Below are 288358 nucleotides of genomic sequence, written 5' to 3'. Positions count from 1 at the left end.
CCAGTTGGTCTCCGGACCTTGTGGCGAACACACGTGCATGGTATAAATAATAATAAATCATAATAAATAATAGTAAATGATCATAAATGATAATAAATAACTGGAGCAACTGTCTGAATGCAGAGACCTGTTGGAGTGTATGGATCTATAAGAGTTAACTTTGATGTCCTCTAGACGACCGAATAGCGAAGTAATAGTATGTGTTGGGTGGCTATGGTGATCAAGTCAGAATTTGAGAAGATGATTGATTTGGGTTGGAGTGTTATTAGATGGGATGTTGATTGTTCGGTTGACTACTTGTGCACATTTGCTTCCTTTATTTAGCTCTGTGAAGATCGATTGTGGTGTGTCGGATACATGCTTGTCTGTTCTCTAGACCTGGGACAGACCTTAGTTGACGTGTAAATTATAGCCAAGATCTGGAAAATGTTACATGACTGAGACCGGTATCCGAGAGTGGAAATATCATTATGCGTATGTTTGTTTCTAGTTTGTCAGTGGTTTACGGCATGCTGCACATAGATAAAGTTCGGCGTTTGTAGAGAATTAATTTGAAGTCTATATCTTGGGAATTATGATGAACTAGTGATCGGTAGGGTGTAGCCTAGTGCATGATATTGAGAAGTACAGCTAAAATGGTGTAATATTATGGAGAAAGTACATGTGTTCTTGCAGTCTATGAGTCTGAGGATGTTTGTAGAAAAGCGAACAGATAAGGAAGGAGAGACAGTAAGGCGTTTGTGCTGAGGAGGGACGATACCGAATTTGTAAAAAGAGTTCTGAGGGTGACTTAGGTCCGCTGATGTAAGAGGGAAGATTAGCTCTGAGTGTCAGGTCTGTAGAGAGAAGGAGCAGGTTGCTTTCCTAGGATTGGAGAGCATTGCTGCATATAGATGCTGTAGGAATAGGATTTTTTTTTCGCATGCTGTAGAGACATACTTGATAAGTGCACCGTTTTGTGTCAAATGTGTATATACTGTATTGTAAAGTTAATGTGGTTTACATTGTGTAGCGTTTGTATATATTGCATTGTAAAGTTAATATTGTTTATGTTATGTGATGAGTAGAGAGGAAGTCGTAAGGACGGTAGAATATTTCCAGAGTAACAGCGGTCAAGAGAGTGTATTTCCGATACTTAGCTCATTGTGGAATGCCAATCAATTCGAGACCGCGATCGGTAGATTTTACTGTAAGTATAATGACATCAACGACTTCGGTATTCGAGAGCGCGAATATAATGTTTTGGTCATTTTTTTTCTAGTTATTCAGTGGTTTACAGGATGCTGTACTTAGAAAAAAATTGGTGTGTTCTTGTAGGGCAAGGAAGAAGAAGAGAGAGTAACGCATTTGTGTTGAGGGGAAGCGATCGCCGAATTTGTGGAACAGTTCTGAGAGGGACTTCCGTCCGTTGATGTAAAACGGCTAATTACCGCTGAGTGTGGCGTGTGTAGAAAGGGAGAGCAGGTTCACAGTGCTTCCTTAGGAATGGAGAGAAAAGGGGCATATAGTGGGTATTGTAAAGTTAATGTGGCTTACATTGTGTAGGGTTTGTATATAATGGATTTTAAAGTTACTATTGCTTATGGGATGAGTAGAGAGGATGACCGTGTGTGTGTGTGTGTGTGTGTGTGTGTAGATTGAGGGGGCTGTGGAAGTAATTTAGCGATCTCTGTAAAAGTAAGCACAGAAAGCCTCAGAAAGAAAAGCAGGATGGTTTTTCGATAATGGGTCCTTAGGAAATTAGGCCAGTACATTCGATAAGAAGGAATAAGAATGATTAATCGATTGTGCTGGGATATAGGAGGGTTGAGAACATTTGCGTATGTTGAGAGCTGGAAAGGTAGGAAGTTAGGAGCGCATTCTGTATAATTTTGGTGAACAAGTTCTGTTAGGGTAAGAATTTGAATTTACAAACAAGCTGAGAAAACACGAAAGGGAGTGTTAACTATTTTTGGGGGCACTATACAATTTCGGAGAGGTTGACTGGGCTCTTATTTTCTTTTACATTGTCAGATGATCGTTTTAGATTGTGAGGGGAGGGAAGCGCTGGGATGTGCGCGGACGGTGTTCGTGTGAACTCGTTCTCGGCTATTCTGACAACAGACGTGAAGGTGGAGATGTGTCGCATATAGGCCGGCAAGCAATGGAATGCGGCCTTAACATGTGCGTTGGACCGCATTGAGTTAGGATGGTGACAGACGACTCGCATGGCCTGGCTTGGATAGTCATGTTCAGTGTGTAGGTGATATGAATTTCTCAGGCGTTAGGTGTGAATGCAGCTGTTATCAAGTCATGTTTAAGGGGTCGAACAGAGGCCTTTGAGCGAATTGAGAGCTGTTGGACGTGTGACTTAGTGTGGGATAGGTTGATTGCGCACGTCTGTTGAGTTATTTTGCTATGTGTTATTTGGACAGATTAAGAGTAGTGATGGTGTTTACAGTTATGTGTACTGCATTATTTAGGAGCAGTTTGATATTGTGCACTGAAATTAGGAGCTGTTTGCGTGTCTGTCGACTGTGCAGCATGACACCAGGTATATCAGGGCGAGTGTTTTTTGTATGAGAGTGATAGGTATAATCGATGCATAAATGAAATGTACGTTTAGTATTTGTGGGATGATATAGAATATGAGAGAGTTCGAGATGGTTCTTATTTTTTCTACTTGGAGGTTTTGTTAGATCGAATTGCTGAGGCGAGTAGCTACGAGAGCGCGAGGGATGTGATTGCAGCATATCTCCATCTCTCAGCGGTTAACTAAAGATGGGGCGAGAAATGTTCTCGGCTTAGGTACTGGGGGTGTGCTCTGGCCATGTGCTAGACTGTGTGGATTGAACAACAGTATTAGGGTCATAGTTTAGCTAGAATATTTACAGAGGAGTATGTCCGACGCGAGTATAAAGGTCCAGGCTGTGATGTGGGCGGTCTCGCGCACGTGGTGTGTGAGAGAGGCAAAGCAGGCGATTTTGAGTCATCACAGGTGACTTAGGTTAGTGGTTTCGTTTGCCACAATTTTCTTGTGTTGGTAGCGAGACACGAACTGACCATCAGAATTGAAGCTTGGCTTATTTGTATAGACAAAATGTGATTTAAGTTAATGTAGGTTAGTACACGTTAGTAAACGGAAGCAAGCATTAGTACATGTTAGCCAACGAACATGGGTCGGTAAAAGGACGTGGTGGTCGGTAGGGACTTTAACTATTTCATTTCAAGTCCAGGTGGGCGTGGAAGTGGCGAAAATTGATTCCAGGTCTAGGTGGACGTGGCAGTTTTCCACATCAGAGAGGTTAATGAATTGATTAGATTAATTAAATAGTCATGCGAACTTTGTTACATTCACTTGCGGAGGTACTAAGCTAGGTGCGCGCGATGGCTCATGTGTACGGACGTGTGTTTTCGCGAAGATCTTGGATTAGGTAATCGAAGCATGTGGGGTGAATAATGAGAATTAGGTGAGCAGTTAACTTAGTGAGAGCGTTCTTTGTCCGACAGAGCCACGTGGTCGATCGCGCATTGTGACGTCAAGGAAGTTTCCAACTCGGTAGAAAAAACATTCCAGTTCGAACGTGTCAGTTCCTGTCTATCGGTCTGGAATTCCAAAGTTTATGGGGATGAGAGCGTCCTTTGTGCTCCATCACACGTGCTGGTGGCGTGGTATGTGGCGTGAGGATGGTTTGGACAAAGCAAGCGTGTCGGTTCCTGTCCGTCAGTGCTGGGAATTTGCGAACTTTAGGACCGATATAGCTTTTAGCGTGTCACGTGATAAAACTTTCCAAACATCTTGGGCGGTTGTGTGAGGTAGGTATTGGCAGGTTCGAACCTGTTCAGAAAAATAAATTTGGGGTGGAACGTGTCCTTTGTCCAGCACGTGGTCGACAGGTTCCATCCTGTTCAGCGTTAAGTACTCGCAGGTGCGAAAAGATGTTTACATAGCCGGACTCTGAGGCAAGCGCGGCTGACTGTGGCTGGACTTTTGAGGCGCCGCTCGCCGCGTACCTGGCGCGCTGGCCTGGGGCTGTGCAGGCGCCGCTGGTCGCTTGACGTCAGCCGGCCAGGGAGCAGCCGATGGAGCGGGCTTAGCCGGCCGCGCGTACACCAGCTGCGCTCTGGAGTCCGCTGTGTGAGCCCCGAAAAGTCAGTTGGGACACACCTGCATGACCGTAATGCCTGAAATAAAGAGTCATTTTCCCACCTTGTGACTTGGTGTAGTACAAGTGACGATATTTTAATAATGTAGCAGCAGAAGCATAAGTGACCGCGAAAATTCAAACTTGGTGGACGTGGCCCAGTTGGCTTTCTTCCCGCCATCTTAAATGACGTCACAGTGACGTCCTCGGGTGGCTGAGATACGAACTAACACACAGTTTGACTCCGGACCTCATAGCGAGCACGATGGATGCTGCTGGGATATCGAAGATGTGTACTAAGTCTGTTGGAGAAGAAGTGATGACCGTACTGTTTGAAATAAAGACTTCAGTCCTTTTCCCATGAATTGACAGGGGGTGACTTAGATTAGTGGAAGTGCAGTTTATTATTATCATTTAACGCGATTTTCATAGCTTACGAGTGAAGCAATAAGTGACCGCGAAAAAAATTAAAACTTTGTAGGATGAGGTGAACTATTTGGTACGTGTGACTGATTATCGTGTTGGGATTTGAACTTGTGATATATTTTTTGTTATGATTGTAAGAGAAATGGTTTTCATCCCACCAAAATCAGCCGTTTTGAATAAATAATAATAAATGATTGAACTGGGCGCGATTTTCTATTTTAGTGGAGGTAGGCCAATAATAATAATAAATGATAATAAATGAACATAAATAATGATAAATGATAATAAATGAACTTAAATAATAATAAATGATAATAAATGAACATAAATGATAATAAATAATAATAATAAAGAGGAGCACACCAATTTCCTGCTGGAATTCAAACTTTCCGCCATTTTTCCTTCTGGAGGGTTAGGTTAGCGGACGTAGCCCAGTTGGTCTATTTTCCCGCCAAAATTCAAAATTCCTGCCATTTTTTCTGGAGGTTAGGTTAGTGGACATGGCATAATAGACCTATTTTCCCGCCAAAATCCGACATCTTGGATGACGTCATGCACTGTTGCCAAGTCTACATGCCGCCATCTTGGATGACGTCATCGCCGCCATCTTGAATAAATTTGGCAACAATGCAGAGTGAGGTGACACATACTTAATCCCACTACTACCTACAACCGCACATTTTCTTCCACTCACATTTGGATTATATGTTACAAAGATCAATGTAACTTTATAGGTGAGCTACACCATGGTAACTGTCTGACGAATGGTGATAGCAGTAAATCAAACTACTGGAAGAAGAGTTCCAGTATGTTTGCTGCTGCTGCTGTGATAGATCGTCAATGTGCTGCTGATGTGGACCAGATGCTGGAAAATCAATCTCAGGGAAAGACTGACCTAATAAATCCGGTAGGCCAGTGACGCACTACTGTAGTGGTGGTGATAGTGGAAACCTACAGTGCAGGAACAACTGTTGTGTATCCCGATCCCTTAAATCAGATAGGCTGACATTGTGCTGAGGCTTCGATGGTGTAGACAGTTCCTGCTACACTGCATCATCTGGGGTCCATTTCACTGTGCAAGAAATAATAATAAATGAAAACACACATAGTTAACTACAATGATAATGAACAATGAGAGAGATGGGTGGATGGCTTATACTTACATTCAAATGTTACAGTCTTCTATTTATTCTACCTGGGAGTGGTGGCTGATCTTTGCTGCTGCTGCTGCTGACGCATCATAGTGATCAACTGATGTACAGAGTGATCCGTGGCTGGCCCATGTTATGAGATGGGTTAAACCTGGTTGCTATTCTGTGTTTAGTCGCCCTCGGTTATCACGACGTCCTCTCTCCCCGCGAGTGGCAGCAGCGGTGTGTATCGATATTCGCACCTTTTACTATCTTTGTCCTGACGCTGATAGTTTCGGCTGTGCGGTGTGCGATGAGTTGGTCGGTTGGTGTGGAGCAGCGAGGAAATCTCAGCGGCTCGTTGTTGGGCCGAGGCCGCTGGCGGCGTCCACTCGCGGTCGGAGTGTGTGCTGCTGTTCCCATTGCTACGAGGTCCGTGGCTCACCGATCCTGGACACGAAAGTTGAGTTTTGACTTAATGTACTAGCAAGTTACGACTGTTCACGTTGTGTCATTTCGATTTCTTTGCCGGCTATTGGGACATTCTCACTCGCAACAACGTTTGTTTTCCAGTTAGCAAATTTTAGCCAACCTCCAGTGGCGTTTAACTGTACGTGGTTATTTTGAATTGAAGTGCACCAGCGGAATCTTCTGCCTTGTGGCCGTTAACGTTCCGGTTACCTGCCCTGGCCGTTAACGTAAATTCAGGCAGTGTATTTTCCTCATCATGTTGTCGCTGTCTGGCATGGTGTGTAGTTTGACAGCTCAATGTGTAATTGGTTGTGGGCGCCAATACCTTCTACGTTGTTCCATCGAACTTCCTGTTGTGTGCTGGTTGGGTGGAGCGGAAGTTATCTTGTAGGTGGGTCCGTTGACTGTCTGTCGGTTGAGTTGTCGTCGGATCGAGAATGGTTGGGCCCGGTGCCTGTCTCACCTAAGTGAACGTTAGTGTTTGAATTCCAGGCCGACCCTCGGAAACTTCTCAGCGCCATTGGGTGTACTGCCTTTTCTTATTTGTTCTTGTTGTTTGTATTTGTATGGCTTCTAGCCGATTTTTAAATTAAGGTTTTTTGCCCTTACGGCGTAAGATTGTCTGGGCCTTCAGCCAAATTTAAAGAACTGCTTTAAGGAAAGGCCCTTGGCGTTTTTAAAAATTTAATTTTGTTTGAGTTCTAAGTGATGGGTCTTCAGCCGATTTTTAAATTAAAGTTGTTTTGCTGTAAAGGTGTGAGATTGTTTTGGCCTTCAGCCTAACTGAAAGAACTGATTTAAGATAAGACTTTCTGCCTTTTAAATTTCTGATTTTGGTTTGAGTCTTATGTTATTGGCCTTCAGCCGATTTTAAATTAAAGTGGTATTGCCCTTAAGGCATGAGATTGTATGGCGCCTTCAGCTGGTAATTAAGTTAGGAAAATTAATGCTGTGGTTTTTTTTTAATTTTCTTGGTTCTTGTAATGTTTGGTCAAATAAATAAAGTTGTATGTTCGAGTGCAACTGACAGACGCTTATTTTGGCCCCTTTCCACAGTTTAAACTACCTGTCCTGTCCTGCGGGTTTAGCAGGCCGTTACACTGGTAGCAGAGCGTGGTTGCTCTTGTTCTTGCCGTTCTAGTTGCTCTCAGTTTCACTCTTGTTTCGTTTGTGTTCTGTGGCACCGTATTGTTTTGGTTGTTACTTGTTTCAGGTGCTTATTGTAGTGGCAGTCAGACAGTGCCCGGGGATCGACCTGCTCAGGAAGGACTAGCTTGTTTACGAGTTTGCAATAAGGCGCCAATCGGTTGAGGGCAGTGTTGCGGAATTGACAGCCCGTTAGCGCGCTGCCGTTCTTCAGCCGGTTGACGTCACGTCGGCGGTGGTGGGCGAGACAGGGCCGACAACTGAATTTTTGTTTGAGGCTATTAAAGACCTTGAGGACACTATTGGTCTTTTGGAAGGAATTCAACCTAGTGACAGTCAGCTGGATAGGGTGCGGGCACAGTTAACGCAATTAACTAATCGGATAGCGGATTTAAGAACGTTAGATTTGGAAGATCATCACAAAAAATTAACCGTTGAGTTGGGAACTTTGGTGAGCACATTACAGTTTAAGCTTACGTGTTTGGAGTTGGATGGGAGGAAGGTTGAAGATAGGGACTTGCGCTGTCCGGGAGAGGGTGAGAGCCAGCCTGGGTGTGGTACTGTTACATCCTCTGTAAAGTTAGATGCTTTGTTTGTCAAGTTGCTAAATCCTCTGGCCTATTTCTTCGGAGATATTACTGAGTTGGTTGTGGAGCGTCTTGATCAAGTGGAAAAATTATTGTGGTTATTGGCTCGCCTAGAACAACACGCGGCCGCCTTTCGCGTTCCGCACCAAGTAATTTTGTCGTTGTTGTACCCGTTAGCTAGAGGCGAGTTGCAGAACCTCCTCTCGCGAGCCATGGCGGAGGGATTTTCTTTGCAGCAATTAAGGGAGCTCGTAATTAGGCAAAGGTTGACCATAAGGGTTCGTAAACAGCTTGAGTGTCGTTACATTTGGTAAGGGCAGCGGGGTGAGGAGAAGTTACATCAGTATGTCGATAGAGTTCAGACAGTACATATCGGTATAAACAAAGACATAGATGAATAAATATATGTATAAGCATGCTGCTACCGTTTCTTCGTGTAACTGAGGACTACTTATGGCCTGACGCGATCCACTTTGTCCGCAGCTCGTGGTCGTGCGGTAGCGTTCTCGCTTCCCACGCCCGGGTTCCCAGCTTCGATTCCTGGGGGGGGGGGGGTCAGGGATTTTCTCTGCCTCGTGACTGGGTGTTGTGTGTTGTCCTTAAGTTAGTTAGGTTTAAGTAGTTCTAAGTTCTAGGGGACTGATGATCATAGATGTTAAGTCCCATAGTGCTCAGAGCCATTTGAACCAGCGATCCACTTTGACCTCCAATAACTCACATAATATTCAAGTTACATGCCTGTAATTCATATCAATTAATTTTTACACTAATAACTTTCTAAAAACACGTCGATTGACGAAATCGGATGAAGTGTTTAAATTTTGGAAATTCGTTGCTGGGTGTTACTTTCATAATTTACCATCAGATACTGAGCTTTAAACTAATAAAGATATTGAAAATCTGATTACACCATCAGAATCGTCGTGCAAATAGTAGTAATGTACATGTTTCTTTTTGAGGTATCATGACTCATCTGGCTACTATTAATTTGTATACGAACTGTGAAATGTCAGCCACTAAGGTTTCACAAAGTCTGCCATCTTTGGCCCTCCCGGCGCACAGCGTCACCAAGGAATTCCCAGCCACGTGCTTGATGGACCACGTGCTCCGGCCGTTGTGAGGCACCACGCGGATGCTAACGAGCTCGGCCCTACCTCACGGCCAGAGCAGTGGCCGTCAAATCTGCACTTAGAATATTTTCAGGGCGCCACGACTTGCCCGTTGCCTCACAATCCGCTGAAGTTATCAAAAGGGAACGCCGACGTTGTTTCAGGTGCGGCAGTGCGGCTCATTTGGTGCGCTCTTGTGTTCGGCATCATGCACCCAGAGCCAATAGATGACGCCGGGTTGGGCCGCGAACTCGGATTCGAGCTTTCAGACCTTGGCGTACTCGGGTGGTCGCTCCCTCATCACCCTCCTTGCCTTACGTTTGTTCTCGGGTAGGTGGCGAGCCGGTTTGCGCTCTTTTTTATTCTGGTAGTTCCATTTCATTATTGAGCTTTGAGTGGTTTTTGGAATTTGAGCATCTTACGAAAATTCGGTCTGCCCCTTCGCCGGTGGAGAGATGTTGGGTGGCCAATGGCCAGGTGTTGCCTCTGCATGGTTGAGTCCAGGGGAGTATATCGGTCGGCGATTTTTCCTGGCCTATGTTCAGATCAAAAGGCTATGAGCACTATGGGGCTTAACATCTTAGGTCATCAGTCCCCTAGAACTTAGAACTACTTAAACCTAACTAACCTTAGGACATCACACACATCCATGCCCGAGGCAGGATTCGAACCTGCGACCGTAGCAGTCCCGCGGTTATGGACTGCAGCGCCTAGAACCGCACGGCCACCGCGACCGGCTCCAGGCCCATGTCTTTGGCCTTGGTTAAGGAACTGCCGTTAATCTAATTTTGGGGTGTGATTTCATCAATAAAACCGGGTCGATCTTGGATTATTCTGGACACACCTTTTCCTGTTCGCTCCTGAAGAGAAGTTTGGCCTTTGCGAATGTGCTAAACCCATTGTGCACCGAACTGTCGGCGCGTTGGCCGTTGAGGCCATAGCTAATGAGTTTGATCTGGCCCATCTATTGCCCCATCAGGCTTCTCAGTTACGCGATTTGTTGCACAGTTTTCCCCAGCTCCTTAGTGATAATCTGGGTGTTACTAACGTTCTTGATTATCATATCCGTCTGTCAGACAATATTCCGGTTTGGCAGTCTCCATACCGTCTCCCACCCCCTAAGGTGAAGATAATCAAGGCTGAAATATCTCAGATGCTCCAACAAGGAGTGATTAGGCCTTCTACATCTGCTTATGCTTCCCCAATATTTCTTCAAACTAAAGATTAGGGGTGCGATATCAGACTTGTGGTTGACTACCGCCGTTTAAACGCTAATTTTGTCCTTCAATCGGTACCCCTCCTTGATTTGCATAATTCTTTTACTTGGTTTTCCGGCGCTAATTGGTTTTCGGTCCTTGATTTGAATCAGGCCTAGTATCAGTTTCCATTGGCTGAAGAATGTAAACATGCTACCACAAAAAAATGGTTCAAATGGCTCTGAGCACTATGAGACTTAACATCTCAGGTCATCAGTCCCCTAGAACTTAGAACTACGTAAACCTAACTAACCTAAGGACATCACACACATCCATGCCCGAGGCAGGATTCGAACCTGTGACCGTAGCAGTCGCGCGGTTCCGGACTACAGCGAATAGAACCGCATGGCCACCGCGGCCGGCCATGTTACCACATTTTGTACTCAATGGAACTTGTTTGTGTTTAACAGAGTTCCTTTTGGGCTAGCAACTGGAGCGGCTGTGCTTACTCGTTTGTTGGATAGTGTCGTTGTCGACTAGAAATTAGTCTGTGTGTATAATTATTTGGACGACTTGGTTATCTATAGTCGTTCGTTTGAGGATCATTTGGAGCATATCCACCAAATTCTTTTGAGATGACAGGGAGCCGGGCTGACCATTAAGCATAGTAAGATGACGCTAGCCAAGCAGCAATTATCTTTCTCAGGTCATATAGTGTCGGGTCAGAATATTCGCATTGACCAAGAGCGAACTAAAGCCTTACGGGCTTTGCCTCCGCCTACTGATAAGAGGGGAATTGCTAAATTCATAGGCATGGCGAACTACTTTAGGCGTTTCGTTCCCAATTTTGCTCAGTTGGCGACGTCCTTAAACCAATTACACAGGAAGGCTCAATTGGTTCAATTGGCTCAGAGTACTATGGGACTTAACATCTGAGGTCATCAGTCCCCTAGAACTTAGAACCACTTAAACCTAACTAACCTAAGGACATCACACACATCCATGCCCGAGGCAGGATTTGAACCTGCGACCGTAGCGTTCGCGCGGTTGCAGACTGAAGCGCCTAGAACCGCTCGGCCACATCGGCCGGCTACGCCGGAAGTGCGCGCATTTTGACCCGCCCAGGAGGCTGCCTTTGAGCACATTAAGGCAGTAATAGCCAATCCTCCGGTTCTTTGTGTACCCGATCTTAATAAAAGGTTTGTTGTTCAAACTGACGCTTCTAACGCTGGTATTTCAGCAGTTCTCCTCCAGGAGTTTGAGGGACAAAGACAGCCATTAGCCTACGCGTCTCGTCGGTTAACTCATGCCAAACTCAAGTACTCTGTCTACGACTGCGAGGCTTTGGCCGTTTTATTTGCATTAGAGAAGTACCGCTTCTACCTTGAACATCAGATTTTCCAATTAGAAACCGACAATCAGGCTTTGAGCTGGTTGTTGGCTAGGCCGCGTAAAACTGGCCGTATTGCCAGATGGGCAGTACGCATTTCGGCATTTCAGGACCCTCGGAAACTTCTGAGCGCCATTGGGTGTACTACCATTTCTTATTTGTTCTTGTTGTTCGTAATTGTATGGCTTCTAGCCGATTTTTAAATTAAGGTTTTTTTTTGCCCTTACGGCGTAAGATTGTCTGGGCCTTCAGCCAAATTTAAAGAACGCCCTTGGCGTTTTTAAAAATTTAATTTTGTTTGAATCTTAAGTGATGGGCCTTCAGCCTTTTTTTAAAGTTGTTTTACTCTTAAGGTGTGAGATTGTTTCGGCCTTCAGCCTAACTGAAAGAAATGATTTAAGATAAGGCCTTCTGATTTTTAAATTTCTGATTTTGGTTTGAGTCTTTAACCTATTGGCCTTCAGCCGATTTTAAATTAAAGTGGTACTGCCCTTAAGGCATGAGATTGTATGGCGCCTTCAGCCGGTAATTAAGTTCCAAAAATTAATGCTGTGTGTTTTTTTAATTTTTTTGGCTCTTGTAATGTTTGGTCAAATAAATAAAGTTGTATGTTCGAGTGTAACTAGCAGCAGCTTATTTTGAGACCTTTCCACAATTTAAACTACCTGTCGTGTTCTGCAGGTTTATCAGGGCGTTTCACAGAGCACAAATGATGAGTCCATCTCATGATGACAACTAGCGTACCCCAGAGGGTGGTGGGGGAATGCCATAACTTGGTGATGGGGGTCAAATCTTACCTATGGAGTAACTTCTCAACATTTATAAACCACCATAATTGAGTAGTGGAGTGGGAATCTTTTAAGTGGTCATTTTGGGTCATAAATTATGGTAATTAAGATTAAACTAAAAGTACCTTCATAAATAAGACTTGTGTAAACATTAATAACATCATACATGCCGTCTGCAGCTCGTGGTCTAGTGGCTAGCGTTACTGCCTCAGGATCATGGGGCCCAGGTTTCGACTCCCAGGGATTCTCTCTTCCCGAGGGCTGGATGTTTGTGTTGCCCTCATCATTTCATCATCATTATCATCATCATTCGTGACAGTGGCTCGATTGGACAGTGCAAAAAAATTGACGTTTAAAAATAGGGGCTTTGTACGAGCGCTGATGACAGTGCAGTTGAGTGTATCACAAACCGAACATTATCATCATCATCATACGTACCCAGCGTGTTTAGAATAAAATCATAATTTGCATTTGCATAAACATAAATTATGAATACAAGTTACATTAGAGACGCAAATTAGTTTAAATAAAAAATAGTATCGCTTACTGGAGTTTACAGAACGAGGCTAGGGAGAACAAGGGACCCGTTTTGTTCTAACGTACTGTTCTCCTCTACTGATGACCTAACATCTGCTCACTTTGGATTCGTGACGATTTTAAACAGGCTCAGACACAGGTAGAATGACCAGGAGTCTGTCTATCCGTTAGATGTTATGTGAGCCACTGTAAGTAATGCTAATGACGGAGGCACGTACCACAGTTATCTCTGGGACATCTGGCAGCAATCCCGCCTGCAGCAGTGCCGTTCCACCGAACTGGAGTTGTCCTCTTGGGGAGATTTCAGAATCTGACGAACGTAAATCGATGGATAATGTTCTGCATTGATTACATCACCAGCTACGCTGCCACCAACGCCGTACTGACTGTCGAAGCTACGCAAATTGCACATTTCCTTGTAGAAGAAACCTTTTTAAAGCACAGAGCACTCTGTGTGATACATTGTGAAAATGTTTTACAGCCAACACTAGCATCAGCGGTAATTTCACAACTACCTACCATCCACCGATGAATGGCATCACAGAATACTTTAGTAAGAAATTGGCAGATGTACTGTCGATGTACGTTAATGTCGAAAAAAGAGAGTGAGGTACAATACAACCCATCGCGACTATCACACACAACACACCGAAGCAAGACCTTATAGAATTCACACCGTTCATTCCTCTCCACATTTGTGAGAACGAAGCGATCATGGATGCATCGCTCCCGTTTCAACCAGACGATAGACAGGATGACTATCTAAAAGATCTAATCAACGTGACGGAAGACTCAAGGTATATGGCTCGCACACGTTCCCGGGACGCCGAAAACATCGACAGCGCTATAACGCCAAGCACAGGCCACTGAGATACATTCTGGGAGACTTGGTATAGATTTTTAAGTATGTGCGGAAAGGGGGGGCTATCGGAAAAGTTACTGAAGCGCCACCTTGTATCGCCTCGTATCCTTCGTCGCGTGTCGGACAACACGTATGACCTTTCATCAAGAAGACCAAGATGCAGAGAAGTCGCCCATCTCCTCCGTATGAAGCTCTATCACAGTAGAGAGGTGCAGATTGACGATGGGAGGTTCAAGGAAACTGAACACTATGCTCCTCATAGTTAAGTGGGTGTAAAAACACGACTGGGGCATGAGGATCGCCCAGCGCCACCATAACGAGGGCCACTGACAAGATCCACATGCAGGACGCCGTAGTCGGCTTCAATGAGAACTTCTGAAACAGCGGGGACAGGAGCAACGCCACGTACAGTGTGTCGTAGTGGTGTGCGTCGCTTCCTAGCGTGCTGCGGATCGCCTATTCGAATCTCTGGAAGTTTCTTCAAATATCTTATGTTAGTAATCGTTGTATAGTGTGGAATATATGTTCTGTGATGAGGCGTGAACGTCCAACACATCATGGCTTCATCGTCCTTCAACCACTTTCCATGTGAGATCACGACACCGGAGCGTGAACGTCGGACCTCATCCGTCGTTTTCGTGACGATAATTCCCAGACGCCGGACCACAGTATTCTGCCCTTTATCGTAGCTTCTTATGTCAGTGGATTTGCCTATTTAAGAGCCGTTTGTCGCTACAGGGATTCCCCATTGGTTCTTACTGTGCTTAAGAACTTTCCCCGCTGTTTCACGTTCCCACAACACCACCAGGAACCATTCAGTCTGGCGGTGAGCAGTGGGCTTAATGTTTTGGCTCATCAATGTATATGTAGTGTGTATGCAGAAGCAAGAGGCGATGCTGAGTTGACTCTGTGGAGTCTGCAAATAACGGTAATGTTGCTACTACGTTGAGATGACGATGATGCAGATGATGACGAAAGGGAAGAATAAGAAGTACAGGCAAATATTTTTATGAATAATATATCTCACATATCACTGCACTGCGATTTTCATACTGACAAAAGTGGGAGAGAACAATGTCAATAGGGTGGTAAGAACTGGGCGGATGCCGGCCGGAGTGGCCGTGCGGTTCTGGGCGCTGCAGTCTGGAGCCGAGCGACCGCTACCGTCGCAGGTTCGAATCCTGTCTCGGGCATGGATGTGTGTGATGTCCTTAGGTTAGTTAGGTTTAATTAGTTCTAAGTTCTAGGCGACTGATGACCTCAGAAGTTAAGTCGCATAGTGCTCAGAACCATTTGAACCATTTTTGAACTGGGCGGAGGATGAAAAATCTTGTGCAACCAGAAATCTGGTGCTTTTGGCTATCGAAAATTATGATGTAACTTTCCAAAAAATGTTTGATAATCACGCTGAGATTTAGCCTACAGCTATTACCAGAGAAAGTGTAGAGTCCTGTAGCTATTTAAAGTACTTATTCAGTGTTGAAAGAGTCTAGGAAAGAAGTAGAGGAGATTTTCTAGTAGTGTGTGACCTGGTGAAAAAAGCACAAGTAGTCCAGCCTCTCATACAGACAGGGTGACTCTGTGATGATGTTACAGACATTCAGGGATGAAGGAGAAAAGTAAATGTATCGATCTGAGGTAAGGAAGCCTGCTCCGGAAACGACCGAGTCGAAAGTATAAGCGAAAATCGTTGTGATACCTCTGACAGTGGAAGTACCGTTACCACTGTTGTTATGATAGTAGTGCAGCCAGCTTTCAGAGGTGGCAGTATAGACCAAAACAAGGATAAATGACTAGTAAACCTGGCCTTTAAGATGCATAGCTTAGGAGCTACGAGGACTTGACCATCTGCGATACTGAAAATCTCTTGGTTTCCATAGTTTTGGAGGAAGTATTATGGAACAAAACAAGAACTACATGTCCAGTAAATATGGGCCCTAAAATGTATACCTTAAGAGCCTTAGGGCATTTGTTCTGAAGAAGAGATGTTTTTCACAGTATGGAGGATGAACAAGGACTCATAGCTCTTAAGGTATACATTTTTAAGTCCATTGTTTACTTGACATTGTTTTCTTGTTTTGGTCAATACTACCACCTCTGAAAGTCATCTATGCAACACTCTTAGCATCAATGGTACTAGTACATGTATTCCACTGTCAGAGGCATCAAAAAGATTTTCCCTTGTAACTTTCGACTAGATTGTTTTCGGTCCAGAGTCCCTTACCTCAAAATTTACTCTTCTCCATCCTAACATCATCACGAAATCACCTTGTATATGGCGCACTTTTCCAATCAGTTTCTACACATAATTACAATAACATGATACAAATAACATACCTCCTCCTATGACACACCTAAACAAAATTCCTCGAGAGAATTGTTGCTTTAGATTATTAAATTACATTTTTCAATTAAGAAGGAACTATCATTATTATAGACATTTGTGGCCTTCGTTGGTTTATGGATAGAACATTTACTATGTTACTTAGAAGTGTATAAGTCGGCATACGGGGTCGGATAACGATCTTATCTCCAGGTGATAAGAGTTAAGTGAATTCATCGTCACCATACCACTCCTCCCCTGGGAACCCACACATCTTCGGCAGTGAAGGCAGCATTAGTCGGGGTCACATGCCTTTGGAACAACAGTGCGACTAAAATTTGGAGGGAAAATGAAACCGGCACATGTAGAGTTCAGTCGTGTCTGCTCACGTCTCTGTGACAATAGGATGGCGGGAACCCCCCCCCCCCCCCTCTAGCCCAATAGGAATCAATTCCCTCCCCCTTCTTTTATTACACTATGGCCATTAAAATTGTTATACCACGAAGATGACGTGCTACAGACGCGAAATTTAACCGACAGAAGAAGATGCTATGATATGCAAATGATTAGCTTTTCAGAGCATTTACACAAGGTTGGCACCGGTGGCGACACCTACAACGTGCTGACGTGAGGAAAGTTTCCATCCGATTTCTCGTACACAAACAGCAGCTGGCCGGCGTTGCCTGGTGAAACGTTGTTGTGATGCCTCGTGTACGGCAGAGAAATGCGTACCATCACGTTTCCGACTTCGAAAAAGGTCGGATTGTAGCCTATCGCGATTGCGGTTTATCGTATCGCAACATTACTGCTCTCGTTGGTCGAGATCCAATGACTGTTAGCGGAATATGGAATCGGTGGGTTCAGGAGGGTAATACGGAACGCCGTGCTGGATCCCAACGGCCTCGTATCACTAGCAGTCGAGATGACAGGCATCTTACCCGCATGGCTGTAACGGATCGTGCAGCCACGTCTCGATCCCTGAGACAACAGACGGGGACGTTTGCAAGACAACAACCATCTGCACGAACAGTTCGACGACGTTTGCAGCAGCATGGACTATCAGCTAGGAGACCATAGCTGCGGTTACCCTTGACGCTGCATCACAGACAGGAGCGCCTGCGATGGTGTACTCAACGACGAACCTGGGTGCACGAATGGTAAAACGTCATTTTTTCGGATGAATCCAGCTCTGTTTACAGCATCATGATGGTCGCATCCGTGCGGTGAACGCACATTGGAAGTGTGTATTCGTCATCTCCATACTGGCGTATCACCTGGCGTTATGGTATGGGGTGCTATTGGTTACACGTCTCGGTCACCTCTTGTTCGCATTGACGGCACGTTGAACAGTGGACGTTACATTTTAGATGTGTTACGACCCGTAGCTCTACCCTTCATTCGATCCCTGCGAAGCCCTACATTTCAGCAGGACCATGCACGACCGCATGTTACAGGTCCTGTACGGGCCTTTCTGGATACAGAAAATGTTCGACTGCTGCCCTGGCCAGCACATTTTCCAGATCGCTCACCAATTGGAAACATCTGGTCAATGGTGGCCGAGCAACTAGCTTGTCACAATACGTCAGTCACTACTCTTGATGAAGTGTGGTATCGTGGTGAAGCTGCATGGGCAGCTGTACCTGTACACGCCATCCAAGCTCGTCACAATACGCCAGTCACTACTCTTAATGAAGTGTGGTATCATGTTGAAGCTGCATGGGCAGCTGTACCTGTGCACGCCATTCAAGCTCAGTTTGACTCAATGCCCAGGCATACCAAGGCCGTTATTACGGCCAGAGGTGGTTGTTCTGGGTACTGATTTCTCAGGATCTGTGCACCCAAATTGCGTGAAAATGTAATCACATGTCAGTTTTAGTATATTTGTCCAATGAATACCCGACTATCATCGGCATTTCTTCTTGGTGTAGCAATTTAATGGCCAGTAGTGTATAAATTCAAGTGCATGATCGTCATCATTCTTCTTCTGTATGCTGTGGGGAAACCACGAAACCCCATCAACAACAGGGATCAGCCACTGCCTCTAGCCAGAATAAAAATATGAAGATCGTCACATCTGATAATAAGCATTTGTCATCCATTATTACTATTATTATTATTATTATTCATTAATATTCTGTGTGATAATACTTACTTTTTGTTATTCCCTTCCAACAACACAACATACCCGTGATGCAGCGCTAGCAAAAATGTTGGGCCAGCACACGCAGGCGTTCTATTGTATGCGTCACCATAGCACCAGCAACCCGCAGCTGTTCTTCATATTTATTGAACCTGCCGTTAGAGTATTCTGTACTGCCACAGTTACAGCTCTCAGAGTTTCCTCAACCCGCTGAGACTCGGTTAAGTACTAGGAGAATACTACTGTTCGACGGTGCCTATAATTTGACTGCTGGTGCTTCTAAACGTGTGAATATAGGCCTCGAAACTGGTAGCGACTTGGACGTAATAATTAACTGAAGTAAGGAACGTTAAACGTGTTGATACTACAGTACAATATATGTCATGCGAGTGGTACTACTTATACTGAGGTAAGTCACCGGGTCACAATTGTTTGCGGAGGTTCGAGTCATCCCTCGGGTATGGGTGTGTATGTGTTTGTCCTTAGGATAATTTAGGTTAAGTAGAGTGTACGCTTAGGGACTGATGACCTTAGCAGTTAAGTGCCATAAGATTTCACACACATCTGAACATTTTTGAACACAATTGTTTGCGATTGATTTGAAGAACATTTGGACAAATCGAGCGATTGATTTGGCCGCCCAGATCGCCCGTCTAGAACCCCATTGAACATTTATGGGACTTAATCTAGGGGTCAGGTCGTGCACAAAATCCTGCAGCTGCAACACTTTCACAGTTATGGACGGCTATTGCGGCAGTCTGGCTCAATATTTCTGCAGGAGGCTACCAACTTCTTGTTGAGTCCATGCCACATCGAGTTGCTGCACTACGCTGGACGAAAGGAGGTCCGACACGATATTACTTGGAATCCCATGACTTTTATGATAAGAACTTAAATAAACTGAACCTCTAGCAGTAATTATTAAAGAACAAATTCAAAAACTAAGCAAAATCAAACTAAAAGAAAAATAATCAATACCAAAATAATATCTAATTATATTCAAATCTGCGTATGAATAAACACAAATCATAAAAACAAAACTAGACAGAAATATTAAAGAATGAACCAACCATCAACAATTATTAACCAAACAAAGAGGGATCAAAAAATAGTTATAAATAAATACTTTAACATAAAGATAAACCAAAAGAATTAAAAAAATAATTCCCATGAGAACGAATTATTGAAACTAAAATAGAAAGACCTAAAGCACCTTCACAAACAGAAAAAAACAAAAAAAAAATAACAGGAAAAAAATAATCATAATCAAACTCAATAAGAAAAACAATAACTAATATAAATAAAGAAAGAACAATATATTCTAATCTCAAAAGAACCATTAATAAATGCTTACGTTTAGAAGAAAGATGATGAGTGGCTGTGAGCCACCACGTACCCATATTAACGTCCATATGTTAGGAAGGATGGTGTCCACAGTCTATATGCATGGAGAAGCAATGGTGGAATTAGCTCATGGAAACAAGTGCATTTGAATTAAACGTTCAAATGTCTTGAATTTACGTGACCAGTACTGTGGATTAGCGACCGCGGTAGACGGAATAAGCAGTTGGGATAGTATGTCAGAGCTGCACTATGACTTTATAGGCTTTGCATATGAACATAGTGTAAATACGAGTCAACTGGAACGATGTACAAATTCCTATACTCGTCCAGTGCCAAAGCATGCATGTTAATCCCGTAACTATAAAATCTATAAAGGCAAAATTTACAGAAGGAAAACTCGAGGATGTTGTTGCTCCTAGAGAGATGATTACGATTCAGTTCGAATTTAAGGGCTATAGTACATCATTACTTGCAAATTATTAGAGAACAGAAGGAATATAACTTGTGACAATGTGTATACCTGTGTACATAAGTAAATAATAATATTTCCTAGAACCCTCCTCCCCGTCCCCCCCCCCCCCCCCCAAAAATCCACGTTCCGTCATTCAAGTGATTTATAAACATATGTAGCTACAGGTCGTTGGAGAGAGAGAGAGAGAGAGAGAGAGAGAGGGAGAGAGAGAGAGAGAGAGAGAGAGAGAGAGAGACGATGGCACACACCCATAGTAATGCTATGGACTTTGTCCAGATACCCACTCTAAAGGTACATGTCAATAACTGACTAATTAGCTAGGGTGTCCTTATTTACATACATAAACAGCAGGATCTACCAGTTATGCAACATATTACTATCGAATCGACTCTGTCTATTTTAATTTGCTTTTTGTAGCTGATTAAGAGAATATGCAACAAACATAATAGCCATTCTGTCAACACCTTAACACACTAAATATGGTGCAATAAATTATGATGGTGTAATATAATTAGCGTCAGTAATGTAATCTAAAAATAGGGAAATAAATAATCAAGTATACTTTTCACGTGGATGAATTGCATTCAACTTCTTTGGATTTCTCATGAGTGAATCACTGAGTTCATAGACAGTTTTTATCAATATTACATTTTGTAATTATCAATAGTCCGTAGCTCGTGGTCTCGCAGTAGCGTTTTTGCTTCCCAAGCACGGGGTCCCCGGGTTCGATTCCCGACGAAGTCAGGGATTTTCACCTGCCCCGAAATGAGTGGGGGGTGTTGTGTCGTCTTCATCATCATCATCATCATCATCATTCATCCGCCTTACTGCTGGAGGAATGCAACGGCAGACCACCTCCATTAGGATCTTGCCTGGTACGGTGGTGTGGGTCTCCCGCATTGTTCCCTTACGCTCTGTCAAGAAGCATGGGACTTCATTTCCAATTATCAATGTTTGAGTTTCTTGGTTAAATCTGAATTTTCATGAGCGCAGATGTTGTTCAGTATGGAAAACACTCATTTCGTTGGAGAATTTGTTGCAGGGATATGGAGGATAAAGTCTGCAATATTATCGACATTCCCATAATAAACATTTAACATAATTTTTTTTTAAATTTTTGGAACCAATCTCAAATGAATTGGTTTGCTATTTGCTTTCCATCCCCTTCCTGTAGTAACGCACTCTCTATAATTCGAAATTCCGTCTAAAAGGTATGTGTGATGAATTTCCTTTCCAGTGCATATAACTACAAAATCCAAATATCGCTTAACATCACACCACTCGAACACAGAATTCAGATAAGCCCAAAACAGTACTTCTAGATAAAAAAATGAGAAATCTGCTGGCACAAATAGTCTACAAAAGTGGAATAAAATGCTTATACGTGGCCTTTAATATCAAAAACAGAAACACTCTACTATGAAGGGTATAAATACATAGTCAAATCTATTTGAAAGCTTTTTCCTCAGATCCAAAAGTACTTTACAGTTATCTGCTATACTAGAATGCTGCCCCAACAATGACTGTATAGTAGTCTGAAAGAGGGTTGCTTGAGTATTTGCAAAATGTAACCACACTTCTGACACTGGACTATCTAAAAACGGCTTCTTTACAGTTGGGAATTTGTTTTGAGATAGAAAATACGATTTCAGTGCTGGAAATATTTGCAGTAATCGTTCAGCTAAAGGTACATAGAAAGCCACCTTGTCCTACTCTTAATATGTGTTCTAGTATAATCAATTTCTAGAAAATTGCCAAATTCTTGCAAAGAGGCCTCACATGCTGTGTATATGTGAAAATAAGAATAAATTTCATGAATTATACTTTCAGACACATTGGATGACAGTCTACAGCAGTTTGTATTGTACTGGTAATATGGGCATTGCAGCCTATTCCAACAATTGATCTATCGAAAGCTTTCTGAAAGATGGAATATAGATTATTAGTGCCTTTCCGCGAAGTAACGCCAAAGTTTGTACTTGAGTTGTCTGCACAAAGTCCAGCAATATTCCTTTCAAGAGTATGGTTACTCTTTCCTTTGAGAATATACAGGGTAACAGTTATTGAACTATATGAAATAAAATCGTCATAACTTCTAAATGGTTTGCATTAGGACGTTCAAACTGCTCGGTCGGCCGCGGAGCGTGATGTAAATTAGTATGTGCATTGTTTGGTTTAGCCCACTTTCATTTGGATGGGTTCGTCAATAAGCAAAGTTGGCGCATTCGGGGGACTGAGAATCGGCATTTTGCGATCGAGAAGTCTCTTCACTATCAACGGATGCCTCTGTGGTGTGCAATGTCCACTCACGGAATAATCGGTCCGATATTCCTTGATGGCATGGTGACTACCGAACAGTAGTTTTGGAAGATGATTTGATCCCCAGTATCCAAAGTGGCCCTGATTTCGACAAGAATGGGGGAAAGAAATACAGTAGAAGAAGAATGGGTAGCTTTGAGAGATGAAATAGTGAAGGCAGCAGAGGATCAAGTAGGTAAAAAGACGAGGGCTAATAGAAATCCTTGGGTGACAGAAGAGATACTGAATTTAATTGATGAAAGGAGGAAATATAAAAATGAAGTAAATGAAGCAGGCAAAAAAGAATACAAACGTCTCAAAAATTAGATCGACAGGAAGTGCAAAATGGCTAAGCAGGGATGGCTAGTGGACAAATGTAAGGATGTAGAGGCGTATATCTCTAGGGGTAAGATAGATACTGCCTACAGGAAAATTAAAGAGACCTTTGGAGAAAAAAGAACCGCTTGCATGAATATCAAGAGCTCAGATGGAAAGCCAGTTCTAAGCAAAGAAAGGAAAGCAAAACGGTGGAAGGAGTATATAGAGGGTCTATACAAGGGTGATGTTCTTGATGACAATATTATGGAAATGGAAGAGGATGAAGATGAAATGGGAGATATGATACTGCTTCAAGAGTTTGACAGAGCACTGAAAGATCTAAGTCGAAACAAGGCCCCGGGAGTAGACAACATTCCATTAGAACTACTGACAGCCTTGGGAGAGCCAGCCCTGACAAAACTCTACCATCTGGTAAGCAAGATGTATGAGGCAGGCGAAATACCCTCAGACTTCAAGAACAATATAATAATTCCAATCCCAAAGAAAGCAGGTGTTGACAGATGTGAAAATTACCGAACTATCAGTTTAATAAGCCATAGCTGCAAAATACTAAAACGAACTTTTTTCAGCTGAATGGAAAAACTGGTAGAAGCCGACCTCGGGGAAGATCAGTTTGGATTCCGTAGAAACACTGGAACACGTGAGGCAATACTGACCTTACGACTTATCTTAGAAGAAAGATTAAGGAAAGGCAAACCTACGTTTCTAGCATTTGTAGACTTAGAGAAAGCTTTTGACAATGTTGCCTGGAATACTCTCTTTCAAATTCTGAAGGTGGCAGAGGTAAAATACAGGAAGCGTAAGGCTGTTTACAATTTGTGCAGAAACCAGATGGCAGTTGTAAGAGTCGAGGGGCATGAAAGGGAAGCAGTGGTTGGGAAGGGAGTGAGACAGGGTCGTAGCCTATCCCCGATGTTATTCAATCTGTATATTGAGCAAGCAGTAAAGGAAACAAAAGGAAAATTCGGAGTAGGAATTAAAATCCATGGAGAAGAAATTAAAACTTTGAAGTTCGCCGATTCCATTGTAATTCAGTCAGAGACAGCAAAGGACCTGGAACAGCAGCTGAATGGAATTGACAGTGTCTTGAAAGGAGGATATAAGATGAACATCAACAAAAGCAAAACGAGGATAATGGAATGTAGTCGAATCAAATCGGGTGATGCTGAGGGTATTACATTAGGAAATGAGACGCTTAAAGTAGTAAATAAGTTTTGCTATTTGGGGAGCAAAATAACTAACTGATGATGGTCGAAGTAGAGAGGATATAAAATGTAGACTGTCAATGGCAAGGAAAGCGTTTCTGAAGAAGAGAAATTTGTTAACATTAAGTATAGATTTAAGTGTCAGGAAGTCATTTCTGAAAGTATTTGTATGGAGTGTACCCATGTATGGAAGTGAAACGTGGACGATAAACAGTTTAGACAAAAAGAGAATAGAAGCTTTCGAAATGTGGTGCTACAGAAGGATGCTGAAGATTAGATGGGTAGATCACATAACTAATGAGGAGGTATTGAATAGAACTGGGGAGAAGAGAAATTTGTTGCACAACTTGACTAGAAGAAGGGATCGGTTGGCAGGACATGTTCTGAGGCATCAAGGTATCACCAATTTAGTACTGGAGGGCAGCGTGGAGGGTAGAAATCGTAGAGGGAGACCAAGAGATGAATACACTAAACAGATTCAGAAGGATGTAGGTTGCAGTAGGTACTGGGAAATGAAGAAGCTTGCACAGGATAGAGTAGCATGGAGAGCAGAATCAAACCAGTCTGTGGACTGGAGACCACAACAACGGGATTCATGAAAAACGGAGCTCGGCCCCATCGAAGCACAAGAGCATTTGATGTTCTGGAGGGGCACTTTGCGGACCGCATTATGGCTCTGGGGTACCTAGAGACCCCTGGCATGGTTCTCAATTGACCGCCACACTCTCCGGATCTGTCCGCCGGTTAACTGGGTGGTTACGTGATTGCCTTCCATAAAGCAGGTCCGGGTCCGATTCCCGGCCGGGTTGGAGATCTTCTCCGTTCGTGGACTGGGTGTTGTGTTGTCCTCGTCGTTATTTCATCCTCACCACCGGCGCGCTAGTTGTCCAACGTGGTGTCAACTGAAATAGGACTTGCACTCGATGGCCGAACTTTCCCGAATGGGGCCTCCCGGCCGACAATGCCATACGCTCATTCCCATTTCTCCGGATCTGATCTGAACACATGCGACTGCTTTTTGTGGGGCTATATTAAAGACGAGGTGTACAGCAATAACCCCAAAACTATTGCTCAGCCGAAAACCGCCATTCAGGTGGTTATCGACAGCATCGACGTTCCCACACTTCAGCTTGTCATGCAGAATTTCGCTGTTCGTCTGCACCACATAATCGCCAATGATGCAGACATATCGAATATGTCATAACCTAAATCTGAATATCTGTAGTGACGTTTACATGTTGAATAAAGTATTTTCACGCCGTAATTTGCAACTAATTTAGGTTTTTTTCCTATAGGTCAATAATTGTCACCCTGTACAAAGAAACAATATCAGAATTTTCTCCAGATTTCTCTTGAAAGTCTAGAATTTTCACCTCTAATTCCGTCTTGAAATAAAAATATCGAATCCAAAGAGGAAAAAATTTCATCGAATTGTGATAAGTAGTGTCCGTGTACAGAGTAACATAATTCACCTTCCCAAAATCCTTTTCCAGTTAAGACTCTGCAGATCGGTTAATCACATTTGACACAATAGCCTCGCATTTAGTCTTCGCACATGAGTATTTAGGATCGACACAGTTTTGAACCATCTTTGATGTACAGTCCATTGATCTAAATGTCTGATTATGTTAAACGTCGTGCTAGGCAAAACAACCTTCTGCAACAGCCAATTTTTCTTTGATTAACCCCATATTTGTCCCTCAGAAGAAAGTTTTAAGAGACACGGTGGATACAGCAGAATTATCAGACAACCCATGCTGATTTGTTTTCACGGCTCTAGATATTTCTCTTCGTCCTCCGTTCCCTATTGAGAACATAGCAGACAATTTGTGCAAGGGAACATCACTATCGTATTTATCTTTAACGCCAACAATAAATGGATACAAAGATACAATTCGGCGTTCAGAGTCCTACCTATACAAGTTTCGTTGTACATTTGCTGTATTATTACTGATTTCCCTTGAATAAGATGGTAAGTGGTCGTTCATTTAATCAATGGGGAAAGTTGAAAATTTGTACTGGACGAGAATTCGACCCTGGGTCTCCTCCTTAATAGGCAGGTGCTCTGACCACTAAGCCATCAGGACGCAGTGGACATTTGAACTGCATGGAATGCCCTAGCACATCTCCCATCATACCTAAATTTCTAAATTATCCACACACATTGCACCGATTCCAGTACGAGTTCGAGCCTGGTGTGCACCTGCACTGAAGAGATCATTGGCCATCCTAGCCTCAGTTATATAAATGTGGTGTCAGTTATTTCGGACATTTCTGAAAGAACAGACACCACATATATGCAAGTAAGACAAGGACAGTGGCGGATACATATGGGGGGCACACGGGGCGCCACCTTCCCCCCTCCCCCCTTGCGGGGCCACCCGCATTGCCACTCGCGCCACCCCCGCCAGTCATCCCGCACGCTATGCTTTAGTTTCTTTCGTCAGTCGACTCGACTGAATCGAATTATCGAGTAGTTGTGCATTCCTACGTACACGTGGCTCCGCGTCATCGTATTTTATACGGTTTTGTCTGGCATATCTTAAGCGCCTTCTCCTTGAGGTTGTTCTGTATCCGCCACTGGGCAAGGATGGCAAATGATCTCTTCAGTGTGGATGCACACCAGACTCGAACTCTTAGGGGAGTGGGAGAGATGCCATGAGTAATGATAATGGGCATGGGGCACTACATCAGTAGTGTGTGGATAAGCTGAGAATTCTGGTTTAACTGGAGACGTGTTGGGGTAATCCATAGAATTGTGATAAACACTTTATCCAGGTGGTTTAATTGTAAAAGCACCTGCCTAGTAAGCAGGAGATCCAGGTTCGAATCCTAGTCCAGCATAAATTTTCAGCTAACCCCATTGATTTAAATCAATGCCCATTCACAGCCAGTGTCTGTAGTTCCTTTGTGTCTTACTTAATTAATTGATGTTGTGACCATGGGTGGTGCATATGGCGACAGACTCTTAGACAGAAATACTTTCCCATTACCAAATACCAACAAGCTTGCTAAGCTATGGTGACTGCAAATACGGAAACTGAAAATATCAACGAAACTCTAAAACATCAGACTATGTAAATGGAAATGATGGGAGATACTACGGAAAAGGAAGCTGTAAAGGTAAAAGAGCAGGAGGAGAGTATTAAAACTCTTCTGAAGTTAATCTGCATAACAGATATACAGGTTTATGAGACTGAAAGAGTGTTAGATACACAGAGAGAAAACGTGCTAGTGTAGTCCGTGCAGTTGCTATGATGACTGTGTCTTCATGGTTTAGTGGTCAAAGCATCTGCCTCATATGGAGGAGACCCTGCTTCAAATCCTGGTCCCGCACAAATTTTCAACTTACCCCATTCGTTTCAATCTAAGTCGGTTTAGTATACAGCAGCATCTTATCAAGATACAGTCACCCAAGCATATAATGTTATTTGTTGGAAATGATGACTGCCAAATTTGGGACAATTGGAGTGACGCTGGTCTCTCTCATAAACGTTTATACCAGTAATAGAGAGTATTAACTAGCTTTTACGCTCACTCAGCAGATGGAGGTAGAAGAGGAGGGGGAGGAGAAGAAGAATATAGTATTAGTGATTACGTTAACCATCATAATGCGAGTGAAATAGGTGTAACTTATGAGGTGAGTTGGGATGCATCATATACACTGAGAAAGCACCCTATTTGTTTAACCATGCATGTAATACATGTCAACAAACATCCAGGTTAGTGGAACTAACATTTACCAAAAGAGAAACAAACATATACTGAAATATTATATATGAATAACGCAAATAGACAAAGAAACACTCCAAACAGGTGAAAATAAGCCCAAACAATGGGAAGTACATCACTATTATTAGACATTCGTTAGGTAGTACAAATACGGGAAATGTAAGTATTGCTATACGGCATAAAAACCAAAGAATCTACCTGTGAAATACATAGACTATAATGACCAAAGTGAAGTATAAGAATGACTACAAATGCTCAAAGTATCAGCTACCACAGCGGATACGGTTCACACAAATGAAATAATATCAGTAATTTAATAGCCTTGAGAATGGCACATTACTAAGTGATTGTTATATAGACAGGAGTTTGAGAACTCCACAACCGGCCCACGGAACATTCCTTCATAGACATGTCATAATATGACGATTGGATGATTACTGACAAGAAAATCTGGTACATTTTAGGGAATATTCACAGCCAAATAAAGATTTCAAATATATTTTAATTGCTATAGAAACATATTACAAATTTGCCAGGGGCCTACATGTGACAGTAATGACTAGGAAGAAAAGTTGCACAAGTATTTGAACAACTGCCGCGAGTAGGTATGAATTATTGCTCTGACATCTTCAAACCGCCAATAAGAACAAATTTTACAGTAGATATTTCAAAATGGTAATGAAACAGAATGGAATAAACCAGTATTTGACATTATTCAAGATTATGTTAGTATTGCAGAAGGTTTGAACAGAATGATAAAAAACTGTATGTGGATGCAATTTAATCTTCGAGGATGATTCAGATAGATAGATATTCGTTCAAAATGATCAGGCAGTACAACTGAAATAACATCTTATATTAATGGATTAAACCACTAGACGAGTTCTGCAAGGAACGTGATGTAGCATACACTGCAAATGAGCGCTCGCAGAATGTCACGTCTCTAATAAAATTTTATCTTACAAAGCCAAGCAAATACGTCAAAAAGGACGTAGCCAAATATAACATACTGTAACACTGACAGTTGATAAAGCAACGTGCAACACAAAACTTAAATTAGGTTCTAGGATAAATTTCCAACCAGTTATGAATGTAGCTAGTTGTACACAAAAGAAACAGAAAAAAGCTGTGGAATGTTTAAAAGACTGTATTCAATCAGCAGTTGAACGTGCCTTGTAGCAGAAAGGAGTAAGAAGAAGAAGAAGATATGTTAGAACAACTAGGTTTGGAATTATCCTGTTTATAACTCCAGAGCTTGTGGGGCCATCAGCTATTGGCTGTTTAGCAGGAGGAGCAGCTGGCATAGCCCCAAACAGTTAAGAGTGCACATAATGCTGAGGAACAAGTACAGTAGGGTAAAAGGCATAATAGAACGATGGAGCCCCCACTGTTGGGAAAGGACTATATTTAAAAGCATACAAGTAAAGACTTGGTTTGTTCATAAAAAAAGAGGCTCAGGTATATATTACCCAACTGACTGCTCACAACTACAGATCTGTGTAAATTGGTCAGAGAATCCAAATTCCCAAGATTTTATGTAGTGCTTATGCGGAATATGTTGTCAAAGACGATGTGGAAATCCAAAGAGTGTGGGATTGTAAATGTAGAAGTTACAAGATGTTCTGGAACCAACTGGGTTGCAAACGTTAAAAAAAGGGAATAATGCCTACTATTGTGATTTGAATGGCGATCTACAGCCACCTGGAGAATTGTACCGTTACTTCAACTACAACAGTGTTTTCTACAATGTTTGTCGCTACCAAGACTTCGATTCACATCTCTGTGAACATTTCTGCCTAATATGCGTCCTGAGGATTGCATAAAAACAAACGGCATGCACATCACTGAGTCAGTCGAGGTTTAGGTGTGATGTCATACACTCTAACATTAAACGAATAATTATCAGTATTAAGAGCGAACTACTTCTTCCCAATAGATCCAAGCAAGGGGGAATGGAGTACTGCATCAATTGGTTTGGAAACTCACAACGGCGTCCTGAAAAGTAACGCCTCCCAACTTTTTATGTGAAAACTCTTAAAGCTTTTTAAATGAAAGAAACATTATTAGCCTCCTACATCTTTATTCTTCATGTCTACATATTTATGTCTCAACTAAGTCACCATGTCGGTGAACACATTTCTCCCAAGAGACCTCTTTGTTGATACTGTCGCTGTAGAATATTTGGCGCTGTTGACGGAGCCACAACCTCACCGTTGCTTAAACCGCGTCACTATCAACGTGACGAAGGCACATGAAATTTCGATGGGGCCAAGTTGGGACTGTATGGAGTGGATGACTGTGAACCCAAGCCACTGGATGATTAAAGATTTGCAGTGTTTGTGTGTGGTCTGGCATTGTCATGCTGAAGGAGAGGGTGCTCCATGTGTGGACAAACTCTTCCCTCTGGTGGCAGAGGGCTGCAAAGATGAAGAATAAAGATGTGGAATGTTAATAACGTTTGTTTTATTTAAAAATCTTTAAGAGCTTTCACATAAAAAATTGGGAGACATTACTTTACAGAATTTCTGATATCACTCAGGCGAACAGTAAACCACGTGTAGGAAGTGGCAAAGCCGTTGAAATGCCCCTTGGCTCATTCAGTAATCACGTTTAATTATGGAAACAAAACGGTCTGTGAAAGAGTTTGAGTTACATACAAACGTTAATATATTTAAAACAGAGATAAAACGGACAAAACAGACAACTGATTTTAGCTACGAAGGTTCAATAGGACTACTACTGGGTTTCTCAAGAAATCAAATTTTGGAGAATAACACTGACAAAATTTGTGAGTCATATCAACCAGCAGATATATTACCAGTTGATACGGTCTGTGTCGAGCGTAATCTCACAACGAAGTTGTATCTCAGCGACAGATTAATTCACACTATGCACGGACTCTGCCCTTCAGTGGGACCAGGTTATAAACTTGTTGAGGTGCCAAACAAGATACTATGCGTGCCAGGGACTGTACAGCTCTTAGACTACCTCGAGTTGAATACTGTGGACGGGGATGGGAATATAATTGATTTAGGAGGTGCATCTTCACTTGAAACAGCAGAATTGATATAAGGTAGAAAACCAATGCACACAACAGTCAGTACAGCACTTCGCAGCAGAAGCGAAACGTCGTAACATGGGAGACCTGCAAGTTCTTTAAATCAGTGGGTTCACGTCACGCAATGACGTCACTAGATATAACAGCCCCAGTTCAATATCACGAGTGAATCATTCATCACGACTATTTCTCTTACAAAACTTTCGATATGCCACTGTTTAAGAGCAATGATGAGATAGTGATTCTCGTTCAACATCAAGATTATTTAATAGTTCCCAGCAACAGTTTTCTATGCTTGGAAGAAGGCGCGGCTAACACATAATGTGTTTGCCTTTCCGTTTCAAGAAATAAGACACGAACAAAATACTGTAGAGGTCAATGGCACAACAAACATTGGAGTAAAATTTACCTTCAAAGCATATGTTTCTCCACTAGAGTCGGGCTTGAATGGTCTACAGAATGCAGGATGGTTCATAGACGGATAGATAAAGAAGGCCTTTAGTATGTGTATCCCATTCAAAATGTTTATGGAGTTCTTTTAGGATAACAGCTGCTTCATCATGAACGCTAAACAAAAGCTGGTTCTGGTTCGAAATGCAGCAGATAATAACTTGTACATTCAAAGTGAACAAGAAAAAAATAAAATCGTGTTTGATAATATGGTGTCGAAAATGCCCATATTTCTTTAGTAGAAGAGGAGTGTTCAAATTTTTATGTATATTAAATTCAGGTATTAAACTGCCATTAAGTTTCCGGTCATGGGGGCTGTCTAGCTTTCCATTTCTACTGACGACATCCAGGCAGATACTGGCAAAAAAAAGAAGAAAAAAACCAAACAGCAATTCATTATTTTGGCGCTGCAATAGACAGGAGGGGAAATCGGCAAAATGGTTCCAGTGTATTCCACAGTTGTATGCTAATCAATCCTAAGGTGTATTTCTACTCTGAATTCCATACGATAACCTGCAGCTTGACTGGGAAGTAACAATCTCGGTCAAGTGTATAAGATCTATGTGAGATTTTTCTCTTCTTCGTATAAGGGTTATGAATTTGGATGCATGCTTAACGTACAGTAATAAAGAAGCGAAATAAAACTTTAAAATCAGTGCCAATAGGCATCCGAATCGAATATGAATCATCTGACGATTTCCTCTCAAACCCCCTTGCATACACATTTTTGTTACATGATCATGTGACGCATTACTTACCTCTTACTGGGACTGTACAGCGGCTTGCATGAATGTAGAACTGCTGCTTTGCTTGCCAGACAATTCACTATGACACCCCAGAATGCAATCATCCTAGTGGTGTGTTTAAGGGTATTGTATTTGTCGTATTCACAAATGCTGGACACGTAACAATGAGTATCTTCACACATTCACCTCTCCACTTGCTGTTTGGTGCCCTCCCCCCCCCCCCCCCCCAATCAACCAACCGACCTCTCAACCTCAACTCCAACCAATTAGAATAATGAAGTGTGCCAACTCTCGAAAAACTGTGGCATGGTTAATTAGTTTCCATGCTGGAGCATGCTGGTACGACGTTGGAACTGAATAGAAAGAAATGGTGAAATTGTTCCAAATGTTTGACCACAAAGACAGTGTCGTTTATGTCAAAGGTTGTGAGAAGGCGTCTTGGATATATAAGATATACAAGAATGCGTCTACTTGCAGGTTTGAAGTGTACAACTAACTATCCAACCACTTGGTGACTCAAGCGAATCTATGGTGAAGACAAAATTTGTTTTACGTGTACTGCTTCCTTTCTACCACTTACAGGTTTCAAGTAAGTATTTATCATGCGTTGCCCATGGAGTTCATTGATGATAGGAGATATAATTTTAGATATTTCTTCAGTTCGACAGTGGAAATGGCGACAGTCTATCACAGCCCGAAATGGATGAATCTGATACGCTGACTGGCACGCATTGCTCTCTGCAGAGCGTACCGGCCATTGCAGGTGCACTGTGGAGAAGGTCTACACGCGGCAGAGTGTGATAAGTTCAGAACCTGTTACCCAATGTCTCTCAGTGTGCTGGTACAGATTTCTACATGTTGTTAAATGTAATACACACACATGAAAAAAAAAATTTTGCATCATCCCAGTTCCCAGAAATCCTGAAGATAGACGTTGACTGTGGATATTGTCTCACAGACACAGTTCCTTTGACTGTTCAGAGAAGTCACTAAACCCGCCCAAAGGTGTAAAAAACCATGTATGAGCAGCGCCTATTAGACGCAGGAGGTCTGACAGCCGATCAGTTCCAGTCATTCCACCAGGAAGGAGGTACACGGCTCGTGTTGTCTGTAGTTCAAGTATGCCTAGACGGTCAACACCGCTGTTCGATCGCGTCCGCATTGTTACTTCGTGCCAGGAAGGGCTCTCGACAAGGGAAGTGTCCAGGCGTCTCGGAGTGTACCAAAGCGATGTTGTTCGGACATGGAGGAGATACAGAGAGACGGCTGTACGGCTGTACGATACGTGAATGCCATCCTCCGACCGATAGTGCTACGATATCGGCAACGTATTGACGAGGCATTCGTCTTCATGGACAATTTGCGCCCCCATCGTGCACATCTTGTGAATGACTTCCTTCAGGATTACGACATCGCTCGAGTAGAGTGGCAAGTATGTTCTCCAGACACGAACCCTATCGAACATGCCTGGGATGGACTGGAAAGGGCTGTTTATGGACGATGTGACCCACCAACAACTCTGAACGATCTGTGCCGAATCGCCCTAGAGGAGTGGCGTAATCTGGACCAACAGTGCCTTGATGAACTTGTCGATAGTATGCCACGATGAATAAAGGCATGCTTCAATGCAAGAGGACGTGCTACTGGGTATTAAGGGTACCGGTGTGTACAGCAGTCTGGACCACCACCTCTGAAGGTCTCACTGTGTGGTGGTACAACATGCAGTGTGTGGTTTTCATGAGCAATAAAAATGGCGGAAATGATGTTTATGTTGATCTCTATTCCAATTTTCAGTCCAGGTTCCGGAAGTCTCGGAACCGAGATAATGCAAAACTTTTTTTGATGATGTGTGTTACGCAAAACCTGTGAAAGAGTATCTCGAAAGCGGCGAAGCTGGTCGAATATTCACGTGCTACTGTAGTGAGCATCTGCGGAAATAGGTAGAAGGACAGTGAAACAATTACCAGGCACTAAATGGTTGGTCGCCGACTCTTCACAGAACGTAGGGTTAGGAGGCTTGTCTACTCTGTAAAGTAGAATAGATGGTGATCTGTGACATCTCTGTCGAACTGTACTGGTGCACGCACAAGTGTTTCACAGCACACCATTCTATCGTACATTGTTGAACATGGAGCTCCGCAGTAAACCACCCCTACAAGTTCAAATGATGAACCAACGACATCGTCATTTACGATTGCATTGGGCACGGGACCATCCGGAACCGACCCTTGATCTATGGAAATGTCTCATAAAGTGATCACATTTTTGCCAAAATAGCTCGATGGTCGTCTCTACAAACACTCTCATCGAGGTGAATGGTGGGCAGCTCGAAACGTGCAGCGCGTCATGGACGCAGGCTGTTGGGAGCAGTGTTATGCTATGGGAGACATTTGCCTGCGCTTGCGTGGGACCAGTGGCAGTAATCGAAGACAGCTGCATCCTTTCATGCTTGACGTTTTCCCCGATGGCGATATCATCTTTCAGCAGTATAATTGTCCGTATCTAGGGGCCACAACAATGCAACCGTGGTTTGATAATCATTCTAGTGAACTCAAGTTGATTTCTCGGCGACGAAGTTCACCCGATGTAAATCCTATGAAACCCGTCGTGGTCGCTATCGGGTGCCACCACAGCGTACGCAAATCAGCAGTCCGTTACTTACGCGAATTACATGACCTATGCGTAAACATCTAATGCCACCTACCTCCACAAACCTACCAACAAACAATAAACTACCAACAAACTGTCGGAGCCATGATAAGCAGAATCAGTGATGTAGTTCGTTCCGAAGACGGACAAACAAACTATTAACCAGGTGGTCATAATGCTTTCGCTCATCAGCGCATGTCAAAGCCTATTCCTAAACCACTGGACCGATTCCAACCAAACTTAGTGCACGCACCGCTTACTGTCTGGAACGAAGCGCCATTGGCGTAAGAACCACCTATCTATCAAAGGGGTGGAGGCGGGGATGAAAAAGAAGTGTGTCACGGCATGCGAATACCCAAATTTTATTCATCCAGAATCTGATAATGAGACCGCTTACTAAGTTTCAATCAGCTTTACACATAATTTCAAACCTTTACGCGACATTTTCGCGCTGATAACGCCTAAAATTAATGAAAAGGGACAAAGTTTCTCGCTTACTACATTTTCGCTGTTGATCTAGTAAAAATGCTGCTTCGGGCATGACGTTTTAATTTAGTACTTTTTTACTAACAACTGTATTCGCGACTCATTTCTCAAAAAGTATTCTCATTGTACGCCACATAGTTTAGAAAAATTGATGTCATAAACACTGAGATGCATGAAAAACTGCCACATCACTCGTGACATTTAAATTTATCGATTCTCTGCTACTAACTCTATTCGCAACGCAAAATAATATCGTTCTATGCATATACGAGGGTTGTCCATAAAATAATGCACCGCATTTTTTTTTCCTCAGTCGAAAACTTGAAGTCTCCTGCATGAAATGGCAAATGGCTCTGAGCACTATGCGACTTAACTTCTGAGGTCATCAGTCGCCTAGAACCTAGAACTAATTAAACCTAACTAACCTAAGGACATCACACACACCCATGCTCGAGGCAGGATTTGAACCTGCAACCGTAGCGGTCACGCGGTTCCGGACTGAAGCGCCTAGAACCGCACGGCCACACTGGCCGGCTCTCCTGCGTGAGCGTGGCCAGTTTCCGTGACTTCCGACAGATAGTGTAGCTGTAGGACTGTTTGAAAATTGCGTCTGTGGGTGATGCACGTTACAAGCAACGTGCCGTTGTTGAATTTCTCACTGCAGAGAAAAAAAACTGAGAGGAATGTTCACAAACGCTTGTGCAAAGTCTATGGAGCATCTGCTATCGACGGAAGTACAGTTAGTCGCAGGGCACGGAGGGTGAGGTCATCAGAGGGCGGTTCGGCTGAGCTCCACAATTTGCAGCGGTCGGAGAGACCATCCAGGGCGGTGACACCTGACATGTTGTAGCGAGTGTCCACTTGTTTGGGCCATTCAGGGATGCCATTCGTGGAAGAATTTTTGAGGACGATGAGCAGGTGATTCACATAGTGAAGCACTGGCTGCACCACCATGACAAGGATTGCTAGTGCAGGGCACAAGCGCCCTTGTTTCGTGCTGGAGGAAGCCCACAGAACGGATGGAGATTACGTAGAAAAATAGAGTGTGTACATTAAACACCATTCTTCCGTGTGTTTAATTCTCATTATGTTCAATAAAGAATTGTTGAAGAGAAAAAGTGCGGTGCATTATTTTCTGGGCAACCCTTGGAGCGCAGGAAATTTGACGTCATAAACATAGAGCTGCGTGAAAACGAAACTGCAGTCCGAAATTCGCTAGAGAAACAGGTGAATTATGTGTACAAATATGTCAGAAATATGTTGACTATATGTGAAATACATGTTACGTGTGCTTATGCGGATAAAGCCATGGGTTCAAAGCTCCCCCTAAATCCCTGGATCGATTTCAACCAAAATTGGCACACATACTACTTACTACCTGGAATAAATACTTCGAGGATAGTAACCAGCAACAGCCCGCTGGGGTAGATATGTCGTGGAGAGAGAGAGAGGGAGAGAGGAGGAGATAGAGAGATAGGAAGGGTGAAGGAAGAGAGGGACAGAGAAAGTAAAGAAAAGGAGATGGGCAGAAAGAAGGGGAGTAGAAGATGGACAGAAAGACAAGGAAGGAGCAATGGGGAAGAGAAAGGGAGAGGGGGAATGGACAGAGAGATGGAATGGGAGGAAATGCACAGAGAGAGGTGGAGGAGGAGATGGACAGAGAAAGGCAAGAGAGAGAAAGGGGAAGGACTTAGAGGGTGTGCGGAGGAGATAGAGGGGGAGGAGGAAGTAGAGTTAGGGATGGGTAGAGGAGATGAACAGTGAAGGGAGAGGTATATGGACGTAGGTGGAAAGATCAGATGGACAGAGAGAGAGGGGAGGAAGGGATGTTTAGAGAGGGGGATAAGTAGATGTCCAGAGAGAGGGGTAAAGAAGAGATTGATTAATGGTGGACTGGATTAAATACATATCTTCGCAACGCCAGGTGCTCAGCTAGTTTTTGTAAAGGAAAGCGTAAGTTGACAAAATTCAATATTTACATCGGTCACAACCCCTTACCACACGGGTACTGCAATACATGGTAGCTGTCACGTGCAGGCGGACTGTCAGCTGTGACGTCACCGTGAACCCCCTCGCCTCGCCGCACTGCTCAAATGGCTCTGAGCACTATGGGACTTAACATCTAAGGTCATCAGTCCCCTAGAACTTAGAACTACTTAAACCTAACTAACCTAAGGACATCACACAACACCCAGCCATCACGAGGCAGAGAAAATCCCTGACCCAACCGGGAATCGAACCCGGGAACCCGGGCGCGGGAAGCGAGAACGCTACCGCACGACCACGAGCTGCGGGCTTGCCGCACTGCATTGAAGCTTATAGGAACGAGATGGGCAATTGTTTAACTCATACACAGATAGTAATTTAATCGAGATTTTCCATGTTGTGATGTATTATTATTATTATTGCTATTATTATTATTGCTATTATTATTAAGCTTTATATTAGGTAGGCTGTTTTTTCTATGGCCGTGAAATGCTAGTGTGAGGAAGTCTCCAAAGGACGTCAATCTCTTTCATCAACTCAGAGAGCACTGCATTTCTCTCTGGAGAAAGAGGCTCACACTGGCTTAGACCACACAGACCTGTAGTGTGGAGAAACCCCCGAATAACGTCATTTTAAACTCTTTAACTTTAATAACGGGTTTTCCTTTTCTATTCTGGAAAGTTTTTTCTTCATTTTTTCAATTTTTGTGTTTGTTGACTTTCAGTTCGCTCACAACCTTTGCAATTTTCTTGTTTATATTTTTCATTCTGATAAAAAGTGCGTGTTCTTACAAAACGCATTACAGCGAAGTCCTCCATTCCTGGATACTTCTCATTTATAAAGTCCGTCAACTTTGCAAGGATTTCTGGGTTACTATCAGTGAAACGCTCATGGAATTTCGAGATTCTCCTTCCATTTTCAAAGCGAATTCCATATACTTTCAGTTGGTTTCATTAAACATCCTCTTGAAGTTGTTTGAAACCAGCTTTTTTCTGAAACTTTTACGTGATCAGTTAGTTTATCATACAAATGTACTAATTCGGCACAGGCGTTTACCTCTATAAGCAACATATCCTGCGATTATCTCTAACATCTGACCATTTCCCTTCGATCTGGAACATTTCTCCTTTGTATTCGGCACAGTTCTCAAATATTTCTCCCACCTCTTAAGCAATATCTTCAAATTCCTTGTTGTCGCATTCACTTTCTAGTAGACAATAAGTGTCCTGCTTCACAAAAGGTGACGGTTCAACAATTGTATTTGGAGTTCCCGCCGATAAATTAGCACTTAAAGTCTCAAATTCTTTCTCTTTCTTGCATGTACTATCTGACAGGATTTTGCGCGCATTCTGGTTGACTGTCAGAAAAAATGCACTGAATTACTTTTTGAACATATTCTAATTTCAGTAACTCAGCGCTACATCGAGAGAGATGATGCTGTAAACCTTCATTCTTTTGCCTAAGATTTCCTCTTTCTGTTTTCATAATTTCTAATTGTTGGCGTAAGCACGCATTGTCGCATACACAGCAGTGTTTGTTTTCACGGTTAACGTTTTGTTTACCAGCGATTTATTAATCAGTTGATAATATACACTATGTGATCAAAAGTATCCGGACACCCCCTAAAAGACACGTTTTTGATAATAGGTGCATTGTGCTGCCACCCACAGCCCGGTACTCCATATCAGCGACCTCAGTAGTCATTAAACATCGTGAGACAGCAGATTGAGGCGCTCCACGGAACACACGGACTACGAACTAGGTCAGGCGATTGGGTGTCACGTGTGTCATACGTCTGTACAGTACAGTACAAAATCCTACAGGCCGATCTCGTCTGTTGACTGACAGAGACCGCCGACAGTTGAAGAGGGTCTTAATGTGGAACAGGCAGACATCTATCCAGTCCATCACACAGGAATTTCAAACTGCATCATATTCCACCATAAGTGCTATGACAGTTAGGCGGCAGGTGAAAAAAATTCGATTTCATGATCGAGCGGCTGTTCAAAAGTCACACATCAAGCTGGTAACTGCCAAACGACGCTTCCTTTGGTGTAAGGAGCGTAAACATTGGACGATTGAACAGTGGAAAAACGTTGTGTTGAGTGGCAAATCACGGTACACAATCTGGCGATTCGATGGCAGGGTTTGTGCGTGGCGGATGCCCTGTGAACGTCATCTGCCAGCGTGTGTATTGCCAACAGTAAAATTCTGAGGCGGTGGTGTTATGGTGTGGTCGTGTTTTTCAATAGGGAGGGGGGGGGGGTTGCACCCCGTGTTGTTTTGCGTGGCAGTCTCACAGCACAGGCCTACAGTGATGTTTTAAGCACCTTCTTGCTTCCCGATGTTGAAGAACAATTCGGAGATGGCGATTGCATCTGTCAACACGATCGAGCACCCGTTCATAATGCACGGCCTGTGGCGGAGTGGTTACATGACAATAGCATCCCTGTAATGGACTGGCCTGCTCAGAGTCCTGACCTGAATCCTACAGAATACCTTTGGGAAGTTTTGGACTTCGTGCCAGGCCTCACCGAGCGACACCGATACCACTCCTCAGTGCAGTATTCCGTGAAGAATGCGCTGCCATCTCCCAAGAAACCTTCCAGCACCTGATTGAACGTATGCCTGCGAGAGTGGAAACTGTCATCAGGGCTAAGGGTGGGCCAACACCATATTGAATTCGAGCATTACCAATGGAGGGCACCACGAACTTGTAAGTCACTTTTATCTAGATGTCTGGATACTTTTGGTCACATAGTGTGTACTATAAATATCCATCCACTCTGTCACTCCAGTGAATAGTGTGAGAATGGGAGGCTTCCCATCCAGTCATCACAGATGGAGCATTTACCGTCGGGTCACAACAGACTAACTAACAGTTGCAATACAGTACGTACTACAAGGTCCCACGATTGGTAGACTACTTGGCGCACCATACACAGCGGATGAGATGGAGCACAACCAATACTATTGAGCAGACATTCCCTGTAATCTTCATTTGTTGGGACCACTGAAGCCGCACAACGAACACATCCTCAGCATCACATGCGGATGTTGTTTTACGCGAGGCTTCATCTGACTCTTCCCCAGAGTTGATGGAGTACGATGTATGTGTGGGGCAATCATCTCGTCCCACGCCTGCCCCTCCACCTGCTGCGGTCTCCCCACCCCGTCGGAGAGACAGGATGAAGGTGCTACCCCCAACATAGATGGCTCCCATACTCCAGTGGAACTTGCAAGGGTTCAGGACACATGTGGAGGAACTTCGTCTACTTTCTCAGGGTAGACCACTGCGTCTCTGTCTCCAGGAGACGTATTTCCATCCATCATACTCCCCTGAGATACGAGGCTATACACTCCACAAAAAGGACGACCTGCGTGGAGAGAGAGCTAGAGGAGGCGTAGGTATTTTCGTCAGGACGGACTACCATTCCCCGCCTCTCTCACTTACGACGACTCTACAGGCCGTCGCTGTGTCCGTGCACGTGCGTCATCCATTGACTGTATGTTCACTTTACTTGCCCCCACATGATGCTCTTGATGAAGCGGCCCTCACCGACCTTCTTACACAGCTCCCCCAGCCATTCATTATTTGTGGTGATTTTAATGCCCACAATGTGCTTTGGGGCTCTGCAATTACCTGTCCCAGGGGTAGAGCAATTGAGAGGCTTCTCCTGTCATCCTGTGCCTACTTGCTCAATGGAGGACAGAGTACTCATTACTGCACGGCGACTGGGTCGTTCTCTGCCATTGATCTCTCGCTTTGCTCTCCAGCTCTTGCCGCTAGTGCTCACTGGGAAGTGGTCGCTGACTTGCACGGCAGTGATCATTTCCCAATCTGGATTCACCTGCCAGATGGCGTGGGCCCCGAAAGGAGACCACCACGATGGGTACACAGTGGAGCTGACTGGACACTTTATAGCCAGTTGGCCCAATTCGAACACTGTGCGAATGTTGAGGTGTGGGTGGATCTTATTACCAAAACGGTCCACCATGCCGCTGTGGCATCCATTCCACAGTCCACAGGCCACCGGAAAAGGCCACCTGTGCCTTGGTGGAGTGACGAATGCCGCTCTGCAATCAGGACCAGGCGTGCGGCTCTGCGGCGGTTCAAGTGTCGGCCGACTGCTGAGAATCTTGCAGCCTTTCGGGTGGCGAGGGCGAGATGTCGCCGCATTATTCGTGAGAGCAAGAAGAGGTCGTGGCAAAAGTTCCTGAACACCATTAATCGTTCCACCAAAAGTTCCATTGTGTGGGAGACCATTAGGAGAATTTCTGGCAGAGGAGGGAGGTGCCCCATAGCTGCTGTAATGAATAACGGCACTCTCCACACAGATCCGCGAGACATTTCCCAGACTATGGCAGCATATTTTGCGACAGTTACTGCCACAACCAGTCAGGATCCAGGTTTCCAGCGCCATAGAGCGGTTGCTGAGAGGTGTAGTCTGAACTTCCAGCCCACCTCTCATGAAGTTTACAACTGCCCTTTTTCTATGTGGGAGCTGGATTCTGCATTGTCTGGAGCTCGTGACACTTCCCCTGGTCACGACAGGATCCATTACAGTATGCTATGGCACCTCACAATGCGCAACAAAGAAATCCTCCTCGCACTTTTTAATGCCATTTGGGCGTCGGGTCACTTTCCTGACGCTTGGCGTGAGGCAGTTTTAATCCCTTTTTTAAAACCTGGGAAAGACCGCTCGAGCCCAAGTAGCTACCGTAGTATTGCCCTCACTAGTTGCATAGGGAAGACCTTGGAGCGGATGGTCAACCGCCGCCTTGTCTGGATGTTAGAATCCCGGCAACTACTTAGTCGCTATCAGTGTGGTTTCAGGAGGTTTCGTTCCACCTTCGATAACCTTGCCCTCCTGGAGGCGGCTATCCAACAAGCTTTCCTACGCCGTCATCACCTTATAGGTGTATTTTTCGACATCGAGAAGGCCTACGATACCACTTGGCGGCGTCTCATCCTGGAGCAGCTTCACGAATGGGGTTTTCGTGGTTGTCTTCCTCTTTTTATTCAGTCTTTCCTCTCGCCACGATATTTTAGATACCGAATTGGTGACGTCCTGTCTGATCGCTTTGAGCAGGAGAACGGTGTCCCTCAGGGTAGCGTTTTAAGTGTGACTCTGTTCGCCATCGCTATTAATCGCATTACGTCCATGGTGAAAAGTCCTGTCCAGTGTTCTTTGTTTGTGGATGATTTCTCTTTGTTCTGCTCTTCTTCAAGCCTTGCAACGACAACTCGTCAGTTGCAACTTACGATTAGGCGTTTGGATGACTGGGCGCTGAAGAGTGGATTTAAGTTTTCCACCGAGAAGTCTGTATGTGTTCTTTTTAACCGTTCTCGTTCGATTTTCACCTTTCCTGAGTTGCGCTTGAGGGACACTATTCTTTCTTTTAAAGACACGGTGAGATTTCTGGGGCTCATTTTTGACTCGAGGCTCACGTGGTTACCTCATCTTAAAGACCTGAAACGGCGGTCGCTTCAGGCTTTAAGCATTTTAAAATTTCTTAGCCACAGTACATGGGGAGCTGACAGGACTTGTCTGCTCCATTTTTACAGGGCGTTTGTGCGATCTCGGCTCGATTATGGGTGCACGGTGTATGGGTCTGCGAGGCCTTCGTACTTAAAGATTTTGGACGTTGTCCACCATGAAGGGCTGCGGTTGGCCACTGGGGCATTCCGAACTAGCCCCATACCAAGCCTCTGTGTAGAGGCTGGTGAACCGCCACTTCATATGCGGCAACGGCTACTTACGGTACGCCAGGCGTATAAAACTTTGTCCACACCGTACACACCTGCATACCATACCGTTGCTCAGCCTCCTCTGGCACGGTTATTTCATAACCGGCAACGTGCGACGCAGCCCTATGGGATTCGCGCACAGGATTGCCTCGCTGCAATGTCTATGGCTGGTCTTCGTGTTTTACGTCGCGGTTGGAGCAGATCTCCACCTTGGCTCCTCCGGAGACCCAAACTTATTTTAGATTTGACTCGTTTTAAGAAGGACGGCACGCCAGATTTTACATTCCAGTCACTTTTTTTTTAACATTTTAGATGTGCATCACGGTTTCACTGTCGTTTACACTGATGGCTCCAAACAGGAGAATTTCCTTGGCTGTTCTGTGGTGTTCCCTGACCATGTTACCCGGATTCGCCTCCCGGCTGAATATACCGTTTTCGCAGCGGAGCTCCACGCGATCCTGACGGCACTGGAGCAGATGCATCGTGTTCGGGGCGATCGATTTCTTCTCTGCTCCGATTCTCTTAGTGCCTTACAATCGCTGCAGAACCTGTACCCGACTGAAGAGATGGTCCAGCTGATACATAGCCAACTGTACTTGCTCCAACAGCGGGGTAAAGAGGTATCCTTCTGCTGGGTGCCTGGTCATGTCGTCATCTGGGGCAATGAACAGGCTGATCGGGCTGCCAAGGAGGCCTGCAGAGAGCAGGATGTGGTCCAGTGTCCTATCCCCTTGCAGTCAGTCATCGCTGCACTCCACAGGAAGTGCATGGAGTTGTGGGAGGACGAATGGCTGGCGGTGACGGCCAATAAACTGCGGTCGGTAAAGTCAACCACTCGGCCGTGGCGTTCCTCCTGTCGGTTGCTCAGGCGGGAAGAGGTGGCCCTCACACGTCTTCGGATCGGGCACTGTCCTCTGACGCATAGCTATTTATTACGGCGGGAGGATCCTCCGTTTTGTGATGCTTGTGGCGTGCACATCTCTGTCCGCCACATTTTAACAGACTGTATTTTATACCGTGATGCAAGGGCAGAAGCACAAGTTGATGGTGATCTGCCCTATGTTTTAGCTAATGATGAGACGTGTGTGTCTAGGGTTTTTAAGTTTTGTGACGTGTCTGGACTCTGGCCTAAACTTTTAGGCTGGAGGTTTTAGTGTATTGCAGAGTGGCTGACTCCTCCCTTTTTTTCCTTGCGGTCAGCCAGCCACTTCCATCTGCTACATTGTTTTAGCCCCCTCTCTCGTTTTCTTCCTGTGTTGTCCATGTTTTACTGCTGACGCCCTGCTTCATCCCACGCTTCGGTGTGGGTGAGCACATCTTTTCCGATGATTGTTTCCCGTGTTTTATGTTCCGTTTTATGTAAATATTCTGAGCTTTTTTTTTTTCCTTGACACCCGTCTCACTATGATACTGAACGGGCGCTGAAGACCTTGCTGTCGTGCGCCCACAAAACCCCTCTACAACAACTACCTCAGCCCATTTTTGGGTGCCACCTGCATATGTATGGTAAGAACACATTTTATATTATGTCCCACAAACTCCGCAGTCTGCAACCAGTTCGCGGTCTCTACATAGACTCTCTGCTTTACTATCCAATTGCACAATGGCAGCCTCCTAAAATGACAGTTAATTGCTTCGTTGTATAAGGCATCACTCCCCTGCGATGCGATTATAGGAACGTTGTTGCGGTAAATCCGATGCAACATGCCATGCAAGCTTTTCGAGTTCACTGAGCAACCATCCGCAAATGTATCCGTTACGTATGATTCGCACTGTATAAGACTGGAATCGTCTTAGCATAGAATGTGGTACGCCGCCAAATATGGTACATGCCGCTCTGTGAAGGTAATATGGGAGGCAGGGGTCACCTTCACAAAGCCCCACGGGAGCTAGGAGGCACTCAAAACCCACATACACTATGTCATCGAAAGTATCCGGACACCTGGCTGAAAATAACTTACAAGTTCGTGGCGCCCTCCATCGGGAAAGCTGAAATTCAATATGGCGTTGGCCAACTCTTATCCTTGATGACAGCTTCCACTCTTGCAGGCATACGTTCAATCAGGTGCTGGAAGGTTTCTTGGGAGATGGCAGCGCATTCTTCACGGAATACTGCACTGAGGAGTGGTATCGGTGTCGCTCGGTGAGGCCTGGCACGAAGTCCGAAACTTCCCAAAGGTATTCTGTAGGATTCAGGTCAGGACTCTGAGCAGGCCAGTCCATTACAGGGATGCTATTGTCATGTAACCACTCCGCCACGGGCCGTGCATTATGAACGGGTGCTCGATCGTGTTGACAGATGCAATCGCCATCTCCGAATTGTTCTTCAACATCGGGAAGCTAGAAGGTGCTTAAAACATCACTGTAGGCCTGTGCTGTGAGACTGCCACGCAAAACAACAAGGGGTGCAAGCTCCTCCTCCCCCTTTTTTTTTGAAAATTTTACCGTGATTTGCCACTCAACACAACGTTTTGCCACTGTTCAATCGTCCAATGTTTACGCTCCCTACACCAAGCGAGGTGTCGTTTGGCATTTACCGGCGTGATGTGTGGCTTGTGAACAGCCGCTCGATTATGAAATCTCATTTTTTTCACCTGCCGCCTGTCATAGCAGTTGCGGTGGAGTCTGATGCAGTTTGAAATTCCTGTGTGATGGTCTGGATAGATGTCTGCCTGTTCCACATTACGACCCTCTTCAACTGTCGGCTGTCTCTGTCAGTCAACAGACGAGATTGGCCTGTAGGATTTTGTGCTGTACGTGTCCCTTCACGTTTCCACTTTACTATCACATCGGAAACAGTGGACCAACGGATGTTTAGGAGTGTAGAAATCTCGCGTACAGACGTATGACACACGTGACACCCAATCACCTCACCTTGTTCGAAGTCCGTGTGTTCCGTGGGGCGCCTCATTCTGCTCTCTCACGATGTTTAATGACTACTGAGGTCGCTGACATGGAGTACCTGGAAGTGGGTGGCAGCACAATGCACCTAATATCAAAAACGTGTCTTTTAGGGGGTGTCCGGATACTTTTGATCACATAGTGTATATGGCAAACGGGGAGCCCTTTGGTGGTGGTAGACAAACTTGTTTGCCTTGATAGGCATTCCTACAAATATGATTGCTCTGCTAGAGTAGTCAGTTCCATGCTTTTCTAAATACTCACTCACAGTAAACAAGATGTGTAATCTAGAACATTCATGACGTTTAGCACTGCGTTTTCTCAGTTTGACAGAGAGTAGGCAGGACATGTTTTTGATCCAGATATTGTCACGCATCTCACTCTTTGAGTATTATAACAAATCTGTATGTTAGGACCATTGACCGGCCAGTTTCGAAAAGTAAAGTGATTAGAGTACTTTATACTTTAGATGTTTCTGTTCTGCAGATTGTACTCCTCTTCTGACTTGCCTTCATCTGCTGCCAGATCGTAAACATGAACTGATTAATTCCGACTCTGCCACTCAGATTTAACTAGGCCCTGGAGTTTAATGGGACTGTGATGTCACTGAAATTATGATGCTCACAGACATTAGGTGTTTGGTATGTACTCATATACTCTGGATTTTTTGCCAATTACTACTGCAATCTAGAAGCGACTATGCAAAGTAAATGAATTCACTTTGTACATTAATATAAGCGTGTTTTTGAGCGATATCCTCTGGAAGCAGGGTAAAACTATACCCGACACTCACTGTATCAAAGACATGCGAGTAAACATCAAGTTGAAGTACATACGGACGGGTGCCTTACTGGCCCAGTGTGACACTCATGGTAAAAGTTGTGAACCAACCTGCAATTGAGTTGTCTTACAATATTACACCATTTTCTCCCTAAATGTAGACAAAAGTCTACACTGTTGCTACCTTTTCTTTCTGGAGTTGTATCAGATCACACCATAGAACTGAAATGCACTTAATAGTGGGATTACACAGGTCGTTGACGACTTTGGGAAGCACCCTTTCCTAAAAAAGTTGACACGTATTAAGAAAAGTGGTAGGGTCTTGGTTATCAATGTTAGATACTTTTTTGTGGTCTTTGAGATCAAGTATCCGAAAGCACTTGCAACCACAGAGTTGTACAATGTAGGCAGGCATCTATCCTGGTGTTCATTAAAGGTATGGGCCAGGAGACCGCAGCTACCTGGTGGCCGGCCGGCCGAAGTGGCCGTGCGGTTAAAGGCGCTGCAGTCTGGAACCGCAAGACCGGTACGGTCGCAGGTTCGAATCCTGCCTCGGGCATGGATGTTTGTGATGTCCTTAGGTTAGTTAGGTTTAACTAGTTCTAAGTTCTAGGGGACTAATGACCTCAGCAGTTGAGTCCCATAGTGCTCAGAGCCATTTGAACCAACCTCGTGGCCGATGTAGAGGTGGTAGCCGAGCGGTTCTAGGCGCTACAGTCTGGAGCCACGAGACCGCTACGGACGCAGGTTCGAATCCTGCCTCGGGCATGGATGTGTGTGATGTCCTTAGGTTAGTTAGGTTTAAGTAGTTCTAGGTTCTAGGGGACTGATGACCTCAGATGTTAAGTCCCATAGTGCTCAGAGTCATTTGAACCATTTTAGAGGTGGTACAGGATGACTCCCAGATGGTCCAAGGTGTAGTGAGCGCATCTTTGACAGTCAAGGCTGAAGCGAGTGCGGCATTCACGGGTGCAGCGAACGCGTCACCAATGGCTTGGGCTTAGGCCAATGCATCATCGACACATCCAGCCGAGGCGTATATGGCATAAGCCTCTGGATGATCCCAATACTCCTGAAGAGGTAGAAAACGAAACGTGATTTACTTATGACTATCATGTGTAACTATTCCGAAAAGATATATACATATGTCTATAATAATTTTTAGTACTTAGGCAGAAAACCATCGCTGTCCAAACAGATGAAATAGAAGGACCTAATCTCCTCATCTACTGGCGCTTTGCCTCTTAGCAGCGTTTTCGCATCATAATCATTATTTTCGATATTATCATTTAGTTTACCTAAATTTAAAAATCTCGTAAGCAATGCATGCAGCTATGTATAAGATATTATTATTGCAGAAGAAAAAAGTGAAGCACTACTACTTATATATCTCCCCCTTGCCAATGGCGTCATTACCCATGAGTTCACGTTAGAGAAAAGTGTCAGGTCGTTCAGTTGGATATCAGAAGCTGTTGTGTCCACCCATTCCCTATAGCCACATTGAACTTGATGCCAATTCTGAGCGGTCCATTCGGCATGTTGTTCGGCCCATCTGTACCGCTCTGCATGGTGTTGTGGTTGCAAAGATGGACCTCGGCATCGTACACTCTTAGTCGTTGCACGACGTCCTGTGGCTGCACGCAAAGCATTACTCTAAATGGTGGCATTGCTGTCAGGGTTCCTCCGATCCATAATCCGTAGGTAGTGGTCATCCACTGCCGTAGCAGCCCTTGGGCGGCTGAGCGAGGTATGTCATCGACAGTTCCTGTCTCTCTGTATCTCCTCCATGTCCGAACAACATCGCTTTGGTTCACTCCGAGACGCCTGGACACTTACCTTGTTTAGAGCCTTTCCTTGCACAAACTAACAATGCGGACGCGATCGAACCGCGGTGTTGACCGTCTAGGCATACTTGAACTACAGACAACACGAGCCGTGCACCTCCTTCCTGCTGGAATTGATCGGCTGTCGGACCTCCACCGTCTAATAGGCGCTGCTCATGCACGGTTGTTTACATCTTTGGTTGGGTTTGCTGACATCTGTGAACAGTCAAAGGGATTGTGTCTGTGATACGATATCCACAGTCAACGTCTATCTTCAGGATTTCTGGGAACTGGGATGATGCAAAAGTTTTTTTGATGTGTGTAATACTACTACCGCAATGTAATTCCCCATTTGCTGCCCATATATTCTCTAGGGTGATCCCCATCTGTCTCCGCTGCGGTTACATACTTGTCATAGCGCGTCATGTGCCCGCAACGTCACCAGGCGGCATCCAACGTCGCGGTGGTCAGTGGTCATAATGTTTTGGCTTATCAGGGTACATACTGGGTGGTTATAAGTGAAGTTCAGCTACTCACTGAGGTTCAGTGCGGGCTGCAGTTATCATATGGCAGCGGCACTTGGGAGATACGCTTATGCGTTTATGCGGAACCGGTTTGCACTGAAAGAAAAAAGCAGTAAGAATTTTGGGCACCAGGTGCAAATCTGGCACTGAACACTATTTGCATGATGGTATGACATCCACGCTGTCATTTGGCAAGTCATAACGTGAGTGAACAGTATGGGAATCGAAAAGAAGGACTGTGTACTGTTACTGAAACTGCATGGGGGCAATTACAGCGATGCACTGAGTTAGTATCGTCGACTCAAAGGTCTGAGGAGTGGTTCAGTGTCATTAAATACTTTAAAGAAGGTGATAATGAAATCTGAAAAGACGTTTAATCTTGATGTGGCACGTGGAAGAGCAAGGCGTCCTTTCGCGGTGGAAGTTAGCGACGAAGTTTCTGTTGCTGTAATTGACCATGCAGCATGTGCTGGGGTAGTACTGCTGCTTGGGCAATGTCACGAGAGTAATCCATCCCACAGTCAACGGCGGGGAAAGTTTTGTGGCTTATTTTATACTGACCCACGTACAATGTCCAGACGGTGCAACAACTGAGACCTCATGACCCACAGCAACGCTCTGAATTTGCTCTTAAGTTTCTGGCACAGATCGGAGTTGATGACGTTTGACTAGGCAATATTCTATGGAGTGACGAGGTGCAGTTTACTTTACAGGGTATATTGAATACACAGAGCTGCCGAATTTTGCGTTCTGTTGAACTGTGTGTTGTGCACGAAGAGGCATTGCAATCGCCGTATGTGAGTGTGTTGTGTGGATTCACAAGCACCTTATTCTCGGTCTGTTCTTGTTTGAAGGGAATACACGCAGAGAACTTTTAAGATGTACCGTGACCTCTGCACGTTATCGAGACCTACTTGGGCAGCATGTGATTGTTGCTGGAATCCACTGTTTCCATGGAAGGTGGTGCAATACATCACGTCACTCGACCGATGAAAGAACTGCTTAATGCAACGTTCCACGAACGTATTATCTCCAGAGGTTTTCCAGATAAATGGTCTGTGAGGTCACCTGATCTGAATCCATGTGACTTTTGGCTCAGGGGATGTCGAAAAGAACGAGCTTACCTGGGACGCGTTCGATCTCTACCTTCTCTGTCCGCCCCGATAGCTGAGTGGTCAGCGTGATGGATTGCCGTCCTAAGGGCCCGGGTTCGATTCCCGGCTGGATCGGGGATTTTCTCCGCTCAGGGACTGGGTGTTGTGTTGTCTTCATCATCATTTCACCCCCTTCCGGGCACAGGTCGTCCAATGTGGCGTCGAATGTAATAAAACCTGTACGGACGTGCCCCGTAAGGGGCCTCTCGGATTGTAAAGGGGTACTTCTGTGTGATGTTCTCCCGCGTGGTGCATCAATCAAATTTGAAGTATATTGTGCTACCATCAGGAAATCGAAGAAACGACTTCAGCGTATTCGTCGCCACAGAAATGCAAACGAACTTCTTCTTCTCCGTTACAACGCAAGGCCTCACACAAGTCTGCGCACCCGAGACGTCGAGAGGAGCTCACAAAACTGTTCTTCCTCATCCACCCTACAGCCCGGATCTTACAGCTTCCGGTTTACATCTGCTTGACCCAATGAAGGATGCACTCCGCAGAAAACAGTATGTGGATTATAAAGAGGTTACTGAAGTAGCAAGACGTTGGCTCTCCGATGTCGACCAGTAGAAGAGTACCGTGGGAGCACACAGGCCCTCCCAGTAAGTTGGCGTGAGTCCGTCGCATTGAACGGAGATTATGTTGAAAAATAGGGTTTAGTAGCCAAAAAAGTGGGGAATAATATGGTGTATTGGAATCCTGAATAAAATTACTGCTTTCAGAAAAAAAATATGTTTCATTACTTGTCGAATGCCGCTCGTATATTAGTACGAATCTGCCACATTTAGCTCATACAGCACCAGTTTCCTAAAGGGTATAAACGATAACTGTTTACAACAAATCACAGTGGTGTACGGAAAGTCAAGAAGAACAGTTTATACACGACACTTGCTATCTATCAAGACGGGAAACAGCTTCAAATTGGCTACGGCGCATGAGGGCCGCGCGAGATTTTTAGTATTTTCTCACCCTCTAACGCAACCGACTTAGTCAGCAATTTTGTTAACATTACTAATTTATTCTTAGCCATGAGAGTAACGAAATAAAAAAGACTCTTGTAAGCGTTATGCAAAGACTAATTAGGTCTACTATACGATCTAAGCCTAACCATTACAAGTACAGTATTTTCGTAGTAAGAAGAACACAGAAACAAAATGACGTAATTGTTAATTTTATGCAGTTAAAGTTAGAATGTTTTTAGGTAGAATTTACACAAACGTGGATTTTACTTTTTATAAGTGCAAAGGGAAGAGGTTTTTAATATTCAAGAATGGTTTTAGCGAAAATCTCGCTTGGTGCGCATGCGCTATAGCTTAGGTGGCAATCTGAGGCTGTTCCTCGGCTTGATAGATCACAAGTATCCCATATCAATTTGTTCGTCTCTACATCACCTACACTACTGTGGCACGTTGTAAACAGCAATTTTTTACATCCTGTGTTGACTACCGTCCTTGTAATTCATATGCGTATCCGGGGAAACGAGGTGTAAACAACGGTCTAATTGGAATATCTGTCAGCCATGAATCGTGCTGTGTCTTGGCTTTCGGTAGTAGTCGAAGAGTACAGAGGCGCTAGGAATTTTGCTAGAATAGGATATTTGGCGAGTCTCATTGCCAGCTGTTGAGGTGTTGCAACACCGGATAGCGCAATATTTAGTAGAAATTATTATTGCTATAGGTCATACATGTTGTGTATTGTAACGATGGACGATTGAAAAGATCCTAGATTGACACGTATAGGCACAGCCTCTGTATATATAGTGTCCCAAACCGTGGGATAAGGACCGTCAGTCAGTTGCGAGCCTACCTTTCAGTTCAGCTTCCACCCTCCCCCCTACCATCCACCTTCACCCCCCATCCCCACCCTACTAGCGAGATTAGTTTATACAAAATGTCAATCTATATTGTTGCACCATACACAGCAGAGATGAAACAGCGACTTAAAATTCATTTATTTATTAATAACCAGCTAGAGATGCACGATGTTAGCGGTATAATTGCAGATATTTTTTTGGTGACTGAGGGCTGTGTACTGAACAACATTACATCAGTATTTACTTCATTTGATGAAACTATTAGGAGTAGCATGTTTTCACGTTGGTTAGTGGCAAAGAGTGCTTATTTTCCTCTGAGCAGATGATCAGGAGCTGAAGCGTGGACATGTGATGCAAAACGGTTAATCTATTTGCCAGGCGTAGTCCACTTGATGGTGCGGTCATGACAGTGCAGAACACACCAGGCAGTAAATTATTTGACGTGTTTGCGGGAAACCTGTTACACAAAGAGAAAAAAACAACTAACACACTGAAGTGCGTACATATGAAGGTACCAATGATCACAATCTGATTTTGTCCACTACAAATGTTTTTTTGAAAGCCTGCGACTGTGAAGACAATGGTTTTGTTTATAAATAACTTTTCAGCTATCTGTTACGATTTTGTATGATACACATTTTACACGACGCGGTTCGGGAAATGATACCCGTTTTGAAGTGTCTTCTCCTTGTACTATGCCATTTTTACGTAATGTTTTCGATGTGTGAGGTCCTGCTTTGTTCTGTTGACTTTACTTCAATATATACAACAAGTGCCCAATTTTTAGTTAGTTATCAATTTTTATGTGTTGTTAGTGGTGGAATTTGGAAGAACTTTTGCTTACAGTTTTCTTACCATCCATTTGTGAAGAGTCTCACACATGTCAAAAATCACACACAACATCAGTGCCCAGCATACATCGATATTAACTTACATAAACACACAGCTATTCTCGAAGTGTACTGTGCACTGAAAGTTGTGTGTTACGTTTTACATGTGTGAGACTCTGCACAAATGTATCATAAGAAACTATAAGTCCAAGTTCTTCCTAATAACGATAACAACCTAAAATTGAAGAATCACTTCTGAAACGCGACGTGTAAAATATGAATAAAAGAAAATCGTGACTGGTACCAGAAATATATTTATAAACAAACCAATGATACACTATCTGCACTTTCTGCCGTTATACGCCGAACGCCATTTATATTTCACACACAGTTTTTAATATGAGAGAAACGTCGGCAGAAGAGCAAGGCAGAAGTCATGTGTGTTGGGTTGACTGAGCACTGAGCAAAGTTGGTGAGTGACAGCTCATCCAAGAACACGACTAGGGGCCATCTCCCTCGACCTAACGCCGTCAATTAATGAGGTTCGCGACATAAGAACGATTATTATCTGGCGTCTCAAGAACTGCAATCAGTACCTTGAATTTCAACTGTTCCTTTGCATCCGATATGTTAACATGGTAAGGGCGCCGTCAGTCCCGTGAGACTGACAGTGGACTCTTTCCTTGTGGCGGCGTCAGTCCCCTGGTTCAAAATTTTCAAACGTGTGTGAAATCTTATGGGACTTAACTGCTAAGGTCATCAGTCCCTCAGCTTACACACTACATAACCTGAATTATCGTAAGGACAAACACACACACCCATGCCCGAGGGAGGACTCGAACCTCCGCCGGGACCAGCCGCACAGTCCATGACTGCAGAGCCCCAGACCGCTCGGCTAATCCCGCGCGGCGTCCCCTGGTCTTGACTGAATTATTCGCTTGGTCGAAGTCAATCCGTGCGGACTAACAGTGCACTTTTCGTCTGGACGACATCAGTGCATGGGGACGGTGGTATCAAGGCTAAAAAAACAAATTTTGTAATTTTAACGAAATTTGTTAAAACATTCAGCACAAAAATGGGGTTTAGATTTGCACTATCACAAAAGTAACCGACTGTTTAGTTAACTTTCTAGCTGTACTGCGACCGAATGTTTTTGTGTTTGTCTTGTAACATTTAGAACAATATCTACGCACTCTGTGTACTTCTCCTTCATTTGTTTACAACTGGTGTTAGCTTCTTCTTGAGTTTCCATTCCGTCACATCTTTGAATACATTTACTGTGTATAGGTATTTGTGTTCAAATAAGGAGATACGTAAACAGGCATAATACTGCGCTGCGTTCGGCAACGCCTGTATAAGACAACAAGTGTTGACGCTGTTGTTAGATCGGCTACTGCAACTACAATGGCAAGTTATCAAGATTTAAGTAAGTTTGAACGTGGTGTTATAGTCGGCGCACGAGCGATGGGGCACTGCATCTCCGAAATAGCGATGAAGTGGTGACTTTCCCGTACGACCATTTTACGAGTGTACAGAGAATATCAGGAATTCGGTAAAACATCAGATCTGCGACATCGCTGCGGCCTGAGAAAAATCCAAATGGCTCTGAGCACTATGGGACTTAACATCTGTGGTCATCAGTCCCCTAGAACTTAGAACTACTTAAACCTAACTAATCTAAGGACATCACACACATCCATGCCCGAGGCAGGATTCGAACCTGCGACCGTAGCGGCCACGCGGTTCCAGACTGAAGCGCCTAGAACCGCTCGGCAACACCAGCCGGCGAGAAAGATCCATAAGAACGGTACCAACGATGACTGAAGAGAATCGTTGAACGTAACAGGAGCGCAACCCTACCGGAAATTGCTGCAGATTACAGTGCTGTGCCATCAACAAGTGTCACCGTGCGAACCGTTCAACGAAACATCATCCATATGGTCTTTAGGAGCCGAAGTCCCACTCGTGTACCCTTGGTGACTGCACAACACAAAGCTTTACGCCTCGCCTGGGCCCGTCAACACCGACATTGGAGTGTTGATGACTGGAAACATGTTGTCCTGTCGAACGAGTCTCGTTTCACATTGTATCGAGCGGATGGACTTGTACGGGTATGGAGACAACCTCATGCAGCCATGGACCCTGCATGTCAGCAGGGGACTGTTCAAGCTGGTGGAGACCCTGTAGTCGTGTGAGGCGCGTTCAGCTGGAGTTATATGGGACCCTTGGTACGTCTAGATACGTCTGTGACAGGTAACACGTACGTAAGCATCCTGTCTTATCACCTGAATCCATTCATGTCCGTTGTACATTCCTATGGACTTGGACAATTCCAGCAGGTCAATGCGACATTCCACACGTCCAGAATTGCTTTGCTATAGGGTGGTTCCAGGAACACTCTTCTGAGTTTAAACAATTCCGCTGGCAACCAAACTCCACAGACATGAACATCATTCAGCATATGTGGGATGCCTTGCAACGTGCTGTTCAGAAGAGGTCTTTACCTCCTCGTACAGCCCTATAGGATTCATGCTGTCATTTCTCTCCAGCACTACTTCAGATATTAGCAGAGTTCATGCCACTTCGAGTTGCGGCACTTCTGTGTGCTCGTGGGGACCCTACACGATATTAGGCACATGTACCAGTTTATTTGGATCTTCAGTGTATAACGCATTCACAACTGCGGTGTTCAAAAAAAGGTCGAATAGTAAGTTTCGACACCATTTTAACATCTTTCTTCAATGGACTGCTATATGCCCTCATCTGATCAGAAGGGGCAATATCGGTTTTTCCCTTATTATATTCAGCAACAATATTTAGTTTTCGATAAACCCCTCTTTTAGTAGTAATGTTTTCCATTTCACTAGAATGTTTGGTGGAAAACGTTTCTTTTCTTTTTCCATTTCAGGACCGTAATTTGGTGACTATTCTCTTCTGTGATCAATTCCCCTACCAACCAAATGCATAGTATTTATTATGTGTTTGCTTGCCAAATCTGCACTTGTATACCAATTATCGGCCATCATTCAATACGTCTTCATACATATTCATCACAAAATTCGATGGTGTAGTCTTTTGTTTATCAAGTACTTTGCCAGTGTAAGTTCTAAATCAGTAGCAGTATCCATTATCGCAATACAATTTAAACATTTTGATGTCATACTTGTGCCTATTTTGTTTCAAACATTGCCTGAATATAATTCGTCCTGAGAATGGTATTAGATGCTTGCGAAATATAGTATTTCGACTGGATAATAACGTTTTTTTTTTTAATTTTTGTTCTGTTCGTCGACGATGAAGTGAACTTCTGAGAGACGATCTCAAGCATCACCTTTTGTACTGTCTGAGAAATGCAGTATTCTCAACGCTATTTCGAAACCATCTCTGCTCATTACCTTTCGCGGGAATGTTTGAATAAACGGTGGATCTTGAGTCCAATATAAATGTATGGACGGAAGTTTTACCAATCCCATCCGCAAAAACAATCCAAACAACCACTTTATTTCATCCTCGTTTGTTGGCACACATTGATTGAAACGGTTTCAAACCAATGTCGTTTTTGTAGCACACATTTTCGTTTGTTCGCTGATGTGTACAAATATTTAATCTGTAACAAAAAGTCCATAAAAATCTTCAACTTCGTTACACTTTTGCGAATGTTCATCACTCACTTTGGCACCATGGGTACTTGTCAAATCCACAGGTTTCGGCCGGTTACTTCGGGGATCAAGCCTCGTACTTTGATCACTTATTGAACCACCAGACGAGTTATGACTGCCGAATGACGGCAGGCACATTTCACGGGCACGTATACGTGATACAAATAACGTACTCGATGAATCGCTGTCTTCTCCTCGCAACATTTTCACTACAGTGGGCAACAAAGCCTTTTGAAGATAATCGCTGTGGAGCTAGTCCCTCCTTGTACAACTGCGGCTTTCGCTAACTGGCCATCTCTTGGAGGTTGTCTTCTTACCATATCACACCCGTTTCTACACCAATTCATCAAACTTACATTTTGCTTACTTTCTCAGCTCGGGGCAACGTTTTTTTTTTCTAGGGAACCGCCTGTGTATCAGCTGGCAAGCACTGCTCGGCCGTCGGATGGGTTGGCGCCCCGGCAGTCTCACCTTTCCGCTGCCGTTCATACGCTAACTCAACACCCGCCAAGTGGTCCCCGGCACGCGGGACTGCCACCTCAACGGAAAGCTGGCCATAGGGGCTCATTTCGAAGCGGGACTCATCGCTGAAGACAAATCTACTCCATTACGTCCCGGACAGCTATTGGATACCAACCTGATTGTTGCCCACCATACTGCTCGACAACCGGGAATGATGGTCTAGGATGCCATACCATTTCATAGCTGAACCCATTTCTTTTTCATCATCTGCGCTACCCTTACAGCACAGCGATATGTCGACGATATTCTATAGCCAGTTTTGCTGCCATTCATGGCAATACACCATGGGCTTACATTTCAGCAAGATAATGTCCGTCCGCAAATGGCGAGAGTTTCTTCTGCTTGTCTTCGTGTTTGCCATTTCGTGCCTTGGCCAGGAAGGTTGCCGGATCTCTCACGAATTGAGAACGTTTGGAGTATTATGGGCCGTCCCTTCTACCAGCTCAGAATGTTGAAGATCTAACGTGCCAATTGGACAGAATTTTGCGCGATATCCCTCAGGAGGAATCCAACAACAGCGTAATTTAAAGTTAAGCCCAGTAATAGCTTGCATAGGGACAGAGGCGTAACATTGACTTACTCAAATAGTGAAGTTCTTTCACTTGAATAAGTTGTACAGTTTCTCTGAAACTGTAATCATTTGTTTGTCTGTACCTATACGTTACAACTGCCGATTACCGCCGCATTCAGATGGTTCTTTTGTGGTGTGTTATTTTTTGTCCTAAAATGTATTTATCCCTCTTCCTCCGCCTCTCTCCCTGCACACACACACACACACACACACACACACACACACACACATACATACACTACCCTCCAATACTAAATACCTTGGTGTCTCAGAACGTGTTCTTCAACCGATCGCTTCTTTTAGTCAAGTTACACCACAAATTTCTCTCTAATTCTATCCATTGCCTCCTTATTAGTTAATCTACCCAACTAATCTCCTGCATTCTTCTGTAGCACCACGTTTCGAAATCTTCTATTCTCTTCTTGTCAAGCTCTTGTCACTCACTTTTCACTTCCGTGAGTGGCTACACTCCAGACAAATGCCTACAGAAAAGTTATCCTAACAGTTAAGTTAATCTTCGAGGTTAATAAATTTCTCTTCTTCACAAACATTTTTATTGACATTTCCAGCCTACATTTTGTATCTTCTCTACTTCGGCAAATCTCATCTAATGCTTTTAATGTTTCATTTCCTAGTCTAATTCCCTCGGCATCACCTGATTTAATTCGATTACATTCCATTATCTTTTATCTGTTAATGTTTATCTTACATCGCCCACCCGGACAGACGAGCGGGTTAAAACGCCCCTTCTGAAATTAGAGTCCGCCCGTCGGATGAACTACTAGTGCCGGCCAGTCAACTTTGATGTGGTTTTTACTTGGTTTCCCACATCCAACTAGGTGAATACCGGACTGGTCCCCAAGCCCAGCCTCAGTTATAGGATTCGTTAACGTTTAGAAAAAGTTTGCAGATTTTCACACGGCTAACACTACATGCAGATAGTTGTGATACCCATGTTCCCTCCGGGGGTAACGGCGTGGCGACAGGAGTGATATCCGGTCACCCATTAAATTAACCATGCCAATTCTGATGATGACAATGTCGACCCTGCGTAGGTGCAGGTCAACGCCAAAAGGCGAAGAAGAAGAAGAAGAAGACGAAGAAGAAGATGCATGTTCATCTTATAACCTCCTTTCAAGAGAGTGTCCATTCCGTTCAACTGCATTTCCAAACCGAGGAAGTTGAATTTGTTACATCTAGCTGGAGGTGTTTTTAATGACTTGCTTGACTGAATAAAATAAATAAACGGAGAGCAGGTGTCTGCGGGTATCGACCCCGGCTCCTCGGAGCGCGCAGACGCGGGGCGCGGGGCTCGGGGGACGGCCACGCGGTGGCAGCGGCGGCGGCGGCGGCGGCGGCCGTGTCGCGTGGCCGTGGGGCCGCCAGTCGGCGCTGCGCCGCACAGCCCCACGCACAGACGCCGGCCGCTGCTAGCTCCTCGCGCCCCGCTTCCCGCGCCTCGCTGCTGACGCGCCGCCGCACGTACGTACCTTATTCTCTACTACCTACAATGGCCCTCTTAAATCCCTACCGCCAATTTCGAGTATGTAAATTTATCGTGGTGGCTACCTGCACCACCCCAGTAATATTTCACTCAAGTTTTCATGTTTCCGAGGGCTTTTTAGCAAAAGTCTTCCTTCTCGAATTTACTGTCTTGTCTATGTAATGTCATCTGTAATCACAGTTGTAGCTACTTACCTCTATCCCGAAACCATTACAAATCTGTCAGATTACTGTGTTACTGATCTGCTACCATTAAGTTGCTCGAAACTTTTATTTTTTATATTAAACGCGCTAATTCCGCTACTAAATCGGCAGAAGAGTCCACATCACTCTCTCAGATTATACCCTCAACAAATTAATTCTGACCAACCAGCTTCCCCATAAGCCTGTGTTAATGTATCATCGAAATGTGGGATAGCTACTTCCTGTTTGTCGTGAACTGCATATATCTAACTGATTTTGTATAATTTCGTGAGTACTTTTTTTATTTTTGTCGCGTCTACACAGAACGAGTCCGGCCAACATTATTTCGCTTCAAGCGAATGCCTGTGTCGTTTTGTTAACAAGCTCACGGACCCATCTTATTACCACTGTCGTACGTCGGAGCTAAGATTTCATCGGTAATGACTTAAATGTCACATCACTGCCTTGCAATAATAATGCATAAAGAGACAGCCATAGGACCGTTTCATCCTTACAGCAGCCGTTCAGAGATGTTGTTTACCTTATGTTGTTAATAATGACGGATTTCACTTGTTGCTCGGCGTCTCTAAATGTCCTAGGGTCTGTACTATTCTGTGTATCTTACTACATGCACTTTCGCGCTAATTATTAGTGTTATAATTTTATTTAAATGCTTCTTCTTGTTTTGGTTGTACATGTTACCACAGTAACACTGAGACATAGCTAAGATACATGCTTGTCGCAGAGCCCATAACGCAACCTCTCTTACTTTATGTTCATTGGCAGTAAAGTAAGAGAAGTGTTGTGAAAGGTAATGGCTACTTTAAAGGTTTTATACCTCTTTGACGATTTTATGGTCGTGCCCACTGGAGCATTCACGCACATCACTATTGCGAATGTTTAACGCAAAAGCAATAAATCCTGACTTGATGAAAGATATCTCGTGTGTGTATGAACTACACCTTTGCACATGTTGTTACGTGGTGTTTTGCGGGTATAATAGAGATTCATAACTGGTAATGCTTAAACTCTGAAATTAATGAGGAATCGCCAAATCCTCAATATAATTTATTAATATTTTTTGTAAGCAAACACAGACAAAAGACTGAGCTTCAACCACAAAATGTAATCTTTATTATGTCTATCGTTTCTTCGTAGCTTCCCCATCCATTACTTAATTCATTAAACACAAGTACTTTAATTATGGTAAGGCTGTCACCTCTTAAGCAACAATTTATTTAGCACATTAGGGCCATATGACTAGCACACTGAAACTACTTTCCGAGTAAACAAGAACAAAATAGGAATAATTAAGTTTTATTCTAGTTGCTATTATCTATTTGGAAATTTTACAGGGATTGCTGACCAGAAATAGAAGACAAATTTTAACTCACTATTTATTTAGAGGGACTGCACTGAAATTTATACAAGAACTACGAGCTTCTACGTCTAAAAAAACAGTTCCTATAAAGGATTTTCGTTGTAACTGCTTTGCATATCTTGATTACGCGTCCTGCAAAATCTATCATTCTTCGTAAATAAAAAAAGCCATAATATGTGTCCTATGCATCAGCTCTATTTTCTACTTAAGAGATAGGGAAAGAGCTAGATGTGGAATTTTTATGCTTTATGTTAAAGACGAATTTGTGAATACATGACACAGAATAAAGTTGTTCGTGAAGGTGGCTACGAAGAGGGGTCCTAGCTCACATGTTTCGCTCCCTTTGACTACCTTCCTTCGGCATTAAGTACATAAGATTAGCTTTTAAAATATTTAAGCCCGTGAAATATGTTTTAATTTATTTGCGACATATTATGTGATCAACTAATTTAAGTTACGAACTTTATCTCAGGTCGGCAAATGCGCATCAACACAAATAGAATGGTACTTTGACCCAAACGAATGTTACGACCAATATACCCACTTAAGCGGGTGCAGGCGAATGACAGACATTGTGCTAATGTGAACAGAAACTAATAACATAGGCTGCCGAGATAAACTGTGTGAAGTAGAGATAAGGTGTCGATGATTTAATAGTGAGATAGTTACCGAATATTGAGAATAAGTTTTAGGCAGGAAACTCAAGTCATTTGGAATGTTGAACAAAAGACTGAATAAATCAGAAGGAAGCGCCACTTGTAAATCTCTATTCGAAATGAAGCAGACAAAGAAGGAAGAAGCATCATTTGTAAGTGAGCGCCATTTGTTGTGAACCTATATCGTAAATGAAGAAGTGTAGCAGGTGGTACCTTGAAACTGCGTATGTTAAGGCAAGTAGTATCCACAAGTAAGAAACATCCTCCTACGCCTCAGATTGTTTTTTCAGTTACTTAAGCCTCGGAACGTGCTTCACCTACAGAGATCTCGAGTCCAATATCCGGTGTGGGCTCCATTACTTGGTGTGTAAACAACGTAGTGTGAATAGAAAAGAGTTACTATATTTATTAGTCAGGTATCTGCATCGTGAAAGACGAAATGAATAATGATGTAAATAGAGACGTAAGTTGCTCTCAATACATCTTCTACACTTGAACAGGCTAAACGAACGACAGGAATTCACGAACCCCTACATTAAGAATATTATCTCTACCTGTGTCTTGGTTCATCCTGTCAGAAGACTTTTGCGGTTTTACTAGTCTTTCTTGTTCGCCTGTGCGCAGTCTTCATAAATGTTGGTACAAATATTCTTCGTGGCATTCTGGAGGCAAAAGTCCTATTCACGAATTAATTATGGAGAATTTGATTTATAGTCAGTTGATAGCTTCCTCTTTCTATTTCATACATGTTTATGTATTCTGAGCTATGTTACCTAATGCACCGATTAACTCTTCTTTTATTTCATAACGGAAAATTCGTACCGAAGTGAGCTTAGAAAGAGTTTTCATTACTACAGAATAATCTTATTAAGTATAAAAGTTTTGCAAAATTACATGTAAGACGTGTATCTCACGAAATATTACAACACTCACATATGCAATACAGTTTGGATATCTCTAAGGGCCACACGTTGCACTTCAGCAGCAATCAAAAGTCTGTATTCACTACCACAACTTGATGTCCTTTCTTCTTTCTGTATGCTTGTCATTCACTTGGAGTTTTATGTAAAATGACAAAGGAACAAGAGGACTACCTGAGCTGAATATCTAACGGGTATGATTTCATATTATGACTAATGTTAACTGAGCACTCATGATCTCATTAAAACTTGCAGGTTTTTGACTGTTTTGTTTTGGTTTCTCACGAGATTTAACTAACATTTCACCTTTATTTCGTTATGTCAATTATTGTTTGTTCTATTTCAAATTACGTTTAATTACGCTTTACAATATGCAGTCGCAAGATTTATTTTAACTAGTACGACTGTGCATACATTTTATATGACGTGTTCTAACTGCTTCTGAATAATTAGTTCTATTTAACGTTTGACTGATAGAAGACATCCTGGTTTTTTGTACTGAGATGAATATATTAATTTTGGTGCAAAAATTATATCCTAAAATGATTTAAACAGCTGTTTCATTGTTGTTTCAAATCCGTGTTTTAATAGGAACGTTAGTGTATAATTACTCTTCTATGAAATTGTTGACGTTCTCGGAAGATCATTGGCAGATTAGGAGTAACATTTTCAGTTTATGTTAGGTATCATACGGTGCCGTAAATGAATAAAGTGTACGTCACTTGTGAGTACATTAACACGAAATTTTGATGATGAGCAGTAATTTGTGGAACTGTAGTGGGATGCTGCAGGTAATTATTGCGCGTTTTAAAAACAATTGTTAAAAATAAACACAGTACGTTAGTCTAACTTTTGCGGCACTATGACCTTTTCACACGTTTGTTTTTTTAAACTGCTACATCTTCTTTTATCCTTTAGAAAAATTAGTTAAAAAGGAAAGATAAATAACAAATATTTTTAGAATTATATTTTCCATGACGATGTTGAACAAATGATCCAAAGATTCGGAAAGAAAGCATCAAGTGGTGTTGCTGTCCCGCTAGCTGTTTTTCTCTTTCACAATCCTACCATATTTATGATTTATTTATTTCTCCTGGTACCATTAGCTCCTTCAGGCCCTCTGTTACATTTAAAGATTCATCCTTAGTGTGTCATCTATACAAAATTTATACTAGATGAGCAATATATAATAATAATAATAATAATAATAATAATAATAATAATAATAATAATAATGATAATTTGTCTAATAATGAATTAAGGTAATTTAAGGTATGTCGGTCTTAATAACATTGTGTTGAGCACTTACTGAGTACTTTGTCGAATGTGAGTAATAACACCTAACAGAAATGGATGGTTGCAATACAGAAGGAATCATTGTGGAAGAGATGTTGACTGTTCAGAGGAAGGGCGAAAAATAATAGGAAACGATTAGCAGATGAGATGGAAGAAACGCAATGTAGGAAATTTAAGATGTCTCACACTTGGTTACATTGTGCATATAAGGTGGAAGGAAGCTCACAAACATAGAAAGAAATGAGAAAACATAGTTTGCAGAGTGTCAGAAGTACCGATTCTCTGTTGGACAGAACGAAAACTGCTGAGATATACTGGGAGGGAAGCTACACCGATGATAACAGATAAAGCTTTAACCTCCTGTCGAATGCAGAATGGTTTCAGATAAGACTCAGGTTACAGGGTAATTTGATCCAGTGCAATGGCTGCAATGGAGAGGGAAATGGAAAGATTTGTTGTAATGCAAACATACGCTCAAAATGCTCGACGTATTAGGTGCGGTACTGCAGTCCTCGGATGATGATAGGTAGCTAAAATGTGATGAGAGGTATTGGGGACACCAATGGCTAAGAAACCGATGAAGAATGCAGAGCATGTGAAAGGCACGTCATTTATCCAGTCAAATCCACGTAAACTGAGCATGCAAAAGACTGACAACCTAAAGTTCCACATTATCCTACGAAAGCATTCATATTGTACTCTGGTCATCTGGAGTTTTAGTTGTTTTAGTTATTTGTGCCGTGTTAAAATACATCGAAGTAGTAAATTTTTGTAAGACTGGAATCACTTTTGTTTAATTTGGGGTGGGAGGGGGGGGGGGGTGCCGGGCGGAGTGGCCGTGCGGTTTGGGGCGCAATGTCACAGACTGCGCGGCCCCTCCCGCCGGAGGTTCGAGTCCTCCCTCGGGCATGAGTGTACGTGTTGTTCTTAGTATAAGTTAGTTTAAGTAGTGTGTAAGTCTAGGAACCGATGACCTCAGCAGTTTGGTCCCTTAAGAATTCACACACATTTGAACATATAATTTGGTGTGGAAATATTTTTCTGAATAATTGTTGGTTCGCATGTAGGCTAGAGAGAGATTTCGTGCATGCTCTAACAATTTGTTCGTCAGAAGTTAGGTGCTTTACTAAAGTTATGTGGAGATGTTTTACAGTTTTCTGATAGGGTAACTGGACACGGTCAAGGGCTTCTGAAGTAACTGTTTGGAGAAAATGTTCGCTGATAAGCTTTCTGCGTGGGTGAAGATCATTCTGACTTGTAAGGATTTAGTTGAAGGCCCAGGTTTTACGCCCATCGTGATTTACATTTACATAGATACTCCGCAGTCCTCCGTGCTGCGCATGGAGGAGGGTACCCTGTACCATTACTAGTGATTTACTTATCTGTTCTACTCGCAAACAGAGTGAGGGAGAAACGACTGTCACTATGCTTCTGCAGTAGCCCTAATTTCTCGTATCTTATCTTCGTGGTCCTTAAGCGCAATGTGTGTTGGAGGCCATAGAAGCGTTCTGCAGTCAGCTTCAAACGCTGGTTCTCTAAATCTTCTCAATGGTTTTTCTTGAAAGGAACGTCGCATTCCCTCCAGGAATTCCCATTTGAGTACCCAAAGCAAGTTCGTAACACTTGGGTGTTGTTCGAAAGTACCAGTAAGAAACATAGCTGCCCGCCTCTGAATTGTTTCGATGTCTTCCTTTAATCCGACGTAGAACAGATCCTAAACCTTCAAGCAGTACTCAAGAATAGGCTGCACTAGCGTCCTATATGCAGACTCCTTTACGTATGAACCACACTTCCCTAGCATTCTCCCAATAAACCGAGGTCGACCATTCGCCTTCTCTATCACAATCCTCACATGCTCGTTCCACTTCATACCGCTTTGCAACATTACGTCCACATATTTGAAGGACATGACTGTGTCAATTAAGACACTACAGATTCTGTATTCGAACGTTACGGGTTTCTTTTTCTTACTCAGCCGCATTAACTTACGTTTTTCTACATTTATAGCTAGAGGCCATTCATCACACCCACAAGAAAATTTATCCAAGTCATATTGTATCCTCACACAGACACTCAACTTCAACACCTTACCGTGCACCACAGCATCATCAGCAAACAGCCGCAGACTGCTGCCCACCCTACCCACCAAATCATTTATGTATATAGACAATAATAGCGGTCCTCCCACACTTTCCGGGGGCCCTCCTGACGATCCTCTTGTCTCTGATGAACACTCGCCGTCGAGTACAGGATACTGGGGTCTATAGGTTAAGAAGTCTTTGGCCACTCACATATCTGTGAATCTATTCCATATGTTCGCATCTTCGTTAACAGCCTGTAATGGGGCAAACGCATTCCGGAAATCTAGGAATATCGAGTCGGCCTGTTGCCCTCCATCCATAGTTCGCAGTATTGATATACTGAGAAAGGGCAAGTTAAGTTTCGCATGAGCGATGCTTTCTAAAACTTGGACACAAGATTATTGGTCTCAAGAAAATTTATTACATTCGAAATGAGAATGTGTTCAAGGACTCTGCAGCAAAGCAACGTTAGGGATATTGGTCTGTGATTTCACGCGTTCGGTTTTTCCCCTTCTTATATACACGAGTCACCTGCTTCTTCCTCCAGTCGTGTTTCTGAACGAAGGCCATGATCCACACATGATACGGCAGCAGCAGTGTTTTTAGATTACGTTCTCAGATACGACTGGAAATTGTCAGCATATAATAATGGAAATTTACATGAATGAAGCACAGATGAGGCACCATTGATATACAGAGAGCAAATCAATGGACAAAAGACTGAACCCTCAGAGGCGCAAGTGAACATTTGTTTCCATGATGACTTTCCCGTGCCACGGACGACTCTGACATTTTTTTAAGGTGACCGCCGAACCACAGCACTGGACTATTTGAAACATTTAGCCACTTCAGTTTCAGATGTAGTATATCGAAATAAACAGCATAGTGAAAGCCTTTCTGAAATCAAGAAGTGTTAAAAAGGTCACTGCACCCATGTCCATGGCATGTTTAATAGCGTCAATCACTTTGATCAGTACAGTTGCTGTGTTATGGTGATTTTATCGTGGGTATTATAAGATTTGAGGTAATATTGAAACGTTTTAAATCATACTCACGGCCAGTCCTTTATTACCATTGCCGCACAAGAGATTTTCATGACTGATTTACACACTGAATTTGTAGAAATATGTTTTAAGAGAAATATGTCTCTCAAGCGGGTGCCTTCTTTTGGCTGATAATTATCGGAACTTGACAGCTGACTGCTGACAGCTGACTGCTGACTCGTTTAACTGTCTGCAGAGACTTGAAAAGCGACATGAGGTTTTGACTATCCTGTTACGAAACTGTACATTTTTCCACAGTTCTGCATCATTCGCCTTTATCCATACAACAGAGCAGCCATGACTGATTTTGACGTGGGGCACTTTTCACTGCACTTTGTTCCACAGCCTCCTCTATACCTCATACAGTTCAGGTGATGGACTTCACTTGAATTTTCTATGTTCAGAGTGTCGTTTATTCCCTGTCGGCATATTTCCGTAGAAAACCAAGGAGCTGAAACTCTCTTCACTTTGATAGAACGTTTAGGAGCGTGACTGCCATTTTATTTTATTTATTTATTGATGATCGTATCAGAAACACACATGGGATACACAGTTATGACTATATTACTTTTGCCCAAAACTTGGACACTTCCAATACTTTTTCTGATCCTTGACAAAGTTTATCTTCTGTTCAGGAGGCTGGACACAATCAGCTTTGAATCATATGGCGATCAGACTGGTCTTCTCCACAGTCACACTGAATATCGTCTTGATTAGAGTAGCCACATCTTTCCAGATTAACTTTTGATCTGCTGACTCCAGATCTCAATCTATTCAGGGACTTTCATAATAGCCGGGAGGTAAAGTTTACGGAACTCTTTTTTCAGTCAGGAGAAGGTAGGTCGTAGCCCTCCATAGCTGCAGCTTAGCTTCTTCTGCAGTTGCTCTACGTGCCATCGATGTTCTAAGGAAACTCTTCCTTGACTTCAGTCGTCGCGGGTGCGGTTATTGCCCATATAGAGAATGCGTTCTCTTCTGCTCCACTTTCACTCGCAACTATTTCTCTTCGAACAGGAGGTGGTGCTATTCTCGTGATGTAGTAAAGCCATTCGACTGGCGTGGATTTCAAGCAACCTATTATGATTCTGCATGTGTCATTGACAGCTATGTGCATCTGTCTGCGACTGAATTCCCGGACTTCCCGTCTAACGTTGGCCCATTGCTGCTTTTTTTTTTAGACTAGACGATGGCTGGAGGTCCTCTGAAGGACGCTCGCGTAAGAGCAAAAACAGAGCGGGCACATAATATAAATACGTCAAGTGTCAAGATTTTAACAGTACATTTCCGAAGTATTTGTAACAAATTGTCTGAATTTATCGCCCACCGGCAGACCTGTCGTGCCCAAATTATACTGGAGAACGAAATCTGGATGACGTACGAAGTAAAAAAAAATCGAAATCCTTAACGAGGCATGGAACGTATATCGAAAAGACAGATAAGAAATCGTAGGATATGAAGTGTTCATTACAATCGACAAAAATATAATGCCTATCGTGGTCGAAATTGAGCGTGACTGCAAAGCTAGCTAGACACATGCAGCAAATCTACGAGAACTAAAATTAATCATTGGCTTTTTCTGTATACTACCCGAATCCGAGTAAAAGCAATAGAATCATTTAAAGGATATCAATGCTTAGTATCGCGGATGGACACCGATATTGCAGTATTAGTTTGAGCCGGCGTCAACTTACCGAGTATAAATTGGAACGTCTATGGACTCGTTGCAGGTGGTACAAACAGATAGTCTTCTGAAGCAGTTCTGATCACTTTTCCCCGAAAACTGTCTTGAGTAATTAGTGTGGCAACCCATATGCAATGGAAGTATTTTAGATCTTACAACTACAAACAGGCCTGACATTGTCAACAATGTCTTTGTAGCTACTGGGATTAGTGATCATAATGTTATAGCCAATATGGGTACGGAAAGTTAATAAATCCACTCTGGAGAAATACGCAGTGAGTAAGTGCATTTAGGATCGAAACGATCCACTGTGGTTTAATTACAAAATTCCTAAAATGATCAGGAAAAAGGATTGTTCGGTTCAAAGAAGAACGCAGCAATATCAGCAGCTAAAAGTAGAATTTATGGGCCTATGAAGAGATGGATGCGCGAAGAATACAATAACTTCCACCGACAGACATAAGCGAGAGATCTTGCGGAGAATTCTAAAAAATGTTAGCCCTACGTAAGATCGCAAAGCGAGTCGAAGGCTTCTATTGAATCAGTTTTAGAAAAGTCTGTTGTCGTGATAGAAGGCAGCAAAAGAAAAAAAACCTGAAGTTACAAATTTCGCGTTGAGAAAATAAACTGAAGAGCCAAAGAAACTGGTACTCCTGCCTAATATCGTGTAGGGCCCTCGCGGGCACGCAGAAGTGCAGCGACACGACGTGGCATGGACTCGACTAATACCTGAAACAGTGCTGGAGGGAACTGACTCCATGAATCCTGCAGGACTGACCATAAATCCGTAAGAGTATGAGGGGGTGGGGATCTCTTCTGAACAACACGTTGCAAGGTATCCCACACATGCTTATCAATGTCCATGTCTAGAAAAATTGGTGGCCAGCGGTTGTGCTTAAAGTCAGAAGAGTGTTCCTGGAGGCACTCTGTAGCAATTATGTACGCGTGGGGTGTCGCATTGTCCTGCTGGAAGTGCCCAAGTCCATAGGAATGCACAACGGACATGAATGGATGCAGGTGATCAGACAGAATGCTCACACACGTGTCGCCTGTCAGAGTCGTATCTAGACTATTAGGGGTCCCGTATCACTCCAACTGCACGCGCCCCACACCATTACAGAGCCTCCACCAACTTGGACCGTCCCCCTGCTGATATGCATGGTCCATGGATTGATAAGGTTGTCTCCATACCCTTACGCGTCCACCCGCTCGATACAATGTGAAACGAGACTCGTCCGACCAGACAACATGTTTCCCGTCATCAATGTCGGTGTTGACGGGCCCAGGCGAGGCGTAAAGCTTTGTGTCGTGCAGTCATCAAGGGTACACGACTAGGCCTTCGGCTCCGAAAGACCATATGGATGATGTTTCGTTGAACGGTTCGCACGGTGACACTTGTTGATGGCACAGCACTGTAATCTGCAGCAATCTGTGGAAAGGTTGCACCTCTGTCACGTTCAACGATTCTCTTCAGTCGTCGTTGGTCCCGTTCTTATGGATCTTTTTCCGGCCTCAGCAATGTCGGAGATTTGATGTTTTACCGAATTCCTGATATTCACGGTACACCCGTGAAATAGCCATACGCGACAATCCCTACTACATCACTGCCTCTGCTATGGTGTGTCCCATGGCTCGTGCCCCGACTATAACACCACATTCACATTCACTTAAATCTTGATAATTTGCCATTGTAGCAGCAGTAACAGAACTAACAATTGCACCAGACACTTTTTGTCTTATATAGGCGTTGCCGACTGCAGCGCCGTATTCTGTCTGTTCACGTATCTCTGTATTTGAATAGCATGCCTATACCAGTTTCTTTGGTGCTTCAATGTAGTTCAGGCAGAAGGCGTTTGACACAGTGCCACACTGCAGACCCTTAACAACAATTGACTGGCCTGCCACGTATGATGACAGGTGGCAGCGCAGCAAGCATGACTCGATGTGAGATAGTGGCTTGCGTCTTGACAGCGATGAATGCAAAATACAGGTCACCATGTTGCTGCCCAGTTGGCGAAGTTGTCGACTTCCGTTTGAAGCCGGCGACTGACAGGCACATGGCACCACTTCTAGCGTACAGTGCTACACCATCGGCGTATAGTGCTAACTACACTCGCGGAGTCCGTAGTAAATTCGCTGTATATAGAATGTACTGTATGGGATCTAGTACAAAGCCTTGGAGAACAGCAGTCTGGATTCGACATCGAGTGGATGTTAGTCGCAGCTCTAACATAAAATGTGTGATGATTAAGGTAGCTCTGTATCAATATCAAACGTAACATGGGAATTGCCAGCAAGAGGAGCTTGACAAGACGTACCTCACCCGGGTACTGTCAGTGACAGGACCATTGTTGCTTTGTTAATACACAAACGATCTGATAGATAAGGTAAGAAGCAATCTGCGACTGTTTGGTGATGAAGTTGAAGTGTACGGGAAGGTACATGGATTAAATTTCTTTGTGGTGTGATGCATGGCGGCTTAATCTATATGCAGGAAAATGTAAGTTAATGAAGAAGAGTATTAAAATCAATCGTGTAATATTCGAATACTGTGGTACTGGTATGATGCTAGAGCCAATCACTTCGACGAAATATCTAGGCGTGACACTGCAAAGCGAAATGAAATGGAACGAGCTCATAAAGTCTGTTGTATGGAAGGCGAATGGTCGATTTCAGTTTACAGAAGTAATTTTAGGAAAGTGTAGATCACCTGCAAAGAATATCACGTATGGAACATTTGTGCGATCCATTTTTGAATACTGTTCGAGTGTTTGGGATACCCAATAATTTGAATTAAAGGAAGACGTCGAAATAATTCAGAGTCGTGCTGCTAATTTTGTCACTTGTAGGTCAGATCAACACGCGAGTGTTACGGAAATCCCCCGTTAACTCAAATGCAACTTTTCACCAAACGCTACTCAGAAAATTTAGAGTACCGTCAATTGCGACAGACTGCCGAATAATCTTGGAACAATCTTCTTAAATTCTGCGCGGAGGGATATTGTAACTGTGAGTTTACGAATATATCTCCCGTAATGACTGCGTGTACTTTCTGTTACACTTGCTAGGAAAATGCTGACTGAAAGGATGGTACCGTGCTAGTTCTTGTTTACCTACAGATTAACATGATTAAAAAGTTCTAATTAAATACACTTTTTTTCGAGAAAGAAGTATTCTGTCTCTCTTCCTTCATTAGCCTCTGATATACTCAGTACCTTTGTTTTTCGACTAGTACAAACATATGCACCCACAAAGTCCCTACAATGAGTTACACGATCAACCCAAGAAGTGTATAATCAGTGAGATGAACAAGGTCCGAGTAGATAAGATCTTTGCTTAAGATTCGTCTCCGCGAGAAGACTTATTTGAAAAGTAGCTGAGAAACCCGGCTTTGACCGGATATTTATTTATACCAATCTTCTATTAGACCATCTCTTCCTCCCTCCTATCTCTGTCCATCTCCTTCTCCCCCCTCTCTCGTCCATCTCATCCTCGCCCCTTTTTCTGTCCAACTGGCCTAGGAGCTTAGGAGGAGATGTTGAACATACACATATGTAACATATATTGCACAAATAAATGTCATATCTGTAGTTTTACACAATATGACTCCATAGAGGATGTTAAATTAATATGCGGTATTCAGTCGTGTGGTACGATCTTGGTTCCCCCAACAAGATGACAAAATTATTGGTTCGTTGCAGCGCTCGTTCTCGCGACCTGGTTGAGACAATAAACTGTACAACCAAGAAACGTCTCATACTTTTGATAGTATTCCAAGTGAACGAAATATGCGAAATGAATACCAACAGGCCACTTTCGAAAAATTTTACGTCCCCCCATCCATTTTCCTCCACATCCCCATTCCAAGCGGTAGTGGGGAATTTTACACCCACATTATTTTTATCGAAATAAAAGTCACGTACTGTAGAAATTTGGCTGAAATTGCTCCAAGTGTTCCTGAATTATGCTGAAATGTTACCCCCTTTCCATTCCCATCCCTATGGGATATAGGTGATTCCGAATAACAGAGTGTTCCTATCCAGGTAGTAAGTAACCAATAAACACCTACTTCTTTAAACAATCGAACTCAGCTATATAAAACAGCCTCAAACTTATGATTACTTTACAAATGCATTAATGTGTTAAATATTTGACGTTATGCACGTAAGCGAGAAAAAGTTTAGAAAATGTTCGGAATTATGCTCTTTGTAACATAAAATCGATCAGTACAGTCTGGGTAATTAACACTCCGTTTTAAGAAAACCTAGTTTTTCACGCATCTCTGTTTTTATGACATTATACTTGCTGGACTATGTATCATTCAATGATAGAACTTTGGGAGTACATTTCGTGGTATATGTGGATACTGCCTGGAAAGTGTGTTGCGAATAGAGTTTCTAGTAAAGAAGTAATAAATTAAATCTTCATGCCTGATGCGACAGTTTTGCAGCATGGAAAGAGAAAAAGGGGTAGTCGATAAACGTGGCTACTGTCATCATTTTGTCATTCTGTGGGGGATGTCAGTGAGAAAAAGGGTCCTAAAAGTTGAAAATTGTGTGTAAAATTTGTTAGAAGTCGCTAAGTGCTAACATTCTCAAGTACTGGATGAATATAGTCTGGGTATTTGCAAGCGGTTCGTTACGCTTGCTTTTCACCCCGAATCCCATCCCCTTGCGATGTATGTCGTTCTTCCCCAGTGCTTCTTTCCAGATAGCAAATGAGATGTGTATCAACTTTAGTTGAAATCGAATCAATAGTTTAGCAAGAGATGTTTTATAAGGTATAGAGGTTTGGGTTGTGTAACAGGTAGTTCAAAATGGTTCAAATGGCTCTGAGCACTATGGGACTTAGCATCTAAGGTCATCAGTCCCCTAGACGTAGAACTACTTAAACGTAACTAACCTAAGAACATCACACACATCCATGCCCGAGGCAGGATTCGAACCTGCGACCGTAGCAGCAGCGCGGTTCCACACTGAAGCGCCTAGAACCGCTCGGCCACAACGGCCGGCTAACAGGTGGTAAAACAAGTCAAAATGAACAGTTAACGACTGTACGTTGTTATTAGCGACAAGCATTCACACGTTTATCTCATTGTGGCAACCTAAACGCTAACTTCGTCGCCTCTACCTGCTGACTGGAAGGGAGGAGAGAACGATCTGTATTATACACTAGATATTCTTTAGGGGCAAGCAAAGTTGCGGTTGCCCAAGATCTCTACTACGACAGTCTGCTGGCTTTGACTGACTGCCCAACAGAAAGTACTTTAAGGAGTGGAGTCTTCAGTGACAACGAGTGGTTCTCAATAAGATCGGATAATAACTTCAACTCGAAATGTTTTATGGTTTTTACACAGCGTTTGAAAAGTGGCAGAGAGAAGGACTTGAATAAAACTGATTACAGGATTTAGAAAGAGGTGACTCTGGAAAATATATGTAGCTGTTACGAAACAACTTGATCTGACATGCAGTAAAGCACATTTAACGAAACAAACAATCATAGTGAGGAACATTAAACTATAAGGTTAATTGGCAGATTGCTATTAATATAATAGGTCAATATGAACTATAATGACGTATGACAATTCATAAAAAATGTGTAGTATTAAAAGTAGTACAATGAAGTACAAAAGTTGAGGATATTTGTAAAACAATCAACAAAACATGAAGGTGTGACTCTTTTGCCACGTGTGTTTCAGTTCAAATATGTTTATTATTCATTTTTTTCCTTCTGTAGTCTTCACCATGATTCTGATTCCATACACTTTGCAAATAAAACTGGTGGATGGTGATGTTAACAATGATAGTCCTTGACACGTGAGAACTTACCTGACAGTATTTCCCGATATCGCAAGTTTCCCCTTCTTGCAAGATATTTGCTCTCTTTTCCAGTACGTTACAGATTTAGTTTTTATGGGTTTAGGTTTGATGGCAGCCTCCATCCTACATGCTACACAATGGGTGATAACGAGAAGAGGATGAACAGAGAGAGGAGAGGTATAAATGGACAGAGAGAGGGCGAGGAGGAGATGGATAGATAAAGAAAAAAGGAACAGATAGTGAAAGCAGAGAGGAGGATATGAACAGGGAGAGGGGAAGAAGTTGGGATGGACAGAGAAAGGAGAGAGGAGAAGATGACAGGGAGGTGAGGGGAGAGCTGGAGATGGACAGAGAGAACCGGAAGTGAAGATGGACAGACAAAGAGGAAAGGAGGAGATGGACAAAGAGAAGGGGGACGAAGAGGCGGAATTAGAGGGAGAGAGATGGAAATGGTCAGAGGGGAATGAAGCAGATGAATAGAGGGGGGAGGAGCAGATGGACTGGGAGAGGGGCAGCGGAAGAGGGAGAGAGAGTGTGGGGAAGGGTCAGCAAGTGGCCAGAGATCGGGAAGAGCGGAGGAAATGGACAGAGGGGGCGTGAAGGCAAACGTCACTACGACTCTCACGAGTCTTACGAGCGCAGAGGGAGTTCGCAGGCTCGCCGCGCCCGACATCTATCGTCGTCTCCTATCCCGTTGTGACTCTTGGCAGCGAGTGTGTAACACGGCGGTCACGAGCTTAAGAGCGAGTCGTAAGACAGATGACTGGCTCTACACGCCGGTCTCGCCCTTTGCGTCCGGCAACATAGACGTCTCTGCTAGTGACACGCAGTAGATTTAAAAGTAGCCACTGTTATAAATGTCAGCTATAGGCAGATATACTAAAAAAAGAATAGGGGCTCTCTCCACGTTATCACATTCACCCCGATAGGATGCTGGTTGTTGTTACCTCCACCTAATATCTGTCCAGATCGTAACTAACATGTGCACCAAATTTCACTGAAATCGTTCCAGAGGTTTAGAATGAGTTTCTTCTCGTTGCTTTGCCCACTCACGTAAATGTCAGCTATCTTTAACATATTTTACACATATCTGTACACACATTTCGCCTGTATCTCTAGCGAATTTGGTCATACAGTTTCATTTCCACGCAGCTCATTGTCTATGACGTTATATTTCCTGAACTATGTGGTCTACAATAGTATAATTTTGCAAGTACAGTCAGGGGTATTTAACAATTTTGGTTCTTTCAAATAACTTAAATGTATAGCGATGTGTGTTTTATCAGTGATAATTAAACGTCGGCTTGGCAATATTTAACCATTTTCTGCTAATAGAGACAGTCTTGTGTTCCATAGCTAACGCCGGGAAAAAATTCAGTAAATAATATTAAAAAAAAAACCACTGCATTTAGAAAATGTGTGCCAAGGCCGAATTATGTAAAGGATTTAATTCTCAACTAAATATTCTTAATCAGTTAATATGAGTTCACGTAATTTTAAATGTACTTAGTTCCGTGTAAATGAATTTTTTATTACCACACTAAATAAGAGGTAGGTTCTACAACAAAGTTCGTTCGTACAGAAAGAAAGAAAGGCAAATTAACTAAAAGCAAAAAAAATTTAAAAAAGGTAACTGATTATTTACTTTTATTCTTTAATGAAATTCCATTTAAATTGGCAAATTTCATTAAAACCTTCTTTTGCCGGATATAGTGCAGCAGCTCGACATGGCATGGACTCAAGTCCTTGTAAGTCTCCTGCAAACTTTTGATCATGCTGCCTCTATGGCCGTCCATAATTGCGAAAGTGTTACTGGCACAGGATTTTGTGTACGAACTGACCTCTTGATTGTGACCCATAAATGTTCGATGGGATTCATGTCTGACGATCTGGCTGGCCAAATCATTCGCTCGAGTTATCCAGAATGTTCTTCAAACCAGTCGCGAACAATTTTCGTCAGGTGACGTGGCGCATTGTCATCCATAAAAATTCCATCGTTGTTTGGGAACATGAAATCCATCAATGGTTGGAAATGGTCTCCATGTAGCCGAACATAACCATTTCCAGTCAATTCGATGTAAACACAGCCCTTGCCATTATGGAGCCACCACTAGCTTGCACAGTGCCTTTTTGACAACTTGGCTCCTTGGCTTCGTGGAGTCAGCGCCACTATCGAACCCTATGAACGGCTCTCACCAACGGAAATTAGGACTCGTATGATCATGTCTTTCCAGTCATCTAGGGTCCAACCGATATGATCACGAGCCCAAGAGTGTCACTGAAGGCGATGTCGTATCTTTAGCAAAGGTACTCGCGTCGTCTGCTACCATAGCCCAATTTCGCAGCACTGTCCTAATGGATACGTTCGTTGTACGTCTGACACTGATTTATGCTGCTTGTCTGTTATCACTGAAAACTACGAGCAAACGCCGCTGCTCGTGGTCACTGAGTGAAGGCCGCAGCCCACTGCGTTGTCCGTGGTGAGAGTTAATGCCTGAAATTTGGTACTCTTGGCACACTCCTGATACTGTGGATCTCGGAATACTGAATTCCCTGACGGTTTCCAAAATGGAACGTCCCATGCGGCTTGCCCAAACCACCAAGTCTGTTTATTCCCTTTGTGCGGCCAGAACCACACTGGATACCTTTTCACATGAATTACTTGAGCACAAATGACAGTTCCGACAACGCACTGCCGTTTTATACCTTGTGTACGCGATACTACTACCATCTGTATATATGCATAACACTAACCTATGAATTGTTTTTACCTCAGTGTACATACACTGATAAACCAAAACATTATTACCACTGCCCATCGCGACGCTGGATGCCGCCTGGTGGTGTTGCGGGCACGTATCGCGCTATGAAAAGCATGTAAGCGCAACAGAGACGGGTGGGGATCATCCTAGCGAAGACGTGGGCTGCAAATGGGGAAATTCACTGAGATGAGCGACTTTATCAAAGGACAGATTATTATTACTCAAAACCTGTGACCGAGTAGCTCGAAAGCGCCGAAGCTGGTCGAATGTTCACGTGCTAAGGTCGTGAGCATCTACGGAGAGCGGTAGGAGGAGTGTGAAACTACCTTTACGCGCTAATTGGTTGGACGTCCACGGTTCTTTACAGAACGTGGGGTTCGGAGGCTTGTCTGCTCTGTAAAGGAGGATAGATGGTGATCTGTGGCATCTCTACCGAAAAACTACAATTCTGGTGCACGCACAAATGTTTCGGAGCACACCGTTCATCGTACATTGTTGAACATGGAGCCCCGTAGCAGTCTACCCATATGTGATCGCATGTTTTACCCAACGGCGTCATCACTTATGATTGCAGTGGACACTGGACCATCGGGATTCGACGTTGATCAATGGAAACGTGCTGGCTCTTCGGGTGAGTCACATTTTTGCTACTCTCCAAGAACGCTGTCATCGTGGTGAACTGCTGCTCGCTACATGTAGCGCGCCATAGATACAGGTTGGTGGGAGCTGTGTTATGCTATGGGATACATTCTCCTGCGTTTGTGTGGAACCTGTGGTAGTAATTGTTGACACGCTGACAGCTGCGAACCATCTGCATCCCTTCATGCTTGATGTCTTCCTCGACGAAGATGTCATCTCTCAGCAGTATAATTGACCGGGTCTCGGAGCCAGAACCGTGCAACAGTGAATGGTTTGAGGAGCGTTACAGTGAACGCACGTTGATGTCTTGGCGACCAAATTAACTTGATGTAAATCCCATAGTAAATTCCAGAGGTTTGAGGAGCATTATCGTGAACTCCCGTTGATGTCTTGGCGACCAAATTCTCGTAACGTAAATCCCATGGAACCCATCTGGGTCGCTATCGGGCGTCACCACCGCGTACTCATATCAGCAGCCAGTTATTTACGCGAATTACATGACCTGTGAAGGCATATAATTCCACATACCGCCACAAACCTACCGACAAACAGTTGAATCCCTAATAAGCAGAATCGGTGAGTTTTTCGTTCCAACGACGGACAAACAAGCTATTAAGCAGGTGGTCATATTGTTTTGGCTCATCAGTGTACATGTGTACATTCATTTTTATAATATATATGGATTTACGTCACTTCATGTTAGATGAATGAGCTGCCCAAGATAACGTTATAAATTTTTCCTGGAGTTTCCATTGTTTACGCTTACAACCATTCGATATAAGAGGACTTAAGATTAATTTTCATATCTCTTTTAGTTTCCGAACATAGGTTGATTAAAAGTATAAAATCTGATTAATTTCTTTGGCTAATCATCTAATTTAATTGATCTCGGTCCCATATAAAGCTAAAAAGCTCATTCACGGACGAAGTTTCAGGAATAGCGCCATGACCTATAATTTAAAAAATTAAAATAAAAAATAATTTTTGAGAACGTACGAAAAGCCAACTGAGCCTCAACGTATCCCTCTCGGAAAGCAACTGGGTTTGCATCGGCTACGCTACTGAGAGGCAGATCGCTCAGCTACTAAATTAATAACTGACGCGCAACAGATTTGACGATATCAAAGGGGTGGCCCTGGTAACTGAGTCACGTATGTTGACCTTCATAAAATCAATTAAGTGTACGGCATGGAAAAGGGATTCATTAACTACTGAATTAAATTCTTGGCCTATGTGAATCAATAACGTATTCCAATCATATTTCGTGTGCATAGGTCAAGCAATTTAATAACATAAGGTTTCACTGAACACCCGATAGAAGGAACATCTAATAACAACACGTTAATGAGATGCACTAACATTAATTAACTTGATGTATTTTGAAAAACGGGAGACGGTGATCAAGAGTAGTCAACATTAGAAAACTACCGTATGAACATAGCCACGGTAGACACGTAGTGATGGTAAGATCGTTCCAAAAATGGACTGTAAATAACATGCAGATACTCCTGCTCCATCGGTCTTGGATGAGCCTTCATTAATTTAACTAAGTATCAGGAAACACCTATGTTCGCTCTTTCTTAATTAGCCAATGCCACTTAGTATTTTCACCATAATTGTTGTGTCAAAGTGCACATACCGAATGGTGTAGGTACCTATCACTGGAACTTACTAGAGAAAGCTCACATCGCCTTATGAAGTTGGAGTTCTGCTTGTTGCTGCACTGTAACCTTCCGCGTGCCGAAGACAAAAGTGTGCTTTAAATCTGGAACCGAAGCGTACTACTCTAAACCTGCGGAAAAAATAATGTCTAAAAAAAGCGTCTAATGTCCCTGCTCTGCACCGAGTCTGCGGCAAAAGATACTGTTTACCAATGAAAAAACTTTGCATGACACTGCCCAATGGAGTAGTTGTTGAGTTGCTGTTACTCTCCCACCAAAGAACTATGTAAAAGCATTGTCCAATCAGCAGGCTTCTCACCTATGCTGTTTTGAGAACATTCTCAAACCTACGTCATTGATTCTATTTTTAGCCATGAGTCTCCTCACGTTCAACCAGTAAGCTCACTTCTAACACGTTGTTAGTAGAATCCCTGATCACACCAGGGCTTGGTGTCTGATGGGCACAACATACTTTCATCCAGCGGCGACAAAACACAGGAAATAAAGCTCAATATCTTCAATTCCTATGCGTCAAGCAGAGAAGTAAGAATCTGTTCATACAGTTCTCTCACCCATTTGCCTTCAAAGGGGTCACCGGGCTGTGCACAATGTCAACTACAGTGTGCTTTGTTGCACCTGGCCCTAGTCATAAAAGTGGGCATTTACTTGCTGTGGACGAGTCTCCACAGTTCATCATGTTAACGTTTTAGTTGGACTCACAAATCATGCATTGCATTCCTACAGCTCATAGAAAATTATCCGGTGGCCACCAGACGGGTCCCAAACAGAACAATAAGGTTCGGTAGCTTATCTCTTTCAGATGGCCAGAACGATTACCCCCTCCTCTCATTGCCGGGCGTTCACAAGTTTGCCTATGTCCTTTATGAGTCTCACCGCGGGAATCGCATCCCATCATCCCTGCTGTGGCTAACCGTTGGCTTTCCAGACATCAGTTTACAAACAAAATCTAAAATTATACATGCACAGATTCCCAATCGGGACAGGCATAGTTAGTAAATAAAAAAAAGATAGCTTGACCCCTACAGTCAATGATATAATTACTGTTATTAGTATCAAATTAAACTGACTAGTTGAAACGTGACTCTAACTGTGATTAATTGAATTAGCGCAATAGAAATGAGATGTGCCATGTTGGAGACAACTGACACTCTTCAGACAGAACAATAAAAAAGGGTTCCTTCAATTTATCGAAGAGTTTTAAGCGAACAGTTTTACTGATATTTCCAGTTTGCTGAAGGAATTGTCCACCAAGTTTCAACTTGGGACTGTTGTGAGAATAATAATCATAACATTTTCTGCTTTGCCGTTTATTTTCCTCTTGTGGAGTGTCGGTGACGCAAAGTTTAATGCGTAAGATGCTGTTAGTCTGATCCCTGGTGACCTACAGGCAAGAAAAATTTAGAAAAACAGTTCCACTCAACAGAAATGTCTTACTGAAAAAATCTATTAAGTGTGGCCCAATTAAGCATGAAAATATAGGTACCACATCACACATGGATAATCAATGAATGGCTCATCTACCTACAGAAGAAACTAGTTCAAAATGGTTCAAATGGCTCTGAGCACTATGGGACACAACTGCTTAGGTCATTAGTCCCCTAGAACTTAGCACTAGTTAAACCTAACTAACCTAAGGACATCACAAACATCCATGCCCGAGGCAGGATTCGAACCTGCGACCGTAGCGGTCTTGCGGTTCCAGACTGCAGCGCCTTTAACCGCACGGCCACTTCGGCCGGCCAAGAAACTAGTGGACAATATAATAATGTGGTTTATTACTATAAAGTATCGAACAAATGATTACCCACTAAAGTAAGTAAGTAAACATTTCATGAGTGGACAAGTGTCTCATAATTACAAAATCTACCCTTGACACAGTTAGGTGGACACATGAAAGCATAACGTGAAACGATATATTGGATACAGTCAGTGATTGGAAGAACTGTTGCTGGATAAAGAAAGAACCCCGGAAAATAAGTATGAAGACCAGTAGGATCGTTAAAATGCATGATGGAAGCAACTACCTGGCAGCATACGTTAAAACTGTGCAATTAAACCAAGACGAAAGTTACAGTAAATAGCTTCACGTCCCCTAGAATCAATGATTGCAACACTGGCTCATTCTTACCACTCTTGTACAATGTGACTGTGGAAGATGGCAGCAGTCACGGCCGAAAATTTTGAGTTCAGCTCACCCTCTGTAGTCAGTTCTACCATGAAAACATCTCTCTATGTGACACTTCAGCAGCAAGTGTCTCCAGGGAGCAAGTCTTCTCCCATCAATCACCTGACATCAAGTGTACCATATTCTGTTCTCTGGCAGAAATTGTTGTCTTACTTAACTGTCTGAAACTAGCTGTATCTGACAGTACACGATTCTCACCAGCCAATTGCAGCAGACTTTTTATGTTCTGAGCAATAATAATTTCATCAGTAAGTTTAACGAACCCCTACTCCCATGGACTTTGTCATGGTTAAGCAATGATGCTCTGGTGCAATGATGCTCTGATGGCAGAAAATCTCACCAACTACGTGACAAGTTCCTAACCTTGGGCTACAAAAGGGCTTACATGCACACATGCATACGAAAGCATGCCTTCTCCAGAAATAATTATTTTCAACTAGTCATTGTGCCCATGACTAGGATTTTAAATGAACTTCTTTCGTGGCATGAACACGAAGAAATGCCCAGTCTCACACTCTTCCATTCCAACGGCTTCGTCTGCCTTCACACTTTATCTTTCGAAAAGGATTCCTTCAGATGTCTCACACAACAGAGTTTTATAAAAGACAGGCCACCCCAAGTCGCAATCTATACTAAGATGGGACATAGATAATTCCTCTCCTGCTATCTGCTCTGGAGGACAGCATTCAGCTCTGAACACATTTATGATTGGTTTGGTCATCTGAAATAAACTTGTATGTTGTGCGAGCCAGTTCCAAATTTTTCAAAGCTTCAGAAAGTAGTAGGAAGGAAGAGATTAAGTAATTATATGATGTTACTGTTGTTTTTAACTCCAGAAAGAGGCTGCAAGGGACAGTTGTGGTTCTGTGCGTTACTTTCAGTGCTAAAAGAGGCATGGAAAATGTCGCTTGTGTACAAGGAAAGTGCCAAGATTATGAATAGAGTTAAGTGTAAAAATATCACACATTTGACATGCGCAACAGTTTCGAAAAGTGATACAATCAGTGACAACGTGCTCTAATGTGTGCATTGGATCTATGGGCCTTCAGCATTGTCAGTGGAGAAGGGTTGATTAGTCTTTCACAAAAACTAATCGGTACTGGTGTAAAGTAATACACAGTGAGGGCACAAGCGATTTTGTCCTCTCCAAGAACTGGGTCCTTTACGAGATATATTCAATGAAGTGAGAAGTGAAATCTTGCCTAAAGTAAAGGTGGTCATTGACAAGAACGAGTGTGCAACGATATGCACTCTTTGGATTGTCAATTATTGTAAAATACATTACATTACGGTCACATCCAGTATTATCGTAGACTCTGAGGACACATATGAACCAAGAAAATATGTGCTCCTCACAGCAAAGTTTTCATATGTTACAGAAACAATTAAAGATATTGTTACAGACTTACATTAAAACTTGTCTGAGATAAATGTATCTCCTCTGGAACTAAGCAAAGTAACACGTCAAATGCCCATCACGAAGGAAGGTCTTCAACTCCACACACATCTGCCATGTGCAGCACACTACATAAATGCAGTGTTAAGGCACACATTGGGTGGAAAGTTCCTTGGTGACGAATTGTCTGATATTTATAAATCCATCCAGACAGTGAATAGAACTGTAGAGCATTTCAAATGCTCCGGTATGATGGTAAGATCAGAAAAAAATTAAATACAGATGTGGAAACATGAAGGAATAGCATGTACATGATGTTGAATTCAGTTCATTCGATAAAAAAGTGATGCTGAGAATTTCCCTTTGAAAAAAGAAAGACACAAGTAGGCGTAATTAAATTCCTTAAATCTTTTAAACAAGTTGTATATGACCTACTGGATGAAAGAGAACTGACTTTGCCTTTTGTAGCGCTGTGGGAATTTAGTTAACTAGATTTATGCTGAAATTATAATGACAATGAAGTATTGAGAAAGTGGCTGACGAACTACAGGATTTTCATTACATGGCTACATTTTTAGTAGTTTTTCGAGGAACGCTTAGTCCTGACCAAGGAAAAGAAAGAAAATTCTATGTAACAAACTGTTCATCAGATGTTAGAGAGCATAGCTGTGGAAGAACAGAAATAAGATCCGATACCTCTTGTGTAAAGATGTTCCAGAGGTGAAATTCATCAACTTCAAAACGGAAAGACGAACCTCACAGATATCTGAACATGGAAAGCACAGGTGGTCACTTCAAGAACGTTTCGTCTGGTGCAAGGCCGATCCCTGGGCCTTCCCCAAACACTCCGTAATGATAAAAGATGTCCTACACACGGGTGAGAAACTGTCTGAAAGTTATTCTATGAACACTCTGTCAAGCACATAAGTGTGAACTGTAGAGTAGTCTAAATAGATGTAGATGCAGCTGTGAAAATTGAATACCTAAGTTTTTCTGGCAGAGCTCTGATTTCTCTTATTTTATTGTGATGATCATTTCTTTCTATGTATGTTGCAATCAACACAATATTTGCGCATTTGGAGGAGAAAGTTGGTGATTGAAGTTTCGTGAAAAGATTTCCCTCTGAACCAAAGAAACTGCGCGATACAGTCCACACAATCCCCGCTACATGTGTAGAGGAATGCGGACCACCATAGTCTGATGAAGTTATTGTTTTTTCAGACACAGTAGTAAGCGATGAAAATGTTTTAAAATTAACATGCTTTCTTGATTGTGCACGGGCTCAAGTAAACATGTATTTGGGGCCAGGGGGTGGTTCCCCGCCAGTGACTCATGCGCGTTAATACGTTGGTTACAAGGGCGGCAGGCGATGGCTTCACCTGCACTCGCTCCCTTTCTCCGTTTCCGTTGACTTAGTCAGTCAGATTTACTCCGAATATTGGACAGCCCAGCCTTAATAGATCAGGGATCAATCACGCTCAGGAGGTGTCTATGCGTGTAGCAGGGGCTGTGTAGAGTGGATTGCGCATTTTTTTTTTTTTTTTTAGATTAGAGGGAAATCCTTTCACGAAATTTCAATCACCAACTTTCACTACCAATTGCACAAATATTTTGTTGACACCAACCTACATAGAGAGAAATGATCACGTTAATAAAATTAGAAATATCAGAGCTCTCACAGAAAGATTTAGACGTTCATTTTTCAAAGCTGCATCTACATCTGCTTAGACTACTCTACAGGTCACACTTGCGTGCTTAGCAGAGGGTTCATAGAACAACTTTCAGATTTCCTTGACAGTGCCAATCTCGAATCGCACGTGAGAATATGACCACCTAAATTTTTCCGTGCGATCTCTGATTTTTCTTATGGTATTACGATGGTCATTTCTTCCTATGTAGGTCAGATTAAATAAAATATTTCCCATTCAGGCCAGGATGTTGGTGATTCAGATTTCATGAATAGATCTCGTTGCAACTAAAAACGCCTTAGTTTCATTGATCCTCATTGTACCTGTGTCCAATATCTTGATACTCTCTCCACTATTTAACTGTACAGTAAAATGAGCTGTGAGCTGCCCGTCCTTGAACTTTTTTGATATCCTGCATCAGTCCTGTCTTGTGAGGATTCAATACTGTGCAGCAGTACTTCATAAGATGACGGATAAGCGTCGTATAGACAGTTTCTTTAGTAGATTTGTTGCGTCTGTAAAGACGTAGATGCCTTGTTTCCAGAAAAGATTCCCAACATTGAGATAGTAGTCAAGTGCCCAGGATATTAAATGTGAGCCCACAAACACTGCGTGAGGTCGAAAACGACTGTTCGTGTGAAAAATGTGACTAAAATTTTTAAAATCATTTTACGTTTTCTCGTTACTAATAATACGTTTATTCTATTACAAATAAGTTTATTATATAATTAGTTTTTTAGTCTCATCGTGTAATTTCTCCTGTAAATAAGCTCTTTTATCTCTCAATACACTTTTTCAAAGTTACAACTTGAATTCTCAAGTTCTTCAGCCCTTTGTAGCTATGTGGTCCGTATGCTCTGCCCCAATTGACACAATGGTCTCTTGGCTCTGTTTTAAGATTATTGGTTATTTAGGTAGTGTCCTTTTGTCCACTGAGAATGAAAACTATAAGGCAGATAGGAGGATAGCTTGTCTGTACACCCTGTGATATGGAGTTTCCAGATCAACTGTAGATCACTACACCCTATGGAGTTAACGGTTGTTATAAGACACACCAAAAACAAAGCAAGGCCGTTGTTAAGTGTAGTATAATGATTAACTAGACACGCCTTCATACAATACAACACAGCGCCAATGCTATCCGTTCGCTATGCCTATATCCAATTTAGTGGCACCACCCACAAAATATGCCGGAAGAGACAGGTAGCGTGTACATCAAGCTCGCTACTTACTCATGAGCTTGGCAGCTGCTCTGAAATGGGGCAGTGAAGAACTCGTGGCTCGATCACAGGTGCTCATGAACGAGATGGCTTGGTTATATTCGTAGCGGGAAGCGAAATCGGCGATGTGTGACAACGAATGAGCTGAGACTAAAAACTGCACATACGATAATGTTTTGATCTATGCATTTTCTTGCTGTCTTGTTTAGAAACATCGTAGTATCTGAAAATGGTCACATGATTCGTTCACTGAATATGTGCCTAAAAGCAAAACTTCTTTCCATTATAATCGTACTCGATTTATGATTTCATTTCATCTGCTCAGTAGAAGAAATATTAATCTTTATGATATTTAAATGGAAAACAAAAGCTCAAGATGTATGCATCATGAAATAGAATCAGCTATTTTAATATAGTAGAGGCTGAAGATAATATAATACAGTAAATGATAGCTATGTGTCTATGGTGCAAAAAAAAATGTAACTCTAACTACAGAATATAAAATTATGCGGGGGTGGACAAAAGTATGTAAACACCAAAAACTCAACACATTACCGTACCAATACAGTGTACGAAAGCAGTTTTCAGTCGTCCCAGAATAGATGAATACATATCCTGCGTGGTTTCCAAGAGAAACAGTGGCAAGTTCAGGTAACGATGATAACTGTGGATAGCGATCATGCACTCTTCTCTCCAAACTAGACAACAAACGCTCAATAATACTGAGATCTGCTGACAGTGGTGGCCTTATGAGATGCGACAGTTCATCCAAGTGCTCACAAAACTAGTCCTGGACTATGTGAGCTGTGTGAATAGGAGCCCTGTCGTCTTGGAACATAGCATCACTATTGGGGAACAAACATTGTACCATGGGAAGGACTTGATCCACCAAAGGGTCACATAATCCTCGGCAGTAATATGACCTTTCTGAGTAAGCATGAGGACACTGGGATACCAAGATACAGCTGCCCAAATAGTAATTGAACCCTCACCATGTTTCACTCTTGGGACGCAAACTCGACCAGAAGATGGAAATAGTGTGAAACAAGACTCATCTGACAAAATAACATACCTCTGTTACTCCATATACGGGGTTTTATGGCTTCAAGACCACGATATCCTGTTAGGGCATTTGCACCGCTGATCATAATCCGGTCCGCCATAGCCAAACAAAGCTATTGTTTTTCCTAATTCTCCTACCTGCCACATGTTCTCCCTCCCCCTCCAGTGACTCATGCGCATGCTACGCTGGCCACACGGGCGATGCGTGATGGTGTCCTCAACCGCGTTTGGTCGCTTTCTTTGTTCAGTTCAGTCAGTTAAACTTAGCCTTTGCCGTTGCAGAGGTTGGGCGTTATTTAATAGTTAGCTCCCTAGGTCGCATATTTCCCATCGTTCGCATAATTTGTTGTAATTTAGGAAAGAAGTTTAATTAGTCAACATAGAAGATCCAAAAAAGACGCATGTGTGCATAGTGGGCGTGGATAATTTTTCCGTCAATGTGAGGCCGGCATTGTGGCCGCGGAGTCCAGGTAATGCAGCTGAGTTGCCGGGCGATGTTTCTGCAATTGCTGTGAGCTGCCGAGTTGAAGCCTGTTATGACTGCCTTGTTGCCAGTGATTTCGCTCGTTCGGTGAACATATACGGCAACTATTGTTTATTATCCAGTTTCCCTCATACGTTTATCTCTGTCGCACTTCCATGGAACTGACGGCGGCAATGTTACCAAAAAATTTTACCAGTGTTCGAGCTCCAAAGCCTCGGAAATAGATAGCGCACTGTAGCCTAGTGAACTGATGTCAAATTATACATACAGGGTGATTATTACTAACGTTTAAAAACCCCTGAAGCGACACACAAGTAATTTAATATAACGCACATGCGGCCGCAAATGTCGGGAAATACATCAAAAGTGGACAACAGATGTCGAACGTATGACGTACCTCACTGCATATACAGCGATTGGGGTTTGGTGATTCTACCCTAGCTGGTAGGGGGCAGTGCTACCCACCTCTCCGCTAGCTCGAATACCTTTTGTAAACGTAATATGTTGTAAACGTAAAAGTTACAACATTATTTTCGTCGCTGTAACCATGCAAAAGCTGTTTTTATTTTCTGTTTCTTTTGTTTTGACCCTTCTTTTATGTTTACAGACTTTATTTAGTAAAGAGCGCGTAGGTCATTTTCTGGTAGTAATGCAGTTCGGAGCTTATATTTACTAACTTGTGTTGCATATTCGTAGGTTTTTGTTGTACAGTACGTTACTGTTAACCAGCGGAGACAGCGAGACCGCTATATAAAATAATGAGTATTACCTCAATGTAAACAGATAACTGTCTAACGCAATGAAAAAATACTGCCTGCCAGACGCAACACTCTAATCCTGGGTCCCACGGCATAAAGTCGCGCACACATGCCTGGAGCAACACCGACGTGAATACTTAACCTGGGATGGGATGATCAGGAGCGACAGACCGATAAGCTCAACCGCTGCACGCGCAGCGAGGCACGTTGTCTGGTGACGTCACATTTTCGACATTTAATTTTATTGTAATGTAGGTTTCTTACAGACAGTCTTCACTTCTGTAGAACTTATTTCCTATAGAGAGGACAGAAAAATGGCGACAAGGGCTTGCCGTATCGTGCATTTATTGATTGTTTATTCAGCCTGACTAGATTAGGACCTTAAGGCCCTTTTCTACAGCTGACCAAGAGCAAAACATGCCGAAGATATTACAAAAACATTGACAACAATAATAATAATATTAATAATTATTATTGTTACGTTAATTGACATTAATAATAATAGTAATAATAATACTAAATAGAATTCAAATGATTCAAATGGCTCTGAGCACTATGGGGCTTGACATCTGAGGTCATCAGTCCCATAGAACTGAGAACTACTTAAACCTAACTAACCTAAGGACATCACACACATCCTTACCCTAGGCAGGATTTGAACCTGCGACCGTAGCGGTCGCGCGATTCCAGACTGTAGCGCCTAGAACCGCTCGGCCACCCCGGCCGGCTAAATAGAATTCAGAATGATGTACGTTAGTTAGCACATTTAGTGTCTCTACTGGATTCATTTCCGGTAAAAGGGATCTGAAACTTCTTTAACTTTGGCAACAACAGCTGTTACTGCAGCAACAGCTAAAACTGCAATAGGAACAACAGCAGCAACAGTAAGAGGAGCACGCGACTATCCTGTAGGTATTATGTCAGCAACATTAATAGGTTGAAATTACAATGAAATCCAGACCATTATCTACTTATAGGCGTTGATAAATATCAACGGGGCCAGCTGAAAATGTGTTTACCGACCGGGACTGCCCACTATACTCACTGCTCACGGCAGTCAATCTACCGATTTCCGTAAGAGTTTGAGTAATGTGCGTGCATCCGCACTGAAGATGGTCATTGGCCGAAAGAACAGATACTATCTTCATATGTATATATTAGTAGGTGGTTCGTCTGGTTTACTGAGTTCAATGACCTGGAAGGTATACTTATGACATATTGAACTGTATTGTCTTCCTTATAGTATTTTCGAGAAACAGTAAATTGCTTTACTCCTGTTTTCTAGTAGTCGTTTGCATGAAGTAGTCGAGAAATTGTGACCGCTTACAAACCCTGGTGATTTATGTTTCGACGAACTATGAGCTGTGTTAATCAAATACTACAGTCTTCAGCAGCATCTGGTAGCTGAGAGGCTAAAGATTGATGAGTGTAATAAACAACAGTGACAGGTGTACACAGCATAGGCAGCCGACCTACAGGATTTCAGGCGACACTACAGTTTTACTTGTCGGAGTTGTAAAGTTTCCTATGTGATTTACTGATTCGTCATGAGGTTGTACGACTAGTCCCTGACAGGGAAGTAACGGCTAAAGCATTAGCCACATCCGATCCTTGCCCCACTGTAGTTCGTAAGATTGCCAGATTTTTTGATGTTGCTTCCGAAGCTCAGTATACCTTTACTACTGAAATTCGGGTATCGAAAGTAGTTATTCACCGCCATGAACAGCACTTAGATGATGATTCTTACTGTCATCCTCTTACGCTCCTAATTGTAACCAGTGTTCGGAGTGGTCCCGATCGTCTGCGTCTCGTGAGAGACTTAAGTACGTCGATCATAATGATTCCCCCTCATTAGAGAAAACATTTCCTTTATACTAAATGGGTGGGTCAAAAACGGTCTCGCACTCCTACACTGAAGTGTACACCACGTTGGGCAGTGAAGCCCCATTCATGCCTGGATTGCGGCTAGCTTCATTCTAGAGACTGCTGTCCACACCATGTCGCTCACTGTTAGGCGTGTGGCAAGCTCATCCCGGGCTCATGGAAAAACATGGCATACTAGACGTAAATAAACTAGAGAGACACTACAGAAAACACCACAGTAGCTGAGGTTTGCTCTCACCGTTTCCAGCCACTCACTGGAGTTCCAGCTGGGCATCGGAGCCGCCGTCCCATTAATCAATGAAGACGCGTATCGGCAGCTCGGCTCGCCTCCGTTGCAAAGGGCTCAGCGACGGCTCGTGTCTTACTGCCAAAAGATAATTCCTCTCTTTGGAGAACTGTCACTTACAGCTAAATACAGAAACGTCGAACGTGTGCCAACGTTCTTAGTTGCAGATTCGCCTAATACAGTTAACACTTTCGGCTGATCAAGTGACCACATAAATCACCGCCTGAACCGGAAAATAAGCATGATTAATATGCTCGTAACGCTAGAAAGACGAATATGTGAGCCGCAGAACCTCAGATGCGACATTCAACATCCAGAAAATGTTCTGAGGAACAGTGGATGCTTTACCAGTTACATAAGAAGTGTCACAGAATCAAACACTCGGCAAAGTGACATATCGGAAAAAGAAATGTCGAGTACGGCATTTCTGCCAAATATTCCCAGAGTGACGGACAGAATCGGTCGTATATTGTGTACACACGGCGTAAAGACTATTTATAAACCGACGAAGAAGATCACAGGATGTCTCAGATCAGCAAAGGAGACAAGGGACCCACTTGCAATGTCGAGAATATACCGCACGGCCTGTATCTGTGGAAAAGTCTATGTTGGTATGATTGGATAATCAATCAACAGCAGAATCACCAAGCACAAGGGACACTGCAAGCTGGGACAGGTGGAAAAATCGGCGGTGGCCGAGCACGCATTGTGTGAGGCCGACCACATTGTACAATTCGCCGATACGTAATTTCTTCCTGTAAAGAAGAGCTCTCACACCCGCTTATTCAGGGAAGCAATAGAAATACAGAAACAGAACAATAGCTTCAACGACAAAGAAGAAAGACTCAACGGATCCTGGATTCCCACGCTGCAGCGAACGACAATTGCAGGGAGCAAGAGGAGAACCGCAGCGATAATGTCCACGGAAAAGCCCTTGGACGTTGGCGCGTCATGTACTCATAATCCGTGGTCGAGCTCACGTCCAGTCCACCACCAGCAGTGAAGGGGGACGCTTTGGCAATACCAACCACTCGTGCTGGCGAAAAGTCATAAAAATCATGAAACACTTTGACCGAGAACCCGAGACAGAAGCCAACAGGAAATTTGTCTGAGGACATAAAGTCTGTAAATGAGTCTGAGATGATGTTATGACACTTTACTTATAGAGAACCGTCTTGAACACATAAGTTGCATAATTCACAATTACCGGTTTCGGCTTTTACTATTTTCAGATCTGTTATAAATAGTAAAAGAATGATGAGACAAGGTAAATTCAATTAGCTGACGCTAAATCTACAAACGGCCTAGAAATACATAAGAAATGACGATTAAATATAATATCATGGCTAACAGACTTGCTTACCAACCACACATACCATAAAAATATTGTGAGATAATAGTCAACAACAGTATCTATTCACCCAGGTTTATGGTTAGTGTTGATGATGGCCTGGGTGTGTTCTGCATTTATACAAATAACTGCAGCCAGTAGAGGGCAGTAACGTTAGCGTACGTGAGTAATCAGTATCAGAAATTCAGTAGTTAAAATGCAATATGCCTAGTCATTAATTAAAATTATTTAACATGGCAAAAATGACCGTGTGACAATAAAACATGAAATGACATAAAATATGTGTAAATAAAATCAATACTTAAAATCCACATAAAACGTGTAAAGCGTAATAATCGAAATCTTGTATCCTGGTAAAGCAAATAACACTGCTTCATGGAACCGGCCATGAGCGGTGAGGGACAACCTTCCACCACAGGGAAACAAAAACTCCATACAGAGCGGCCAGGAGAGGACCTCAGGTACATACAATTCCGCGAATGAGTTATGTGCTATCGAGAGTTTGATGAAATATTCGTTGTCTTGTTAATTATCTTCCACTAAAAGTTATGTTTCATTGCTTTGTCATGCTGAAGGGTTTCTTTAAAAAGATTTGAAGTTTGTTTCACATATTTTATTCTGACTTTTATACAATGAAGTGTACTCACTTTGCCAGGCTTGAAGTTTTCTGTTATTATTCTCAACACGTTCATGTGGATTTTAGTATGGTTTTTAGTTCTACATATTGTATGTCAGTTTAGGTTTTAGTGTCAGACGCTCATTTTTGCCATTTGAAAAATTTTGCCATTTGAAAATATTGGAAATTAACTATTGAATTCACTGTGCTGATTACTCATGTACTCAAGCATTAATACCTTTCACTGGCTGCAGTTACTTTAGAAATACAGGACGGCCACAGGCTATCACAGTCCTCACTATGAACCAAAGTGTACAGATACTTACCTTGATACCTAATCAGATTAACTTTATGGTATCTATGACTGGTAAGCATGGATGTTAGTCATTATTTTTTATTTGTTATTTCGAATGTAATCCTATATCTTTTGAAGATTTAGCTTCACCTAAGTGAACTTGGTTTGTAAACATGTAGACTATCCCTATGTAGTAACTGATAATATTCGTCTCGGGTCTGTAGCCGGATCATGAAGTCACCCTGACAATATTTCCGCGGTCCACTTGGCCGCTATCTTCAGGATTCGACAGATCTGAATTCAGACGTTTTTGTGTGTCTGGTAGTTTGAGTTACAGCATCACTGATGGATCTCCGTCTTACTGTGTTGGTGTAAGGTGGTGGTGATGATGATGATGTTTCGTTTGTAGAACGCTCAACTGTGTGGTCATCAGTGCCTGTACAACGTCCCAATTTTTACACATTCCATTTTTTATTCGCAACCCAATCCATTCTCTGTCACAAATGATGATGATGAAATGATGAGGACAGTAGAAACACCCAGTCCGCAGGCAGAGAAAATCCCCAACCTGGCTGGGTCTCGAACTTGGGGCTCCGTGATCCTGAGGCAGCAACACAAGCCACTAGACCACGAGCTGCGGAAGTTGGTGTAAGGGTAAAATTGTTCTATGCTAGAATAACGTCATTCCTATGACATCACTGGAGTGCACATTGAAGGTGTGGTGGTGGGGTTTGAAGTCCCGTACCGCCCTCCGATGGTGGAAGTGAATACAGATTTTTTTTAAATTGTGTTTCAGTTATCCATCCGGGGTGGGCTGACAGCAGCAGAGGCACTGCTCTTCAGCTGAGAGACATTAAGCATATAACAGCAAGACATTTAAAACAACATAAAGGAGAAAACTCAGAGGAATATGGATTTAAAAAGGGGGAACATAACGGAAGAGAGCATAAAAAAGGGGCGACTGTAAAAATGGAGTTAAAAATCTAAGAAAGTATTTTACACAAAGAACCACACACTGTAAGGACTAAAAGAACATAAGGCAAAGTATGGCTGGAGCATAAAAGTTGCAGCATGATTGAAACAGCCACACCATAGGCGGCGTAGCACAGAACTATCACATAAGCAAAACTATATATATGTCAAGCAAACAATTGAAACTAAAGTACTTGATGTCACTGTAGAACTACACCGAACACAACACTGATGCGGCACACTGATGAGGAAGAACAAACTGGGAGGATCTACCAGGGTAGGGATACGGGGAAGAAATGAGGAAAAGGGGGAAAGGGGCGGTGGTAGAGCGGAGGGAGAGAAGGGGGGAGAGGGTGGGGGGGGGGTGCCAAAGGGGGCCAGGGAGAGAAGGACGAGAGAGGAAAACAGCTGGGAAGGGAGTGCAGAAAAATGTGTATGAATTCCTAAGGGACCAAACTGCTGAGGTCATCAGTCCTTAGACATACACACTACTTAAACTAACTTAACACTAAGGACAACACACACAACCACACCCGAGGGAGGACTCGAACCTCCGGCAGTAGGGGCTGCACGAGGGAGTGCAGAGACTCAGGGGAGGGAAAGAGAAAAAATTGCTCTGGGGGAAGGAGGGGAGGGGAAAAGGGAGCCATGGGGAGGGGGGGGGGGGTAAACAAGGCTGGGCTACAGTTGGTAGGAAGGGTAGACGTCACGGTGAAGTTCATCATCCAGGAGGGGGAGGTGCTGGAAATTGCCCTGATGAAGGATGTGAAGGGTGTGGAGGTGGAGAGATGAGGGATACTCCGATAGAGGCAATGGGCGGGGTGGGGTGGGGCGGGGATGGAGAGGAAGGAGGACACCAGAGGGAGGGGGTATCGAGCCTGCGGACAGTGTAAAGGATACAGATATTTTGGAGGAAATGGAGGAGGTGGGGGAAGGGGATGAGGTCGTACAGGAGCTGTGTGGGGGATGACAGGCAACGCTGGCATAACAGAGCAAGTCCAGATTGTGAGCAGCGACTCGTTTATAGGCTGCAGAAGCACAGCTACGCGTGCACAAGAAATAGCCATAACTGTCCTCTAGCGGACGTGAACATACAGTGACCCAGTAGTGGAAGCTGTCGGGATTCATAAATCGCTATTGAAAACTATTCTGATCACTGAATCAAAGATCGTTGTTTCTTAATGTCTCATAAAATAGGATTCCAAATCTTACTTAAAGGGTAGTCCTTGTCTCTATTTATGAGATTGTCATATAGTCGAATTTCAATGAATTCTTTTAAAACATAGTACCAAAAGTGAGACGCAGGGACAGACATTTGTGTATCTTCATACAACATTTTACGTCTCTACTTGTTCTTGGAGGTACGTTCATAGTATGACCACACGGGAGAGACAATATTATCCGTTCCCTAGATCACTGTAATTGCCTTCATCCAAGAATAAATTTCGCTATGACGGTTTTGAAGGGTGGAAAGCTTCCTTTCCTAGATGTCTTAGTTTACAGAAAGCACGATGGGACACTGGGTCACAGTGTTTATTGTAAGCCCGCGCACAAGCACCGTTATCTGCATGCATTAAGCTACCATCCCTTGATCCAACGCACATGAGTCCTGCAGATTTCGGCAAGAAAAACCTATGTCATTTCAGACACAAAAAGCTTGACAGAAGAGCTGCATCATCTTAAAGTTGGGTTTAAGCATATGGCGATACAGGTAAACAGATCCGTCATGTTTTATAGTTTGGATCTACGCGGGAATCATTAGACGATACATGTAAATCTGAGACTTCCCAACCTTTTGCTGGGAACATATCTTCGAAAATAGGACCAATTTTTAAAAATATGTAAGATCAAAAGTGTTTTTCGTCAACCAGCCAGGATTAGAGCGTTCCTTGGCTCAGTAAAGGATGACTACGAATTGAGTCCCCTGCCTTTGGAAAGCGTATATTGGTTAAAACAATTCGTACCATTCAGTACTGATGTGTTCAGCAACAGCGCCACGGTGGCAGAGCATTGTCTTACCGAGGGATATAAAATTTTGTGTGAAGAGACACAAATTGTTACCCCTGCGTCTCGCTATTGGGACTGTGTTTTAAAGGAATCCATAGAAATTAGAATAACTGACAGTCTTATAAACAGAGATAAGAGTTACTCTTTGAGTAAGATTTGTATCCCTATTTTATCAGACATAAGAAAAACCGCCTTTGATTCAGTCATCACAATAGTTTTTGATAGCGATTTATCGATTCCTCCAGCTTCCATCAGTGGGGCGCTATATGTTCACTTGCGATAGGGGTCAGTTACGACGATTTCTTACGCAAACGCGGCGTATAAAGGAGCCGCCGTTTGTTGGTTTGTCGCACAACTGTATTACTAGATGAAACTGATCTGAAGATGATAATAGCCGAAACCGGTAATTGTGAATTGTACAACTTATGTGGGCAACACGGACTGTTATTTCGGCTGAGACGCCTTCACAGCACTTGGTTTCAAAATAAGTGGACCATGCAAATGTCCGAAATAGTGCTGTTTACCGAACGCGATTTTCTCTGCGCCAGCTACAATGAGATTATCGAAGCATTGTTAAATTGTGCAAAAATGTTTACTGCTCGTCTCTCTATGAAACCAACAGCAGTGCCAAAACTTCGTAGAGCTCACACTCTACCGTTTGCTGTTAGAGATACTGCTTAGGCACAGATAACTTCATCGGTATCAACCACTCAAAGGGCGACGCCAATGGTTTCCATTAAAAACCTAACAGGCCTACGTGCATTTGTCGCGGTTTTAGAGCAACTATCAATGCTCATTGAAATATTTATCTCTTTCATATAAGACATCGAGAGGATTTGTTAAAAAATCTAGCCAAGGGCGGACACTATTCAAAAATTGATTTTAGAGGTGCATATCTACAACTCCCATTGAACAGTGAATCAAAATAGTTACTAATTTTAAGTACGCCATACGCCTTGTTCCTGTATAATCGCTTACAGTTTGGAGCTGCTAGCGTTTCAGCCATATTTCAGAAATACTTAGAGTAATTAATTCATGGAATTCTTCAATGCGCTAATTACTTACACGGCATTATTGAATTAGGGGTGACAAATGTGCAACAGCTTAGGAACCTTGAATATCTTTCCAGACAACTCTTTGTCTGTTAAACAGTGGCATATATTTTGCCTCCAGCGTTAAATACCTGAGGCGAATTCTCAGCAGCAAAGGTACCACATCCACGTGCGACCGCATCGACGCCGTAAAGAATATGCCAGCGCCTACTAACCCGAAACAACTGCAGTCTTTACTCGGCAAAAAACGTACAATGCTAAGTTTACTCCACAAACAGCTCAAGTCCTGCACACACTAAATTAGCTAAGCACAGTGCGTCAAAATGCGGCTTTTCAATGCCTAAAGGGTTGTCTAAAAACAGCATAATGCTTGATACTATGTGCACCAGGCCTATGGTGGATGCTTGCAATGGGACTATTTTATCCAGTATTCGAAAAATCGATTTCCTATACCTTTAAAACATTAATGGCAGCACAGCTAAACTATCCGCAGACTAAGAAAGAGACTTTAGAGTTAATTTGCAGTGTGACGAAGTGTCTTTCATCCACCTATTAACCGACTAAAAACCATTGAAGTATCTTTCAGGACATAGGTGCAAGCTCTCAGGAAAGACAGCACTGTGTTTGCAGCAGTGGATGCTGCTTTGAAGCGTTTATAACTACGAAATCCACTTCTGCCCCATGGCCAAATGTCCATCACAGGAGCCCTGTCCCACTTCATCATTGGCTCTGGCGTCGAGTTTGATCTCCAGGAAACAGCTTGTTTTTCACTCAACCAGCACCTGCAACAGACCGTGGACGGATTACCACCAACGGCACACGAGATATCTACAGCGTCGGACCACTACTGCAAAGCTTCGACAACAGTGCAGTATGGATGATCGGAATGTTTACGAAAAACCGGCAGAGTCTCTCATAACCAATTTGCGACAGGTTTCAGTCTCAGACAGTAAAAAGCATCACAACGTTAGACACAGACGAGTCTTAATGCTGGGTCGTCAGTCCACCCCTATTCTGGCCCCACATCCTCCAGGTAATGCTTGCGTCGAACTAGGGGATGGTATGTATGTAGGCGTTAGTTTATCGGCACATGTACTGACCTGGAGTCGACGCAGCAAGTGAACGTCTAAGCTCCTCCTGTCGTGCCTGCTGCCTGAACTAGATGGCTACGGAACAGCATTTCTCTCCATAGCCACATCCGCAGCATCGATTGGAGGGGCCGCGTGTTGATTTTTGTAGGTCCTTTACAGAGACCTATGTGGTTGCTTGCGGTGGATGCTTCTACCCAGTTCCAGCATTGAACATCTAACCACCACCGTCTACCATCTGTTCTCCAGCTCCTACGATTAGCAGATGGTCAGGAAATTGAAAATGCAAATGAGTAATCCCTTGCTGACGAGTTGACCAAGGAAGCACTACAGAGCTTCCTCATCACGTATTTGTCTAGCCCCATCGTCGGTTGACCGGATTAGTCTGACTGAGATATTGCTCCGGCAATGGTATCGAACAATGCTAGAATATCTACACAAAGGCAGGTTCTCCTATATTCACGGCACCTGCATCTGGAAGTTCGCATCTGGACGGTGTCCAGTACTGGACCGAGGTATCATCATAGACCATAGGGGCTGTCAGCTATCTGATACTGTGGATGGTCATGAGCTGATGAGTCACCACCAAAACTGGCTCCGGCCGTGACTGCATTCACTAATGGCGCCCCTACCGCCACAGTCTCCTAACACCCACATAACAAGTGTCAGTCAGGCCAGTCACAAAACCCTGAGCAACCTCTTCCACCTATTCACTGGTACACCCTGAGTCCCTGCTACCACACTTGCAAGTACACAGACTGGACTAGGATATGGAAGCCCATAGTTGTGTAACCAGTCCCACTGCCCAGGCACGTTCTAGACGTTGTTGTACCACCTCAGCTATTAATCTCTGACATGATGCCAACTCAGCCACCCCAGGACTACAATGGGGGACTGATGTGGTACATTTCAAAATAACCGCTTGATCCCTTGGTGGGGCAGCTGATCAATGCATCACATCCGTCCTCCCACACCGATAACGCCATGAACTTAGTCATTAGTGACATTATGTGCCGAACAAAGGGGGAAGGATATGGTATCCCCGCCAACAGCGAGTATGAAAGAGGTGATGTGCTTGGGCCTGCTGCAAAATGTGAGGCAGAAATATCACATTAAGCTGGATATAAACCCGAACGGTGGACAGCCTCTGCACTTGTTTCATAATGTACGCTGTGTTTTGTAAATGGTCATATCGCTACATCTACAACGAGTGGGTTTTGCTTTTGGTGCGTCTGGCTTTTGATATTGGTATACATTCGCTCAGCAGTTGGTGCCGCTTCTTATTCTGTTTGTGATTTATGCTTTCGTATCGGGAGCGTACAGAATACTAATCTTGAGTGAACTGCTTTTAATGTCCACGTTTCAGTATCGACAACTCTACACTCAGGAAAAATATCTTCAGCAAAGAATAAATAACATTTAAATCTATACCGTATGCGATATTAGCAAAATTTTATTTTTCAGAAACGATTGTCTTGCTATTTACAGCCTATATTGTACATCCTCTCTACTTTGGCCATCGTCATTTATTTAACTGCTTAATTAACAAAACTTGAAGTCATGGTTGTAAAACGCTGACACGACTTATTTGCAGAAGAATGGAGAAGCTGGTAGAAGACGACCAGATGAAGGTTTGTTTGGGTTTTGAAGAAATCTGTAATTTATCACTGTTACAACCTCAAGAATTTCAAACAGTGTGTTCCACTTAACATCCTTAACAGCTTTCTGTAAATGTACAAATATTGTAAATGTAGGTACGCATTTCTTCAGTTTATATTCTAAGACGGATGATCAATATTGTCTGGCGTATTCTATGTTTCTCGAAATTCAAAGTGATCTTCCCCAAGGCTTGTTTCTATGAGTTATTTTTCTGTTCTATATATAATTTGTGTCAGTAATTTGCAACCACGACTTATTAAAGTGATTGTTTCGTAATAGTGCCATCTGTCAGCACCTATCTTCTTTGGAATTCGAATTATTGAATTTTTCTTGAACTATTCTATAACATTCGTTCCGCGGTATTAAATCTCCCATCCCATCACCGTTTTCTTCTTCTTCCCTTTCTATGATATCATGCGCGTGCGTGTCTGTGGGGGGGGGGGGGGGGGGAGGAGGGAGGTAATTACAGGCGCACAATGGCGAAGTTATCAGCGACCCTTACTGAATTTAGTAGAGACGAATGTGGTTGAAATGCTATAAAAAAAGCAAGAGTAAGTCTTACATAATCGCTCTCTTCGCTCTCTCTCTCTCTCTCTCTCTCTCTCTCTTCCATCTCAACTCGATTATTACTGACTTTCCAACTGAGCTTTTAATATTCAAAAGAATGCTTTTATTTTCTGCAAACGTTTCTTTAATTTTACTGTAGGGGCATCATTATTTCCCATAGAGGTTCATGTGTCTACAGCTCTATATTACTCCTCTATAAATTCCTGTTTTCCAATTTGTTGTTTCTGTGAATCTCATTTTTAGCTGTCTGGAGCATTTGCTACATTTTTGGATTGTGTGCGTAGAGCCAGCATGGCTCTTGCCCGAGATAGTCGGGAATATGGAGTTTCCTTAATTGATATAGTTAATTAGAAACCGATTCAATATTTTGTTTTATACGGAATACATAAGGGTGCATCCATTCCGTCCTATGTGGCAATCAGGCAGTGAAATTGATCATGACAACATGTTACGTTTAGTGTCAGAACGAAGTCCGAAAAGTAAGAAGAGAGAGGAGCTCAAGTTACAGCTAGCTGAAAGTCGGCGCCAGAGAGATTGTCCATTCCGGATGCGACGCTCCAGACGACGTCCGGCAGTAAACACGTGATGTTTCTCCCAAGCTCCTTACTGGCCATTCACAGCAGAGCACAGTGGACTGTGTTGTCAGCACGTTCAACAGGAACAAACAATCTTTTGCTGAAGCCACCATTCCACTCGACACATAGAGCACAACGTTTGTACTTGATCAATATAGACGAAAATGTAAGTCACAAATTATAAATAAAAATTAAAATTTGTAATACTTTCCAGAATGGCTAAGTGCCTTACACAGTGTTCTCTCATTACATAAAGCCTACGTGTAAGGGCAGAGGGGGATGGTGTGACCCGCTTTGGGGGCTTGTAGCTATGGATAACAAAAGGCTGATTGGCTAATTTTTCCATTCTTTATTTTATTTTATTTATTTTTATGTATTTATCTATTTTTTGCAACTCGTGCTCTGTTGCTGGCTCGGTGTGGGTGTGTGAAGTAGTGTCGACTCCCACAGTGGTTTGAGTAAATCTATAGGTACATTAAATTACCTGCAAAAGACAAGCATTAGACAAAGCCTTGAGTAAAATATTATAAATCAATATGGTCTCTTCGGGTACAGAAGCTAAACTTTACAAGTAATATTGGTCTTAAAAACTGTCATTTGAATTTAATGAAATATTCTACACATTAAAGGCCACACAAAACAGGGTTAAAGTATAAGCGTGAACGCATTTAGCTTGAAAGGATACGAAATTTATAACACTGTTTGATGTGCAATGAACTGCAAGATTAGTTACTTTCGCAATGGTGAGTCCACAACACTAGTGCAAGGAACTAGTAATTCCCCGTGAAACTGCACAGACAGTGCAAATCAGTTATCAGCTTGGAAAATTATCGAGCATATAATTCCCGTAACATAAATATTAAAAAAAATGACTATATATAAATGTCACATACCACCCTGTTTTCTTGTTGAGTGAACATAATATAGAGAATTGGCTAAGTTCTAAAAACCTATAACAGCAAAACCCGATACTGAAAAGGAGAGTAGCACAAGATAGCACAATTACTGTGTACCAGTTCGATGAAAATGATCCTTACTAATGAAAATTCCATTGAAAAGGAAATAGCAATAAAGCTGATAATTGTAGCTAGAGTGACGAAATTCTAAAGCAGTGATTTAAATCTTCTGTTGAATTCACTGAAACTATAACCATGTGATTTTCCTGCTGTATCCTAAATAATCCTGTTGATACCACCTATTATTCATGTTTATTAGGGAAATTATTTTTGTCAATCAGGCATCTGAGAGCCCATTGTGTTTTAACTCTTACCAATTAATGACCTCAGTTAACTGTCTTCTGCAAAGAATTGAGTTACAGCACGATAAGCTCTCTGATCCCTGACAAATAAAAGCAAGTTACCTAATAACTACACACCATAGGTACAATAAACAGGACTATATAAGAAACAGTGGGAAAAGCCATGATTATAGTCTTAGCGACATTGCAAATCTAGGTATAAGTAAACAGAGGCTTTGAGTAAAAAATAAACTTTCACGAAAATAAAGTACATTGAGTCAATAAGAGTTGATGACAAATATAAAACATGCAAGTGCAGTTCAATAGAGGTTAGGATTATAACTGCTTCAGAGTGAGTGTGAAAATTACTCGCCGGCCGATGTGGCCGTGCGTTTGTAGGCGCTTTAGTCTGGAACCGCGTGACCGCTACGGTCGCAGGTTCGAATCCTGCCTCGGGCATGGATGTGTGTGATGTCCTTAAGTTAGGTTTAAGTAGTTCTAAGTTCTAGGGGACTGATGACCACAGATGTTAAGTCCCATAGTGCTCAGAGCCATTTGAACCATTTTGAAAATTACTCGTAAACACAAATATTGTTACTCCTCCACGAATGCAGTTATCTGAAGCTAGCAACTAGAGAGACTCATTCCATGACAATAAGCGGAGATGATTCAATGATAATAAAGCAAAACTTAGTGAATATGTGGTGCATAGCGTATGACATGGATTATTGTTTTTCAAAGGGAATACAAAATCTATACGTAACTAGAGGATGACGAAGATGCAGCCATAGTCGCCAATGGCCTTCAGTTGGTTACTAAACACATCGTACATGTACTAACACGTACTAAAAGAAATCGCCATTGCTGTGCCTTATTGAATGCTTGTCCACTAAAAACTGCACACTTAAATCCATGATATGATTTAACTAGAGTAATGTAGCACAATCCTAAGGAATGATCTCCTGACTTCACCGCAAAAAAATGGGAAGAGTGACACAAAAATAATACTGTGTCGAAAAAATGGTTCAAATAGCTCTGAGCACTATGAGACTTAACTTCTGAGGTCATCAGTCCCCTAGAACTACTTAAACCTAACTAACCTAAGGAAATCACACACATCCATGCCCGAGGCAGGATTCGAACCTGCGACCCTAGCGGTCACGTGGTTCCAAAATGAAGCGCCTAGAACCGCACTGCCATACCGGCCGGCTATACAGTGTCAGAGAACAAATGCCAAATGCGAAAGGAGCGTCAGCCACGTGAAATTGTCTTCTGTACCAATGAAAAGTTTAGAACTGCAACTGCGTAGCGAAGTCGTGATAAATACGAGAAGGATGAGGTTCGGGAAGGGTCTCTTGTGTAGAGACGCAAATTCGTTTCCATTATCGTAATTTACATAAAACTCTCACAGTCGATTGTAGCAGGAGTTTCCGGTAATGAAGAGTCAGAAAGCAGAATCATAGGAGTGAACAATGTTTTTGGTTCTTTGCAGGGTCGGGCACAGACTAGGTGCGTGAGACAGTGGCTTGTGGCGTGCGTGGGTGCCTTATCACCAGATGGACGGTCCCTCCCGCGGCTGTGTAGACCGTACGTGGCTCGTCGACTCAGTACGCTCTGTGCGGGAGTACCTGCTACTGCGTTATGTGAACAAATTATGCAAGTACTACACAGTACCTGCTACTGTGGTATGTCAATAAATTACGCCAGCAGTACAGAGTACCTGCTGCTGCGTTACGTCTACAAATCTATGGCGATTGAGAGATATACACAAAATAAAATAATATGAGAAGGTACTGTTCCCCCATGGCACACAAAACAGGTCAGAATGCTGTTGCAGAAGCAACAAAAAAAGCATGATAAACTCCAAGATGGCGAAGTTTTACAGAAGCTCGAAAATTAGCTCGAACTTCAATGCGAGATGCTTTTAATAGTTTCCATAACGAAACTCTGTCTCGAAATCTGGCAAAAAATCTCAGTACACCAGGGCAAGACTCAATCAATACCTTCACTGCGCGATAACAATGATGATGTTACTGATGACAGAGCCACTAAAGCGGAGTTACTAAACACAGTTTTCCGAAATTCGTTCACCAAAGAAGACGAAGTAAATACTCCAGAATTTACATCAAGGACATCTACCAACATGAATAACTTAGAAGCAGATATCCCCGGTGTAGCGAAGCAGCTTAAATCATTTATTAAACGCAAGGGCTCCGGTCTAGGATGTATATCAGTCCGGTTCCTTTCATAATATGATGATGCAATAGCTCCATACTTAGCGATCATATACAGCTGCTCGCTCGTCGAATGATCCGTAGCTAAACACTGGAAAGTAGGACAAGTCACACCAATACACAGTCGGCCGGGGTGGCCGAGCGGTTCTAGGCGCTACAGTCTGGAACAGCGCAACCGCTCCGGTCGCAGGTTCGAATCCTGCCTCGGGCATGGATGTGTGTGATGTCCTTAGGTTAGTTAGGTTTAAGTAGTTCTAAGTTCTAGGGGACTGATGGCCTCAGTAGTTAAGTCCTACAGCGCTCAGAGCCATTTGAACCATTTGAACCAATACACAAGAAAGAAAATAGGAGTAATGTGCTGAATTACAGACCTAGATCGCTAACATCGATTTGCAGTAGGATTTTGGAACATATAGTGCGCTCGAACACTATGGAACTTCGAAGAAAAAGATTTATTGACAAACAGCCAACACGGATTAAGAAAAAATCGTTGTTGTGATACACACATAGCTCTTTATTCTCACGAAGTAATTAGTGCTATAGGCAGGGGACATCAGATTGATTCCATTTGAAGAATGCTTTGAAAACCATTCCTCACAAGCAACTTCCAGTCAAATTGCGTGCCTATGGAGTGTCGTCTCAGTTGTGCGACTGGATTCGTGATTTTCGGTCAGATAGGTCACAGCTTGTAGAAACTGACGGAAAGTCATCGAGTAAAACAGAAGTACTATCTGGCGTCCCCCAAGGAAGTGTTGCAGGCCCTCTGCTGTTTCTGATACACATAAACGACATAGGAAAGAATCCGAGCTGTCCACTTCGATTGTTTGCAGATGTTACTGTGATTTACCGTCTTGTAAAGTCATCACATGATTAAAACCAATTGCAAAATGATTTAGCCATGATATTTGTATGGTAAGAGAAGTGGAAACTGACTCTAAACATTGTAAAGTGTGAAGTCATCCACATGAGTACCAGCAGTAATCCGCTAAATTTCAGTTACACCTTAAATAACACAAATCTAAAGGCTGTAAATTCTAGTACATACTTAGGGATTACAATTACGAACAACTTAATTTGGATCTATCATATAGATAATGCTGTGGGGAAAGCAGATCACAGACTGCTATTTACTGGTAGAACACTTAGGAAAGGCTGCTGATCTACTGAAGAGAGTGTTTGCACTACACTTGTCCTCCCTTTTATGGAGTACTGCAGTGCTGTGTGGGATCTGCATCAGACAGGATTGACGGAGGGCATCGGAAACGTTCGTTCGGACAGTTCGTTTCGTACTATTACGAAATGGGGGGGGGGGGGGGGGGGATTGCCACGGATATGATACACGAACTGGGGTGGCAATCATTAAAACAAAGATGTTTTCGTTGCTGCAGGATCTTCTCATGACATTTCAATCACAGCTTACTCATTAGAGCATAAAAATATTTTGTAGACACACACCTAGTAAAGGGAGAAATGATCACAGTAATAAAATAAGAGAAATCAGGACTCGCATGGAAAAATTCAAGTGTCCGTTTTCCCGCGCTCTGTTCGAGAGTGGAGCGGTAGAGATATAGCTTGAAAGTTAAGTAGCTTAATTGCGGAGTGCTCATGTAGATGCAGAAATTATGCCAGCACTACAGAATACCGCTGCGTTTACAACTCAGATTCAGCTTCAGTGCTGCTGCTTAGAAGTTACATGAAATTTTCCTACCTATCCATAACAAACAGCACAGAAAAGTGACGTAAGGAGAAGCAGAACTTGTCGTAGGGTTCTATCACAGTGTAGTAGTTGAGAGATAAACTGAGCAATTTCCGGGTATGTCACAAAAAAGAGTACCCTTTATCAGAATACTTTTTAGGAAACAATTTTGCGGGACATGACTATTCGGTTTGTGGCGGTTTGCCAGATACCAAAAGATCGCGTACTGTCTTGGATTTCTACTAAACATTTGGAACTGAAGCTGGGAGTTCAAGGAAAACAAACGGGTTCACAGGGTGGCGCTCAGAGGTGACGGGTTAAGGCATGTAACGAAACAATTTCTCCTACTTGAAGTTAGCGGTTTAGAGTGGTTTAGAATAATAAAATATTTTTCAAGTCTGCGAGAGAGATTCTGCAATACAAAAATAAGCATCGACGGCAGGATGTGCGAAAACGAAGTTGCAGTATAACTTTATGTGCACGACTCGTCAGGGATGCAAGATGAAAGATGGCGTGTCCTCCGTGGCTCCATATCTAATTATTATCGCATTCCAATGGCCAGCCATAACCGGGCGTGGCGTCCACAGATAGAGTGCATGAAGTCTGCCACATACATTATAACTAAGAAAATACGAAGGCAGGAAATATCGCACTATGCGACGAAAATTTTCAGTGACTACGGGATATAACTACTTTAAATGACGTTAGCAGTATAGAAGGATAAGATGGGTACTTTTATCTTAAATGAAAAGTCCTATTACTGCAAGAAATGAAGTCGGTGGCAGTGCATAAATACATTGAGATGAAAAAAGTTATAGTGTACCTCCTAATATTGTGTCGGATCTCCTTTTGCCCGAAGTAGTGCGGCAACTCGATGTGGCGTGGACTCAACAAGTCGTTGGAAGTCCTCTGCAGAAATATTGAGCCACACTGCCTCTATAGCCGTCCATAAAATTTTATCGGTGTAGGATTTTATGCACGAACTGGTCTCTAGATTATGCCCCATAAATGTTCGATGGGATTCATGTCGGGCGGTCTGGGTGGCCAAACCATTCGCTCGAATTGTCCAGAATATTCTTCAAACCAATTGTAAACAACTGTGACATGGCGCATTGCCGTCTATAAAAATTCGGTCGTTGTTTGGGGACACGGTGTCCATGAATGGCTGCAAATGGCCTCCAAGTAGCCGAACATAGCCAGGACCCAGTCCATTCCATGTAAATAGAGCCCACACCATTATGGAGCCACCACCACCTTGCACAGTGCCTTGTTGGGTCCATGGCTTCGATGGTCTGTGCCTCACTCGAACCATAGCATCAGCTCTTACCAACTCAAATCGGGACTCATTTGACTAGACCACGGTTTTCCAGTCGTCTAGAGTCCAATTGATATGGTCACAAGCGCAGGAGAGGCGCTGTAGGCGATGCCGTGCTGTTATCAAAGGCACTAGCATCGTTCCTCTTCGGCCATAGCCCATTAATGCCATATTTCTCCACACTGTCCTAACAGATACGTTCATCATATATCCAACATTGATCTCTGCGGTTATTTAACTCAGTGTTGCTTGTCTGTTAGCACTGACAACTCTACGCAAACGCCGTTGCTCCTGATCGTTAAATGAAGGCCGTCGGCCACCGCATTGTCCGTGGTGAGAGGTAATGTCTGAAATGTATTTTCAGTACACTCTTGATACTAAGGATCGCGAAGTACTGAATTTTCTAACGATTTCCGGAATGGAACGTCCCATGCGTCTAGCTCCAACTACCAATACGAGTTCAAAGTCTGTTAATTCCCGTCGTGCGGGCATGATCACGTCGGAAACAACGTTTTCACATGAATCACCTTAGAATAAATGACAGCTCTACCAACGCACTGCCCTTTCATACCGTGTGTACCCGATGCTACCGACATCTGCATACATGCATATCGCTATCCCACGACTTTGGTCACTTCAGTGTAAATGTTTAATAGTGACAGAGCGGTATTTTGACACAGACGTAACTAATAGAGTGTAATTTCCGGTAGTGTAATTAGCAAGGAAAATGTTCAAAAGTAATTTGATTGGGAGAAGAAGAGAATGAGCTGGCCAGTCAGCTGCATCGCCAGGCCTAGAGAGAGAGATATCTTCAGAACACTGGGGGAGAGATAGTCAACGTGTGGGAGACTTCTCTTCAAGATTAAAAAGGAGACACCTGCTGGCAAGACCCGATAGTAGAGATTTCACTTGGAAATGCCAGTGTAAGGACATACGTGATGACTTTGACGAGAATTAACAGAGCCGTAATCGCCTGTAGACAAATGGTGAAAGAAAACGATACCTTGAATCTGTGTTTCTGGCACCTAACGTCAGCCGAGTGATGGCTGTCAGATGTGTTTTGGCTACAGAAAGACACAAACACACACACACGCACACACAGACACACACACACACACACACACACACACACACACACACAAGGACACAAGGAATACCAGTTATATAGTGAGAGCTTTGAAAGTCTCTCTCTTTGTGTGAATGCTCCATGGAGAATTATAGTCTGATCTTCTTAATTATATTTTTCGTGGATTCTCTAAAATACCCCGATTGAATGGTCGAATGCATGTATTCTATTCCTCCTACTTTTCATAACATGCGACAGCATGCCGATTCCAATGATCTGATAATTGGCGGTTAAATAAATGTAAAACAAGAGAGACGCTGAAACGGATCACACCCTTCATACAAACCAAGTCAGTACAACATATCCGTGCAACTGCATTATTTGGAGTTCACGTGAAGCTGACCCACATTTTTCTAGGCTAGCAAGACTTTAAATGAACTCCAACGAACCACAAAAGTCATGCCTTAAGAATTATTAGCATTATTAAACAGGTTGCAAAGGTACAACAATATTTTGGTTTGTACGAGAGCATTTTGCAAAACCTGTTTATAACAATTTTTTACCGTGTGCATACTTTTTCACATATTCGTAAATAGCCTTTATTAGCGTTATTGGAAAATAATGAACACTGTCGTCACGGGAATATATTCATAAAACTGTCTTTTTATACTGTAAAATAAGGGAACGATCCTTGAATCAAATCTTTTCTAACTATCTATGCTACTGCTTACGTCTTTTCTTAATCATACTATTCTATAAAAGTAAATGATATTTCATTACTTACAAGGAAACACTAAGTTTTGCAGTGTTACATTACTTTAGACGTTTTCATCAATAATACAAAAAAATTTTTTTTACCGTTATGTTAAGTAAAATATCTGTATTTAACTGTACCATTTGGAACATGTAAATGTGTCGCACCTGTGAATATAACTGTTTACGCACTAACACCTTTTACAGTGGACTTAATTCATTACAATTTTTCAAGTACACAGAAACAAATCTCGAAAATATATTAAAATGCTTAGTAGAAAGAAAATCGACCCTTTAATTAAGACAACAGCCATCAGAAATTGTAATTCGCTTCAGAAACGTGAAGAGCACAGTTTCTATCAAATTACGACTTACCATATTAAGCAGTGAATTATTGTAGCTGCTTCATTTATCCTTATTAAGGGTTTGGCGATGTCAGCAAAGAAGTTAGCTACAGTCAGTGGCTCTTTCTGATGCTTTGGTCCGTTGATCTGTACTGTGATAGGAGCTATATGTCCTATCTGTTTGTGAGACATATTCCGATATGTTTACTTGCTTCTGTGGGAATGGTAAACCTCTAAAAATTAAAGCGAATTCTGAGTAACGTCTTAGACGCATTGATAGTAATCCAGTGGTAACATTCAGTTATGACTCCTGAAACTGCTTACCACACTTCGCTATTCAGACAACTTTTCTAACGTGTGTTACTGTCTTCAGAGATATGTTTTTCCTGGCTTTGCTCCTTTAAGATGTTTTTAAATTGTATATTTCTCGGAGAAGACATCGCGAGTTACCTGCCATTCGTATAGATGTCGACGCTGAACACTGATGACACGCATGCCTTTTGGTTTCCTGTAGTTCAGAGAAGACTGCCGACCGAGAGAGTAAAAATTTGTTCATCTAATCAATATAGCGATATCGGGGGAACGAAAACAGTGAAACAATTGCAACACCGCAATCGACTGTTATAGAAACAATATGCTGCATTCGTGAGTGTTAATGACTTTAACCGTTGGTAATAAGGACAGAGACTGGATTTTTTTTTTTTAGAGTGATTCCGTGATGATGTTAGATTAGAAACTTTCATAGATGCTGGAGAAGGGTAAATGCGCCAAATTCGCTCTGATACCTCTGACAGTGGAATACATTACCGGTACTGTTGTTGCTAAGACTGTAGAGTAAGTAAGCAACTTTCAGAGGTGGTATTACGGACCAAAACAAGAAAAAAATTGTGAGTAAACATAGGCTCTAAAATGTGTACGTTACGATATACGAGCACTTAACTGTTAAGGTGTGCATTTTAGAGCCCATGTTCACTACACATTGTTTTGGTCCATACTACGACTTCTGAAAGTTGTCTACCCTACAGTCTTAACAACAGTCCCGGCGCATTTATTCCAGTGTAAGGTGTATCAGAACGATTTTCGCTTATAAGTTTCGAACCGATCGTTTCCGTAGCCAGCTCCTTACGTAAAATTAATACATTTACCCTTCTCCATCAACTCTGAAAGACTGTAACATCACGGAATCACCCTGTACGTGCACAGTTTGAAATTCTTACGTATGAGTCGACGAAAAACCTCACATTTCTCGTAAAGTAAGGAAAATTTCGTAAATTCTGTTGAATAATACTCAGTTATATTTCAACGAATACCTGAATTAGCGAATGCTACCACGATGCCTATTCCATAACAAATTTAATTCTCGTGATCTGTCTCGATATCTATACGTTTCAAGCTACTTCACGGTGTGTGGCAGAGGGTATTTCATGTACCACTGTTATTTTCCCCTTTCTTGTCCCATTCAATAATGATGCAGTGGAAGAACACATTAGATAAGACAACGTATGAGCTCGAATTTCGGTGATTTTATTTCATTTTCATGAAATGTATGTGTGAGAAAGTAACATGTTCCTTGCCTTTTCGTAGAGTGTAACCCCTCGAAATTTTATCAGTAAACATCTCTGGGGTGCTGAACGCCATTATTGTGGCGTTGAAGTTGGAACTGGGTGAGCATCTCCGTGACTATCTTTCACGCACTAAACGAAACCATGTGGGAACGCTCTGATCTTCTATGGATTATTCATGTATTCCATAATTATTCTACCTGTTTTTACGCGTTAAGAGCTAAGATACCAATGTTTTACATCTGTGGCTGGAGTGCTATCTCTTGTGGAGACCAGTGTTAATGCTTTACTTGCTACATACAGTCTGAGACTCTCCATTTTGAATAAATATAAATTCTGTTTGTACATAATATTTTAACAGAAATAATATGAAATGAAACCACACTATTTGTATTACAAATACCGTACTTAGGTTTCCAATAGTGTTCTCACCAACAGACGCTTGAAAGAGCTTTCGCAGCTTGAACTTTCGCAGTCACGTACAGATGGTGTTTAGGTATGAAACGCTAGTGGATGTAACAAAACTGAATTCGTCGACAACAGAGATGGAGCCAACTGTGTCAATATTAAAAGGACAGAGATAGCAGTGAGTCGCAATGCACTTACATGAGATAATTGTGATGTTGTGTATCACGGAAAAAAAACATGAACATTGCCTGACAGAGCTAGATATATGTGAGAATTTCTAAATGGTTCAAATGGCTCTGAGCACTATGGGACTTAACATCTACGCTCAGCACTCCCCTAGAACTTAGAACTACTTAAACCTAACTAACCTAAGGACATCACACAACACCCAGTCATCAGGAGGCAGAGAAAATCCCTGACCCCGCCGGGAATCGAACCCGGGAGAATTTCTAAACCCACCATATAGTGATGCTTGTCAAATGAGACTATTCAAGAGGGCAATATAACGGAAAGGAGCGTGGAGTGTTGTGGGACGTATAGTATGACAACATTTAACAGTTATATGAAAATTTACAGCCAAATGAGTTTCGACAGATTTTGAATTGAACTAAAGCTGTGCCTGTCACTTCTAGAGATGCATTTGAAGACGTGCTGGTTGAATATTACCGGCGGATTATGCAATACAGTGAGTATGCATTTAATTCGCCTAGCGAAGTAAAAAGGTGTTCAACACATATAATATGATGGTAATACCCCTCACACAGTTTATGTAATTTTTTATTACCAGTTTTTCCTTCTTTCGTGCTATAGCTCTTGAAAGTAATACTGCCTTTGTCTGAACTGTATCCGAATATCTATTAGAGGCAAATTCATACTGAATGAACGTCCATAAGAATATTTCGCCAGTAGATATGATTAACAAATTTTTAACGTTGATGGAGTACACTGTGGCTCTAAACAACTTTTTGTTTCAGACGTTCAGAATCTTTTAATACTACGCTTTGAAAGCAGAAATTACAGAAAAACTAAGGCGTTACTAAAATATTGTATGTTAATAGTGAGTCATGATTTAGTATTCGAATAGTCCCGGTTCAGTGGAATCACTTTGTATCCCGAGCCATTTGCTTTACCTCTACTCCCTACGTCGTTTCATGGCGTACTGATTAAGAGATGCCTGTATTCCCGTCACGAGCGAGTCCCGTCTTCTGAGCTTAACGCGGCGGTGGAGCCCGGAGAAAGTAATAAAGTATTATGGAATCAAAAACTCTGCGGACATAACTTCAGAAGGCATTTTCGAGTTATTAATGTTCGCAAGGCAACGTAAGCCTCTACGGCCGGGAATATTCTTAGGTAGTGGGCGTAGTGGTCTCTACAGGAAATTAATACCGCCATTTTATAAGCGTAACTACCTTCGGGGAAAGAGTATAGTCAAGATGAATTTTAATATATGAAAGAAAGCAGTATATTCCTGTTAAGTAAATATACATAACGCAGTTTATCTACATACAAACACACAAACGGTCTCATTTGAGAATTAGGCGTGGTTTCAAAGCCCAACGTGCTACAATGACATTTTCATTGTTATGACAGCGGAAAAATGCTTGGGTATATTCCTGGGAATCTCCCCTTACCGGATTGGTATGTGTGTACACAACAGAGCTTCAGATATTGACGAAAGAGCATGACGAAAATGTTGCCGAAGCATTTCCGTGAGCTAAAGGACAGGGAAGCAGTGATACCCTTCGTTCGTCGCCACATATATTTAACTGAAACATAAAATGTGGATATGCGTGAAGGACGGAAAGTAAGATCCCCATGATGTAGCACTTAAAGTGCAGATTGTTCTCGATACTGATTCGAGGAAGCATGCTGTATCCAGTGGTGCCCTCATGATGTTCAGCTGTACAGGCTGCCAGATAGCTGTCGCTTCGGTATCGTCCATGACTTATAAGGCCATAGGCATAGGATATGAAACATACTCGTCCGTGAACAGTACACTTCACCACTCAGCATATCGGCTGCAGCGTTCAAGAGCCCATTGATCTCCGAGGCGATTGTGGTGATAGCAGTATCGGACGCAGCAACAATTTCGCAGAGCGGTGTCAAACTGTCAATGCGGTCAGATCAAGCCACACACGCTGCATTGCTCAAACACGGTGGATGGTGATGCAAGACGGTCTACCAGTGACAGCCAGAGTGTGAAGACGTGCCTTGTTGTCGCGCCTAGCCACTAGTCCAATGTTTACTGGGTCAGATGCTGGTGAGCGTCATGTGGTATTAATTTTAAGTACATTCGTCGATTTCGATATGGAGTCTATAGCGAGATGTAATATTAGCTGCTTTGGATATCCATGTGGGTACGAAAGATCTAAAATTAGTTATATTTATGAGTGGTTTGTCAAGATGGTAGCTTCGATTGACAATGATGTAGTCGTTACACACTATAATTTTTATGCCAAAGCGATTTTCGTTCAAATAAAAAGCAATGACATTTGCCAACGTATTGTTTTACAGTTGAATGATGAAGTGGACTTTGTAATATTCTCAGGTGAAATCTTTAAAGTGTCAGTCACGTATGTGGGTCTAGAACCACATACTGTAAGCGTATGTAATACTCCCACTGAGGTGGAGAAAAATAAAACTCAAGGTACATTCAGCAATTATATTAGATCCAGAATTTGCAGTGGCATAAGTAAGCCAATTTTAATGGCCCTAGTGGTGTAAAAATGTGAGACTAGATTTGTTGAAGCATATTCCCTCGTACTTAAATATGCAACGATTCCAAGCTCTGACAGTGTACGACGATTAGATTTGTGGTTGCGTGGTTTATGTAGCGGCATATCATTTTACAGCACTGTTTCCACGGGTGAGCGCCTGGAGGAAGTAAGCTTCACAGTAATTAACGGTTGCTGCTGGAAACCAGGCAACCACTGGCGTGTATGCGACAAGGGCAACTAGTGCAACAACCCCATCTTTAGGTCGCCACAGTGGGTCTAACGTTTAAAAAACAATATATACTGTGAGGAGCAGGTATCACGCTATTCGGAACTACAAGGGCTTTCATCGCTTAGAAACTCAGGACACAAAAGACCGCCTGATAAAAGATCTGATGATCTGCAGAGCGAAGTTACGGATTCCTCGAAGACCGATCAAGGAGAAGATGAAAATCGATCCCACCGAGGACACCACAATTGCCCACCGAGCAACAATGTATTGTCAGTCTGAGATAACTCGTGCACACACTCATACCACTGGTAGTTATGAACACAGAAACATGTGAAATTACATAAGATACTCCAGTCCTGCAACAAAGTCATCCAAGACGTGCTTTTTTGTGAGTACAAAGTAAAGTGGTCTTGGGTGAACAGGCACTTCTATACAGGGATGGGTTGCGGTGGTGATTCGTGGCTGCGGTCAAGACTTTGGTAGTTGAGGAAAACAATATCAGAAAGTGAAATTTTTCATTGTGATTTGTTCTACTGTGTCCTTTGTCCTATTGTAGTTGACTTGAGGTGCGCTGCGTTGGACAGCTGTTTGCTAAGAAATCAGCTGCGACGTATGCTCCCAGGAGTCCTGTCTCTCCAAAGCCTGCTTGCTCTGCAGCTCGTGCCCCAGTTAGGCATGGTGTGGTTGCTCCGGAGGGTGCCAGTAGCGCGGAAGCCTGCCCGAACTATACTAGGGGTTGACAGCCTCAGGGAATGGAACTCACCCCTGAGATCGAAGCTAGTAGGTCCCAGGCCGCCCCATCAGCGTAGGAGGGCGGCAGCTGTACGGCCCCAGTCACGATCTGCTGCTCCCAAGCCGAGGGTGCAGCTGCTGCTGACGTGAGCCTTGAGGTGGCCCCAAGCAGAACAGCGCCAAATTCAGGCAGGAGGCCCTGATGTTAGAAGACGCTCAAATAGTGATGGAGGGCAAACCTCATGGTGGCTGCATGTTGATCCATAGCGATCCAGCGCTCAGCGTAGTCTTCTCGCTGTAGTACGTGCTCTTGAACTTCAAATACCTCTGCCAGAATTGATGGTTATTTATACTGGTTAGAAGCTCATTTGTGCCAACGTACTGCTTATAGCCACGTACAGAGTAACAGATCCATGGCTTAATAGGGTAGAAAAGGTCTGGTTTGCCATTTTAGAGCTTCATCTTTTTGCTGGGCCGACAGGATTGCAGTGCTCGGCCTGGCCCGCTTCATAATGCGGAGACAGCTCTGCTGCTGCAACTGGAATACCGACGCCTTGGCGCCCGCCGGCTGCTTATGGCTTCTTCAACCCCTGTGGCAAAACCTCTGTTTTCCACAGAAAAACCCAAGAGACAATGAAGGCAATACAAAAGTGAGAGAAAGGAAGTGGGTCTGAAAGCGAAAAATCTGTACAAAAAACCTTAGGAAATTTATGAAACCGTGAACCGTAGGTGACACACAAGTGCTCAGCCTATCGAATTTGTTTACCGTCAGCCAGAAACCCGAAAACGGACAGCAGGAGGACCCAATCTCAAAAGAAACATGTTCAGAAACTTATTACCCGAAGCTGGTTTCGTCAGAAGTTGAGGAGGGTACAATGTCATACGTTAATCACACATACATAAGCCATAGCTACAATCGATATCAACTGTATCGTTTTCGATATTAAAATATTGGGGTTTGTTAATTATATTAGGATGGCAGATGAGCTTTAATATAAGGTGATAATTCAACAAATAGCAGTGCCGGGGTTTGAGGTCGTTGTAAACATTGAAGGCAAGGTGGGAACGGCCATATTGTTTAAGGAAGGCATCTCTAGTACCCCCAAATCTTTGTTACTAAACTGATGCGGCAGAGCAGTGGAGACTTTCAATACGCAGTTATACATGTACCACTGAGCTCCTATAATAAATGTTACTGGGGGGGCTTTCTACAACAGACAGATCGTGGTAATTTTTAGAAGTGTGCATATGACAATGGTTTCTCGGGATTTTATTTTGTCTTGCAAAGAGATGATCAAATCCCCAGTTTTAACTTCTCTGAGGGGCTAAGAGTTTTAATCCAAGAAGTACAGTGTTACGACACATGGGTGAAAACTCTATATCTACATCTACACATGTACTAGTCTAAAAATTGTGAAGTAGATGACAGAGGGTGCTTCGCATGTACCACATGTTATAGTTTCAACCTGGTCAAAATTACTGCTCAAAAGCCCGTGCGAGTGTTGTAATTAGTGTAATTATGTCTTCACGGACCGTACAGGAGCATTACGCGAGGGATCCTTCACTCAAAACTTATTTACAAGCAGTCTCTTTTACTGAAATTTCCCAGTTTCTGTGAATTAACTAACGACTACCACCTGCCTTTCCAACGGCTTAGCATATGTGATCTTTCCATTTCGGGTCCTCACTGATTGTTACACTCTAGTATTTACAGGAACTGATCCATTCTGAATGCGAATTACTGATATTACAGTCATAAGATACTAAGTTTCTTTGCCTTACGAAGTACACAATTATACCTTTCTATACATTTAAGCAAGACGCAATATTTTTACTGTTTCAGCTGTTATCAAGATTACTTCTGCAGACTGTTTCAGACGGTCTTTCAATATAGATAACTGCATCATCTGCGAAAAGTTCACGGTTGCTAATAATATCCTCCGCCAAGTCATTAATGTACAAGAAGTACAACAAAGGTGTCAACATACTTTCCTGGGGCAAGCATGAATTCACTCCTACTTCCGACGATGTCTCTCCGTCCAAGACCACAAGCTAGTTTCTACCTACATAGAAATCCTCAATCCAGTCAGGAATTACTTTTTATATCTCTTATAACCGCACTTCTGTTAATAAACAGTCGTGTGATACCAAGTCAAAGGCTTTTTGAAAAACAAGAAATACAGCGTGTACCTGACAATCTTGTTCTATGGCTTCAGGATATCATGTGAGAAAAGTGCAAATCCGGTTTCACTTGACGGAAGTTTTCGAAATTCATGATGGCTGGTATGGAGAAGGCATTCTGTTCGATATGCCTGTTTATATTTGAGAATATGTTCTTGGATTCTGCAAGAGATGGACGTCGATGAAATTAGATGGTGATTTTATGGTTCACCTGCCTTAACCTTCTTGTAGACTGTGCTTTTTCCAGTCACTGGACGCAGTTTATTTTCAAGAGTTCTACAGCATATTATGGCTATACTGGGAGGTAGTTCATCCATATATTAAAACGTATTTCTATGTTAATGATCAGGCAGCAAGTATGTTTGGACAGGCTTTACGCGCAGGAAGACCTACTACCCAGCTATAGGGAAGCAAAATTCTGTCCCTTATATAGTCGGACCATACTGATTACCACATCCAACTGACACTCGCGCCACGAAAGAGTGTTTAGAGAGAGAGAGAGATATCCGTGGACACTTAATTGTGAGGTCTTGAAAGACATGCATCTTGAGAAACAGATGTTACAGCTCTGGGAAAACCTCTAAAAATATTTAAACAAATATGCCAGTGCCATCTGCTGGTGGATGAAAATGGCCAAATGGAAGATCATCCACCTATTAAAATCGTACCTCGTACATCCCATTATAATTCCGTCAATAGCCGAAGTTATAAGCTCACCAGGAACCTTAATGACATTAACCATAAGACTTACGTATTTCATAATAACTTCTCTTTCAAAAACAGTTATGAGCTCTTTTATAACATAAACCCAACCCAGCCACAACTAAATTTGCGTCTCTTGAAACAGACAACTAATGCAACAACATATCTATCAAAGACACAATAAATTTAATAAGAAACAACATAATAAAAAGCAGAACAATGGTGTATGTGATAAGCCTTTACTTGTGTGTATGTTATCATAAAAACAAAACAGGGAATATGAACTGACAATCTAAATGTGCTACTGAGCTCAAAACGACATTACTTACATGGAATTTAAAAGAATCCTGTGTGTGAAAACGGATCTTATTCATGAACAAATAAATAAGCAAACCAATAATTTCACAGTCAGTAGATTTGGTCAGTGGGAACTGTTTGAAAAGAAACGTAACTGCACAAAAAAGAAAAAACTGTAATGTCGACCTGTATAAGAATGTAAACTGCATTGACATATGGCTCTGGTAAAATAAAGAAACTGGCAGAACCTGCATTGCACAAAGGAAACGAAACATTACGTATTATGTATCTCATCTTAAAAATGGAATATTGGCAGAAACAGTAACACAGCAAGACCCCGCCATCTAAAAACTAAGTACAGTTGGCCCAGGGAAACTGGGTTCATAATCTTGACACAGAATGTCAATGAAACACATGATTCAACCTTTAAGATCTATAACTTCAGTTAGGTAGGAATTTATAAAAAGTTATAGACTCTAATAAGAAAATTCATTTAATCTAATAACTTTTGTAGTACAGTAAATTAACTCAGAAGATTAATCAACAAAATAATTATCAAAATCTCGACTGTGACGAGAGTGAAGCGGACCAACAATTCAAGACAACAAAAATAAAAATAAACTTCGTATCTCACCGAATAATACCTTGTTCCACATTTCAAAGCCTTTTATATGTCCGCATGCTATCCAACCATTGTTCTGAGTCATCATTCCTCCTCTTAATAAATCAGCAACTCTTGTAGTTCCTGTAGTGAGTCCATACATTACACTGTACACTCAACAAACTCCCGCCTCCTGCACACAGCAGCTATCCACTACTGACTGTCACAGATTTTACGACTACACAGTGCTGCCCTCGCAGACAGACATACTGTTGGCTAACAACTGTTCCTCTGACAACAATTCTTCAAACATATCATTTTCGTTTACATATATTAACGCATTCAATAACATCATAAACTAGCCATTTTACAATGGTTAGAGAAGAAACTAAGAACTTATAGAGAGTCTGGAATTAATATCGTCACATACCTACTTCCTGTTTAGTGACAAGTTTTACGTTCAGTAATATGGATAGGCAATTGAAAATATATTTGGGGGCTTGCTAGCGGACATAAGTGTTAACAATGTTTTGAAAACAAGTTTTTTAGATCTCAAACCAAAGTGAAAGATGAAAAGCTGCTTTACTGCTAACGCTATGTTGATGACACCATTATCTTGTCTACCGGAACAACAGAAGAAATGGTAAATAATTTTACAAGTTACAAAACAAAACTCAGTTCAGGGTAGACATGAATCATGAGACTGTATTAACTATCTTGACTTTAAAATCTCAATATAGATCATAAGTATAATTTTCGGATTTTCAGAAAACTAACAACTACCAGCATTACCATTCGTAACTCTTCTTGCTGACATGACCAACATGAGAAGACATTGTTCCTAACGATGCTTAATCTAGTTCCTAATAGTCCAATGAATGCAAGTGAATGACATAATGAATCAAAATTATAAAATCATATACCTCCAGTAATGGAGATAATCCTGCTGTAACAGATAGAGTAATGCATAGAACAAAATTAAACAAATTGCTGAACAACCACCCACAAACAATAAAACAACATTTCTTAGCCTCTTTAAGACATACAGCATAAGAATAAGCTACTTCAGCTACAATAAAGTACAAAATAAAATCATCCACAGTACCAAAACTACTACGCAATAATATGAAAAGTATGGGTGCGCAATCTCATTTGCAACGGTGTCCAAGCTTGTAAAATGGACAAAATTGTAGAATACCCATAAAAAAATTCAAGTAGCACACACATCAACTCCATGTTAATAATGTGATCAAATCCAGATTTGACACACATCTTGCCGATCACAGTCATTCTGCAAACAGCACAGAATGTAGCTTCCGGATACGTTACCGTTCTAACTTATTTGACCTTGAAGAAATGTAAATTTTAATCAACACAATTATAGCAATAGACCGCCTTCTCACTGACCAGTCTGAAATGGGAAACAAACTTTTCCTTCAGAACTTCGAAGGCTTGTAGCTCAAAGCATGAGTCAGGCAACACACCTTCCCCCCACGAATCCCCCCCCCCCCCCGCTTTTGTTCCTCCATTTATATCTTAACTACATTTATACCTACGCTAGTAACCTGCCAGAGAATAAATCTTGTACTATGTAGGTCAATACCCAAGCCTCATACTATTAATGTAACTTAATACTCATGACCATAATATTACGTTAGCTGCAATTCACCGCATGTGTGTTTGCCGGAAGAATTCTACGTCACGTTAACATAAGAATAGAAATAAGGCAGCAGCTGACTTTGAAGTTTGGTTTTTAAATTTCATGTTCATTTTTTATATATTTATAAAGAAGTGCAGTTCTCTGAAACGACTGTAGCGCTAATTTTCTGCATTCATATTAACACCAGTTCAGGTCAAAGAATTTACGCATACATCGCTTTTATTACATGCATTTAAAACCAAATAATTGTCTCTGAGCGAAGAATGTCATATCTTTGACTGATGATCTTTGTAAAATGCTTCAGCTGGATGCTGGCGATTTACAGAGCCAATCGGTACATATTAAAATACGTGGAGAAAAGCCATACTTTTGCAGTAAGAAACAGAATTAATTTTTCGCTGCAACTCTCTGTATAAACATTACGCATGGCAATACATTGAAGTCTTTATATCAGTCTCCTTGTCACAGAACCAGTATCCAGCATCACGCTGCGGAAATAAACATGGAACTAATTATCTGTGTCCCTTCCGGCTACGTTTGGGAACCGTGACAGTGTGGAATAATTATTTGTTTGTATTTTCCGCTACCAATCACTTCTATTTATATCATATTTAATTTAACACGTTGCAGCATGTTTTGAGCGTTTTCTACTTTTCTTCAGGCGTTTATGCATAAAAAATTGTTATTTAAGAATAAATAGAACTACTGTTCGCTGCTGGAGTGGCTGTTGGGGTATTTAGTGGTAGGAATGGGGGAGGGGAGGGGGGACAATTTTTGGCTCGAAATTGATACCACATATCTCGCCCAACACAGTTATTCCGCAAACAACATAGAACTTTCATATACTTTACCTTATTACCTTTCTTGACCTTAATGAAGAAAGTGAAATGTTCATTAACACAAATCTATGACCGAACCAACTTCTCCTGAGATGGAGACATCAGTTTCTGGTCAATCACCTTCCTCCACCCATCCCTCCAAGTACCCACTCCAGGAGCGAAAAGTAAACAAAAATTCTGTGTTTTTGTTTTGTTTAAGACAGTTCATTTTTAAGTAAAAATTTTCTGCATGCTTAAACACCTGAAGATAGGCAGAACACGCTCGAACACGTTACAATATATTAAATTAAACATAAAGAAAAGAAAGGATTGGTAGCAGACAACACGAATGAATAATTAAACGTGTAAATTCCATGTGCACTATCTGAAGATGAGCTCGAAATGTTTCGAAAACTAGTTAATGGAGTAAACGAGTATTTAAAAAAGGTGACTTTGTAGTTATGTGTATTTATACATGTATGACTTAGGGTCTTATAGGGGGTAATGGTCGCCTCGTCCGTGGCATTCCATAAGAAATACTTGCCTCCTGAGTTGTTCGAAATGGCGAGCACCTCAGGGAACTCAGTCTTCGTTGGCTGTGTAGGGGTTTGGTGAACCAAGGCGTCTTGAGATGAGGACTGGTGAGCGCCGCCAGCTCTCTGTAACCGTAACACTCCCGACAGGATAAGTGTATCTTTGCGAACATAACACACAAAAAAAGAAAAATGTCTTCAGATAAACCACCGAGAACTCAAAATATAATGTTTATGAGTAACAGGACACTTATTGCGTCCCAAATTTCTTTTCCATTATTAACATATAGGAAGGGTGCTGCGAAAATGTGTCACCTGTCTCTGTAAACAAAGGATCTGAGTGTGTAGCGCACACACCAAATCCTATTCGGGAACAGTACTGTCACAATGTACTACAAACTGCTTGAATTCACTGGAGAAGTAACGCTCGCCGAACGAGGCATCCCGCCCATCAATGCCACACGATCATCTCATTTTTTTACTACAGAAAGAGTAAAAAGCACACTAGTGTCCAGGTTTTGACAATAGTAGCAGGTCAAATACTTCTTTTTGTTATTTAGACCTTAAAAATAATAAGAGTGAGTTTTAATTAGATGAAATTGTTTTATATAAAATAAGGTAGCTCGGATTTTAAGTTTACATGGTTCACATGGCTCTGAGCACTATGGGACTTAACATCTGAGGTCATCAGTCCCCTAGAACTTAGAACTACTTAAACCGAGCTAACCTAAGGACACCACGCACATCCATGCCCGAGGCAGGATACGAACCTGCGACCGTAGCCGTAGCGCGGTTCCAAACTGAAGCGCCTAGAGCCGCTCTGCCACACTGGCCGGCGGATTTTAAGTCAGTTACCGTATACTACTTGAGTAAATTGATGCTCTAAGCGTTGACTCACTGGGAACTAGCCTGTTCCTTCTCAAAGCTATGGATTTAATCACTTCTTTGTGACCTCGACAGCGCGAGCCCCTTGGCGACCGCGGCTACAGAATGCTGTCACAGACTTATTACATTTCGATATCCATTCATTCTACTTGCTGGACAGGACCCTTATGATGGGTTTAGGAGTGAATAATCAGTGCGGATATTTGCGAGTGCATCGTTAGCAGTGTATGTAATCACACAAATCTGCAGCCAATGTCCAATCAACAGCTGTATTATCTCGTTTGGAGAGTGTACCATGGATACACAAAACAATAGCTACTGAACGAGATGCTGAAGCCCCTCATGCTTTGTTTTCATCAAGCTCCGACATGTATTATAGTCCCGTAATACAGCCACCAGCCAGCTCAGTCTAATTCACAGTAAGCTTGTAAACACTGCTCTTGCTGCGAACGTCCCAAACGATGTAATAACTCGGAATCAGCTTTTAACTCATCGAAGTCACGTCGTTTAGGAATTGTTTTTGCAATCCTAACTGTATATTGCTATATTTCTTCAGTTTTACAATGTTCGTTCCACAAGTTATCACAGTTCTAATCGATTTACTATTTGTACACCATTCTTCGCTATACATCGTCTTCGGTTAGTTCCCGAAATATGGCACAACTGCGCCGGAGCACTCACTCTCAGATCACAACATGTATACTGACCTTCGTGAGCAGCACCAATCGATCAGTTAAACTGGTGAATTACTCTCTGTCTCTTTAGATTAATAGAATTTGTGTTAAAAGTTGCGGAGGAAATTGCAGGAATCGTGTGAATGTGCAATCTAGCAGAAATTTTAGCTCAAACATATGTCTAAGGGATGGTCACACGTCGCTCCATTTATCACCCTTTGGTCAATATGGCTGCAGAATCGTTATTTATGAATTATCTAGAAATTCACAAATACGACTACATTTGCAAACAAAATAAAAAATATGATAGTTAAGTAACTGAAGGAAGCAATTATTTGTGGTTCAAGCTAAACAAAGTTTATTTTATTAAATGAGGACGTGTGGGAAATGCACAGGAAAGGTACCGTATTGGATGAAATAGAGGGCAGACAACTTTTATGGTTTGGATACTTAATTAAAAATGGGACAAGAAAGAATACCTGGAAGTATTATTGAATACAGACCGGTAAGTTGAAGCTAGTGATACATCAAACCTGAAGAAAGCAAACAACCACACCAAGAAATATTCACACGTGGATGCTCAATACAAAGTACGAAAGTGCCCCAACATCATCAAAATCGGAAACTGAAGGTCATTAAATGAGTTATAGTCACTGAAGAGTTGTCATAAAAGTGTGTTATAATATCTAGTTCCTCATTAGCACTACTAGTTCAGGAGAAATACATTTTAACAGGCCTTCTTTCACTGTAGCACATCATGGGACACTGCAAAACGTATCGCTTCAGCTCGTTTCAGTGTAGTAACACAGATCGGAAGTTAAAGTTCTCGCAGTCTGCGAACAGTTTTTGCCTGCGAAAGACGAATTAACACTTTCCACTTGATTTTTTGTCACCCTGTATTGCCACTGCACTCGTAAGATTTCCACTGAAAATAACATCTATTACATATAATGAAATTATATCAAGACTAATTATGAACTAAACAATAAAACAAAATACACATACATTATACCACTGTACATGTCATATTTTGTCTTTAATTTCATGTATTTCGTTACTTAGATCTTGTATTTCTTAAAGATGTACTTTCTGAGGCATTGGCCCAGCTGAAGTCCTGGTTTTCTGGAGCACGTGTTGCAGTAGCAAACAGTTTCCCTTCTACCATCTTTTATCTCTCTGTTACTGCAAACAGTACAGTCCTTACGGTTAATCTTTGCATTGGAGCACATGAAGTGTGGTTGCTTTGATAGTCTCTCCTGTTATCGAAAGAAGATGGTCTTCCCCTCTTTCTTTTGTTCGTGTCCGTACATTTTCAACCAGCGTCTTCAGAAATGCTACTCTTTATCTCTCATGACTTGTTCGTATTGTAGCACTTGAAAATGACGCGTCTCTTGAACCCAGCAGTGCTCTCATAAATGTTTATATACTTTCCTGAAACGTAAAATTCTCTGAACTTGTTGTCAAGATACAGCACTATACTTTTCATTTTAGTCCTCCTCCCCGTTGTGAAAGTTCGAGGTTCCAGCTAGAGGTCGTTTTACAATAGGTCCACCCTGCAACATCCAAAACAACTTAAAATATCTTTCTCTACCATCGCCTTAGGAGTGAACTAGAAACTTGAAAACAAAACAATCCCGGTACGCTTTCGACAATTAAAGCGTTCACTCATAGTTATGTCGCAGACCACTCCAGTACAACAAATACGGCGTCGAGGGCCAGATGGAGTTTAGCACATAGCGTAAAATTTCAAGTCTTTCACACTCTGCGCAGTCGATACGACGCACAAAAACCTCCCTCGGGCGCTGCCTATTGGCGAACTCACTGCCTGAGACTGCGACCGCGACTCAGGCACAAAAGCGTCGCCGACGTCAGACTGACCTGTTCGTTAGAGCGAAAATTACTTTTATTCAAATTTAAAAATAAAAAATTAATATTATAGACGTATAAAAATAGATTTCTCTCCTGCAGTCATTTGTCATATACCTACTACATTATTAATCTACTGGTTCACTTATTATTGGCAGAATACATAAAATACGTATTAAAATATTTAGTCTTTTCGGGTATTAAGACATGGTACTCAGATGTTGTCTTACAACGTCCTATATTTTATTTGTCACCTCGTTTGGGTTCATATAAACTCAGGTTCTCATTCGATTAATTTGTCAAGGAAATTACCGTTCGTGACAATTGATAACACTGATGTAACGTGCATAGTTTTTGGTTTACAAAAACATTCTAAGTGGTGATGGACTCGTCTCATCGATATGCTCAGTTTGGTAGCTTGGAAATTACTGTAGCGTCCGTGTATCGTGTGACAACGAATATGAAAGATTTCTACGTAAATATATTTCGAGTATCCTCGACATGATTCCACTTTCTGCTCCATGCGTGCAAATTTTATGTATCTTGGCGGCAAAGAAATCCATCTCATGTTCAGTGTCTCTCGCGCCTTGCCGTTTAAATGACAGCGAAGAGCCGTGGTTACGTTCCACCCCTTGGCCAGGGCCATCAGCACCCTTCTGAGAATTACACATCGAAAAAGAGCGCTCCTGTGTGCATCCTCAGCATATGTTATGTTACAATCGCTATTAGTTTGTATTCAAGCATAGTATCCAGCGCGTTCGCCAACCACTACAGTTCCTCCGTTTCTGGCGTCCTTTTGGGCCTTGTTCTGCCTGTCACTGTACGACGAAAGTCTGCTGTGGACTGTTCTATTCACCTTCATTGACTGATGATTTATACAGGGTGTCCCTCCTAAGAGTCGCCATAACCATTTTGTCTCGTACTTCGGCAGATGTTTGCAATTTGGTTTTTGCTCTTTATAGCTGCAGTCAGCCAAAAAAAAAAAAAAAAAAAAAAAAAACCCTGCTTGTCACGCCTTTCATGCGACGCCCAGTGTCGACGGAAAGCGTTGGTATATTTCTTGTAACTAACGAAATGATTTTTAGAGCGGAATTTTACGTGTCCATTCGATTCAGCGATTCCAAATTAGTCTAGTGCAGGAGTAATGGTTAGTCTTCGTCTTTTACTGTCCCTCTTAATACATATAGATAAACCAAACATCGCACTAGACTAATTTGGGACAGTCCTGTGGACTGGGCTTTGCCGTGCGGAGTGGCCGTGCGGTTTGAGGCGCTATGTAACAGATTGCGCGGCCCCTCCCGCCGGAGGTTCGAATCCTCCCTCGGGCATGTGTGTGTGTGTGTGTGTGTGTGTGTGTGTGTGTGTGGGTGTGTGTGTGTTGTTCTTAGTATAAGTTAGTTTAGGTAATGTGTAAGTCTAGGCATCGATGACCTCAGCAGTTTGATCCCTTAGGAGTTCACAAACATTTGAACATTTTTGAATGGGCTTTAAAAATCATTTTGTCTGTAAAGGGATAAAACCGACGCTTTCCGTCGACGCTGGGCGGTGCATGAAAGCGAGATGAGTAGTATTTGATTGGACTGACTCCAGCTGCATACTGCAAAACAACGTTTCCGAAAGAGCACACATGTCTCTACCAGAGTCGGAAAAAATGTCAACTTCAACATCACAGAACTGAGCTTTAATAATTGGCTTAAAATTACCCTTTTTACTTGTTCATCTTGTCATAAAAGATATTTTATTACTTGTTCATTATCAAACTGCATGCTCTGAATCAGTAATTGCGGCACCATTTCTGTAATTTAGTTTCGGAATGGGTTGCATCAGAACTAAGTCTGGTTTTCCCTCGATCTGCGCGGCAAAACATCGTCTTCATTTTTTCTCTATCGTAGAGATCTAAGCGATCTACCATGCACTTGTCGCTCCTTTGAATATCACGTCAAAAACCTTGCTGACAGCCATAGCACGGCCTACATTGGTTAAATCTTCTTAGATCGTTGCGCTCGTTCCACATATATGACACTCAATAAATCCTTTCATCTCGGTGATCATTATGCGATGATTCCAAGTCGCGGTCCCGTGCATCTGCAAGGCTAGTTTCTGTAAGCCGCCGATGACTAGCGAGTGTTACAATACGATCAATAAGCAAGCAGATGTCTTCACTTCCCTTGTACTTTTCTGAGTGAGGGCTAACGTTTCAGGTACTGATAATGGCAGTCACTGTATTTAAATGCCAGCTAACTCAGAATCCTTTAGCGAACTGTCAAGGTATACGTTCTGCTCCCAGTATTTTTTGGAGAAATTCGTGGATCATGCCGTCACTGCTGCTGTAATTTGGAAGTGTCAACAACTTTCATTACACAGTGCACTGCTGTTCCGAAGATCAAAATTTATTCCGGAAAGCCGTTCTGAGTTCTTCAAGAGTCTGAAAATCGTCAGCTGCTCTCATTTCCCATGCGTGTGCCCTCTCCGTCAAACAGCTAACACAAATATCAATTTTCCGCTTTCCAGTTTGCAATGGTGAGAATGTTTGCTTAATTTCTCTCTCGAATGAGACTAAATTCAGTACACGGTTCGGTCTCATCTCCTGAAATTTTCTCGTATCACCGGTATTATTAACAACCATATTGGGAACAGCGCTGACTAATTGTCGAAGTCTTTCTTGTACCGAGGTATTAATTTTGTCTTCTAACAGGGCTTCATCTAATTCAGGAGGACAAAGGTTCCCATCCACAACACCTATCATATTTTGTCAACCCTAGTTACGTAAATATGAATGATTCTATTTGAATGTTTTTATAAGCTAGTACCGCGTGTCGTCGAACATCTACCAAACTCCGAGAAAGTTCTTCCTAAGAAGATTTTCTAACCCTTGGTGTCTTTGACTGTTTTGATTTAACTCCCGTTACAGGTCATGACTGAATTTAGCCTTTTTTTTGTTGAGAAGTTTGTTTACCAATTTTATGTTCTTCTGGGCGTGCTGCATAGTATATGTCTTTTAAAAACATTGCATTCAATTATACATGCAGTTAAACATTTCTTTCTTGTTATTTATGTGTTATGAGTCCTTTTTAATTTGCATAGGTGCGTGTTTCTATCTGCTTGTTGAAAGATATCCCATCTGTAAACGAGTACAAAGGAACGCATATGACTAAACACAGGTCATACCGAAATCCATCTGCGAAAATACACTCCTGGAAATGGAAAAAAGAACACATTGACACCGGTGTGTCAGACCCACCATACTTGCTCCGGACACTGCGAGAGGGCTGTACAAGCAATGATCACACGCACGGCACAGCGGACACACCAGGAACCGCGGTGTTGGCCGTCGAATGGCGCTAGCTGCGCAGCATTTGTGCATCGCCGCCGTCAGTGTCAGCCAGTTTGCCGTGGCATACGGAGCTCCATCGCAGTCTTTAACACTGGTAGCATGCCGCGACAGCGTGGACGTGAACCGTATGTGCAGTTGACGGACTTTGAGCGAGGGCGTATAGTGGGCATGCGGGAGGCCGGGTGGACGTACCGCCGAATTGCTCAACACGTGGGGCGTGAGGTCTCCACAGTACATCGATGTTGTCGCCAGTGGTCGGCGGAAGGTGCACGTGCCCGTCGACCTGGGACCGGACCGCAGCGACGCACGGATGCACGCCAAGACCGTAGGATCCTACGCAGTGCCGTAGGGGACCGCACCGCCACTTCCCAGCAAATTAGGGACACTGTTGCTCCTGGGGTATCGGCGAGGACCATTCGCAACCGTCTCCATGAAGCTGGGCTACGGTCCCGCACACCGTTAGGCCGTCTTCCGCTCACGCCCCAACATCGTGCAGCCCACCTCCAGTGGTGTCGCGACAGGCGTGAATGGAGGGACGAATGGAGACGTGTCGTCTTCAGCGATGAGAGTCGCTTCTGCCTTGGTGCCAATGATGGTCGTATGCGTGTTTGGCGCCGTGCAGGTGAGCGCCAGAATCAGGACTGCATACGACCGAGGCACACAGGGCCAACACCCGGCATCATGGTGTGGGGAGCGATCTCTTACACTGGTCGTACACCACTGGTGATCGTCGAGGGGACACTGAATAGTGCACGGTACATCCAAACCGTCATCGAACCCATCGTTCTACCATTCCTAGACCGGCAAGGGAACTTGCTGTTCCAACAGGACAATGCACGTCCGCATGTATCCCGTGCCACCCAACGTGCTCTAGAAGGTGTAAGTCAACTACCCTGGCCAGCAAGATCTCCGGATCTGTCCCCCATTGAGCATGTTTGGGACTGGATGAAGCGTCGTCTCACGCGGTCTGCACGTCCAGCACGAACGCTGGTCCAACTGAGGCGCCAGGTGGAAATGGCATGGCAAGCCGTTCCACAGGACTACATCCAGCATCTCTACGATCGTCTCCATGGGAGAATAGCAGCCTGCATTGCTGCGAAAGGTGGATATACACTGTACTAGTGCCGACATTGTGCATGCTCTGTTGCCTGTGTCTATGTGCCTGTGGTTCTGTCAGTGTGATCATGTGATGTATCTGACCCCAGGAATGTGTCAATAAAGTTTCCCCTTCCTGGGACAATGAATTCACGGTGTTCTTATTTCAATTTCCAGGAGTGTAGATTACAATGACACCATCCAACGATGCCGTATGGACATGCCAAGATCAGTACCTACATATAAGTAATGGTAAACAGTACTGCCTGTAACCTTAAAGTATCTCTGAATTATCTGTCCAACAATCTGTCAGGTAAATACCCATGTAAAGAATATAATCTAACAACCACTTAGAGTTATAAGTCAGATAAGGAGTAAATATATATAATAAGACACCCATGTAATAATTACCTATAAAAATAGAAATATTGTAGCACAATTTTGTACCATTTACTTACAGATAACCTGATGACGGCATTTCAGTCGAAACAGGCATACTGTAAAATAAATGATATCAAAGTTAGCAGTATGCTTGGAAATGTACATTATAGTTATACAATTTAGTTTACCAGTTGCTAGATTGTAGTCAATTGCTTCGTATTTCAGAGAAGTAACGAAGATCGCCACTTTCCTAAACGTCGGGTTGACTGCTTTCATTATTGACCTTATTACTCGTTCTCCAACTTCTTGACAACCACACATTACGTTTTCGAACTCCAGAATCCGTGCTCGATTCTACATCTATTGTCTAGCTCAATTACATTGTTCCCGTACAAATTTCACAGTTCACAGCTAATTGTAAACTTCCTATGTAAAGTACGAGTGCGTGTTGAAAAGCAGTGCCTCCGAACTTTTTGTGTGAAAACTCTTGAAAATTTTTAAATAAAACAATCATTAGTAACATTATACATTTTTATTCTTCACGTCTGCAAATTTATCTGTCAACATAGTCACCCTGGTGGAGAACAAATTTCTCCCAACGAGAGACCAGTTTGTTGTTACTGTCACTGTAGAATGTCAGATTTCGTTGACGGTGCCAAAAACCTCCCCTTCGCTTGCACCGCTTCATCTCTTTGATAGTGAAGTCCTCGAAGGTGTTCTTTAAGTCTTGGAAACATGAAAATCGGATGGGGCCAAGTCGGGACTGTACGAAGGATGATCGATGACAGTAAATCCAAGGCGTGGAATTGTTGCAAATGTCGCTGCGCCTGGTATTGTCATACTGAAGTTGAGGGTCCTCCGTATGGGGACGAGCTCTTAGAATTCGAAATTCGATTACATCACGCTGTTTCTCACACACCGACATAGTTATGAAATTACAATGAAATCCAGACCATTAGCCGCTTAGAGGCGTTGATAAATATCAATGGAGACCACTGAAAATATGTGCGCCGCCCGGGTGTGAACCCTGGATCTCCTGCTTACATGGCAGACGATCTATCTAATTTTTTTAAACATTTATTTAAGAACAACGTCACATATTCCAAATACATACTAAGGACATGTACTAACCATACGCACATATTACACATGAAATGATTTAAACAAAAACAGTCTGATCATTGCAATTATGCTGATGTTAAAGAAATAAAACAGAAGACTATGTTACTGGTTAAATTACCAGAAAGAATTAAATTGAATATCAAGAAAAGTTTTTTAAAGACATTCAGACTTCTTCAAACATGAATAAAGAAAAAACTGCACAATGAATTACATGTGCTACAATCTTTACAGAAACAGAAATAACACTTTAGGAAGGATATCAGGAAGTTTTTGGGTTAATTTTTAATATATTAATATACACAAGGAAATCGTCTCCGTGAGAGACAGGTTAAGGGAAGAAACTGATCTTTAACCTTCTCAGCTCAGTCAGACTAGCTATGAGTATTTCACATAATTGTATGGAAGTCAACAAAACTTATGCAGAATATGGAAGATTTATGACAATCGAACATAAAAACAATTTAATAACCATATTAGACAATCCGTTAAATACCTGAGAATGGCTGAAAAGATATGTTATAAAGTTGACTAGCATTCCAACTACACTTTCTGGATATTAATGGAATGTTAATTATCTGAAGTGATCAGACCTATATAATAGATCTTTCACTGGAAAACTGACTTACACATCACAGTGCTAAAATGAACAGGGCAATTTACCAGCCAATGAATATTGCATTACATAAGATACAATCTTCTGGTTTTAACCAATCGATATAGACATTTCCAAAAAAACTGTCAATTTTTTGTTTTAATGTTTTGTGTTTTGACACTATTAGACACGAAATCTGACTGTCGCATAAGTTCTGTACATTAGCTTATGTTGTTGTTGTGGTCTTCAGTCCTGAGAATGGTTTTATGTAGCTCTCCATGCTACTCTATCCTGTGCAAGCTTCTTCATCTCCCAGTACCTACTGCAACCTACGTCCTTCTGAATCTCCTTAATGTGTTCATCTCTTGGTCTCCCTCTACGATTTTTACCCTCCACGCTGCCCTCCAATGCTAAAATTGTAATCCCCTGATGCCTCAGAACATGTCCTACCAACCGGTTCCTTCTTCTTGTCAAGTTGTGTCACAAACTCTTCTTCTCTCCAATTCTGTTCAATACCTCCTCATTAGTTACGTGATGTACCCATCTAATCTTCAGCATTCTTCTGTAGCACCACATTTCGAAAGCTTCTATTCTCTTCTCGTCCAAACTATTTATCGTCCATGTTTCACTTCCATACATAGCTACACTCCGTACAATTACTATGAGAAACGACTTCCTGACACTTAAATCTATACTCGATGTTAACAAATTTGTCTTCTTCAGAAACGATTTCATTGCCATTGCCAGTCTACATTTTATATCCTCTCTACTTCGACCATCATCAGTTATTTTGCTCCCCAAATAACAAAACTCCTTTACTACTTTAAGAGTCTCATTTCCTAATCTAATCCCCTCAGCATCACCCGATTTAATTTGACTACATTCCATTATCCTCGTTTTGCTTTTGTTGATGACCACTTCCTTGTCCTTTATTAATATCACTTACTTCCTGATCGAGGAAAACAAATGAAGACGGCAGTTTTGCAACCTCTCCATGAATTTGTTTACTAACAGGTAGGTGCTGATCTTTCCAATCAGCTAATTCAGCTGTTGCATCTTGCAAATTAATATTGACTACACTCCCTTCATGTTCTGGTACCGCATATTTATTATCTTTCTGTTCATCAGTTTCCATTCGCATTCTGCCTTCCGGTTCCTCTGCCTCATAATCGTTTGCTTGCGAACTGAGGGAGTTGCACATGACAGCTCGTCTTCTGAACAACTATCACTTGTCTCCAGAGGTCGTTTTTTCGGTTACATTTCAGTTTCACGGGTTGTGGTAACAGGGTTTTCCTTTGTTGTTAACGGGGGAAATCGATTGTTATCATGAAGAAGGACATCAACTCCAGCTGCGTTAACAAATGGGTCAAATGGCTCTGAGCACTATGGGACTTAACTTCTGAGGTCATCAGTCCCCTAGAACTTAGAACTACTTAAACCTAACTAACCTAAGGACATCACACACATCCATGCCCGAGCCAGGATTTGAATCTGAGACCGTAGCGGTCGCGCGGTTCCAGACTGTAGCGCCTAGAACCGCTCGGCCACTCTGGCCGGCTGCGTTAACATCCTCAACCAGTAGACCTGGGCTATTCTTTGGTAACAGATCATTTAAAGTAAGTTTCTGATGCTGTATCAAATTACTTTTAAGATCAGTTCGCCGCGGACATTCCTGTTTGAAGTGGCCGGTTTCGTTACGTATATGACATGTAGCTTCCTGACCTGTATAAAAAATTTGTGCCTTATACCCACAAACAGTTATGTGAGACCGAATATCAAAAATGTTCAAATGTATGTGAATACCTAAGGGACCAAACCGCTGAGGTCATCGGTCCCTAGACTTACAAACTACTTAAACGAACTTATGCTAAGAACACCACACAAACCAGTGCCAGAGGGAGGACTCGAACCCCCGGCGGGAGGGGCCGCGCAGTCCGTGACATGGGGTTCTAAACCACGTAGCCACTCCGCGCGGCAGACGGAATATCTGTCTTAGCTTCCATCTCTACACAGCAGACCCCGTTGAAATATTGCAGTTTAAAGCGAGGCGACCATCATTTATTTGCAATTGATTTAACGTCCACGTAGTCTGAAAGAGCTTCCTTAATCTTATCATTTTCAGTTTCAATGGGAAGATTCAAGACACGAACGGTTTTGTCGTCAATGTCAGCTTTATAGATGGAAGCCTTACTTTTATAACCATTTCTGTGCACAAAATCTACTTCATAGCCACACTTTCGTAACACTTTATCAACAGTCACAGCACTGAATAACTTGATAAAAACACAGTATTTTTATTGATCCATTTGCCAGGTATGGACGGTTTCAGAATTGAGACCAGTTACCTGTGTAATCCAGTCATCTATTTCCAGGGATGTCGGCTGAACAGGGCGCTTTTCCTTGTCAAAAGCAAATGCCAGAATATTTTTCCTGAGGTTTGTAGCCATGGTTAATCCAGCGACGCAATTTCGGTTAAACAACCGAAATTCGAATTAGCAGCAGCACGACCAGAAGGACCGAGTAGATCACAAGGAATATGAACGAACACGTAGATTAACGGACGGTCAGCACTCGGTGAAGCCCAACTACAGCGTTGTAAACACGGAAGTGCAGCGCAGCAGTAAACAACGTCCACTCGCTGGCGCGGCTGAAACGGAACTAAGCCATCGAGGACACAGTGGATAGTGCGACTGCAGAGAGTTATCTCTGGCACGCTCCACGTGAAACCCACATTTCCAACTTACTGTCCACAAACTACATTTGAAGTGTCCCTTCTCACTATACTCATTAATCGTGGCAGTCAATCTACCGATTCCCCTCAGAGTTTGAGCAAGGTGTGTGCAATAGCACTGAAGAAGACCATTGGCCGAAAAGCCTTTATCTATATGAAGATGGTATCAGTTCGTTCAGACATGTGCGAAAGAACTGATACCATCTTCATATATGCATACCGACATAGTTACGTTAAACACCGCCTTGTTACACGCTACAATTCGGAGAGTTTTAGTGGCAGAGGGCTGTAAATACGTAGATATGAGGAATGAAGATGTAGAATGTTAACGTTTGTTTGATTAAAAGAACTATAAGAGTTTTCACATAAGAAATTTGGAGAGACTACTTCTCGACACGCCATCGTCGTTCGCCTGAAAAAGATGGGCTGATATTCTGACACCAGATAATGTTCAGCTCCATCGGCCGTATCGGAAGATCGTAAGTTGTGGTTCTCTCACTGTCGTAATATGCGATGTCCCTGGTTTATACGGTCGTTGCACGTCGTCTTGTGGTCCTCTTCCTTTCCACTTGTCCTAAGGAGCGGAGCATTATGTATAGGGGGATTGAATTTAATTTTCTTAAGTTGGGGTTCCGATAACTACCATGCATTTATTGTAACTGGTAGCCTTCTCCTCTGTAATCAAATTTAAGAGAACGCTATATGCCACTGTCTTTCTATCTGATCAACAGTTAAACTCAAAAATTGAATCGTTTTGCGTTACCAACCACTATGTTAGAAAACTTTCATACAGTCTGTAGACGAATCCTCATTCGTAAGGCTGTGATAGCATAATGACTGCCGGTATTACAAGAAATATTAAAACGCAGGAAAATATGTTTATGTGAAAGAGTGACAGGAGACAGCATATAAATAGTCTTCGTCAAATATTTTGCTCTGATGGGAAAGATGCCGAGCACAAATGGGTAAAACTCAGAAGCGTTTTATAATACGCCTTAGACAAGAACGTGCCGAGAAAAGTTGTGAGAGATGGGAAAAACCCACTGCGGTTCAATAGCCGTGTTAGAAAGTTACTGCTAAAGCAAAGAGAGCTAAATCTCCGACTTAAGCGAAGTCAAAGCTGGCGGGCAAACAGAAGTTAAATGAAGCCAGAAGCATTCACCGAATTTCGAGCAAAATGTTGCCAAACAATATGACTAAAAGTCCCGAGAAGCGTTGTTCTTACCTGAAGTCAGTAAGCGGCTCGAAAAAATCTATTCAGTCGCTTGGTGACTATAAGAGCACTGAAACAGAAGACGACAAAGAGAATACCAAAATACTGTATATGATCTCCAGAAATTCTTTCACTGCGGAAGACCGTCCTGTGGTTCCTTCTTTCAATTATCGCCCGAATACGAAAAATCAGTTATTAAGATAAGCGATCGTGGAAAGGCTACTGGGCCCGATAAGGTACCTGGGAGTTTCTGCAGAGATTATGCGAAAGAACTTGCTTCCCCTGTAGCAGTAGTTTATCCTAGGCCACTGCAGCAACGAAATGTACCTGGTGATTGCGCTGGTCATTCCCGTTTTCGCGAGTAGCCCTTGGAGAGATGCGCATAATTATAGGCCTATATCGATAACGGAAATCTGTTGGAGGCTTATGGAACATGTTTTATCCTCAAGAAAACATAATGGATTCTGCAAAGAGAGTTCTTGCTGAAATCGAACGCTCTGTTCATCCACGAGAGGAGAGCGCCGTAAGCAATGGCCCCCAGGTTGATGCTGTCTTCGTTGACTTTAGAAAGACATTCGATACAGATCGTCCGCAGCTCGTGGTTGTGCGGTAGCGTTCTCGCTTCCCGCGCCCGGGTTCCCGGGTTCGATTCCCAGCGGGGTCAGGGATTTTCTCTGCCTCGTGATGACTGGGTGTTGTGTGATGTCCTTAGGTTAGTTAGGTTTAAGTAGTTCTAAGTTCTCGGGGACTGATGACCATAGCTGTTAAGTCCCATAGTGCTCAGAGCCATTTGAACCATTCGATACAGATCAATACTGTTATTTAGTGAACGAAATACGAGCTTACCGAGCTTCGAACCAGATTTGTGGCTGATTTAAGAACTTCGTTTCAGATAGAACTCAACAGGTATTCTTAACGGAGCAACTGTTAGTGCAGGGACTGGCAGTTGATCCTGAACGTAAATAAATGTAGCCTAGTGCACATAAATAGACGAAGAGATTCAATACTGTTCGATTACGTTATTGGCGACAAATCACTGGAAACAGTAACTAGCGTGAACGAACTAGGAGTAACTACTCCGAATGAGCTGAATGGGAATGACGACATGAAACAAACAGTAGGAAAAGTAGATCACAGATTGCAATACATTGGGAGAATCTTAAAGAAATGTAATTCATCCTCGAAGTAAAAGGATTATGAGATACGTTTTCGACCGAATGTTGAGTACTGCTCATCTGTCTGGGACCATTACCAAGAAGGAGTAATAGATGAGATTAAACTAAAAGCGCCGTGTTTCGTCGCGGGACCGTTTTGTCGGCGCGAGAGCGCTACTGAGATGCATATGTTTGCGTGTGTCGTTGATGGACTCTCAACGTTACGGAAACGCTCAACAAATTCCAGCGTCAGGCACTCCAAGAACGGCGTTGTGCATCTCGGAGGTTTACTCTTGAAATTTCGAGAGCTTACGTTCCAAGAACAATCGAGCAGCATATTACTTACTCTCATATATGTCTTGCGAAATGATCACGAAGAGAAAATTAGATGTCGTACGGAGCGTTACCGGCAGTTATTTTTCCCACATGCCGTTGTGAATGGAACAGGAAAAGAAGGAGAATATGGTGGCGCTAGAAGATCATTCTTTATAATACAGTGCATCATTTCCGTGGAAACACCAAAAGAATCCTACTAGATCCGTTAGTTTCAGTTTTAAAAGGGGGAAAGTCCCCATTCCACGTACAAGCCCAAGTACTTGTCTCACGAACTACAAGGGAAAGATCTTGGAGCGAATGATCAACGCCACCTGGTCTGGATCTTAGACTCCAGGCAACTCCTTAGTCAGTTTCAGTGAGGACCCATTGATAACGTGACTTCTGGAGTCTGATGTATAACTGGCTTTCTTACGCAGATGCCTCCTAATAAGAATCTTCTTCGACCTTGAGAAGACCTATGACACTACTTGACGTTTGTGATTTTCAGGTGCGTCTTCCACTTTTACTGTGGTCCTTCCTATCTACACTTTTCTTCAGAGTCAGCAATGTCCTATCAGACTGTTTTATCCATGAGAATGGTGTCCCTCAAGGTAGCTTTGTAAGTGTGACGCTCTTCCTAATAGCTATTAATTGAATAACATCCATTGTAAGGAGTCCAGTATATTACTTCTTGTTCGTAGACGATTTTTTGATTTTCTGCTGTTATTCATCCTCCCAGGAACCACAGGGCAGTTGCAACTAACCGTTAAAGAGGCTGCAGAAATGCGCAGACAATGGTGGTTTTACATTATCTACCGAAAAAACTGTGTCTTTTTAACCGTTCCAGAAGCTTTCAAATCTTCCGGAAGTTAAAATGAGTGACGTCATTAAAGTTTTAAAAATGCGGCGAGGTTCCTGGCCCTCATATTTGACGAGAAATTAAATTCGTTGCCACGCTTGAGAGACCTGAAAGCATGGTCTCTTAAGGAATTCAGTATTTTAAAACTTTTATGCGATCCCAGCTCGAGTACGGTTGCACCGAGTATTGGTCTGCTAGGTCTTATTACCTGAAATTCCTCAACGTGGATCAGCAAGAAGGAACCAAGCTGGTCACGTTGGCATGAAACAGGAGACCCGCCACTTAATATAAGACAGCAATTCGTCACGTGTGGCACACCACTGTTTGCTTCGCCTGGCACCGGCCCCTTCGTCTCCGCCCAGAGTAACCTCTTCTTCAGAATTATGTTAGAGCAGGGAGACCCTTTGGGATTCACGCAAAAAGCTACATTTTAGAGACTGGTGTGGCAAATATTAGTGTCTTCCGCCGTGGTTGGAACAAATCGACGCCTTGGCTTCTTAAGAAGTCTAGAGCTCTTTTAGGTAAGATGAATTTTAAAAAAATGCATCTCATGTCACCCTGAATCAATTTTAGCAATACTCTCCCGAAGCTCCACAAATGTACTCCAGTGATTCCAGTGTACACTGGCAGGTCTAAGCAGGGGGCTGCACTTGGCTGCTCAATGGTTTTCTCTGCCAATATTCTCAGGCTTCCGGCACCAGTTAGAATACCCACCAGTTTGTGGATTGTGAATCGTCAAGACACTTATCCTAACTGTTACTTTGAACGTTTTAGTACGTTGCAGAGTGGTAGGCGTATCCTTTTCTGTTTAGAGGTCAGTCAGCCACATGTATCTGTTATTACCTTTTGAAACCTTTTCCAAGATCCCTCCCGTTTATCTGCCGTTTAAGAATTGACACGTGACAAATTTTTACGGCAATTTTTTTATATATTTGCGTGTGTGATCGCAGGTGAAGTTTTAGGAAATATTTTATACTTTTTCTATAATTTTTTAATATATTTACTGATTTTAACTGCATTCGTCTTCCCACACTTTGGTATGGGCGCTAAACACTTTGATGTTGTGCGTGCAAATCATTCTATCATGGTCATCATCAAAACCTTATACTCGCCAGAAATTACCTCAGCAGCCAAAGTAGAGCTTCGGTTGCATTCCAGAGATGGATCATGGAAAATTTCGGGACAGCACATTACAGATTTGATGACCGCATTTAATTCAGGAGAATTGATGGCAATTTTCAGAGCGGACCCTAGAAATAAATCTCCTAGTAAAGATTGGACCTCAGAGGATACTTATAAACAAGTCTCTCACATCTCATGTACACTACCCCACAGTGTATAACCAGTAACATTCTCGGAAAGGTGCAACAGTACTCATCTTTAAGCCTCCAAAACGGGGTTTAATGTGGAACTGCACACTTATAGGTTTGTTGAAACCCGTTTCAAGCTTTTCACAGAGAAGTCAAAGTGCCGCGCAAAGGGGAGTCAACATTCGACTCAGAGGAGGTAACTGAAACATACTGGGTGCCTATCAGATAAGGGCAATTCCCAAGAGCGCAGAGTACCTTCGGGGATCAGGTACATGTGTCTTGGACAAGGGACACCTACGCGATCTTGGCTTTCCTAGGTTTTCGAATCGCAAAAAACAGAATTGAGCATTCTTATGTCACAGAGTCTGTGAGAGAAATGGATTTCCAGCAGGATCTTAGTACCAATGTGCGGAGGTGCATGACAGGGAGTCACACAAACTACAAAGTGAACCAAACTATGACTGCACAAGCGCCACTCTGGAGAGCTTTGAATCAGACTGCCCCTGCAAGCACGTTGTATGCGATCTCCAGGAAAAAGCTAGTCTCATTCAGCTTTATCGGAAATGATATCAAAATGACCTGTAGACATACTTCTTCTGCACATTTGTCAACTGCTGTCGAGTTTTGTGGTCGCGTCGAGTAGAAGTTTCACTCACAGAAATTTCAGCTGTGCCCTTATCTCTGTGCTTAACTATTCCCTCGGAAATCGTGACATATTCGGAGATAAATAATCAAATATTTGTGACATAGCTCAGCGGAAAACCCGGAAGGACACCATTAAAAATTTAAATATCATCGTTGCTCGTTTCACTCTTAGGTTCCTGCTTAACCACACCACCAAAATTGGGTCACATTCGGAATAAAACAGCGAAATATTTGTGACAAGCTAGAAGTCACATGTCCCTGCTGCTCACTTCACTCGCATTAGTTTAATATTTCTTTTAATCAGCGTGAATTAACAAAATCGAACAAACTCATTCCTGAGAGAGAGTGCTCTTATATGTAAATAACATCGAATATTGTATAATATCCTTTTATTATATTAATACAAAAATCTAAGGATCTCCTGAAGGCTTTTACCGCAAATATGTCATTGACTGACGCTTAATTATAAGAAAGTATACCAATAATCACGTGCTTGTGGTCAATCTTCAATGCACAGTTTCCCTGAAACGCGTACTGTCATAACACACAAGTTATAATAAAAAAAGAAATCGAACTTGGCGTCTCCATAGTTCTTCATCTGTCGACCCCTGCTGGGTTTTATAGAAGACATACCATTTCGACGTTACACCCCACGAGGGAGAAAGTGACAGTAACTTTCCCCCAACAGACACGGAGACAACAGTGAGGAAATTTACCAGTGTACTAATCAGGATAGCGTTTCAACGAGTAAAACTGGCAGAAACTGGCTATGCAGACGATACTATTTGTTTGATGCAGCTTAATATGCTAGTCTATTCTGTGCAAGCCTCTTCGTCTTTCAGTTACTGATGCAGCCTACATCCATTCCAACCTGCTTGGTGTAGTCATACCTTGGCCTCGCTATACAATTCTTACTAAAGCCCCTTCCACCCTGTTCCATATCCCCCCCCCCCCACCTCGAAACACACACACATATCCCTCTATTAGCAAACTAACGATTCCTCATTATTCCTTGATGTCTCAGGATCTGTTCTGTTAATGGAGCCATTATTTCAGTCAACCTGCGACATAAATTTTTTCCCCAATTTAATTGAGTAGCTCCCCATTAGTTACTCGATTTCCCTTTTTAACCCTTAGCATTCTTCTGTAGCACTATATTTTAAAAGCTTCTATTATCTTCTTGTCCGAATGTTCCCTTCTTATCTACACTGCGTATTGTTCACGTTTCACTTCTGTACAAGCCTACCCTCGAGACAAATACCTTAAGAAAAGACTTCCTAACGCTTAAATTTATATTCGACTATCTGCAGTGCCCGGAGTTGTGCAGGATGTTTAATATCCGCCCTATGAAGCGATTGGCCCTGTGCTTATAAGCCTTTTTAATTCAATTCTTCAAGAAAAGTTTTGCAAAATTCCTATTCCTCTGTATGAATAGATGATTAGTTTCCCCATATATTGTTTCATTTTGCGATGAATGTCTCTTTATGTTTTAGGAAAACTCGTCTTCTATTATGTCTGCTCAGTTTTCACTGTTTCAAGTAGGACTGTGTCTGAGCACGACTCGAGCTGTTCGAACAGTTTGCGTCAAAGTTCGGGAAATCTCTGGTTCTCTTCGATCTTTTGATCCGTCCGCGATCTAGTGACTTTTTTTGGTACTATATCCACGACCTGCCTTTAGCGTTTGTAGGGCACTGCGGATTTTAATGATGAAAACACGGAATAAAATATCTTTTAGGGATATGTCATTGTAACAACGGCAACTAATCCATAAATAAGAGTTTGCAATTATGCTTCTATCAAATTCTCGAAATATCTCTCGTACTGCGATCTGATGGTACTATCTCTAAGGCAGATATTGCCGCTGTAATGTATTCTCCAGATGTGAATTGCAGTACGTTTACGACAGTATAGTCCGCCTGCTTAGCTGGGTGGTAACGTGCTCGCCTCCCATGCAAGCGGGCCCAGGTTCGACTCCCAGCTGGGTTTGAGATTTTCTCCGCTCGGGGACCGGGTGTTATGTTGTCCTCATCAGCATTTCATCCTCATTACCGGCGCGCAGGTCGCCTAATGTGGCGTCGAATGAAATAAGACCTGCACTTGGCGGCCGAACTTCCCCGACTACTGGCCTCCCGGCCAACAATACCATACGCTCATTTCCATTTTTTTACGACGGTATATTTCGTATGTTACGGATTTAATTTTTCATTAATTTTCTACATTGTTTCATCTGATTGTAGAAATTTGAAGTAACTCGGTCAAGTACTTCTCGAGATGTTTGGTAGCAACGTTTCTCCTTTATATACGTACATCGTACAGTAAAAAATATATATTCTATGTCCACCCAAATATTTGTTAGGGGTCGTATAGAAATCTGAAGTAAATTGGCCAAGAATTTGTAGGTTTTTTTTGTAAGAACGTCTCCCATTTGTATATTACGTACATACATGTTTCAAGTCAGATTACGAATTTTTTTGTAGACAGTTATATTCCTCTCGTCTTGAAGGCAAAGTGTGCAAAAGTTCATCAGGATCGGAATAAAGCTGCAGATTTGTATTACAAGAAAAAAGACACCATTCGTTATATACAGGGTGAATCATCAAAACCTTGGGCCACAAATGTTTCGATAGTCGAAGGAGCCATTGATATGCGGATTTCACAGATTGAAATGATAGGCAGGGGCCCGCATATGCAGCCTACACGTACAGTCTTAAGAGTTTTAGATGTATATTTATTTAAAGAAGATACATATATTTCAGTATAATAATGCCTAGTAACAGTGCCATAATCAAGGGAGAGATACAGTTTCCGAGATATCGTTGTCTGAACATTGCAAACACTAACGGTTGTTTGTTCGTGTTGTAGCACAAACGAATGTGAATTTCACATGGGTGCGTATGTGCAGCTCTACACAGATATTAATAAGTGTCCGGAGGTGTCGTGTTAATAAACGGGACATTGCCTAAGACAAACGAAGTACAAATAGAGGTGAATTCAATACATCTGTGGGGTCTGACAATTAAAGAACCATTGTACCCTCAAAGCCTGTGCTCAAAATGACCACCACGTGCGTTAATACAAGCTTGTCGTCTGCCATGCAACGATTGGTGCACACTTTCTGGTATTTCAGCGGAAGCTGCAGCGCAGGCAATAGTAATATGCTGTTCCGTACCATCAGAAATTGTTTAAAGAGGTTGACCTCTATTAGGATATCTTTCGACGTACACGGTACATGAATGAACGGAACATTTCCTTCATTCACCATAAACATGAGCATGTTCGCTGTTTTCACATTGGGAAATACCATCTTCCAAGCATGACCAACTACGTCCAGTATTACACAATGTATGACGGGGTCATTGCGATACAATCACAGTGTACAAACACATCACAATGTAAATAAATATAACATCGTCAACTAGCATCTAAGGAATAGGATGGAACAAACAGCTTTCGGTGTTTACAATGTTCGCAGTACGATAAATGGTAAACTACTTGCACTAGCTTCCTGCAACAAATACCTTTGACATTCTCATTTACGCTACTTTTTGGACTTTCCTGTCAATAGGCATTGTCTCACATACAAATTTGTAAACTGCACTTTCGTCAACGTCTCAAAATCCGTGTATTGGCTGCAAATACGCGCCCTTGCCTACAATTCATGTCTGTTAAAACCGCGTATCGATAGTGCCTTCCATGCGGTACTGTTGTTGGGTGATTCACCCTGTATACAGATAGTTGTTAACATATTCCTCTTTTTCAGAAATGATTTTCTTGCTATATCCTCTCTACTTTTGCCTTCATTAGTTATTTTTCTGCCCATGTAGAAAAACTCATCTACTACTTGTAGTATCTCGTTTCTTAATCTGATTCCCTCAGTATTGACCTTCCTCGAGGTCGGATTCCATTAGCTCTGTTATTCTTCTATAAAGAATTCATGTCAGTATTTCGCAACTATGACTTAGGCACTCATCAGGTACACTGAAGCACAGGGAATTCACTTGAGCTCAGTCACATGTCCTCAGCTTCTGAGTAATTCAAAATGCTGCAGCGGCCATTGAGCTCATCTGTGGGTGATACGGGATCAACTGTTGTTCAGGCAAGCTTCACAAAACAGCTGTCTGATTTGTGTTCAGAAATCGTGCAACTCAGCGACTACTAGAGGCAGGACTGTCATCAATCAAGTGTAACACATTCTCTTCCACATCGTGTCTTCTAGCATACATCTCATTGCCAATATCTTCTATTATCACATGGAATGATCCAATTACTTGTAGGCACCTTTGTGCAGTGGGTAAAGTACTATTATGTGGTTGCCGTCGGTGCGAGAACAGCTCAGCATCAGATCGTTGAGTCACTCTTCCATTTGTTACGCCACAAATTAGGAAGGAAGCGGGAGAATAAATTTTCTAAGTTAAAACTGCTGGCGTTACTCAACCACGTGGAACTATCAACAGCTGCCAGCCCGTAAATGTAAACATTTCGACATTGTTACTCGGTCGCGAAGACAGCAACCTAAACACTGTTTGGCGAGACTGCGAGCGAGCTCAGCAGAAAGTCGTTAGAGGAGTGCAGACCGAACTGCCTTCGCAACATTGTGTAAGAGACACTAGGTAGGACGTAACATCGCCTATCAGGGGTTTGACTAAGCAGTAAAGGCACTGTAAATGCAGCGAAACCGAAGGCCGTTGACGATTCGAGAAGAGCAGAACGGTTTGGTAATTACGAATGAGGTCGTAAAGCTGAGCCTCCCCTCCAGGACATAAATCGCCACCCCCACTAGCATAGAGCACTCGATCAGTAGGATCGATGGCGTTCATGTCGTTCAAACTCGATTATCTGGTTATGGTATGGTAACATCTTGTATGTGGGATTTTTCTGTGTTGGTCTTACACTTGCTGCCTTACTAGAAGATCAGTGATCTGTAGCCACGGATAATGAAGTACAGCATCCTCTACCAAAGTCAGCACAGCAGCCAGCACTGATGGTTAGTCCACGGGTCTACCATCTCAGCTCCGGTCCATTGCAGAACCTACCATTTACTCCAGTCTCGTAGGACTCTGACGGCCTATCGTAAGGACGGGTCAGGTTCAGCATTCAGCACGACGTTACGGCATCTGACATCGTGCTCCACATGTTGTCACAACGGGGAAATGGTGTGGAAGAGATTGAGTACTCCCCGAAACAGCGCATAAATCAAACACACACGTCGCAGTCACTACCATCTCCAAGCGGGGCTACCGACGGGCCGTGCCTACCTCGTCAACGGGCGCAAACTGCCGCTCCAGGGTGTCATCGACTTCCACTCTGAGGTGATGCAGCGTTCTCGGCAGCCTTGAGTCCACTGTTGGATTCAGGGGATTCTTCTCCGGATTACGTAGCTACCAGCCGTCTCGGAAGACATTGCAACTACTTGTATTCTAAGTAATAAGTGGAATAATCTTGAGTACTGTTTTATTACATCTAATGACGCCACACAGGTCCCCGGACTGCCTTCTGACAAAGCAGTAGGGGGTTTCCAGCCGGGAAGTGGGCGACTTCTACACAATGAATTCTGTGAGCTCATGCACGAGGTGCATATCGACCAACTCTTCATCCATTTTAACGCACAACGAACACAACCGGAAAATAAAAAAAAACTAGACAGAATCGAGCAGTACTGAACGCAATCTTGAAGGTAACGTGGTAAAGAGGGCATTACTGTTGTCACCAGCAGGTACTGTGAGCCAGTGGAAACGAGATACACTACGCATACCGTCGACATTTGCACTGTTGTGCGCGAATTTCAATGCAGTAAAGATACAAAGATATATTGGGGCAAGAAACCAAACGAAATGCAGTAACTCTGTAAAGAGTTGCCGGATACCATGGGTCTCTTACTCCGAAATACTCAGAAGATATCCGTGAACAAACTCTGAAAATTTTTCGGTGGAGTTGTGGTTAATCCTGTATAAGATTGATCTTCCCACAGTACTGCCTCGTAAAACAGTGCTATATGCAGATCATACAACACTAACTGTACAAAATGCAGCCCGGAACAACTACAACTTGATGTAGCAACAGAAACAGGCAGTTGCAGCACCTGGTTTAAGGCAAATGCGCTGCAGGTAAATGGTACAAAAACTCAAGATATATGGTTGGATCCAAACGTACAGAACAATTCCGCAGTTAGCTTCATAAATTTGTATTTTTAAGAAAAATAACCGTTTTGCTGTGGTGTGCAATCGGTGTCCAACCAACAACTGATAATCCAAAATTACTTCAAGTAAATCCGATCGTGTATTATGTTTCCCTCCCAAGATAAATTTATTAGAACAGGGTGGTGCAAAGACAAGTGTCTTGTCTCACATCGATGGGTGCACGTTGTTTAACATGGGACTCCGCAGTAGACGACCCTTACATATTAGCTCAACGACGTCGGTAATTATGATTGCAGTGAGCACGGGGCCACCGAGAATGAACCGCGAATCAATCGAAACGAGTCGCCTGGTCGGATGTATAGCGTTTTTTCAGTTCCACGGCAGTTTCCAGATACACCGTCATCTGGGCAAACGGCTACTCGAAAACTGCTCCGCGCCACATACACAGGCCAGGGAGATCAGTATTACACAGCTATGGGGACATTCACCTGGGCTTCTATGGGACCTGTGGTAGTAATCGGAGGTATCATGAAGCACGCGCCACAGTATCGTCTGCCACCACTTCGTGGGAAACGAAATATCTCAAGTATAAGCCAATATAAAATAAATAAATAAATAAATAAAATAAAATATTGGTTATTGTATATGTATGATAGTGATTGGTTGCAATTAATATTTGCTTATCTGGAACGTGGACGTTTAATTATTTGGTATCAGACGCTTGACAATGGCTTTTTCGTAAATGCAATGTTATTCGTAGTTGACCGTGAAATGTGATTCAAATAATCGGACTTCGTATTTAAATCGTTTCCAAAGACTGCTGCGGTAGGTGAGGACTCAAAATCTTAATATTAGAATAATTTGCCAGCCATGTCAATACGTCGTGCAGAGGTGACTGTCTACTAAATATAAAAAAAGTTAACACAGTTAGTTAAATCACGTATATTCAACGAATAAGCCTACAGTCAAATAATTCAACTTACCTTCAAAAATATAGAATTTTTACAGAGTAGAGTGCCTAGTAAGATTGCAACTCGCAGTGTTCTTACATAACATCAAAAATGGCGGTGTGCCAGTTAATAAAATATGCGTGATTCCGCACCAGTTATTGTACATGACCTACTTCTTTTTAATGAAACATTTGTTGTCGTTGAAATGGTTCAAATGGCTCGGAGCACTATGGGACTCAACATCTGAGGTCATCAGTCCCCTAGAATTCCGAACTACTTAAACCTAACTAAGCTAAGGATATCACACGCATCCATGACCGACGCAGGATTCGAACCTACGACCGTAGCGGTCGCGCGGTTCCAGACTGAAGCGCCTAGAACCGCTCGGCCACAACGGCTGGACGACATACCTCCGGAAAACTATCAAGGACATGTATAACCCATGTCAAGCATAGTCTCCGCGGTACTGTGTTCGGAAGGTAGATCAGTACCCTATCAAGCAGGTGCTCGTTATATTTTAGCGCTTCATTGAATTTTTATCAGTTAATTGTTATCCAATTTAAGGATGTGAGGTAGCCTTTGTTGTATTTTAACAGTAATAATGGGCAACATTCAATTGTTTTATGTTCTACATGGTTGAATTGTGTGCAGGACATGCTACCAATCAGTATTCAGTTTATATCGGTTTGTCATCTTGGCCAATTAGCTGCAGTGTACGAGTATTTACATATAATTTTCGATAGTACCATTAGATTTCTAAGCAACGAATATTGCAATGAATTACATAACTATCCACAAAATCAGTGGCTTTAAACACTCATGTAATTAGCTAAATTACACTCCTGGAAATGGAAAAAAGAACACATTGACACCGGTGTGTCAGACCCACCATACTTGCTCCGGACACTGCGAGAGGGCTGTACAAGCAATGATCACACGCACGGCACAGCGGACACACCAGGAACCGCGGTGTTGGCCGTCGAATGGCGCTAGCTGCGCAGCATTTGTGCACCGCCGCCGTCAGTGTCAGCCAGTTTGCCGTGGCATACGGAGCTCCATCGCAGTCTTTAACACTGGTAGCATGCCGCGACAGCGTGGACGTGAACCGTATGTGCAGTTGACGGACTTTGAGCGAGGGCGTATAGTGGGCATGCGGGAGGCCGGGTGGACGTACCGCCGAATTGCTCAACACGTGGGGCGTGAGGTCTCCACAGTACATCGATGTTGTCGCCAGTGGTCGGCGGAAGGTGCACGTGCCCGTCGACCTGGGACCGGACCGCAGCGACGCACGGATGCACGCCAAGACCGTAGGATCCTACGCAGTGCCGTAGGGGACCGCACCGCCACTTCCCAGCAAATTAAGAACACTGTTGCTCCTGGGGTATCGGCGAGGACCATTCGCAACCGTCTCCATGAAGCTGGGCTACGGTCCCGCACACCGTTAGGCCGTCTTCCGCTCACGCCCCAACATCGTGCAGCCCGCCTCCAGTGGTGTCGCGACAGGCGTGAATGGAGGGACGAATGGAGACGTGTCGTCTTCAGCGATGAGAGTCGCTTCTGCCTTGGTGCCAATGATGGTCGTATGCGTGTTTGGCGCCGTGCAGGTGAGCGCCAGAATCAGGACTGCATACGACCGAGGCACACAGGGCCAACACCCGGCATCATGGTGTGGGGAGCGATCTCTTACACTGGTCGTACACCACTGGTGATCGTCGAGGGGACACTGAATAGTGCACGGTACATCCAAACCGTCATCGAACCCATCGTTCTACCATTCCTAGACCGGCAAGGGAACTTGCTGTTCCAACAGGACAATGCACGTCCGCATGTATCCCGTGCCACCCAATGTGCTCTAGAAGGTGTAAGTCAACTACCCTGGCCAGCAAGATCTCCGGATCTGTCCCCCATTGAGCATGTTTGGGACTGGATGAAGCGTCGTCTCACGCGGTCTGCACGTCCAGCACGAACGCTGGTCCAACTGAGGCGCCAGGTGGAAATGGCATGGCAAGCCGTTCCACAGGACTACATCCAGCATCTCTACGATCGTCTCCATGGGAGAATAGCAGCCTGCATTGCTGCGAAAGGTGGATATACACTGTACTAGTGCCGACATTGTGCATGCTCTGTTGCCTGTGTCTATGTGCCTGTGGTTCTGTCAGTGTGATCATGTGATGTATCTGACCCCAGGAATGTGTCAATAAAGTTTCCCCTTCCTGGGACAATGAATTCACGGTGTTCTTATTTCAATTTCCAGGAGTGTATTTTCAGCGACCTCAGAGTTACCATCGTAACACTTGTCACCACCCGGACGTCGGGGCTGGCATTAGAGAATATGCTAGTCTACTCGTGATTGATGAACCAATAATTTGTTGTCAAAAATACTTACAGGGGGTGTAAAAAAAGGAAACACCGAAAACACAACACATTACCATGCTTAACACGGTGTAATAAAAGCGTTAGCAAACAAAACAGCTTCCAGGTGTCTCTCAGTGGATAAATACAGCTCCTGTATAGTTATCAAGGGAATTTTATATCACTATTCCTGCAAAATAATAGAAAGTTCAGATAACAATAATAGAGGTGGATAACTATTACGCACCCTTCTCTTTAAAGGAGACGACAAAGCGTCAATAATATTGAAATCTAGTGACTGTGATAGTCAGGGGAGATTCGACAATTCATTCACATTCTCGCAAAACCAGTCCTTAGCCGTGTGAACAGACGCTCTGTCGTCTAGGAACACAGCTCGACCACTGGGAAACAAACATTCTACCACGGCTTGAGCCTGATGAGAAGAAACAGTCACATTATCCTTGGCAGTAATGAGACATTTGGGCCAATAGAGTACTACGATGTGGCTGCCGAAATCGCCACTGAACCCACGGGGTGTTTCCCTCTTCGGACTAAAGCCTGCCAGACATCGGATACAGTGTGAAAGAAGATTGATACGACCTAATGACTTCCTTCTATTGCCCCATAACCCATTTTTCCTGGCTTCCACACCACTTTTTTTTGTTACGGACATTTTTATCATTGATGAGTGGTTTTAGAATTCCAGTTCGCCATACAATTCCCTGTTTATAGAGCTCCTTCCGTGAGGTTTTGCTGCTGCCAGTGTTCACGAGTGCGACATTCAGTGCTGCAGTGACTTTTGCAGTTGCCGTCTTCTCATTTTTCGTCGCAGTCCTCTTCAGTGAACCTCTGTCACGATCACTCGACACACACTTTCGTCCGAGTTTCAACAAGCGTTTACCGTTTTCCTGCATGTGGTATGAATCTTTAATAAGTTGCCTTTTGAAACACCAAACACTTCGGCTACCTTGGTTACGGAAGCACTCACCATACGTCCAACAACAATTTGATCACTTCGAATTCACTTAGCTTCGAAGCAAAGGACTCACAACTACATAGAACACCGACATCTTGAGGTGTAAGGTGTTATGCCGGATATTAGCGTCACTGTTGCACGATATTTCGACAGTCTCAAGTAGCACCTGATGAGAATAACGAGTCACGTTGTCGAAATATCGTGCAAGTACGGCGCTGAATACTCGGCACCCCAAGACATCCACAGATCGCAGGGAAAATCTGAATAATTACACAGAAAACTGATCTGACCACGAGAGACACTTGTAATGTATTGAGTATATTGCACAGGTGTCGTTCGTGATCAAATCCAACAACGCAAGTTGGAGGCTTGGTTGGCTAGCATTCGCATTTATATTTAAGCACAATTTTATCGCAATGCTCCCATAATTGTGTACAGCCCCTTTAAATTAGTAATGAATGAGTATTCATCGGTGTAGTACTTAAACCCAGGAAAATTTGTTTTATTTTGGCAAAAATGTAGAAACGTAGAACAGTTACCAAGCCATGTATGTGCGTTTTTCTTCAGTCTAGGTATTGCGTTGTTCTTTCTTCCACATGAGGTCAATTTTTTCTGAGTGTAACATTTGTAACTGCAATTTGTCCTTACTGTTTTGCATCGTACAGAGTTTCTTCTGCTTGGGTATAACAATTCGTACTTTACGAGAGTCAGCATCCCGACATTTCAGTTCCGTACTGGTTAAGTTTTCTGCCTATTCTGCTGACTGTATCCTACTACATCTCACTGATAACAATATTCACAGATCTACATCTACATCTACGTACATACTCCGCAGTCCACCATACGGTACGTGGCGGAGGGTACCTCGTACCACCACTAGCATCTTCTCACCCTGTTCCACTCCCAAATAGAACGAGGGAAAAATGACTGCCTATATGCCTCTGTACGAGCCCTAATCTCTCTTATCTTACCTTTGTGGTCTTTCCGCGAAATGTAGGTTGGCGGCAGTAAAATTGTTCTGCAGTCAGCCTCAAATGCTGGTTCTCTAAATTTCCTCAGTAGCGATTCACGAAAAGAACGCCTCCTTTCCTCTACAGACACCCACCCGAGTTCCTGAAGCTTTTCCGTAACACTCGCGTGATGATCAAAACCTACCAGTAACAAATCTAGCAGCCCGCCTCTGAATTGCTTCTATGTCCTCCCTCAATCCGACCTGATAGGGATCCCAAACGCTCGAGCAGTACTCAAGAATAGGTCGTATTAGTGTTTTACAAGCGGTCTCCTTTACAGATGAACCACATCTTCCTAAAATTCTACCAATGAACCGAAGACGACTATCCGCCTTCCCCACAACTGCCATTACATGCTTGTCCCACTTCATATCGCTCTGCAATGTTACGCCCAAATATTTAATCGACGTGACTGTGTTAAGCGCTACACTACTAACTGAGTATTCAAACATTACAGGATTCTTTTTCCTATTCATCTGCATTAATTTACATTTATCTATATTTAGAGTTAGCTGCCATTCTTTGCACCAATCACAAATCCTGTCCAAGTCATCTTGTATCCTCCTACAGTCACTCAACGACGACACCTTCCGGTACACCACAGCATCGTCAGCAAACAGCCGCACATTGCTATCCACCCTATCCAAAAGATCATTTAAGTAGATAGAAAACAACAGCGGACCTACCACACTTCCCTGGGGCACACAAGATGATACCCTCACCTCCGATGAACACTCACCATCGAGGACAACGTACTGGGTTCTATTACTTAAGAAGTCTTCGAGGCACTCACATACTTGGGAACCTATCCCATACGCTCGTACCTTAGTTAGGAGTCTGCAGTGGGGCACGGAGTCAAACGCTTTCCGGAAGTCAAGGAATATGGCATCCGTCTGATACCCTTCATGCATGGTTCGCAAGGTATCATGTGAAAAAAGGGCGGGTTGCGTTTCGCAGGAGCGATGCTTTCTAAAGCTGTGCTGATGCATGTACAGCAACTTCTCTGTCTCGAGGAAATTCATTATATTCGAACTGAGAATATGTTCGAGAATCCTGCAACAAACCGATGTTAAGGATATTGGTCTGTAATTTTGAGGACCCGTCCTTCTACCCTTTTTATATACAGGCGTCACCTGCGCTTTTTTCCAGTCGCTCGGGACTTTACGTTGGGCAAGAGATTCGTGATAAATGCAAGCTAAGTAAGGAGCCAATGCAGTAGAGTACTCCTTGTAAAACCGAATTGGAATCCCATCAGGACCTGGCGATTTATTTATTTTCAAGCCATTCAGCTGCATCACAACCCCAGGGATGTCTATCACAATGTCCTCCATACGGGAATCTGTACGAGACTCAAATGGCGGTGTGTTTGTACGATTGTAACGCCGGAAATGCATATCCTCCTATTTCCAGCTATTGTACTGTAAATTTTTTCCTTATTTTGTTACCTGAATGTGGTGTCACCGCCAGACACCACACTTGCTAGGTGGTAGATTAAATCGGCCGCGGTCCATTTAGTACATGTCGGACCCGCGTGTCGCCACTGTGTGATCGCAGACCTAGCGCCACCACAAGGCAGGTCTCGTGATACGAACAAGCACTCGCCCAGTTGTACGGACGACCTAGCTAGCGACTAGATGTACGAAGCCTTTCTCTCTCATTAGCCGAGAGACAGAATAGCCTTCAGCTAAGTTAATTGCTACGAACTAGCAAGGCGCCATTAGCCTTACAGTGATTGTAATTAAAGTCTCCTGTGTATAGTCAAGAGCGATGTACCACAATGATTGATTAAAGATAAGTATTAATCCAGCTACGTACTTTTCTTCATAGCATTAATTACGTAGCCTGTTCCAGTACTTCACGCCCGTCTGCGTTAGTCTAGGGTGCATTTTCAGCCATCTCGATCTACAAGGTGTTGGCCCAGCTGCCGACACATCACTGAATATATGACATTTCTGTGCCTTTATATATTGTAATTGTTTTACTATTTGTATATATATATATATTTATGCATTTATGTCGATGTATAATTGATTTGTTGTGTAAAGATTATTTGTATTTATACGCTGGGTCTGGCCTAGGGAAAACTATACTATCGAACGAATACATCGATAGGTCGTGTGGAGAACGAAAGTGTTTAGGATCTTTGGTAGTGTGAACTCTGCCGCGTGGAGCGCGGGCAGAGAGGGAGTCTGGCTGGAGTAGTGCAGTGGAGCAGGTGTGTTGTGTGACGCTCCCGCGAGTTGCCGCGCTTTCGGGGTTTGGCAGCATGTAATTGCGCTCGACTTGCGATGATAGTTTCTGACATGGTGTCGCGGACGGGAAGCATTAGCTGGCGCACATCAAGAGCCCGTTTCGTCTGGTGACCGTGTCGAGAAGAAGGCGCGCCAACATCCAGCTTCTACAACAGCGACGGCCGACAATGAGTGACTGTCGCTACCTCCTCGATCGACGACTTCAAACCTTCAATCAACCAACAAGGAAGACTAAAAGCACGTAAAGTTTCAGAACTGTATGGCAGACCTCAGCTTTTCAAATTGTTCCATTTGCCTCGCAAAATTACAGCAACTTAGCATGAACCTTTGTTGCTCATTGTCCCAATTGCATTGCCAAGCAGGGTCCCTTCCTTTTCCGAAATGAACACGAGTGTCGTTGAAATTCAAACGCCAGCATTAAAATAATATAATTAGATTTCACTGCTTTAATTTCCAAGTTCAGTTAAAGTATTCATAGCTGGCTACAATATTTAGGTTACACGAGCACAAATTAAGAGTGCGAGTTTTGTTAGCATATTTTAGCTTACCTGTGACTGCAGCTCAGCTTGGTACGTACTAAATTTTACTGTTGTTAATTGTTCAGAATCATTTAATTCAAGTTCAAAGTTAAATCTCTTGTTTCTAAATTGCGTAGAGTCAAGTTGCTTTTGAAATGATTGTTGAGGTAGCCCAAGACTAACCGTATTTTACTGGAATTCGATGTGCTTCAGAAAGAAAGCTCACTATTAACTTCAGTCACTAAATTAACTTTCGATTTTCCGGTTTTATTAATTCTTTTGCTAAATTAAGTCAGAGTGTAGCGAAATTTATTACTTCTGACAAACTTTCAGTTTTCACACTACACGTGTCAACCTTCAGTTGCCACGCTTCTAGTGCTAAATATATGTGTAATAACCTTTCTTTTTCAGTTACTATAGTAATTGTCCTTAGGACTGGCGACCGTGATTTCCCCCAAATCTCAAATATCTAATTACCGCTAGTTAATTGTAAACGTAACGGCCGCACATTTACTTTCTTTATTAACTTTACCCCTTTTCAAAATTAATTTCCACCAGTTTCATTTGCATTTTTCCTTTCATTAAGATGTAACCCTTTCCTCTCTCTTTACCGACAGATTAACTTCGGTGACGATTGCTTTCCCAAATTTCCATTAGGTACACGCGGTTTAATTTTTCACTGTCATTAAGGTCGATAAGTGAGGGGGAGGTTACACGTGGCGACCTGGTGACAGGACAATCTTCAGATTTGAGGTTGTTCTGGACACGAATTTTGCATTGTGCAAATCTCGTAACAAAGTACTGGTTACGAAATGGTCGATACGTCGGCGAGAATATTAGTGTGAGGAATCCTAATTAGGTTTGAGATTTGGCATTTATATTGAAAATTATTAAAATGAGTGAAGGCAACAGTTGCCAAAATTTGGTAGACTTGGATACGCAACAATCGGTCGAACCGTGGGAAACGCGCACCGCGGTACCCATTGTTCAGGGGCAGGCGGCTAGCATGAAAGACGCGACCGCCGAAACGCAACAAAGAGCAGAAATGGAATTCCAAACATTAGAAAATGTTTCGGAATCGGAAGTGAAAATCAAATCGGAATCCCTTGATGACGAATACGGGGGGACAATTAAAGAGGAAGCCGCTACGGAAGTAAAACCGGTAGTTTCCGGGAATTTAACTGATTTATTGAATGTTTTGATTAACGAAATCAAGAGTCAATCGGCAGAAATTAAAGCTCTGTCTGCCAAGCAAGACGATCAGGCTGCCAAGCAAGAAGCTCAGGCTGCCAAGCAAGACGATCAGGCTGCCAAGCAAGAAGCTCAGGCTGCCAAGCAAGAAGCTCAGGCTGCCAAGCGAGAAGCTCAGGCTGCCAAGCAAGAAGCTCAGTTTGAAAAAATTAAACGAATACTAGACAATCAGAACAAAGCTATTAATGTTGTTAACAACAATGTTGATAAAATCAAAGACGATATTGTCGTGATTAATACCGAAATCGGTAATCTTAAACAGGAAATCATAGGCGTTCAGACGGAAATTGCGAGCATAAATACTCGTTTTGATTCCGAAATTAGCAGAATCGAGAAAAGTGTAGGAGAAGCAGTTGCTCCGATCATCGAGAATAAGCTGACGGAACATATTCAATTAGTAAAAAAAGAGGATCAACAGAAGGTGGAAACTTTAAAGACTTTCGTGTCCGAAGTAGATACTAAAGTGAGGAAGCAGGCTAGTACCTGCGAAGAGAAAAAGAGGGAAGTGGAAACGCTTGCGACAACCACTTGCCAAGTGATTACGAGGGTGTCGGAATTAGAAAGGAAACTTGACGAAAAACAGAGCTATGTGCCAATCTGTGCCCATAATTCGGAGTTGTTCACGAAAGAGGAGCGGTTCGACCCCTTGAAAAAAGGCGGTATACACGCGACGGACTTCATTAAAAATTGTGAAAGAGTTTTACCCAGATCATGGACTAATGAGAGAAAAATTAATGCGGTTATAGACGTGTTGGCTGGTGATGCCAAGCGTTGGGGCTTAAACCTCAACATTACGAACCTGACTTTTGACGAGTTTAAAAATTTGTTTCTGGCTGAATACTGGTCAGAGCAGAAACAGCAAGGTGTCTGGCGCGAATTTGGCGTATCGAGGCCTTTCGATGCGAATTCGCGCGTTTCGATGAAGGAGTTTTGTGAGGGCTGGATCCGCAAGTTGGAATATTTGCGTGATCGCCGCACGGAATCCGAAATAGTCTGGGAACTCTACAAGAAGCTTCCAGATGATACAAAACGCTACATAGGATGCAATTACAGGAGAATCAATGATTTCCTGGAAAGAGTTGAGGACGAGGACAATTGGCGCAATAATCGCGACAGTGGTAGAGGCCGTGGTAATAACAACGGGTACCACAGCAACCACAACAACGATAACCATGGGAATAATGCATACCGCAACCATGGCAGCAATAACAATAATGGTTCGGACCGTAATAACAATCGGTACAATGCAAATAATAACAGGAATGACGGAAACCAGTATCATACTAACGTGATACGGGCTTCACAGAATAGTAATAACGCCAGAGGGTGTGATCAGCCGCCTCAGCAGCATCCGAGGAGCGTATCTGCTGGGACGAGACAGGGAAACCATTAGCCGCGCCGGTGAGGGGCCGACCGGGCGTGGAGAAATTTTGGCGGCCCAATAACAGGAGAAAACCGAGGTGTCGTCGTTATGAAAATTCCGTATGGAATAATCAACGGCGGTAGAGTGTGCCAGTGTTAAGAGAAAGGAGTGCGCCCACAAGTAGTAGATCAGCTGTATACACGGCAGTAGAAAATACATTCACTGTCAGTGAGAACAATTTAAGTAGTCTTCCGGAAATCGATTATGAAGTGGCAGCTGTAATACCCACAGCGGAACTGGAGATTGAGTTTAAGAATGATTCGCAATTGTTGAGAGAAGATCAGATGTCGGATAACACGTCCGTCATTGAGCGAGGGGATGCAGAGAGGGATGAGGTCTGGTTAAGGCAGTTCGGTCGCTTATACGACGAACTAAGAGATTATAGGGGCCTGTACGGGAGAAGTATTTATGGAGAGCGCGGGCAGAATTTGCCGCGTCTCGTCCCACAGGAAGATAGTATTTGTGAATTGATAGAAAGTTCTGGCCATAACCGGCAGACTTTACCAGAAATAGTTGATGTTAATGGGGAGCACGAGCAAGATGCGTCGTGTTTCGTCCCGCAGGAGTTGAATGTTGAAGTAGTAACGGAAAGTTCTGGCCCTAACCGGCAGACTTTACCGAAAGTTGTAGTGGTAGAAGTAGCCGACCCATCCGACGCGAACATCCAGTTTAAACATTGCGACAGTATTAAGGAGAAAGATTACAAAAATTTTACTGATAGCCGGACACGTTTGGTAGAAAAGCACGTAGATTACAGCGTGTATGAGGTTAGAGCTGACGTTATGCGGTCAGACGGTAGCAGTGTGGGTTGCGCAGATCCAGAGGAAGTAATTTCAGATGCTACTGGGCACGTTCCTCCAGGTAGATTGGCAGATGAGATCGATCTGGCCAAAGAGGAATCAACGAAGGTGACAATTAGTGAATTGATAGCAAAGCAACACTCACTAGTTGAAGAGTTACAGGAAAAGGTTTCGGTATTGGAGGCGAAGCTACAGACTAAGCCTCAGGACAAACGTGTTGAAATTGAAACTGTATGTGAACAGAGGCTGAAAAAGCCGCCAGATAAGCCGAATTTAGGATCAAAGCCGGATGGTTGTTTCTGGAATGACATGGATGTAGACGAGGATTTATTATGGGAAAATAAAGAAACAGTCGAGGACAAGTGTAGACAGATAGTAGTGTCTGTTAATATGCACGACCTACATCTAAACGTGTTGATTGGCACCGGTGCAGAATTGAGTGCTGTATCTGGGAAAATATTTGAGTTACTGAAAGACAGACCCGGCATCGTAGTTATGCCAGTAACAGGAGTGAAAATTATCGGTGCTACTGGGAAGGTCAGTAAACCGGTCACAAAACAGATTTTTGTCAACTTCGAGATATGTGGGGCACGATTTGAGCAAGAGTTTGTCGTCGTGCCAGACTTAACTACGGAAGTAACTATCGGGTTAGATTGGCTATGCTATTAAAGTACCATGCAGTGATTAATTGCGAAAGCAAAACTTTGACATGTACGTCACAAGATAAAACAATAGTACTTAGTTTTGACGAGGCAGGAGACGGTGTGCATAGGCAATACCAGCCTATACACATTGTTAACTGGCCGGATGACATTGACGCAGGAATGAATTTGAACTGCTGTAACGTGAGGAATCTCAGCATTGACAATAGAGTAGAAAGTGAATTGGAAAGTATTGTAGACGGTGTGTCAAACGTAACACACGAACAAAGACGAGGCCTGTATGAAGTAATAATGAGGAATAAGAGTGTGTTTTCAGACAAACTGGGACTAGTGGAAGAGATAATCAAATTCCCTCCACGGATTGACATTAGTATTGGTGTGAAAAAGGATCGTTTGCGAGAAGTAATGAAGCTAAAAGCCGATGCTCGCATACGTCGTCATGACGCTAAAGCGCGTTTTGATAAGTTTGCAATCGGAGACTTAGTACTTGTAAAAGGTCATGAGAAATCGAGCGAGATAGACAATGAAATCTCTAAATTTAAGTTTGTTTATGATGGACCATATAAAGTCACTGGTATACCTCACACAAATGCTTAATGCTTAGAGTATACAAGCTCTGGAAAACTATTAGGTATACGGAATATTGTAGACTTGAAATTGTACCAACCTAGGATCGATTAATACCACACAGTGGGTAATTTGAACAGTATGTAAATATAGAGTGTAAGATTTAAGGTTTGCTAGGCTGCGATGCTTTTGCCTGAAGTTTTAATTAATAAGTAATTAATGTTGATTAAATGATTTAAGAGTTACTGAATATTAATCAATTTAAAAATCCAAGCTGCTAGTTTAAGTTTTCAGCTGAGTCACAGTAGATTAAGCAATGTAAATATGATTTTGTAACTAGCTGTAAGATTTCATGAATATGTGTTTTACTAGTCATTGCCGATGTACTTAGACGCTGTTTTAAGTTTCAGGCTAGTACATGCGTGTGATGATGGACAGTGTTGATTTATCCACTGTGATAGTATTAATGGACTCCTTGAGATTACTCGGGAGTGAGTTTTTCCGAAAGAATTCAGTGAAACGGACGTTCTGGAAATGCCGTTACACAGGCGAGTGAGATCAAGCGTGCCGCACAGGCGGGCGCAACAATACTGGCGAGGCGGTGCCGCTGTCGGCTCTTGTGCCGCTGTCGGCATTCTTTGGACTTGCCAGTACGGAAGGCGGAATTGTTTTTCTTCCCGGACAGATGATGTGAAAGAATTCTGTTGTCAATATTTATGTTTTTTTAGATCTACTGAATATTATTTTCTTGTTTAGCGTTACGTGGAATCTCATGACGAGATAATAATTATGAAAAGGTTATATAAAATGTGTATTCTATGTAATTAATAATTAATTTGCGTATTTTGATCTACCTGTTTTTTATGACCATGTACTCTGGTTAATTTTGTAAATAGTATTCCATTTCTTGATAGTGTTACGAATTTTAATGATTCTGGAATAGCTAAACCATTTTCTACGTTTTCTATGAATTTTAATATGTTGTCAACCTGTTTTATTTTGTGCAAGATGACAGAGTGGAATAAGATTAGGAGTGTCTCCACTCAATTATTATGGTCTAAAAATTGATTTATGCTTAATTAGACGAATGCCAAATTTTATTGATGTTTTGAGCATATACATTTCCGCTGTTTCTTTTTTGGGACATTTTCTGAGTCTGTTTAGGTTACACGAACATCCTCAGACAATGTGGGGCACGTGTAACGCCGGAAATGCATATCCTCCTATTTCCATCTATTGTACTGTAAATTTTTTCCTTATTTTGTTACCTGAATATATGACATTTCTGTGCCTTTATATATTGTAATTGTTTTACTATTTGTATATATATATTTATGCATTTATGTCGATGTATAATTGATTTGTTGTGTAAAGATTATTTGTATTTATACGCTGGGTCTGGCCTAGGGAAAACTATACTATCGAACGAATACATCAATAGGTCGTGTGGAGAACGAAAGTGTTTAGGATCTTTGGTAGTGTGAACTCTGCCGCGTGGAGCGCGGGCAGAGAGGGAGTCTGGCTGGAGTAGTGCAGTGGAGCAGGTGTGTTGTGTGACGCTCCCGCGAGTTGCCGCGCTTTCGGGGTTTGGCAGCATGTAATTGCGCTCGACTTGCGATGATAGTTTCTGACATGGTGTCGCGGACGGGAAGCATTAGCTGGCGCACATCAAGAGCCCGTTTCGTCTGGTGACCGTGTCGAGAAGAAGGCGCGCCAACATCCAGCTTCTACAACAGCGACGGCCGACAATGAGTGACTGTCGCTACCTCCTCGATCGACGACTTCAAACCTTCAATCAACCAACAAGGAAGACTAAAAGCACGTAAAGTTTCAGAACTGTATGGCAGACCTCAGCTTTTCAAATTGTTCCATTTGCCTCGCAAAATTACAGCAACTTAGCATGAACCTTAGTTGCTCATTGTCCCAATTGCATTGCCAAGCAGGGTCCCTTCCTTTTCCGAAATGAACACGAGTGTCGTTGAAATTCAAACGCCAGCATTAAAATAATATAATTAGATTTCACTGCTTTAATTTCCAAGTTCAGTTAAAGTATTCGTAGCTGGCTACAATATTTAGGTTACACGAGCACAAATTAAGAGTGCGAGTTTTGTTAGCATATTTTAGCTTACCTGTGACTGCAGATCAGCTTGGTACGTACTAAATTTTACTGTTGTTAGTTGTTCAGAATCATTTAATTCAAGTTCAAAGTTAAATCTCTTGTTTCTAAATTGCGTAGAGTCAAGTTGCTTTTGAAATGATTGTTGAGGTAGTCCAAGACTAACCGTATTTTACTGGAATTCGATGTGCTTCAGAAAGAAAGCTCACTATTAACTTCAGTCACTAAATTAACTTTCGATTTTCCGGTTTTATTAATTCTTTTGCTAAATTAAGTCGGAGTGTAGCGAAATTTATTACTTCTGACAAACTTTCAGTTTTCACACTACACGTGTCAACCTTCAGTTGCCACGCTTCTAGTGCTAAATATGTGTGTAATAACCTTTCTTTTTCAGTTACTCTAGTAATTGTCCTTAGGACTGGCGACCGTGATTTCCCCCAAATCTCAAATATCTAATTACCGCTAGTTAATTGTAAACGTAACGGCCGCACATTTACTTTCTTTATTAACTTTACCCCTTTTCAAAATTAATTTCCACCAGTTTCATTTGCATTTTTCCTTTCATTTAGATGTAACCCTTTCCTCCCTCTTTACCGACAGATTAACTTCGGTGACGATTGCTTTCCCAAATTTCCATTAGGTACACGCGGTTTAATGTTTCACTGTCATTAAGGTCGATAAGTGAGGGGGAGGTTACACGATCCTCCTGCGTGAAAGATTTCTCAAATGCTAAATTTAAAATTTCAGCTTTCATTTTGCTGTCTTCCGTTGCACAGGCCAATCTGATCAGTGAGTGACTGGATGGAAGCCTTCGACCGGCTTACCGATTTTACGTAAAACCAGAATTTCCTTGGGTTTTCAGCAAGATCTTTTGCTAAGGTATGACGGTGATAGTGGTTGAATGCTTCGCACATCGCTCTTTTTACAGCAGCGCGAATCTCTACTAACTTTTGCCTGTCCTCATTCTCCCGATCTTCCTTGTACCGCGAGTGCAACTGCCTTTGCTTCCTGAGCATTCTCCGAATTGCGCTGTTAAACCACGATGGGTCTTTTCCGTCCGTAACCCACTTTTTCGGCACATACTTGTCCAATGCGTGATTTACAATGTGTTTAAAATTTTCCCATAATTCTTCAACGTCCATCGTACCGGAAGTAAATGAAGTCGATTCATTTACTAAGTGGGATGCTAACAACTGCTTATCTGCTCTTTCTAGTAAGAACACTCTCCTAGTCTTCTTGACCGACCTTTTAACTTTCGTAACCAAAGTCGTAATGACAACATCCCTGTCTCAACACTGACACCGTCAATGAGGTCTGATCTGTTCGTGGCTACCAGATCTAAAATATTTCCATTAAGCCTTGGCTGTCGATTTAGCTGCTCAAGACAGTTTTCGGATAATGTGCTCATAAGTAATTCACACGACGGCTTGTCTGTACCACCTGTAATGAATCCATAGACATCCCAGTCTAGGTAGGATGAAGTCGCCTCCGACTAATATAGCATGATTCGGGTACTTCTGCGATACAGAATGTAGACTCCCTTTGAATGATTCTAGAACTGTCACGGTGGAACCTAGTGGCCGGTAGTAAAACACCACAATTGACTTTATTTCCCCTGGCCCTGTTAAACGTGTGCAGATAACACCACAATCACACTCTACTTCGACCTCAGTAGATACAATATTTTTGTCAACTGCAGTGAAGACAGCCGGCCGCGGTGGCCGAGCGGCTGTAGGCGCTACAGTCTGGAACCGCGCGACCGCTACGGTCGCAGGTTCGAATCCTGCCTCGGGCATGGATGTGTGTGATGTCCTTAGGTTAGTTAGGTTTAAGTAGTTCTAAGTTCTAGGGTTCTAGAGGACTGATGACCTTAGAAGTTAAGTCCCACAGTGGTCAGAGCCATTTATTTATTTATTCTTTTCAATGAAGAAACCACCTCCGACGGTGTCTAATCTGTCTTTCCGATACACGTGCCAACCCTCACTAAATATTTCAGAACTTCCTGTCTCAGGGTTCAGCCAGGTCTCAGTCCCGAGAGTAATTTGCGCGCCACACACTTCCTGGAGGGCAATAAATTCAGGAACTTTATTCCGAACACTCTGAAAATTTACTGCTAATATCTTGATAGCTGAAGTGTCTTTATACTGAGCGCGTCCTAATTCCCCTGGCTGCCCGTCGACTGGTGAGTGCTCACCAGTACACCTCGCACTACTGCCTAGCCTAAAAAAAAAAAACCGGCCGGCGTGGCCGTGCGGTTCTAGGCGCTACAGTATGGAGCCGAGCAGCTGCTACGGTCGCAGGTTCGAATCCTGCCTCGGGCATGGGTGTGTGTGATGTCCTTAGATTAGTTAGGTTTAAATATTTCTAGGCTCTAGGGGACTGATGACCTCAGATGTTAAGTCCCATAGTGCTCAGAGCCATTTGAACCATTTTTTAAAAAAACCCCTTGTGCACGCCACAAATACTCTGCTACCCGAGTAGCCGCTTCCTTTGTGTAGTGCACCCCTGACCTATCTAGGGGCATCCTACAATTCCCCACCCAATAGCGCAAGTCTAGAAATCTGCAGCCAAGACCATCACAGAGTCGACGAAGCCTCTGGTTGAAATCTTCCACTCGGCTCCAAACCAAAGGACCCCGATCCACTCTGGGAACGATGCTGCAAATAGAGAGCTCTGCTTGCATCCCGCGTGCGAGGCCAGCGGTCTTCACCAAATCCGCCAGCCGCCTGTACGAACTGAGGATCGCCTCAGAATCCAAGCAACAGGCATCATTGGTGCCGACGTGAGCAACTACTTGCAGACGACTGAACCCCCTACGCTCGACAGCCGCAGGCAAGGCCGCCTCCACATCTTGGATGAGACCCCCCGGTAGATAAACCGAGTGCACGTTGGCCGGTTCCCACTAGGGCTGCCGCGCGTCAAAACCGCGTGGTTGCCATGGAAACGGCGTCAGCGGCGCGGTGCGGCGGGCTCTGCGTCGCGGTTTGACCATTAAGGTGCTTCGGCGGCTGAGTCAGCGGACGCAGCAAGCGACACCTAGGGTGTCTCAAGCGACACGCCAGACCCTCCGCCGTCGCTGCACCTCGAGGCAGCAGCCTGAAGGCGGCAGACCGTGGCCAACAGCACGCTCAGCTGCTCGCGAACTGCGGCCGGCTCCTCCTGCGCCCTCACACAGCCTATCCACCCTACTGCTAATATCTAACGAGTCTGCGAATTTATACTCTACAGCTATCAACAAACGATACTACTCCCCTCAAATACGAGAATACGCAAGGAGTTTATGTAATTAAATATGCAAGCGCACAAACACTCGGAAAGAAAGTAAGAATCAAACTAAAAAACAAATGTGAAACCTAAATATGCGAGTCGCTACTGCACTGCTGCTGCACTGATGCTTCACCAGCGGCTGCTCAAGGCTCACTCCAGTGATGACAGTGGCTCAGAAATACTAATATCATAGTCAACTTTCAAAATGTCACAGCACTGTTCGTGTCGAGTGCACAAGTCAATGTAATACTCATACAGTATATTGTTAACAGATATTCTTGCTGAAATGGGTTATTTTATGGTTGCAACATATGCCGGAATGCTTTCTCCTACTCTTTCCAGCGTGGTGCTTTGGTACCATTCTCTTTCACGTTGATCGTATTGTTGTCCCATAAATCCTTGAGCCCTAATTGCTATTAATTACACTGAGAAGCATTTAAAATATTTGTGATACAATGCTACTCTCCGACACACACAATATCGATTGTGTGGAAAGCGACGGACATTCATTATCTGAATCTACAAAGATAAGTTCTTATAACTAGATTAATTTCCAAAACCTACTATTTCCTAAACTTTGCTTTTCATATTTATGAGTATTTTAAAAACATTATTTTCCGGCAAGGTTTCTTCAATGCAATATGCTGAGCTTGTATGAATGCCACAAACAGATTGGATCTCTTCCTACTCGATCCTTTTCGCCTCTGGAACACTGCAAGTTCACAAGAATCATCGTTTACGCCTGTAGGACTATAACCGATTACATTCTTAAGGGACTACGTGAAATGTAAGTAAAGAGTATTGGTAGTGTCAGCAGCGCTATTATTGTAGTTTCACCCGGCTATCAGAAGTACGTATTCCGATTTTACTCACACATGGGACATATTTATTACCATAATCAAAACTGTGAAATCATGTGTGTATACGGTTTTGATCTGCATGCTGTAAATTCATTTATTTATACGTAAAAGGCAGAAAAACTGAACTAATCAATTACAGGGAATAATATTTTCATTAACCTTTATGGAAGAGTACGCACGAGTTGAAAGCTTAATTACGCACGCGGAAACAATTTCCTATTTCTGTGTACTCGTAAAATGCCCATCGCTGAAATTAAATACAAACAAGGATAGCAACGTTATGTTTTGCTTCTCTGACGTCTGTTGTAGCTTTATGACGACTTTGCGTACCGGATTGTTCAATAACAGGGATCGGCTTCTAATGTCTCTTTTTTCATTTATATGCTACTTGCGACATTTTAAATACTTCTGACGAATCATAAACAGTACTAAAAGCATCTCTCGTAGGATCTTTGTTACCCTCGGACATATTACAGAGCATAGACAAGTAGTCTCATAGATTCGTATGCGGCACAGAAAAGTAAAGTAGTGACAACTGAATTTTATCTGAGGGATATACATTTGTTCATACCTGCTTCTTACAGGATCTTTGCTATTTGTCAAGACTGGTAATTGTACAATACTGCTTAGTGGCTAAACGGCGCAGTTAACTAAAGTTGACTATTTGCAATGAATCTCTGAATCTCCTTTATTTTTTAGAATGTCTCTAGTCTGCCACAACTAAAGAATAATTTATTCTGTGTATACGAACGCATGTTGATGCTCCATTATGCTTACATGTTATCAGCAATATCGAGTAATGTGATTGCTGTGTAAGACAGGGGCATTTTTGGGAATTAATCTATGAGGAAGCAAATCAAGTTTGCTTTAAATACACACTGTGACGGCAGTGAGCGTTAGTTACCCTTGAGACTGGACATGGTGAGCTGATGTTAGACAAGAATGTCTTTAAGGTGATAAGCACACCATTATCGAGACCTCATTGAGTTTGAACGAGGTCGCATAATAGTGCTACGAGAAGCTGGATGTTCCTTCTGTGATACTGCAGAAAGACTTGGCAGGAATGAGGCACTGTACATTATTGCAGGAAGCGATGGTCACGAGAATGTACGCCCGCAAGAAGACGGGTCTCCGGACGGCCACGTGGTACTACCGAGAGGGAAGACCATCGTGTTCGTCGTATGGCTCTGGCACATCATACTACATCTGCAGTAGTAGTCTGAACAGTAGTTGTTACCACAGTGATACAACGAACTGTTGCAAATCGGTTACTCCAAAGACAGGTCCGATTCAGTCACCCTGTAGTGAGCATTCCACTGACCCCAAACCACTACCGTTTCCGACTTCAGTGGTGCCAAGCAACCAAGCAAGAGATCATTGGAGGCCAGGGGGAGGGCTGTTGTGTTTCCTGATGACAGCCAGTGATGGCCGTGTATTGATTTGGAGGAGGCAAGCTGAGAGCTTGCAACCAACGTGTCTGCGTGCTAGACACACTTCACTTTCACCTGGAGTCATGGTCTGGGATACGATTTCATATGACAGCAGGAGCATCTCGTGGTAATCCAGTGCACACTGACTGCCAGTCCGGTGATTCGACCTGTTGCGCTGCCATTCATGAACACCATTCCAGGAAGTGTGTTTTCCAGCAGGATAAAGCGCACCCGCATACCGCTATTGTAACCCAACATGCTCTAAAGAGTGTAAACATGTCGCCTTGGCCAGCTCGATCACCAGATCTGTCTCCAGTCGAGCATATATGGGACATCATCGGACTATAGCTCCACCGTCATCCGCAAACAGCATCAACCGTCCCTTTATTCACCGACCAGGTGTAACAGGCATTAAACTCGATCCGACATGCTGACATCCGGTACCTGTACAACACAATACATGCACGTTTGTATGCTTGCATTCAATATACTGACGGTTACACCGGTTATTAATGTACCAGCATTTCAAATTTGGAATGGCTTATCTCGCGCTTACATTAATCTCTGATCTTGCTATGTTAATCACTTAAATATTTTACTTAGACAAATGCATTCCAGAATTTTCATTACTCTACATTGACTATTTTCTGGTGTTGTATTTGTTCTTCATCAGAGTATATTATGGTTTTAATGACGAGCAAAAAAGTAATGGTTAATTTCACTGAATTATCGAGGTTTTAAAATAATTCAGAACAGCTACATAGAAAGTTTAATGATCGTTTTTATTACAGGATTAAATTAACACAACTCTTTTGTCTGCAGGTTGGAGCAATCGTTGGAGCTGCAAACGGCATGAAGTGAGTGGTTACGACGTTTCTCTTACGACAGTTAGTACTTGTGGTTCTTCTAATTGTTGCCACAAGAAGTTAATACAGAACATTAGCAGAGATTAGAACAGTCACATAGACAACAGTTTGTATGTAAAGCTCTTGCGCAAAGTGTAAATTGAGTGATGTTCTGTTAATCCGATAACCTTTCAATTAGTTACGGAAAAACTTTATTACACATACAGAAAATTGAGTAGTATGTTGTTTTATAAGCGTTCATTTTACGTACCTAACTTACTAAATAACTTGAAACGTCCCCTTTGAACAATTTATACACGACTGTGCTTAAACTGACACACAATATTTATAGCGCAACGCAATCTGACTTTCAAAAATCCCTACAAAAGAATGGCCCTGACTAACATTAACCTATACGTTTCACAAATCACTTACCTCACAAAAATCTTCGCTACTCAAGCTACTGCAATACAGCGAGCGCCACTACTGCCAGCTAAATAAAAGATTCAAACTACTGAAGGCACTAACTACTAATAGGCATAGTTAGCAAATGAATGATTTTAATAGAGAACAAACAATGTATTTACCTTAATAGTCATAATATATACAGCAGTTCATGACAAATTACAAAACTCCGCCATCTCTCTCCCCACATCCACCACTGTTGGCGGCTCACCTCCAACTGCGCAACGCTACGCGCTGTTCACATCCAGCTGCCGCTGCCCAACACTACAAATGGCAGACAACAATGCAAACTAGCCACAGACTGCACACAGCACAGCCAGTGATTTTCATACAGAGGTGGCGTTACCAATAAAAAAACCTAAACAGCCTACTTACATAGCCCCCATGCTCTCCACAAAAAATTTTACAAATTGTTTTGGGCAGGGGCCAATAATGATTTGATAAAATTTTTCATAATTACAATAACAAAGATATCAAATGCACACACTTATTGATACAATGTTGGTCAAAAGCTAAAATTTTCTCACAGTCCACGAAGATAGTCCTGATCGTTCATCATAATAGTAATTACAGTTTTTTTCACAAAGTCTCATTAGTAAAAGAAATTGTACACAGATGTAGTGGATTTCCATGCAGTCTTGAAGAAGTAGTGTTGTCCTTCCAACGGAAAGACAGTGCTGACTCTTGACATGCAGACAAGTAATGGGCCACAACAGACCAAACCCACAGCAGAGTCAGTCGAAGTTTGGAAGAATATTGGTAGGTAGGTCATCACAGAGCAGACCCACAGTAGTGCTGGTAGAGATTATGGTACTGGTGGGCCACCAGAGGTGCAGACACACTGCAGTCCTTATAGAAATAATGGTATTGCTGGGTCATCAAAGATGCAGACCCACTGCAGTCCTTGTAGAAATAATGGTATTGGTGGGCCATCAAAGATGCAGACTCACTGTAGTCCATGTAGAAACGGCAAGCAGCCTTCTGTTGCGACTGTGCAGGTGCACGTTCACCATCGAAGAGTCTTGCGGAGAATGTAGCAAGTCCATAAACCACCACTTGTGCACTCACAAAGTTTTTGGAATTGTCCTTAGAACCAGCAATGCTGTTATCCAGTCCCTTGCTGAATTATTAACACACGTGCAAACACTAACAGTCTCTACTTCTCACATATTGTCCATATACTATGACCAACAGAAATGTGTGCAGTAAAATGTAACTTACAAGTTAATAATATGATGAGCTGGTGACAATTACAATTTTATAACATGAGAATACAATTACAAAGGTACAAAATATATCATTAAAGAACATAACAATACAGATAACATTTGTAGTAATATGGGCTTTACAAAAGAATCGAAATAACATATACATCAGTGTTACAGGAATTATGACATAAGTACATACATAAAAGATCAGAGTAATTATTGAAACATCGACTTCACACATGAGCATTAAAACAAAACAGAATAAATAATGTCTAAACATCTTTACAAAGAAAATAACATATTATCAGAAAAATTCTACAACATAACTCTCATCAGCTAAACACATAAAGACAGGAAAAAGACAAATAAACAAGGGTACATAAACACATAGTGGGATAACACAAGGAAAGGACAGGTTTTGTTTTATTGCAGTATTTTGTAAACAAAACTTTCTTTGCTTCTTGGAGATCTCCCTTCATTCATCATTATTCCCAAAAAGTCCTATCTATACCTCCTTCCTGTATTCTATTCATATTTCTTTCAAAATAATTATTTCTGATTGTACAATACTCATTTTGGCCCAAATCTTTTTCATGTAACTTCGCAATGCATTCTTTACCTATTCTCCATAGTCAGTTTCTTATATAGTCTACCCCTCTTAAGCTAACTTAAATCTACTGAGCTCAGATGCTAAACTAAGGGACGAGGCAATGCAGCAGTACAAAACAATTAACACAAACAGCAATGACAAAATATTCAAATTGATCAAGCAAGCAGCAATATTACAACTAATATAAAGCAATGAGCAGCAAACAAGAAAAATAAATCAGTAGCAAAACTGGCTTAACAGTGTAATGTAAAGTGAAATTTAGTAGCACTATGCCTGGCAAACAGCAGAAGTAAATGCTATAACGTATACCTAAGCATGACAAAGCGCAAGCAAAAAAAATAGTACACTAAAGACAACAATGCATATAAGGGAAATGTCTATTCACATCTTAATGACTATGTAATTAAAGTGGTGCACCACAAAATTCTACAAAAGAAATTACCAAGTACTTGAAAACAAAATTCCGTATGCAATTCCTGTGAAGGGAAATGTCTTTGTGCTCCCCCATTTTTGGGAAATGTATTACAAAATTAGTATTTACTGGATCTGTAGACAGAAAATATTTATATTAGTACATCTATAAAATTCTATTTTAACCAATGCTGTAGTGCAGCTAGAAACTAGATATTAAAAAAAATGAAAATATGTACAAGGAAGGCATGAAACATCATTCATTAGCCATATGGCGTTTCATAAGGTAGTGAAAAATCTCTCAACTATAAAGACAGTAGTCATAATCAGGTGTATAGACATAAAATATTTCTTGTCATTTCATTAGGCATTTCAGTAAATCATAGATTAAGAGCTCCACAGTGTAATCATATGTTTTCAAGTTTGAGCGTGTCGCATTTGGGATGCTTTCTACAAAGGAATGTCAATAGCGAGGTTAAGGGCCTCTGAAAGGCACTCACTAATGACTTGTTCTCCCGGCGTCTGACACAGCTGGGTGCCCATGACGCATTACGTGCAGATGGTCACTTAACTTTCTTACGGAAATATTTATGACAGCAGTTTCCGCTACAGTGACAGTCTCATATACAAAATTTCACGGGTCGAGAATTTGCGTTGCAAATGTGTAGAAACAAAATCTTATCAATGTAACAGTGTCCAAAAAATTTTCGCCGGCATTGTGATACATTCATGCGTTCATGCATTTCATGACTCTTAAAGTACGATTCTTGGTTTCCAACAATCTTTTTCACAAATCAGCGTCCCTAACCACTACTCATTATTCCTTACCTTATTACACATATACATATTCGTAGACACTCTTCAATATTTCATCATAATAAATACGTAGCATAATCAAATTCCTCATATAGCATCATCTCATTGATCATAAACATACCTCAACAGCATAATACACATAGTCATCGTAATAATAACATCATAACACCTCAGTCAACTCTCAAAATCGTCGTAGCTTCCTCCAATAATTTCAAAACCTAAAAAAATTCTCTGCTCATGTCAAAAGTGTCATCTGCCTCAAACGTACTTTAAAAATCATGATCCCATAAGAAATACGACATTCAAAGCTCTCATAGTATCACAATGGTTCCGAAAAATATGAGCATTTCACAAAGTACAGACAAAATACAATTTCATAAGTGTGAAGTTATCTAACTCTGTAATTACGTAAACATCTGTCACTGATGTAGTAAAAAAAATTTTTGTTTCTCTGTTAAATAATCAGATAGCTGTGTAATTCTGTGTTAGAGAAATATGGTAGCGATGTGTAAAGTTGTATAAGCAAATACCATATTAGCTAGGGCTCCTTGTGCTTGCCAAACACATGGTACACAAAGTAAGCGTGTACCCCCCTGAGGACTAATGTAATTATACCCTCAGGTGTTACAGATTACAACAATGGAATGAAATTATTACGGAAAACCTTTGTATCATTGTACTTCAAATATCTTTAAAAATAAATGTTTTAAGTATAAAATTAATCACACAAATACGCGTACTGTAGCGCTAAACTGTGCGTCTTGTTGTGAGATAATCTCTGTGGAAGTGTCATAGTTATTGTCCTCCGAAAGCTAAGTTCTGCAGAAGTCAATGTACTTACCTCATGATAAACAAAAGTGAAATGCTTTGCGTATAGATATCTTAGTTATTACGCTTATTGCCGTGATGAGGAAAGTACTGTGCTGTAACGTATTGTTGTCCTACGGAAAAGGCTGTCTCCTTGTAGCTATAGCACAAAGTTATTACTAAAACATGTTTTACTTTCCAGAATAATGCAGAAAAACTGTCCAGATATAAAACAGAAACAATGCAAAAGCAACATTGTAAATTGTCACTCATTAGTAGCGTCGTGATAAAATCGTGTAGCTGTCACATAAACTAACCACTGTGTCATCTGGTATCTCACTGAAAGTACTTTAAAGCCAGAATGTATTTTCAAGTAAACCAAAATGTTGCATTAAAATCTCATTAGCAGTACTGGTAAATGTTCTAAGTATGTAAGCCTTATAGCCGTTACATAATCATGCAACTCACAAGCAAGAATGCACACACACAATAACACTGGGTCGTCTCTTCACAATAACAATGCATTCGTAGTTTCTGTTTAAAAATGTTCCCTAGGTTCTTTATCGGATATTTAACTTCAAACATTGTTGCATGGTGACAGATTCTAAGTCTGACAATGCATACTAGAAATGTGAAGTTAAGAGTTTTATGGCAAAGACAAAGTTAAAAAGCAGATTATCTTTCAATAAACGGTTTTACATGTGAAATGTGGTGTAAACCTTTACTCTTCCGAGTACGCAGAGTTTCAACTTCAACGCAATTATCATGTGGTATACGTCGGATTCTGTAAGGTCCATTGTAAACTAGAAAGAATTTGTGACTCAAGTGTTTCTTCTTATGTGACAATGAATGAGCTTTAATGAGAACTTTCTGACCAATATACAATTTCTTTGCATTTGCTTTACCGTGTAGTTTTCTCCTTTTGTCTGCTGCAGATTTTATATTTTTAAGAGCCAAATCAATTATGTCTTTGTGTCGAAGTTTACGTGTATTCGGGAAAGGTACAAGCTCTCTGATTCTGTTTGGTGGTTCTTCATTCTTCAGTACAAGAACAGGTGGTAAAGCAGTGGAATCATGAGGCATTTCATTCAGCACATTTTGAAATAATTGTAAATATCTGTCCCAATGCTGATGCTTTCTGTGACAATAAAGTCTGCAAAGCTTATTGATTTCTTTCATAATCCTTTCAGACGGGTTGCAATGTGGTGAGTACAATGAAATAAAAACAGGTTTGATTTTATGATTCCGAAGCATGCGTGACCAAACAGCAGATCTAAATTGCAGTCTGTTATCTGAAATCACTTTAGCAACGTGGCCAACTTCACGTAAGAAATTTTTAACAAAGGCGTTGGATACAGATCGTCCAGTGGCTTTACGTAACGGAGTGAAAGAAACAAATTTTGAAGTAAGTTCAACAGCGACTAGAACGTACGAAAATTCATTCGATGTTCTGACAAGGGGTCCCAATAGATCAACTGCAGCAAATTCTTTTAATTTAGAAGGAATGATAGGAAACAATGGAGCACGATGTGAGATAGTAGATGGTTTCGCCTTTTGACAAAGTTCACAAATAGACAAGACTCTTCGAATTCGCTTCTCCATATTGTTAAAATAACAAGTCGTTCGAAGAATATGATAACATTTTCGTGGGCCAAAATGTGCGTAGCTGAAATGAATGTACCAAATGAGCTTATTAACAAAATCGTCTGGAATGCAAAGTACCCATAGCTTGTCATCAACAGTGCAGCGTTTGAAGAGTTTGTTGTTTCTAACCAGGTAATAATGCCGAATCTGTGTGTGTGTCTTTTCATGCCATTTGCTTTTGATGTCTTTCCAAATCGGATCTTTATCTTGTTCATGAGCAATGTCCTTTAAAGATGTGGTGATGAAGTTTTCAAAGGCGACTTTCTGAATGTAAAGAATACTGAAATTTTTCTCGAGGTTGCCTTCTGTGTTACTTTTCTCAAGCCCAGCCGGTGCGCGTGACAGTGCGTCCGAAACAATGTTCTCCTTCCCGGGAATGTAGACTATTGTGAAGCGGAATTCTTGCAGAAACAATGCTCAACGTTTTAACCTGTCATGATTTAATTTTGAAGACATAAGAAATTGTAATGCACGATGATCACTGTATACTTTTACGTGCTTACCAGAAAGAAAGAAACGGAATTTGTTAAATGCCCAAACGATTGCTAAAGCTTCTAATTCAGTAACGGAATAATTTTTTTCAGATTTTGTTAGCACTCGGCTAGCAAAAGCAATGGTTTTCTGAACAGTAGTGTCATTTTCTGTGGCTTCTTGAAATAAATGGGCACCAAGACCGACTTTAGAAGAAAATCCGTGCTAAGGCAGAAGTCTTGTGACAGATCTGGATGAGCTAGTTTTGGCGCATTAAGTAGCGATTCTTTCAAAGAATTGAATTCCAACTGTGCTTGTCCGTCCCAGTTCCAAATAGTATTTTTTCCAGTGAGAGAACAAAGTTTTGGTGTAACAAGAATTTGCATATTCAGAAAACGACGGTAAAAATTTACGAGACCTAGAAAACTGCGGATTTGTTTTTTTGTGGATGGAACTGGAATGGCTCTGATTGCTTCTAACTTTTCAGGATCCGGCTGAATGCCTTCAGAAGAAATAATATGTCCCAAAAACTTCACCTTTGACCTACCGAATTCAGACTTTTCCAAGTTAACTGTAATTCCAGATTCTGCAAAAATACGTAACAAACTGTTGAGGATGCGATTATGTTGTTCCCATGAAGCTTCTGCTATTAGAATATCGTCCACATATAAGGTGATGTGACGTTTTAAGAACTCAGGTAATATGGAATTTAGCCCGCGAATGAATGCTGCCGAAGAAATGTTCAAACCAAAAGGAAGTTTCCGAAACTGATAACAAACGCCGAAACAAAGGAAAGCTGTGTATTTTCTACATTCTGGATGAAGTTCGATCTGATAAAAGCTGGATCTGAGATCAATGGAAGACAACACTTTTACACCATTAAAATTTTGAAGAAGTTCTTCCAACGTTTGCGGCCTGTCTGTTTCAGGAATAATGATAGTATTGATTTGTCTCGAATCTAAGACAAGCCTAATCGATCCATTTTTCTTCTCAACAACATGTAATGGATTGTTGTATGAGCTTACTGCAGGCTCAATAATGCCCTCGTCAAGCATAGATTTATTTCTGTTCTAACACGGTCCCTATAATGTGGTGGAATTACATATGGTCTAACACAAAATTTAGTATGCTCACGAACACGAAATTGATATTGAAATCCCTTGATTGTTCCTGTTTTATGAGTAAAAACTGTGGAATGTGCTTGTAAAATCTCAAAAAGGTCCTGCCTATCAGTGTCATTACAATTCTCAATTGTTTGAATTTTATTCTGAATTAACTCATTAATTTCAAATATGCCGTCGATATCATCCCTGTCAGTACTTGCAGAGTGATTGTTAGTGTCTAGTTCCGTAGAAAATTCCGAACTGTTGTCTAACAGAAGGTAAAGCCGATTAATTTCCTCGTCATGGTTTGAGAGCCAATCTTCAAATTTCAAAGCTATTGACTTACCTTCCTTCTCTAAACTTATTTCCGCATCGTGAAAGTTTAAGATTGCTTTGTATTCATTCAAAAAGTCTACTCCCAATATAATTTCCGTCGACAATAATGGAACAATAAGAAAGTTCATAGAGAAGCTGTGGCTTTGGCAAAGGAATTCTAAATTGGTTTGTTGGCGTACATCTACACTTTTTCCAAAGATTGCACCTTGTAATTTAATCTTACGTAACGGAAGTGTGGGGCAATCGTTCGATTTGTTGCATTTGCTAAAATCTGTTTCACTAATTACTGAAATGGGACTGCCAGAGTCAAGTACTGCCGTAAATTTTACGTCATTTACAGTAATGTGAATCACAGGATATGCAATGTTGTTATGTTTTATGTCGTGTTCCTGGAGTAAGATGTCCCTAATGTCTTCCATTTTTACGTAATTACTAGCTACGGCAGCTGCGTCGTTAGTTTCATACGTACGTTTTGTGGCTGCCAGCGGTATGAGTCATTGCCTATTTATTGTCTCTTTGTTGGCGCGCGTCGTTATTGGGGTTTGGAGACTTAACTTCTACAAATTCACTTTGTCGAGAGGGCCCTGCTCTGTTTGAATCACGCCAGTTCTGATGCAATTCAGGTCTGTCGTTACGATCATGTCGTCTGTCGTCATGTCGGTAGTTCCTGTAGTTTCTTTCTTCTCGGTTAGGTGGTGGAGAATTTCTCCCTGAATTATCACTGCACGGTGGACCGTTGCGTCTAAAGTTATTCTGTCTCCCGTAATAATAATTGTTTTGGTTCCCATATTGTCTGTTTATCTGATTGTCTCTGTGATAGTCATTACCGCGGAGAGGTGATCTTTCCCTGTAATTATCACTACTCTGCCAACGATTGTTATACGGGTGGTGTCTGTTTTGGTCACGATTTGTGTGGTGAGAATAGCCTTGTCGCGTCCAGTTATCGTTTCTGTCGTCACGGAATTGTGACGGATGTGACCTGTAGTGATTGTTTTCCTGTTTTCGCATCCCGCGACAGTCTGTGTCAATTTCTAATTCTTGTAAGAGTCCCTGAAAAGCTTCAATGTCGTCTTTGCAACGTCCTGCCAAAATAATATGTCGTAAATGTTCAGGCAATTTGATTAAGCAAATGCGGATGAGTTCTGAGGGGCTGTATGGGTTTGACAGGTACTGATTCTTGTGCAACATGTCTTCAAAATATTTCACAAGACTGGAAAATTCAGATTGTTCGAAATGTTTCATCATTATGATGCCATGTTTTACTCGGTCTTGTGTGGCTTGAGACCAATATGCTGAGAGGAAGGCATGATAAAATTCTCCTTCACTGTGACAATCGTGAATGACCGATCGCATTCTTACAGCTGGTTCATTCTCTAAGTAGCCACACATAAATTCTATTCTGTGTTCTAACGACCAGTTGGGAGGAAAACAATGAGAGAATTGATGGAGCCATGCCTGTGGATGAATGTCTTTGCCAGAATTCTTAAATGTTTTGAATTTACGCGTAGTAATGAACAGCTTATAGTCAAAGTCATCATGTCGGCGAGTCGCATATCGGTCATTGTTAGGTCGTGTCGGCGGTTCCATCTCAAAATTCGGTGCACATTGCCAGTTTCTTTCATAACTTCCGAAATGCCCTGTGTTATTATTTTGCGTCTTTTCCGTATTTCTAAGTCCCTCTTCCCGTGTTGGAGCGCGAGTGTCCTCTGAAATTTGTAATTTTTGTATTACTTGTGCCAACTGATCTTGTACTTCCCGGATTTCTCTTTTGTACTGTATATTGATTTGATTTTGATTGAATTTCCTAATTTGTTCGCACTCTTCTGTGTCATTAAAGACTACCGGTTTTGTGTCATTCAGATTATCATCTACCTTCGTAGATAAATTAGTGAACTGATCCGAAAGTTCGGCTACTTTCTCCGATAGTGTACTTATTTCCTCAGTGTGTTTTTCTGAACCAAGTTTCAGAGTATCTACTGTGTCCTTTAAGTTTTCCTGAATTTTTGCAAGTTGCGTAACCGAATCGGTAGATGCAACTGAGTCAATTTTAGCTTGCAAGGTGTCGTGATTTTCATGAACAATGGTTTGCAGTTCTTTTATGGCTGCTTCGTGATTCTGTAATGCATTTTCATGCCGCGAAAAAATAGGTTGGAAATGTTCACAAATTTGTGTTTTTACGTCATTACAGACTTTTTGACATTTCGATTCGATGTTATGTAACTCAGTAGTTAAATCTTCACGTGTTTGTTCAAGCGTATGTTCCACTGAGTCTAACTTTTGAAGCTTTTGTTCCATTGTGTCTAACTTTTGAAGATTTTGTTCCATTGTGTCTAACTTTTGTAGCTTTTGTCCCATTTGTTGCATTAACTGTAATAACAATGCACTGGTGTCCGAAACATGTTCCTCAGTGCTTTTCGGCAGTGAATTTGCACCTGCAACATTGACATTTTGACAAGCAGAAAATGTGTCTTGACTTATTTGAGAAAACGGTGAGGACCCAAAACCTGAATCTGCAGTATTTGCGAGATTGAGTCCTGTCATTCCCGATTCCTGAGGCGAGCTGTTGCTGACCGATCGATCGATAATGCTTCCCTGTTCACTATTTGTTTCACTGTCTACGCCATTGTTTGCCGCCCGCTCCATTTCCCTATGCACTATTACCAAATTACTACTTTGAATGTCTGTTACTTCATTACACAGTGGTGCTGATAAGCTATGCTCGTCGTCACTATTATTTCTCAGTTTACTTTGGAGCCTAGTGTTACGTTTTTCACACGCCATAATTGTCACAATATTTCACACGATAACACAGAAAAGCACAATTTGAAGAGCGAAAATAAGAGAACACATTAACATAGCACTGAAAATAATATCTAGTTAATTGCAAGCGCAGCTGCGAAATACTTGCTGCAAATCTACATGCATGCCACAACTGTTTTACTGTACAACAATGAAAAACTACAACTACAACGGAAATTCTCTCTATAATTACGCGCTAGCAATAGACAAAGGCTGCACTAATTGCGCAAACTACAAGGAAAAATCAGAAGATTCCAGTGAGATATCCTCGGCTAAGGGTCGACATATGAAACGTCCCCTTTGAACAATTTATACACGACTGTGCTTAAACTGACACACAATATTTATAGCGCAACGTAATCTGACTTTCAAAAATCCCTACAAAAGAATGGCCCTGACTAACATTAACCTATACGTTTCACAAATCACTTACCTCACAAAAATCTTCGCTACTCAAGCTACTGCAATACAGCGAGCGCCACTACTGCCAGCTAAATAAAAGATTCAAACTACTGAAGGCACTAACTACTAATAGGCATAGTTAGCAAATGAATGATTTTAATAGAGAACAAACAATGTATTTACCTTAATAGTCATAATATATACAGCAGTTCATGACAAATTACAAAACTCCACCATCTCTCTCCCCACATCCACCACTGTTGGCGGCTCACCTCCAACTGCGCAACGCTACGCGCTGTTCACATCCAGCTGCCGCTGCCCAACACTTCAATGGCAGACAACAATGCAAACTAGCCACAGACTGCACACAGCACAGCCAGTGATTTTCATACAGAGGTGGCGTTACCAATAAAAAAACCTAAACAGCCTACTTACAAACTGTCATTTATATTAGTCTTGAGACTCGTGCAAAAAATTTCATTGTAATTTCTTAAAATACTTAAGTGACAGAAACGTATTCAGGAGCAACACAACACAAATTCTGGCATTCATTCGATGAGTTATACCCACAACGAAACACTATTATAACTATAAAATTTTATCCAAAATTTCTATCGAGAGTGACACAACAAGCGGAAAAGTTCCTTTCGCCTGTGCACGGAAAACGGCTAGGCGAAAATTTATTTCTTCGTATGTTACTTAGGTCTTCATTTTTGATAGACATATTGTGTAAGGTGAAAGAAATGAAACAACACAAATTACGAAATGTTCGCACAGAACACCATCCGATGCATTTTTGGGACTACTGCGATAATCAGGAAATATCCGTCGTATGCAACTATCAAGAAACAGGCCTTAACTGCAGGACAAAGTCCATCCAAGCTTAGAGAGGAAGCAACTGTTGCAGTAGCTCAACTAACTATACACAGGTTCGTAGTTTTCCAAGGCCACTGTCATTTTAGATAAAATAATTTTGGATACTGGGCCGCGTCATTGTAAATACTAAAACAGCTAAACTACCGATGTTTCGACGGACTTGCTGCGGTCCTCCACCCTGAGGAGGCCCGCTGCAAGTCGGTCGAAACGTTGACAGTTTAGCTGCTTTAGTAGTTACAATATCGCGGCTCCAAACACAAAATTATTTTATGTATAAGTAATTCAGACAGACAGTTCGTATCCCTCGGACGATATTGCAGAGACAGATCTGTGCTGTGATATCGCACACGGCAAGAGTTTCTGCTGCTTGATATCGTGCTTACCGTACCCTACCTTGGCTAGCAAGGTCGCCGGATCCCTGCCCAGTTGACAACGTTTGGAGTATTACGGGCAGGGCCCTCCAATCATGTCGGGATTTTGACTATCTAACGCGCCAACTACACAGAATTTGGCACGATATCCCTCAGGAGGACATCCAACAAGGCTATCAATCAATGCCAAGCCGAACAACTGCATGCATAACGGTCAGAGGTGGACCAGCGTGTTATTGACTTGCTCCATTTGTGACGCTCTTTCTCTTGAATAAATCATCCAATTTTTCTGAAAGTGTAATCATTTATTTGTCTGTACATGTACATCATATGCTCTGATTTCCTTTATGGGACGTCCGTTTTCTTTGTACCTGAAGAACTCCGAGAAAATGCCAAAATAGGAGAAAAAGAAGAACACAACAAAATTCAGTGATAGCTGAAACTGACAGCCTGAAGACTGGAAACTTGACATTAAGAACAAATGTGCGCAAATCAAGGAAGGGTGAGTTTCTTTATTCCGCGACAAGAAAACAAGCAGCATAGCACCTAAAACTGAAGTACAAGCACCGAACACATCAGCAACACAAACCAGCTCTCCACGAACATTCGTTCTGTGCAATGTCAGGGTGCAGGGAAAACATACAATAGAAACACATTCACATAAAACAGAAGAAACAAGTAATTGTCAAACCTCTGAATTTTATTCCAATCCGTGTTTTTCATCAATATGTTCAGTCGCCGACAAACAAAATAATTGTCATTTAGGTATTGGTAGAAAACAAACTAGAAAGTTTTCTGTGCTGTGTCAGACTGTGTATTGTTTGTAGGAAGAAAACCTGAACATGGTGTGCTTTCCAGTTATTACGTTGGTAAATCATTTTTGTACAAAACTGCAAAATTATTGTGGTAGTTATATCTACGTAAACAACATAATAAAATTTGTACCTGTTAATTCTCAGAAAGAGCACCAAGGGATAGGGACATAGAAATATCACGAATTGAATTAATAAATACAAAGTTCCTGTAAGCTGTTTGTATGCAGCCTTTCTGAGTGATATGTGTGTCTTACTAAACAATATTGAATTGACTCTTCAGAAACTAACAAAAAGAAGCAGAAACATAATTATATGTGTTAGTTTCTACTTCTATCCATACTCTTTTAACCACTGTAAAGAGCGTGATAGAAGATACTTCCAGTGTACCAGTTAATAGGGCTTCTAAAGTTCCGTTTACGCATTGGATGCGGGAAGAATGAATGTTCAGACGTATCTCTGCACGCTGTAGTTAGTCCCAAACTGTTCTCGCGATCTACATTTGTATCTGTACTCCACAAATTTGCTTACGGTGTGTTGTGGAGACTACTTTCTGAACCACTGACTCTCCCCTTCTTTCCTGTCCTAGTCACGAATAGTTCGCGGAAAGAACGATTGCCGGTAAGGGTCCGTGTGGGCACTATTTTCTCTAATTTTATATTCATGGTCTTTTTACGAGATACACGTAGGAGGAAGCTATATATTTGTTGACTTTTCTAGAAACGTACGCTCTCGAAACTTTAACAGTAAACCACACCACGTTACGGAACGTCTCTATTGCAGCGTCTACCACTGGAGCTGGTTGGTCATCTCTGTGACGCTTCCGTGCTTAATAAAGGAATCTGTAACGAAACGCGCTGCTCTTCATTGAATATTTTCTATTTCCTCTATTAATCCTGTCTGGTACAGGCCCCATACTGACGAGAAATATTCAAGTATCAGTCGAACGAGAGTTTTTTTAGAGTACATTTCCTGATGATTCTTCCAATGAATCTCCGTCGGGCATCTGCCTGGGCATCAATGTGGTCTTTCCTCATTAAATCGCTCAGTAAGTCTGTTCCTAGATATTTTATGGAAGTAACTACTTCCAGTGATTGTTCTGCAATCGTTTAATCATACAGTAATGAGTGTTTCTGTCTATGTGTACGCCATACGTTACGCTTGTTTCTGTTGAGCGTCAGTTGCCACTCACTGCACTAAGCGTCGATTCCCCGCACGTATTCCTGCATTTCGCTATAATTTTCTAGCTTTGAGACATCTCTGTATAGAACATCATCCGTGGAAATCCTCATGGAACTTCTGATGGTGTCTACTATATCATTTACGAGTATATGAAACGTAATTGACATATAACACTCATTTGGGGTGTCCGAAGTCACACTTCGTCTCAACACTTCTCTCGATTGAGAATGACATGCTTTGTTCAGTTTGCTAGAAACTCTTCGGACCAACTAGAAAGCTGGTGTGATGTTCCTTACGCTTACAATTTTTTGATTAGGAGGCAGTACGTAACTCTGTCAAGTGCCTCCCAGAAGTCAAGGAACACGGCATCTATCTGGGCGCCGGTATCTACCGCTTTCTGGATCTCATCGAAGAACAGAACCGGCTGAGTTGCAAACGATAGGTGTTTTCGGATCACACGGTGATTCCTAAAGAGGAGATTTTTCGGTCTCCGTCAGTGTCAGAAGACGCAAGCATAAACATTCTGCAAAATTCCACAACTGACCGACGTCATAGTTATAGTGACCTATAGTTTGTTGTGTCTATTCGACGACTCTTCTTGAAAACGGGAATGACCTGTGCATTTTTCCAATCACAATGAACACTTCTCTACTGTAAAGACCTACGGTACATTGCTGCTAGAAAAGGGGCAAGTTCTATTGCATATTACGAGGGTTGGAGCTTTAATAGTGGCAACTATTTTTTTACAGCTCGTACGAAATAGATACGTGGTTCCAAGTTTTGCTGACCTTAAAAGTAGACACTAGCATTGTGTATAACCCGTTGCCAGCGATGTGGAAGTCGTAGGATACTCATAGCAGTGCCAGTTGCGTTGACAGTTCGAGCGGCGCCGTCTATTGCCCGACGAATTTGTAGCAGTTCTGAAGCGAATGCCGTGAAGTGTTTCCTTCAGTTTAGAAATCAAGCTGAACTCACGAGGGCTTAAGTCAGGGGAGTGCAATAGGTGGTGTAGCACTTAGCAGCCCCATGAATCAAACAAATCAGTAACAGTTTGCACTGTACGTGCTTGAGCATTTCCTGCAAAATGATGGTCAGGTCCTGCAGAAAGTGTCATCACTTCTGTCTCTAAGCTGGTCGTAGGTTGTGTCCCAAAAATGAACAGCATAGAGACAGAAGTGATGAGACTTTCTGTAGGACCTGACCATCATTTTGCACGACAACGCTCAAGCACGTACAGTGCTTGCTGTTACTGATTTGTTTGACTGATGGGGCTGCTAAGTGCTGTACCACCTACTGCACCCCCCTGACTTAAGCCCTCGTAAGTTTAACTCGATTTATAAACTGAAGGAAACACTTCACGGCATTCACTTCAGAACTGCTACAAATTCATCGGGTAATAGACCGCGCTGCTCGAACTGTCAACACAACTGGCACTGCTGAGAGAATCCTACGACTTGCACATCGCTAGCAACGTGCTATACATAATACTGGTGACTACTTTGAAGGTCATTGAAACTTAGAAACACGTATCTATTTTTTACGAGCTGTAAATAAATAGTTGCCACTATTAAAGTTCCAACCTTCGGGTATAGAAACGCCATGGTATCTAGTCAGGTCCAGTGGCCTTACTTCTGTTGATCGATTTCAGTTACTTTTGCATCCCATGGTCACTTATTTCGATATCAATTATTTTGTCATTCGTGCGTGAGCGTTACCTATGAGTTTGTAGTATTTTCATAGATTAGTCATTTCAAGCTGGTTCTTGAATCTTTGTGAGTAGACTTTCTGGGGGTTGTTTTCATCTGCCTTGAAGAGTCCCCAGTTCAGTTTCTTCAGCACATTCGTGACACTCTCCCACGAGTCAAATATACCCACTGAGGGAGGTGGCGCACTTGTTCTCACACTGGGCTCGCATTTAGGAGAATGACGGTTCAACCGAGCCAGCCATCTAGAGTTAGGTTTTCTGTGATTTCCCTAAATCATTCTGAACAAATGCCGGGATCATTCCTGTGAAATGGTACCTCTGATTTCCTTTCCCATCCTTTTAACAATCCGAGATAGTGCTCCGTTTTTAATTACCTCGATGTCGACAGGACGCTTAACCAAATCTTCGTTCCTTCCTTCCTTCCTTCTAATAAACCGGTGAACATTTGTGTTGCGCTTCGGTGTGTATGTTCAATATCCCGTATTAGTCGTATTTGGCACGGGTCCACAACACTTGAGCAGAATTGCAGAATGGGTCGCACGGGTGTTTTGTTAGCAATCAAAATGGTTCAAATGGCTCTGAGCACTATGGGACTTAACTTCTGAGGTCATCAGTCCCCTAGAACTTAGAACTACTTAAACCTAACTAACGTAAGGACATCACACACATCCATGCCCGAGGAAGGATTCGAACCCGCGACGGTGGCGGTCGAGCGGTTCCAGACTGTAGTGCCTACAACCGCTCGGCCACACCGGCCGGCTGTTAGCTATCATCTTTCTAGATTGATTACATCTTCCTAGCATTCTGCCATTGAACCGTAGTCTGCGTCACTTACGACCGAGCCCATGTGGTCGTTCCATTTCATACCCTTACAAACTGTTACACGGAGGTATTTATTGAGTTGACCAATTCCATTTGTGACTCCTTGATGTATACGATACTACACTTTTTATTTTGCGAAATGCACAATTTATCATTTCTGAACATATAAAGCTAGTAGACAACCTTTGAAGAAAGCTTGAAATCTTATCACGGAACAAATGACTGATTGTGCAGCTTTCATTAGATATGAGTGCATCAGCTGTGAAACGACTGAAGTTACTAATAATATCGTCCACAGAGTACACAATGAACAGCAAGCGTACAAACACACTTCTCCTTTGGCACACCTGAGTTACATTTACATCTGTACATGAATGTCCATCCAAGATGACATGCTACGTCCTCCCTATCAAGAAATCTTCCGTCCACTCTCAAATTTCATTAGACACCACATACTATCGTACTTTCGGTAATAGGCGTACTTGTGGTATTGAGTTAAATGCTTTTTAAAAACCGAGTAACTCAGCGACTACCTGACTGCCTTGATCCATGTCTCTCACAATGTCATGTGAGAAAAATGCTGGTTGGGTTTCAAATGATCTACGCTTTCAGAATCCATGCTGGTTGGCATGAAGGTGGTCTTCCTTCTCTACATACCTCATTACATCTGAGTTGATAATACGTCACAAGATTCTTCAATAAATGGATGTCAAGAATTTTGGATGGTAGTTGTGAAGGTCACTTCCGCAACTTTTTTTGCAGATGGATCTGACCTGTACTTTCTTCCAACTACTGGGCATGGTGTTTGTCCGAAGGATTTATGGTTGAAAGAGGGGCTAAGTGAACCACACATTCGGTGAAGAATTGGATAGGCATTCCGTCGAACCCTGGAGTTTTTTTCTTCAATTTTAGCGATTTCAGTTATTACTCAACAAAACAGACACTAATATTTATATCACCCATGTCTGAAATGCCGCAAGAATTATACTGTGGCAATACTCCTAGATCTTCCTGTGCAAAGAAACATTTGACAACACAGTAGAGTCTCGTTAATGATTGTCTGGACACTAACTCTGCTACCACTAACAGCCTTTTCATGTGACCGCAGTATCTTTTGGTTTTTGTGAGATATCTGTCGATAATATCCCTCTACGTTAATCGTTGAAGGCTTCATGCACGGTACTCTTTGCGGGCAAAGGCGTTTCATTCTTCTAAAATGGTTCAAATGGCTCTGAGCACTATGGGACTTAACTTCTGAGGTCATCAATCCCCTAGAACTTAGAACTACTTAAACCTAACTAACCTAAGGACATCACACACATCCATGCCCGAGACAGGATTCGAACCTGCGACCGAAGCGGTCACGCGGTTCCAGACTGAAGCGCCTAGAACCGCATGGCCACACCGGCCGGCTTCATTCTTCTATTCCCTATCAACAGCTCTATGCTTTGTTTCACATTTATTATTCAGCAGTATCTGTTTCTTTAGAAGCATCTACAGTGACTGCGTACCATGGGGGTCCTTCCATCACGAACTGTTCTACTATGTACGTATCTATCAAGTACATGGTCTACTACTCTTCTAAACCTGAGCTAAAGGTTTTCTGCACACTCTTCTCCACAGCTAAATATTTCCCCGTTCTTTATTGAGATACGACACAACTGCCTCTTTATCTAGTTTGCTAAATATCTACTTGTTTTAGTTGCCATTTTTACTTTGGTAATTATTGCTGGTACAACTTCATCATGGTCACTGACATCAGTTTGAACGTAGGAATCCTCAGAGAGGTCGGTGTAATTGTTGACCTCAGATCCAAATAATTCCATCATTAGCGGGAGTTCTAAATATCTGTTCGAGGTAGTTCTCGCAAAAGGCATTTAGTAATGTTTCGCATTTACATAGGTAGCAGTCTTGCTGTGTAGTGCAGACCCGACCCATTTGGGGGGACCCTACAGTTCTGAACAGTATAGCGCAAATCTAGAAAGTCGCAGCCTAGCTTTTCAGAGAACATTCGAAGTCTCTGAGACAAGGATTCCACTCGAACCAGAACCAGGGGGCCATAATCAGTTTTGGGAACAATGCTGGAAATAATGAGCTTTGCTGAAACTCAGCGAACAAGAGTGGTTTCCTCTACCATCTTTGCTAGACGCTGAAATGATCCAAATATAAACTTGCATCCCAGGCGACAGGCATCGTTTGTTTCAACGCTCACCACAATCCTCAGTTGATTCCACACTATTCCCTCAATTGCTGCCGAAATAGCCAATTCACCATGTTGATTCAGGCTCCCAGGTATACACAACGAGTGCATCTGGTATTTCTTCCAATCTCTTTCTGCTATTTCCGTAAACGGTACCCTTATTTGCCATAGGCTTAAACTGCCGACGATTAATAAACCCCTATCCTTTTGCGTGTATCCTCTCTTGGTACAGGTCACAGCAGGTTTCCAAACGGGTGAAGTGAGTCTAATCTGCCGTTTTGGTTACAGTGGAAGACAGCACCTTGAACTTGGTGCAAAACCCTAGGTTCTCCCTGGAGCCTGTCTCCTCTGTACAGGGCGCCTAGCTCTACCACTGGCGCGCTAATCACAGCCAAATGCACGAGCAACGTTACATCCCACACTTCCTGTAGAGAAAACACCGTACTAGGGAGAGGATAATACTTAAGTCACCTTTGGTACCTCTGGTATACGAGTCTCGGGACTTCTCACAAATCACCTTTTGCAGCAGGTTTCAATCGCTTGTCAGTAGTCAGGGGAATTATCAGATACTTACGAACGTTGAATAACTCGTCCTGCGCATGACAACAGAATTCACAGTGGAGCTTTATTCTATCTGATGCAACATTTTATGAAAAAAGTGAACAATCAACCTTATAATAAGCTGGAAATGCTCTATTAGTTTTTGAATCTTTTAAACTAGATTTATTACTAATCCTCTTTAAGAAATGGAATAATAATTACAGAATGTAGGATTTCCATTAAACGAACAAAAAACTCTAGGATAAAAGTAACTATTTTTCTGAAACATTCTCTAGAACATAGTCGCTAGCAATCTCAGAAATAGCGTTAATTTACGATAAACACAGACAATACAAACTGATACGATACGAGGATATTGCAGTGCCTGTATTATTCCAAAATACAATGCAGTCTTCCTTCGGACGTACATGCACGTCTCAAGGAAAACGCCCTGCGGCGACTAAGCCTTATGAAATACGTGAAATGTATTCGCAGTTGCGAATATGGACAACCGTCAGCTGTGTAATGGAATGACGACAATGAAAACTTGTGATGGACCGGGGATGGAACCCGGATTTCCCACTTCTCGCGAGAGGTCGACTTACAATTTTTTTCATTTAATTAATTTTGGTTGTATGTCTGGCTCCTCAGTTGGTATCACGAAGCTAACTGCGCCCCGCACCAGTCCTCCACCATTGGCAGTACCGGGAATCGAACACGGGTTCTCCACAAGGCAGCTATATACGCTTACCATTAAGCTATTCCTTTTTTTAGCGCGTGTTAGCTACCTCGGCCACTTTTTTAATTTTAACTTTTAATTTTTTTTAAATTTTTTTACGGGAAAGAACGGAAACAGTCAACTTCAGGTTGAGTGGAGACAAAATGGACAGAGATCGAAACCCGAGGTCTGGCCGCGATGTACCCCACCCGCCCTTCACTCCCCGGCCTGTCACTGTGCTAGTCCCTTCTTTCTTTGGTTTTTTAATGAAAACTTGATACACGTAAACTCCGGGACCCAAAAGAAAACAATTTTTTTTCTCTAGGGAGAACACAATGAGAGAAGGCTCTAGAACAAGGAAAAGGGTAAAAAACAAAGCTATCCAATTCCTTCACGATTAAAGACAAGGTGCACGATAACGTGGAAACCCCTGCCACTTCCAGTGAGCATTCACCATATACTGGCAAAAAACACGGGGTCGGAATCGTCACACACGACTACATTGTGGGCGTAGTGTCCGAGGAGCCAAACGATCGATTTAGTCTTCGTTCGGGGGAAAACGGAAAGTCCGGATGCAGAAGAAGTTCAACCGAGATAGCAGTTGCAGCTTATCGGGTAAGGAAAGCGAGCTGTCGGCACATCCAGTGCCAGTGGTGTCGTCCGCAAGAGACAAGACTGTGTGGTAATGGATCAGGTTGATGATGTGTGTCGCAAAGACCAGTCATGCTAAGACCAATGCGATGGAGGCTTTAGTTGGTCTGGATAGGATTGTGAATGACCCTGTACCACGATGAGGCGACTTATATCGAGAGGATAGGAAGACTAAGGTGAAACCACACTGTTTTCCAGGTTATCAGGCTCCATTGATAAAATGTCGGCTCCTAGAAATCTTATTACAATATAAAATTCAGTATGCGCCGCAGTTTTCAGTTGATCCGTCAACATCGGCAGGGGTATCGGACTCGCCTGTCTAAGTCACGTAAATAAGCGATATGTCATACAATGAGTAGCGCGAGTACATGTTACGATGGATAAACAATACTGAAGCCTTCACTTTGGTGATGGGAAGTCCCAACGCTCCCAGGAGAAGGAGCCTCGCAACCACTTCCTACAAAAGTCGGAAAATATGACTTTTCCAGAGGAAACGACCGGATAATGGCTTCAATTTGCGCACCATCAACGTGGGGAACGAGAATATCTGAGCAACATAGTAAAATGAAGGAATTTAAGATTTGCGCTCTGTGAAGAAGTCTAAGGGAACAGCGTTCGTGTTCACGAATTGCCCCTTGAATTCCATTCGTCACGTTCCGCCAATTGAGTGCAGCTATTTTCATCGGGCAGCGATCCACCGAAATCCCCAACGATTTGTGGCGAGCAACTGCCGTTGCCCATGGGATGACAACGTGATGAAAATCCCCGCAGTAGTAACAGGGTACATTTTCATTCATTTATGCGGGCCCCAGAGGAAGAACAAAAGGAATCCGATATATCTTTGAGCAACGATATGTCATCGATATTACGTAGAAATACCATAACATCACCCGCGTACACTTGTACCAGGAAGGTTTATCCTAATATCGTCCAGCCACATAATTAATCAGGAATACTGCGAAAAAGAGGTTCTAGGGACAAGACAAGAAGCGACATGGTGTAGGGTAAAGCTCCGTCGGATGGGGATCTGGGGAGTCAGTTGTCCATTCACTACGAAAGATGCTTGAATACCACTAAAAAGATTGGATAATACCTGACATGCAGTATGACTGAGACCGGTCACCTTGAGCACATGCATCAAAAAACCGTGAATTAACCTGTCGAATGCCTTATTAAAATCAATAAAAAGCAAGGCTCCGAGACAACGTCCCGACATTCGACTGCAGAAGTCAGAATCGTGCGCCCAGCAACACAACTTTGATGAACAGTAGGAATTTTCTCTAACGGTATCGACAAACAGCTATTAAGCACTCAGGCGGTCGTTTTGTAATCGGAATTAAGTAACGTGGTCGGGCGGAATTTATCAATGTCTTGATGTTCGGTTGTCTTCTATTAGAACGATTTTACCAACTTTGGAAGGGTCAGGAGTCCACCCCCCCCCCCCCCCCCGAATCATCTCATTTATTAGTGACGTAATGGTACTACTTACAAGAGGCCAAAAATGTGCATAAACTGCCTTAGGTATATCGCCGAGTCTCGGTGATTTTTGCGATAGAAATCATCGCAAGTACAGTCACTTACAAATTCATCATTTAATGTGGGAGTTACCACGCAGTCCAGGAGTGGAGTAAATCCATCAGGGCAGTCATATCAGTAGCAGGGACATCATAAACGTCGGCAAACTAATTATAGATTGCTCTGGAAACGTCACCTTGGGATGCCAGTACGTGATCATCAGTGTGAGTTACGGACACAATAGATGCTCTTTTTCGAAGCGTTCACAACCGGTAAGGTGATGTAAGGAGATCATTTCATCCTGCAAGAAGGAGCGGGATTTTGATTGTACCCTAAGTCATTTTGACAGTTGTCTCTTAAAGTGAAGAAGCTTCGCCTTACCATGGCTGACATTTATATTCCGTCTGGTACCTTTATAAAGACGTCACAAGACAGAATAATACAGTTACTGGGTCAGACGGAGATCCTTCGCCCTCGCAGCGCCGTAACGCATTAACGCTTTGCGGAACAAAGGTTTTGCGTACCCTGACCACCGCTTCATTGGAGAATGATGAAGTTCCTGCGATCTCAAGCTACGAGCCAAAACCTCTCGAACGATAAACTCGAGGGAAGGAGCCTTTACGAGAGCCGTGCTCAACATCCAGGGGTGGCGATACAGCTTCACTGGTTGCGGCACGTAATTTGATGTCATAGCTACCGCACAGTTCTCAGTGAAACTAGTGGGTATCACATCTATGGCTAACAGTTGTTCACACAAATAATAAGGAAGATAAAAGCGATCGAGTCTGCTGCTGGAAGTAGCTGTAAAATGTGTATATCTGACGAGAGTGGGATGGTGACAGATCCACGCATCGCGCATTTGCGAAGAGCGCACCGAATCGTGTAGTTCCTTACTGAAATTAAAATTAGGGGTCTGATCCGCAGGACGCCAAACACAATTAAAATCTCCGCGTAACAGAAGTTTCTGCCGAATTTTCCTAAATAAATAAACTATATCCCCTTTATAAAATCAGGCACGATCTGTGGAACGGCCAAATCTTGAAGGGACATAAAGAATAATTAAAATAATGCTTCAAAAAGTGCAGCTTATTTCTCGGCCTTTACCATAACTTGAAATCAGTTAGTGATATTACCTATCTGCGAAATAACACAGTATCAGTGATATTAAAAAATGAAGGAAAGCCGGGAATAGAAAAATTGTCAACACTTCTTGCAAAAATATCACGTCTGCACTTCATCGTAAATAAATTGTCGCAGCGATGTAAGTAAGGTCGGAATTAAGTCTGTTCACATTACCGAAACTATGTAGTTTATTGTTTGCAAGTGACATTTAAGGTCGCGTATCACAGTCCATGACAGAGTCAACGGATGAATCTGAATGTAAATAGGCGGAACCCTCTCTGCCACGCTCTGCCTGTCTTTTTCTTTTTTCGCGATGCTACGCTCTCAGGTTGAAAACGCTGTTGGTTACAGCTTTGTGTGAAGGCAACTGCCGCATAGGACAGTTTTGAGGTCCGGCGGAAACTCAGTTTCAGGTACAGAGGATAGACCCCACTCGTCCATAGGTGGGCGATGCGGCCCCTGGGAATCAACGGACCGAAAACTAACGGTACTTCTTTTGCCGTCACCGCGTGTTCCACTGGCACACTTGTGCCGATCTGGTTCTGATCAGCAGCGGCCTGTGGCAAGTTTTCCCCGTCTGAGGCCACAGAAGATGGGCGGGAATACTTTAGGGACTGTGGGATGCCCGGCAAGTCAATCGATATATTACGGAGCTCCGGAACAGATCTATCGTCATGTGATTCCGAAGAGACGGTCTCGATCTCGGGAGACATACCGGAGGGGGTGCTGGACGCTTTCAAAGCTTGAACAGCAGCCGATACGTTATCATCTGGTCTGAACTTGGCGAGGGGAGAGGCCTTCTCCAAGGGAATATTTTCAGCAGAGCGAAGAAGTGAACAGGAATCGTCTGACTCTTCACCACCTCTTGAAGTGGAGGTAGTGGCGGCGCGGAAGCCACAGTGGCAAAGCCCCTACGTCAGGTTAACGGCGGAAATGCGCTAGGAACATCGCGCAATGGCACACGTTGTCCTTCAGAAATTTGATTGGGCACAATGGCTGACACTTGGAGAACAAGGTCCGCTAAAGTTAGCCTTTTACGTTCTTCATAAGTAGATTTTAGAACCGTGTCACGACACGAGCAATATGTACGGAGGTGTCCATTCTCATTACATATAAACCAAGTCCATTCTTGTCTTGTGTAAATTATATGTACCCTGCATCCACACACCTTCAAATGAGAGGGGATATTCCATTTGACCACCATGTCCACTGATAGAACTCCACTATAAACTTGAGGTGACCAACGTTCCAGCCGTATGTCCGCAAGCGGAATCAGGACGGTCTTGAGGAGACCGTCATCAGCTATGGGCGGAAGGTATAACATCCTAACATTCGTATACTCCACCTCTGTGGTCTGCAGAATAACCATACTATTAGAGCTTTGGCGTCTCTGGAACCTGTAGCATCACCTAGGATCTCTGATGCCACTGCGCCCTCGGATTCGGACGTCCCTGCCGGTCGTCACTTGCCTGAATGTGATTGGCGAACCGTGGCGGGGTCGCCGATCCCTGGGCGGGAGGCGTAAGTTGGTGCTGGCAGCAAGGCTGTATCCTTACGCCTCCGTAACAGGTTTGAGGTACTGCCAACTACTGAAAGTACTTCTGAGCCAGCAAGGGCGACCTCGCCTGTTGCGGCAGTGGCCGGTCTTCCTGAGAGGTCCGGACAAGTGCAGAGGGTGGGATTGCTTGTCATTGGGAGCTCCAATGTTAGACAGGTGATGGAGCCCCTTAGGGATATGGCAGCTAAGGACGGGAAGAAAACCAATGTGCACTCCGTGTGCAAATCGGGGAGAGTCATCCAAGATGTGGAAAGGGTCCTTCCGGACGCCATGAAGAGTACAGGGTGCAGCCACCTGCAGGTGGTGGCTCATGTCGGCACTAATGACCTGCGTCGCTACGTATCGGAAGAGATTCTCTCTGGTTTCCGGCGGCTATCTGAGTTGGTGAAGGCTGCCAGTCTTACTATCGAGATGAAGGCAGAGCTCACCACCTGCACTATCGTCGGCAGGACCGATTGCGGACCTTTGGTACAGAGCCGAGTGGAGGGTCTGAATTAGAGGTTCAGACGGTTCTGCGACCGTGTAGGCTGCAGTTTCCTCGACTTGTGCCATAGGGTGGTGGGGTTTCGGGTCCCGCTAATTAGGTCAGGTGTCCACTAACACAGGAGGAGGCTACACGGGTAGCAGGGGCTGTGTGGCGTGGACTGGGCGGTTTTTTAGGTTAGACAGTCTCGGATAAGATCAAAAAGAACCCCAGTCTCAAAGGGTGCAGGGCAAAGAAACGAAGAGAATCGACCAAGCAACAGCTGGTATTGTAGTTGTAAATTGTCGTAGTTGTGTTGGAAAAGTACTAGAGCTTCAAGCACTGATAGAAAGCACTGAAGCTGAAGTCGTTATAGGAACAGAAATCTGGCTAATGCCGGAGATAAATTCTGCCGAAATTTTTACAGACGCGCAAACCGTGTTCAGAAAGGATAGATTAAATAAAGTAGGTGGTGGTGCGTTTGTGTCTGTTGGTAGTAGTTTATTTTGTAGCGTAGTTGAAATAGATAGTTCCTACGAATTACTATGGGTAGAGGTTATACTCAACAGCCGTACCAGAATAATAATTAGCTCCTTCTACCGAGCTCCCGACTCAGATGATATAATAGTTGAACGGTTCAAAGAAAACTTGAATCTCATTACAAATAAGTACCCCATTCATGCAGCTATAATTGGTGGAGACTTCAATCTAACCTCGGTTTGTTGGCGAAAATACATGTTCGAAGCCGGTGGAAGACAGAAAACATCTTCCGAAATTGTATTAAATGCTTTCTCTGAGAATTAGTTTAATCAACTAGTTCATGAGTCCACACGAATTGTAAATGGTTGCGAAAATACACTTGACCACTTAGCCACAAATAATCCTGATCTAATAGAGAGCGTCATGACGGATACAGGGATTAATGAACACAAGGTCATTGTAGAGAGGCTTAAAACCATATCAACCGAAACCACTAAAAATAAACGCAAAATATATCTGTTTAAAATAGCAGATAAAAATTCCTTTGATGCCATCCTAAGAGAGAGTCTCCATTTCTTCCAAGCTAATTATGTAAGCGTAGACCAGATATGGCTCAAATTCAAAGATACAGTATCGACAGTGATAGATAGTCATACTGCATAAGTTAATAAGAGACGGGATTGATCCACCATGATACACAAAACTCGTCAGAACACTGTTGCAGAAGCAACGAAAAAAGCATGCCAAATTCAGAAGAACGCAAAATCCCCAAGACTGGCTAAGTTTCACGGAAGCTCAAAATTTAGTGCGGACGTCAATGCGAGATGCTTTTAATAGTTTCCACAATGAAACATTGTCTCAAAATATGGAGGAAAACCCAAATAGATTCTGGTCGTATGTAAAGTACACCAGTGGCAAAAAGCAGTCAATACCGTCACTGCGCGATAGCGATGGAAATGTTACCGATGATGGTGTCACTAAAGCGGAGTTTCTAAATACAGTTTTCCGTAATTCCTTCACGAAAGAAGACGAAGTAAATATTCCAGAATTCGAAACCAGAACAGCTGTTAGCATGAGTGACATAAAAGAAGATATCTTAGGTGTTGCGAAATCACTTAAGAAAGGCAAGTCTTCCGGTATACCAGTCAGGTTCCTTTTAGAGTATGCTGACACAATAGCGGCTTTCTTAGCAATCATATACAACCGCTCACTTGACGAAAGATCTGTTCCTAAAGACTGGAAAGTAGCATAGCTCACACCAATATTCAAGAAAGGAAATAGGAGTAAACCATTGAATTACAGACCTATATCACTGACCTGAATTTGCACTAGGATTTTGGAGCATATACTGTAATCGAACATTATGAATCACCTTGAAGAAAAGTCTTATTGATACATAACCACACGGATTCAGAAAATATCGTTCTTGTGCAACACAGATCTTTATTCCCATGAAGGAATGAGTGCTGTCGACAATGGATCTCAGATCGATGCCATATTCCTAGATTTCCAGAAGGCTTTTGATACAATTCCTCACAAGAACTATTAATCAAATTGCGTGGAGTATCATCTCAGTTGTGTGACTGGATTCGTGATTTCCTCTCAGAGATCACAGTTCGTAGTGATAGACGGTAAATCATCGAGTAGAAAAGAAGTGATATCTGGCGTTCTGCAAGGTAGTGTCATAGGCCCTCTGCTGTTCCTGATTTACATAAACGATCTAGGTGATAACCTGAGCAGCCCCCTTAGATTGTTTGCAGATGACGCTGTAACTTACCGTCTAGTAAAATCATCAGACGATCAATTCCAGTGACAAAATGATCTAGAGAGAATTTCTGTATGGTGCGAAAAGTGGCTATTGGCACTAAACAAAGAAAAGTGCGAGGTCATCCACATGGGTACTAAAACAAATCCGATAAATTTTGGGTATACGATAAGTCGCACAAATCCAAGGGCTGTCAATTTGATTAAATACTTAGGAATTGCGAGCTACTTCAATTGGAAAGACCAAATAGATAATATTGTGGGGAAGGCGAAACAAAGACTTCGCTTTGTTGGCAGAACACTTGGAAGATGCGACAAACCCACTAAGGAGACAGCCTACATTACACTTGTCCGTCCTCTGCTGAAATATTTCTGCGCGGTATGGGATCCTTATCAGGTAGGATTGACGGAGGACATCGAAAAATTGCAAAGAAGGGCAGCTCGTTTCGTGTTATTGCGCAATAGGGCTGAGAGTGTTACTGATATGATACGCGAGTTGGGGTGGCAGTCACTGAAACAAAGGTGGTTTTCTTTGCGGTGAGATGTATTTACGAAATTTCAATCACCAACTTTCTCTTCCGAATGCGAAAATATTTTGTTGACACCCACCTACGTAGGGGGAAATGATCATCATAATAAAATAAGGGAAATCAGAGCTCGAACGGAAAGATTTAGGTGTTCCTTTTTCCCACGCGCCATTCGAGAGTGGAATGGTAGAGAAGTAGAATGAAAATGGTTCGATGAACCCTCTGCCAGGCACTTAAGTGTGAATTGCAGAGTAAGCATGTAGGTGTAGATGTAGAGACATCGCGGTGAATGAAAGGGACTTGTTGTCCGTGACGCAAAAGAAGCCCGTCAACCTGAAGCGGGTATAAAAACTTGACATAAAACACATTTGATTCAGAATCGAAGTAAGCCATGTGAACCTGATCTGAAGTCACCTTGATCGTATCTCGACATAAAACACATAGGATTCAGAATCGAAGTAAGCCATGTGAACCTGATCTGAAGTCACCTTAATCGTATCTACAATCCAATCATCAATTTCTAACGAACTTCGCTGCACATGCCCCGTGGACTTGACGGTGCCTGTGCTAGAAATGTTCCTGGGAGTCATGGGCGATATGACGGCGCGAGACAACACCGCGTCAAAATGGAGTCACAAACACGAGACAACGAGAGACAAAGAACGATGCGACGTACGCAACGAATCACACAACACTGAGGACAAACAAGGAAGCTCTCGCAGCTCTACAATAGAGGTGGGAACTGCCAGTACTGTGGTGTCACCGCCAGACACCACACTTGCTAGGTGGTAGCCTTTAAATCGGCCGCGGTCCGTTAGTATACGTCGGACCCGCGTGTCGCCACTATCAGTGATTGCAGACCGAGCGCCGCCACACGGCAGGTCTAGAGAGACTTCCTAGCACTCGCTCCAGTTAGACAGCCGACTTTGCTAGCGATGGTTCACTGACAAATTACGCTCTCATTTGCTGAGACGATAGTTAGCATAGCCTTCAGCTACGTCATTTGCTACGACCTAGCAAGGCGCCATTAACAGTTACTATTGATGCTGTAAAACATGTACCGTCAAGAGCGATGTTCACCAGTTATGGATTAAAGTTAAGTATTCCACCAGCTACGTCCGTTTTTCTAAATTCTAATTTCCTTGTCCTGTTCCAGACCTCACGCCAGCCTGTGTGAGCTAAAACGCGTGCCTTTCGGCTTCCTCTAGCAACCCGGTGTTGGCTCTCCTGCCAACCCACAACACACAGTGTCAAGAATGTGTCGAGAATACCACATTTCACGCGTTACCTGTCTACATCTACATCTACATTTATACTCCGCAAGCCACCGAACGGTGTGTGGCGGAGGGCACTTTACGTACCACTGTCATTACCTCCCTTTCCTGTTCCAGTCGCGTATGGTTCGCGGGAAGAACGACTGTCTGAAAGCCTCCGTGCGCGCTCTAATCTCTCTAATTTTACATTCGTGACCTCCTCGGGAGGTATAAGTAGGGGGAAGCAATATATTCGATACCTCATCCAGAAACGCACCCTCTCGAAACCTGGCGAGCAAGCTACACCGCGATGCAGAGCGCCTCTCTTGCAGAGTCTGCCACTTGAGTTTATTAAACATCTCCGTAACACTATCACGGTTACCAAATAACCCTGTGACGAAACGCGCCGCTCTTCTTTGGATCTTCTCTATCTCCTCCGTCAGACCGATCTGGTACGGATCCCACACTGATGAGCAATACTCTAGTATAGGTCGAACGAGTGTTTTGTAAGCCACCTCATTTGTTGATGGACTACATTTTCTAAGCACTCTCCCAATGAATCTCAACCTGGTACCCGCCTTACCAACAATTAATTTTATATGATCATTCTACTTCAAATCGTTCCGCACGCATACTCCCAGATATTTTACAGAAGTAACTGCTACCAGTGTTTGTTCCGCTATCATATAATCATACAATAAAGGATCCTTCTTTCTATGTATTCGCAATACATTACATTTGTCTACGTTAGGGGTCAGTTGCCACTCCCTGCACCAAGTGCCTATCCGCTGCAGATCTTCCTGCATTTCGCTACAACTTTCTAATGCTGCAACTTCTCTGTATACTACAGCATCATCCGCGAAAAGCCGCATGGAACTTCCGACACTATCTACTAGGTCATTTATATATATTGTGAAAAGCAATGGTCCCATAACACTCCCCTGTGGCACGCCAGAGGTTACTTTAACGTCTGTAGACGTCTCTCCATTGATAACAACATGCTGTGTTCTGTTTGCTAAAAACTGTTCAATCCAGCCACACAGCTGGTCTGATATTCCGTAGGCTCTTACTTTGTTTATCAGGCGACAGTGCGGAACTGTATCGAACGCCTTCCGGAAGTCAAGAAAAATAGCATCTACCTGGGAGCCTGTATCTAATATTTTCTGGGTCTCATGAACAAATAAAGCGAGTTGGGTCTCACACGATCGCTGTTTCCGGAATCCATGTTGATTCCTACATAGTAGATTCTGGGTTTCCAAAAACGACATGATACTCGAGCAAAAAACATGTTCTAAAATTCTACAACAGATCGACGTCAGAGATATAGGTCTATAGTTTTGCGCATCTGCCCGACGACCCTTCTTGAAGACTGGGACTATCTGTGCTCTTTTCCAATCATTTGGAACCCTCCGTTCCTCTAGAGACTTGCGGTACACGGCTGTTAGAAGGGGGGCAAGTTCCTTCGCGTACTCTGTGTAGAATCGAATTGGTATCCCGTCAGGTCCAGTGGACTTTCCTCTATTGAGTGATTCCAGTTGCTTTTCTATTCCTTGGACACTTATTTCGATGTCAGCCATTTTTTCGTTTGAGCGAGGATTTAGAGAAGGAACTGCAGTGCGGTCTTCCTCTGTGAAACAGCTTTGGAAAAAGGTGTTTAGTATTTCAGCTTTACGCGTGTCATCCTCTGTTTCAATGCCATCATCATCCCGGAGTGTCTGGATATGCTATTTCGAGCCACTTACTGATTTAACGTAAGACCAGAACTTCCTAGGATTTTCTGTCAAGTCGGTACATAGAATTTTACTTTCGAATTCACTGAACGCTTCACGCATAGCCCTCCTTACGCTAACTTTGACATCGTTTAGCTTCTGTTTGTCTGAGAGGTTTTGGCTGCGTTTAAACTTGGAGTGGAGCTCTCTTTGCTTTCGCAGTAGTTTCCTAACTTTGTTGTTGTACCACGGTGGGTTTTTCCCGTCCCTCACAGTTTTACTCGGCACGTACCTGTCTAAAACACATTTTACGATTGCCTTGAACTTTTTCCATAAACACTCAACATTGTCAGTGTCGGAACAGAAATTTTCATTTTGATCTGTTAGGTAGTCTGAAATCTGCCTTCTATTACTCTTGCTAAACAGATAAACCTTCGTCCCTTTTTTTATATTCCTATTAACGTCCATATTCAGGGATGCTGCAACGGCCTTATGATCACTGATTCCCTGTTCTGTACATACAGAGTCGAAAAGTTCGGGTCTGTTTGTTATCAGTAGGTCCAAGATGTTATCTCCACGAGTCGGTTCTCTGTTTAATTGCTCGAGGTAATTTTCGGATAGTGCACCCAGTATAATGTCACTGGATGCTCTGTCCCTACCACCCGTCCTAAACATCTGAGTGTCCCAGTCTATATCTGGTAAATTGAAATCTCCACCTAAGACTATAACATGCTGAGAAAATTTATGTGAAATGTATTCCAAATTTTCTCTCAGTTGTTCTGCCACTAATGCTGCTGAGTCGGGAGGTCGGTAAAAGGAGCCAATTATTAACCTAGTTCGGTTGTTGAGTGTAACCTCCACCCATAATAATTCACAAGAAATATCCACTTCTACTTCACTACAGGATAAACTACTACTAACAGCGACGAACACTCCACCACCGGTTGCATGCAATCTATCCTTTCTAAACACCGTCTGTACCTTTGTAAAAATTTCGGCAGAATTTATCTCTGGCTTAAGCCAGCTTTCTGTGCCTATAACGATTTCAGCTTCGGTGCTTTCTATCAGCGCTTGAAGTTCTGGTACTTTACCAACGCAGCTTCGACAGTTGACAATTACAATACCGATTGCTGCTTGGTCCCCGCATGTCCTGACTTTGCCCCGCACCCGTTGAGGCTGTTGCCCTTTCTGTACTTGCCCAAGGCCATCTAACCTAAAAAACCGCCCAGCCCACGCCACACAACCCCTGCTATCCGTGTAGCCGCTTGTTGCGTGTAGTGGACTCCTGACCTATCCAGCGGAACCCGAAACCCCACCACCCTATGGCGCAAGTCGAGGAATCTGCAGCCCACACGGTCGCAGAACCGTCTCAGCCTCTGATTCAGACCCTCCACTCGGCTCTGTACCAAAGGTCCGCAGTCAGTCCTGTCGACGATGCTGCAGATGGTGAGCTCTGCTTTCATCCCGCTAGCGAGACTGGCAGTCTTCACCAAATCAGATAGCCGCCAGAAGCCAGAGAGGATTTCCTCCGATCCATAGCGACACACATCATTGGTGCCGACATGAGCGACCACCTGCAGATGGGTGCACCCTGTACCCTTCATTGCATCCGGAAGGACCCTTTCCACATCTGGAATGACTCCTCCCGGTATGCACACGGAGTGCACATTGGTTTTCTTCCCCTCTCTTGCTGCCATTTCCCTAAGGGGCCCCATTACGCGCCTGACGTTGGAGCTCCCAACTACCAGTAAGCCCACCCTCTGCGACTGCCCGGATCTTGCAGACTGAGGGGCAACCTCTGGAACAGGACAAGCAGCCATGTCAGGCCGAAGATCAGTATCAGCCTGAGACAGAGCCTGAAACCGGTTCGTCAGACAAACTGGAGAGGCTTTCCGTTCAGCCCTCCGGAATGTCTTTCGCCCCCTGCCACACCTTGAGACGACCTCCCACTCTACCACAGGTGAGGGATCAGCCTCAATGCGGGCAGTATCCCGGGCAACCACAGTCGTAGTCCGATCAGGGGATGCGTGGGACGAGCTGGCCGTCCCCGACAAATCCTCATCCGGACCCCCACAGTGATGCCCATTGGCAACAGCCTCAAGCTGTGTGACCGAAGCCAACACTGCCTGAAGCTGGGAGCGAAGGGATGCCAACTCAGCCTGCATCCGAACACAGCAGTTGCAGTCCCTATCCATGCTAAAAACTGTTTTGCAAAGAACGTCTGAACTAATCTACAGAGAGCGCAAACAAATCAACAAAATTTAAACGGTTATTAAAATACAAGATTGCCTAGTAAATGCAGTAATGCTGCTACTTGCGCACTGCTGACACTGCTCGGCGGCGGAAGGAGACTACGCGAATTTACACTATTCAGGTACTAAAACGCGATGCTACAACTCTCAAATACTATAATACGCCCGAAATTTATGAATTAAACAATGCAAGTACCAAAAACACGCAAAGAAATTAAGAATTAAACTATGTAACAAATGAGTGAGCTAGGAGTATACGACTTGCTGCTCAGCTGCTTACCCAACGGCGGCAGGGAGCACACTGACTGTGACCAACCGACACTGGCCGTTCAAAACAAAAACAGAAGACAAACGACTACCCGAATTTACACTATTCAGGTACTAAAACGCGATGCTACAACTCTCAAATACTATAATACGCCCGAAATTTATGAATTAAACAATGCAAGTACCAAAAACACGCAAAGAAATTAAGAATTAAACTATGTAACAAATGAGTGAGCTAGGAGTATACGACTTGCTGCTCAGCTGCTTATCCAACGGCGGCAGGGAGCACACTCTGTCACCACAGACGACGCAATGGCCGACGACCGAGAGAAGCGGCGTTATTGTGGAGTTGTCAGTGCTAATAAACAAGCAACACTGCGTGAAACAATCGCAGAAATCAGTGTGGGACGTACGATGGACGTAACCGTTAGAAAAGTGCGGCGAAATGTTTCGTTAATGGGCTATGGCAACAGGCGACCGAAGTGGCTTTGCTAACAGCACGACATCGTCTGCAGCGGCTCTCCTGGGCTCGTGACCATATCGATTGGACCGTAGACGACTGAAAAACCGTCGCCTGCTCAAATGAGCCCCGAATTCAGTTTGTAAGAGCTGACGGTACAGGTCAAGTGTGGCGCAGACTCAAAAAGCCATGGATCCAAGTTGTCAACACGGCACTGTACAAGCTGATGATTGCTCCATAATGGTGTGGGCTGTGTTTATAAGGAATGGACTGGGTCCTCTGGTCCAACTGAACCGATCATTGACTGGAAATGGTTCAGTTAGACTACTTGAAGACTATTTGGAGGAAACAAAAATGGAATTTTTATGGATGACAATGAGCCATGTCACCGACTAACAAATGTTCGCGATTGGTTTGAAGAACATTTTGGACGATTGGAGTGAATGATTTGTTCACCCAGATCGCCCGAAATGTGTCACATCGAACGTTTATGGGACATAATTGAGAGGTCAGTTCGCGCACAAAATCCTCTACCGGGAACCTATTCGCAGTTACAGACTTTTATAGAGGCAGTATTGCTCAGTATTTCTACAGGAGACTTCCAACGACTTATTAAGTCCATGCCACACCGAGATGCTGCACTTCGCCGGGCAAAAGGAGGTCCGACACGATAATAGACTTTTGTCATCTCAGAGTACACTCCAGTTGAAAGTATAAGTGAATGTGAAACAATGTGATAATAATAATATGTGCTACAGTAAGTGTAAAAGACCAACCGCCGAATTACTAAGAAATGTGTTATGCGCAACACTAGCAACTTCCGAAAACTCTCAATCAAAAATATACTTTTATTCAAGTAGACATACATTGACATTAGGACTGAACTGAACTACAGATACAAGAAGGACTGATAATGAAACAGGTCCAGGCTCGATGGCTATAGTGGAAGACTGTAATTTAGACTACAGCTGAGAAATGTTTTAAGAGGAAGTTGCAGGACAGCATCGACAAATATCTTTGGTAGTAATAAGTTTCTCCATAATTACTCTGACTTTACAGCTGGAGACGAGCTAAGAGATGATGACTGAGAGCGTCGTGTTGCTGCCGCACAATGGTGAGACTGGGTCATTATTAGGTGTGAACTGCTTTGGAGCAGGCAAAGATGTGTTCCTATGCTCGTTGATGAAGCAGTAATTACCATAAATGCAGATAATGTGGTGTGGTTCACACACTCACTAATCGGTGTTTGGCAGGCCATGGTGTTACGCCAGACAGAGCTGTGGTGTCAGTTCGTGAACTTCGTACAGGCTATTGTTCAAGGGTCTCTGCCATTACTGTTCATATACTCCATCATTGGATTTGTTGTTGGCAATATTGACTCAAAGGATAACACTTCCTTAATCATTGTACAAAAGGAGCGCACTATTTGGTACGTTTCGTTTACAAAAGGCTTCCAGCAGGACCGAAAGAGTGACAAACGCCAAATGTTCGGATATAAGTTGAAAGGTTTTCTAGTGGCATATTCCTTCTATTCTGTGGAGGAACACTATGATTCAGTGCCGACATGGACACACGTAGACACACTGGCCCTGTCCATTCTTTGGACTGTGGGAGGTGAGGTCAGTGGCGGATTGAGGGTTGTCGCATGTGCGTGAGCGCACGTACACACACACACACACACACACACACACTCTCTCTCTCTCTCTCTCTCTCTCTCTCTCTCTCTTTGCTCTCACAATCACAGTCCGGTATTTTACAGCCATAAAAGTGAAACAGCCAATAAGTTTGTACCCCAGAGCTCCCATCTTGTTCTCTGTATCCCGCTTGGCATCAAAAGACCACAGTCGTTCGATCTTTGCACCCACTTGGTGCAATGCATACTGGACCTTCAAATTAACTTCGATGATGATCTTTCAACGCCTAAATTGTCTGTATTATTTCTCAAAAACTAGTTTTAGTGCGGCTGAAATCAATACATCACCAGTTAGGGTGCAATGATGAGGGCGCAGCAAATGCATTGATCGAATACTGCATCTCCAGTACTGGTAGCTCCACAACACTGAATACAGCTTTTGTGTACACTCAGTATAACTTTTCTTCTAGCTGAGAACATTTGGGAATTCAATTCTGACTTTTATTTCCTGCGTAGTTTTGTGTTAAAATATTTCACATCTTATTGCATGTGTGATAGCAACTATTCCTCACATTCTAGGGGAATTTTCGTACAGAACTTTACAGTTTCCACAAACTAACTGTCGTTAAATATACTTATGCTATTAGTGTTGAACTGAGGAAATGGCTTTTCTCTTGAAACTTCCTCTCAGATTAAAACTGTGTGCCGGACTGAGATTCGAACTCGGGACCTTTGCCTTTCACAGGAAAGCTTCTGTAAAGTTTGTAAGGTAGGAGGAGAGGTACTGGCAGAACTAAAGCTGTGAGGAGGGGGCGTGAGTCGTGCTTGGGTAGCTCAGTTGGTAGAGCACTTGCCCGCAAAAGGCAAAGGTCCCGAGTTTGAACCTCGGTCTGGCATATAGTTTTAATCTGCCAGGAAGTTTCATATCAGCGCACACTCCGCTGCAGAGTGAAAATCTCATTCTGGGCTTTTCTCTTACTAGACGCAGAAAACTGAGACCACCACATTAGGATACAATTTAACCATCCATTTTTAAGGAGATCAAATGAGATTTTTTTATAAACTGTTTTTTTTTGTTCATGTTCTAACATATAAATGTTCTTGGATCCATTAATTTCTGTGAGTACTTCAACTTATGGCTATATTTTCATTAGTAGTTACAGTAAACGCTGTTATCTTGTACCCTACCCAATCATACACAGGTTTATCCATGTACCGTGTTTAAAGTAATGTGTAAGACTTGTTTGCTCATCTGCAATGGAATGTTGTTTTCCTAATAGCAAATTATGTTCTTCCCTCGTGGTGGCTGTTTTCACCAAATATTCCAGTTTGCATTTTTTGATTGTGACCTCATCTACTGGACTTAAAGGTTGAAGACGTTTCATACATTTCACCTTTAATCAGAAGACATGTAGAATTACGTTATCCACCGCAGCCAGTCCTCATTTGGAAATATCTATATTTGACTGTATTTTATAAAATAATGTCCTGAATTGAGTAAAATATGTTTCTCCACCTCTACTATGACACTTCAGAATAACATTTATGTCGTCCTTGTTGGATTCTCTATTAACATTTTTCACATACTTTATAGGTAATTCATTGAAATTATAGACAGATGGAAGGTAGTTCATAATCTTTTGTTGGTCTGGATTGTCTCGAAGTTTCACTTGTACGCCAGTCAATATCCGTGTATGCTTATTACATGACTACACAAATTGCAGAACACTGTTAAACCCAACACCGCAATTGTTCGGTAAACTATCCGATAGTTTACACTACATAGAAGTGAGTGCCACAGGGCATGGTGGAGGACACTGTAATTACTGTTTGCTGCTGTTCAGTATACTTAGACATTCTTCCACAGGGTCAAACCTTCCATCCATTCTCTAGTTATCATAGCTTCCAGTCTAATGTCATGATCTGTAGCTAAAGAAGAAGTAAAAGTTCTCTGTAAATGCGTATAAGGGCGCTTTATAAAATCAGTAATATTTGGTCAATCCTGGGCTTGAGAAATGTAAATTTGTTAAATACATCTTTATTCTACAGTTGGTGCTCATCTTCATTAAGCACCATATACCAACTATCTTACTGTAGTTCGCAATATCATTGCTGTTTCTTTGGTAGTCTTCTTGCACACAGACTCGTGGTTTGCTCTCAGGTGATCTCGCATCTCCATTTTGTTAAAAATGTCAGGAAAATCGTGCGATACATCCAGTGCCATTAGACAGTAGTCGTATACAAGGGATTCTGTAATATCTCAGGCAGCTCATCCATTAGTGCAGCATTTTTAATGTCAGCCAAATCCACTTCATGTGGTATAGACAGGATTTTTATATTTGCTCGAAATGGTTTCCAATGCTTCCTTAGTTGTGTTTCTATCACACCATCTTCTGCAAGTAGGACAAATTTCAAAATGGTTCAAATGGCTCTGAGCACTATGGGACTTTACATCTATGGTCATAAGTCTCCTAGAACTTAAAACTACTTAAACCTAACTAACCTAAGGACATCACATAACACCCAGTCATCACGAGGCAGAGAAAATCCCTGACCCCGCCGGGAATCGAACCCGGGAACCCGGGCGCGGGAAGCGAGAACGCTATCGCACGACCACGAGCTGCGGACGACCAATTGCAGTTTGGCTTTGATGTCTCATCTCGCAGAGATGAATTTGGAGAATCTACCAAGCCGACCGCTGTGGCCGAGCGGTTCTAGGTGCTTCAGTCCGGAACCGCGCTGCTGCTGCGTTCGCAGGTTCGAATCCTGCCTCGGGCATGGATGTGTGTGATGTCTTTAGGTTATTTAGGGTTAAGTAGTTCTAAGTCTAGGGGACTGATAACCTCAGATGTTAAGTCCCACAGTGCTTAGAGCCATTTTTGAATCCACCAGACAGATAACTGTTATGATCACCAGGCAACTTTAAACATATGCATCCTGCATCTCTGTAGTGTAAGAAACAAGCCATGTGCTCCTGTCGGCGAATCTCGACTTGTCTGAGACCTGGCTGACTAAGCGTATGTACACATCTTAGTAAAACTCCCCTGACATCATATGCATACAGAGAGGAGGAATGTAGAGGGTGTGGAAGAGGAGTCATATCTCAATGCATGTGGAACGTAAAAATGTAGAATCATGATGTCACTACCGGTTACACCTCCTAAATTTAGAACAAGTTACGAATCGTGTGAGAGCTGGCTGACTAGGTGTAGATACACATGGCAGCTTAGTCTCACCTGATATCACACACATAGAACGAGGATGGAGGGGGAGAGGTGGAACGAGGACCAGATGTGTGAGATATTAGGTAGTCTGTGATAAGATGAGTACACGTGATGTGTAAGATGTGTAAAGCTCTCAAATTTGTCGAGGCTTCTCCTATATTAGAAGGCATAATTGGAAGTGACATTATGATCAGACTTGCTGCCATCTGGGAAAGCGCACTGCTACAATCTCCAAGTATGTCATATTTCGATGAGTTAACATGCATGCACATACACTTTCTCATACATGTCAAAACTCGTTGAGATTTGTATACGCACATTCAAGGTGTCATGATTTCGATGGAGCTAGATATTGATAAATTTTGGTTTCTTTAAATCGGTTTTGGCGCATACACTGTTAGCTTTTGGTTTTACAATATGGTTTTAAGATCCAGTAGCTGATGCGCACTTTCAGGTTATGGCACATAAACTGTCTTCTTCTGGTGATAAAATACTATTTGGCACCCAGTAGCTGACACTATTGCGAGTAATGAAAGTTACTGTGTCAAACTGACCATCGTTCACCCACAATAGTATCCACAATGCATTTAGGCAGTCATTATGGTCAGGGTGATGGTAACTATCATTGCCTGAACAGAATATACTATGTGTTAGCAACTTTTCGGACAATTTTTTATAATTTTGTGTACCAATGGTGGTTTCCAGGATAATTTGTTACAGTTGTGCTGTAACATAGCAACATATGAGGCTATTTCTTACAATTTTGCTGTAACATGATTATGTATGGCGCAGCTCATTACAGTTTGGTTGTAACATGTGAATGTAAGGAGCAGTTTGTTACAATTTTGCTGTGATGTAGAGGTGCATGGGGCAGTTTGTTACCATTTTACTGTAACATGACGTACGAGTGAATGTGTTCCAGTTTTATTTGATGCTTACCGGAGTCAAATATAAAACTGGGTAATTTGTTACAATTTTGCTGTTACCTGGTGATGTATGGGGCGGTTTGTTACAATTTTGCTGTAAAATGATAATTTATGGTGCAAAGTGTTATCTAGTTTTCTAGAGTTCATCGAACCAACTTCGTACTGTTTCTATACCGTTCTACTTTCGAACAGTGCATGTAAAAAACCAACAGTTAAATATGTCGAAAGAAGCTCTGATTTGTCTTGTTTAATTACAGTGATTATTTCTCACTATGTAGGTGGGAGCTAACAAATTATTTTTACATTGGAAGGAGAAAGTCGGTGATTGAAATTTCATAAGAAGATTCTGGTGCAATGAAAAATGCCTTTGTTTTAATGATTACCACACCAATTTACAAGTCATGTCTGTGGCACTCTCTCCATTATTTCAAGATAAAACAAAATGAGCAGTCCTTCTTTGAAGTTTTTTTTATTCCTCCATCAATCCTATCTGATACAGATCCCATTCCATGCAGAAATACCCAGAAGAGGATGAACAAGCATCATGTAGAGAGTCTCTTTAATAGACCAGTTGCATCTTCTCGATGCTCTGCCAGTAATATCAAAGTCTTTGGTTCACTTTCCCCACATCATTATCTACGTGATCGTTCCAATTTAAATTATTCATAATTGTAAGCCGTTAGTATTTAGTTAGATTCACAGCCTTTAGAATAGTGTGATTTATCATATAACGAAAATATGATGGATTCGTTTCAGTATTCATGTTGATCACTTCACAGTTTTCCTATTTAGAGTCAATTGCCACTTTTCGCACCATTCAGATATCTTGTCTAATTCATTTTGCAATTGGTTTTGATCGTGTGATGACTTTACAACATGTTAAATGACAGCGTCATCTGCAAACAGTCTAAGAGAAGGGCACAGATTGTCTTCTAAAACGTTTTTTATAGTTTAGGAACAGCAGAGAGCCAAAAACACTTCCTTGGGGAATGCCAGATATCATTTCTGTTTCAATCCATGACTCTTCGTCAGTTACTTCGATCTGTTACATTTCTGACAGAAAATCTCCGAATCCTGACACAGAACTGAGATGATACTCCGTTGGCACTCAATTTGATTAGAAGTAGATTGTGAGGAACGAAAGCCTCCTGGAAATCTGAAGATGTGGAATCAGTCGAGATCCCCTGTTGATAGTACTTATTACTTCACTCGAATAAAGTGCGTGTTATTTTCCGACTGCATGTTGGCTATTTTTCAATAAATTGTGTTATTTGAGGTAATTTGCAATGTTCTAACACAACATTTGTTTCAGAATCCTACAGAAAACAGACGTTTATAATATGGTTCTGTAATTCAGCAGATTACTCCTATGTTCTTTCTTGAGTATTGGTGTGACCTGTGTAACTTCCATTCTTGAGGTATCGATACTTTCACTATCGATCAGTTTTATATTATCGCTACCTATGGACTATTGTGACAGCATACTCTGAAAGGAACCTAATTGGTATACAATCTTCACCAGAGGCTTTGCCTTTGATAAGAGAGTCAAGCTACTTCGCAACATAAAGGTTATCTATTCCTTACTCATGTTGGCAATTGTTTTTGCTTTGAATACTGGAATATTTACTTGGTCTTCTTTAGTGAACATGTATTTACGTACTTAGATAAAAAATTTCTTGCAATATTTGGTTTCTTCAAAGGATGCTATAATAATCAAAGCATACTCATTGGCCAGTACAGCTTAACGTGAAAGTTATATCAGTAGTGCCAACATGTGAGCCATGTGAATATTTTTAAAGCTTATAAAACAGTTAAGTTACAACAGTGGTGTTTAGTATGTGTTGTACTCGAAATCTTTAGATATTTAGAAAAATACTACAGGTAGTTTTATTTTGGTCGTGTTTACATTTTGTATTTGGTCCATTTTAAAGTTATACTTGCATTTTGTCAAAAGTGAGCTATGTGTGTTTCGTGTTGTTATAGAAGAAATCTTTACATATTTTGATAAATGATGCAAAGCATTATATTTTGGTGGAAATATCGTATTTTTAAGAAATCGAACTTTCCTGTCTCTTGTAGAGTCTTGTTCCATCATTGTCTTCGTCCATGTTTTGTTTACGTACAGTATTTGGTGCATTACGAAGTTATAATTATCTACTGCGGAAACATGTAGTTAAAGTCATATAACGCTTTGAAGATCTCTTCACACTGCTTAATTTTTAGTATGTTTTGTTGTGCTAAATCGTCGGAACATATAATGTTAGTGGATAAACATACTACCGCAGGTGTGCACAGTGTCAAAAGAAATAAGAATTGAGCTCTGATAGCCAGTCAGTAACGTTATTTACATTTACTTAATGCATTAACTTCTTCATCCTAAACTGGTACTTGGTCAGGTTCGTCTGATATGGAAATAACTTTGCGGTACCTAATTAGAGAGTTCACAGTCATGTTTTAGGTGTTAAGTGTAACTTGCACATTAATTGCACTCTTAAAGCAAATGAAACATTATTTTAGCAATCATGTGTTTTATACAACAATAATACAGATATTTTGACATCTTAATTACATTGAAATCACCACTATATATGTATTTATGTGTGTGTGTGTGTGTGTGTGTGTGTGTGTGTGTGTGTGTGTGTGAGAGAGAGAGAGAGAGAGAGAGAGAGAGAGAGAGATAGAGAGAGAGATAGAGCACCCATTGTGCCTTGCACTGAGTGTGGTACAAAGACCGAATTATGCTCATTGTCAAATATAGCTTAACCTGTAATTATGTCACTAGTGCCAAGTTACACCAGTATTGCCTACATTTTTATGTATTTTTTATAACTAATCGAATATTTTCGTACATGGCTTCAATTTACAAAAAATTCAGATCATTCAAGTACTTTTATACAAAGCCAAGATGGGAGGTCTGGTGCAACGTTGTGACTGGCTGTTTTGCTTTAATGGCTGGTAAGCAAGTTACATGTGTCTCCCCCCTTCCCACGCATACACGTGATGCTCTGCCAATTCAAGGTGACCTCCATCATAAGTACCAGGTTTTACTGGTAAGAACTTCTGGGAACCCATGTATGGGGGTTACTATAATTTCAGCTACCTAGTTTCGGCTACTGTTCGAGGTCACGAAAGTACCCACTTGGCATACATGTAGATCATCTTAAATAGGAGTCTCTTTTAGGACTTTTGACATGTTAGCGAATATGAAAAGCAAATATTCTCACACAAAATTTATTAATTTCTGCATATACATTTACACTTATAATAAACCTTTTTATTGCGTTTCTTTGGCATTGTTTTAATAATATCCAGCTTAATATTTAACTTACAATTTAAATCTACATTGGAATCTTCTAATTCCTGCTCCAGCCAGTGACGTGACAGGTAAAAAGAAGGTATGTTCCAGAATTTAAATATGTGTACAACTTTTTTCCAGTATCTTATATGTTTTATGACGTTAACAGTTAGTTCCATTCCTTTGTGCAAATCTTCTATGTGAGAGAAATCGAGGAGTTTAATTTTGCATCTTATTTCCTGCGTAACATTATTGTTATACCGCTCCACATATTCCTTGGTGTGCGCTACCTATTGTTCCGCTACATATTCGTATGGAATTTCTGTATATAACTTTAAGATTACGACTATTGCAAATGAATTAACGTTAAATGTTGTTATTCCGTTGGTGTTAAGCTCTCCAAACGGTTGTCCTGTTTCTAGGTGCACAATATCCAGTTCAAAACATTTAGATATAATGTGACCATCGCTATTAAGCAGACTCAGGTGGGAATGGAGCTTTATAAACAGATTTCTTTTACGTTTTCGTTAATGTACTAAACGTGATCGAATCCATCACTTTCGACCGGGACCGGACATGTGGCCGCTTACCATTACTATTAACAGCAAATGCAGATAGTTTATATTCCACAGTCATAGCCATATTTCTTCGAAAACTGTGTTTAGAGCAGTTGCACATCTGCAAAAGCTTCTTCTTTTTCCAATGCAGCTTACATTCGTCCTTAGTGGCAGTTGTCTTCACCATATACTCCACTTTTCGTTTTCTGAATTCGATTTATTCTATTTCCAGGTCTTTGGTACCTGGCAAGGATCGAAGTTGATTATATGTGACCAGGCAATATTCTGTGTAATGACGAAGCGCATTTTAGACTAACAGTGCAGTGAATATACAGAACTACCGAATTTGGGATACTGTTAAAGTGTGTGCTGTGCATGAAAAGCCATTGCACTCGCTGCATGTGGCTGTGGTGTGGATTTACAAGCACGTTTATTCTCGGTTCTTCATTGAAGAGAAGAGACCTAGAGGGCTTGTCAGGTGTACCACGATGTCTTCACGTTATTGAGACTTCCTTGTGCGCGATGTGATTTCTGCTCCGAAAGAGTGGAGCTGTTTTCATGCAGGTGGTGCAACACCTCAAGTCGTTTACCTAGCGGAAGATTTGCTTGATGCAACCTTCCACGAACGTCTGACAAGAACACGTTGCTCGATGCCGTCCGATCTGCTGCGATCAGCTGTTGATTACGTCCTGTTACGGATGCAGCATCTCTCCGACACCTCCGGTGCTCATTTTGAACAAATTGTGTAAGAGGTAGTTAATAATAAAATCAACACTAGGCCTTTCCCTCTATTTGAGCGTTTTCTGCCCATGTCCCGTTCCTAACCCACCACGTATGGAAACATTCATATTCGTCTTACTTGCATTCACAGAGCCAGATACGCACCTGATGGCTAAAATCGAAACTAAAATTTTTCCAGCGTAAATCGGTTCCACATTAACGCATTAGCATATCAACCAAGTTTCGCTGTCATACGATAATTACAGCCCACATTGGACCTCTGTAAGTAACTGAACTTGAATTATGACTACCTGGTAATTAGATCATTGCAATTATTGCAGTGCTATTAGCACTCGGAGGTGCTCCAAGCACAAAAGTGCACATAACAATAGCACGAAGTCCATAAGTGTGTTTTCGCAGCATTTTACATCAAGACATGAGAGTTATTTGGACTCCCAAGCAATCAAGAGAGACATCGTTCAATAGAATGGCTTCCAACGTCATACATATGACAAATAGATCTGAATTTTAGAATATAAGTACACGCACACACACACACACACACAAACAAACAAAAAAACAATCAGTCTTGAAGTACGAACCTGTGTGTGCATCAGTAATGCCTAGCTGAACTTGTAAAACTATCAGAGCCTTCGTTCAGCTTCTGGTGATGGTACAATACAAATTTTTATAGCTGTATAACGTTAATACAGGATATATTCACCCTCGTAGACTGAGGTGACGCAAGTCATGGGATACCTCCAAATATCGCGTCGGTCCTTCTTTTCGCCGGCATAGCGCAGCAACTCGACTTTGCATGTTCTCTAGATGTCGTTGGAAGACTCCTGTAGAAATATTCAGCCATTATGCCTCTATAGTCGTCCATAACTGCGAAAGTGGTGCCGGTGCAGCATTTTGTGCGCAAACTGACCTCTCGATTATGTCCCATAAATGTTTCATTGGATTCATTTCGGCTGATCGGGGTGGTGAAATCATTCGATTGAGTTGCCCTACCATCACCTCTTACACACTGAAATGGGGAATAATGTGAACAGGTTGTAACCTCCCCAGAGAAATTTGAAAGACAATGACAATTAAATGTCAACGAGAATAGAACCTAGTGTAACCTCCCAGCAAATAAAATAATTTATTGACGATGACAATTAAATGAGAAATAGCAATCTGAGCCATGTGTAAGCTCCCCACAAAAATGAAAGTCAATTCAATAAAAATGAAATCTCAGTGACAATGAAAACGCAAATAGACCGAAATGTCGATCTTAGGCCCTGTTCTTACCTCAGTAAAATTGCATCTGCTCCTATTTTTCGCCATAGCTTGGAGGAAATGCATCGCAAAAATTCTTTGAACTTAAGTAAATTTTTTCTTTAAGGAAATGCATGGGAAATTTTCTTTCAATAAAATGTTTGTTTTGTTAAAATGCTTGGTTTGAAAACAAAATTATTATTGGGACGATTCTTGAACAAATTAATTACACTTAAGATGCATTACATTATCAGATGAGCGCAATGCTGCTTCATTACCTTATTTAAAAAATATACCTCGTCCCGAATCTTGACCAGAGTCCCATGTCGACGCCCGCCGACTCCTCACACACAACTGCGACTGTCTCTCGCGCGCTACTACATGCTCTCGCGACTCGCTACGTACAACTGAACTCTCTCGCAACTCGACCGCAACTGCCCCTGCCGACTCCCTACATGCAACTGAACTCTCGCGCGGTCAAGCGCAGACTAGCAACGATAAATAACTCTCTGGTCAGAGATTCTGTCATGCCTCGCCATCGCTGTTAGCGAATACATATGGAACGTACGCGTTTCATAACCCTCCACTGGGGGGGGGGGGGGGGGAGGGGGCAAAAATTTGGCAGCGATGGTGAGTCATTTGGACTTGCCATGAGCAACAAATTTTTTCTTAATTAATTAACTTTTACAATTCACAGAATATACAGATGTAGTAAATAGACAATAACAAAAAATATGTACAATGAGTACAGAACGTATCAGCAAATCAGAAAAATGTATATACAGATCATATTGATAAATGACAAAAGTGCACACTTACTGATGTTCAGCACAAAAACATATTATCACATGACATAAGTGCACATGCACTGAAAAATTCTTTAACGTTTTCTCAACAAATCTCATTGACAAATGACATAAGTGCACGTGTACTGTAGTTCAGAACATATCAGCAAATCAAAAATGTATATACAATATAAAAGACAAGAGTGCACATATACTGACAAATCGAAAAAAAATGTCTTTAGCATTTTCACAACAAACAAACACAATGGCAAAAAATCATGTTGACATGTGACATAAGTGAACTTGCACTGGAGTTCAGCAAATCGAAAAAATGTATAGGCCATGAATATAAATGATGTTAGCAAAATAGATTTTCACTATGTTACAAGAATTAGGATAGGAAAGGGAAGGATTGCATCATGGTTGTAGCACTTTAGGTTGCACGCAGCTGCACTGAAAGTCCATCTCTTTCCACAGAAGTACAACACCAAGTGACACAATTTGAAGTACTTTTCCCAGAAGTATTTATCAGCGTAGCCAAGACACTGAAATGTGTTAGTAATATTCCATGTTATCATTTTGGCAGTACATCAGGTACACCAAACAGTGGGTCCATAATAACGTCTCCATCGCTCACGGTGGTGGACAGCATGTCGTGTCAACACCACGCTCTTACAAGGCACACCAACGTAGAATTAGTGCAAAAACCAAATATAGTGCTCCATGATCATGAGGATGGACAGGACAAATGGATATTGCAGTAATTCAGGGTAGTTAGGTCAGTAGGTGAAGGACATTAAGTCACATACTAGTCTTCATTGAGAATTACATTAGTCTAACAGCTGATTTAAGTAATTGGTGGAACTCATCGCCCAGTTACTGAACATTTCTGTACCATGTATGAAGTATTACAGAATAATGTTCATAAATCATCTGATTATAGTGAATATGTCATCATTGAAAATGAGTCAATTAATGGCATAGCATTAACATAATTCATTTAGTTATACTAATTATTGGCACTCATTGGCCAGCAGGTATTGAATAGTACAACATTTTTAATTATTGGCAGTCATTGGCCTGTTACAAAGCATCAAAAGTCATCATTGAAAACAGGAGCTAATGAATGGCATAGTATTAACATAATTCATTTAGTTAAACTAATTATTGGCACTCATTGGCCAGCAAGTATTGAATAGTACAAAACATTGTTCATCATTCAGTATTATTCAGAACTCTCTTAAATGGGTAGCATTATTTGGAACTGGTGATACATTTTTTTTTTTTTTGTTAGCAATGCATTGCTTTGGGTAATTATAAGGGAAAGCAAGAAGAGAAAAAGAAAAAAAAATTGCTTCTAGGTTGTTCCTGTAAATGAAAAATGTGTAACGTCATTCGTCATGAGTCAGCTGTAGCAAGGTTGTGACACAACTGGGTAAAAAAAATGCAAGTACTAGTATAGGTTTAATAAGTAACAAGTTTAGTAAGTATCATGAAAGGCTTCTCCTGGAAAAAATGCAAAATGGATTATTGAGCTGAAAGAAGAAACGCATACTATGCTGAAAAGTAGTGAACTTCGAATTAACAGGTAGTGAAATGTGTATAAAAAATGTGTTCCATAGCTGTCCTTTCCAAAACCTTCAGTCATCATACCATACGATATAAAACATACTGTCAAAACAAACTGCAACAAATACTTAAATAACTACATAGCATAAATACATAAACTTCAACATCATCCTCATCCGTAAAGAAAAAATTTCATTATCCATATTATCATAACTTCATTATTATCATCACCTGTAAAGAATAACTTCATTATTCATAGTAGCATATTCTTCATCATTATTCTTCATCAGCATTCATTATCATCTGCAAAAAGTCACTTCATTACTCATTACACAACTATTCCTTATCTCTAGCATATTTCATCACTAAAACTAAGATGTGTAGTTCTGTCTGACAGCCTGCATCAATCGCCTTGTATTCTGAAAGAAAAAATTAGTTAAGACTGCTATTCTACGATGTTTATAGTATATTCTTGTTAATGCTTGTTAATTCTGATCCATTTACTCTTCCTCATAAGGTTTTTATATCTTCCTTCGTCTATTCCGTAGTTGAAATTCCCATTTCTGTTTAATTTATTTCCTTTACGCATCATTTCTTTCTGAAATTGATGAACAAAGATTAATGTCTTGCATTTAAATCATATACCCATTAAATAATGACTGGTTTATGGTGACATAATTAAGCATACAGCATAACATGACAGAAAACGTAATATGTCAAAATCATAGACAGTGTTCAAAGGCAAAACTGTACAGAGAATATCACAATGCAGCAGCAAAAAAAGAAAAATGTAAAACAGTCACGATGTTGAGATATTATAGGGCAAAAAAATGTCAAAGTCAACTGGTGTGTGTTATACCTTAACTATTTCACAGTGCATACAAACAAAACATGAAAACAATCGTACATAAATAAGAAAGACAAAATGTGACGTTCGTTGTTTTCAGCTTGTATGTAGTGTAGTTAATAGAGGCGAGAATTAAAGACTTTAATGGAGAGAGAATTTGATAAAATTAATACGTCACTACATAGAATTGCATAATTATTCATAAAATACGTAAGTTTGTCTGGAAAAATATGCACGGTCTGATGTGTAACGACAAGAAGAGCGACCTGCTAACCTTACCTTGCCGGGCACTTGCCAAGAAAACATACGATAGTCATCAATGTTAAATCATAAAGTGGTTTCATTCAATAAAGGGTTTAATGTTCGACACATGGTGGTTGCCCTTACTTTTCCTGGTTCTCAAAGTTTCGACGTGTACAACATTGGGGTGAGGAATGCTGCGAATCCGATATGGACCTGTGTATAGAAGTTCAAATTTACTGCACTTACCTTTTATTCTGCTGGATAAATAGTGTGTACGTACTAATATCTTCTGTCCAATGTGAAAGTCACGGCGTGTACAAACCTGTTTTTGCTGTCTTCTTCGGCGCTCTGCGGCACGTTTGATGTTGTTTAGCGCAATGTTAATTATTTCATGGTGTCGTAATCGACGAGATGTAGGAAAGTTTACTAAATCTTTAATTTTGTTAGGTGGTTCAGCATTTTTCAGTATAACAGACGGAGATAGCATAGTGGATTCATTTGGTATGGAATTAATTACATCTTGGAAGGAGAATATGTGTGTATCCCAGTCAACATGTTTTTTGTGGCAGTATATTCTACACAGTTTACCAATTTCTTTCATTAATCGTTCACAAGGGTTCGAAGAAACATGGTACCTAGATATATAGATCGGAGAAATGTTTCTAGCTCGTAACATACGTGTCCATGTAGCAGAACGAAATTGCGATCCATTGTCAGAAATTACTTTCAACACATGCCCTACATGAAATAGAAAATGTTTTACAAATGCTCTCGAAACGGTTTTAGCAGTAGCTTTGCGTAATGGAGTGATAGTAACAAATTTTGAAGTGAGTTCAACAGCGACAAAGATGTAGCAAAAACCTCTGTTAGTTCTCGGAATTGGACCAAAAATGTCTACTGCGGCCATATGTCATAATTTAACAGGTACAATGGGATATAATGGAGGAATATGTGAAGTGGTGTCTGACAGCTTTCTGGCAAATTTTACATGACGCTAAAACTCGTCGTATACGTTTTTCCATGTAGGTAAAATAACAGTTCTGTCTCAGTATAAGAAAACATTTTCTGGCTCCTTAATGTGCATAACTTAAATGAGTGTACCAGATTAATTTGTTAACCAGTTCGTCAGGAATGCATAATAACCAATTGTTGCTGTCAGGATGAGAGCGGCGAAACAGAATGTCATTGCGTACAGTGTAATGGTTTCTAATCGTAACATTATTCTTATCTTGCCAAAGGTGTTTAATTTCTTTCCACACATTGTCTTTACTTTGCTCTTTTGCTATGTCCTGTAATGCCGACGAAATCAAATTTTCAAATGCAACTTGCTGAATCTACATGACGCTGAAATTTGCTTTGCAGAAGTTGGTTGCTACGTCATGCTGATTGTTGCTGAGAGAACGAGATAGTGCGTCTGCTATAACATTTTGTGTGCCGGAAATGTGAACAATCGTAAAATTATATTCCTGTAAATAAAGTTTCCATCTGCTTAATCTGTCGTGAGTGAATTTAGCCGAAAGTAAAAATTGTATCGCTCTGTGATCTGTGTAAACGGTGGTATGTCTGCCATAAAGAAAGTGCCTAAATCTCGTCAAAGCCCATACAACACATAATGTTTCCAATTCTGTAACGGAATAATCTCGTTCAGCAGGTGACAGAATGTGGCTTGCAAATGCGATGTTTTTAATTACTGTAGAGCCATCTTCTTCAATTTCCTGAAAGCGGTGTTAGAACTGTCGGTGGCAATGGAAAAATTTCTGGTAAGATTTGGGTGCGATAAAAGTGGAGCATTCAACAAGGCTTCTTTCAGGTTCATGAATTCAGAATGTGCTTGCTTATCCCAGGACCAAATAGCATTTTTACCTGTTAATTGGCATAATCTAGGTGTGTCTAAAGCAGAGTGATGAATAAATCTACGAAAAAAGTTAATTAAGCCCAAAAAACTGCGTAACTGTTTCTTTGTCGTAGGAACAGTAATGTCACGTAGAGCTTGAAGTTTTTCCGGATCAGGCGCAATGCCTTCTGCTGAAATTACGTGTCCAAGACATTTTATGGCCGTTTTGCCAAAATGCGATTTACTGAGATTAACTGTGAGTCCTTGAGCATGAAAAGTTTGTAACAGTCGTTCTAGAATCAGATTGTGTTCAGTCCAGTTAGCTTCTGCAATAAGAATGTCATCTACGTACGTCGTGATTCTGTCTTTAAGTTCTGTTGGAAGTATTGTGTTCAAACCGCGAATAAAAGCTGCAGAAGAAATAGTTAATCCGAATGGTAATTTGCAAAATTGATAACAGTCGCCAAAACAAAGAAATGCTGTGTATTTTCTGCAATTCGGATGAAGTTGAATTTGCCAAAATCCCGATTTCAAATCTAGTGTGGAATAAATAGCTGTACCATGAAATTTCTGTAGAAGTTCCTCTAATGTCTGTGGCCGATCTGTTTCATTAATAATAATGTCATTAATGTGACGTGAATCAAGTACGAGGCGAAGTGAGCCATCTTTTTTCTTAACAATATGTAGCGGGTTTATGTACGGACTAACTGCCGGTTCAATAATTCCTTGGTCGAGCATATCTTGCAATTCTTTTTTAACTTGTTCTCTGTGGATATATGGAATGGGATAATGCTTTGCTTTAAATGTGTCGTGCTGTTTGACTTGAAATTCAAACATAAAGCCGGACATAGTACCAGGAACATTGTCGAAAACTGGAGCTTGCTGTAAAAGAATTTTGTGTAGTTGCGTGCGTTCGTCGTCTGTATTTGCACAGCTCTCCTTAACCTTATCAGAAATCATCTGCATTACATCATAGTCAGCTTCGTCTGGAGTATTATAGTTATGTACGTATGTATCTGTGAACAATGTGGAATTACAGTCTATGTTACGTGATACGGAAATGACCTCTGTACGATTAATTGTTTGTTCTTCCGCAGATAGTGAGTGCTGAAATTCTATAGCAAATTGTATATTTTCATCCTTCAACATTAAATAAGAATTCTGAAAATCGATAACTGCGTCGTGTTGTACCAGAAAATTCGTACCTAAAATAACGTCTGTTGTCAATAAAGGAACAATCCAAAAATTTGATTGAAATGTGTGACCTGCAATACAAAATGATAAATGTGTCTGTAATTTAACGTCTACTCCTTTACTCGATACTGCTCCTTTCACTTTCGTTTTGCCTAATGGTAATGTAGGATAGGTATTCTCTTTGTTACATTCGTTAAAAGTTTCTTCATTTATTACTGACATAGGTGATCCGGAATCGATTACTGCTGAAAATTTCGATGAACCATTTTAATTTCTATGACAGGATGTGAAATAGTTTTCTGAACAACTGGTCTTTCCTGCAAGAGAGTGTCTCTGATGTCGTCATACGTAATAACATTTTCGTGAACAACATTTTGTGTTTCAAAGGTAGTGCTTGTGTTACTGGAAGATGCGACCTGTACAGTATCTAGTCAGATTCTATCTGACGTGTTATTATTATCAGGAGGATGTTGTGGCATTTCTACTATTTGAACTGTTCTATTACTTCTTCCAGACGTATTACGCTCTGGATGATACCTACTGTCGGGTTCATTCATGAGAATAGGTTCTTGTGGATAATTTTGCTGTTGGTATGACCGACTGTTGTTAGATGTACGCTGAAAATTGTCCTCATTATTTTTACGTCTGTCGTAATAGTCATTCCTATATGGTGCATTGCGACAGGAATTGAAATACTGTGTTTTCTGTACGTAGTTGTTCCTTTGCTGCCGTGTTTTACTATTTGTTGTACCAGGGACTATACGTCCACGCGGTGAAACATTAAAGTTAGGTTGACCTTGTGCATTACATTGTTGGTTACGTATGCTAACCGGTTGACTTTCATGCTGTTGCGGTGGAAAACTTCTATTGTTACCAAAATGTGGTTCCTGGCCGTGCGGTTAAAGGCGCTGCAGTCTGGAACCGCAAGACCGCTCCGGTCGCAGGTTCGAATCCTGCCTCGGGCTTGGATGTTTGTGATGTCCTTAGGTTAGTTAGGTTTAACTAGTTCTAAGTTCTAGGGGACTAATGACCTCAGCAGATGAGTCCCATAGTGCTCAGAGCCATTTTTTTGTGGTTCCTGTTGCTGATAATTTTGACGATATTGATAATTAGAATTTGGTCTGCTATTAAAGTTCGGTTGGTTGTCATTCCTAAAGCGTCTATTACTTTTACTATTGAAATTACGTGGTTGATCGTAATTACTGTAAGTTTGCTGGCCTTGGTTGTTATATGAAAAATTTTTGTTTACGAAGGTATAATCTGATTGCTGCACTTCTAAAGGCTGCAGCAGATCCCTGAATGCCGAAATATTTTCTTTTTGCTGACCCGTTAAAAGAGACACACGTAATGATCGTGGCAATTTAGAAATACATAATTGAATGAGTGCAGATTCACTGTACGGTTCACTTAGGTACTGGTTTTGTTGCACCATGTGCTCAAAAAATTGCGTCACACTGGGAAAATTTGATTTCTCATAATTTGGTAAACTAATTAACTGATCTTTAATTCCGCGCTGTGTCGTCTTCGACCAATACGCTGACAGAAAAGCATTCTGAAACTCTTCTACCGAGTAACATTGTCTTGCCATCGGTCTCATACAAGTTGCTGGTTCGCCTTCCAAAAAAACTACAAATAAATTCAAGTTTATGTGTTACGGGCCAAGTCGGTGGAAAAGCAAAGCTAAATTGTTGTATCCAATCTAGTGGGTGAATCTGTGTTCTGTCATTTTTAAACACTTTAAATTTTCTCACTGACAGAAAATGTTTGTAGTCAAAATTATCGTCTCTGTATGATGGAACAGGTTCACGATTATAAGAGAATCTATTTGTCTGTGTCTGTTCGGAATCTAAGTCACGTACTCTCTGTATATTACCCAAATTATACGCGCTGTGTGAGTCTGACAAATGTTCGCAAAGTGGCGTCTGCTGTGATGTGTTATTAACTGAAATATTTTTCATCTCTGATACTTCTTGCTGTAAACTTGACAACTTTCTACGTAATGTATTGTTAGATGAATCGATCTCATTAATTGTCTGCTGTAAATTTTGGAATTCAGGTGTTTGGTTAAACGAAATCGGTGAGGTATCGTCTGATTTGCTGTCATTATTACTTTCAATAACGTCAATACGACTGGCCAGTTCATCATATTTTTCAGTCAGTATTTTTACTTGATCATCGGTTTTAGTGTCAGAGGCAGTAATCTGTTTTTGTAATTTACGTGTGGTTTCGCTCAGCTTTTTAACATCCGTTTTGACGACATCGGAATCCTGTGTTAGTTCTAATTGTTCGAGTCTGTCGGTCACTGTTTGAAAATCTACTGAGTGTGTATCTGTTTTTGATTTAAGGTCAGAAATCACATCACGTAATTCGGTGTTCAACTGTTCGATGGTGTTAATTTTGTCCGAAACTGTAGCAATATTGTTGTCTACATATGTTTTTGCCTTCGCAAACATTTTACGTTTGTCTTCTTGTCTCTGAGCAGTGATTGTTTCCATGACTTGACGTTTTACTTTATTTTGATCCTGAATAAATTTACGGAAACGCGTATCACTGTTTTGTACGTGCTGATTAAAGCGCTTGTCAATTTGAGTGTTCTGTTGTTCGAATTTCGCGTCCATCTTTGCATCCATTGTCCGCGAAAGTTCTGCTGTCATTGCTTTAAACTCGTCGTGTAATTGTGTAGCTTTTTCAGAGCATTGCTTAGCGACTACGCTAATTTCGTCTCTAAGTGTTTCTGTTGCAGCTGTTTGCATTTCCCTTAATTCATGAGCAACAGCCCTAATTTCTTTGCTACTTTTTCTTGAACAAGCCTCAATTTCCTCACATAACTGTTCCTTAGTATCATGACACTGCGCGGCAACGCCTCTAATTTGTTCACTAAGCTGTCTGGAATTGTTGTCTAATTTTTCATTTAACTGTCTGGAGTTGTTGTCTAATTTTTCATTTAACTGTCTGGAATTGTCTAATTTTTCATTTAACTGTTGTTTGAGATTTTCATTATTTTCATTAAGCTGTTGTTTGAGATCTTCTTTAAGTTGTTTGGAAGTGTTGTCTAATTTTTCACTCTGTTGTTTACCCTGTTGTAGCAATATTGCCATAATTTGTTCTAGGGTAACAATACCTACTCTATTCTCTGTACTGTTTGATGGTGTATCTGCAATTGTCGCGTTTTGTGTGACCATTTGGTCATTCTGTAATCTACAAAAAGGTTTGCCAGTCGGATGTACACTGTCAGTCACTATTTCGGAATTAAATAAATCCGTCGTACTTTGTGTATCCTGTTCATTTTCATTAGAAAAATTCGTCTGAACGTTACTTGAATTTTCCAAACCGGGTGTGTTAAGCTGGGCAGCGCTCATTACAATAGGGCGCCCTGCGTCATCAATTGTCGTCAAATTAACAGAGGACACAATTGAGTTCGTTTGTTCATCATTAAGATAAAAATCATCATGAGTGGTTGGAACGCATTGATTGTTAGTGAACGCAGGATTGTCATCATTACACTGCATGTCACAATTACTATGGGTCACGTTGTTTAAGTCGGTAATTTCGTTCATAATACTTCGCGATACACTATTCACAGTCTTTCGCGGCATTTTTACTATAGTCGCAATTATTCACAAAAGAAAAAAGCACAATGCAAAAAGCAACAAACACAAATACAACAGAGCAAAGAATTGCCGATGATCTGAGGAAAGAAATTCACAAAATTAGTAAAAGCGTTGCGCCAAATGCTAATTATATTTAAGCAAATAAGAGCAGATATCTGACTGTTTCTTAGAAGATTCCCAAAGAAATACGATCCTGGCAGGGTCGCCAAGTGTAACCTCCCCAGAGAAATTTGAAAGACAATGACAATTAAATGTTAACAAGAATAGAACCTAGTGTAACCTCCCAGCAAATAAAATAATTTATTGACAATGACAATTAAATGAGAAATAGCAATCTGAGCCATGTGTAAGCTCCCCACAAAAATGAAAGTCAATTCAATAAAAATGAAATCTCAGTGACAATGAAAACGCAAATAGACCGAAATGTCGATCTTAGGCCCTGTTCTTACCTCAGTAAAATTGCATCTGCTCTTATTTTTCGCCATAGCTTGGAGGAAATGTATTGCAAAAATTCTTTGAACTTAAGTAAATTTTTTCTTTAAGGAAATGCATGGGAAATTTTCTTTCAATAAAATGTTTGTTTTGTTAAAATGCTTGGTTTGAAAACAAAATTATTATTGGGGCGATTCTTGAACAAATTAATTACACTTAAGATGCATTACATTATCAGATGAGCGCAATGCTGCTTCATTACCTTATTTAAAAAATATACCTCGTCCTGAATCTTGACCAGAGTCCCATGTCGACGCCCGCCGACTCCTCACACACAACTGCGACTGTCTCTCGCGCGCTACTACATGCTCTCGCGACTCGCTACATACAACTGATGTCTCTCGCAACTCGACCGCAACTGCCCCTGCCGACTCCCTACATGCAACTGAACTCTCGCGCGGTCAAGCGCAGACTAGCAACGATAAATAACTCTCAGGTCAGAGATTCTGTCATGTCTCACCATCGCTGTTACCGAATACATATGGAACGTACGCGTTTCAAGGTTACGGTTTTACAGGCGTCTAGGGCCCAACAGGTATGGTCACGAGCCCAGGAAAGACGCTGCAGGCGATGTCGTGCTGTTAGCAAAGGTACTTGTGCTGGTCGTCTGCTGCCATAGCCCATTAACGTCAAATTTCGCCGCACTGTCTTTTAGGATACGTTCGTCGTGCGTCTCACATCGATTTCTGTGATTATTTCACCAAGTGTTGCTTGTTTGTTAGCACTGACAACTCTAAGCAAACGCCGCTGCTCTCGGTCGTCAAGTGAAGGCCAGCGACCACCGTGTTTTCCGTGATGAAATGTGATGCCTAAAATGTAGTACTCTCGGCACAGTCTTGACACTGTGGATGTCTGAATATTGATTTCCCTACCTAATTCCGAAATCCGCTATCAAAGTCCGTTAATTCCCATCGTTCAGCCAGGATCATGTTGGAAACCTTTCCAACTGAACCAATTGAGTGAGACTATTACCATCTATATATGTGCATATTGCTATCCCATGATATTTGACACCTCAATGTACATGTGACTAACAGATTTGAATGTTAGAAGGAGACAGGTACACACACAGTGCAATAAATTTACGGTATGGGCTCTTGCTTGTTGCAATGCAATTGAATGTCACTAAATGTTAACACTTACCCAAAAAATGGGGATGTACCAGCTGTCTAGTGATGTCACAGCGATCGTGTTGCAACCTTGCTCCAACGCTGTTGCAACATCACGTGGAGCGTGTTTGTTTCACCCACTGGCAGATCTCTGGGGCAGGTGCACTGCAGTCGTGGCCATGGCAGCATTGGCACGTGTTGAGTGGGGCATCTGATTTAACCGATACATACAGACAAATGTGTCAGCTTCAGCTTCAGTGCTGTGTGCCAGTGTGAAGCACAAAACATTCAACACAGTTGTTAAAATGGCTGAATATTTATTTTAAGTAATACAATACGGTAGGCAACCATTTTGTTAAATAATATGCAGTTGCATTTGTCCATCACATTTATATACACACTGCACAATGAATGTGTGCCAGTGAAATACACTCACATGTGGTAAGGCAGTGCGGTGTGATACCCGAACTGCGAACTAGAGTGATTTGCCTGTTGCACCGTTGTTACTCCACTTCAAATTGTACACAGATATACATTCTTCCAATGGACACTAATAAAAAAAAAAAAAGAAAAATGTGGTCACCTTACACACTAGCTCACCCTCCTCACTGATAAACGTATCTTTTAATATTAGCTCCAGCATGGATAAAAAGTTATTTTATGAACAAATACAGTACCTACATTTCATATATTGTAGCATTGACTTAGTCAAAGCACACTACAGCATTTAGAGCTAGTTCTACGGATAAAAGCCGTTCGAATATCGTGCACCACAGCACATGCCTGAATTACGGAAAGAGGGAAATGCAGTCGTCGTATTTACTCTTCGCACGTCAAGCATGATATACAGCAGTATGAATAGGTTTCCAAATACAAGTTGTGTAGCGGGTCCCACAGCGAAAGCAATTACACCACAGTACTTCTGCATCGATGCATACATGCTTATGAGAAAACATTTGCTCTGGTATCAAACAGCAGAAGCTGTAGCTAGCGGCCTTCCTATGTTAAGTGGAGTTTTCAAATTGCTTCCTACATTAATACCCCGAATACGTCAGTTCATCCTCTGAATTGACGCTGTTTGCAACATGGGGTGAGTTCAACAGAAAGAATAGCTATTTATGTAATAATGTAAGCCCTATCACATAAACTATGTATGATCTGGACCTTACTATGAAATCTCTCATCAGAAAGCATTGCTTGGGGAGGGCCACACATGCATAGATAATGAATTCTTGTATGTAATCTTTTAATCATCCGTGATACTCCCAGTAGTGAGACGTTATTTTTTACCACTTAGGTGTAACCCAACCACCAGAAATAACAAAGTTATTCGCATTCAATAGGCTTTCCCCCGAATAAATTCCGTAATACTAACACTGTCATAGTGACCAGAGATTTATAATCACAACTAGTATATTACGATAACCGTTCTATACGTGTGTTTTGGTGCTCGATGGAAGACAGTCAAAGTAGTTTTCTTGATAATTCTGCCCTAAGCGTTGTATATCTCACACAAACACTACTCTGCTGCCATACCTTATCTGCAATACATTATACACACAGTAAGGTCTATAGCAGTTGACACACAAAATCACAATACCCGATCTATGAAAGGAAGACCTACATCCAAACAAATACCTCACAAAACATTGTACGGTGCATGGTAGAAGGTATATCGTACTGACTTCTTGTAGACAATTGAGGACTTATGAGTGCAATGTCAAGGGTAGATGTGGTGTACACACACGTGTCAAGGAACATTTACATGCACAAACACCAGTTACATCACATGTTGCAATACCAATTTTCTTATTTAAGCTGGTACACAAAAAAATAGAGCATTCATCTTGGAGAACCATATTAGGCTTTCTCACGTGGTGAAGTACCCTTTAGGTAAGTGTTGGGTGCTACTGGTAGACAACAGGAGGGGAGAGGCATTACCTGCACACGTGTGAACACACCAGCTCACCTCGTCATTAGAGTGATTCTGCAGTTTACGAGAACATTTTATTTGACCGACTGTGGTTCACAGCATATCATTGTTGGCATTCCATCTGCCATTTACTTTGGGATGGTAGTTGAAATAGATGGTGTGGTACATTGCAGGAAGGTTCAGCTCATGCAAATAAAATGGTATCACTTGTGTGACAGTCTATTGTACACTGAGAACCGTTTAACCAATAAGTTCAGGCCAGACCCAATTAATATTAATATTTGCTCGAGCAGCGACGCCAGTAGCGACCCTCTTAGTGCCTCGAAAGTAAGTGTCTCTATTGGCACAGCAATTAAATTATGGGATCATATGATAATTCATAATGCGTTATTAAAAAAACGAAGTGTTGTTCACATCCAGGTGTCATGTCATTCAATATGTTCCACTGCTGACTAGACATGTTCATTAAGTGAAGGTGCAAGGCATGTTGTCGATAACATTGTGCGAGATACAATCTAATGTTGATTTTACACCCAAGACATAATTTTTGTGAGACGAAAGAAAGCTATCTGCACGAGCAGGTATTGATGGGGGCGTGTACGTTATTAATGCATGCGAGATCTTTGTGGTGGCTCTCCTTCGAATAGTATCTTCTGCAGCTGAGAAAAAGTAGGCAGCTTGGTCATTTAACAGAAAAATTTTACATTGGACATTTTGGGCTTGAAAGCTATATGCAACTATTAGTAAAAGGAATATCTGGAAGCACTTACCAGGGACAGAATGCTGTGTCCAAGAGTTTTTCGTATCGGTGTGCGGACAATGCGTTCAGTCGAAGAGGCGGAAAAACTGTCTATCTGGACCTACCTGTTAGGCGCCCCTCCCACAGAAGGGGCAGGGGTGCAAGAGAAATCTAGGTCTCCTGGCCAACATGTTACAACAGTGTCACAAACGCCCTCTGTGAACAGGGGTGGAGGCCACAAAAATTGGTGCGTTTCTGTGTTCACCATGGACTGGACGTTATCGAGGGAGCCATCAGTTGGTGTCGTCCCTCTGCCTGCAGAGTTTTGGGAAAGCCTCACGTCTTCAAAAAATTGTGGAACGACCGCAACATTTACGGCGGCTCTTAGTATAGCTGGGGCCCCTGGTCAGACACGTGATAATGTTGAGGCCATCCAGATAATGATCTCCGTGATAAATGTGTTGTTCCTTTAGAGCTATATGGAAACTCAAAACATACTATCTAAAGTGGCTGTGGGAAAAAACAAGTCGGAAACACAACTCTCTTTTCCTCTCTGCACAGGAATTTTTGAGCCAGGGATTGCCTGCTTCTCCTGAAAAGAGAAGAATATTGTCAACTTTGTCTAGTATCGGCCGAGGAATAGAGCAGAAATGTTAGAGAGGAGACCTGGAGCTCGTTGAGTCAGGTGATTGGCACGAAACCCTTGTGGGGATGTCGTTGGAGTGCTTTTGTGGAATTTTCTGAGGTATGATGGAAAATGAGGAGATGAAAAACTTGGTCTTCTGATTCAGACTCCGGTCTGGAGAGTATTCTGATCTTGACTTTTGTTGTGAGTGGGTTGCATTTGGGACATTTGCCCGAAACGTGACTTCGTAGTAGCACTGGTCTTGACTGGGAAGCCTGTGATGAGGACTTTTAGCTGTACAGACAGTTTAGACCTCAGTCATCTCGGACAACTCGCTGTGCCGAGGGCAGTCTTATTCGTGACAGGTCTGCAACCTAGATGTTTAATATCCTTGTGTGCACTGCCGTGTGAGTCAAATTGGCCAACGGTATGACTGGCGCACAAGAGTGTCACTCGCTGGAATCTGTTGAGATTTCAGGGCTCCATTAGATCCGCGACTTTGAATATTTCGTCCCCGCGATAGCGAATTACAGGAGCCGCACATAGCTGCTCTGCAGACGTTTGAACCACGACCGTCACCTCAGACAGTGCCACACATCGAGGAAAAGGGTTTTATATTGTTGCTCCGGCTTGTAAGGGCAAACAGTATCACAGTCTTGGCACTTGTTCTCAGCTGCACCAACGTAGTAGAACTCCTGTGTAGAATAAATCCATCAAAGTCTATTCAGTGTTAGATAATTTAGATTGCGTTATCCATGTTTTGAGACAAAGTAAATAGTTCAATCAGACAAATCTTAGTCTTTGCCAATCAGCATCCAACCATGGGAATGTTAGCTGTTTTTGGCATATTTGTACTTCCATCAGTTCATGTTTGTCATTACGCTTAACATGCATTTTTGTCCTATTTTTAATCAACTAACTTCTCCCATAACATTTATAAAGGATCAATCCCGTGTTGATATATTGATCACCCATCAACTGTTGACTAGAATAATGACAGAGCGACCACTTTATTAACATTATTTTAGCAATCAAGTTCATTTAAATTCTGATAAATGTGATAACCTCTAATGAAGACTATCAACAGCAAACACAGTCAAAGGGCAAAATCAGTTTTAGCAGACATATGGATCAGGTAGTCAAGTGGAAGGCTTAATAGCTAAAGTGACTGCTGTGATTGCGAACACTCATAGCCGCCTGTCGCCTTCCAAAACATACCGCAAGTACAGTGTAGTCTTGCAAGGTACACTACTGGCCATTAAAATTGCTACACCATGAAGATGGCGTGCTACAGACGCGAAATTTAACCGAGAGAAGAAGATGCTGTGATATGCAAATGATTAGCTTTTCAGAGCATTCACACAACGTTGGTGCCGGTGGCGACACCTACAACGTGCTGACATGAGGAAAGTTTCCAGCCGATTTCTCATACACAAACAGCAGTTGACCGGTGTCGCCTGGTGAAACGTTGTTGTGATGCCTCGTGTAAGGAGCATAAATGCGTACCATCAAGTTTCCGACTTTGATAAAGGTCGGATTGTAGCCTATCGCGATTGCGGTTTATCGTATCGCGACACTGCTGCTCGCATTGGTCGAGATCCAATGACTGTTAGCAGAATATGGAATCGGTGGGTTCAGGAAGGTAATACGGAACGCCGTGCTGGATCCCAACGGCCTCGTATCATTAGAAGTCGAGATGACAGGCATCTTGTCCGCATGGCTATAATGGATCGTGCAGCCACGTCTCGATCCCTGAGTCAACAGATGGGGACGTTTGCAAGACAACAACCATCTGCACGAACAGTTCGACGACGTTTGCAGCAGCATGGACTATCGGCTCGGAGACCATGGCTGCGGTTACCCTTGACGCTGCATCACAGACAGGAGCGCCTGCGATGGTGTACTCAACGACGAACCTGGGTGCACGAATAGCAAAACGTCATTTTTTCGGATGAATCCAGGTTCTGTTTACAGCATCATGATGGTCGTATCCGTGTTTGGCGACATCGCAGTGAACGCACATTGGAAGCGTGTATTCGTCATCGCCATACTGGCGTATCACCCGCCGTGGTGGTATGGGGTGCCATTGGTTACACGTCTCGGTCACCTCTTGTTCGCATTGACGGCACTTTGAACAGTGGACGTTACATTTCAGATGTGTTACGACCCGTGGCTCTACCCTTCATTCGATCCCTGCGAAACCCTACATTTCAGCAGGATAATGCACGACCGCATGCTGCAGGTCCTGTACGGGCCTTTCTGGATACAAAAAATTTTCTACTGCTGCCCTGGCCAGCACGCTCTCCAGATCTCTCAACAATTGTAAACGTCTGGTCAATGGTGGCCCTGCAACTGGCTCGTCACAATACGCCAGTCTTTACTCTTGATGAACTGTGGTATCGTGTTGAAGCTGCATGGGCAGCTGTACCTGTACACGCCATCCAAGCACTGTTTGACTCAATGCCCAGGCGTATCAAGGCCGTTATTACGGCCAGAGGTGGTTGCTGTGGGTACTGGTATCTCCGGATCTATGTACCCAAATTGCGTGAAAATGTAATCACATGTCAGCTGTAGTATAATATATTTGTCCAATGAATATCCGTTTATCATCTGTATTTCTTCTTGGTGTAGCAATTTTAATGGCAAGTAGTGTATTATAGAACATAGCTCAAGTCATAGCAGCCAATGGATGGGATTATACAGATAATGAAATTATTGTGTACAGAAACCAATTATTTGGTAAACATGGACTTAAGGCAGGTGGCTCTGATGGAGAAAAAACGAGCATTTATTAAAAAGGTCTGGATACATGAGAAAATGTAATAAATTATTATGTTTTTTTTAAAGTTATGCTACATGTATAATTTCCTTCGCTTAAAAATAATGTGGTTTGTTGGTTGATTTGGGGGAGGGGGCCAAACAGCGAGGTCATGGGTCCCATCAAATTAGGGAAGGATGGGGAACTATCTTGGCACTTGCCCTTTCAAAGGAACCATCCCAGCATTTTTCTGAAGCGATTTAGGGAACTCAAGGAAACTTAAATTAGGATGGGTGGACGCGGCTTTGAACCGTCCTCCTCCAGAACGCAAGTCTAGAATGGTAACCACAGCACCATCTCGCTCGGTAAGGAATGTGGTTTTTACGCTGTGATTTATGACTATCGTATGAACTATCCAAGTGTGACTGTGTGTAGGGTGGTCTAAATGTATTGCTGACTTGAGCGATGTGCATGATGAAGCTGTAATATATCAAGATTGTTTCTGGAAGTTGTAAAATATTTTTATTATTATGATTCCCCTAGGAATAGAATCATTTTTTCACAATACATATTATAAAATGACGGTAATTCTTATAAAAATTCTCTGACTATAAACGAAACAGGTCTATGCAATAAAGCACACGAGGAAAGTGAATGTATTTCCATTCTAGATGCACTTTCGCAGACATCCACAACGCCGTTATACCCTCTGAAGTTCCAAGATGATGACAATTTCATCCATGTGCTCATGGTATCACATATTGTTGTAAGTTTAATCCAATCGTTTTGAGCTGTATTCTTAGTATTAACATTCACCTTCCCAATTCGATCTACAATCCTTAGGTATGCTGCGTGGAGTTTTGGATTTTTGGATGGGTGTTCTGTATAGTGTCGTTAGATTCCACACTTGTAACGATACACTGAAGACTTATCTGCAGTCAAAATCTGTGCTGCGTCGTAGGGCAATAGACCATCAACCATCACCATAGGTAATCTCCTACATATTATAATTATGGTTCTTGCTGTGTGTGTCTCTTCATTTACATGGAAAGAACAGTTGCCATAAACCTGTATATGAACTCTAAAGTATCGCTGTAGATATTTCGAAAGACTGGAATAAAGTAACATATTGCCTATGGCATGCAATCTCGAAGGTACAACACCTCCAGCTGTACCGAGATTTAACGTCTGCAGTGACAGCAGGCAACATCACATCCGTGCCTCGAAGATGCCAACAGTGGAGGACAGTTATCTGGAAGACAGACGGCAACGCTCTGACCGCCTACCAGGAGGCAACCCACGTGCTGCTAGAGACAGGGCGCCGCACATAACTGCTCTCTGTCTCAGTGCACGTGATCAAAAATATGTCCAGCTCTATCCTAGCACTGCGTCGTAATTAGGGCAGAAATCGGGTCAGACCAGACCAGTTCACTCTGAGTGAGTTTACTCGACCAGGTACTGATTCCAGAAGACTTTCATCAGTCAGGATTCTCACTTGGGAGCCCCCCCCCCCATGAAATGGCTGCCATTCGCGTCTGACTTCACGACCTTCGGAACTGCCAACTGTGGACTTACAGCGTTCGTGGCCTCATCGCTGAAGAAGGTGGGGATTCTGTCATCGTGGCGCACTAGCGGACTTGTAAATGTATTCGTGTTTAACTTTCAAACTTCTACACACCAGACAGACAATTTTGGTCCGTAAATGATTCATACATTGTTCATTCCGTTTTTACTGTAACATTAAGTGTCCTACAGGAATGTGACTCTTATAAATTGCGCATCTAATGAATTTAGACTCATTGAAAGTCTAAGCGGTTTCCAGCTGCAACAAATATTGTTGTTATATTTCGAGAAGTGACTTATTTTATATTTATTTCAATCCACGCTAGAGTACACATGATATTAATCTTAATCATTGGTATCTGGAATCTTTTTGTGCCACCATTAGTGGACATATAAGTTGGCGACAATGTTTTGTGTTCGTGTCAGGTTCACATTTGTGCTCTGGTCCATGTATTAAGTGTTTGTTTGTGGTATCCACGTTGTTCAATTATTGCCGCCAGGATATTTTCTGTGCCACTGTCGGTGGACATGTCACCTCACTTGTATCGCCAACCAATGAGGCTTGTTACCGACCATCCTGCAATATTTTCGCGCCGACTAAAACGATCGAAGGTCTTTAACTCATCATGTCATTGAACTAATCCACTGGCGAGTATGCCAATCTACTGCAAGTTAATCTCTGTGAGGGAGAACAACAATAGATATATTCCACCTGTCAGCATCGGAATGGTTATGTGTTAGAAAAAGCTCATTTTTACTCGAAGTTGTTGTAGAGAAGCAAGGTGTCTGAGGGAGTATACAAACGGCGTTACACACGGGTGGGCAGATTCGTCCTGGCAATTGGAAGCATCCGTCTGTATACCGTGATACTCCCACGCAGCCTTTAGTATTCTTAGATTTATTGTGATGGTGAAAATGAATTTTCCATATTCTTAACATTGCTTTTTCTCGAACCCTGCACGTGAGGAACGAATGTCGGTAAGCTTCGAGTCTCTCTCTCTTTCTCTCTCTAATTTTATCGTGCTTATTTTGCGAAATATATGTACGTGCTGGAGGAAGAATAGGGAAAACAACACACTACCACGCCTAATATGGTGTAAGAAAACCACTGGCACTCAAAACAAGGATAGGAAGAGGTCCTCCAGGTATTTCAAATGAATGTTATACCATTGATCCTAAAGGTGACCATGATGTAGATCCAGAACGCGCACTCTTCTCTCCAAAGCAGATCTCAAAGGCTCAGTAATATTAAACCCTGGTGACTACGATGGTCAGCGAAGATGTGACAAAGGGGAAGAAATACTGCGCCATATTAGCAGAATTTTTTGCGGAGGCGATGGACATACATCATAGAAAAACAATTCTCTCACTACAGACCACTGAACTAGAATGGAGAGAACATTGCCTGAAAGCAGTGGAGCCCCTTCATTCTCTCAACAACATGAAGTGCAGACAGCAAATAACGGTGCTCTCGCAATCGAATTTTAAAAATTGTAATTGGTGAACGGCTGAGGGGCCGAGCTTGCATGCTATTAGCTGAGTCGTAACTGCCCTGGGGCTGCACAGCGACTGGCATGTAGCATAATGACGTCGACGTAATGCGATTGGCCGACCTACTCTCCCACTCCCCCTCCTTCCCTTCCCTCCAACTCCCTGGGGGGACTTAGACATGTGTTACCGGTGATCTTGACCATGAGATTCACAATTGTCAGCTGTAATATGACACCAAGTTCACTTAAGAGTATCTCGTTTTCTCCTTGACACAATACTCCTGCGTGGTTATTGGAACCGACTGCTCCTATCAGTATGTTCCAACGCTGTCGGTAACGTTCTGCATGGTAAGTAATAATATGGTTCATTCTTACTTAATATTGTACCCAATATTTTATTTAGGCATAAGCACAAGTAGAACATGGAGCGTCAACTGATGAATCCTCTACCCAAGAGATATCAGAAATTCTATATTATCAAGCATCGCGAACAGTGATGCTGTTGTCGCATTTACTTTCACAATGACGCCTAGAGATACACTTGGTATGCAGTTGTTATAAAATCATGTCAGCTTCCAAAACCCATGCTGTAACAGTATAGTGACAAGTAACTGTTACGACGGATGTCAGGTCTAATACAAATGTACAATTAATTTTCAAACGCAGCATGACGGGTGATGACTTTTACGTATAGCGCTTGATATCTCGCGACAATCCACGTAGGATAAATGGACATAGTAACTGTCAACCATAGTACTACAGCAGGGCTTAACAACTGGCCGGTTTTGAGCGCGAGTACTCGCTCTGCTCAGGCACGTGCTCGCGAGCAGGTACAAGATCAAGGAGTAGAGAGGGAGGCGAAATGCGCGCGCACGTTTGAATAGGACCGCAGCGTGCCCATTGAATTCGCGCCGACTGTGTAACGTTTAAAGTACTACGATTAGCTCTAACAGTCACTTCGCTGGTTAAGAATCATGTCAAGTCGCCGTTGTGTAACCCCAACCATGCTTTCGCAGTTCAACCCCCATTGGGAGGAATTGTATCTGTTTACAGAAAAAGATGGTGTTGCAAAATGTTTAGTATGTCACAAAACGCTGAATTCTTTTAGGAAATTTAATTTGCAGCGACATTATATGTCGTATCACGCGAAATACTACGGAAGTGGAAAATGTGACGGACCAGATTGTGCACAGGAAGTTATTAAACTTAAAAGGAAGCTATCCGAAGAAGATCTGGAGTGCCGGCCGAGGTGGCCGTGCGGTTCTAGGCGCTACAGTCTGGATCCGCGCGACCGCTACGGTCGCAGGTTCGAATCCTGCCTCGGGCATGGATGTGTGTGATGTCCTTAGGTTTAAGTAGTTCTAAGTTCTAGGGGACTGATGACCTTAGAAGTTAAGTCCCATAGTGCTCAGAGCCATTTGAACCATTTGAAGATCTGGACGACGAAGAAAAATCAACTGAGGCAGCTCTCAGAGTGAGTTACAAAATTTCTTTGCTTTTAGCAAAATCCCTGCGCCCCTTCACTGATGGCGACTTAATAAAAGAATGTTTGGTAGTTGCAGCGGAACATTTGTGTCCATCTCAAGTTGAACAGTTTCGGATTGTGCCATTATCAAACATGACCATTATGCGTCGCATACAGGACATGGCAGACGACGTCCAGAGCCAGCTTGCAAATATCTGTAAAGATTTTATGGCGTATTCTCTAGCTCTGGACGAAAGTGTTGATATCACTGGAACAGCGCAGCTTACCATATTTATTAGAGGTGCTAATAGAGATCTTCAGGTGAGGGAGGAGCTCCAGGGTGCCCGCATCTCGTGGTCGTGCGGTAGCGTTCTCGCTTCCCACGCCCGGGTTCCCGGGTTCGATTCCCGGCGGGGTCAGGGATTTTCTCTGCCTCGTGATGGCTGGGTGTTGTGTGATGTCCTTAGGTTAGTTAGGTTTAAGTAGTTCTAAGTTCTAGGGGGCTGATGGCCATAGATGTTAAGTCCCATAGTGCTCAGAGCCATTTGAACCATTTTTTGAGGAGCTCCTCGATGTAGTAGCCATGAGGAACGCTGCAACCGAAGGTGATATTTTAAGTAGTGTTGAGGAAAGTTTTGAAAATATACGATTGTCGTGGAATTCTTTAGTTTCAGTGTCTACCGACGGTGCACCAGCGATGACAGGGAAAAAATTAGGTTTCGTTGCGCTGTTGAAGGAGAAAATGCAAAAACTGACCGTGCCGAATGAAATAAGGGGCGTTCATTGTGTGGACCACCAGGAAAACTTATGTGCAAACAGTATCACTCTAAAAAATGTGATGAGTGTTGTTGTTCGTACAACCAATTATATAAGGAAGCTACAACACAGGCAATTTAAAAGCTTTCTTGAGGATGTAGAAAGCCAGTATAGTAGCCTGCCTTATTACAGCGAGGTCCGCTGACTTAGTCGTGGCGAATTATTAAATCGATATTTTTGCCTATTAGATGAGATAAATATGTTCATGGAAATAAATGTGTGTTCCTGAATTGAAAGAGCCTTCATGGAAATGTGATCTCGCGTTCTTAGCAGATTTAAATAGCCATCTGAATGCTTTGAACATTTCACTACAAGGTAGAGATCTGCTAATTACTCATTTCATAGATCGAATACGAGCTTTTAAAATGAAATTGACACTTTGGGTGAGTCAGCTGGAAACAGGAAATCTAGCTCATTTTCCTAAATTATCATCCATGCAAGATGTTCACAAAGACTGTGAACGTTATTCACATAGTTTAGTTGCCCTTAAGGAATAATTTTATGAACGGTTTCAAGATCTGACAGCACTAGACAGTGATTTTGATCTGTTCTCCTCTCCATATTCAGCGAATATTGAAGAGATTCGTCCTGAGCTGCAACTAGAAATTATTGACCTGCAGCGTGACAGAGAATACAGAGACAAATTTCAGAACAAGAAAAACATTTTGGAATTCTACAGACACTTCCCTCAGGATAGATTTCCTCGTTTGCACAAACTGGCGGCTACAATAATATCAATGTTCGGTTCCACGTATGTTTTTGAACAACTGTTCTCTGCAATGAAATGTAACAAGAAGCGCCTGAGAAACGCATTGTCTGATCGAAATTTAAACTGCACGCTGCGCCTACAATGAACAAGAACAATTACTCCGAACATAGACGCAATTGTAAAGGAAAAAAAGTACAAGATAACCGAGAATCTCACACTTCAGTGACACCTTTTATTGTGTAACAGTTCACACATTAATACGAATGTAGAGGCATACACTAAACTAATAAAATTATGTGGCACGTGTACATTCTCCTTCATTTGTTTCATTTGTCGCAGTAATAATTTGTGAGTGATATCCCTGCGGGTGGCCGCGGATTTACATTGACCGGCGGCAGCTGTTGTGTGCCCCACGTGACTCTCCCCACTGTCCGCTCTGGTCCGGTAGTGGGGGTAGCGTGCTCGCGCTGCTCCGTGCTCGCGCCTTGCTGGTCACAGCTTGCTCCGCGAGCACGTATGTTGTGAAGCCCTGTACTACAGCTTCAGTAAGTACATAGTAATAGAAGCTACTCAAGTATACATTACGCTGGCACGTGTTTGATGAGTGACAGGTCAGGAGATGGTAAATAAGTATATCCTAAACCGTTCGTGGGATTCGCCCTTTGCCACCACCTTTGAGAATGTGGACGCCATCTTTCTGAAATAAAGGTCTAGAGTACTGCTTCACAATGAGACAGTATCAAATACTTTACATGCTGGTAAAACCTAAAATAATATGGCCAGTTTTGGACGTGTGTGTGTACAGCATGAACCGTTAATTTGCACGGCACCTCCATCATCTTAATACAGTGATGTGATGGTTATTCGGTTCCACAAAAAAGAAAAAGTCGTCGCTGAACAGCACAAATCAACACTTCGTTGGGGGGCCCGGTCAACAACTCATTGTAGCAACGTCCACAGATTCGTTGCTGTTGAAAAGGCTACTATAGATGCAGAATCTGTTCTGCAACATAGTAAGAGACTTAGCAGTGTGATTGGCTATTAAATTTAGCAGTTACTTTGGCTACTGTGAGTAAATCAAACAAGTTTTAGACTGTTGGTATGATTTGGGAATCTGCACCTCGATTCTGAACACTTCTATTTATACACAGTCCACTCACCACTCACCTTAATATGACCACCACCTATGCTCGACGTCAACTTGCGCTAACCACACACAAACGGCAGACGGCCGCACTAGCAGTGAAGGGCATATAAAGCGTGTCGGGGTTCGCGTAGAACAGTGCGGCACGGAACGATTTATCTGGCGTCCAGAAGGGCATGATTATTGGCTTTCGAGTCAAGGGTGGAAGTATTTACGAAACGGCTAAGTTCGTGAACTCTCCACTTGTCGCCGTGCATGGCAAAATTGCTCGACCCAAAACCGGCATCGAGACAACTGTGGTGCACCACGGGCCATAGATGACAGGGGTGAACGACAGCTGCGGAGATGTGTACGGGCGAATAGACGTGCAACTGGTGAACAACTGACTGTCCAGATGAAACAATGGGCTGCCAAGAGTGTCTCTTCAACGACCTTTCAGAGAAAGTTGCTGCATATGGGCCTTCGCAGCAGGCATCTGGTTCATGCACCCGCGTTGACACTCATTCATTGGCCACGAAGGATGGAATTTTCACGTCCATAGCGGAACTGGACGTCTACTGTGTGGTGAAAGGTAGCCTTTTCAGATGAGTCACGTTTTATGTTCCATCGGACAGAAGGCCGTTTCTGAAAGAAAATACCCTGCAACAGTCGTCAGAAGGGTCTAGGGAGAAGGAGAGAGTGTTATGATCTGGTGAATGATTTCGCGGCGTTCCCTGGGTGATCTCGTCATTCCGAGAAGCACCATGGATCTACACAACTATTCATCTATCCTTGGGGACCATATTCAGGCTTTTGGCAAGTGGTCAGATTAATGTGATTGGACAGTGTAAAACGTGCGTGGGTAAAAATACTGGGATGTTATACATGCAGATATGTTTCATACTCGATTGCGACTGGACTGACAAGGGATATCGAACATTACAACAACGGGTCAGACTGCTGATCGCATGATTATTGAAATCGTAGTGGAATTTCTCAGAAAAGTTGCAAGTATGAAGTGGCAAACATACGAAAGGTGTAGACCGATTTCCTAGCAAAAAAGTAATTAAGAAGATTAAAACACTGGTTTTTACTTCAAATTCTAGGAATAGCTTGCAACCTCGCAAAGAGTAGTCCTGTCCATTTTTTATTTTTTTAATGGTGCGTGAGGAACCCATAATAAATGAAATATACTCCACGCTGTGATTTGAAGTTCATCTGTGAAGGTTGTGGTACTCGAAACAACATTATTCATTGAAACTGCTGCGTGTCTCCTGATTTTACGCAACGATTACGTCACATCACAGTTTGCCCGACGAACGATAGGGTGCTTTAACAAATCTACAGTTTACGTTCTCTGGTACTAATTTTATATGGTCGTCTCATTTAAAGTCACTTCTTAGGCATCATCATCAACCACATCAACGTTTATTATCCGTGAAGACGTGATTGAAGAAGCTACAGCACGCACAGAAGCATTTAAACAGATATTCCATAGGTGATCGGAACGGCGAGAAATCCTAATATGTGGCACCGTCCTCAGTGCTCACTGCCATTTAATTCTCAGTAGGTTGCAGAGTAAATATATAGTTGTTAACGTAGACATCATCGTCAGTAAACTGACATCCACTGATAGGTAAAGGCGTCTTCTGAAATTTTCTATGCACTGTGGTCGTCAATTAAACGCATTCACACTCCTCCTACATATTATCTAATGTTATCTATCCACCTTCAGTTATGTCATCGTCTTGGTTTTATCGTACCATATGAAATCGAAAGAACACATTACTTGGCCCATGTAGCGTCCATTAACCTGGCTATATCCCCTGGTTACTACCATTTTATTTTATTTACTTTCGTAATCACATTTTCCGCTCCAGTTTGATCCTTTACACATTTGTTCGTTTTCCCGTCTCTCCTAGTAATACCCAACAAGTCTGTGTCAGTTGCTACTGAGCAACTCCCAGTTTTTGAACCGTTTCTTCTTTAAAATTCTATGTAACATTACCATTTGTCAAACGTAGTAATGCATAATGTACGGTAACGCGGAAACGAAGAGGAGAAGAGATGGTGGAAGCTGGTGGAGGAATAGTCTTCTGGGAGGTCTTTGATGAGCTATGATGTTGTTGCACAAACAATAGCATATAAATATCCTTTGTCCCTTGCACAATGATTTCCGACTTTTGTATGAAAGCCATATTATTGTAATAATAATCCACCAAAGCTGTTTTTTTTATTTTTTTACTTGCGTCTACCGCTTTCGAAAGATGGCTCATTCTCAAGCGTTATCTACATACGATTGATCTATTATCAGCATATGCTGTAGTGTAACGACGTATTAGGTTTCGTTTGATATATGACCATGTGCAGACTTCGTCACCTACGTCAGTTACAACCCACTTCAAAAATGATTCATATTCTTTTTAAATTGTCATAGAATGGTTCTTGAACGAAACTGTAAAACATCAGTTGAGTCGTGTGCAGAGAATTACATCACTTGGGCCAATTGGTTTTCGTAACTTTTTCGAATTTAAATTTCGTTTGTTTCTCCTCAGAAAATTATATCGACACACGTTATCTTGATCTAATCGATATCAGAATCACACATTAAATAAACTTTTTAGATTCAAAGTGTTGGCCAACGCTGTCTGAATCAATAATCTTGTCAAATATATTATTAATCCGTTCACATAACTCTTCATAAATAAATCTTCAAGACACGTGTTTCAACTTTAGTAGCATACACTATTTTATTAGCTTCCTACACATACAGATGTGAACTTGAGCGTTGACAGACAGTGACTAACATTTCAATAAGATTAAGATCTATATGATGTCATTGTTGTACAAAAAGAGTATAAAACTTCATTTTTAATTTTTAGAAGCACGACGCAACAACTCGGTTCCAGGATCTTCTGTTGCTCCTTGGCTGTCGACCCGCGACGTATAGCGGCCAGCAATTTCCTCTCTGGTCGCGGCAACGAAGATGCTGTCCCCGTTCGTTGCGCCGACCTCTCCGTACATGAAACACATAAAAAAATACAAACTTTTAGATAATTCACATTTATTACAAATAATAAGAAAACACATAAACAAACTAAATTAACTTATAGTCACCTGCAAACTGGGCTGACTTTGGTGGATGGGTGACGCTTAATTTCGTCCCACTACAATGCACAGTGGCGCACTTAACTTTGCCACCTCATATGTTTCTGAAATGAAGGAAAATGTGAAAAATACAACTGACCAAGGATGAAATTGTATCAGGGACATACAAACTTGGCAGGAATGCTCAATCCTTACAAGTAAACAAACATTAATTTCAGCACAAAGCTACGTTTCTTTAAACGGCACATGTATGCTTTTTTCTTTCAAAATGAAAAGTAGATGTACAGTTAGTGACAGAAAACTTGGTTTCACAGCTGTAAACCTTATATCTTCTGGAATACCTAGACTTTAAATAATGGAAACGGTGCAACAGTTGCTGCTGTAAAGCTGAAATGCGGTTTGCCTGCACTGTCCTAAAGCCTGCTATAGGCAACCCTTGCTCTGCGCATTACGCCCAAAACTGTAGCGCCTTTGCCATCCTTTGAAGTCTACCTATGTTAGAAGGTATGAGGTTTAGAAAAGTGGAAACAAGTCTGCCGTTATTAACTGTACCACCAGTTGCCGTCTCCGTAGAAAAAGATACATGTGCCACTTAAAAAAAGAACGTAGGTTTGTATTAAAGTGACGTTCGATTACATTTATGAACTGTGCATTCCTGCCCTTCGTGTGAGCTTCTGACATAGGTGCATCCCTGGCAACTACATTTTTCACATTTCGTTTCGTTCCGGAAATATATGAGGTGGCAGACTTAGGTGGAACTCCCTGTAAATATATACCATATACATATAGAAAATTAGATGTCTTGTGTGTGTGTGTGTGTGTGTGTGTGTGTGTGTGTGTGTGTGTGTGTGTTGGGTCTGTGTTCCACACTCCTCCTACATCCTTAGGTCGATTTATACCAAATTCGCTGCACATACTATATACTATCTGACAAAAAGCGCTGCAGGAGTACGGAACATCTAGCACCCATAGGGTTCATAGTGAAAAGGGTTGGTAATCCCGTACATCTTAGTTATCTTTCATGAGAGGCATATTATATGCACAGTACAAGAACATGTTCCAGGAGGTATATGTGCGGACTGACACGGCAGGGCAGAGAAAGGGATATGAGGAGGAGATCGATTGTGAGAGTGTGGAAGGTGAGACGGACAGATAGAGGTGGGAGTAGGAGCTTGACAGAGAGAGAGGGGGGGGGGGGATTAGGAACTAGATACACAGAGTGTGAGGAGCAGAATATGGACAGACACAGGTGGAAGGATGACATGGAAAGAGAGAGGGAGAAGGAGGGGAGTGGTAGGAGGCAGGTTGAAGATGGGGAGGGGAACTGGGCAGGTGCAAAAGGAAGAGAGTGGAGGATGGGATGAACAGAGTGAGGGGGACGACGATATGGTCAAGGAGAGGGGAGGAGTGGACTGATAAAGAGTCAGGAGGAGGGCAAGGTGTAGGAGACAGGTGGAAGACGGAGATGGGTAGACGACAGGTGCAAAATAAGAGGAGGAAGTATGAGATGGACAAGGGAGGAAGAAATGGACCAAGAGAGGGGGAAGAGGAGATGGTCATAGAGAGGAGAGGAGCAGATGGATAGAGAGGCAGGGAGGAGGAGATGAACAGAGACAGAGTGAGGAGTAGGATATGAACTGAGATAAGGGGAGGAGGGAATGGGCACAGAAAGTGGAGGAGCAGATGGGCAGAGAGATGGGGGCGGGCTGAGGATGAGATGGAACGAGATAGGGGAGGACGAGATGGGAAGAGATAGTGGGAGGAGAAGATGGAAAGAGATATGGGGGAAGAAGGAAATGGATAGAGAGAGGGAGGAGAAGGAGGAGGAGGAGGTGGACAGAAAGAAGGGGAGGCGGAGATCAGTGCAATATATGAGCTATTTACATCTGCTGGTGAAGCTGCAGGTGAAAGGCTGTATATATAAATGTATGTTTTGGATTATGTGTGTGTGTGTATATATACACTGCTGGAAAAAAATTAGTACACCTGGAAAGAAGACACCAATTTTGATCCGATGACAGAGTATGCCTCATGACAAATAGTAGATGTATTGATAAAGATTTCCACGTCGTCCACCAAAGGCTAGCGTAGTCGCGCAGCTACCAGAGCACCTTCTATATCTGCCCTTTAATGGGGAATGCTCACAGACGGAAGGCTCAGCGTGGTGCTGACGTGTGAAGTAAGTAGGCAATCATGCCACTCATGCTTTCTATAGCTATTTGAGCGAAATTAAAAGGAGTCAAATTGTGGCATTCCGAGTGGCGGGATGCTCCTTTCAGAGAATTGCTGCACAAGTAGGACGTGCTGTGTCAGTTATGCAACGATGCTTGTATCAGCGGTCACGTGAACATTCTCACATCTGTAGACGCGTTTCTGGAGGTCCACACAGCGCTGACGTCTGCCAGGATCCTTGTGTTTTGAGGGCAGCTATGACAGATCGTACAGATACCACAGTACAGATAGGAAGGCTTTTGAATCCAGATATGTCAGCAAGAATTTTTGTGAACCGGTTTTAGGAGTGGAACCAAGGGCACACACATCCCTAGGCCGTCTTCCACTCACATCACGGCATCGACGTGCACGGTTCGACTGGTGCCGTCAGAGGATCGATCACTCGGAAGATGGAATGACGCATCGTGGGCGCCAGCGATGAAAGCAGATTCTGCCCGAATGCAGGCGATGGTCGTTTGTGCGTACGACGTAGACCTGGTGAACACTGTCTCGTAGAGTGCATTCATTCAAGACACATTGGCCCCATCTCAGGCCTTGTGGTCTGGGTAGCGATAAGTTACAACTCTTATCCACCTTTGATGTTTCTGGAGGGGAAGGTAACCTGCTAACTCGAAAACCAACGCTCCATACATGCAGAATTTTATTAGAGCCGTTCTTTTGCCGTTCTTGCAACAAGAAGGTGATGTGTTATTCCAACAGGATAGCGATCACCCACACAGCACCCGTGAAACTCAGTGTGCTCTGCAACACGTCCAGCAACTTTCCTGGCCAGCGCGATCTCCGGACTTGTCTCCAGTTGAACACATGTAGGATATGATGGGACGAGAAGTTACTTACGTGGCTCGTCAACCAACAACTCTTACATAATTACGTGAACAGGTCGAGCAGGCGTGGCATAACGAATCCAAGGACAGTATTCGCCATCTGTATTATCGACAGGATGCCGGAGTCAGATCCTGTAGTAGTGTTTCACCATGGGTTAATACATCTGGTACTGCAGAATAGCTTGTTCTATTGATCTGTAAGTGTATATCAAATCCTGACGGTGGTACAAATTTTAATTCGTTGCTTCAGTCTACGTGATTATCACAGACAAAGGTGAGACTCAATATATCTCAGGAAGGTCAACTGTATATGATTGGTGTTCATTCTACTACAGTTAGCACTTATGTGGTAGCAAAGGGTACTTTGAAATTAAATGGAACAATACATTGTTCAGCATCTGTGCACAAATCAGCAAGGATTTGGAAAGCAACACTTGTGCGAAACTCATCTTCCCTCATCGCGCACGATATCCCGTGGACCATGGATTAAGACCAACAAACAGATGATTCCGGAAACCGTTTGACACACTGTCCCACTGCAGACTCTTAACGACGTTTGGAGCATATAGAAGTCGTTGCCAGATATAAGACGGCGTTGCTGATAAATAATTCCGCAGAATTTTTAATGAGAACACTCTTAAAGCTTTTTAAATAAAGAAAACGTTGTTAGCATTCTATATATTCATTTTTAGTGTCTACGTATTAATTTCCCAACGTAGTCAACCTGGCGATGAACACATTTCTCCCGACGACATACTAGGTTGTCGATACAGTCACTGAAGAAATTTTGGTTTTGTTGACGGAGACACAACCTCATCTATGCTTGCATGCTTCATCATAAAAGTGAAGGCCTGGAAGGTTTTCTTTAAGTTTTGGAAACAGATTAAAATCGGATGGGGCTAAGTTGGGACTGTTTGAAAGATGATCGATGACAGTGTAGCAAAGGTGTCGGATTGTTGCACATATCGCAGCGCTCACGCATGGTCTGGCATTGTTATGCTGAAGCAGAGACTGCTCCATGAGTGGACGAACTCGTCGAATTCGAAAATCGATTACAGCACACTGTTTCTCAAGCACCGACAACTTACGTTACACACCGCCATGTTACACGCTGCAATTCGGAGCCCTCTAGCAGCAGCTGGCTGCAAATACGTAAACATAAAGAATAAATATGCAGAATGTTAATGACAATTTTTTTATTTAAAAATCTTTAAGAGTTTTACACAAAAGAATTCGGAGGCATTATTTTTCAGTACACCGTCGTATGCGTGGATTGAAGACTTCTTTGAAATACGAGTAGAACCCAGTATGTTGACCTCGACGGCGAAAGTTAGAGACAAGGGTATTCTCAGGAGAGCTCCAGAAAAGTGTGAGAGTGCCACTCTTGTTCTCTACAAACACAAATGATCTCACGGATTAATGAAGCAGCAACCAGCGACTGTTTGCTGATGATGCTGTAGTGTATGGGGAAGTGTCGTCGTTGAGATAGGGGGATATAGGATGACTTACAAAATATTTCTATTTGGTGTGACGAATGGGAGGTTACTCTAAATACACTCCTGGAAATGGAAAAAAGAACACATTGACACCGGTGTGTCAGACCCACCATACTTGCTCCGGACACTGCGAGAGGGCTGTACAAGCAATGATCACACGCACGGCACAGCGGACACACCAGGAACCGCAGTGTTGGCCGTCGAATGGCGCTAGCTGCGCAGCATTTGTGCACCGCCGCCGTCAGTGTCAGCCAGTTTGCCGTGGCATACGGAGCTCCATCGCAGTCTTTAACACTGGTAGCATGCCGCGACAGCGTGGACGTGAACCGTATGTGCATTTGACGGACTTTGAGCGAGGGCGTATAGTGGGCATGCGGGAGGCCGGGTGGACGTACCGCCGAATTGCTCAACACGTGGGGCGTGAGGTCTCCACAGTACATCGATGTTGTCGCCAGTGGTCGGCGGAAGGTGCACGTGCCCGTCGACCTGGGACCGGACCGCAGCGACGCACGGATGCACGCCAAGACCGTAGGATCCTACGCAGTGCCGTAGGGGACCGCACCACCACTTCCCAGCAAATTAGGGACACTGTTGCTCCTGGGGTATCGGCGAGGACCATTCGCAACCGTCTCCATGAAGCTGGGCTATGGTCCCGCACACCGTTAGGCCGTCTTCCGCTCACGCCCCAACATCGTGCAGCCCGCCTCCAGTGGTGTCGCGACAGGCGTGAATGGAGGGACGAATGGAGACGTGTCGTCTTCAGCGATGAGAGTCGCTTCTGCCTTGGTGCCAATGATACTCGTATGCGTGTTTGGCGCCGTGCAGGTGAGCGCCACAATCAGGACTGCATACGACCGAGGCACACAGGGCCAACACCCGGCATCATGGTGTGGGGAGCGATCTCCTACACTGGCCGTACACCACTGGTGATCGTCGAGGGGACACTGAATAGTGCACGGTACATCCAAACCGTCATCGAACCCATCGTTCTACCATTCCTAGACCGGCAAGGGAACTTGCTGTTCCAACAGGACAATGCACGTCCGCATATATCCCGTGCCACCCAACGTGCTCTAGAAGGTGTAAGTCAACTACCCTGGCCAGCAAGATCTCCGGATCTGTCCCCCATTGAGCATGTTTGGGACTGGATGAAGCGTCGTCTCACGCGGTCTGCACGTCCAGCACGAACGCTGGTCCAACTGAGGCGCCAGGTGGAAATGGCATGGCAAGCCGTTCCACAGGACTACATCCAGCATCTCTACGATCGTCTCCATGGGAGAATAGCAGCCTGCATTGCTGCGAAAGGTGGATATACACTGTACTAGTGCCGACATTGTGCAAGCTCTGTTGCCTGTGTCTATGTGCCTGTGGTTCTGTCAGTGTGATCATGTGATGTATCTGACCCCAGGAATGTGTCAATAAAGTTTCCCCTTCCTGGGACAATGAATTCACGGTGTTCTTATTTCAATTTCCAGGAGTGTATAAAGTAGGAAAATTGAATGTACATATACAGTATTAGCGGTTTGGTGCTTGACACAGCCATATCGATTAAATATCTAGGGATAATGCTGCGTAGAGATACGAAATGTAACGATAACATAGGGACAGCACTAGAATGGTGGATAGTCGACTCCGGTGTTTTGAGAGACTTTAGCTCATCTAAAAAGGAGATCTCCACCTATTCTAAAGTACACATCGAATATTGGGGATCCCCACCACGTCGGATTAGAAAATAATACAGGGTGTTACAAAAAGGTACGGCCAAACTTTCAGGAAACATCCCTCACAGACAAATAAAGAAAAGATGTTATGTGGACATGTGTCCGGAAACGCTTAATTTCCATGTTAGAGCTCATTTTAGTTTCGTCAGTATGTAGTGTACTTCCTCGATTCACCGCCAGTTGGCCCAATTGAAGGAAGGAAATGTTGACTTCGGTGCTTGTGTTGACATGCGACTCATTGCTCTACAGTACTAGCATCAAGCACATCACTACGTAGCATCAAGAGGTTAGTGTTCATCACGAACGTGGTTTTGCAGTCAGTGCAATGTTTCCAAATGCGGAGTTGGCAGATGCCCATTTGATGTATGGATTAGCACAGGACAATAGCCGTGGCGCGGTACGTTTGTATCGAGACAGATTTCCAGAACGAAGGTGTCCCGACAGGAAGACGTTCGAAGAAATTGATCGGCGTCTTAGGGAGCACGGAACATTCCAGCCTATGACTCGCGACTGGGGAAGACCTAGAACGACTAGGACACCTGCAATGGACGAGGCAATTCTTCGTGCAGTTGACGATAACCCTAATGTCAGCGCCAGAGAAGTTGCTGCTGTACAAAGTAACGTTAACCACGTCACTGTATGGAGAGTGCTACAGGAGAACCAGTTGTTTCCGTACCATGTACAGCGCGTACAGGCACTATCAGCAGCTGATTGGCCTCCACGGGTACACTTCTGCGAATGGTTCATCCAACAATGTGTCAATCCTCATTTCAGTGCAAATGTTCTCTTTACGGATGAGGCTTCATTCCAACGTGATCAAATTGTAAATTTTCACAATCAACATGTGTGGGCTGACGAGAATCCGCACGCAATTGTGCAACCACGTCATCAACACAGATTTTCTGTGAACGTTTGGGCAGGCATTGTTGGTGATGTCTTGATTGGGCCCCATGTTCTTCCACCTACGCTCAATGGAGCACGTTATCATGATTTCATAGGGATACTCTACCTGTGCTGCTAGAACAAGTGCCTTCACAAGTACGACACAACATGTGGTTCATGCAAGATGGAGCTCCTGCACATTTCAGTCGAAGTGTTCGTACGCTTCTCAACAACAGATTCGGTGACCGATGCATTGGTAGAGGCGGACTAATTCCATCGCCTCCACGCTCTCCAGACCTCAACCCTCTTGACTTTCATTTATGGGGGCATTTGAAAGCTCTTGTCTACGCAACCCCGGTACCAAATGTAGAGACTCTTCGTGCTCGCATTGTGGACGGCTGTGATGCAATACGCCATTCTCCAGGGCGCTAGGGATTCCATGCGACGGAGGGTGGATGCATGTATCCTCGTTAACGGAGGACATTTTGAACATTTCCTTTAACAAAGTGTTTGAAGTCACGCTGATACGTTCTGTTGCTGTGTGTTTCCATTCCATGATTAATGTGATTTGAATAGAAATAATAAAATGAGTTCTAACATGGAAAGTAAGCATTTCCGGACACTTGTCCACTTAAGATATTTTCTTTCTTTGTGTGTGAGGAATGTTTCCTGAAAATTTGGCCGTACCTTTTTGTAACACCCTGTATATCGAAGAAGTTCAGAAATATGCTGCTAGATTTGTTACCGGTAGATTCGATCATGACGCGTGATACTTTGTGAACTCAAAAAAGAATCCCTGGAGGGAATAGGACATTCTTTTCGTGAAACACTATTGAGAAAGCTTAGAGATCGGAATTTTCGGCTGACTACAGAACGATTGTACTTCAGCTATCGTAAATTACTCGTAAGAGCCGTGGAGAAAAAATAGGAGAAATTAGGGCTCGCACAGAAGCGGATAGACAGTCGTTTTTCCAACGCTCGATTTGCGAATGGAACAGGAAAGGGAATGGCTAGTAGTGGTGCAAGGTACCATCGGCCATGCACCGCATGGTGACTTGCTGAATGTGTATATAGATGTAGGTCTAGATTAAAATACCCATACATTTCACGGAAAAACTGGACACGGCACACTGTTATTCTACTGTTAGTCGCCACAAAAAGTAATCCATTAAACCGAGTTGAGAGGATGGAGTACAAAATGAGGGAAGGTAATGACGAGACGGGATCATATATTGTGAAAAATCTGCTTACGTGTTGGCGAGGTGGCATCGCTCGAGACTAGCTGAGAGCTACTGACGAGCTAATCTTTTAACAATGAGCAATTGGCGGCTTTATAGCTCCCCGGCAAAATTCGTCTTATGAGCGGCTCTCCTGCCACACGACTCAGGATACCAATTCAAGCGGAGATGACTTTAAGGGACAACCCCTTACTGTTGCCTTTCAGAAGGCGAGGGAAAGCACCTTCCACAGTTGAAAAGAGGCGGCCATGTACTGCCGAAAGCAGCCTTGCGTGCTGTGCATTTGGTGCCGGGTTGTTGGGCAACCGGGTATCCATACGAATAACGGCGTTAATTGTGCCATTTTTACTGAACCAATTCTTTCGAATAAGCTCTCCTGCACTTATTTGCAACATTACAGTTGACTTAAATAAATGTCACATAGATAGCGAACTTAATGCAACGATTGTTTACGTGGGAGGTAGTATAGCTAGATGACTGGATGTTTTGGCAATTCTCATATATGATGATTAATTGGCCAACCGAAGTTTGGTACTTCGGGAGTAAGACATTTTTCATTAATAGTTTCTCCTGAACGGATCCTTTATACACCAGCCATTGATTCCTCCAATTCTCGCACTGATTTGCGAATTTACGTTATTTATGTTTTGTCGTTGTTTCCTTGACACTGTTATTGATTTCTTACTTAATTTTCATCGTATCTTCTCACTTCCCCTCGAAAATATTTGTAAACAATTATACAGCGTATTTATATACCTTTTCTATTACCGTTTTGTAGTCCAGTTCTGATTTTTTTGGGTTCCACTGTACGTGCAATATCACTTGCTGTCTGCAAAAGTACCTCTGTTAAATAATTGTATTTTTCTACATCTGAATCTACATGGGATTTCTGAAAATCCCACCAAAGTACGTGGTAGAGAATTCATCGAACCACTTTCACAATAATTCTCTCGAACAGCACTTGGAAAAACAAACACCTATATCTTTCAGTACGAGCTCGGTTTCTCTTATTTTATTATCATGATCGTTCCTCTCTATGTAGCTCGGCGCCAAAAAATATTTACGCATTCGGCGGAGAAAGTTGGCGATGGAAATTTCGTGAGAAGATGCCGCCGCAATGAAAAAAGCCTTTGTTTTAATGGTGTCCATCCCAAATCCTGTATCATGTCTATGACACTTTCTCCCCTATTTCGCGATAATACAAAACGTGCTGCTCTTCTTTGAACTTTCTCGATGTACTCAGCTAATCCTATCTGGTAAGGATCCCAGACTGCGCAGCAGTACTCCAAAAGAGGACGGATAAGTGTAGTGTAGCCAGTCTCTTTAGTAGATCTGTTACATTTTCTAAGTGTTTTGCCAATAAAACTTAGTCTTTAAATTGACTTCCCTACAACATTTTCTGTGTATTCTTTCCAATTTAAATTGTTGGTAATTGTGCAACATTTTCTCTGTATTCTTTCCAATTTAAATTGTTGGTAATTGTAATTCCTAGGTATTTAGTTGAATTCATGGCCTTTAGATTAGACTAATTTGTCGTGTGACCGAAGTTTAATGGATTCCTTTTAGCACTCATGTGGATGACCTAACACTTTTCATTATTTAGGGTCAATTGCCAATTTTCTCACCATTCAGATATCTTTTCTAAATTGTTTTTGAATTTGTTTTGATTTTATGATGAGTTTACTAGACGGTAATGACAGCATCATCTGCAAACAACCTAAGACGGCTCCTCAGATTGTCTCCTCAATCGTTTATATAGATAAAGAACAGCAGAGGGCCTATAACACTATCTTGGGGAACACCAGAAATCACTTTTGTTTTGCTCGATAACTTTACATCAATTACTACGAACTGTGACCTCTTTGACCGAATATCACGAATCCAATCACATAATTGAGACGATATTCTACAAGCATGCAATTTCACTACAAGCCGCTTGTGTGATACAAAGTCAAGACCCTTTTGGAAATCTAGAAATACGGAATCAATTTGAAATCCCTTGTCAATAGAGCTCAACACTTCGTGTATTTAAAGACATAGTTGTGCTTCAAAAGAACGATATTTCCTAAATCCGTTTTGACTGTGTGTCAATCGACCGTTCTGTTAGAGGTAATTCATAATGTTCGAACACAATATACGTTCCAAAATCCTGCTGCATATCGACGTTGATGATATGAGACTGTAATTTAGTGGATTACTCCTACTACCTTTCTTGAATATTGGTGTGACCTGTGCAACTTCCCAGTGCAAAAACAGACATAATGTCTGATGGGATACTGCAATCACTGGTTGTGCAATGTTACTTATAATCCGTCTTGATTGCAAAAATGTGTATTAACATGACCGGTTTCGGTTCCTCTAGAACCATCTTCAGGTCTGAAAATCCAATGATACTAATTTACTATTTCACAAATGCAAACCTATTTCATCCCATCCGACCAAGATCAAATGTACCAGAACCACGGAAGCAGACCATGGAGGAAAACGAGTCTGCACCAGCCCCATGGATATAGAAATCGCCCTTTGTTTTCGATCGTACAAAAATGATAATTTTATTGTGTATTTTAATTTTGACCAGTACAGATTTTAACCTTGACAACTACAGATTTCAAGTGAGTATTTTTAGAGATAAAAGCAAATTAGAAAAATCTACTTAATACAGTATGTGCATTTGTAATGTAACAAATGTACCAGACGCCACCTGTCGGTAAGAGATTTATAATTAATATAAATGACGTGCATTCTGCCAACCAATTTAATGTGACGCAGCATGTGAAGGTTGCTGAGTGTGGACGGGTTACTCCTGTAACCGAAATTCTAGGTTGTTTCTGGTACATTTGATGTTGATCGGATAGGGTGAAATAGGTTTGCATTTGTGAAATAGTAAATTAGTATCATTGTCATTTCAGATCTGAAGATGGTTCAAGAGGAACCGAAACCGGTCATGTGAATAAACACTTTTGGAATCAAGACGGATTATAAGTAACAACTTCCCAGTCTTTGGGTAGAGATTTTCGTCGAGCGAGCGGTTGTATATGATTGTTAAGAGTGGAAATATTGCATTAGCATCCTCTGAAAAGTACCTAATTGGTATACAGTCTGAACCAGAAGACTTACTTTTATTAAGTGATTTAAGTTGCTTCACTACTCCGAGGACATCTAATTCACAGTTGCTCATTTTGGCAGCTGTTCTTGATTCGAATTCAGGAATATTTACTTCGCCTTATTTGGTGAAGGAATTTAGAAAGGCTGTGTTTAGTAACTCTCCTTTCGCAGCACTGTCGTCGATAATATTTCCATTGCTATCGCGCAGAAAAGGCATTGACTGTGTCTTGCCGCTAGCATACTTTACATACGGCGAGAATCTCTTCGGATTTTCTGCCAGGTTTCGAGATAAAGTTTAGTTGTGGGAACCAATACAAGAATCTGGCATTGATGTTCGCGCTCAATTTCGAGCTTCTGTAAGAGATGGCCAATCTTGGGATTTTGCGCTCGTTTATATTTGGCATGCTTTTTTCGTTGTTCCTGATACAGTGTTCTGACCCGTTTTGTGTACCAAGCGGAATCTCTCGTCGAGCGATAATCGATAATTTATGAGATACTGGACTTGTGTTATGTAATCTATAATATCGCATTATTATTAGTTAAATTCTCATAATCACGTATGACATCCTACCTGATTGTCCTCTTTCTTTATAGTTTTATATCTGGTTTTACACTACGCCTTAAAAATCTATGATCACTAAAAATTTTAAAATGGTTTAGGACTGTCGCATCCTGTGCAGTTTCTTTATCGGTAATAAAATTTATGGTTTCATTTTTAATTTCATTTTTTTCTTATCAAAATCTGTTTGAGCTTATTTTCTTCCAGAAGCATATACTATTTCTCGCTATCAATTCAATTGAGTTATCTTCTGCAGTTTCTTAGCATTAAACACAAATATTTGAACGATGTGGCGTGCTCCAGAAGATTCCCATTTATCTGTGACCAGATAGTATCGGCCTCTTCCTTTTCGTTAGGAAAGTTTTCCTACATTAATACACATTTAAGGAGATTGCCATTTACTGCAACAGATGCAAGTAGTGAAAGTGTCGTTCTGCATTTCCTTGCGATTATGAAAGGTTTCCTGTAGACAACAGCAATGTTAAAGAACAGTCTGATAATGCTACCTGTTGGTTTGTGTCTCGGGATCTTCGGCCGACATTTGTTTAACGATTTTTCTCATGCTTCACCATTACGAGTGGCTGGCTGTGTCAAACGCTCTCCCACCATTACCGATAGCGGACTGGAGTCGAGCCAGTTTCTTGATGAAGTATTTCGGAAGACAGGCGGCGGTCATGACACCTGGTAATCATAAGGTGTGGTACGGATACCTCGAGGACACCTTCGTCGTATGGTGGCATAGTTGGGAACAGCTCGGAGACCTCCTACGTTACCGGAAGAGTCTCCATGGCAACAAAATCTACTGTGGAGGTAGAGAAGATCAACAGCTACCTTTTCTAGATATGCTGGTTACGAGGAACTGTGGTAACCTGTGACATAGCACGTATCGGAAGCCGACGCACACGGAACGGTAAATCCACAAATTGTCAAATCATCACACTATCCAGAAAATGGGAATAATTAATACACTTGTAACGCGCGTGAGACGAATATGTCAGCCGCAGCATCTCGTACCCTAGATGCGACGCCTGGAACGCGTCCCGAGGAGCAATGGGTACTCCTCCAGTTGCGTAAGGAATGTTATCAAACGTAACATTCGGCGAAGTCGCTCGTCGGAAGAAGAACTGTCAGGTACTGCTTTCTTGACATACATTCCAATACCGACGGACAGAATGGGTCGTATATTGCGCAACCACAGCGTAAAGACTATTTACAAATCGATCGAGAATATCAAAGAGTGTCTCAGATCGGAAAAAACAAAAGGTACCCACTCGTAATGTCGAAAATATACCATGTACATGTGGAAAATTCTGCGTTGGAATGAGTGAACGATCCCTCAGTACCAGGATCACCGAACATAAATTGTACTGTAGAATGGGACAAGTAGAAATATCGGCCATGACGGACCATGTAATGTGTGGGACCGGCCACACAACAAAATTCTCCGACGCGCAAGTTCCCACTGTGGAGATGTGAAACCATAGAACGTCATTGCAGTAATTTCCCAAGAAAGGGACACTGAAGCAAACAGGCAATTCGTCAATAAGCGGCCGCGAAAGTCTCAACAATTTTGTAATCTGATAACGTAGCTAACCCCACCTGATAAATTGTTTATGTATACTGAGAACACTAGCTGTCGTGTCATTCGTCCCTAGGACACACTTACTGTCATTTTCGTCTCTGGTTCACATTCGCCGAACAGTGCAACGTACTGAGCTCTACATGTGAAAAACTTTTGCTGTTTATCATATCTCTGTCAATACTCCCCGTATCACCGTTTCTTGGTTGTTATTCGACAACAGAATATAGTGTTGAGACCTCCTGGAGTCCACGAAGATAGAGTCTGTAGGTTCCCCTATATCTGTTATTTGCAAGAGACTAGGACAGGGGCGTTAAATGCTAAGCGTTCTTCTTCCTTCCCACAGTCACAGACACGGCTGCCAGGTGGTACATCTGGTAACTGAGGCTCGAGTTCCATGCACTTAAGACTTTCATTTTATCGTTGCCGCGCGCCTCCGCTTCCAATATCACAAAAAGCACTCCAGCGCCAAGCACTCTCTGACGCGCCACTTGCGTTTCCGCAACTCACTCCACTTCCGAGACAGCGCGCAATGCTTGCGTACTCGTTAGGCTGTGTTCAGCTTCTTGTTACATTGTGATACGCAGATTCGTTTACACCCTTAGCTGAATTTGTTGTAAGTGGCGAGAGCCATCATCGGCTACATACCCGACGTGGAGAAGTAGCTTATACGTGTTGCATTGGTTAAGACCTGTTTTTGCAGGTTCCCAGTAGTTTCGTCCGAAACACTGCTATTGGCACCGCTTAATTGTCTCCAACAATGAAAGCTGCGTGCCTAGAATTAACTATTTTGAAATTTTCTAATCATCGAAATGAGTGAATTTTCTTTAATATGTACGTAAAAGAACAGAGGTGCGTAATAGACTAACAATCAAAGACGAGAACATTATGTAAAAATATTCGTTCCAGACATCCTGCATATACTTTTAGAGATAAACTGATTTCGGATAAATATAATTCCGTTTGTGGTATATATTGTAGCTAATAAGATACTTGATCATTTAACGGAGAAAACGCTGCCTTATAACAGCCAGTGTGCTGGATTTACAACCGTTTGTCTCGTACACTGGCTAGCCTTAAGTTGTTCCGCACACCTGTATAGTCAAATGTGAGCACATTCCTGTCTCTGCCTGAGAAACATCATTATCCAGCAGTTACTGTGAGAACGCAGAACATACACATGGAGCAGGCGAATTTCCTTCCGTAGGGTAACAGTTGTTTGTGGACAGAAGAAAGACTTCTGAGCGCAGAATTAAAATAGAGTAATTGGATGATGGCTCATCATCAGTAGAAAAAGAAACAAATGATTATGAATCATAATCATCATCACTGTTCTGCTGAAAGGCAACTTTCCGCTTGGTAACTCTCCATACCGTCCTGTCTTCTGCCATCCTCTTAAGCTCCACTTAGTTTCCTCTGCCCTTTATGTCATCTATCGTCTTGTACCTCCTCCTTCCTCTCAATTTCCTCCCACAAACTAGGCCTTCCAAAGCGTATGTTAGCAAGCACTCCTTTCTCAATGGATGTCCAATCCAGTTCTTATTCCTTTCTCTTATAACCTGCAGCAGTCTTCTCTTCTTTCCACCCTTCCAAACACTCTGTAGTTACATACTTGTTAAGGCCTTTGTGGCAACATATTGAGAAACCGCCTGCTGGCTTCTCGATGACGTTTGTTTGATGATTTTTCTGACGCTTCGCCAGCACGAGTGGCTGGCATTTTAAAGCTTCACCCTCCACTGCTGATAGTGGACTGGAGTCGAACTCATGGCATGAGATTACGTTTAACTGAAGCGTCAACGTCCAAGGGATTTTCCATGATCATTAGTCATTACCGCTGCGGTTCTCCCCTTGTTACCTTCAATGGTCGTTCACTCCACTCATTCCCGGATCTACCATATTTCCCAACCAGGACAAAAACTTGATAATGACGTCCCCTCAAAAAATTGAGACAGGACTTTCTAATTTTTAAAAAATAAGTTCATTTTGTAGAGCACATCTTTCTGAAGATATTTTATATATGAAACATATATGTTAGAGGAAATGTAAGACAAGTTATTTGGTCTTAAATGTGCCGAAGTGCAGTGCCACGCCTCTTCACACAGAGGTCTCCTATCGCACGTCAGCGTATTTCGCTCTGTGGAATTCAAACGTGTATCTTTTATAAAGTAAACTATCAACACTATATTCAGGACAGTTAAAATTAAAATGCTCCCAGTCAACCAGTTTGACATCCGACCATCCCTAAAAAAATTCACAATTAATACTGTGTGGGATTATTTGTTACCGGGAGAATAACAACTCTTCAGAAAATTTACACGCTTTATTGATTGTTGGCTAATAACTTTCTCTTTCGTGTGACATAACATTAAATATAGGAAACATAAAATTAGTAAAGACAAGTAACAAGCAAGGAGTTTCTTCAGACTTAGGTCCCAACAATTTTTCTCTCTAATCTTGCTACAGCTTTACATGGTGTGCTTTCCTTTCTGTGAAAGAATACCTCATCAAAGTTCGTCAAACGTTTTGCTACATGAAAAATCAGAATGTCGTTGTCTAATACTGAAAAATCTATTAATACGAATAGTACCCAAGATTCGTGTGGTTTCTCGATTTCATTACGTCTATTTTGTCACTGTATGCTAGATAAAATGAAGTGGGATTTTCTAATGTTGCAGCAGTCGTAACACATGCCAAATGAGTGACACTGGTTTGGCACAAATGGTCATTTTTATCTACCTCATTTACTTAAGTAGGACGACAGAATATAATTCACGAAATACCAATATGAAATGACTATTAGGCCTATTACAAGCAAAACGTTTTACGTTAGGAAATAGTTTCACATTTAGTTCATGCGCTCCAGTTTCTCAAGTACGAGATCGAAAAGTAGCATTACCTAACTTTTATCTAAATTTGGGATCGTCATGTCCTTCCATATTATTTTTGTGATGTCCGCGTTTCTTCTCCCTCCTCGTTTTAACAAACAATGTTGTCATCACTAATTCTGCAACTATTCCTGCCATTCTCAAAACTTATTTTCCTGTTAACCCCGTCAGAATCACCAGTTTAGTTATCCCTCGTTTATTCATCGGTTGGACATTGTTACGTGTTCGTACAAAGCGTTTTCCGCATTATTCCGAGAATAGAACTTAACCGGCTGCTAACAGGGACTGTATAACTGGCCCTTAGTAGTGTACCAGTCTGGTTAAAATTTCATTTTCTTGGATACACGGAGAACATTGATATGTAATCTTTCTGCCCTGTTATTTCTGTTAGTCGTTTATTTCCATTCTTGTAGTCTGAATCTGTGGATTTCGCTAATAATTATAACAACGCTGATTATTCGCGTATCCAGTCAACCACATAAACAAACAGCGATTGGCAGTCACCCTTTCGGGTTTATTCGGCTCAACTCTTATAGCCCCGTCCACTTTTGATTGCGGGAAATTTTTTTATTTCTAGATGCGACGGGGATTTCCTTGGCTGAGACATCACGTACATTAAGCATGCATTCAAAAGTCAACTTACGATTCGTTCAGATCAACTTATAACGTGTTCAGAAATGTTCAAAACCCAACTGCGATGCGTTTCAAAATCACATGAGTGATCGCTAGACCGATGTGCGCTGGATGGTGGGCGCTTTGTGATATAAGATTTTTTTCTTCAAGAATATGAATTTGGCGCCCCCTGAAATTGTCACCCGGGGCAGATAACCCTGTTCCCTCTTCCGCCCGCCCCCCCCCCCCCCATCCCACCACTAGATCCGGGCCTGACTGCACCGTTTGGATCCAGGGTCTGTTCCCCTTGAGGCTTTCCTCTTTCTTGTTGAAGATATTGTCATGTTTACGTACTTCTATAGCTTTCCTGAGCAAGAGAGTGTGATAGCCCTTCCATTCAGCAAGAACTTCCGTGTCAGTGAATTTTACTATGTGGTAAGTGTCACCCAGTGCGTGCTCTGCCATGGCCGATTTCTCCACCTGCCGCAAGCTACATTTCCGCTTATGTTCGGTGATGTGATGTTGACTGATCGTCCTGTCATTCCAACATAGACTTTTCCACATGTATATGGTATGTGGTATATTACGAGATTCCAAGTGGGCCCCCTTTCCCCTTTGCCGATCTGTGATACTCTTTCATCTTCTTTATCTGTTTATAAATAGTTCTCACATCGTGTTTGTGCAATATATGGCCGAGTCTGTCCATTACTCTATGAATGTGTGGTGGAAGGGTGTACCCGACATTTATTTTTCGATATGTCACTTCGCGAAGTGTTTAACTCTGCGACAGTACTTATGTAACTGTTAGATTACCCATTGCTCAGCAGAACGCTTTCCAGGTGTTGCATCTCACGTCTGGCAACACCTCGCATATTCGTCTCGTTCACGTCACTATCGTATTAATCGTGCCTCTTTTCTGGCTCGGCTGGTGATTTGACATTTTGTGCAGGTATCTGTCCGTGTGTGCCATGCATTCCCAGAGTGATGGACATAGTCGGCCGTATATTGTCCAAACACGGTGTTAAATCTGTGTATAAACCGACAAAGAAGATCAAAGAGTGTCTGAGATCAGCAAAGGAGAAAACGGACCCACCGGCAATGTCGGAAATATTCGGCATACCATGTACATGTGGAAAAGTCTAATTTGGAATGACTGGACGATTATTCAACACCACGATCACCGGACATAAGCGGCATTGCAGACTGGGACAAGTGGAGGAATCGGCTGTGGTGGAGCACGCGCTATGTGAAACCGGCCACATAGTACAATTCGCCGACACGGAAGTTCTTGCTGTATAGAAAAGCTATCACAGCCGCTTGTTCAGGGAAGCTATAGAAATACAGTATGTTCGACAAGAAGGAAGGAAGCTTCATGGTGAAAGGACTCTGGATTTCTGGGGTGTAACTATTAGAGGGAGCAAGGGGAGAACCTCGGCGGTAACGTGCACGGAATAGCCCTTGGAAGTTGGCGCGCCAGATATATACAATCTGTGGCTGTGAGCTCGACTCGAGTCCACTATCAACAGTGGAGGATGAAACTTTGACAATGCCAGCCGCTCGTGCTGGCGAAAAGTAGAAAAATCTTCAAATGGCTCTCAGCACTATGGGACTTAACATCTGAGATCATCTGTCCCATAGAACTACTTAAACCTAACTAACCTTAGGACATCACACACATCAATGCCCGAGGCAGAATTCGAACCTGCGACCGTAGCAGTCGCGCGGTTCCGGACTGAAGCCCCTAGAACCGCTCGGCCACACCGGCCGGCGAAAATCTTCAAACAAACGTCGTTCGGAGAATCCGAGACAGAAGTGACCAGGAAATTTTGTCACTCTTTCGTTATTCACTCTTTCCATCGAGCTTATCCTCTCTATTCTCCTCTACATCGACATCCTCTCGTCTCATTGTCCATGTTTCTGCCTCCCCCCCCCCCCCCCCGCCACCCTCTTCCCGCCCAACCGCCCAATGTGCCATACCACAGTCAAAACGTCTGCCAAGCCTTTTCCTCAGACTTGTATCTAGTTTACCACATAATAATCTCATATTTATATTAAACGCCTCCTTCGGTACAGTAATGCGAGTTTTCGCATCCTGATGATATCTCAAGTCTTCAGTTATCGTCCTTCCAAGATATTTAAATGCTCTTACTTGGCTCGTAATAACTTGTCATGTCTTAATATTTTCCAATCTTCTTCATGATCCGATCACGGTACTCTTCATTTTGGCTGCATTGATTGTCTTTCCCTATTCATCACAAGCTTCATTTAGTTTTTTTATCACTTTATTTTCTGTTCGTTCACTTTCTGCCACTAATATCATGTTGTTAGCAAATTGTACGCATTCTATTGTCTTCCTACCAAATCATACTCCTCTTCTCCATCAAAGCATTACCCAATAATCTCTTACACGTATAAGCTGAACAACAAAGGGATAGGCAACGAGCATGTTTAACGCCCCTTCCAATGTTGCTTCCGTCTGAAACTTCATTTGCAATCCACATTCTTAATTTCTGTTGTAAATATAGGTTCTATCAGTCGTTTCTCTTTCCAGTCTACTCCCTCCCTCTTCAAAATATCCATCAGCTTGTTCTGCTGAGCTTTCTCGAAAGTTTTATCCAAATCAGTAAAGACAGCGTAAATTTCTGTTCATTTCTCAATATCTTTATCCTATGGTTTTTAACAGACCAGTAGCATTTCTTGTATCTCTTCCTCTTCTGAATCCTAACTGTTCCTCCACAATATATCTATCCAACATGCCGTATAGCTTTTATTCCGTACCCGCAGCAATGCTTTAGCTGCTTGAGATATTAGGCTGAGAGTTTTGTATTCTTTTTCTCAAGTGATATCATTACCGTTGCAAGAAAGACATCAGGTGTTTCCCCTTTGTCGTACATCTCATTATACAGATGGACTATTTCTGTCCTTCCCCTGTTCCTGTTCCTAAACTCCTCATAACTTCGGCTGGCGAGTAATCGATTCCACACGGCTTCCAATTCTTCAGCTCTTTCAGGGCCTTTTCTGCTTCTGCTTCCACGATGCTGTTTGATAGCTTATAAAAAGTACCTTCCTATTGATGTTGGTATTAAAAATCAGCTTGAAAATCACGTGTGGGTGGTGTGCGGTGCGCCACCATTCGGGGCCACATGAGGCGACGCACGGGAGTCGGATTCCTGAGGATCGGACTCAATTGTATGCCCACCTATACAAAGTTGAGTTATCGCTAGTTCCTGCAAACCCGTTAATGTGAATGCCGCGAAGGTTGCTTTGAAAATGACATGGATTATATCCTTCCCTATTATTCCAAAATTCGACTTTGTGCTTCGCATCTAAGGAAATACTCCTTCCTGCGTATTTAGAGCTGCATTCCTCTACGCAATTTAAAAAATTCCTCGTCCATTTTTAATAATCGCACCCGTCAAAGGAATTAAATAGTGGAAGATTTAACTCTTCTGTTTTTGTGAGTTGCAGTACTGTACTAGCTGTGGAATGACGAAGACACAAGAGATATAAATGCAGATGTTAGTCAAGCCTGCCAGTTGAGCTGTTGTATTTGATCACGTATGGCACCTGTGCAATGTCCTCAATACATTTCAGGTGTCAGTCAGCGTTTGTAGCTGCGAGTGCATTACGTCAGAGATAAGAGAATTCGAACGTGGGGAAGTTGTTGATGCTCGTGTGGTGCGTGTTTGCGTAACGAAGTGGGTCGAAGTGTTTGGTGTTTCAAGAGGAACCGTATTGAAGATATATACCGCACATAGGGAAAGCAGTATACGTCACCCGCTAAGTTCAAAATGGTTCAAATGACTCTAAGCACTATGAGACTTAACATCTGAGGTCATCAGTCCCTTGACTTAGAACTTCTTAAACCTAGCTAACCTAAGGACATCACACACATCCATGCCCGAGACAGGATTCGAACCTACGACCGTAGCAGTAGCGCGGTTCCGGACTGAAGCGCCTAGAACCGCTCGGCCACAGCGGCCGGCCACCACGTAAGTCACAGCGCGAACGAAAATGTATGTTGCGTAACCACGACGAATGGTCATTGAAGAGGATTGTGACGAAAAATAAGATTACGATAGCTGCAAAAATCACTGCAGAACTGAATGTCGTACTTACGAACCCTGTCGGCACAAACCGATACGAATGGGGCTCCAGAAAGTGCAAATTGCAGGGCGAAATGGAATTCTAAAACCTGTCATCAGTTGTGCTAATACCTGTAACAAGAAAACGTGACACCGAAGCCATAAACTCAGAGCAGTGGAAGAAAGTTATTCTGTTTCCAAGTTCTGCTCGCGTTTACGTCTCAAGAGTGAATCATAGCGAGGGATCAGTGATGATATGAGCAGCCGTATCGTCGTATTCAACGGGCCCCATGGTCACTCTACAAGGTCACATTACTGCCAACGATTAAATGACCATTTTGGCTGATCATATCTGCCCATGGTACGGTGTTTGTCCCCAGCCAAGATGCTGTGTTCAAAGACGATAGGGCTCCAGTTCACACAGCTTGCGTCGTCCAGGAATAGTCCCGTGAGCAAGAGGGTGAATTATCGCATTCCCAGTGGCCACCATAGTCACCAGATCTCAACGTTATTGAGCTTTTGTGGTCTACGTTGGAGTGAATGGTGCGTGATCGCTACCCACCTCCATTATCGTTATTTGAAATTTTAGCTATTTTTCAGGCAGAGTGGTATAAGATTGACTTGAAAACATACAGGACCTGTCTTTATACATTCCAAGACGACTTGAAGCTGCTTTGAGTACCAACGGGTTTCCCACACCGCATTAGGTACGGTAATGGGTTATGTTTGTGATGTTTCCATATATTTGTCCAACGCTGGCATGTATATGCAGTGGAGTAACAATCCGTTGTGATGTGGATGGTACAACTTACGAGTTCTTCACTGACAAATTTTGTTACGGTCGTAAATCTGTGTGTCATTAGTTATATCAGCGATAATTTGGAGCATATCCTTGCCAGATTGTCTTTTCAAACTCACAGGAAAGTGGTTCAAATGGCTCTGAGAACTATGGGACTTAACTTCTGAGGTCATCAGTCAATTAGAACTTATAACTGCTGAAACCTAACTAACCTAAGGACATCACACACATCCATGCCCGACGCAGGATTCGAACCTGCAACCGTAGCGGTCGCGCGGTTCCAGACTGTAGCGCCTAGAGACACTCGGCCACCCCGGCCGGCCTAAAATCACAGATGGACGCTAACGTACAAGTGTTTTCACTGATGTGCGAGGATAGGGCTGAGGATAATTCATACGTTTGACGTAGCCAGCATAAAGTAAACTTCCATAGTGAATTATTTACTTGCATTTGTGCTTTTCTCTCACGTTACGAGATTAGAATAAACTCTTACATACAAACAGACATCCTTAACGAGTTAACATTGAAATATATCGCTTGACAAGAAGTTGATGCAACGAGTAGGGTAGTAGGAAACGAAATGAAACATCGGCGGTTGAGAGGTTATGTGACATCATTTCAGTGATTGCAAAATATTTTCAAATTTAGAAAGAACTTGGCAGTATGTGCACTGTATGAGTTGCACCCCTCTGACATGGATGCATGCACAGATTCGGTTGAGAAAGGTGTGACACAGCCTTTGTGTCCCTTCCTGGGGCAAGCTGGCCGACAACTGTTGTAACGGATCCTTGATAAGCTGGATACTGTAACAAATATGAAGATCGACCTGATCCAACACATGTTCTGTCGATGACAGATCTGAGGATATTGCTGGCCTTGGAAGTGCCTCAACATCACGCAGACAGTTCTTAGAGAGATGTGCTATTTGCAGGCGAGCATTGTCCTTTTGAAAAATGGCATCTCGATACTGTAGCGTGAGAGGAAACATAAGAGCTCGTGTGTGCCATACCGTTGTGTATTCACAGTTCCTCAATCGCTACCAGCTGTGAGCTGAAGTCATAATAGATGGATCCTCACACTATGACGTCACGAGTAACACGGCAGTGCCCCTGCAAAACATTGTAAGAATGAGACCTCTCCGCAAGTCGCTTCCATACTCAGCGACGATGGTCTTCCGGGTTAGTGCAGCGCCGAAATTCCTCGCTGAACAATCAGCAGCCCATGTTTCATAGTCGCAGCATCACACCAAATGTTGCCGTTTGTGTGGTGGTGTAAGGGGTAGCCCGAGCATGGGACGGTAACTCCCTAGTCCAACTGCTGCTAGTCTCCGACCGATGGTGCGGGATGGCACAGAATGTTGCAGGTAGTCCATCACTTGTTGTCGGGTGGCAGTCGGAGATGTGAAGGAGTTGCAATGTTCTTGGTGCACTATGCGGCTATCCTCCCTTGTGGTGGTCAGACCGAAAATCTGACGACGAGTATGCCTTCCCTCAAATTCCCAAGCAGTCCAACATCGAGCCACTATCGCATTCGAGTGCCGCGCAATTCTGGATGTTGTACGATTCGACCAACGAACCAAACAGGTACAGACAATTAGCGTCCTTTCACACTTTGTGAGGTGCTGATAACGCTGTCTCAGACGAAGACACAACGTCTCCGAGCGAGTCCTTCACAGAGATTACGGAACATCTGACGCTTTTTACCCCCCTCATGTACCCCGCCAGGCCTGGTAGCATCAAATATGAGCGTCAGAAGAAGCGAATAAAAAGAGACCTTTGCATGTTCAGCACTAAAGGCTAGAGAGTCTAAAAGTTGATAGAGATCTGAAGTATCGATTGCCTGATGGCAGTACAAAAACTCTCATTGTTGCTATACGAGATCAGTCCTTAAGTACGAAGAAATAAAGGAAATGAAGTACTGAAAACCACTCAGTTAGACAGATGTCGCGTTCACGCAGTAGACTATGGAGCTACCGATCTCCCTTTCTTATTGAAGAATGAATACCTCAGAGTGCGCAATAAGGTGTACTCACGACTTCAGTGGCAAGGATACAGATATCGCAAACAAGTAATCCTGTCACACATCTAAAACGGTCGCAACAGCTGGACTAACATCGTCCTGTGCGATCAGTAAATACATAGCGAACGAACGGTAACAGCAAACGATAGAAACGTCATTGTACGTTGGCCAGATACAAGACCATGCCTCTTAAACAATTTCTCATTCCCTAACGATTGGGGGGGGGGGGGGGGAGGAGGGGAGTTGGGTTGTTTGGTGGAGGAGACCAGACAGCGGTCTCATTGGATTACGGAAGGACGGGGAAGGAAGTCGGCCATGACCTTTCAAAGGAACTATCCCGGCATTTGCCTGGAGCGATTTAGACAAATTACGGAAAACCTAAATCAGGATAGCCGGACCGGGGTTGAACCGTCGTCCTCCCGAATTCGAGTCCAGTGTGCTAGCCACTGCGCCACCTCGCTCGGTCCCCGAATGATGGGAACATTAATGATAATGTTGTTAAGAAGAAATTGAAATATATTGTTTTCAGCATCGAGGTCAGTCAAAAGTTCAACGTGGAAACTAACGTCGCCCCCGTCACCATTGGTGCTCTGATATCAATACCACCTAACGTGAAGAGCGCTCTTTCTTAAATGGGAGGCAGTGATGCAGTGTTAACTTCCTTGCTCCGTCACATACAAGTCTCCCTGTTAGTCCAACTTGACGTGACTCCCACACGCTTCAACTGGACTATAATAAACAAAAGCTGTTCTGTGATCAACATAGTTTATCAGTATCATAAGAATGTATCAAAGTCTACCAACTTACCAAGACCAAGGAGTCATCAGCGTGGTCGTTTCACTGCACCCTCACCCCCACTTCCACCACCACCACCATGTTTTTAACGCACAATTCGGAAATACTCGTAATAACTGATGTTCAAACACCGGTCCAACCATTCTGACGTAGGTCCCGTGTGGGTTTACTAGACCACTTCTGTCTGATGCCAGAGCAGCTGAAAGGTAACTCTGGTGGGACTATTTAAGTGGTTGAGAATGTTGGCAAAATTTTGTGTACTAACAACATTTATTTTCCCAAACAAGACATAAATTATACTAAACAAGTTATAGATTGAATACCCTAAACAACTAACAGGTGCTTTAATACTACACTTTGTGGATCTTGGGTGGCAAAGACAGCTTAACTAGGTGATCAGTGAGGCAAGTACTCTGGCCCTAAAAATGTGGATAACGCAAGCTGAGCAGACTTTGATTGATCAAATCTACTGAAGTTTCTCTACATAGGTGCAGCTGAGAGCAAGTGGAGATTGACATCTGTATGCCCTGACAATGGTGGAGCGGCAGTACGTTACTCGTGTGGCGACGTGGCGAGATGTGTGCAGCAGAGGTGAGATGTGGAGGCAGTACCTGTGAATCAATCGCGGCCACGAAAGAAATGCAAAAATCTCACGGTCTAGCGATCACAAAGATAGATCGCAATTTACTCTCTACAAGAGACCTGAAATCACGGTAGATTTCAGTGTGTGACACACGCATTCGCTGGTCACACCAAGGACCAATTTGGCTCAGTTATACGACAGAGCGCACAAAGATACCAAACGTCAAAACCGGTAAACCAAAAGACGAATAAGTGTGCCCTCAGCAAACGAGTAGTCCGAGACGTTTGAGGTCACACTGTCGGTACAGTAAGGACTTCACCACAGGCTCCCCAGCTCAAACTACTCAAAAGTGAAGTCAGTCTCAGGACAGGTCCCAAGTACCAACCACACACGCCAGAGCTTCGACCAGAAGTGCTTACCAGACCAATGTCCCACATCCAAGTGCTTCACACCTCTCCAACAAAAAAGTCCTTTTTCCCGCAAAGAGCACGAACGACACCACTTTCAGCCCGTATTGAGCCAATCACAAGGCTCTAGAGGCGCTAAATCTCCCCTCCCAGCACAAACTCATGTCGAACGAGGGCAAGAGTTAAGAAACCTGTGTCTCTGAAAAAAAAAAAGAAACCACCAATTACTGGCTTTTTTAAGTTTTTGCAGAGGAGGAAGAGATGATTTTTTCCGAAGTCATGTCTCTTCCCACAGCAACAAGCAAACAGATACAATCTCAAAGATCTTTACCTAAATCGACTGTGCCTTGGAGCTTGTTAGTCCTAGCTATAAGGTGTAACAAAGATTGTATCTCTAAACGTTTCTCAGACGTCGGAGTTTTCTTACACCACCGAGGTGGCCAAGGGAAGTGGTTCTCTGGCCTATTGGCACTATTGGTGAACATGAAAACATGTGTATTTTTATCACACATGGCTCTGCACACAATGTCTGGTTTATGACTCCACTGTGTAGACATGTTCTTTTAGACCGTTTCCCCAGCCCAGGCTTCTGCTGGCTCCATGGCAGGTATCGTTGCTTTCAACTCACACAAGCCGTTTCTACAGGCTAAGAATCATAAAAAATACCTCATGCTTTTAGTGCCCTACCAGGCTCCATCAACATCTGCTCAGGTTGTTCACTTTCTAGAGTCTTACTCAAAGTGCATCAGGTTGTAATAAAATCTTTAATAATTGTCCGTATGCGAAAAGTAGCTCAGAGAGTAACTTGTCCTCTCTCACAGTTTCTTAATAAAAGTAATATCTGGATTCCTTCCCCATGTTCCTGTGTCCAAAGTTGTGAACGAAGCTCTCTATCCTTATCCTACTGCCTTCATTTGTCATTGTCTATTGACTCATATCTGATTGCCATTGGCAATCAATAATTAATCAATTAAAATTTACTACAAATAGTTAACATCATGCTCTATAGCTCATTAGCACGATAAATCATAATGATACGGAACAATATTTTCACAATACAAATCATTCTGCAAATGTGACTTAATGCTAACCTTTTTCTTTTTTCATCTTAAAGAACAAAACTAATATGAGTTATTAATTAATGCTTATCGCCTTTTACACATTACAATAATAGAGGTTTTTCTGCGGAAAAGAACGATTTGTCAAGGAGAAACTTTTTCAGTTTGGTTTCAGTTTTATTGTTCTGTCTCTCAGACATTTATATCACTCGGAAAGTAATCAAAAATTGGTTGCAGCACTGGGCACCCCTCTTTGTACGAAAGACAACCTTATTGCGCATTATTGTATGTTATATTTTCTACTGGTACATCATTGCTCCCTTTGAACAGCAGCGGTTTACTTACAACAGACTTTAAGAGGGGATAAATATACTTATCAGTAGCATAGTAGTCAATATCTCTAACTCCTTAAACTGATGTATACAAGATGACTGAGCCTGAGTGCCACATATTAATCTTACAGCTCATTTCTGACTAAAGACGACTTTATTTCTGGAAGATGAGTTACCCCAAACCGTAACTCTATATGACATTGCTGAATGAAAACATACAAAATACCTCAACTACTTGTTTATCTCTCCCAAAGATTTGCAATGAGTCTAAGTGCAAATATTGTTGAACTAAGTTGTTTTAGGAGTTCCAAAATACACCATTTCAGGTCTAAATTCTCACAAATATGGACGCCTAAGCAGTCTGAAGATTCCTCTATTTTTATTGTTGCATTGCCATGTATTACTATTGTAATTGTTACGGTACTTATAGATATGCAGCATTGAATAAGCAGTGAGTCTATAAAATTGAGAGTGAGACCATTCGCAGAAAAACATTCAATGATTCCTTTAAGAATATTGTATACCATTTATTCTGTTGTTGTAAGTAGGCTTGGACTGATTAGAATACCAGTGTCATCTGCAAAAAGAACTAATTCTGCCTGTTGTACGACAGTACGCAAAAACGTAATGCCTCCCAATCGTTTATGTGAAAACTCTTAAACCTTTGTAAATAAAACAAACTTTATTAACATTCTACATCTTTATACTTCATGCCTACCTGTTTACATCACAACATAGTCACCCTGGAGCGAACATATTTCTCCCAGTGAGAGAGATTTGTTGATGCAGTCACTATGGAATGTTTGACTTCGTTGACAGAGCCACACCTTCACCTCTCTTGCGCTACTTCAGCACTGTGAGAGTGAAGTCCTCGAACGTGTTATTTATGTTTTGAAAACAGATGAGAATCGGATGGTGTCAAGTAGCAACTGTATAGAGGATGATCGAACACAGTAAATCCACAGCATCGGAATGTTGCAGATGTCGCAGCGTGTATGGTTTGGCATTGTCATGCTGAAGGAGAGGCTACTCCATGTATGGACTAACGCTTCGGATGTGAATCTCGGTTAAAGCATGCTCTTTGTCACGAACCGACATATTTACGTTACACACCACCATAATACACGCTACAATTCGAAGCCCTTTAGTGGCAGAGGGTTTGCAGCATGCCCTCGTATATTACACAGAAGATCGTTTACGTACATCGTTTACATACTGAGCTTTTGGGGATCCCAAACGTGATTTGTCCTCAGTCCAAAGAATCACCCCTGATTTCGTTGGTTGAAGTACAGCTTTCTGCGTTATCTTGGTCAGAAATGACAATAAGTTGGTTGACAATACTATCAATCCCATAAAACCACAGTTTATCTACGAGAATATTCTGATTCACATAGTCCCATGCCTTCGGTAAATCGCAGAAAATAACAACCGCTGCTGTTTTGTTATTTAATGTTTGTAAAATTTTGTGAGTCAATGTGCAAATGCGATTCTCAGTAGGGCAACTTTACAGAAATCGAAATTGTGATTGACTGACGGTATTATTGTTGCTCAGGTGGGACACTCTTCCAGAATATATCAGCTTCTAAAAAATTTTGGAAAATGGTCAGTAGTGAAACAGATCGGTAGTTACTGACATCTCTTCTATCACCTACCTTAAAGAGGTTTTTGGCGATTGTGTTTTTCAGTCGCTCTGGAAAAATGCCTTGAGTTATTGATGCATTATACATTTCAGAGAAGACAAGGCTTATTGTATGGTACTCTATTGGAAACACCATCAAAACCTGACAAGCTTTTAATTTTGAGAGAATATATCATTTGCTTGGTTTCAGAAGGTGAAATTAGGGATACATTCGTACGATCGAATTTTATAAGAGTTGCTTTTTCAACACTTTGCTACGATTTTTCTCTAGAATGGTTTGTCCCTGTATTTTCAACTATGTTTAATAGATGATTATTAAACATATTTGCTATCTGTGAATCATCATTTATAGCCCTTCCATTTAATTCACTAGTGATGTTAACATGTTCTGTGTCTGGTTATCCTGTTTATCGTTTCACTGCGTTCTTTATAGCTGTACGTCTGCTGCCAGAATTATTGATTTCTGACATTACGTGCATGTTCCTCGATTTTTAGCTTTTGTTAGCAATTTTAGTAGGTTTTATAGTGTGCAAGCACTGCTGGATCACTGCTCTTTCGCCAACAGATACATTTCCCTTTTCCTTTCACAAGCTACTTTAATCTGACAAACTGCCTATTGGCTTCTGTCTCGGGTTCTTCGGCCGACGTTCACCTAATGATTATAGTGACGTTTCGCCAGCACGAGTGGCTGGCATTGTCAAAGCTTCACCCTCCATTGCCGGTGGTGAATGGGTGAAGCTTTGACGATGCCAGCCACTCGCGCTGGCGAAACGTCAGTAAAATCATTAGATGAAAGTCGGCCGAAGACCCCGAGACAGAAGCCAATAGGCAGTTTGTGAACACGTGGCCACGAAAGCCTTAACAATTTTGTACTACTTTAATCTGTCTAGTGATCCACGGTTTTTTAAACGGCTGTTTAATATCCTTTCTGATTAGCTTATGTGGAAATCTATTTTAAAATAGTTTTATGAATTTAACAAGGAATGGGTTAAATTTTATACCAGCATTTGGTTCATTACAAAATTCATACCAGGTCATGTATTGTACACTGTTCTAGTATACAATGATGAGCCAAAACATTATGACCACCTACTAAAAAGTGTCTTGGTCCACCTCTGTAACGCAATTCAGCAGTGATTCTGGGTGCCATGGATTCAAAACGTACTTGATAGCTTTCCACAGATTTATGGCACCAGATGCCAAACTGCGGATCACACACTTCCCGTAATTTACGGGTGGTCGGTTTGTGGGCGCCGAGCTGGCGCCCATAGCGTCCCAGTTGGGTTTCACCAGATTCAGATAAGCCGAATTTGAGGGCCAAGATATCAACGAGAGTTCACTATCATGCTCCTCAAACCATTGCTGCACAATTCTGGCCTTGTGACACAGACAGTTATCCTGCTGGAATTTACTATCGCCGTTGGGGAAGACCTCAAGCATGAGTTGCAGGTGGTCCCTAATAATGTTCATGTGGTCCTTAGCTGTCATGGGGCCTTCGATTAATACTGCAGGTCCCATCGAAGCCCAGGTGAATGTCTCCCCTAACATAATACTGTTCCCACCGGTCTGCGTCCATGACGAGCTGCATGTTTCGAGCACTCGTTCGCCTGGATGACAGCGTATCTGGACACGACCATGAACCTGGTTTAACAATAAACGGGACTCATCTGACCAGGGGACACATTCCATTGATCCGCGATCCAATCTCGATGATGCAATGCCCACTGTCATCATAATTGACGATGTTGTTGGATCAAAATGGGAATACGTAGAGACCCTCTGCTGCGTGTGAGGTAACGGGCGAGTAGTGGCGCCCTGAAAATATTCTAAGTTCGGTGTAGGCGTGACTGCGCTGGGGCCTATCGGCGGGCCGTGGCTCTTCGGCGGCCGCACGGTGCCGGACATTAGCCGGGGTCCAGGCCGAGCTCGTGGCTGGGAATTCCATGTGATGCTGTGTCGACGAAAGAGACATGCCGGGAGTGCCAAAGATGGCGGACTTTGTAAATCCTTAACGGCAGACATTTCGCAGTTCATATAGAAATTAATAGTAGCCAGAGAAATCATGACACCTTAAAAATAAACATGTACATTACCATTATTTGCACGACGATTCTGATGGTGTAATCAGATTTTCAATATCTTTATTAGTTTAAAGTTTAGTATCTGACTGTAAATTATACAAGTAACACCCAGCAACGAATTTCCAAGATCTAAACGGCTCATCCAATTTCGTCTATCGATGTGTCTTTACGAAGCTATTAGTGTAAACCTAAATTGGTATAAATTACAAGCATGTAACTTGAATAGTGCATGAGTTATTGGTGGTCAAAGTGGCCGATTACTGTCGATCGCGTCAGGCCATAAGTACTCCACAGTGACACGAAAAAACGGTAGCAGTGTGCTTATAAATATATTTATTCATATATGTCTTTGTTCATATCCGATATATGCTCTTCATGAAGAAGTTAGTCAATTATTTACTTTGTTTTAGAAAGTACAGAGACATTACGCTACTGGACTACTTTTGCTTGCTATTCCTTTGATAAATGTCTATTTAATTTGTTTATGTATTTAATAATGTGTGTTAAAGCGTGTTTATGGTCTAACCGTAGGAATATTTATTTAATTTCGAGTTAGTTAAATGTATGTCCAGTATTTCGAATGTGTTTCAATATTTTTGTGAGTGTACGTTGGCTTGGAGACATGGATGGGAGCGCTCTGGCCAATCACAGCGCTCGTTACTACGGTAGGCGACTGCCGAATTGAATGGAAGGAGTTCTGAACAGGATGGCGCGAGGGACAGTCGCACAGGAGACGGGGAGTCCTAGACGGGACGGCACAGGACACGGGAGGTGCTGGACGCGACGGTGCGACGTACGGTCGCAGGAGAGACTTGGAGAGTATGGAGCGGTTTGCGCGAGGTCGCAGTATATAGAAATACTTCGGAGTGACGACTTGAGCACTTGTGAGATTTTCGTGGCTTCTACAGTGACGACGTAGTGTGCGTTTAGAAGTGAATATCTCGCGAGCTATGTTGTTGTTCATAACTAATTACGTGCAGTAGGAATCTATTGTTTCCCTGTTAGTCAACTTATATATTGTTTAATTGCTGGACCATCGACACCAATGTGTTTTGCAGAAATATTCTACATTCTCAAAAGTACTCCTACTGTCATACTCATCATTTAAAGTCGTTAAGAGAGTACCTGCAGATTTTATTTAATTGCAATCTTTCATTTATAAATTTCTACGTTACATTCGCAATTACCGAGTGATAGGAACCTTCGACCATTCGATTTGTGTGTGTATTCTTATTGTATACTCTACAGTCAGCAGTATTTGGCTTGTAATGCGGCAACTACGTATCCCAGCCCAAAGACAACGAAACCAGCCGAAACGTTTAATATTTCAACACGGAGTCTGAGTGCACGTAGTTGAGGGCCACCACATGACATTTTTCTATTTGAAATCCCGCATACAGAACTCCATTTTCAACACTGTCCTCTGAACGGTGTTCTCCAAAACACTTGTGCTGCGCTAGCATTGTACTGTGTCGGTAAATCTGCCACACATCGCCGCCTATCTTGCAACAATATGGCTTTTGTCAAAGTCACTTAAGTCGGCGGATTTCCTCATTTGCGCCACTTGTCGTTACGAGAATGATTCCCCATTCGTCTCTGCTAGGCTCGCATACTTCTCTTACCTCGTCACGTGCCCTCAGCACCATCAGGCAGCATACAACATCATGGTGGGCAGTGGTCATAACGTTTTGGCTGTTCAGTGTATTTGTTCTGGAATCATTACTTATTCCAACTGATTTCCACTTAGGAGTTAAGTAGTTCAAAAATGGCTCTGAGCACTATGGGACTTAACTGCTGAGATCATCAGTCCCCTATAACTTAGAACTACTTAAACCTAACTAACCTAAGGACATCACACACATCCGTGCCCGAGGCAGGATTCGAACCTGCGACCGTAGAGGTCGCGCGGTTCCAGACTGTAGCGCCTAGAACCGCTCGGCCACTCCGGCCGGCGATTAAGTAGTGTGTAAGCTTAGGGACCGATGGGCTCAGCAGTTTGGTCCCATAACCTTACCACAAATTTCCATTTCCAAAGAAAACGTTATCAGTTATCGTCCTACTGTTCTTATCGACCGGTTTGGAAAATTAATTACGCATATCGAGTTGTAAGATCCAAATAAAATTTTCAGATCGTTTTCCTATCAGAATCCATTAAAAATTATACAACAGAATCACCACAGACTATTAACTGTTTTCTTCTGTCTGAGAGATAGCACAAATAATACATGTAACAACTCCTTCTTTTCTCATCTTAGTTATATATGTGTAAGAATCTAGAGTGTAATTTTTTGTAATTAACTTCCCCAAGGCTGTGGCTCTGTTTACTTATTGTTTGAGTTCTGTTTGACGCAATAACAATAGTTCACATAAGACTGCAGATTGTAGAGGAAACAGAGATGCACACAGCAGAAAATTGTTACACACGGAGGAAGATTGATGATGATGATAACGATGATTTCGGCGGATACCCTCATTTGCGCCACTTGTGATCACGAGAATGATTCCCCATTCGTCTCTGCTCCGCTCACATACTTCTCTTACCGCGTCACGTGCCCTCAGCACCACCAGGCAGTATTTCTGTCAGTGCATCGACGACTTCATCTCCCTCTCAAAATTCACCAAAAAGTCTGCTGTTTATTTCGGCAAGTGGAAAATCATGTGACAAATAAAATGGTTTCATGCAGCGTATTCAGTGTGATCGCAGCCGCTACCCAATTTAGAAACGCAGTCTTATAATATATCGTTGTGAAAGCTCGTCTCTTCTTGTACCGAAATCGTAAGTCGCCTGGTACGTAGCCAGTGACTCGGATAGCAAGACTATTTACTCAATCTCACAAATAGCAGAGCCACATATACACAGCAGGCAGTGAGCACACCACATTAGGAAAGACACACGCTCTCCTTCCCCACGTCACGTCATATGGCATGGTCCCGCGGTCTCCAGAGCTGCCCACGCGGCAAGAAGCAGCCAGTGTCGTATTCACTCTACATGCTGAAAATATATACACACCGAATATCCTCTGGTCGAGGAGCTACGCTGTTAGGTCGGACTATATTTGGTGTTTGACACTGGGTGAATTTTTTTTATAGCAATACGACCGACTTTTGTTTTATTCACGGACTTGCAGTAATTCACACAGTTCACTCTTTGCGAAACCGCAGCCAGCGAGAATTTTGCGTAGTGCTCAGAACTTCCACCCTATCCCGAAATTGCGTTTTTGTTTAAATGAAGGGAATGGATGCACTTTTCCATCGGTGATGACGAGGTAACGTATCCATGGTGTTGCATGAGAGATCGTTGGTTACTGAGTTTCCTCAGATTTCAGGAGCTGAAAGGAAGAATAACACCAACAATAGCTTGTCAAGCAACATCATCTGATCACTTTGCGAACAGAAAGTCCAGCGTCGGCCTCAGCGGTTCCAGCCATTCTCGTGATCGCGCATTTCCTGCTTACAAGGATCACTAGTTGTGTATTTCCGATGGCTACGCTACCACCTCTCAGCATTTAAGGTTAACGATCCTGAAATTCAAAATTATCTCATTTTCCTGGTTCTCTCAAGATATTTTGTATTTGCTTCGTATGCTGCATCCGTAGGACGACCTGGGTAGACTGTTGTTTCCTTGAATGTGTGAACTGTTTTTAGCCACGTTCAGAATTGTACCAGGAACGGAACGTGCAATTAAAAGGATTAATTAGATGAATACGTGGTGTCTGTTCTTTTGGAAATGTCCGAAAGATCAGACAACAAGTAGAATCCGCAACTGTTACACATTATATGTAACCTGAAGTTGGAGAGGGGAAGAACGGAAGGGAAAGGGATGGGATCACTGCTGACAGCTGCATCGGAACGTTATATGGAGTCAACTGCGATGAATGCAAATGTGCACCGGGCCGGGAGTCGAACCCGGTATTTCCTGCTTACTAGGCAGGTACGTTAACCAATGAGCCATGCGGCAGATAGTGTTGTCAGAACTGTGCAGACTATCTCGCCACGCCTCACAGCTGATTCACATTCCCATCGATTGCCACATATCCGCAATCCGCAGTCCTTGACCATTTCCTCCACATTCACTCTCTGAGATTCCCAAAGGAGGTCGGAAGTATTTGTGCATTTGCACTGTAGAAGATGGATCCATTACCGATTAACACGTCCAAAAAACAGACTCCATGCATTAATATAATCTGATGGACGTAGATGGGCAATGGATCCACCTTCTTCAGTGTAGATCCACAAATACATCCGACCTCCTGTAGGAATCTCAGACAGTGAATGTGGAGGAAATGGATAGGGACTGCGGATAGGTGGCGCTCGATGGGAATGTGGATCGGCCGTGAGGCGTGCCGAGGTAGTCCACGCAGGTGTGATAACACTGTGTCCCGGCTGGAGCAGTGGTTAACGTACCTGCCTAGTAAGCAGGAAATTTGAGGTTCGAATCCTGGTCCTTTACACATTTCTAATCGTGGCCGCTGATTCCACGTAATGCCTCAATGAAGCTGACAGCAGTGATACCCCTCCCCCTGTTTTCTCTCCGTTTCTCCCATCTCCGCCTTCAATTTACATATAAAATGGTTAATTCGACGTTGAAGCTTCGTATTTATGAATCAAACATGTAATGTTATTACGCAGTCTCTCTATTCGAAACTGTGTTCTTCGTTATGCCTCAGTGCCTCTGACAGTGAGGTTCGCACACTGGCTTTAAAAATATCTGATCCATCTCTAGAAGAAATCTTCTAGGTAGCATGGAATTTCGAATTACCACAGGAAACTGAACGCAATTGGCAAAGCTACTCTGCAGTTTCGGCCTACTCACTGAGTTCAGCAGCGATAGACAAACAACTGTTTCTCTCGGCTAAATTGCAGCCGACAGAATTTGCTATAGGCCGATTAAAGTTACTTGACAGTTGACGTCTATCACTTGCCGCTACAGTGTTGCCACATCGGCTGCCGTTCGGTTAAGGCCGACATGCAAACACCGCGGGTCACCTAACACTGTTAATGTTGTAAACAGCATGTTAGAAACAGCCGTCGTCAGGTACGGCGAGAATTCGAGATTCTCTGCGCACAGCTGATTTTAAATGAGCAGAGACGGAACTGTGGCAGACAATGCGCGTTTTGTAGCCCTAAGTTTACACTAATGTCCTTACACAACCACAAACTCTTGATGTGCAATGTATCCGAGAAGACAGCGGTCAGAAAAACTATTAATCGCACTCGCTTTGTTCACAGCTATTAAAGCTGATCTCTACAAGCAAGCTAAAGACATAAATATTTCAATTTCAGCACTAAAACCGAACTTTCATCGGTTAACAGCACTCGGTTACAGGTTATAGAAAACACACGCAGATTCCAAAACGAAAAAAGAATTATAAGAACAAAAAATAAGAGCAAATAAAAAACCAATACGATGACGAAAATGATACTATGAAAGATTAAAAATAGAAAAAATTACTTTTAAGCAAATTCATTGAAAATAACAATAGTCATTATCATAAAAACGTAAAAATAAAAAAAATTAACATTGTGTGCTGATGGGATTCGAACGTACAAACTTCAATTGAGTGCTACCAGTGATCTAAAGGATACTATTTTTTGCTTCCATCTTCAGTCTCGTATTTTCGCAATGTTGCTTGTACATAAGAATGTGATCCAAAGTGACTCTCAGATACTTTTGATGGGGCACATTTACTGACAGCATCCCTTGCCATGTGATGTTAAGCTGACAACTTTTCAGATTGTGCTTAACGCACGCAGTTGGGTTTGGATGAAATTGATTGTTAGAGTAATAAAGACACTACTCCCACAATGCGTCTGTCATGTGGGCCTAAACCTCTTAACAAGATTTCCCTTGACTTGCATCACCAGCATAAAGGGCTCTCCTTGTGTTCGCCGTGAGAGGTTGGTTATTGGTATGGTATGGATGTTAAATGAATGAACATTCCCTAATGTTAAAATGAATGAACATTCCCTAATGTTAAGCCTGTTCTTTGACGTATCCACTGACTACACTAATCCTGAAACTCCACATCAGATCTTCTGCAATTGAGTGAACGTTCAATAAATTTCATAGATCCATAAACGGCGGTTATTCCATAGACCTGTGACAATGCACGGTGCCTCAGAATATCAAAAGCTGCCGTTAGATAGACAAAGCTACTTCTGTAGTTTTCCAGTTTTCAAAGCCATCCTCAACAAACTGAATTAAATTGAGGATCTGAGATACGCAGTTTTTTCCTGGGCCGAATGCTGCATGATACTTTATCAGAAGAGGCTCTAAAATGTAAATTAAATGATTTAGCAACGTTCACTCGAAGATTTTGAGCAGATGGCTAACAGAAATATCAGACATTAGTTTTCTGACTTACCTGGTGATTTTATAGGTTTTACATCAGAAATCACACGTGATATCCCCCAGGTTTTGGGGAAATGATAGGCTTTTGTACTCTCTCTCGTGATCACTAAAGTGTGTGATCTGTTCCATTTTGATATCACTACTCGTGATGCCTTGTCAGCCTTACAACTATTCATGATTGCATTAAGCTTTTCCATGCAAAAATGTGGTCAAGTTCTCTAGTCTCTAGTATGAGGGTTACCCAGAAAGTAATGCACAGCATTTTTTTCTTCAACATTTCATTATTGAACATAATGAGAAATACACACATGAAAGAATGGTGTTTTATCTACACATCCTATTCTTTAACGTTATCTCCATCCCATTCTATGGACTTCCTCCAGCGCGAAACAAGGGCGTGTATTTCCTGTCGGCACCAATCCTTGCCTGGTGGCGGAGCCAGTGCGAATCACCTCCTCATCGTCCTCAAAATGTCTTCCACGAATGGCATCCTTTGATGCCCAAACAAGTGGAAGTCCGAGGGGGCTATGTCAGGGCTGTAGGGGGGACGTTGTAATACTGTCCAACCCTGTTTTGCATGTGTTCAGCAGTTCTCAGACCTGTGTGGGCCAAGAGTTATCGTGCTGCAGCAAAACATATCCTGGGTTGTTGTGGCGCTGAAGTCACTGGAAGCGAATCTGGAGTTTTGTTAATGTGTTGACATGTTGTTGTTGTAGTCTTCAGTCCTGAGACTGGTTTGATGCAGCTCTCCATGCTACTCTATCCTGTGCAAGCTTCTTCATCTCCCAGTACCTACTGCAACCTACATCCTTCTGAATCTGCTTAGTGTAGTCATCTCTTGGTCTCCCCCTATGATTTTTACCCTCCACGCTGCCCTCCAATACTAAATTGGTGATCCCTTGATGCCTCAGAACATGTCCTACCGACCGATCCCTTCTTCTGGTCAAGTTGTGCCACAAACTTCTCTTCTCCCCAATCCTATTCAAAACTTCCTCATTAGTTATGTGATCCACCCATCTAATCTTCAGCATTCTTCTGTAGCACCACATTTCAGAAGCTTCTATTCTCTTCTTGTCCAAACTGGTTATCGTCCATGTTTCACTTCCATACATGGCTACACTCCATACAAATACTTTCAGAAATAACTTCCTGACACTTAAATCTATACTCGATGTTAACAAATTTCTCTTCTTGAGAAACGCTTTCCTTGCCATTGCCAGTCTACATTTTATATCCTCTCTACTTCGTCCATCATCAGTTATTTTGCTCCCCAAATAGCAAAACTCCTTTACTACTTTGAGTGTCTCATTTCCTAATCTAATTCCCTCAGCATCACCCGACTTAAGTCGACTACATTCCATTATCCTCGTTTTGCTTTTGTTGATGTTCATCTTATATCCTCCCTTCAAGACACCATCCATTCCGTTCAACTGCTCTTCCAAGTCCTTTGCTGTCTCTGACAGAATTACAATGTCATCGGCGAACCTCAAAGTTTTTATTTCTTCTCCATGAATTTTAATACCTACGCCAAATTTTTCTTTTGTTTCCTTTACTGCTTGCTCAATATAGAGATTGAATAACATCGGGGAGAGGCTACAACCCTGTCTTACTCCCTTCCCAACCACTTCTTCCCTTTCATGACCCTCAACTCTTATAACTGCCATCTGGTTTCTGTACAAGTTGTAAATAGCCTTTCGCTCCCTGTATTTTACCCCTGCCACCTTTAGAATTTGAAAGAGAGTATTCCAGTCAACATTGTCAAAAACTTTCTCTAAGTCTACAAATGCTAGAAACGTAGGTTTTCCTTTCCTTAATCTTTCTTCTAAGGTAAGTCGTAAGGTCAGTATTGCCTCACGTGTTCCAGTATTTCTACGGAAACCAAACTGATCTTCCCCGAGGTCGGCTTCTACTAGTTTTTCCATTCGTCTGTAAAGAATTCGTGTTAGTACTTTGCAGCTGTGGTTTATTAAACTGATTGTTCGGTAGTTTTCACATCTGTCAACACCTGCTTTCTTTGGGATTGGAATTATTATATTCTTCTTGAAGTCTGAGGGTATTTCGCCTGTTTCATACATCTTGCTGACCAGATGATAGAGTTTTGTCAGGACTGGCTCTCCCAAGGCCGTCAGTAGTTCCAATGGAATGTTGTCTACTCCGGGGGCCTTGTTTCGACTCAGGTCCTTCAGTGCTCTGTCAAACTCTTCACGCAGTATCGTATCTCCCATTTCATCTTCATCTACATCCTTTTCCATTTCCATAATATTGTCCTCAAGTACATCGCCCTTGTATAGACCCTCTATATACTCCTTCCACCTTTCTGCTTTCCCTTCTTTGCTTAGAACTGGGTTTCCATCTGAGCTCTTGATGTTCATACAAGTGGTTCTCTTATCTCCAAAGGTCTCTTTAATTTTCCTGTAGGCAGTATCTATCTTACCCCTCGTGAGATGTGTTGACATATGCTTCTGAATTAATGTTACCGCTTCTTGGAATCACATCAATGAGAATCACACCTTCACAGTTTCAAAACATGGTGATCATGACCTTACCGGAGGAAGCGGTTGGTCTGAATTTTTTCTTCTGCGGGGAGTGGGAATGGAGCCATTCCATCGACTGTCATTTTGTTTCGGGCTCAAAATGATGAACCCAGATTTCATCACCTGTCACAAACCGGGACGAGAAGGCCTCCCCATCAGCCTCAAAACATTGCAACAAATCAAGACAATAGTTTTTTCTGTGCGATTTTCAATCCACCGTTAGATACTGTGGGACCCATCTAGCACAGACTTTTGAATATCCAAGAGTCTGGCTAATTGCATCCACACTTCCTTTTCTGATTAACAGATGCAGCGCCAACTGCCGAGTCATAACGTGTCTGTCCTCGCGAATGACATCAGCTCGCTGCAACACGTCAGGTGTGACAGCTGTGGATGATCTCCCCAACAGCTGCAAATCGTGGAGCTCCGACGAACCGCTTTTAATGACCTCATCCTACGTACCCAGCGACTTACTGTACTTCTGTCGACAGCAGATGTTCCATAGTCTTTGAACAAGCGTTTGTGAATATTCCCCAGAGTTTCTTTCTCTGCAGTGAGGAATTCAATGACGACTCGTTGGTTGTAACGTATATCACCGACAGACATCATTCTTAAACTGTCCTATCTGTTGAAAGTCACGGAAACTTGGCACGCTCACACAGGAGGCTTCAAATAATACATGCGTAACGTTTCGCATTCGTAGCATTGTTTTCGACTGAGGAAGAAAATTCAGTGCGTTACTTTATGAGCAACCTGTCTGAGGTATCGACAGACATACACCCTCCATCCAAAAAGTTCTGAGACTAATTTTATTCCTGGAGTATAAGTGACGGTAGCGCAGTATCTTCGGTATCAGGTTGAACTAATAACTGTAAACATCAGATGTGCATTCGACCAGTCAGTTGTGAGCGGGGTAAATAGTGGACATGCTGTCATTGTATGTCAACGTTGTTATGTCACAAACTGCAATGGAGTATCATATCTAAATCGAGTGTTTAAGACGTTCTCCAGTATTTTTTGAAGAATAGGAAAGTGTGTATAAATTTTGTCCTGCGCATCTTGACTTCCGAACGAAAACAACGACGTGTGGACGTCCCTTACGACGTGATTGAAATGCAACATGCGGAAAATTCATTTCTGGAAAAAATCATCACGAGTGAGTAGACTTGGTGTGACCAATACAATACAGTCACAAAAGACAGAAAGTACAGAAATTCACACGAAGAGTCAATGCTTTGATGTTATAACCGACATCCAAGTCAAAGGCAAGCACGAGTTGAACATCATCTCAAAGAAGGACTTTCCAGGCGGTTTTACATTATTCTTTGAGCGCCCTGTGCGTTTTACTCAAGTGGGGGAGACTATGTAGAACACCTCCATCTTAATGTTTTTAGCTCTTACAAATCCAGTCTGGAACGTTTTTTGACTGACAAGGTAATAAAGTATAGAACTTCTCAAAGTGAGAAGTATCGCTCATATTCTTGTCGAAGGTATTCACTTTTCAATTAAGTAAACTTACACTTCTTGCGTGCTATATGATAGCGTCCAAGACTTGGACACGCCACTTTGGAGGTCGTTCGGGTTCGCATTACTAGGGAGCGAGAGAAATAATAGCCTTGATGTAAAGAAAGTTCCCTGTTGTTCTCTCTGTTTCTGGCATACGGCAGTTAAGTGTCCTTTTTTCAGACACAAGCAACTACTTCCTGCCTTCGTGTCACAACTTCCTTGGAAGTAAATTTCAGCTCTAGGATTGTCGGTTATTTTAGGGATATAGGAAGGTTGTGTTATGTACCAAGGTTAGATCAATTTGCTACAACGAAGGCGCACATGAGATAGATCCTGTGCAGACTGCTGTAGTCCTCTCTAAAGGGGATGGACCACTTCAGTCATGTAAATGTGTCATGGTGTGCACCGGATTTAATCAGACATGCATCAGCACAGGACCTGAAGTGTCAACAGTACTAGAGGGTCCGGTCCTTGCAATTACTGCATCCCATACCGGTATGCAAAAGAAAATCGTTGTGAAACAACAGCCTTTACATTACCGGAATTTTGCAAAGCTTAATCAGAATTTACTTGGCCACCGATGGTACGGATCTACATTACAGCTGAAATTAAATCTTAAGCTTCGCAGCATCCTGTTTTTTCACTACACTTTATGGAAATACTAGAGCAACTGAAATAAAAAACACTAGCAAAAGACACAGTCAGTCCTCTATATTATCGTACACACCACAGATGAATAACACCTCAGTACTTGCCTGGGAGGTATACCCTGTCGAATCGTCGACAAACCTGTTCAGTATGTCTTACGATTATGTATATATATTCCAACCACCGATGACAATGCAGTCTGTCTAATTCGCCTACCTTGTGGAAACATTATCCTACTGGATTCTCAGCTGTGTGTGAGAAACTAGTCCCGCAACAACTATTCTGCGCTGTTACATCTCACCAATATGGGAATGACAGATGAGCTCATGTCTGTTGTCCGATAGTACTGCCTTCGCGTGTACAGGGCGACGTAACAGAACAATTCATCTTGTTATACGGGACCAAGGCAGCAGTGTTTACATCCCGATAGTCTTCCTCGCCGTGTCAGTCCTCAATGTGAAGCTTCATCGCAAACCAGCTGACCTTGAGCGCCACCCCTGTCGGCTACGTGGCTATCCTTCGACGCGTGCACTAATGAGTTTACTGACCGCGGCGCAGGCCAAACTTCCTGGACAAACGGGCTTTCACATAAATGGACTGTGATATACTGCACCACTACCGTACGTCGCCTATCAGATACTGCAAGCAACTCGTCTCTCTTCCTAGTTTGGCACACACATTTTACACGCTGTAGATGGCGTTTTGCTCCACCAGAGTGGCAGAAGCAGTTACTGTCGGAGGCTGACTGGCATTGTGTTTCCGCTGTCTTCTAGAATTCGCACAACCTGAGGCCTGAACCATCATTACTTGATTCTGGAGTTGCCCTGTCAGCTGCTTCCATAGTACTTGTTACTCTGGGGAGGTGTACTGGGGTGTTACAAATGGTGACCTCCAGTCTGACAATTATTTCCAGTAGCCTTTCCTTGAGATGACTGGGAAACGGTAACAGATACAAAGACAGCAACAGTCTTGTAGAGGGGTACGCAAAACCATGGAAATACCACAAACACAACATGTTATAATGTTTCATACACTGTCGGAAAACCATTGACCTTCAAAAGCATCTAGTCGTCTCGGAATGGATAAATCAGCTCCTCTATGGTTCTCAAGGGAATCTTATACCATACTGTCTGCAAAATAGTGGCAAGATCAAATAAAGATGATGGAGTGGCTGTCGATCACCCACCCTTCTCTCCAAAGTAGACCACAAAAGTTCAATACTATTTCGTTCTGATGACTGTGGTGGCCATGGGAAACACAACACTTCATCTCGTGTTCACAAAACCAGTCCTGGATGATGGGAGATGTGTAAACACAGGACATGTCGTCTTGGAACACAGGATCACCACTGGGGAACATACATTGAACTCATGGTATAGACCTGACCAGCTAAAATTGTCACATAATCCTTGGTAGTAATGAGGATGGGCCCAGTCACCATGGGGCCCAAGGAATACCACAATATCACTGCCCAAATAATCATCAAATCCCCGCCTTGTTTCAGTCTTGGGATATAGAGTCGGTCTGAAATTGGAAACAGTGTGAAGCAAGACCCATCCGACCAAATGGCACTCTTCCATTGCTCCACAGTCCAGGTTTTATGAATTTGGCCCCAGTTTTTCCTGTTATGGGCATTAGCATCACTGATGAGTGGTTCTGAAATTCCAGATCGATCTGCAATTTCCCGCTTATGGAACTCCCTTCATGCTGTTTTGTTACTGATAGGGTTCGCGAGTGCAACATTCAGTACTGCAGTGACTTCTGCAGCTTTCGTCCTCTTATTTTTCGTCACAATCTTCTTCAGTGTTCTTCTGTGACGATCATTCAACACACACTTTCATCCACGTTGTGACTTAGCGGATGATGTTTACCCTCTTTCCACGTATGCAGTAATTTGGTGACTCTTGAAACACTAAACACTTCGGCTACCTTGCTTATGGAAGCGACTACCATACGGCCACCAACACTATGGTCAAGTTCGATTCACTAAACTGCGACATAATGCATTCACAACTACACAGAACATTGTTCTGACCACTACTGGCCATTCCAACGTTTTGCACAGGTTCTGTTTCTGGTCAAATACAACAGCGCTACCTGCAAGATTGGCTGCATTTGTTTTCGTGCATGCATTTCTCACAGAATTTCCATATTTTCAGCCTTGTACGTTTTTAACTCTCCAAATCACAGCTCGGTGTTTTACTGTAACAAAAATGAAACATCCAGTCACACAGCTTTATATCACAAGAAATGTAATCTGGGAATGTTGTGTTCCATCAAAACCCAGTCTTTTCACGAGTGATTTGTTTCCTTTGCGTCATATGGTTTATTCAATTACGTACATGGATGGCTATTTGGTTTTCTGTACTCCGTACTGTAGAACCTCACTCTTTCGGCAGTTGATGGCAAGTAATCTTCCAGCCGATATGACCTTGGGTTTGTTTCCTAAAATGCTCGAATTTTGAATATCTTTGTAAACAATTAGCGTTGAAGACTTTTTCGATAATTGTATTGTATTTGCTAATTCTAACAAAATCGTCGACTCGGAATTTAGCTGTATGTGGATCTATCATGTTGACATTATTGCACATAGTAAACAAAAAGGCTATTATCGTTCACATTAACAGTATTCATATCAATTGTTCTGCGCTTTGTGTAGTTGTACTGTGTTACTAGATCTTGCACCATTTCATCAGTCTGACAGAATCTTATGCTGTGAAACGTTTAAACATCATAACTTTAGGAGTTCTATTGAATCACTCCACAAGTGAAGCTTTTTAAGTAGATAACAACACGTAGTAATTAATCTTCTGTTTTATGTTCTAAAAATGAGTGAAGTTAAATTCCTTAAGTAAGTTCGTTTGTAAATGATTGACACTCTAATTAATTCATCTTTACGTTTTTCTAAGTACACCTCCAACCTCGGTACCCACTTTTGTCTCCACATGTATTCCGATTATACGAGTGTTATGTGGAAGGTAAGGTTAGAATCGCCGTATCTAGAGACCGTACCTGATTGAATGACGCGCGAACGTTGAACGCACATGCATACCGACTGCCGGTATGCCTTGCTCTTCAAACGACACCATTTGCATTGCCATTGTCGCAGTTTTCTGTTTACTGCGTCATTCCAAAATATTTAAAGCAGTTGATCAGCCTGCCGACTGCCGATTGTGAAATACATTCTGCAGTTCGGGTTTTGACAGCAAGGAAAGTTGCAGCAGCCGTAACTCATTGACAGATAAATGAGGAATGAGGTGTATGGTCTCAATGCGATGAAAGCTTCCAAGGACGTATGGAAAAATGTCCGTGACAGAACCGTGATCAGGCCGCCCAATAATGATCTCAGAAGATTTGTTCAAAGACGTAGACGAAAAGATTCATGAAGACCGGCGATTGAGAATTTCAACTTTAGCATTGGAATTTTCGAATTCGGCTAAAACTGCTTTGCACAAAATTGTCTCTGAAATGCTGCAAGCTCGCAAATTGTGCGCACATTGGATTGCCAAGTTGCTTACTGAGAAACACAAAACGAAAAGAATGGCTTATGCTCTTCATTTTTTAGCCAATAACATAAGGAAAGTAATTAATTTTTCAGTCAACTGAATGGTGTCACTTGACACCACCAGTGAAAGTCAAGGCCAAGCAGACAATCTCAACAAGCAAGATTATGGTAGTCGTATTTTGGGATAGGCATGGAGCTTTGTTAGTCGGGTTGATGGAGCGAGGGACAACAGTACACTCAGCCACTTACTGCGCCTCCTTGACTACAATTCAACGAGAAATATAGAATGAATGATGTGGCCTCCTCATGCCTGGAGGTTTATTGCTGCATGACAATTCCATAGCCCATTCGGCCAGTCGCATTACAAATGTAATTAGATCTTTTGGATGGCAACAGACTGTCCACCCACAGTACAGTACAGACTTACCGCCGAGCGCTTTTCATTTGATCCGGTACCTAAAGGAGTTTCTCGGGGCGGCTGCTTCCCAACAGATGAGCTGAAAGAAGCAGTTAAAAACTGGTTATCCTCACAGGCGATAGACGTCTATGATTCTGGGATACAAAAGCTTGTAGAAAGCTACGACAAATATTTAAACAAATACGGAAACTATGTAGAAAAACTTGTAAGGAATTAAATAGGAACAGGTTTTTGAAAAAGCCTGTGATGGTTTATGTTTTATAAGAAATTGGATCTTACTTTCGGAATAACCTTCGTATATCGACTACTGTTAGTAGATATTTATACCGGAAATTATATTCGAAATATGAAAGCAGGTGAATTAAAACAGCCTGATGAAACTTGTCAATTCCCTTCATGATAACGGTTCTCCTTGGCTAAATTTTGCATGCTGAGTGATGCAGCTCTTAAGCTAGTTCAACATGCATGCTTATTATAATGAGGAAAATGATTAGTAATGTCACTAAAAAGAGCCAGGGCTCGAGGGAATGAGGCGTCAGCAATTGAATATTTCTTTACACGTATCACAGAAAAAGTACTCTAAATAGAAATTGTATTATAAAAACATTACACCATATTGGAATTGCTTTGTCTATTGAAAAACACAGAAATAAAGGCATTGGTGTCGAATGAGAAATCTCTCAAGTGACATTGGCACCACTACTGATCGAACAACACATTTAACTTAGCAGTCACTAGCTCATATCTGTCAATACCAGTTTTCATTCTTAGTGCAAGTAGTGAGGGGTCCAACATGTCCATAACCCACTTCATTTTGTCGAAACCCTTCATGGACACACACAAAGTTGGTTGTATAACTGAGCGTAAATATTCAGTGCTGTGTCCAATGGTATACCAGCTGTGCCAGTACTGTGACGTTTATGATTTTGCGTTAATCACTTTGCTGATATTGTATCTAGTAAAGATAGGGCTTTGAGCAACGTAAAATGAAATCACCAGAATCAACTACACTACTATGAGCACCACAAAACATCTGAAAAGTAAATTCCTTTGGGAGCAAACCGATCTTCTATGTTGTGGAATTCTTGTCGATCAGTGAGGACAGTATGCATATGATGTTTCTAGGGAAAAAGGTAGCAACGAATAACCACACAAAAAATAGGGAATCAGAATCCTTTAAGAAGCATGAGTGAACTTTCCCCTACCTTTAGCAAGATGTCTGTCTCCTGCAGTGCACACACAGCAGCGGTGAGAGGTGAACTGAGAGAAGAGTCTAGTCTCAAGTTAGACATGGATTCCAGATATTCATGCAATCAAGAAATTGCGAGAAATGCGTTACCAGCAGATGTTACGCCTTCCTTTTCTAGGAATGAATATACGTTAATGAAGTTTCGTGGGTTCTGCAAATGCTGACAAAGCAGTACAGATCTACTATACGTGAATATTGCAATCCCGTCGTTTAGGAATATGTGTGTATCTTAATGCAGCTCTGTAGGTTCGGTGAAAGCTGATAGAGACTTAAAGATGTTCTGGCAACAACTACAGAGCAGACTTGGCAACCTATTGCGGGGCTTGCATGTCTACCAAGTCCTGCCGAATGCTACAACAGTGCTGGCAGACCATGACGCAACACCATTGTTGTGCCCTGTGCTTCTGTGACTTGGCAGTGAAAACCAGTGAGTGGCCAGGGCAGAAGAAAAATGTTACCATGGGCTATTGCAAG

Source organism: Schistocerca piceifrons, chromosome X (genome assembly GCF_021461385.2).
Source record: "Schistocerca piceifrons isolate TAMUIC-IGC-003096 chromosome X, iqSchPice1.1, whole genome shotgun sequence".
NCBI classification, from domain to species: Eukaryota; Metazoa; Arthropoda; class Insecta; order Orthoptera; family Acrididae; genus Schistocerca; species Schistocerca piceifrons.
The sequence above is the reverse complement of the archived record's forward strand: the minus strand, read 5'-3'. Positions refer to the sequence as shown.